This window comes from Eschscholzia californica, unplaced genomic scaffold, assembly GCF_041429995.1.
Source record: "Eschscholzia californica isolate CP2 unplaced genomic scaffold, dmEscCali1.0.p SCAF_4, whole genome shotgun sequence".
Classification (NCBI taxonomy): Eukaryota; Viridiplantae; Streptophyta; class Magnoliopsida; order Ranunculales; family Papaveraceae; genus Eschscholzia; species Eschscholzia californica.
Genome location: NW_028238461.1, coordinates 18,948,546 through 19,236,494, shown reverse-complemented (window position 1 = coordinate 19,236,494; position 287,949 = coordinate 18,948,546). Strand labels below are relative to the sequence as shown.

Below are 287,949 nucleotides of genomic sequence, written 5' to 3'. Positions count from 1 at the left end.
CAATAAATTCATCTTGATGGAAGTCAACCGTTAATTTCTCTGGCGAAGTCAACGGGAGAGTTACGGGCTTAAAAGGTCGACATTATTCTTTCTCTAATGTCTAGAGTACTCATTGTCTACTTATAGAGTAACCAAAGGTCTCCTCCACCTTCCATTGACCATCATACTAGTAATGGGATAGATAAGGATAATGGTTTATCTCTCCATCTTTATACTATATAATAGTAGTAGAAGTAACTAGAACAAACTTCACTTCTATCAATTTAAACCCTTCACCTTACTACAACAGTTAAAACAGAGAAAATGATAATGTTCACCTGTATCAGTAACCAAAGGTCTCCTCCACCTTCCATTGGTCATCACACTCTATTCCCTAACAAGTAAAGCAATCAACACCACTAGTAATGGAAAAGGTAAGGACAATGGGTGTGTGTGCATAAAAGATATAAAGGAGTTAAATATGAGACAGAGATACGTCACAGTGTTGATGCTACGTGATGAGACATGAAAATATCTCATCTGAATCTCTTAACTTGGGTTAGTTAGTCCATTTCGAGCAGACACTCTGATGAATTATTTGTTTCTCTTGTCCAGGTGTCTTCTACGGAATTAAGCGCGAAAAAAAGATACAAACGGGAGAAAGACACACGAGGGGCATTTTGGTCATTTGAAGATTATGGAAATTTTGGCTAATTTTGATGCTCGGATGAAAAGGAGAGTCCAAGACGAACCTGGAGGCGAAAACGGAAATCGAATCGGAGTCCGGATGAGAAAGTTAGCCCAAGTAAAAAATCAGAATCAATGAGGGTTGATCAAATCAGCTAGCTGACACGTTGCGTGGAATTTGACGGTTACGTGAAGTTTTCGGTATATTGGAGGGCACGAGTTGGTCGCATTTGGGACCCTTTTCAAGTAATGATTTCGTGTGGCGCAAGGCGTGGACCTATCCGATAAGGCACGCCAACGGTACACGTTATCATCCCCCTATAGCCAGCAAAGATTCAACACATTGGACCTAAGATTTGTGGGAATTCCTTTTCGTTCTTAGCTGCTTCTTTTGAAAAGTTTTAAAGAGGAAAGGAAAGAGATAATGATGGGCCTAAAAGGTTACCCTAAAAGGTCTCCACCCGCAAGTATACGGGCGTCAAGTAATAACCCGGTAAGACCGGTTCGTTCTTCAGAGACTAAGTTAAACTAAAATCTAACCTTAAAACTATTGAGATTTAAAAATGGTTTGATTGAGGTAAAATAAAAATAAAATATAAAACTCAAAAATAAATAAAGAAATAAGTCGGTATTCAGAAAAAGGGAACCTAGGGTTTTCGAATCCGTCTTCCTAATAATTCTAACGACAATTTAAATTTGATCTAATTAGAGAGTTCTTTATATAACTCAGGTTTTAGTCCATGAACGGTCTAAAAATCCGGAAGATTTTATCGTTAAAATGGTAAAAACTTTAATAAATTTATCGTTAAAATAATTATTATGACTTCATCTAAAACCCTAGATATAAAAGACTTAGCTACTCATGCTAGAAACGATAAATATTTGAATTAATATTAGAAAAAGAAGAAAGAAACTTAACTTTTCTGCGATTTTCCCACCAAACAGAGCCTAAGGAGTTGATTTCCGTCTGTTTTTCCTGGAAATCTGCCAAACGCACCCTCTGGGAAAACGATTTTCTCGTCTTCCTGGAAATGGTTTCCCTCTGGGAAATTTATTTTCTCATCTTCTTCAACCTTCTTTCTCTCTCTAACCTCCTGTTTCTCTCTTTATCTCTTACTCTAATCTCTCTATCTATGTTATCTACTTCTCTCTCACTAGAAACAGGAACAAAAAAGAAAGAAAAAAATAAATAAAACCGAGATTAATTTCAAAACCGAGTCTCTCTCTCTCTCTACAATATCTCTCTGTCTCTCTCTCTAACTTTCTCTCTTCCTCTGTAACCTCTCTCTCTCTCACTAAGAAACAAGGGTTTTCAAAGAAAAACAAAAAATCAAAGTTAAAACAAATCGAATTATAAGCTATCGGTTCCTCTCTCTCTCTCTCTCTACTTTCTTCTTTAAACCGTCATACCTCTATCTCTCTGCTTCTCCTCTGCTTTATAGAAGCCTGAACCCATCAAATCTCGCCCAAAAAAAAAAGTTTGATTTCTTCCTCCAATATCTCTCTCTCTAAACCGAACCCACAATATTCTTCAATCTTTCTCTCTCTATCTCTCTCGGGTCTGTTTTGATTTTCTAACTTTATCTCGATTCTTTCCTTCTTTTCCGTTTTCTGGTTTAGTCGATGATGGTGCTTTCCGGTTGGTTTGAACGGAAGAAAACTGTCCGTCAGATGGACTTCCGGCACTCGTGTCATAGTCGGATTCGTCGGATCGTGGGGACGCACTCGAGTGCCTTGTAGTAGAATGCTCTTGGATGCATGGGATCGTTCACTACTTAACGTCCCAGTGTAAGCCTTGCGTGACCGAGTCTAGCCCGAAGTCATACCGAAATATTTCGGTTGTCGTTAGATTACACCGCATCGTCCCACAAGATCCGCGCCACGTGTCACTATTGATTTGATTTTAATCCAAACTTTGACTAGCTATAAGTCTCTCATCCGAACTCCGATTTGACTTCCGTTTTCGCCTACGGGCTCGTCTTGGACTCTACTTTCCATCCGAACACTAATATTGACCAAGAAGTCAGAATCAACAAATGACCAAAATGCCCCTAGTCTGTATTCTTTCCGACTTTATCCGTTTTGCACGCATAACTCTGTAAAAAGGTACCTGAACATAAAAGAGAGTAATTCGTGAGAGTAACTGCTCTAGAGAGACTAACTCGTCTAATTTAAGAGACTCAGATGGGACATTTCCATGTCTCATCAGATAACAAGGGTTGCGTGGGGTGATCTTCTCCTTCCTTAAGTCTGTAAATTATCTTTCTCTCTTATCTCCTCAATTTATTCTTTTGCAAAAGAAGGAAGACAACATAGATGAAAGATCAAAGATATTGTAGAGAGAAATTAGATGAAGATTCTTTTGAAGATAGAATGAGAAGATTTGGATTTTCTCTTCGATCTTTATAAAAACAGAGGTCAGAACATGGCCATCTGATGACCTGGAGCTCAACCAAAATAGAAAGACCAAGATTTGGATAAGAGGTGGAACAGTTTCCAGTGGGTTCTTCATCCTCTACCCATCATCATCTTCAGTTTTAGAGGAATTTCACAGAGAGAGAGTCGAACATTCTCTTGGAGAGAGGCTTTGTTTTATTTTTGACTGTAATCTTCTTTCTTCTTCTTATCTTTTAAAGAGTTAATTATTCTAAAGAGAGAGAGAGAGATTATTGTAGAGAGGAAGAATTACAACAAGGTGTTAGTGAGAGAAATTTAACAGAGGAGTTCATCAATCTATCTTCTTTAATCTATTTCTTCCTCAACCCTTCAGCCATTATTTTCATCAACATTCATGATCATCACGAAGTTTCTCATTTGGTGATCCTTTCTTACTCCTCTGGTTATCTAAATTTTGTACTGAACTTTCTAAAATGAATTTGTTGATCATGCGTAGCTAGAATTCTTATCTAGGGTTTAGATGAAACCTCGATCGTGTTTAGCTTTTTCATCATAATATCGTTGTTTAAACTCTTATCATGATAGTAGTGTTTTTCTTTCATTGTTTATGCTTCTAGACTTGATCCTTCCTGATTAGATTAAATTCTTTTATGATTGATACTTGTTAGTTGATAGGCAATAGTTAGTATCCGTGATGTGGTAGATGAGTTCGATCTTGTCGATGATATAATTTTCATTGCTTATGATTCTAAATTTGATCCATCATTATTAGGTTAAATTATTTTATGGTTGATACTTATCAGTTGTAAGTCAATATCTGACTAACCGTTATTCGAGAAATCCAGTTATATAATGTCCTTGATGAATAGGTTGTTATGATTAGGCGGATTCGAGACCCTAAGCTTTTCCCCGATTGATTTTCTTTTGCTATTATTCTTTGCCTCCATTATTATATATATATATATATATATATATATATATATTTTGTTTCATCACTAAAACCAAATCATTCAAAAATCGTGCTAGTTCTAAGCCTAAGAATAGGTTTGACTTAGTCTCTACGAATCGACCCCGGTCTTAGTGAGTTTTATTACCTTTACGTCCGTATACTTGCAGGTGGAGACCTTTTAGGTGTATCCTTTTAGTACCCTGTGTACGATAAAAAACTTGATGGAATTGGAATGACAGATATGATTGGAGACCTAATGAACCACTTGATTATGGGAATAGTCCCACATGGCATATTGGAGAATTGGTTTTGATTTGGATGCCCACAAACTTAACCTTTAACAATCGCTTCCAATGGCTAATGAACTAGCCTTCGACGAAGTCCTGATCATCTTACGAAGCATTGCTTCAGATTGACAACAACCCTAGTTATTACAATTTCAAATCTATAATGCTCATGAGTAACAGTTGGGGTGCCTTTAACAACCTAACCCTCGTGGTTATTGCTTTACCGTGAATACCAAAATCCATAACACCTTAACACCAACTCATATAATTATCTTTTTCTTCCTGCCGTGTATGATTAGAGAGAGAAAGTGTGGAGGAATTTAAAGAGTGAAAGCCAAGAAACAGAGCCGTGTTTAAGAGGGGGGGGGGGGGGGGTGTGGCCAGGGTATCCGCCCTGGGCCCCAACCTCGAAGGGGCCACCATCTAGAGATAGGGTTGTAGGCTTCAATCATAAGATTTAACATGTTAAGCTTCAATCATAAGATTCATATGGGCTTAGTGGTGACGTCCAAAAATTATGGACATAAGGTTAGCAGTTCGACTCCCACCTTTGACAAATTAATTTTTTTAATTAAGCTTTCTTGACTAATGTACCCATTAAAATTTTTGGGCCTTTCATCGACATTGTCTTAAGAAAAATACCTTTAAATTAAGGGTTATTTTGCGAGAAGGTCGTACATAAGTACCGTGTTTTGAGAAAGGGGCATGACCGTTTATTATTTTGCGAAGGGGTCGTGGACTAGGATTGACTGTTAAATAAATGTTAGATTTAACTTCACGTTAGATGAAAAGTTAACGTCCTTATGTAGATGTAACGGTGTTACCTTAAGTAAATTCGATGGGCGCTATTCCTCCACATGGATGGCTAAAATCTTAATTTATGTGGAATGTATACATTATGTTATTTATTTGCATGGAGTTATCAAGGCATAAAAAAATGGAAGTGACTACAATGCATTGTAGTGCACAACATTAGTTTTTTGTTTGTGCACTAAAATGACCAATTTATCAACTATTTTAATAAGATCATTTTGGTTGATCTAATAATTTAGAAGAAAACCGAAATTACCTAAGTTCTTAACAAAAGTAGCTAAAACTCTAGAAAAAATAATAGAAAATGTCATAAATTGTATAAAGTTTATTTAAATATAATCATAAATTTTTATGTAATGGAGAATTAACGGTGTTCAAATTTAACGGCGTTAAAACTTAACTGGTCAATACTAGTCCACGACCCCTTTGCAAAATAATAAAAAGTTATGCCCCTTTCGCAAAACCTGGTATTTATGTACGACCCTTTAGCAAAATAACCCTTAAATTAACCCCTGTTTATACTTTTTGTTCTAAAGTTTTCAACTTTTTAGATAAAATATTTTATGATTTTTATGACCAAATTAGAGGGTAAACTGATGTAGATTGTTGCGGAAGCGTAAAAGTAATGGAATCCACCATTATTATTAAAGTAAACTAAGGAAATAAAGTTGATGAAATAACGATTAAACAATAAAATAACGAAGACCAACTGAAATAATTAAAGAAGAAGATGCAATCAAGGAGATTTTGTATTTTGATAATTCATTTCAATGCTTAACAAGACAGACCGGACTTCTCTTATATAGAGATTGTACTTTCCTAGATAGACTCAAATAAAGAAAGAAGATAATTATTAAAGGATACTTTCCTTGATTGCTAAGATACTAAAATATTAAAACATGGAAACCCTAAATACTCGAACCGGTAACTATACTAATGCGGGCTTAAGCGACGACTTGGCCGTTAGGCCTACTAGTACTTTGGCCGAGAGGCCCACTATAATGATGGCCGCCATCATACTCCCCCGCTGACAAAAAAACTTGCCCCCAAGTTGTGTCGTCATAAAACGAATCGTCCAGGTAATACGAATATATATTAACGATGTGGAAGGTAACTTTGGTGACGATTTTAAAGGCAATCCTTAGTTCCCACTTTGCACGAAATTTGCCAAAAAGTCGAAGAAGACAACTATGGAGAAAATTATCGACTAAAATCCAAAACCCACGAAGCGATAGAACCCGCGAAATCAATTGTATGAAACAAACATCTAACAAATTTCGAAATCTCCCGCCATCCAGTAATTTGATGAATATGATCATAAACACCAGATTATTGTCTACAGAAAAATCCACTATGAATTTGGTCATCCAATCTATCACGTTCCAAACCTCCGTTCTGTTAATACCAACGTTAATACCAACACGTGAAGAATAAACAATGTCGATCTTGTCATCTTCCCACGGTAACACTTGCCACTTAACAATCTTCAAGGTGTGAAGTAACATGAACCAATATGAAAAGAGACTTATTGCAATTCCCCAAAGTTCTTCAGCAAGAGACGAATTATCAACAAAACCAACTCTAAGAAAGGTAACGATATGGAAATATGTAGTGTCGATATGACTCTCAAAAACTAGCTTCCCACGTTCATCATCGTGAAGTTTGTAAATCATAACTTTATCAGAACTTGTCAAGTTGGGCAATACCGTAGTTAAATCTTCCCTTACTCGAAAAAGCCGGGTAGTTGAAAAACCTCTTAAGAACATTTTATTGAACAGGTGATAGGCACCATCGACTAAGTTCCAGGAATAAACCCAACAATAGTGAATCGATCCATGAGTGTTCCCAAAACCAAAATCGGTAACACGTTTATAGTTAGTTATTAGTGATTTCAAACTGTAGAGTTGTAAATTGGAACAATGCACTTCTTTGTTTAGGAAGAAGTGAGAAGAGGGACTCCATGAAAGCCGAATCAGAATTCACTTTATCGACTTCAAAAATATCCTCTTCAATGGTGAGAAGAGAGACATCAAAAGTAACGCCACCAAGATCAAAGATCAAAACATTATTTTTTCCAACACTTGATGTTTTCTTATCAAGACCATAAGGAGTAGCATGAAGACCAAGAATCACAACAACATCTTGTGTCCCTTGTCGGTTAGAAACATCGAAGTAAGCAGGGACACTTACAACATCATTCTTGGTGAGAGTTGGCAAAAAGGAGACATGAGAGTCAACCCAACTCATCTTCATTGTGTTGTTTCCTGTGAACCCCAACTCATGGACAATAAATTCTATTAGCCCAAGGAGTTTGTCAACTCCTCCAAAGCATAACCTGGAGAAGCAAGCTTGAATTATTTTTCCACTTACTTGTTGGGTAGATTTAACTGTCAAAATTGTGACGCCAAGGTAGTGGTTTTGATCGATCTTATCGGCCGTATAATGCCACTTAGTAACTAGTTTCGTTGCACCTTGTTCTAGGTATTGGTTAATTGTCACAGTAACAGTGGGTGGAACCGAAACTAACCTGACTTTCCATAGGATTGGCTGATCGAAATTGTAGTTCTTCATGCAAGTCTTCTCGGTTATATAACTCATAAAAGTTTGACCAGAACCTGCTTCACCTTTGTTGTAATCAGGATTCAAATTTATAATTTCACGTTCATCGTGAAATTCTTCTTTAGTACCAAAGGAATCATCTTCTTCTATTACTTCTCTATGGTTGAAAGATATAAGAGTCGTGGAAGAAGGTTGTGGTGTGCCGGGTAAAAAATAACAATCAAGAGAATTAACTTTGAGAGTTTGAATAGCATAACCAACACAATCATTCCAAAAATTGGGGTGTAATTGAATTTTAAGAGAAGAAATCAATGGCGACACAGATTGAGGCGGAAGAATTTTATGATTCGAAACAACTAATTCTTCTCCTGGAATCATATATGGATCAAACAACTTATTCGGGCTTGTGTTAGTCAATTGAATTTCTTCTTCTTGATCTGTCTCATCGAAATTTTCTTCCTCCATTATTGAAAAACTAGAATTTTTTTTATCAAAAACCTCTCCTTCAATAATATTGACCATGGTAGTCGAAGGAATTTCGGATAATAATTTGTTTGATTGGATTTGAGATTCAATAAAAGATACGTATTCATGTAAAGGGAGAAAAGCATATCGAAAAATACTTTTCACTTTATTCCAATCATCTACGAACGATTTTCCTTCATTAATGAGTCTCCATTGCATCTCGTTGAATTTTTCATAGACTCTTGTAGACAAGTGTTGTTCAAGAATAAAAATCTTATCTTCATCACGAACCTCTTGGTTTATAAACCATCCTCCATCTGTTGAATCCAAAAGTCTATATGATATTGATAATCAAACATAGGAATTTTGGAAACGACATTAATTTTGTTTAGATCTTTTCGATCAACATAGAGTTGTTGTGCATCTCTAAAAGGATCCCAACCTAAACGCGGAAGATTTTTCCCACATTCAAGATGAGAAGTATCTAAAAAAAAATTATCTGTTCCCAGATTCTTGAAGCTCTGGATACCAGCTGATGTAGATTGTTGCGGAAGCGTAAAAGTAATGGAATCCACCATTATTATTAAAGTAAACTAAGGAAATAAAGTTGATGAAATAACGATTAAACGATAAAATAACGAAGACCAACTGAAATAATTAAAGAAGAAGATGCAATCAAGGAGATTTTGTATTTTGATAATTCAATTCAATGCTTAACAAGACAGACCAGACTTCTCTTATATAGAGATTGTACTTTCCTAAATAGACTCAAATAAAGAAAGAAGATAATTATTAAAGGATACTTTCCTTGATTGCTAAGATACTAAAATATTAAAACATGGAAACCCTAAATACTCAAACCGGTAACTATACTAATGCGGGCTTAGGCAACGACTTGGCCGTTAGGCCTACTAGTACTTTGGCCGAGAGGCCCACTATAATGATGGCCGCCATCATAAACCCAATGGTAGTCAAAATTTGTATAATATGGTCAATATTTGGTTGCCCGAGTGGTTAAAGTGTTGACATATACTCCAAAGGTTCCTGGAGGTCCCGGGTTCGATCCCAGAGAAGGTGGAATTTTGGGTTTATTGAACTTGGGGTTATTAGGGCATAAATAAAGTAGATGGGCTTTAGGCCATAATTTAGATGGGCTTTAGGCCAGTTCTTGTTTGATTCGGCAGCTACCGTGCTTATCACATCCTTGATGTATCAACGCCTTATAATGACTATCGTACATCGAAGTCAAATTTCCAAAAAAAATAAAAATAAAAAATTTGTATAATATGAGAAATTTCTATTTTGAGTAATGACTTAAATTTATTTTCACAAAAAGTAGTTCGGAATCTTATGATAGTTTTAAATTTTTTATCATAAATACGTGTGTGTGTGTGTATATATATATATATATATATATATATATATATATATATATTACTTTTCCCTTTCCCTTATAATTTTGTTGATTTTGCAAGGTAACAAGATTTAATAAATAAAACTTAAGAATAACATTTAGTATATTTTAATAATTGTTGGTGGGGTGATTATTAGAAGGAGTATGTCTGAAATACTAATACAATAAATGGGCCCAACTAAAATTTGGCACCGGGCCCCCAATTTCTCAGACACGGGTCTGCCAAGAAGAAGAAGAATGAGGGATTGGAACTTAGTGGTTTTCTGCTTTGGTTCTTCGTGTGGGGGTTGTTTTGATTTGGATTTGAGGTATGTTTTTTTTTCTCCATGACTTTAATAACCTTTTACGTAGTATAATCGGATTAAATGATATTCATGACCCAAAACTTCAGATAATCCAAACTAGAGTTGGAGTTCATAATACAGATACCCGTTAAGTCACATTCGATTAAATACTTTATAAAGTCAGTGAGTATTGTCATTTTGGATCATAATTAGACACTTATTTAGGTAGAAAATACTCTTAATAATTAATTGAATTACCCAAATTTTGAGAATAGTTGTTATACATTATATACATCTAGACTCATTTGAATGATATATAACAATTTTTCAACAACTATACAATACTTGTTTGCAATAACAACTTAAACACTTTACTTATTATGTCTAATGTGTATGACTTTCATAACTAGACCTCTCTTACTAGCTAACATGGTTAGTGTATATACATAATTTCATTATTAAAATTCAATAATAACATGAAGATTATTCGATGAAGTTTTGGTTACCTAATGCATGATTGATTGTCAAATGTCTGTTAAATTAATGAATCCATTATATGTTATTGTTGAGCATGAAAGCTTTATTGTTTGCTATGATGAATGATTTGTATGCGTGACGTGATGAGTTGGTGGGAAGTTGATGAGTTTGGTGGTTGGTTCGACCCACTCTAGCGGATGTTTGTTGCGATGATCGACAGGTTTGCATGGTAAGACATACTAGGGCATAACCTAGGTATGGAGTGTGTTAGAAGTGACTCGAATATGGATTGGTATCTAACCCGGTTTACGACCCGCCAACGGTCTCAGCAAGGCGCCGAATTTTGGACCTGTCAGCAGAGCTGATTACTGAGACAGAGCTGGTATGCGAAGCAAGGCTGTGAGGCAGAGTTGGGATGCTGAAGCTAGGCTTATGTCGGTGATTAGTGTTATCTGTGTATAATATCGATTGTAGACAGAGTTGGTTGTAGAGAGTCGGTGAGGCGGTGGGATTAGGGTTTAGTGGCTATACAAACTAAACCCTAAGGAGATATCAGTAAGACACAATCTCACGAATCTCTTGTGTAAACTTGTTTGCTTATCATAGTGGAAATCATCGCGCCGTTGTCGCCGTGGAGTAGGTCTCACCAACCGAACCACGTAAATCTCTGTGTTCTGTTCTTGATTGTTCTTTACTATTCCTATTGCTTGTCTTGGATTACTCGTACTGTTTACATTAACCCCGATTGGGCATAACAGAGTGTATAGGGTCGGCGCTAGCACAAAGGTAGCATTGTGGACCACACTCTCATGCAACGTGGGTCGTGAGAGGGTTCGAATGAGGGATCTGATTTTCATGGATAGACATTAACTTACCATATCATTTGTGTTTGCTTGTTGAATTACTTGTTTATATCTCTCTTGCCACAATTATATATGTATTATTTCGCAAATATCCCCCAACTTTATGACCAGCTTCCTGCCTAGCCCCTACTTTATCAAAAATACTCAGATGACCTCCTTTTTCAGTTACCGTTATAACTCCGTTAACTAGTCTTCACCTGCAAGGTCGCCGGGCGGCAAATTTTCCGGTCGGCGACCTTCAAACATTTTAAAAAAAGAAAATTCACTCTCCACTCTCTCTCTAAAAAATTTTTTTTTCTCTCTTTCCTCTCCACTTCTCTCTCTAAAAAAATCTATGCTTGTGTTAGATAGATAGATGTGTCTAAAAGTGTTTTGGACATCAATTTATTTAGTTTTTAGTTAGATTTTAAATTTATTCAAATTGATTTCAAGATTGATGATTGAAAAAAGTTTCAAAAGAGTTCGATTTTGATAAATTTCGGTTTTGAAAAAAAGTTCAAAAGATGGTGATTTTCAAAACTTTAGAAGTTTTTGAAAATCAAAATTGGGTTTTTTAGTAGTTTTCAACAAGTTTGGAACAACAATAACATCAATAAATGGACATATCACTGGATCCTCTCTCCCCCTTCTCATATTCCCAATACTGGACAATCCGATCTGTTTCATGTCTCGCAACCTCATTGAAAATTTCAACTCTTGCACAATACTTTCTATTACCACACAACAGATCTCATCCAAACTGTAGACATTCATTCGTAGACAGAAAACAAATCAGAGAAACTCTTACTTCTTTGAAAGTACTCAGTAGCATCTATTTATAACAACAGATTCCATCCTGGTGCCCAAGACAATCGAGACTGGAGCTTCATCTGGTCGATTGGTACCATCCCTCGGAATAGATAATTCTTACAGAGATGATATACAAATGTTCTTAAAAGCGTTTAGATACATATATTGGTGATAACTATAAATTGTGATAACCGTTATCACGGTATCACCTCAAAACAATTGAACATGACTTGCTCCACTGTAGTATGGTCAAGAATATTTAGTTCTATTTTAATACTAACCCTACCACGATTAACTCTATATCGGATTGAGTTATTTCTTAGAAAACATTGAAAGGGATTGACTACGCCCTAAAATATGTCTTCATCTTATGGTATATCTTGAAAGCCAATTGCAAATATTATTTTCGAAAAGAAGATGATCATCCTTTATAAATTGTCATGACATTTTTCAAATAGAAGTAATTCCACTATTCCAGTGTCCCTTCCATTAAGAATAAGCCATCCACACATGTTCGCAATCCTCCTATATATTGTCCCTCATGAATAATATCACGAAATGGACTACCAAATAAAAATGGTTCTCTTGTCTAATTAATGAGGTAGTTGGTTAGTAAACATATAGGGCTTAATTGCTGTTTATATCTATCTGCCTAGAAGAGTCGGTGGTGTTAGCAATTTAGTGTCAATTTTATTGCATTTCCAACTAAACGATAATCGATGAGGAAGAAAGAATCCAAAGTCATAATCGGCTACCTAATTTGTAACTACCTTCTCCTTCACGCCATTTTATGTCTATTACCAAAAGACTTTTTTCTTGGATTCACATCTTACCAACAAAATGCAGATAACTTGAACTTCCCACCTTGACTAGTTCGCTATATATAATATAACATCTCAGCGAGATTTGGTAGGCCATTTTCATCACGTTCCACCTCTATTATTTAGATACCTTTGTTTGTGTTACAGCACCTCCGATGGAAGACTCAACAAAAATTCAATTAATCTAATGTTCCAAATATAAATTGAGATTCTCTTTTTCAGGTGACACTCTTAAGATCCCCAATTCAAAATACTTCTCCAGTACAACATTAAAAAAAAACATGCCTAAAATCTCATTAATTTTAATCCATTTAAGCTTAAAACTCTAAATGAGGTGGGTCTCTCCACTTGAAGTCTTAAAACAGTGGAGTATATGGTCACAATTTCTTTCAAGTCATTGTAAAAAGTTTTAGTGGGACTAAAAACATAGACCCAGGCTGGGATTGGGAAGGAACCCGGGTCAACCTGACCCATTATCTGTACGGGCCGGTAGGGGTCCAACTCGGTTCGGACCGGGCTTTTGAACACCACTACTTTTAGTATACCTAAATTAAAAAAATGTGATTATCCATCAAGAGTTTTTGTTCCTATGCAAATGTTGTACCGACGCTCTTCCAGTTAGGACTCGTATTGGTAGGTAAATATATTAATAATCAATTTCAATGTCCGTCTTGCAATTATTCGGGATCGGTTGATCACGCATTACTTCACTGCACCTTTGCTAAGAACATTTGGTTTTACTTTAATATTATTTATGAATATATTGATTCGCTTACTAATTGGATTCTTACTTGGAAGGATAATTTTGACTTACGTTGTACTAGTAATAATGTTTACTTCTCTACCATTTTGTGGAATATCTGGAAAGCGAGATGTGATAGATGTTTTCAAATTACAATCTCTCTTCCATCTAAAGTTATTAACAAAATTATCACTTTTGCTACATTTACCGTTATACCAATGAAATAATGTAACACAAAATCTAAGATTTAGAAGTGGATACCCCCTCCCCCCGCCCCAAATCACCCCTATATTAAAATTAACACTGAACACAAGGTTCATATGTTCGTAACAAAAACAACTTCTACTAAAGCTCCAACTAATGAGGAGAGCGAAGTCATTACCCTCTTGATGGGGATACAATGGGCTTGGCAAAATCATAAGTTATTCATATGTATTGAAAGTGACAATCAAAAACTCAATCGCCATCTTGACAACATTGCAACAAAAGTATCATATTCAATGACAAGCCAATATGCATATCCAGGAAGACTAAAACTTTGCTTCCTAAAAATCACATTTTCGCATATCAACAAAAAACAAAACAAACCCGTTGATAAGTTAGCAAAATGGATAAGAATTCAAAGGGGAGAAAAGATTTTCGTCCAATATTGTGCACAGTATTTCTCATCTCTATTGTATTCAGACTTTACGTTATTAAATTAATTTAATGTAATTCCAAAAAAAGAATCAGGAGTTTTTGTTGATACTGGACGACCTTGAGATCATCAAAGATCACAAATAACAAGGGTACATTACTCTGCCACATGTCATAAAGACTTGTAGACAAAATTTACTATTGATAAGACCCATGACCACAGCTAATTCAGTCATTACCATTTCCCAAGTCAAGCAAAAAAGAGACAAAACATCAAAAGAAAAATTGAAACTTGGCAAAGGTGGCAAAAGACTAACCCACACAAAGACAACAAGATGACCAGTGACATACACCATGATTTTGACTCTTCTTCACAACCCCATCTATAAATTTAGTGCACCACCCTTCTTCACTTCTCATCCCACAAACTCACATATCAAATACTCTAACCTCCTTCAACCCTTCGCTTATTCCTTTCCAAAAACCCATTTTTCATAACAAAGATGAAGATGAGTACTACCACTTTTTACTTGGCCTTACTAGCCGTCCTTGCGGTTATCCTGATGAGCCAAGCTCCGGTAACAACCGCTGCGAACTGCCAGCCGACAGAGCTTTCATCGTGCCTCGGTGCAATCATGTCATCGACTCCTCCCTCTGCAGATTGTTGCAATAAGTTGAGAGGACAAGTACCATGCCTTTGCGGCTACATCAAAAACCCTAACTTGTCCAAATATCTGAACAATCCAAATGCTAAAAAAATTGCCAGCACATGTGGTGTAGCAATTCCAAATTGCTAGACTCACTTAGTGCATGCTATCTCATGACCGGATGTTACTTTCTACAGTGATGATGCCACTGCCAACTTTAAGTGTTGGTTTATGAAAATAAATGGATCCGGTGTGTTTCGTATGCCTTAGTAGTATGTGTGTCTCTTATCTTTAATTATCTTTTTCCCCTGCATGGTAGTATGTACTGGTTTTACTAGTTGTTCAAGTGTACTTTTATATTTACTGAATAAAAAATATCATGTTATCTTAAGGAACATCATTTATTTCCGTATTTAATGCTTGGGTCTAAAGTTCTTTATGTTAAGTTGTCCATAATCCCTACTAAAATGATTATTATGGTTCTTTTTCTTTTCTGGGTGGGATGGTCCTCTTCAATAGGAGACTCAATATCTATGGGAGGAGTCAATCCTTGAAACTGGACGAATGTCCGAGCATTCAATTGCGGACACTTTCGCACACATTACAAGTCTGCAAATGTAGATGGGCTTTAGGCCATAATTAGTTGGGTTTAGGTCATAGTTTAGTTGGGCTTCAGGCCAGCTCATGTTTGCTTTGGTAGTTACCGTGCGTATCACATCTTTGATGTATCACATCCATTGTAGTGACTATCCTATATCGAAGTCAATTTGAGAACATGTACAAAAAAGAAGTCCGCAAATGTTGGTAGTATTCAGTCACAAATATTTCAAAGTCGTGAATGTTTGTGTCGTTCAATTTGTCACAAATGTCGTTCAATTTGTCACAAAATGTCTACCGACATTGGTGGACTTATACTTTTGGTCTTTTGGTTCAATTTGTTACAAAATGTCCGCTACGTTGGTGGAATTATACTTTTGGTCTTTTGGTTCAATTTGTCACAAAATGTCCCTGACGTTGGTGGACTTATACTTTTGGTCTGAGGAAGGGAAAGAAAATTATGTTTAAAATTACCCGAGCTTAGAAGAGGACTTCTAGTGAGAGGAAGTTTTCAAATCTACCGTGAAGTGTAAGATTTTATTTCTTTTTCTTATTATAAGGTTTTAGGAGATTTACTTTCATTATTGAGGGTCAGGACAGATTAATATTTTAGAACAACAACCATTTAGTCCCTCAAAGATTTGAGTTGTTGCTGTAGTTTCCTAGTGTTTATTTTATTCAAACGGACTCCATCACTTCAGTTTCAATTTAAAAAGCCTGTACATGTCAAGGATCCTCTTCGCCATCGATCACCTTGCCAAGAAGGTTGGCTACCCTTTGTATAATTGTATGCAAGTTTTGTTTGATATTTAGTTTGAAAAAATATTTAGTCTTCTTTAATATAGATATTTTGATTAATCATAATGGATATGATTATCAGTTTTTGTGTGCTACAAATTATGATTTTCTGGATATCTAATAGTCAGTTTCGTGTGTTTTAAATTATGATTTGGGTTATTTTCCGAATGATCTCCTATATGACAAGTTTCTTGCGTGGCTCTATAGTTTTAACGAAAATACTTATATGACCCCCTTTTCTTCTTTTCCGGAATAAGACCGTTAACATTATATTATTTTTGTTCCCAAATTATCCTTCTATGTTTTTTTTTTTTTTTTTTTTTTGAGGAAAGCAAATACCATTAAACAAGATAAGTGTTACAAAGTAATACCAGATCGAAACTTGACCCGGAATAACATAACACAAGTATTAACAAAAGGTACTAAACAGCAAAGGTGGCAAAGTCAGGGGGGAAACGCAGATGTGGCGAACTCATGCGCTAGCTGGTTGTTGGCGCGTGGACAGTATGCAAATGTGACGTTGAGCTGACGCGTGCGCTGTCGGATGTCGTCGATTTCGTCCAGCAATCTCCATGGGATATCTGGATCTGCGGCTGTGATTAAATCTAATAAAACCCTAGAATCCCCTTCGATTATAAAAACCCCTCCACTCCTCTCTTCCACCATTTCTACCGCCGACCTCAACCCTTTTAACTCGCTGTGGAGCGGAGATAATGGTGGGAAGGTCTGTGTCCGAACATCCATTATATTTCCATGATCATCTCTAGCTACCGCCGCACTTGATGCTCTTGTTTCCTTAAAAGAGCCGTCGAAATTGATTTTGATGCACCCGGTCGGAGGAGGACACCAGTTCTCTGAAAATACCTCCTCGTTAATGGAAGAAAGGGAGTGAAGATGAGAAACATACCTGAGGTCTTCTCGGGTAGACCACCAGCATCTCTGCATGTCTGGTTGAACATCAGTAAAGATGAGTTCATTCCTTTGCTTCCAATAGTTCCACATAAGATAAGTAGTTAAACTCCATTTTTCTTCTCTTTGATGTGGATCTTCCAGTATTTTCTTTAGTCGATTGACTGGATGTTGTTGAGTTTGATCTAGGGTTACCTCCTTTGTTAGTTGCAGGAGTTGGGTAAACGTTGGGCAAGTCCCAAATAGGTGCTCTACTGATTCGACTTCATGAGTATCACACATGCGACATTCTTGGGGTATGTGGTCCAATCTCTTACCTAAATTGTTAAGAGTTGCTAGTCCGTCATGGGTTAGTTTCCATATAAATGATTGAATGATTGGTTTCATCTCTTTTCTCTTCCAAAATTGTTTCCAAGGGAAAGTTTGGGCTTTCTCGGTTAGTAGAGGTAGCTCTTTAATCTCTGTATAGTAGGATTTGGTAGAAAATTTACCGTTTGTTGAGGGACACCATACTAGTCTATCTTGCTGCCTTGTCGATGAAATTTTTATACTCATGATGTCCTGAATCGATTGACTGTCAAAATAGTGAGAAATAAGAGGTATATTCCAGCTGTTAGTACTAGTGATTATCAAATCCGCGACCCAAAATATGTTAGAAGGCAATTCCTTGACGCAGTTTGGTCTGTGGTTGTGTGTATTAGGTAGCCAGGGATCGAGTTGGATCTTAACAGAGGATCCATCTCCAATGATCCATAGAACCTTATTTTCCATTACCTCTCTGGTCTTAAGGACTGCCTTCCAGAAAGGGGAAGGAGATGATGGAACACTACAGGACCAAAAATCATCATAAGGGACATATTTACCTTTTAATAGTCTAACCCAAATCGAGTTCGAGTTAGTTATAAGCCTCCAAGTCATTTTGGCTATAAGCGCCTCATTGACTTGTTGCAATGACCGAATACCTAGCCCCCCTTTATTTTTTGGACAACTAATAATTTCCCATTTGATGAAATGAAATTTTCTTTCGTGTGTTGCATGTCCCCACCAAAAATTTCGTTCCGCCCTTTCGAGTTGGTTTATGACCCCAAGTGGTAACAGTTGGTAGCTAAAAGGGTAGGTGCAATATGGTCCAAGGACGGATTTAATCAAGACAGTTCGACCTGCTTGTGAGATTAATTTATGTTTCCATCCGGCCAAAGAGTTCTGGAATTTATCCACCAACCACTCATGACTCTTAATACGATTACCTGGTTTAAGTAGCAGAGCTCCTAAATACTTAGCTTGGTCCGTCATGATTGGAGCTTTCAGCTGATTTACAAACTGTTGTTGGATATGATGCGGTACTCCTCGGCTGAATATAATCGAAGACTTCTCGAAGTTGACTTTCTGTCCTGAAAAAGCTTCATAATGTGTCATCAATTGTATTATAGCTTTTAAATTTTGTAAGTGGGCATCTCCAAAAATAATCAGGTCGTCCGCAAATAAAAGATGTGTAATACTCGGACAGGCCTGATTAATCTTGTACCCTGTAATCTTGTTCTGATTGGCATAATGAGAAATTAAGAGGGAGAGTGATTGTGAGGTTAGAATAAAGAGATAGGGTGATAATGGGCACCCTTGTCTCAGGCCTCTAGAGGCCGTAAAATCTCCAACTAATTTCCCATTGATTTTGAGGTTAAATCTAGAAGTGGTGATGCAGCTCATAATTAACTTGAGAGTTGTCCCGTGTAGTCCAGAGGCCACCAGGACCTTCCTGAGAAAGGTCCAATCCACTCTATCGTAGGCCTTAGCCATGTCCATCTTAAGGGAAAAGGCGCCTTTCTTGGCCTTAGACTGGCTCATGGAGTGTAGAAGTTCCTGAGTGATTATGATGTTGTCCATGATTTGACGGCCCGGTACAAAAGCGTTTTGAGTCCAATTAATGCAGTCCTCTAGATATGGCCTCAATCTGTTCGCTATAATTTTGGTGATGAATTTGTACACTGAGTTGCAAAGGGAAATGGGGCGGAAGTCTGAGGCCTTACTCGGGTTCTTGATTTTGGGGATTAAGGCAATAGTCGTCAAGTTTAAAGCAGGATCGAAATCACCTGATATAAAGATGTCCCTAATGAATGCAATGAGTTCGTCCCCGATCACCTCCCAGTTGTGCTGATAAAAGAAGCAAGGTAAGCCGTCCGGTCCAGGGCTTTTGATCGATCCCATTTCCATGACTACCGCCTTAATCTCTTCCCCTGATGGAACCTTAGAGATGTGGGTCAAGGCTTCCGCTGAAAATACCCGGAATGCACGAAGAATCTCAGTTGGTGGATCGGTCACATGGTCTGCCTGAAACAAATTCTGAAAAAAAGATGTTAGCTCTTTCGTTATGTCTTCTTCCTTTGTGAGTACATGGCCTGAGTTAGTTTTAAGTTGGTGAATTCTGTTTTTCTGCTTCCTCATTGACATGGCTAGGTGAAACGCTTTTGTATTCCTGTCCCCGTTGTGGGCCCATTTGGATTTAGCTCTTTGTTCCGCTTTAGTTCTCTGCACTTCCTCCAGGTGCAAAATTTCCTCTTGTAGATTGCTTTCAATTTGTAGCGTCGTATCTGTTGGTTGCAAAGATTGGATATCTGCAAGACGTTTTCGAAGGATGGTTAATCTATGTTTTAAAACCCCAAAAGCTCGCTTACTCCACCTATGAATAGATGACTTAACATTCGCAGATTTCTCTAGAAAGTTTCCTGTACTAGAAGCCCAGTTATCAGTAAATGTAGTTGAATAGTCCGAGTGTTTGGTCCAAAATGCTTCGAAGTTATTAATCGTTTTCAAAGTGTTGCCTTGCACATTAAGTTTGAGCAGAATAGGTGCGTGGTCGCTGTTATATCTAGGTAGATGGAACACTCCCGACTCCGGGAATCTAATTAACCAAGAAGTGTCACATAAGGCCCGGTCAAGCCTTTCTCTCGTGAGATGGTGGATGGCTTTACAGTTAGTCCAGGTGAAGGCTGGGCCATTAAAACCTAGGTCCAACAAGTTACTGTCTCTTATGAAGTTCTGGAAATTAGTCAAGAAAGGAATATTGGGGGAGCCCCCCCATTTATCTGTTCTAGAGCTCATCGCGTTAAGGTCACCGATACAACAGACCGGGTTGGTCACTGATCTAATTTTGAGAGAGAGGTCCGACCAAAATTGCTGTCTATCTTGGACCCTGGGGGGTCCATAGATACAAAATATATCCCAAGGGTCAGAATCAAAGTGCGAGTAAACAGAGACATGAATATAATTAACCGAGGCCGAATTTACATTTACTACTAATTCATCCGACCAGTGAAGTAACAGACCCCCACTTCTACCAGTGGAGGGTACTACTACATAATTACTTAGATTAAACTTAGAAAAACAAGGGAAAACAACATAATTAGATATTCTAGTTTCGGAGAGAAAAACTAGCTGTGGTTTAATCGCTCCTAGGAACTGAGAGAGAGTCTCTTTTGTCGGGGCGTTCCCTAGACCCCGACAATTCCACGCAAATAGATTCATAATTCCCCCGGCATTTGGGTTGCCGGTACCCGTTCCTCTGTTTCTGTTGACATCTGTCTAGCTGTTCTTTTATAATGCTTCTTTACTCGATCATCCTGTTGGCCTTGAAGAGTTATTGGTTGGATTTGTGGATCTGCCAGAACCGCATAATGGGTGATTTGCTGGGTTGGGTCATTGCCGTTGGATTGTTCACCTCCTACCTTGACTGAAGTAACACCTGCTGTAGTCTGCACCTTGCTGCGTTTCACCTGTGACAAACTGGACAAAAGCTCACCGAAGTTAGTCTGAATGGTAGGTATAGGCCCCGAATGATTGAGGCCCTCCTTGTTAGTTGCTGTGTCGGAATTCTCGATGGAATCAAGGGAGAGTCTCTCGAACCCGAGAGAACCCAACTCTCTCCCTATGGTTCTAACATTGAGTGGAACCTTAAACGTATCTTTGTATTTTGGTTCCATGGCTTTCATGACCAATTGAGTTTGTTCTACCGATAGCCGTTGTTTCAAGAGATCTCCAAAAGCAAGCATGGTGGGACAAAACTTGATTGTGTGACCTAAGTAGCCACAAGATTGACAGAAACGGGGAAGTTTTTCCACCCGAATCTCTATAGCCAATAACTTGGTATTAGAGATTTTCAGGTAGACTCTTTGTGGCATTGATTTGTTAAGAGAGAATTCAATTTTTGCCCTGCCGAAAAGACTCCACTTTACCGCATCCTCCTGTGTAGTTGGTAAGAAGTTACCTAGCGCCGCCGCACACCTGTTCACCGTGTCCTGGTTAAGAAGTCCCAAAGGTATCCCATGGAATTGAGTCCAGAACCACGCCGTATCAAACTTCAAGTCCCCTGGAGCACAATCGCTCTTGCAGGGTTGCAGGATCATAAGTTCCTCCTGGAGCACCCAAGGAGAACTTTCCAATGCTAATTCTAATTCAGTAGCTGTGATGAAACGGATAATGAATACGTTCTCCTTGATCTCAGTAATCACGAACTTATTGGGTCCGTGGATGACTCTGGCCAGTCGCATCATAGCCTGTCCTATTTCCACCTTCTTTGTACTTTGAATCCATACTACCCCTGTTTTGATGATGTCGTGATCCGGAGTTGTGTTGTCTGCCAGTTCCACCATCGCCGGGGTTTCTTCAGGCCCTGTGAGTGCCTGAATTTGTTGGAGGAACTGAGTGTTTGAATCTTCCATGGTGAATGTTCAAAAAGAGAAGCAAAGAAAAATTAATTAAAGACAAGTCAATTATCCTTCTATGTTGTCAACACATGTCTTTTCCAAGTTGTCACTTTAAATATATTTATGAATCATTTTCAAATATTTACTTTTTGACATTTTCAAAACCTAATCAAATTTAAACATCTCTGTTTACTTTAGGGGGGGTAGTGGAGCGGGACTTTCACAGACTTTCATAGACAAAATGTCCCGTAGACATTTCAAGACATTTCAAATGAGTTATTATAGACAACATGTGTTCATAGACATTTTCAAGACATTGAGAGTTTGTAGACAAAATGTCTTTATAGACATTTCAAGACATTTGATCCATAGACAAAATGTCCTGGGGACATTTTAAGATCTTGAGTCCATTGACAAAATGTGTAATGCATATTATATTTGTGCTAATCAAAAATATATTTTTCGACTTTTGTAGACATCTGTGAATATTTGTGGACATTGATGGACATTTGGTAGACATTTATTATTTTAATATTATTATTATTATTTAATCACATGAAATAATATATTAATACTAACAATTCAAAAATATATTTTTCGACTTTCGTAAACATCTGTGAATATTTGTGGACATTTGGTAGATATTTATTATTTTAATATTATTATTATTTTTTAATTACATGAAATAATATATTTATACTAACATTTCAAAAATATATTTTTCGACTTTCGTAGACATCTGTAAATATTGTGGACATTGATGGACATTTGGTAGACATTTACTATTTTAATATTATTATTATTGTTTAATCACATGAAATAATATGTTTATACTAACATTTCAAAAATATATTTTTCGACTTTCGTAGACATCTGTGAATATTTGTGGACATTGATGGACATTTGGTAGACATTTATTATTTTAATATTATTATTATTGTTTAATCACATGAAATAATATATTTATACTAACATTTCAAAAATATATTTTTCGACTTTCGTAAACATCTGTGAATATTTGTGGACATTGATGGACATTTGGTAGACATTTATTATTTTAATATTATTATTGTTGTTTGATCACATGATGGACTTCAAATGTCTCTTGTTTTTTGAAAGACATTTTGGCTTCCAAATTTGTCCCAAATCCTTCACAAATTCATCAAACTATGAAGTCCACCAAAGTCTGGGACATATTTTGTCTACAATCGAATGCCTCGGACTTTCATAGACTCTCAAATGTCTGGATTTGAATGCCTCAGACTTTCGTGGACTCTCAAATGTCTGGATTTGAATGCCTCAGACTTTCGTGGACTCTCAAATGTCTGGATTTGAATGCCTCAGACTTTCGCGGACTCTCAAGAGTCCGCGAAAGTCTTGCTCCACTACCCCCCCCCCCCCCCCCCCCTTAACTTCTTCATCTTCCTCTCCATTAACAACTTCTTCATGAGAAGAGCAAAAAACCAAGGCATGACTGGTGGTGATGAAAAACGACTAGTGACGGTAAGTAGAAAACTAAAGTTACTACATGCTTTTTCTTTTTCCCTCCTTTTAACGACTTTGATTTCTAGTTTCTCCCACGAGATTTGTCAAATTTGTGATGAAAAATCGCATTACAGGTCGGACTACCCACGGATTTACACTCCCTGCAAAGCTCCAAAATGTATAGGCATTAGATATTTGTCTGCTGTAAGAAAGAAAGAGGGTAAAGTGCAAAAATATATAGCTTGCCATTTTAGTCTAAACATGCCCAACTTCTAGTGGCTTGATGAAGTGCAACACAAAGTTAAAATTGGATCAAGTATCTCAAAATCTTCATCGACTTCAGCAGATGGATCAAGTGCTTCAAACGTGTTGCCAAAACCTTGCTCCGATCGCAGTATGCTTGTCCTTAGACTAAGGTATGCCCATGGTCGAATACCCCTTGTCTGAAGCCACATTGTACCGGGGGTCGGAGAAGAAGTAGGTAAAGTAAATGGAGAGGTTTAAGTTTGATTAGGTTTGAAATGACAAAAAGTAAATCTTGAAAAATGATTTGAAAAGATTTGAAGTGACAACTTGAAAGGAATGAGCTCACAACACAGAATGGTAATTTGAAAATAAAAAATCTGACGTTAACAGCTTTGTGGCCGAGAAAGAAGAAAAATGGATTATATGAGAATTTTTGAAACTAGAGGGCCAGGAGGGAAGCTAGTCATACACTTGGGGGCCATTTGAGAAATAACTCTTAACCTTTAACTAATTAAGATATGATCTATTTGTATGAGATTGTGAATAAGTAACAACATAGAGCTGAAGTGACAACTTGAAAGGAGTGAGCTTACAACACAGAATGGTAATTTGAAAATAAAAAATCTGACGTTAACAGCTTTGTGGCCGAGAAAGAAGAAAAATGGATTATATGAGAATTTTTGAAACTAGAGGGCCAGGAGGGAAGCTAGTTATACACTCGGGAGCCATTTGAGAAATAACCCTTCACCTTTAACTAAGATATCCATTTGTATGAGATTGTGAATAACTAACAGCATAGAGCTCAAAATCATCCAATTGTCTATTTCATTATAAGGAGGAAAATTTAAAAACCCAAAATTTGGGGTATAATAGGAAAAGAAGGCCAAATCTAAAAAATATGGTATTTGAAATAAAAAACATTTTATGAAAGAACAATTTACCCTCGAAATCAACGTGAAATACATTTTTGAAAATTTATGAACAAAACTTAATTTGCTCTCAACAATTTTGTAAATTTCTGAACAAGTTCGTTTTTTCTCAAAAATTATTTTGCAAAAATCTTTCGCATGTTGTCTTTTGCATTTGACAAACACAGATTAACACTAACATTTTGGCTAAAGTATTTTTGAATTTGTCTAGTAAAAAAAAAATGGTTTTCGCATTTTTTGTTTTTCTCTTGACAGAAACATTTAGACTAATGAATTTTTTTATTTGTCTTTTGCAAAAATTAAAATGTTATGCATATTATTCTTTGTAGACAAACCCATTAAGAGACAAACAATATTTTGGCTAATGCATTGTGTATGTTGTTTACAACATAATTATGTATGTTAGTCTGTTGTTTACAACATAATTATGTATGTTTTCAACATTTTATAACAAGTCAAGACATTATTGCATATGTTGTAAACAGTTTATAACAACACAATTATATATGTTGTGAACAACTTATAACAAAAATATGATTGTCTTGTTAACAACATAGTTATATATGTTGTCAACAATTTAAAAAGTGTTAAAAATGAGTTTTTGTTTACATTATTATTTTTTGATGGGTTTTTTTTCCTACCGGGTGGGTAGGGGCGGGTCTCGGGTTTCCGAGCCGTTTTCCCAGCCCTAACTAAGTCTATCTAAACTATAAGGGTTCGTTTGATACGTGTGAAAATCATTTTTTTTTCTGATAGGAAAGAAAACCATTTTTTCTGATGGGAAAGAAAACTATTTTTTTCTGATGGGAAAGAAAACTATATTTTCATGTTAATTGAGTTTTTTAAGTGTTTGATTGGGCAGTAAGAAAATAGTCTGTGCCTTTAGAAAATGTTACCATAAGTTGGGCTTTTATGTGGTGCCTTCATAATTTTTTTCTCTTCATGTCACCTTCTCCACTCATAGGCCCAGATCGGTTAGCAAATTGAGAAATGGCCACCTCACTTCCCCTCCCAAAATCGATTCAGAGTTCCATAGTCTGCTGCAATTAGGGTTTCAAATTCATGGATTTTGCTCAAACAAATTCATCCAAAAATAGGTTTGCAATAGCAACTCAACCACATCAAGCAAAATCATTCTCTCTTCCCTATGCAATTCGATGGGTACTGCACGATAGCTACATGGATCAAACTCATTACTACTCATTTCAATCTCATGTTTGCTTCATGAACCAAACTCATAGAAAAGGTTGTTGTTTCATGTGAGGAATCAGAGAGAGAGAGAGAAAACGAGAGAAAATCTGATCTTTGTCTTCAATCTCTGTCTATTGGTAAATGGATGTTGATGGTGGTGGTTACTAGGGTTTCTGAGATTGAGAAAGAAAATAGAGATGGTAGAGAGAGATAGAGTTTATGAGATTGAGAGAGATCAAAAGAGAGCAAGAAGTTTAAATCGGTTGAAAGAGATCAAAAGAGATATTAATTGGTTGTTAAAGTTCGTGATAATGAAGCTTCAACTTCCGTTCCTGGAATATGGGTTTTCATAGTCAACAGTTGGCTTCAAGCTAATAGATTTAGGTGAATAAATTGTGTGAATCGATCTACATCAATTGGGGAGTTCAGAGATCTCATTAGGGTTCAATTTCGACTTTTAACAAATAGTTCAAAGGAGTTCGAATTTCAAATTTTGAGAGTCATTAGTTTGAATCTCTCATCGCCATTAGTTTCAAGATCTCATAGTAGAGGGATTTGAGAGAGAGAAAAGTCTAAAACTGAGAGAGATGGAGGGAGAGATACGGGTGGAGAGAGAGCGCGTTAGTGGAGAGAGAGCGTGAGAAATGGCTTTTCACATGTGGAGGGTGAGAAAAAGTTTCAGCCTTTTTTTCCCACCTTTTTTTCTCACGAAAAGTGATTTCACACTCTTTTTTGTCCAATCAAACACCAGAAAATCTATTTTCGTACGAAAACGACTTTCTCACTTCTATTTTCACACGTATCAAACGGACCCTAAAATCTATAACAAGATTATCTTATGATTATCTAACTTGGACCAAGTATGTGGGTCGGTTGGTGTAGAGCTCAGGCCTGTTGGGTCATGGATCCCAGTGGATCCTAATAATTTCAACAACAAAATCTTTTCTCCTCAAAATAGTGAGTAAACGTGGGAGCTAAACTACAAGGGGTTGTAACATACTCTTAGTATACCTAAAGCAAAAAATGTGATTATCCCATCAAGAGTTTTTGTTGATACTAAACGACCTTGAGATCACAATATCTCAAGGGTACATTACTCTGCCACGTGTCATAAAGACCTGTGGATCAAACTATTGATTTGACCCACTGACCACAGCTAATGAAGTCATTAGCATTTCCCAAGTCAAGCAAAAAGAGACAAAACATCAAAAGAAAGACTGGAACTTGGCCAAGGCGGCAAAAGACTAACCCATACAAGAGACAACAATATGACCAGTGACATACACTATGTTTTTGACTCTTCTTCACAACCCATCTATAAATTTAGTGAACCCCCTTCTTCACTTCTCATCCCACAAATTCACATAATCATATACTCTAACCTCCTTCAACCCTTTGCTTATTCCTTTCCAAAAACCCATTTTCATAACAAAGATGAGTACTGCCACTTTTTACTTGGCCTTACTAGCCGTCCTTGCGGTTCTCCTGATGAGCCAAGCTCCTGTAACAACAGCTGCGAACTGCCAGCCGACGGAGCTTTCATCGTGCCTCGGTTCGATCATATCGTCGGCTCCCCCCTCTGCACAATGTTGCAATAAGTTGAGAGGACAAGCACCATGCCTTTGCGGCTACATCAGAAACCCTAACTTGTCCAAATATCTGAACAATCCAAATGCTAGAAAAGTTGCAAGAACATGTGGTGTGTCAATCCCAAATTGCTAGACTTACTTGGTGCTATCTCATGACTGGATGTTACTTGCTATAGTGATGATGCCACTGCCAACTTTATGTGTTGGTTTATGAAAATAAATAGATCCGGTGTGTTTGGTATGGCTTACTAGTATGTGTCTTTTATCTTTAATTATCTTTTTTTCCCTACATGGCTAGTAGTATGTACTGGTTTTACTAGTTGTTCAAGTGTACTTTCATATTTACTGAATAAAAATAAGGTTATTTGCTAAATGGTCCCCTACTTTATGGCTAGCTTCCCGCATAGCCCCCTAATTTATCGAAAATATTCAGATGACACCCTTTTTCCGTTATCATTACATGTCCGTTAAAGACAATTTCCTTCTCCCAAAACTACCCTTCAGCGTTGTCATTTCACCCTCGTCCATCTCATCACCTCTCTCTGCCCCGTCATCCCTCTGGCACGTCATCATCATCTCCAATAAAGTCGTCGGTGGACCAAAATTCCCGGCGACATTCCTACTTAAAAAAAACAATTTTTTCTCTCTTCTTCTCCTTCCTTCTTCTTCTCTTCTCTCTTCTTCTCTTCTCTCTTACCAGGCCACCACCAGATAATTAATTATCTTCTTCTTCTTCTTCTTCTTCTTCTTCTTCTTCTTCTTCGTTTCATCTTCTTCTTTGGAATCAGAATATTTCAACTTTCTCTCTCTAAATTAATATACTGTCTTGAATTATGCAACTTCTACTGGAGAAATGCAATTTAGAAATGTTTCTCTTCAAGAAATTCAAAATAATCAACAACAGATCCAAAATCATCAAACTAAACAAAAAATTCAAGGTTCTTCATTTGATCATCAAACTCATGATGATTTTCTAGATCAAATGCTTTCTTGAATTCTTGCTTCTTTGTCTGAACTTAAATCTCCTTGGGATCTTCACCTCAAAACGCTAATGGGAACACTTCATCTGCTAGCCACAACAACAGTGATAATCATCACAAGCTTTTTAATATACCAATTGGTGGGAATAAATCAATAGATTTATCTGAAGATCCATCATGTTCTCAACCGGATAGTCTTCAGTATCCTTGTGATGAATCTACTATACCTTCTTCTCGTCTCCGGCAACATCGGATAAGTGGAAATTCACCGAAATTTATGGTTCTTCAACAACAATTACTCATTTCTGATGCTTCCGGTGGTGGAATGGCTAGATCACCGTCGTCTACTTCAGTTATTGACGGCGATTCAATTAGGGGTTTAGAAGGATACTACAACGAGCAAAACAATGATTCAATTTGAAGATTACGAAAGGTGTAATACAACAAACAAATTTGGTGTTCAGAAGGATACTACAGCGAACAAATTTAGGGACAGAAAGTGAGAAAGGGGAGAAATAGAGGGTTTACTTTTCCTGCTAATACAGAAGCTTCAACAGCTCTGGTTTAATTATGTAATGGCGATGGCAAGTTTTAGCAAAACGAAAGGCTTTTCTTCTCTCTAGAAATCTCTGTAACTCATCTGATGTTCTTAGGTATTCACTTTCTCTCTCTACTTTTTCAAGACATTTTTCATCTGGATCGGAAGAAAACAATGTAGTCGTGATTAGGAGTTTTTGTTTATTTTTTATGTGTAGATCTGATTTTTCTAAGCAATTGCTTTAGAGCAACTCCAACGTGGGGCTCGGGCTCCCAATTTTGGGAGCCCCTGAATTTTGGGAGCCCCGGGGCTTAGAGCAACTCCAACGTTGGGCTCCCAAGAGGGGCTCCCAAATCCAAAATATGCACATGTGTGGGGTGTATGTGTGTGAGGGTTTTGTTTTAAATTTTGGCTCTAATATATTAAATTTCAAATTTTAAAAAAAATGGGGGGAATTTGAATTTCAAATTTTAAAATTTTGGGGGGAATTTGAATTTCGAATTTTCCAAAAAATTGGGGGGGAATTTGAATTTCGATTTTTTTTTACTTTTTGTTCACCTATAAATACAATCACTTATCCATTAAGTTTTCTACATCTTGTTTCTATATTCTCTACATTTTCCTTCTACATTCTTTCCATCTTCTCTCTCCCTTCAATGGATGATAATTTTGAGTTAACAAATATGATCATTCAACAAGAGTTAGAAGATAGGGAAGAAGATGAATTTTTATTTGGATTGTGTCTATCAGAGTTACAGGAAAGGGAAAGGGATCAACGACCACGTTCCCGTCATGTTGGTTCTGTTCCGGGTCATCGTACGATAAATCGTAACAGGAAAGATGGTCATGAACGACTGATGCGTGACTATTTTGTTGAGAATCCAATTTATGATGCTGCTACATTCCGAAATCGATATCGCATGAGTCGTGATTTATTTCTTCACATCCTCAATACGTTGGTTGCTCATAATCACTATTTTGCACAAGAGGCAGACGCCTTCGGCAAAATGGGTTTATCGCCACATCAAAAGATAACTGCGGCTATGAGAATGCTTGCTTATGCGACACCAGCAGATGCAATTGACGAATACCTTCGACTTGGAAAGACGACTACAATCGATTCACTACGACAATTTGTATCAACGATCGTCAATGTGTTTGGTCCTCGTTACTTAAGGTCTCCTAATGAATCTGATATTTGTAGGCTTTTAACACTTGGTGAAAAACAAGGATTTCCTGGAATGCTCGGTAGTATAGATTGTATGCATTGGCGATGGAAAAATTGTCCGACCTCATGGCACGGACAGTATACTGGCCATTGTCATAATCCAACAGTCATACTAGAAGCTGTTGCATCGTCGGATCTTTGGATTTGGCATGCATTTTTTGGGTTGCCTGGATCATTGAATGACATCAATGTGTTGGAGCGTTCTCCGGTGTTCGATGCAATTGCCACAGGTAAGGCTCCAACTGTTAATTTTGAGATTAATGGTAAGCATTATGATACGGGTTATTATCTCGCTGATGGGATATATCCACAATGGGGTTGTTTTGTTAAAAGCATACAAAATCCGTTTACTCCACAAGAACAATATTTTACGAGACGTCAAGAATCGGTAAGAAAAGATGTTGAACGAGCCTTTGGTGTATTGCAAGCTCGATTTGCTATCATCCGAGAACCGGCACGTCTTTGGGATGTAGAAACACTAGGTGATATCATGAAGACATGTATTATATTGCATAACATGATAATCGAAGATGAAGGACCTAATGCGACTAATGATTTTGACGGAAGTATTCCAGAAGAAGTGGTTGTTGGGGGAAATGAAGAAATGTTTAATCGTCTTGGTCGAGTGACAAGCAAAGATTTGCATACACGATTAAGGGCAGATCTTGTACAACACGTGTGGAATACTAAAGATCGCAACGACTAAACGGAACTATTTCCGTTATTATGTATTTCGATTATGTGTTTGTAGGGAGTTATTATGTATTTCGATTATGTGTTTGTAGGGAGTTATTATGTATTTCGATTATGTATTTGGTTTTCAATCAATGAAGTGCTATTTAAAAAAAATACATAATTCCGGGTTTAATAAAAAACAACTAAAATTCATACATAACCAAAACAACTAAAATTCAAACATAATCAAAACAACTAAAATTCAAACATAATCAAAACAACTAAAATTCAAACATAATCAAAACAACTAACAAAGTCATACATAATCAAATCAACTAAAATTCATAGATTTTTCTTTTGCCAATTTGAGATCAACATCCTATGAAAAGCAAGTTGTTCGGGAGTCATGTTCGAAGTATCTTTGCCCGCCAAGTCTATCCCCATTTGCCACACTTTAGCGTCTACTTTTTTTTCTTCAATGGCTAATTCTTTTTCTTTCATTTCTAATTGTTTGTTTTGAAGTAGTCGATTTTCTTTTTGCGAAATAATGGCTTCATTGATAAGTATATCTCTACTATCTTGTTTCTCCATTTTCTCTTTCCACAATTCAAGCACCGCGGAAATTTCACTACCTTTGGATTTATCTCTAGCCTCCTTGCTTGCTTTTCTTCCAAGTGGTCTTTGTTGGGTTATTGAGGGAGATCCTTCGTCTTGGTCAAAAGAATTTTTTCTTTTGTGTGACGAAGATTGAGATAAATTTAATGACCATTTGGGATGGTCTTTCAAAATTGTATAACAATGTTCGAACCTAAAATCTTTGTTGCCGTTTTGTTTAAACATTGCCTTTGCGGATTTTATCTACAAAAATAAAATTTTAAAATTTCAAATATGTGTCAAAAATAAATCATAATGTTGTCAAAATGTAAAATAAGAGTAATTACCCGATCATTATCATTTTCTCCGCTTTTTGGGTTCCTTTCCAACAATGCCAAATACCCACAAAACTTCGCGCATTGCTTGTTAATTTCGCCCCAACGACATTTAAGACCTTTTGGTACACGATTTTGATTTGTACGTTCGTTGAAGTGTTCGGTAATTTTGCTCCAAAAAGTGCCCCCTCTTTGATCATTACCAATAATCGCATCGGTGGCACTATGCAAATAAGCATGAACGAGCACAATGTCATCATCATTAGTATAACGCTTACTAGAAACCGACGACATTGGTGTTTCATTACAATCAAGACTTTCTTCGACCCTTTCTTCCATCTCATCATTGGATAAATTAACTTCATCGACATAATTGAAATCGGAGTTCAACATTTCCACATAGCCTAAATTATGTAAATTGGCATTTGGATCCATTGAAAAAAAAAATTAATGGAGGAGAAATTGATAGAGAGAGAGAGGAGATGAAAATATGAAATAGATAGAGAGAGAGAGGAGATGAAAATATGAAATAGATAGAGAGAGAGATAAAATAGAGAGAGAGAAGGGGAATATGAAGAAAAATTGGGGTGGATCCCCTTTTAAAGGGGATCCACCCCAATATTCCCGTTGGGAGCTCCCAACTAGCCGTTGGGAGTTCCCAACGGGAAGATAATTGGGGCTGGGAGCCCCCAGCCCGGGCTCCCATTTGGGAGCCTGGGAGCTTGGGGCTCCCGGGTTGGAGCTCCCAGGCTGGGGGCTGGGGCTGGGGCTCCCAAATTCAAATTGGGAGCCCCAGCCCCATGCACGTTGGAGTCGCTCTTAGAGAGAGTGAGAAAAGAGATGAACGGAGGAGGGAGAAAAGGAGAATAAGAGAGAGAAAGTTTTTTTTTGTTTAAGTATGAAAGTCGTCGGCTGGTCGCTAGAAATTTTTGACGGCCGGCGACCTTAACGGAGAAGATGATGAGGTGGCAAGAGGGATGACGTGGCAAAAAGAGGTGGTGAGATGGAGGAGAGAGAGACGACAACGCAGAAGGGTAGTTTTGGGAGAAAGAAATCTGACTTTAACGGACATGTGACGGTAACGAAAAAAGGGGACCATCTATGTATTTTCGATAAAGTAAGGGGCTACGCGGGAAGCTGGTCATAAAGTAGTGGGTCATTTGGGAAAACCCATAAAAATATCATGTTATCATAAGGAACATCATTTATTTTGGTATTTAATGCTTGGGTCTTTTAGTTCTTTATGTTAAGCTGTCCATTATCCCTACCAAAATGATTTTTATGGTTATCTTTCTTTGTCGGGGTTGGATGGTCCTCTTCAAGGGGAGACTCAGTATCTATTGGAATAGTCAATCCTTGAAAGTCTAGGCTTGTGGGAGCATTCAATTGAAAGCACTTTCGCGAACGTTGGGAGTATTCAAGCACAAACATTTCAAAGTCCCTGAATGTTTGTGTCGTGACAAGTTGTCCACCGAATTGGTGGGCTTAAGTATTTGGTCTAAGAAAGATAAAAAAAATTATGTTTCAAAGTGTGTGAATATTTAACTTACCAAAAAAAAAGTCTGTGAATATTTGTGTCGTTCAATTTGTCACAAAATGTCCGCCGACGTTAGTGGACTTGTACTTTTGGTCCAAGAAAGAGAAAACAATTGTGTTTAATCTTACCCGAGCTCAGAGGAAGACTTTTGGTGAGAGAAAGTTTTCAAATCTACCATGGAGTGTAAGATTTAATTCTTTTTCTTATTTTGAGGGTTTATGGAGATGCTTTTACTTTAATTCTTGAGGGGCCACGACAGATTTTATTTATTTTTTTTGTTGACAATTAATATTTCAAGAAGGGTGCTTCTAAAGGCACCTGACCAAACAGCTGTTAGCATCCATCTCTGTTAGCACCAGGCCCAACCGCTCTATTCTCTGTTGGCACCAATCAAGTATGTAGGCACCGGTCAACCCTAACCCCTCCATCCATCTCTCTTTCCTAAATTTATATTCTCTCTCTCTCTCTCTCCTCTGATCCTCTCCCTACGTAAGTAGCTATCTTTGTTTTATTTCTTTTCTTTCTCCCACAAGAAGAAGAAGAAGGAGAAGGAGCCGAAACAGATTTCATTACTACTTCAAAAACCACCACCTCTTTCTTCATTACCACCAACATCAGCCATCAAGTATTATAAACATTCTCCAAAAAACATTCTCTCTTGATCTTTTTTCTTCGTTGTTTTTTTATTTTCCTCTGTTAATGTTCTTCAACCAAAGGAAATTCTCTCTTTTAATTTACACTTCTTAGCATTCTTTTGTTTCTTGGTACATGAGAACCACTCACTGCCCTCTCTGTTTCATCATTCTTTCTTTTACTGCCTTAACAGTTAGTTGCACAATCTGAAAGAATGCTTTTCTCTTGAAGCTTGCGGGAAAAGACATGGCTAAAAAGGGTACTTTTCTTGAAGCTTTTCTCTTCAATCCACCATTTGTTTCGCCTCCAATCGAAAGAATCAGAGATAAGAAAGTAAAACATGGGATTCGTATCGCTAGTAGCTTGATCACAGCAGGACTGGCAGTAGCCACAAAGTGTCGTCAAGAGAGGTCACAAGTCGAAGATTCGTTTGTTGTTTTATCTTCTTGGATTCCATCTCTATTTGTTAACCCAAGTGATCATATATGTTCAGAGTATATTGGATATTTTGAACACAGGGAAAAAATGGAAAACTTCGGTGCAGGAGCTATTGAGAGATTAGCAACACAAAACTCAATGGTAGGACTTCTAATGAATGCGATTGGGAGCGAATCAGCAGAGCCGTTTCACTTGCTTGCGTCTGCACATTTAACGATTAACCAGAGCCCATCACCGACTTTTAAATGGGCTCATGGGATTCATCAATGGTGGAGACTTGATTCGTAGTTGGACAACAATAATGCCCTATAATAGACGGACTGGACCAGTCCGTTTGTATTCATTACGTCACGGATTAGCCAATCCGTTTCTCTTCACATGATCACGGATTGGCTAATCCGTGACTTAATGAATACAAACGGACTGGTCCAGTCCGTCTATTATAGGATGATGATGATCAGAAGCAAAGCTACTGAGGTGGAGCTGCCTGAGGCGATGGGTGGTGGGATCGAGTTGATCCTCCTCCTCTTTCTCCTTCCTGTAATAAGGATAATGATAATAGTTAGACTGTTCTTCTTCTTTTTCTTCCCTCATCTGCATCTTCTCTCTCTAGGTTTTGAAATGAAATTGGGGGAAAGATGGTTAGGAGTATTGGTACTCTGTTTTAATGCCAGGACAACATTCCGATGAGTTTGGGATGGTGCACTATACCTAGGTTTTTTTTTTTGATAAACCATAATGTCAATCACATCATGGAAATGAGAAAATTAATCCAATACATTACATGGCTAAGTGTGTTTTGGAAGAAGATAGAAGAAGCAGGCGAAGGTGAACATCACCCACATTAAAAACCGGTGCTTATAGAGAATTTGGGTCAATGACCCTTGACCGGAGTCAATAAAATTTCCGGATGCTAACAGCCTTTTGGCCAGGTGCCTTTAGAAGCACCCTATTTCAAGAATAGGAAACGTTAGTCACTCAGAGATTTGAGAGTTGGTGGTTTCTAGTTTTCTAGGGTTTTTTTATTCAGAATTTCATCATTTCGGTTTCAATATAAAAAGCCTTTTTGATGTCAAGGATCCGCTGGCCATCGTCACCTTGTCAAGAAGTTGGCTACGCTTTGTACAATTGTATACAAGTATTCTTTGATATTTGTTTTGAAAAGATACTTAATAATGGATATGAGTATCAGTTTTGTGTGATATAAATTCTGATTTGTGTGGATCTGTAATAGTCAATAGAATTGTTTAACCTTGTAAAAGTGAAGTTTTCGTTATTTGTGTTATAAATCTTTGATTTATGGTTGATGACCACCACACTTTGGTAACTCCCACCACCATAAGTTCTCCACCATTATTTGTATTCAAGTACCATTGATTATATGTAACTCTTGTATTAGATATGTAACTCTTCAAAGGCCTATATAAAGAGGTTACTTGCTAATGAAGAAGATGGATCAAACCAATGTATCATAGTACTCAATATACCAATGTAGAGAATTCTCTACAAACATATGAATGCAATTCTAGTTCTTCTTGTCTACAATCTCTTAGTTAATATATTTCCATTATCTTTCTTCTTCCCTCCTTTATTTTTCACAACACGTTATCAGCACGAATTGCTCTATCATCAATGATCAAAGGGAATAAGAAATTTTTAACTTATTGAGCAAGATACAAACAAATGAAACATGGGTAAGTTTGGTCAATTGTAATTGGTAAATCAAAAGGTATTTGCACATTTCTTTGTTGAATTTTTAAGCTTATTATTCTTATTTATCTCTAACCATTGATTTTGTGATTGTTGAAACATGGTGAATCATATCAAAAGAATATTAAAATTAAGTAGATGATAATGATGAAAAAGTTGGTGTTGCAAACTAATATGAATAGCAATGCAATTTATTCAGTGGTAAGGTCAAGGTAAGTTATGCCTAAAATATATAAATTGATATTACTCTCATAACTAATGTTTAATTTTGTATGAACATATCATAATTGCATATTTTGATCTGTTAATGAAGATTACTCTCATAAGAATTTAGTTAAGATTAAATTGAAACATCTTTTTGTGATTATATGAGATTACCAAACCTGAAGTTTGGTAGATGTAAAATAAGTCTTCAAATCTCAAAACTACTAGAAGAGTTTGAAGTATAAATTTCCATGAGATGATATTAAATCGAATCTCTAAAGAATGAGAATATATAATCACTATGAGTTGGTTGTAAAACAAATTAAATTTATTTACTCATTCCTGAAGAACGAGAAATATTGATGTTTTAGTATTGGAAATATCCATTGGTTCTTAAGAGATTACAACTGAATTTGTGGTAAGATAATACTACAAAAATCCAGAATATCTATTCAGGTGATGATGATATTTTTCTTACGTGTCTGTAGACAGTGATGAGTTGTAAATTCCTGACAAATAAAATTGTTTGATTATCATATTTCATATTACACCTGAAGTTGTAATAACCAAAGAGAAAGTGATGATGGATTTAATAAATAAAATAAATTCACATGAAGATGATATATCTCACATGTAATTAATCACATCCGAAGTTGTGATATTATAACAAATTGCTCACACCTGAAGCTGTGATCAGATAGTAATTTTTGTCTAACGGAAAATAAGATATGAAAATAAAAATCAAATTTGCCTAAAGCAATTGATTTTTCCTTCGTGTTTGTCACATCCTTGAAGTATGTGCTCATAAATAAGACGGAAATCTATCGACAATAAGGGGAGGAAGTCCTATATTCAATGTCGTAAAATACTTGAAAATGATCGAGTTTCTCTCATTTGGAATCAATATACGGAAAACTTGCTACCTCGAGATATTAATATTTTTCAGAGCTTAATATGCTTATATCCAGATAAAGGTAATGGAAAATGATTAGAGTTGATCAAAGTGACATATACTCTTTGACACTGAAGGAATAATTTTTCCTCCTGAAGAGGCTATCAAATTTGAAATGAATGTGATTCATATTCCTAATAAAATCTCCTGAAGAGGATATGTGTAAAAAGAGACACCGACCTTTTACAAAGGCACATATATGAGATCACTGAACTATGTATGCTGTGAAAATTTGAAAAATCAAATAAATCATTTCAGACGATGTATTTCTGAATATAGTAGCTACTGGGAGCATATTGATCCGGAATTACTCTAAGTAATATTGGTCAACTTTTGACGAGATACTTCATTACTTGTGGATTTTCTTACAAAATAATTAAGTCTTCAGACATGAAGTCGAAGCACCAATTAAGAATTACCCAAAAGGTAATAAAATAGACATGTATAAGAAATGTCCTTTAGTCTATAAAGGATTTGACGTTCACTTATAAAATTTTAATATGAATTACGAATCTCCGAATTATATTATGAAGTATTTATAATTCCTATTGTGACTCCTGAAGAGTTTATCAAAGTTTGACAGTAGAGTATTGAAAAAGATTATTCGAGGAAAGAAAATCTTGAAAATGAACATATTCTGAAATACTAAAAGGCTATAAGCTTCAAAGCAACTCATATTGTCTTAACTTCTCATATGTCATGGAAATTCAGGTCCTGAAGTACCTAATATAGTATTGATAATACATTACGTGTGTTGTAATGTTGTTTTAGAAAACAACCATCATTCATATATAAAATGTCAATCGCGTTGTACTCTTTTTCCTTGTCAAGGTTTTAATGAGGCAACTATGCGTATTGAAAATTGTTATAACTTGTTAAAAAGTTGTAGTCTTTTTTCCTTCGTTCAGATTTTGTCCCGTTGGATTTTCCTGACAAGGTTTTGGCGAGACAACTAGTCATCGAGTGACGAGTTTAACACCTATTATGTGTGTGTGAGATGGATTGTGCATGAAATTTATAATGCACATTGAAATGTGATTAGTACATTGATTTCACAAAATATTATAATTATCTTATCGATGTATATGACAAATATGAATCACTAGTAAGTGAGTTCAACTGAAATCCCAGAAGGATTTAACAAGCTTCAATCTAAAGTATCCATAAACTTTAAAGCATTATATGAATGCAACTTGAAATGTCAAATGCTACTTATTATATTTATGTGTTCATATACAATAACGAAGCTGACCATAACGGTTGAACAATGTCCTTAACCTTCATGAGGGGGAGCAAGTTTATGAAGACACTATATACTATATTTTCACAAAGTACTCTTTTTTCTTCGTTAAAAATTTTTCCCATAGGATTTTTCTTAACAAGGTTTTAATGAGGCTGATTATGTGTTCATCAAAGATGTACATAAACAAAGAATTTGTACTCTTTTTCCTTCACTATGGTTTTGTCCCATTGGGTTTTCCTAGTAAGGTTTTAATGAGGCAATATCTGATGTGGTGGACATCCAGGGGGAGTGTTATAAATCTTTGATTTATGGTTGATGACCACCACACTTTGGTAACTCCCACCACCATAAGTTCTCCACCATTATTTGTATTCAAGCACCATTGATTATATGTAACTCTTGTATTAGATATGTAACTCTTCAAAGGCCTATATAAAGAGGTTACTTGCTAATGAAGAAGATGGATCAAACCAATGTATCATAGTACTCAATATACCAATGTAGAGAATTCTCTACAAACATATGAATGCAATTCTAGTTCTTCTTGTCTACAATCTCTTGGTTAATATATTTCCATTATCTTTCTTCTTCCCTCCTTTATTTTTCACAACAATTTGAATATTGTAAATGAATTTCCAGGTAATTTTTGGGTTATTTCCCAAATGTCTCCCTTGTTTATGACAAACTTCTTGCGTGGCTCTGTAGTTTAGCGAAAATGTCTGTATGACCCCTTTTTCTTCTTTCCCGGCACTAGGCCGTTAACGTCATATTTTTTTAATTCCCAAATTATCCTTTTGTGTTGTCAGCACACTTCTTTTCAATTCGTCACTTCATATCTTTTTTAATCCAATATTTACTTTTTGTCATTTCCAAAACCTAACCAAACTTAAACCTCTCCATTTACTTTACCTTCTTCATTTTCCCCTCCAATATTTACTTTTTGTCATTTCCAAAACATAACCAATCTTAAAATTCTCCATTTACTTTACCTTCTTCATCTTCCCCTCCATTAATGACTACTTCATGAGAAGAGCAAGAAACCAAAGAATGAGTGGTGGTGATGAAAAAACCCAACGACGGTAAGTCGAAAACTAAATTACTACATGCTTCTTCATATTTCCCCCTCCTTGTATTCCACCTTTTAACTTCTTTGGTTTCTGGTTTCTCCCTCTAGATGTGTCAAATTTGTGATGAAAAATCACATTATGGGTTGCATCTTCCATGAATTTACACTCTCTGCAAAGCTCTGAAATGTATAGGCATTAGATGTTTATCTGCTTCGAGGAACAAGAAGGGTAAAGTGCGAAAATATCTAGCTTGTCAGTTTAGCACATGCCATAGCTTCCAGTGGCTTGATGAAGTGAAGGACGAAGTCAAAAGTGGATCAAGTGTCTCAAAATCTTCATCGAGCAAATGCTTCAAACGTGTTGCCTAAACCTTGCTTCAATTGTGGTATGCTTGATCCTTAGGCTAAGGATGCCCATGGTCCGACACTCGTTGTCTGAAACCATATTGAACAAGGGGAGATGAAGTCGGTAAAGCAAATGGAGAGGTTTAAGTTTGATTAAGTTTTGGAAATGACAAAAAGTAAACCTTCAAAAATGACTCAAAAGATTTTAAGTGACCGCTTCACAAGGCATGTGCTGCCAACAAGGAAAGGTAATTTAGGAATAAAAAATCTGACGTTAACAGCCATTTGACCGAAAAAGAAGAAAAGGGAGTCATGCGGATTTTCGAAACTAGAAGATCAGGCAGGAAGCTGGTCATAAATTAGGGGGCCTTTTAAGAAATAACCCTTAACCTTTAACAAAGATATCTATCTGTGTGAGATTGTGAACAACAACAACATAGAGTTCAAAGCCATTCAATTATCTTGTTCATAATATCTATTGTTCATTGGTTGTGCTGGTCAACCTAGTTTTGGAATAGTTTCATACATGTAGATTAAATAAGTAAAGAACATTGTTATGCTGTTATTTTGTCTGAATTTGTCAGAAAATAAATATTTGTTTCTCTATTTTGACAATCACGGTAGAAAAATGATAAGATCAATACTAAAATATTGTCTTCCGACTATAGTAAATTTATGCTAGCGCATTTTGGTTTGAAATCCTTGTTACGACCCTTACAATGAAAATGTCAATTACAGTCTATACAAGGCCAATAAAACGTCATTGAAAATATCAATCAGAATCATAGGAAGTCCATAAACTTTCCATTGTCAATAGAAATGTCCATGGACATGAAGTCTATGAAACTCCAAGAATGTCATGATTGACTACTCCCTTTAATAATTAGTGTGCCACATACACAGAATTTTGTGAGTTTTGCTAAAAACAATAGTTTGCCCCGTAATTTATGTCATGTAATTAAAGTATAAATAAAGTAAAGATAGGAACGTAGGATGACCTTAAGGGTTTTTAGATGGATTTTAGTGCCGAAGTTGTCTTAAATGTTCACGGTTTGAGTGATATATATTTTTATTAAATATTCTTGACGCAACATTTGCGTCTCGTTTTTGTTCTTCTCTTAGACGAGTTATTTCTTCTGTTAATTCTCCATCTCTGGACCTAGTGACAGTGAATTCGAGTGATCAAATGATCGGTGTCGTTGGATTCATGATGAGGAATGTGTTGGGAACGCTGAAATGACAACCCAGGAGGAGATATCCTCCGCTCAAGATGGCAATGCACACTATAGGACAAGTAAAATGATGAAAATCATCATGTTCCGATGTCTCAGGGATTGTAATGTTTAGCTAAAAACCAACTGTGATTGCGAGTCACTAGAGTGAATCTCGACTAACGACGACTGGATCCTACAAGGGGTTACATAAAAGAGTGTCAACCCAATCAGAAGATTTCACTGGAAGGGTATGAGATAAAAAAGGCACATATTAAATCCACCGGCTCGGGTGGCAGAGTGTACCTGATTTGTTTCCCTCATGTCCTGACAGCGTTCCTTGTGTCTAGGAGGCTCATGGCGACCTCATGATAATCTTGTAATCTCAAGTAGTAGAGCTCTTTCAGGTCTACCTCTTTGGTGGCCATATCAAAGAATCACTAGTGCATCATGTGGGGGATCTAGCTTGTGCCACCTAGGTCAATCTATAAATTTCTTGGTTAATGAAGATCAACCAATACTTGACTCACGAGAAGTAATACAATTTTTCTTGAAATTTTGCACTTTAACTGTTGAATAACATTTATCTCGCTCTTACATTTTGTTGGGGGCAGTACGCACCCGTATCCTAACATAATAGTAATTATAAAATATTGTAAGTATCTTGAAGGCGGAAAAAAAATGAATTATAGCACGGAGAAAACGGAAACGATACAAATATGTCTTCATTTCATATTAGTTGGCTCTGGCATGGTAGAAGTTGTTATCATCTTATACGATTCACTTATTCTATTAGCATATTCAATTCGTGATATATCTTTGTATTATATATTTATGTTGTATACAGGTCTTATAATGTAATGACTCTTGGGATGACATGGAAGTAGTTAGTCTTAATGACATAAAAAAGACAACCTGTCATCTTGGAATTTTAAACAAATAGTGTTAATTGTAAGTGTCTTGCATACAAGTCGGTATATCGGTTTGCGGCCCGTTAAACCGCTTTCAGAGCCTTGACACGAAATTTTGAACCCGTTTAGCAGGGTTGATATCAGAAACTGGTTGCGACAAAAGCGATTATCAATATTAGGGTATCTACGTAATTTCGAGAATCAAAAAGAGAGAGGCGGTGATGTGGTGGAATTACGGTTTTAGTTGCTATATAAACTAAAACCATAGGAATGTCTAATTCATTTCGAATCCCATATGTAACCCGGTATTCTTGTCATAGTGGAAATCATTGTGTCGTTGTTCGCCGTGAAGTAAGTTTTACAAACCGAACCACGTAAATCTCTTGTATTCTGTGTGATTGTTTATTTTATTTAGTCTTTTTTTCGTGACGTGGGTGAGGGGGTGCGAATGACGCAACTGCACCGGACCCCACTCTCCCAAAGGGCCCCTTCCCTGAAAAATGTATACAAAGAAAGGACTTATAACTGAAAAGCCACTCTAAAACATACATAGGAGTTGGCTCAACCGCTGTGCTACCTGCCTCGGACGACAAAGGTTGCCTACCAAGCAACATCCAAAAAATTTTTGGGTTCTTTTTGGTGCAATGGAGACCTGATTTGGGCAATTTGATTTAAGTTCCAATGTTATTTTTTGGGAAATTTTAAAGGCACTCACCAGTCGTTATATACACTCACATCTGAGGTAATCTTTGTTTAAATCAAAGGAGGTTGAGTGTGACAGGTAGAAATGGTAAGTGTATATAACATTTCTCTTAGTTTTTTTGTATTGGAGACTTGATTTAGGCTAAATAGTTGATGGTCCAATGTTATTTTGTTGTACGCCGCCATGAGAAACTTCTAAGTAATTAATAGCTAGGTTGGCTCCGCCATGACTCTCGATGACCTGTCATTCATATTTTGTACCTAAGTCCATTAAAGAGGTTTATTCGAAAGAGTTAGATGCCAATATGAAGGCAAATGTAAAAATAACAAACTAGAGAGGACCTTTTTTTTTTTCTTTGTTGAGAGTAACTAAAGAGACTTAGTAGTTAATAGGTTGGAACCAACTCTTTCAATATAATATGCCCAAAGAGTTGGAAATCGGTTCCTTTGTTTTGTCTTGGGTCATTTGGCATCTTTGTGCCCACAAATTTTCAATACCTTTTTGTTTACCTTCGATAGCCTGTATGTTGTAAGATTAAGCGACCAATCTTCATAGATGTCAGTGATATTCTCGGTTTTGATATTTCTGAGCTTTACCCTTCTAAGTTCTTCACTATGATAGGATGATTAAACTTTAGAGAGCACTACATTCTGTCTCTCATCGACGTGAGATTGTATTTGTGCAACACTACTTCCCAAGTTATAGAGCGAATCGTACTGATAACAAGTTACAGGATGATGTGACTAACCTTTAGAACTGCTAGTAATATTGTCTACTTCGGCACTTCTAGAGTTCGACATTGTAAAAGTTTTAATTAGTAGGGAAGGTACTCAACCTCTTAATATGAGCACCACACTCCGTCTCCAACTAAATATAAAATTATGTTTCAACAACAAAATCTTTTCTCGTTCTCCATAGTATACCTAAGCGAAAAATGTTATTATCCGTCAAGAGTTTTTGTTGATACTAGACGACCTTGAGATGATCAAAGATCACAAAATCTCAAGGGTACATTACTCTGCCACACGTGATAAAGACTTGTAGATCAAACTATTGATATGACCCACTGGCCACTGACCATCGCTAATGAAGTCATTACCATTTCCCAAGTCAAGCAAAAAGAGCCGAAACATCAAAAGAAAGATTGGAACTTGGCGAAGGCGGCAAAAGACTAACCCATACAAGAGACAACAAGATGACCAGTGACATACACTATGTTTTTGACTCTTCTTTACAACCCCATCTATAAATTTAGTGAACCCCCTTCTTCACTTCTCATCCCACAAACTCAAATAATCATATACTCTAACTTCCTTCAACCCCTTGCTTATTCCTTTCCAAAAACCCATTTTCATAACAAAGATTAAGATGAGTACTACCACTTTTTACTTGGCCTTACTAGCCGTCCTTGCGGTTCTCCTGATGAGCCAAGCTCCAGTAACAACCGCTGTGAACTGCCAGTCGTCGGAGCTTTCATCGTGCCGCGATGCGATCATGTCATCGGCTCCCCCCTCTGCAGAATGTTGCAATAAGTTGCAAGAACAAGTACCATGCCTTTGTGGCTACATCAGAGACCCTAGCTTCTCCCAATATCTGAACAACCCAAATGCTCCAAAAATTGCAAGCGCATGTGGTGTAGCAATTCCAAATTGCTAGACTCACTTAGTGCTATCTCATGACCGGATGTTACTTTCTATAGTAATGATGCCACTGCCAACTTTATGTGTTGGTTTATGAAAATAAATGGATCCGGTGTGTTTCGTATGCCTTATTAGTATATGTGTCTGCTATCTTTAATTATCTTTTTCCCCTGCATGGCTAGTATGTACCTTTATACTTACTGAATAAAATATCATGTTATCATAATATCATTTATTTCCGGGCACCCTTTATTTAATGCTTGGGTCTTTTAGTTCTATATGTGTAGTTGTCCATAACCCCTACCAAAATGATTTTTATGGTTATCATTTTCTTTTCCTGGTTGGATGGTCCTCTTCAATGGGAGACTCAATATCTATTGTAGTCAATCCTTGAAAGTCCACGCATGTGCGAGCATTCAATTGCGGACACTTTCGGGGACATTTCAAGTCGGCTAATGTTGGGAGTATTCAATCCCAAATATTTTTCCCTCCTTTTTCCCTTTTGGGAGATTTGCTGTTTGGACCCCCTTTCATATAATTGACTTGCTGTTTGGACTCCCTTTTTCCAGTGTTGCACTTTGGACTCCCTTTTATAAAAAAAGAGTTAAATATAACTGTTCAAGTGAGGAAAATACTATTTTACCCTCTACTTAACCTAACCCAACCCAACCTAAGTATCCATGAGTTAACTAAACCCACAAATTAACCCACAAGTAGTTATTACCCTCTTCTGGTAGCACTGTTGTTGTGATGGGTTGAGCCACCACTTATGGTGGTGGTGGTGGTGATCATCACAGTGCTAACAACTTGATTAATCTCATGATTTAATTAATCTCACTAATCAAATCCACATTTGCCTAAAAAAATCAAACCCACATTTATACTCAAATAAATCTGTGTAATCCTAGTTGGGGCTGAGGTTCCTCCCCCATGTGTGAGAACGAGAAGGATGGATTGCCAGGAAGTTGTTGGTGGTGGTTTGATAGTTAAATCATAAGGAAGTTGTTGGTGGTAGTTTCATAGTTAAATCATAACCAGGAGTTAAATAGGATGATGGTGAGGCAATGACCAACCTCTTTCTCTCTCTAGTTTCTCTCTAGAGATGAAAGGAGTGTGTGATGAGGACAATTACCAACTTCTTTCTCTCCCTCTCTAGTTTCTCTCTCTAGAGATCAGAGGAGCGTTTCAAAGAAACCGAGCAACCAGGATCGTGTAGAATAGACCGAATGGATTGATTAGATTTCGCAAAATCACTGCGGTATAACGGGTGAACTTATAAAATGCGTTTTTCAATACTAGATTTGTGTGGTGGAATTCAACTTTTTTTTTTTGCTTATGAATCTGTTGTTGAGTTTCTGATTTCACGCATCTAAGTTCTTGATTAGCACAAAAATAATCTAATATTTCTAATCTCACATAATCTAATATTTGTTTTGTTTTTTGTTTGGATTAGGGTTTGTGAGGGAGAAGATGAGTTAAAGATAGAAGAAGAAGATGATGAGTTAAATAACCAGGGAGTCTAAAATGCAATATTGATTATAAGGGTAAATTAGGAATTATTTAAATTATAACTTTAGAGACGGAATATTCCCTGATGATTCCGTCAAAAGGGAGTCCAAAGTGCAACACTTGAAAAAGGGAGTCCAAACAGCAAGTCAATTATATGAAAGGGGGTCCAAACAGCAAATCTCCCTTCCTTTTTTAACTTCTTTGATTTATATTTTCTCCCTTTAGATTTATCAAATTTGTGATGAAAAATCACATTGTGGGTCGGACTGTCCATAGATTTACACTCCCTACAAACCTCCAATATGCATAGCCATTAGATGTTTGTCTGTTGCGAGGAACGTAGAAGGTAAAGTGAAGGACGGAGTCAAAATTTGATCAAGTATCTCTAAATTTTCATCGACTTCAGTAGATGGATCAAGTGCTTCAAACGTGTTGCCTAAACCTTGCTTCAATTGTGGTATGCTTGAGTCTTTGGCTATGGAAACACGATCGGAGATGAAGTACGTAAAGTAAATGGAGAGGTTTAAGTTTGATTAGGTTTTGGAAATAGCGAAAAGTAAATCTTCAGAAATGATTCAAAAAGATTTGACAGCTTGAAAGGCTTATGCTGACAACAAGGAAGGGTAATTTGGAAATAAAAAAATGTGACGTTAACATCCTTGTGACCGGGAATTGATGATACATAAAATGGTCACCAGTTGACTGTCGTCAATAAGTCAAGAAAGGACCATCAGCCCAACAAGTCTGTCACATAAGCCCAGAATCGGGAGGTTGGCAAGATCATCTAAGGAGCCCCAACCCCGTCCTGCCTAAAAAACAATCAGGCCTGTCCTAAGATTCGCGAGAAGTACATGGGGGTCCATGAAAGCAAGGTTGATGTCTTAAGACGTAAACATGGGAAGGCAGAAGCGCGCCACACGCTTACCGCCTCAATCCCGAATCTTCCGAAAGATCTCAGTCGGCCAAGATCTTAAGTACTTCAATAACTTGAGCTTCAAGAGTCTTAAAAAGGAGGAAACATCTTCTAAAGATCTATCAACCCGACATAATATCTAGAAACGATCCTTGAGCATAGGAACTTCTAAATATCCAAGATACGAGATAACTCAAAGAGGAAACCCTAAATATCCTAACCACCGAAGAGTGGTCTTAATCCCGAACGGTGGATCTCAACCGCTTCATCCACACCGTCTGTTGACAATTGGTCCAAAGAAACCAATAAAAGGCCACCCAATCACCTCGAAGAAGCTACGTTCCTCAAGGTTCAATCAATACTTAATCTTTAACTACAAAGGCCAACCTGACTGTCGTGAGCGTCGAAGAGGTTTCCAAACTTTTTACAGGTTTTACACACAGATTTTCAAGAGGAAGAGTGGGAACCAAAGAAGCAGAATCACGACGAGATCCGACATGAAGTTTTTTTCTCTGACTGATTACAAGGTTGACAATTTTTGGCATCAGTAAGAATAAGAAAAGAGGGTCATATGTGTATTTTCAAAACTAAAGGGTCAGGTGGGAAGCTGGTTATAAACTTGGGGGACATTTGAAAAATAACTCATAACCTTTAACAAAAATATATATTTATGTGAGATTGTAAATAACAACAACATAGAGTTCAAAATTTAGAGTCTACGAATGTCCTGATTGACTATTGTTCTAAAACTTAGAGAGCCATGTATAGAATTTTGTGAGTTTTGCTGAAAAAAATATTAGTTTTCCCCATGATCTATCTCATGTAATTAAGGCATAAAGTAAAGGGCCCATGGGTTTTAAGTCAAAAATAAAGTTCAAAAAGAGTTTACGGTCCAATCTTACCAGAAAATGGGTTTTTAGTCCTTTTCCGTTTTGGAAGAACCATTATTGATACATAATGTGTTATGTATGACACATATAAGAAAAATGAAATAAAGTATGAAACTTTAACACTAAATAACAGGTAATTTATGAAACAAAACAAGAATCAATAAACAGAAAAACACTGTAACTTTGACATCTAGACATACTTTAACTAATTTGGACTAAATATTCATTATAATTATTATTTTGGCTTAAAATCCTATATTAATATTAGGGTGGACTAAATGTGTGTTTAGGTGTAGATTTTTGGACTAGAACCCAAAAATTATAAAGGAAAGTAGGAGAGTGGGATGACCTTAAGGGTTTTTAAATGGACTTCAGTGTCGAAGATGTCTTAAGTAATCACAGTTTTAGTGTATATTTAATTAGTGATATATACTTATATTATATATTCTTGCCGTAGCATTTGCGTCTCGTTTATGTTCTTCTCTTAGACGAGTTATTTCTTCTGCTAATTCTCCATCTCTAAACATAGTGACAGTGAATTCGAGTGACCGAATGATCGGTGTTTCTGGATTCATGATGAATGTGTTAGGATCACTAAAGTGGCAACTCTAGGTGGAGATATCCTCTGCTAGCTCAAGATGACAATACGCTCAATTTGTTGGATAAGTCAAATAAGGAAGATCGTCAAGTCTGGACGTCTTAGGGATTGTAAGGTTTAGCTAAAAACAAACTACGGTATGCGAGTCACTCGGATGACTCTCGGCTAACGACGACTGCATCCTACACATGTTACACAAAAGAGTGTCAACTCAATTAGAAGATTTGGCCAGAAGGGAATGGAATAAAAAGGTCGTCGGCTAAGGTGCCAGAGTGTGCTCGAATCCACCTCTCTGCTTCCTTTATGTCATAACAATGTTCCATGTGTCTAGGAGGCTCATGTCGACCTGATGACAATCTTGTAAGCTCAGGTGGTGGAGCTCTTTCGAGTCTACCTCTTTGGTCACCCTATCAAAGGATCACTTGTGCTTATGTGGGGATCTAGCACATGCCGCCCATGTCAATCTCTAAACTTGTTGGCTAATCAAGTCTGACCAATATTTTGCCCAATAGAAATAATGCAAATTTTCTTAAAATTTTGCAGTTTAACTGCGAATAATATTTATCTCGCTATTATATTTTTGTTGGGATAGTATGTATCCGGAGCCTAACATAATAGGAAATTATAAAATATTATCAGTATTTGAAAAGTGGGAAAAAGATCAAATGAATTAGAGCACGAAGAAAATGGAAACGTTAAAAATACTAGGGTATATCCCGTGCCCTAGGGCACGGACACTTATATCAATCAAATGTTAGTTATTATTTTTTGGGAAATTTTATAGGGCTCCCTCATTTTTGTTAAAGGCCTCTCCTCAGGGTATATCTCTGAGGGGAGGCCTTATTTTTTTGTTTCTTTTCTCTTAAATTAGTTATTATTTTATTGAGAGAGAGAGAGATTTTAATTTCTTTCTTTAACGCTTGAAATTTATTTTGTTTCTTTTTTTCTTAAATTAGTTATTTTATTTCTAAGAAGGAAATGATTATTGTTTTTTAAATAGGTAACTTTATTTCTACGGAGGACTATATTTTAAATTTTGAGAAGGGCTTCTAGACAATATGCATAATTAAATAAGGATGTTTGTCCCAGTCATCGTTTTCCCTTCTGTTTTATTATATAGATGTCTTCATTTGCTATTAGTTTGCTCTCCTATGGTTGAAGTTGTTATCATCTTATAAGATTTATTTATTTTACTGCATGTTCAATTCATGATATTTCTTCATATCAAATATTTATGACATATGAAGGTCATATCATTTAATGATTGTTGGAATGACAAGGAAGTAGTTAGTCTTAATGATATCAAGAAAACAACCTAAAAATAGAGTGGTATCTTGCAATATTTCTAACTTGTTGTAAATCAATTCCACGTCAGTGGTGAGACGAAGGTTGATGCTCCTCTTAAGAGGTTAAGCACATTTCTCTCGTGAGGCGTTTTAAATCCGTGAGGTCCAGAAGTGCCAAAGCGTACATTATCACTAGCAGCCCAAGAGGTTGGTCTGCATCATCCTGTAACACGTTATCAACACGATTCACTCTACGGGACAGCCAAACCCTTTGGTTATTCTTTTTTATTTGGTCGGCCATTTGATATTAGTTTCAACTCGTTTTCATCTTACAAGATTTATTTATATTTAACAACAAGTCCAGATAAAACTTGAGAAGTAATCTTTCTTTTCGACAGTGACTAAGCGGTTACTCTTTCCGCTACATACACGAAGAAGGATGGACACACTCCAATATATATTCTTGCAGACAATTCAAAAATAAAGTTTGGCATATGTATAAGAAAAGATATTTTCCAATTCTATTTTGTATTTATTTCATATTTATGCCTATTTTTTTTTTTACTTTTATGCTTATCACACTAACCATCTTGTCTAACTTCTAGCATTGATCCTTCACTTTCCCAGCCACACCATGGTCTGCACAATAACAATAGCTAGCTGTATAGCCTGTGGATGATGACCAATGCTGTCACTATATGCCACACCCCATGTAATCTTTTGAATTAGAAAAGAGATTTCTTCATACATGGACAAACTCAAAAGTGGAAGTAAAACCATCTTAGAGAAAAGTAATTTTAAAAAGTGGCAACAATACTAATCCACATCTGGTTTACATGATACCAAGTGACATGCAATCTATATTATCTTCTTCTTCACCATTCCATCTATAAATTTAGTAAAATTTCCTTCTCTTCTCATCCCACAAAATTCACAGAATCAAATCGTCAATACTCTATCCTAGGAACCTCTGCGTCTTGTTTGCTGAAAACCCATTTTTTCATAACAAAGATGAAGATGAGTACTACCACTTGTTTCTTGGCATTATTCGCTGTCCTCTCAATGCTCCTCGCCAGTGAAGCTCCGAGAACAACGGCTGCTACTTGCCAAGCTATGGAGCTAGCACCATGCCTCAGCGCGATCACATCTTCATCTCCTCCGTCGGCAGAATGTTGCAGTAAGCTAAAGGGACAAGTTCCATGCCTTTGTGGCTATATTAAGGACCCTAACTTGGCCAAATACCTCAACACTCCAAATGCTAAAAAAGTTGCGAAGACATGCGGTGTACCAATTCCTAATTGTTAGACTCGATACCGGATGCCCGGATCTTCCTAGTGACGTTCGTACCAGTACCGACTGTTGAGTGCTTGTGTGCTGGTTTATTAAAATAAAATGGTTTATGTGTCTTTATATGCCTTAGTTTGGGCGTTATGCGTGTAACCCAAATAATATGTTACTACAATAAAATGGCAAAAGAATTACTAACATTGAAAATAAATGGAATTACAATGGTTCCATACTTGTTTGACATACATGGGATGCATACAATCCTGAAGGTTTATCAGTTGCTCTATCAAATAACAACATATGATAATGTTCGAAAGAAATCTTGACCAAACATGTTATGTGCAGAACACTACCTGTATCTCGCACGTGCACTCATGGTTTTGAGTTGTTTCTGGGAGTGAAGACAACTTCACGATTTGATCTCAACGAAGCTCGTTTTCTTTTTTTACAAGTGTAAAAGGTTTGAAATTGGGTTCCATGCCATAGCCCATGGCCTTTTATCAGATGGAAGTGCAAAATTGAGCTCAAACATTTCCTTTGAGAGGTTACCACTTTCGCAGAATCCGACTAGCTTTGCGACTAGCTCAGCACTCTCCTGTATGTGTTTAGAATCTTGTGGATCTACCCACAACTTGTTTATAAGCTGTATTCGCCTTTGCTTCCCAAAAAGTGGGACTTCCCACTTTATGTATAAAGAATCTCGCTCTTCTACACTTAAACGTGTGGTCAGCCTCTTCGCCAAGAACTCTCTCTCACGCTTCAACGCTCTGATACTGCATTTAGAAGAAGATCAAAAATCATAAATTAGTAATATAACTTGGATTATGAGAAACTTGCAAATTTTTCTTCCTGTTCCAATAAAAATCAGTTCAAAAAGCATTTCAAGTTCACCAGACCTTACAATGTACTAATAAAAATGTCCTATATATCAATAATAAAATACTTTCATGTGATAGGAAATGAAGTTTGTTTATTTAATTTGTCCTATATATCTAAGACAATATGATATTATCTAAGTATGACAGTTTGAAGTTTGCAGTCAGCAGTTTAGTTCACAAAAAAGAAAGGTGGAATAGCGTACCTAGATGATAAAGACATAATGTGATCATCTCCAGCTGGACTTGGGCTTGCATTTCCGAGTTCGGCAAAGTGCTGTTGAAGCCAAGTTAAACGGCGCAACTCCACCTCCATATATATTTGATCAGCTTGATCTCCCTTGAATAGGAGGTAGAACTGTGTCCGATGTATAATAGAAACTTGACATAAGTCCCATAACTCAAGGATTTGCTGCCTTTGCTCCCGAAATGTGACTTGCCATGATACAAGGGGATCCTGTAACTCGGATATATTTCCATCATTCTCTATATCATATCCAGCTGCTTCATTCGCTTCCAGTTCCAGCACCTAATGAAATAATTCATTCGTTAAGTGTGATATACAGATGTAACTTTTAGGAGTCCACTAATTTCGTGTTGGGAAATTGAAAATGAGTTAATCTAACATTTGAAAGAAACTATACACTCACCTGACAAACTAGCAACTGCTTTTGGTATTGAAGCTTGGCAACACGTTCTTTAAGTTCTGTTACATATGTCCTTATGCTTCTAACATTCTCCTCTGCAGCATTCTGAAACATCTTTTGCATTTTTCGCATGTTAACAGAACTTGAGCGCTGAAAGCATGGGGTTCCTTCTCTAGAAGAAACACCACCATCTTCACTCTTGGTAGGAGTATCTTTCTCTGAACTCTGATAGTTCTCGACAGATATAATATCATCATTTGCTGGATCTTTATTCTCAACCTCTGATTCGAATACCTTTCGGAACGACGAGATAGGGGAGCATGGAGGCCTAATCAGATTTTGTATGTTGGGACTATTACTTGAGGTCAAAGGATTCTTTTTCTTTGCGTGGGGTTTAGATTTGTGGTTCTTCTCATTGTTAGGCTGTAAATTATTACTGGGTAGAGACATTACTAACTTGTCAATTGATTTCTGTACATTTTCGAGTTGCTCCTCAAGACAAGCAATTGTGCTTCCTTGTGAGTGAAGTTTAGTAATCTCCTCTTTGAGGTTGGCACTGATACTTCTGTGAGGAGCAATCACATTTCCAACTTCAACCTGTTTTACTTCTGATCTAACAGAACACATTTCCCTTATTTCTGCCTGTAATTTGGCAATAGTCTCAGCTGCATCCTGATTACCTAACCTATGACAAGCAACTTCTTTTTGTAGAACTTCTAACGCTCGGTTTGCCTCTTCTCCAAGCTGCTCCTGGAGCTGTTCAAGTTTACGGATTTCATGCATAAGAGTGAACGGAGCTGTTGATGATTGTCTTATGGTTTGCCTACCCATTGTATTTATCGTTCTATCTCCACGAGGTAGAAGATCCTTGCTATCAGGTTTTGGAGATAATGAGCCAGAAAATGAGAGACACTTTTTAACCCGGTTTGGTGAGTCAAGTGGATTGAAATCCTATATTGTTACAAGAAACAAAAAGAAGTACATTAGCAATGAATGAATTGAAATCAGCTTCTTCTTCTGTATGTTAGAGAGAGAGAGAGAGAGAGATGCATACTAGCTGGTCATCCTGAAGCTTCCTACGCAACTCTTCAGCTTGGGATTGTGCAAGGTCTCTTTCGCGCTTCAGTTCTTCAATTTCTATCTGCATCTGTATTTCATCCCATCACAAGGTCACATTAATTGATGCAGTCTACTTCTTTTTAACACGAATTCAAACAATACAATTTAGTATAATACCTGCTGAATCTTTAAATCTTTCTCCCTTGAAATATCTGAATCTGTCCGTGCAAATGGATCGGGAGTTCGAAGCTCTGCTTCAAGTCTAGCTACTTCCTTCTGCAAGTGTTTTACCAGTTGTTTCTCCGAAACAAACTGTCCAAGGGAAATTATCAGCTTATTTTCGGATAAAAACAATTTGTAGACCAATTTATAGAAGACGAATAACCATGGAAAGAAACTTCTTTAAAGAGAAAGAAGTAGATTACCATGTTTACTTGGGCATTGTTCGTCACTTCCTTTGCACGGGTAGCAAAAGATAGTGTGTTGCGAGATTGTTCAAAATGGCTCAGCGCTGGACTCAATGTACATATAATAGCAGTACGAGCATTCCCACCAAGTGAGTGCTGCAATATGCGTGTGAGTTTTGAATTCCTGTAAGGTATATGACCGCTTCTTTTCCCAACACTGAAGAAAAAGATAAATTGATGAACATAAATAAACTATATAATTTCATTCAAATCCTTGAAACACATTAAGATCACCAAGAGAGGCTGACACAAATAATTCTTCAATTAAAGTAGTTCATGGTAACTTCTCTGGCGTTCTTTCCGCATACTGTACGGATGCTAAGATGCATAAACAGAAAATGGGCGGTAATGACCAACAAGGCAAAAATGTAATAAAACAACTTGCTCTACAAACAATTCTTTAAATCGTTTTTTATGTTACCTGAGCTTTCTTATCACAGTGGTAAGAGTCATCAAACTAAGATTAATGTGGCAACCTTCCTTTAACCTAGCTCCATCTGCGTTTGTCTGCGTGACTCTTTCACTTCCAGCAAGATCTACAAAATTCTGTAGTAAAAAAGTACTTGGAATTAGAAACTGAAACAATTTCTAACCTTAACTTAAATGTTTTCTACTATAACGAAGAGCTTACCAAACTTGCAACGAAAGACCTCACGCAATCTGAATTTTCACGTAGGCTGCTCTTTATAGTCTGCATTATCAACCAAAAAGTATAATATAATGAGATGGTTCAACAAGAATTATATACCGACTGCACAAAAACAATAAAACCATTAAAACTTACAAGCCTTATTATCTGATGGGATCTTGAGCTGGTATCATTTAAAGCAGTTTCACCAACCTGCCGTTGAGCTACAAAATATATGAATATATATTATTAACAGGAGAAGAAAAAATACTTGTAGAGTGAACCTCGAACACTAGTTAACATCCAAATGGAAGATAACCACTATCAATACAGATCAGAGAAATGCTCAAATTTAAGTGCTTGAACTATAAGTACCTTCACAAATACTAATCAACTGTCTCAAATGCTGATCATTATTAGCTGTTTCTTCTACTAGTTTCTCAACCACGGTTCCTTTCTGTTTTATATGACAACATACAAATAAGTAACTAAGAAATTGAAAAAAAAAATGCCGGCAGACATCATGAAAATACAACATTCGTTACACAATTCTTTGTTTAGTGTGTAAGCAATACCTCTGGATCATCCAATAACTTGAGGTTGCGTCCGGAGTCTATATTTAATAGGTCCCTTACATTCTCATTATAGATTTCCAACCCCGAAATCTTAACCGTAAAATCTCTATCTGGGTTCTGTAAAGTAGATACAAGCAATCTATTAGTTAAAAAGTATCTAAAACTTTCTCCAATTAGTGATGACCAAATAAAGTGTAAATTGATTTTACTTTATCCAGACAGCAAGAGTGCATGAACAATTTCTCTAATTTGATCTAACCGATCCTCTGGTTTGTTAGTAGTATAGAGAATCAAAAACATAAACTTGAAGTAGAAACTTACATCCAAAATATGCTTATAGATATCATTTACAGCATTCTCTGTTATTCCCCTCATTGTGTAAGTCTTTCCACTGCTAGTTTGCCCATAAGCAAATATTGTTGCTGCAATAAACAGAAACAAGAAAAACTGTCAAGCTCAGACTCATCTAACAAATTACAAAACAAAATTACTTCCATATATGTACTATTAATCACCATTTATGCCCATCAAAGCAGACAAAGCAACATTCTTCACACCATCTTCATAAACATTCTTCGTTTGACTTGCCGGCCCAAAGACTTTATCTGCCAGAAGAAACCCCTTATAATGAAATTATAAGAATAACAATAGTAAAGATAACCATTAGAGAGGTTTTGTGCTGATACCAAAAGTAAAAGATGATTGTGCTATCGAACGCTCCCCATGTGGTGGGTTGTATACGATGGTTTGGTCGTCGATGCATTCCCATGCTACTTGATCTTTAAGTGATTGTTCCCTTTTATTTAAGGGTCTTAGTCTTACTGTTACAACAATTTTCTCCTCCTTAGCTCTATGGCCTCCCGGAGTAGACGCCGGAGTTCTTTCTATCTTTGATGCTGGTGTACAAGGAGCACTTCTACTTGACATATTTCTCACTCTCCCCTTAATATTTACAGATATCTCTCCCCCAGTAGCTGCAATCAAGAACAAGAAGATCACTGACACTAAACAAAATTACAGTCAAAACCTTACTTACCCACATTAATAACTTTCCTTAATTGAAGATTTAGCAAAACTAGGGCTTTATCTGATCTGCTAAAGAACTTTTCTAAGACAAACACATCTAACCTAAAATTGACATTCTTGAAGTTGAAATATGAGGGGGTTAAGACACACACATAGTTCTGGGTTCCTGGAAGTATGAAATCCTCTTATCATTTTCAGTTTGAATTCATTAGATCCGCTTTTGTTACCATATTTCCTACTCACTTAATAAAAATAGCTCATTTTGGACTAAAAAAATGTCCAAACAAGTAAGATTTGAGAGGAAATTTCCAATTTTAAGTTGTTCTGATGAAAGAGACAAGATTCGCCACATATCATTCAACTGAATCTTGAAAAAAAACATAACAAAATCTATAATTTCAAACGAGCTTCAAGAAAAAATTAGGTAACTTACAGAAATCTCAACAACTTCGATCCGAATTGCTTGATACTTCCAGTAGCAATCTTGAAGATTATCACAGACACAATAATAGTTCAGATCTAGACAAAGAACAAATCTTTTTAACTATACTTGATGAAAATTCATGAAGAAGATCAGTGAGAAATTTGGGGTATTTTGATTCTGCAGTTGAGAAGAAAGAAGTAGAGAGAAGATAGAGAGAGATAGAGAGAGAAAGAGAGTGTAAGATTGAAAAATGGAACGTTACGAAAGCTTTAACTTTTAGGGTTTTAAATTGGGGGGACAAAAGAAATGCCCACTCAATTTTGAATTTTGACATTCAACGGCTAGTTCTTTGTTAGATTTCAATTTCTCGGGAGATGCATAAGTTATCAGTTTATCGTGAGGTTATTAAATGTCTAAGCGGCTGTTTATTAATTTTTTAAAGAAAAGAAGACTAGTGGGATAATGCATTTCTTGATGTTAATATTTGTACTCGTTTAAGTTTTAATTTATGAAAGTTATTAACAAAAAAAAAAATGCATTTCTTGATGTGAATGCAGATCCAAGGTTAATATTTGGGTTGATGGTGAATGTTAATATTTGGGTGTTAGGGCTCGGATATCATAAAGAAGCCTTTTGACAAATGACGTTGTTAGCGTTCAGAAATTTTCTGCTACTTCAAGATTTTCATATTGAAAATTTATCTTTAAAGTCTTAGTTAATGTTCCAAGAATTTTTCAAATTTTTCGAGTATCACATGTGGTTTACTTTGTTGAAGAAATAAACTGAACGAAGGCTTAAGAAGACCTCCAATTCGGATTTTTATTAAGTCAAATCTATAACCCCTTATATTTTCAATGATTTTTCCTTTTTAATAGCTAATTTGAATGGTTTAAACCTATGAATAGTGCTCTTAATTGGTTTAATTTGGGTAATATTTTAACGATTTTAAATTCATAAGCAATAACAAAGTGGATGTAATTTGTTCAATTTCTGTAGGATTTCAGACTAATTGTAGTTCGACAAAGAACAAAATGACACATGTTATACTCTCAAAACGAAGAGAAGAATCCTCGGATCACCGAAAAAAACAATAGGAGCTACTGCAATGTTCTCATACCACACTAGATCCTAGAGAGATGAAAAACCATCGGATCATCCAGCCTCGACCCTTTTATGAGATTCGCATAGACACAACGAAAGATAAAACAGTGGGGATAATCTGTTTTGGGATTGAGGGGAGAGGAAGAAGAAGAGAAAGATTAAATCTTTTTAAGTTGACCGAATACTAGACATGACTCTATCATTCCCCATTCTTGACTTGGTTTTTGTCCTCAAGAATAACTTCTAGTAGTGCCACTATGGGATCCGCATTATCTTCGTTTTTGTCCTATCTTCAAACCAGTGTATCCATCATTAGGGGCTTCTCAAAAAACGAAACATTTAAGAGTGGGTGTATCCTCGCCCCGTTCGCTAATTGTAGTCTATTTATCTGCCACTTTACTAACCGACTCCAACACGAAGTACGGACTATAAAGTCCGAGAGATAATCTCTGATTTTCTCTGATGCAGGGGCACCCGGCGTGGAGGCTTTTTCCATGACTAAACCGGGCCATGGGCCATCCGGCTATGGAGAGTAGCTTTAGGAAATCCCAATTTTAGAATGATTATTAGAGAATTTAGGTTTAGGAAATTATGTTATTTTAGTATTTCCAATAATTGGAAAGGTCCAGATTTGAGTCTAGTTATTTAGGAAGTTGCAGTATTTTATTTATTTAGGAAAGTCTAATTCAAGTCTATCTAGGAAAGTCCAGAATCCTATAAAAGGATATCTAGTTTGTCCATTATTCCGATGTTGAAGAGAAAACCCAATCAAGTTTAATCGAGTTTACAGTTATTTAGAGTTATTTAATCGTTATTTTACCGTTCTTCGTATTAGTTTATTTTATTCTTAAATTCCGCTGCGTTCTACATCATGTGGTATTCAGAGCCACCAAAGTTTTTGGCTAATGATTCTGGAAATTTTTTTCCAGACCAGTTGCATCAGTATCAATCGTATTATATTCGTCAAGATGATTATATTCAATCAAATTATACTCATCAAGACATAACGAATCAATGCTCATGTTCATCATGTTTATATGCGAATAACGACTCGTACAATTATCATTGGAATCCGGGAGAAATCGAATGAGAAACCCCTCCACAACCGTATTCATCATCACCGTCACCACCCCCACCATTGTCTTATACAGCTTCACATCCATATTCTTCTTATACACCACCTCCGTACTCTTATTATTCACAACCGTTTTCACCACCTCTACCTTCATACACTTACTATTCACCACAATCACCACCACCACCGCAACCTTCGTACTCTTATTTTACACCGGCACCGTATTCACCACCTCTTATACAACCGTATTCACCTCCACCACCAACACAATCATCTTCTCTTTCCTATTCACCACCACAACAACCACAACCTTCTTTTTTCGAAACAGTTCCATCGCTAATACCCGATTTAGTTAAGGTTCAACATGTGGTGAACGACATCAAAACAATAACACGTCAACCATATTCATCGTCTATTTTATCTTTCAATAAAAAAGAAGAAAGATAAGAACACAAAGAAGTTGAAGAAGACGCTCACAACGATGTTCAAGTCGACGAAGAAGAAGAACAAGAAGAAAAAGAAGCGTACGAAGAAGTTGAAGCTATAGGTATTTACGCAATTACTTCCTCACAAACTACGAAAGGTGAATTATTTTTGGTTGATTACACTAAGTTGAAAAACAAAAACATCACTACCCGTATCAAAGTGGACACAAATTCTAGGGTCTTCAAAAACATTACTTATAATAATCCGAACCCTAGAACTACTCTTCAAACACTTCTTAAATCTTCTCATGCATTGAAGAGTAGTAATAAAAAGGTGTTCTTCACTAGTGACATTCGGAGATTTGGAATCGTTACTGTTCATGAAAATATCCTCAAATCCGTCGCCGAAGTTAGATTAGTCGCCGAAGTTTTCAACAAATCGAAACTCAATGAACTTGCCGGGGATTATGCAATCGGTCATGCCACCACCAGTTCTTCTATGCTAAAAAATGTTCAACCCCTTATTGCTGGTTACCCATTAAGATCTGTTGGAGTTGCCCACAATGGTAATTTAGTCAATTATCCTAAACTCAGAGATATGCTTGAAGAAAATGGTTCAAATTTTTATACTAGTTATAGTACTGAAGTTGTTTCCCTTTTAATAGCCATTTCAAAAGCTAGACCTTTTCTTCTTAGGATTGTTAGTGCATGTGAACAACTTGAAGGAACTTACTCAATGGCTTTTCTTACTGAAGATAAATTCATTACAGTTCGTGATCTTCATGGTTTTCGACCATTAGTAATGGGTGGACGACGTACTGAAGCTTGTGTTTTTGCTTGTGAAACTTGTGCACTTGATCTTATTGAAGCAACATATGAGAGAGAAGTTCACCCAGGTGAGGTTATTGTTATTGATAATGATGGTATTCAAACTCTTTCCATACCTCACTTTCAACCAAAAACTTCTATCGTATTTGATCGATCTATTTATAAATCAAGGAGAGTATTCAGTGTGATTTTAGCAACAAAAACTCCTGTTGATTGTGACGTTGTTATTGTTGTACCTGATTTTGAGGTTCTTGCTGCTCTTGGGCATGCATCAAAAGTTGCAGTTCCATTTGAACAAGGTTTAATTAGGTCACATTATGTTGGCATAACTTTTCTAGAACCATCTCAGAGAATTAGGGATTTTTAAGTAAATTTGAAATTAGCCCTAGTTCAAGCTGTTTTGGAAGGGAAGGGAGTTGTGGTTGATGATTCAATTGTGAGAGGAACGACTTCTTCTAAGATTGTTAGGTTATTGAATGAATCAGGTGCAAAAAAAGTTCATATGAGAATTGTTAATCCATCCATGGTTGCTTGTTATTATGGAGTCGATACACCTACTTCGGAAGAGTTGATTTCAATTAAGTTAAGTGTTGAGGATATTAGGCAGTTTATCGGTTCCGATTCACTTGCTTTTGATAGTTGGAAGAGTTTGCTAACAGAAGATTCGTCTAAATTCTGTTATGCTTGCTTTACCCGAAAATATTCTGTTTCACCACCTAGCACAGAGATTAAAGCAAAGAAGGTTGGGGATTTCGTCGTGATGGTTTGGAAGACGACACTCAAGGTTAATTTTCCCATAGAGGGGAATGTGGTGCTTATGATATTTTTCACAGACCTACAGGATGACGGGAGATGTAGAAAATTATTGGACCCATATTCTCTAAGATCGATTTTCCGAGGATCTTTGCAACGTTGGATTCGGTATGAAGTTGGTGTTTTGGTCCTTATTCTTCTTCGAAATTCCGACAAATGTCGAACAAAGTGGGAATTACGGATCGCCATAACAGAGTTCACCGTTTGCTGGTGCATTACGTTATTTTCTTCATCAAACGGTTAGGGACTAACCTCTTGGGAGAAGGGGATGCTGATGCAGGGGCACCCGGCGTGGAGGCTTTTTCCATGACTAAACCGGGCCATGGGCCATCCGGCCATGGAGAGTAGCTTTAGGAAGTCCCAATTTTAGTATGATTATTAGAGAATTTAGGTTTAGAAAATTATGTTATTTTAGTATTTCCAATAATTGGAAAGGTCCAGATTTGAGTCTAGTTATTTAGGAAGTTGCAGTATTTTATTTATTTAGGAAAGTCTAATTCAAGTCTATCTAGGAATGTCCAGAATCCTATAAAAGGATATCTAGTTTGTCCATTATTCCGATGTTGAAGAGAAAACCCAATCAAGTTTAATCGAGTTTACAGTTATTTAGAGTTATTTAATCGTTATTTTACCGTTCTTCGTATTAGTTTATTTTATTCTTAAATTCCGCTGCGTTCTACATCATTCTCTCTGTGTCGTTGATGTTTGACGATAAGGTTGTATCCCAAGATACACATATTCACCTATTTTAACCTCCGCATCTCTCGCTCCTTTATGGGCATATTGTTTCATTCGATTTTGTGTCGTACTTAATTGATTTTTACGTTACATGAGACTAATGATCATCGTTGTAAGGCTTCATCCGATATAATGCTTTTTTGCTTCTCCTCGTATACAAGTGTCGGCATTGGCATCTTACAGAGTGCCTCAAGGAGTGGTTTTCATTGATATGTGGTATGAAATTCGTTTTTCCTTCGCAAAACAATGACAATGATGGAAATAGGAGATAAAAAGAAAGAGAGGTTGCAAGTTGGATAGAAAGCAACCTTCTATAACTGTTTCTCTCTCTAAACCGTTCACATATCTGTATTTTTTTTCCTCCGACGAAGGGTCATCCCTTCGCCAGAACCCTTTTATCTTTCTTTTGTAGTTTGTTTTTCCTCCATTAGTAATTTCTAGAGTCCCAGATTGGTGTGGTGGTCGTTGTGTTTTTGATGAGATGGTGGTCGTGGTGTATTGTGGTGATTTGTTTATGGTTTTATGGTGGTGGCCTGAGGTAGTGTTTTTGGTGGTTTCCAGTAGTTTCAATGGGGATAGTGGGGTCTGTTTTGTGGTATGAAACGGTGGTGGTTATGTGAATTGGGTCATGGTGGTTTCCTGGTAGTGATGGTGGTTCTCCTCGTAGGCGGTTTCCTGGTAGTGATGGTGGTTCTCCTCGTAGGGGCGGCGACTCTTTCAGTGGTGGCGACGACTCTTTCAGTGGTGGCGACGATTTCTCGGTAATGGCGGCGGTGTTTTCTCGATTGGGGGCTAGTCTTAGTACAATAATTTTGTCGACCATTAGGGTATTTTCGTTCTCGATCTTCAGGATCTTTTTGTCAACCTTTAGGATCTTTTCTTTGAGTCGGTGTCTTGTTAATTCCTTTGCTTTCATGAGGCATTACGTTCGAAGGTTCCGTGTATAATTTTAATTATGTAACTCTCATGTAGTTCTCAGAGGAATAAAACCTCTCATACCATGTAATGTTGTGGATCGAATTCACTTATGAACGTAATTGTGGTTTTACTAAAAAAAATAATGAAAACAAGTCTCTCAACATCTGTTTACCACTTAAGTTTGCTCATATGTCTAAGGGTGATATCTCTAACTAATACTATTATTGTACAGTATCTCAATCGGATACTATTATTGTACGCAAGTATCCACGAGATTTAACTATTATTTCTAAAAACTGTTGGGCAACAGAAGCTGCAGTACAAATGTTTTAATGCAACAAATAAGTAGTTTCTTGTTAAGCTTTAAAGACAAGCTTTGGGGGAAAGAAGGATCAAACGATTTCCGGTAAAATTGGGAAAGGATATGGAAACAAAGAAGAAAGATTGAATAAGTCAAAAGGAATTGTCAGACACAATTTCAAACCAAATCAGAAGCATGAATACGATTGGGTCGTAAACAACTAGTTATTAACAAATTAAGAGCCAAAGCGGATTGATCGTTTTTTTTTTTTAACAATTTGACTCTTCTTGACCAAGTGGTGAGCGTGAGTGAAGCTTAACTATGTCAAAGAAAATTGACCAAGTCAAACGAAATGTGAGTGTGGCAAGGAGAAATTTTAAGTGTATGTAAAATTTCCCTTGACAAAAAGGGAGAGGGGCTTTTACAACCGGGAAATTTTATACACTCACTATTTTTACTTGACACACTCACATTCAGGTTGACTTTGTCAATTTGTCTTGGCTGAGTCAAATTTTGCTCATACTCACTACTAAGTCAATATTGCTCAAACTAACCGCCACTCCCAAAACCTAGGAATTCTTCCATTAATTCTCCATGAACCATACTCATTACCCCACTACTTAAATTTTTTTTGTGGATGAAAACATTCTGAAATAACAATTGTCTTTCTTTAAGATCATATTTAGATTATTTAAGTTTTTTATTGGTGTTTTAATGGTGAAAATCATGGAAAAGGGAGAAACTCACATTCTTATTTTGATTTAAATAAAACTATAAACATTGAAGAATTACTCACTAAAAATGTATAAAAACATCCCATTAATCTTTGTTTTAAGTTTTTCTTTCCATGAAAGTGGTGTTATTCTTGAAAAGCGAAAAACTTCACAAATACACTCTATCAAAGGTATCAGTTCAATACAGATTGCACTGTAAGTCAACACGAAGCTACCGATATGCAATGAAACATGGTGGTTCTATCTTACCAATGGTAAATTTATCAACATTCTCTTCAAATTGTGTCCTTTGTTTGTAGGTCTGTATTGGTGTCTTATGTTACACATTGGTTTCATCTTTCCCATAATTTAAGTATAAAAAAGGTTTCATCTTAACCGATGGAAAATTATCAAAATTCTTCTCGGATGTTTTTCTCTGTTACATGTCGGTATGATTGTACTGATTCTTTTAACATTTCCTTTTACAACCTCGAGTATTGGGTTCAATGAATTGGAAAGGAAAATTGTACGCGCCGCATGGGCACAACGAAAAGCGCATGCTTTTTGTTGGGAAGTTTTTAAAGGGCCTCCGCACTTGTTAAAAGTGCGCCCATCACCCTCTTTGACTTAGTAACTGTGTTTTTCTGTTGTCGTTGTCTCCGGTTAAGGGCGCCTCAAATTCGGTAGATTGGAGCAAGATTTTCTTACAAATTCGGGCTAACCTGTAGAAATTACTCACATCTTTTGAAAGTGGTGCAGTTGAGGCAATTCCGTAACAAAACCGGCTCTAATCTAACAATTTTGAGCCAAAGAAGAGCGGGGGAGTATCTCCTTTGAGTGGGGACGGTTTTAACAAATCTTTTTAGAATATGAAGAGGAATGAATTTTTGGGCTTATAGTCCAAAAAAGGGGTCCTAATAGCAGATATAATCCTCTCTAATCCTTTAAAGGGTTTTAAAATCAAAAAAATAATATAAATGGATATCTAGTCCATTTGGTCTCATCTAGAGAGAAAACACAAATCTCTAGGATAAATATTATTTCATAATCCCTAATCTAACCTTTCCATATTTTATAACTGATTTATCTTCGAAATCTATGAATATCTTTTTCCATATTTATCTCCCATATTTCTCTCCAATCATGTTTCTATTCAAAGTAAGGATATCTTCATTATTATCTTCCATATTTCTCTCCAATCATGTTTCTATTCAAAGTAAGGATATCTTCATTATTTTCAGTAACGGAAACTCTTTATTTGATCTCTCTAAAACCGATTTAGTTGACAAACCTCCATTAAACTCAGAAAATCTTCTTCTTCTACATTATATTGCTGTCCAAATTCATCATTTATCAGGTTTAATACTTTCGAAATCTTTATAAACACCATTGTTAATATCTAATATTTCTTCTTATAACTAAAACCCTAATTATTTCGCTCTATAAGATCTATTTACTAATTCATTAACTTCGAATGTATGATGTTTATTTTCTCTCTCTAAAATTTTCATAACTGTTTAAGATCTTTATGTTTATTCCTTATTCAATGATTCCTTCAAAGTTAGTATGTTATGTTTGCATCCAGTGATAATATCATATTTATTTAGATCTATGTTTAATCTTCTGTTGTTTCTGATATTTCGTGAGATCAGATTATCAATCATCAATCGAATGTTTGATGTTTATTTTCTTTCTCTCTCTTAAAATTTCATTTATGTTTTTTATCTTGATGTTTAATCCTTCAACTCGAGTTTAACATTATTGCAATCAATCATCATAGTAGATATCTTTAGATTTGTAGTTTCAGCTTAATGATATTCTCATATTTTTTTTTCAGATCTGGTTTTCAATCCATACGGATTTATGAAATATTTTTTCTTTCGTACGGTTACTCATAACAGAATTTACACTACATGTACTGTATCGTAAATTACCACAATTTATAGTAAATTATGGGTAATTTATAGAACATTACCCGTGCTTTAACACTAAAACAGTACTCATTTCATTAATAGAAATACTTCGCTTTACTATCAAATCTCGTGTGCTTTGCAATAAAGTATATATAATTTACGTATATCTTCATGTTATTACCATTATGTATATAATTTACGTATAAGTGCACATAAATTATGTATTATTTATTTACCATTACGTGTACTTTTCACCCAAAACAGTAGTCTTATAAGTTTACCAAACTACTCAAAACCTTCAAATGTTGTCAAAATTTGACAAACATTATATATAATTTACGAAACTGTACATGTAGTTTATAATACAATATATGATTTTTTTCCTTTAATGTATTTGTATTTATGTGTGTAGATTTGATATACCAGATGAAATTTCAAAGAGAATCATCAAATCAAAGTGAGTTAACGAAACTAATGGAGAGTATATGGATGGGCACCATTTTTGAACCAAAGAAGATTTTGTACTTTTTTTGTAACAGAATGTAAAGGATGTGTAATGTAAAAGAAATTATATGTAATGTAAAAGAAATTATGTGTAATTTGTTGAACAAGACTCACATACATTTGATAAATTATGTTGTATACTTGACAAATGATGGTTTCCTCGTCATAAATAATACATATTTACGTATTTGTTTTATAATTTGTATTTTATGTGTATTTATGTATGAGTAAAAAACGAAAACATATGTTGCTTTAATGTTCCCAGAAAAATATACTATTTCCAAAACAAAAAGTTAAGTGAGAGAAAGTGATATATATGTTTTGTATATTAACCCCCAAATCACGCTAAAATGATCCTAGAAAATATATTCCAAATCTGAAAGTTAAGTGAGAGAAAATTGATTTGAATCTAAAAAAATTTACATAGTAAAAGAGAGAAAATTAATTTGGTTTCCAAATCTGTAAAGAGAGAGAAAATTGATTTGGTTACGATTTTTGTTTTGAATTGATTTGGAAATAGATTTGCTTTCCAAAACTGTTAGAAGATAGAGAAAAATCAATTTCGGATTTATACGTTAGTTGCTTTAAATTCCCTAAATCACGCCCACATTAGAAACATTCCAAATTCACCCTGGAAAATTAAAAATCCCATGATTTTTGTAGGAGGGACATAGACGGTAGTTCTCTCATAAAGAATGGGTTATTATGTCCATAATGTAAAAGGACTAAATATCCATGTTTTGGGAAGATTGGATCATAAACCTTTTTTGAATATTATTTTGGTCTATATACCGACGGACCCTATGAAGAGCTCAATAACACTATCGAGGGGCATCTTTAAAAATCTCCTTTTTATTGAGTCAGCTGTAGTCCAAAAAATTAAGAGATATGATAAATATTAGTAATACTCATCCCAATTGATTTCTCAAGTCACAATCTCCAAAGTATATTAGTAATACTCATCCCAATTGATTTCTCAAGTCACAATCTCCAAAGTTCTTCGTTGATCCATTGATGTAGATTAATCTACTTCTAAAATCCCATATGACCTTGAATTTGTCCCTTCTTAATGGAACATTCCATTTTGATATGGTGATAAAATATAAAAAGAAAACTTAGGAAAAATGTTCCTTTAAAATTCAAAGTTCAAACAGAGATGAAGTCAGAGTCTTACCATTGCCTCTTAAAGTGGAGGAGCATTTCTCCTTATTTAATCTCACTCTATTATATATATATATATATATATATATATATATATATATATATATATATATATATATAGAGAGAGAGAGAGATAGAGAGAGAGAGAGAGAGAGAGAATATCCCGTGCCCTAAGGCACGGACACTTGTATCAATCAAATGTTACGAAATTTATTGTTATATTTTAATGAGAGAGAGAGATTTTTATTAGTTATTATTTTTTTGTATTACTTTTTTTGTTTCTTTTCTCTTAAATTAGTTATTATTCTATTAGGGAGATTTCAATTTCTTTTTTCAACTCTTGAAATTTATTTTGTTTCTTTATTTTCTTAAGTTAGTTATTTTATTTCTAAGAAAGAAACGATTATTGTTTTTTAAATAAGTAACTTTATTTCTACGAAGGACTATGTTTTAAATTTTGAGAAGGGCTTCTAGACAATATCCTTTATTAAAAAAAGATGTTTGTCCCAGTCAACGTTTTATTATATAGATATACTAGGGTATATCCCGTGCCCTAGGGCATGGACACTTGTATCAATCAAATGTTACGAAATTTATTGTTATATTTTATTGAGAGAGAGAGATTTTTATTAGTTATTATTTTTTTGTTTCTTTTCTCTTAAACTAGTTATTATTTTATTGAGAGATAAGGAGATTGCAATTTCTTTTTTTAACCCTTGAAAGTTATTTTGTTTCCTTCTTTTCTTAGAGGTCGTTTGGCAACAAAAAGTCAAACTACTTTAACTTGTAGTAGAAGTTATTTTACTTTAAAAAAGTCAAAAGTTAGTTTGGCAAAACACTTACTTATAAGTCAAAAAGTCAAAAAGTCAAAAAGTCAAAAAGTCAATTTGGCAACAACTTTTATATTTTTGGCGTAATTTTCTCACAATTTACTTGATTCTTCTTATCATCGTTTATTTTACGTAAAATAAACTCAGATTATAATGAGACTTAATTGTAAATAATAAGAAACATAATTGTAAATAATAAAGTAGTGACACATGGTTTTTCTATAAAAAAAAATATTTAATAAATAAATAGATGCAGAACAAACAACTCTTTTTGCAGAGAACAATATGAAATTTAGTTACTCGATATATAATTCACTTTCAAATTATAAACATTTAAAACCATGTAAATATAGTTCTATCTATAAAGGTAATCGATAATGTGCAGCCATATTGTGACGTATCATATCTCTAGTAACACACATTTCTCTCCGCGCTTCTTGAGTTGCTCCGAAAGGCCTCGAATTTTGAGCTTCGTTTTCTCCACTTTCTTCAGAAACAATAAAGTTTTCACTTTCATAAATCCTGAACATAATGTCGTTCAACGCATGTTTTCTTATAAAATTATGTAGTGCACACGCTGCTATAACGATGTTCCTCTGCTTTCGAAGACTAAACCGTGGCATCATCTTTAAAATTGGGAATCGAGCTTTCAATACTCCAAAGCATCTTTCAATCACATAGCGCAATGATGAATGCGCATAGTTGAACTGCTCTCTACCAGAACGCGGCGCTCTGCTACTTCCTCTGTAATCGTTAAGATGATATCTCTCTCCCTTTTAAGGCGCTAAAAAACCGTTTACGTTAGAATAACCCGAGTCAACCAAGTAGTATTTCCCAGTTAATAAATTAAAAGTTAAAAAATTAAAAATAAAAATTATATAATAAAAAGTAGTTTGTAATAAATAAAATTACCTTCTGGAGGATGAGGAAACTTCATTCGTTCATCAGTAATTGTCTCCGTGAACACCCTTGAATCATTTGCTATGCCTTCCCACCCAGCAACAACAAACGTAAAACACATGTCGAAATCGCATGCACACATGACATTTTGAGTAGGTAAAGTTTTTCTTCCACGGTAAGGTATTTGTGCTTTACCGGGTGGTACAGAAGCACTCACGTGTGTCCCATCGATTGCACCAACGCAATTCTGGAAATTAATCAAGTTACATAGTTAAAATAATAAAAACTCATAAAGTTACATATAAAGACTTATAATAATATTACCTGAAACCAAGGCCAATATTTGTGTCCTTTGCTCTTAATGTAAGGGTGCACAGTCTGGAAGTCAGGAGGAACGATGACATGCTTGGAAAATTTACAAATAGCTTTAAGCACAATTTGAAAGTGACGAGATATCGTTTCTTGTGAGTGTTGAAACCTATCTGCAACATTTCGATTACATTCATTATGTCCAATCGTGTATAAAAATATACACAATTGTTCTTCAACACTGACATATCGAGTATCTCTTAAGAGTCCACGGTCTTTAAGTGCATCACACAAGTCATACAATACATATGCCTTCAAACGAAACATATCTGGACACCGATCGACATGCCCATTTAGTACATTATAAACATACTGTCTTTCAGTGAGCGAATCATTCCTATATGGTTGTCTCAGTAAGTACCTAAATTATACTGTTCGAGAAAATGTATTGTTAATAAGTCATTAATATGGTCTTCTCTATCAGTACTTGTTTCACTATCTGAAATATTGATCCTGAAATATTCATGTTGAAGAGATATTCTAAAACTTGTTTTTGTTTATAAATTCAGAGTTATATACCTAAGAAGAACAGGATCCATTACTCTGGGCCTTTAATGCCCTCGGGAGGAAACATGGATGAAATGTTGAAAGAGCACGAAAGGCAAATTCAACAGGCTGTATGTAAAGCTCGTGTTGATAAAGCAAAGATGAAGATATATAGTGGTAATGGGCAGTCTGAAGCTCTACTTCTCACTGGGAGAAATGGGAGGTCAAGTATTCGTTCTGCAAGTTGAACATCATTCACATTGTCGATTTAAGTCCAACGTAGGAATTGTGGTTTCACCTTTGAAACGGTTTGTGTAGTCTCTACTTCCTCTTTCGACTACTACTACTACGACTACTACTTACCACTCCTACTACTACTACAACTCCTACTACTACAACTCCTCTTTCCTACTACTACTACAACTCCTCATTGCTAACAACTACTCCTCTTTCCTCTTTACCCCCTTGTCCTACCCTTTCTTTCCTATGATACAACTACTGCTCTTGCTACTACTACTACTACTACTAATACCCTTTACATACTACTATTCCTCTTTCCAACATCATCAACATAATAATTTATCTCTTAATCCAACATCATCAACATAAGTAGCAATTATAGATTCAAGAACAACATCAAAAACAAAAATCTCTACAACAATTATGATAAGTAAAATCTCAACAAAAAAAATAGGGAAAAGATTTCAGATTCAATATTTCTAACAAATAAATAGAATATCTTTCACAACTTCATATGAAGAGGGAAAATAAGAGATAGATCTAACCAATGGAAACAATATAAGTTTCAGAACATGATTTAGAGAGAGAAAATGAGAAATGGAGAGACTTACCTGCAATAACTTGCAATCTTTTGAAGATTTGGTGATGATTGAAGTAATGAAGAAGAAGAGGAGAGGAAATCTGCTGAAAACTAACCTAGGGTTTCAACAAAATAAATTGGGGCGAATTTTTTTGTTCCCTCCCGTGCGCGCGTGAATGAATTCGGTCGTTCCGTCTCCTGAAAATGACTTCTACTTGAAGTCAGAAGTTAAAAAAATTAACTTCAGAAAAAAGCTAATTTTTGACTTAAAAAAAGTCGATATTATTTCACAACCAAATTAACTTTTCTACTTTTTTACTTAAATAAGTCAAAAAGTAACTTATTTTAGTGTTGCCAAACGACACCTTAAATTAGCTATTTTATTTATAAGAAGGAAAGGATTATTGTTTTTTAAATAGGTAACTTTATTACAACGAAGGACTATATTTTAAATTTTGAGAAGGGCTTCTAGACAATATCCTTTATTAAAAAAGGATGTTTGTCCCAGTCATCATTTTCTCTTCTGTTTTATTATATAGACTAGGGTATATCCTGTGCCCTAGGGCACGTACACTTGTATCAATCAAATGTTACGAAATTTATTGTTACTAGGGTATATCCCGTGCCCTAGGACACGGACACTTGTATCAATCAAATGTTACGAAATTTATTGTTATATTTTATTGAGAGAGAGAGAGAGATTTTTATTAGTTATTATTTTTTTGTATTATTTTTTTTGTTTCTTTTCTATTAAATTAGTTATTATTTTATTGAGAGAGAGATATTTTAATTTCATTTTTTAACCCTTGAAATTTATTTCGTTTCTTTTTTTCATAAATTAGAATTTTTATTTCTAAGAAGGAAAGGATTATTATTTTTTTAAATAGGTAACTTTATTTCTACGAAGGACTATGTTTTAAATTTTGAGAAGAGCTTCTAGACAATATCTTTTATTAAAAAGGGATTTTTATTTCTAAGAAAGAAAGGATTATTATTTTTAAATAGGTAACTTTATTTCTACGAAGGACTATATTTTAAATTTTGAGAAGGACTTCTAGACAATATAATTTATTAAAAAAAAATGTTTGTCCCAGTCATTGTTTTCCCTTCTGTTTTATTATATAGATTTAGTTTACTATTTATAAAGAATTTTAACTTATTAAAAACAATTTTGTGAAAAATGTTTATTAAAATATTGTTTATAGTTTATTTGAAAATATTTAAAATATTTTTATAGTTTGTTTCTAAAGGTAATTAACTTAGTATAAAATGAATTTATTAAAAAGTTTATCTTACATATAAAATTGTATGTGTGGCTAATAACTTTTAGAATTAGTTAATTATGTCAATTTCTTTCTTTTTAATAATTATGTCCAGTGATTTTCTTTTTTTCTTTGTATATCTTCAATGCTTTTGAGGCTTTTGGTGGAAAAATGTAAGTCTTACCCTTTTGCTAAAGTGAAATATGTAACTGAAAATTTCAGTGGACGAAATGTTATTGAAAAGGGAGGTTTTGCGAGAGTACACAGAGGATTTATAAGAAAAACATGGGATATAGTCGATATCAAACATATAGAATCTTGATCTCCAAGAACAAAAGGTTTACTAATACGAAGTCTTTATACTTTCTCATATCCAACACTCTAATATAATCCCATTCCATGAAGTGTGCCGTCAAAATGTTATTAAAAGTATTCCTCACATAATGCTATTTAGTTTATTATTTATAAAGAATTTTAACTTGTTAGAAAATCAATTTGTTAAAAATGTTTTAACTTAAAAATATTCCGTAAGTAATACAAAATTTATTTATCATAATAATTAAATACAAAATTTATGTTATTAAAAATATTCGCGACGTAATACTATTTATTTCATTAATTAAGAATATAATTTATAATTTATTTGTAAAGCTAATTAACTTAGTAAAAAATGAATTTATTAAACAGTTTCTTACATATAAAATTGTTATATGTATCTAATAACTTTTGGAAGTAGTTAATTCATAAATGTCAACCTCCACCAGTAACTAAATTTCCTAAATTATCAAACTTTTAAAAATATTAAATATATAATTTATATTATTTTATTCAAAATATTAATTATAAAAAATTATTAAAATATTTTCCAAAATAAGATTATTTGTTTAATTCAATAATTTTACGCCGAAAAATACTAAAAATATATTTTACACTTCAAACTGTTAAATAAGTCTGATGTTGATAAATGATATTAAGTAGTTTTATAGTTTCTTATTTAATTTTATTAAGTAATAATTTCTAAAATATAATTATTTTATTTTTATGTGTGAGGAAGAAAACTAAGAATATCCTACAAGATCTAAGATTGCGAAAATAACATGACACCCGACTTGTAGAAGATAGATACGTCCTTTTAGAATGTGGTAACAATTGCAGTCATACTGTTAAACTTTCTATAAATCCTACAACCTCTCTACTATGATACAATAAAGTTATTCTTCTATTGTCTTTTGAGTTGCAAAATTATTTATGATGAAATAGTTGAATAACATGTAGTATGGTGGGCAACCAATGCCATACCTATTTGACCTCAAGTATATCACCCGACCATTTCGTCTGCTATAATAAATCTGTTGTCTGGATTTACTTTTGTCATGAGCATGATGTTCAGAACAAGCTGTGTTCATGTAATGCTGACTTAACATTCGGTTTTTCTTAAGTCAACACTCGTATTATTTCTTGATCTAAATCCTTCAAGGATTGCGAAGATAACAATATAGTGGCAGCCATTGCTAGAGATTTGGTTACCACATTCTATAAGGATAAACATATTTTCTACAAGTGGGGTGTCATGTGGTCGTCACTTTTCCAAAATTCCTACCAACAGGACACGTAGAGCTGAGTAGTATCAATCCTCGTAATAGGGAGTCGCGTCTCTACTGCGGGATGGTTCATTCTTCTGGTAAGTTTCTACCATTATTAATTACTAGGGTATATTTCGTGCCACAGGGCACGGACACAAATGTGACAAAATTCTAACTCTAATTTCACCGACTTTCCATATTTAATTTTGCTATATTTTGGATACTCTAATTTTTTGGTATTATTTTCTTTTATTTCATTTTCTTAAATCAGTTACTATTTTATTGAGACAGATTTTAATTTCTTATTTTAACTTTTGAAATATCTTTTGTTTCCTTTTTTCTTAAATTAGTTATCTTTTTTCTATATTTAATGTTGCTATATTTTGGATACTCTAATTTTTTGCTATTATTTTCTTTTGTTTCTTTTTTTTAAATTAGTTATTATTTTATTGAGAGATATTTCAGTTTCTTTTTTTAACTCTAATATCTTTTGTTTCTTTTTTTTCTTAAATTAGTTATTTTATTCCTAAGAAAGACATAGTTATTTTTTTTAAATAATAGGTAACTTTATTTCTACGAATGACTATATTTTAAATTTGGAAGGGCTTCTAGACAATATCCTTCATTGAAAAAGGATGTTTGTCCCAGTCATCTTTTTTCTTTCTGTTTTATTATATAGATATATATTTTTTTTATGAACAATCACTGTATTTTGTATAGAAATGAATGTTTATCTGTTTTATATGAAGACATTTAGTACGTGGCTCCTCATCAAAAAATATCTTTTTGGTAAATCTTTTATATGTCTATATATCAGACACTCTTTGGTAATGTGTTTTAAAGAAGTGAAGTTGTGAAGTAAAAAAAAAAAAGACATTATTACGGACAACCTAGAAGGTTGACACCTAATCCTATAATATATTTATTTTTAGAGCAGACTTAATAATTGGATAGTGAACTCTTAAATTCAAATATTTGGGAGTCCAACCCCAGCCTGGGTGTTTTAAGAGGGGAACCCTTTGGCTGGACTTCTCGAGGGGTTTGAAGTCCCACCTAAGAGGCTTTCAATCTCTCCAAACTAGGTGTTGGTCCTTTCTAACCACTAATTTGGGTGATTCCCTGGAAAAAGGATCCACCACACTTTATTTTTATATTTTTAACAAAAAAAATCTCTTTTTTTTGTTGTTCTTAATCTTATTCTGTCTTCAAATATATTTTTTAGTTCTTTCTTATAAATAGAAACGATTTTTACATTTGAAATTTGAATCAATGGTTTTGTAATAGAAAGTTAGAATTAAAGTTCCACATACGCACAACAAACATGCACTAAACAAACAAAAAACGAGTTGGAAGCCTCTTGGAATTAAAAATTCAAAAATTTAGAAGCTCCCAAAATCAGACGAGAGTCTCCCATTTGATGTTGTCCTCCGAGGGTGATACTTATAGAGGAGTAATAACTTTTTCTTTTAAAATTCTAAAATTGACAGCCTATTGCATTTTTTTAGTTTCTTTTTCTTGTCAGCAGAGGAAAAACTATGGTTGTGGACTTGTGGGTAGGGTTTGATTTTGAAAATTGCTCTATCTTTCTGTTGAAAATATATTTGTAGTTAGCTTTCTTTTGTCATAGTTTTGACCATATTGTAGTTCATCTAACTCCTTCCTTTCATATTCCCATCTCTTTCCTTGCACACTCAACCAACCTCATTACTTCTCTCTTCTTATAATTCCCTCAACCTCACATGAAAATTTACTCCTTCAATATCATCTAGCAAAAATTATGTCTCCCCACAAGTACCATCTCTTCTTCTCATCTTCCCATCCATTATTCATCTCTCTAATCTTGATCATCATCTTGGGTGATACTAATCAACTAATAAGATATTGTTCATCTGCCAAAATTGATGAAAGCTGCACCAATAATCTATATCAGTGTGGAAACATCACAGCTAGTTTCCCATTTTGGGGAAATGGTAGGCCTGAAAATTGTGGGTATTCAGCTGATTTCAAGCTTACTTGCCAAAATAACATTTCTTCTATTACCATCTCAAAACAAACATATAATGTTCTTTCCATGGTGAATTCATCACAAACCATAAACCTAGCTCTTATGGGAGTTTTTCAGGGTAGTTGTCCTGCTCAATCAACCATAACCAATATGAACTTCAATTTTCTTCCTCTTTTTAATTTCACTTCAGCCAGCCGCAATATCACCTTATATTATGACTGCTCTAATATTCCTCCAGGCCTTTCTTTTTCTAATTTCAAAGTTTCTTGTTCGGGAAATCGTGATTTTTATGTGTTTGAGCCCGTCTCAGAGGTCGGCCCTGGCCTATGTAGTAGTAGTGTTGTTGTTCCCGTTCTTGGAGAATTTGTAAATGGTTTTTCGTCAAATCCGACAGCTTTGGGGTTGGATGAAATCTTGAAGAAAGGATTTCAATTACGATGGCTGGTGGACGAGAATACCCCTGCCCCGCCGCCCGGTAAGAACCTGACTCTTTCTACTCTTTTTTTTTTTCTTCCCAAAAGTATATCATATGGTTTAATTTTAAGCTCAAAATATAGATATCCCAATAAAAAAGAAATAGAAAAAGAGAAATATCATATGGTTTAAGTTTAAGCTCAAAATATAGATATCCCAAAGTTACTTCAAATTACATTCTTCTTTGCTTCATTTAGCTTCAACCATGGTCCATGGGATCCTTATAAAACCAACTCTCTTGTTTTAATTTTTTTGGAATTAATAAAAATAAATTAGAAAGAGGAAAGAGAAGAAAAAAAGTTCGCGTCATCTTTTACTTGGTGACACAGTGAGTCATCAATTAACCAAATGTTAGCCTAAACCAGCTAAAATCAACATTTTGAAGTTGTCAAATAAGATGTTTGCAAGAAAAACAAAAAGACTTTCTAGATAAGACAACAATTCACCCTTAAGCTCGAGCCATTTTTACTTATCATTAGAATCCCACTATCTAGGGTTCAATGTGAATTATTAGATACACATCATAATAAATCTTTAGCCAATTTTCGAAGAACAATTCATTTCTCTAGAAATTATCTTTATTTTTCTAAATCCGCTCTACTTTTTTCACACCTTTTTTCATCTGTTAATCTCTCTCGCTAAATTCGATTCTTCTTTTATGTTTTCTTATTCTAACTCTCTGACACTTAATCTTAACTCTCATGGCGAGGGAAAGTTTGGAGAGAAAAATTTTTTGATTGGCACAATTAAATAAATCAGCTAACAGTATATACTACTAAAAATATACATATTAAAATTGATATTTTTAGGTTCCTCTAGATGGTAATACTAAATTTGTAGTAGGTGGAGTCTTAGTTTAGTCAATGATGGTGGATAAACGTTTACCTTGTCCTGTTTGCATATAATTTGTGTCAAAGTTCTAGAAGGAGCATGATGTGTTAGTTGAGTATTTTGACCAAATAAATGGCAATTGTCTTATTTCAAATTTGTTTGAAAACCACAAAATTTGTTGTTGAAAATGGGGCACTAGCTAGTTTCCTTTTCTTTTTCTTTTTTTTTTCGGAAGGGGTGGCCCATAAGTTTTTCTCTCTCATGTCACGAAAACATTGTCCATATTTCTCTCAAGAAGAGTGTACCCTGAGGACCCACTTATAATGTCAATAGACCAGATATAATGCCATTGATTTGTTTAGGCCATCCCTTCCAAAAACACCACAATTTTTCCGGGAAAACAATTTTTTTTTCTTTATACAACCACTAATCCCCACCATCATTTCAGGTCACTGCGATTTCTTCTAATACCGTCATTTATTTTTCCTATTTTCCTTCTCTCCTCTCTCCCTTTCCCTCCTTTGTCTTCTCTAACTTCGAACTTAAGTCTAATCTAGACAAGGGTCGGTCTGCCGAAAATTCTCTATCCGTGACATGCTTTGCTGAAAACATCTTGATGTCCACTAAGGAGTGAAGGGCCTACTAGGCTCCTCCTTGAAGAGAGAAGTACTGATTGAGATAGGGTGTAGGTCTTCGTAGAATTGGTTGGGTTTCACGGCAACAGCTTTAAGGAATAATACTTAGTAACAACATGTGGGTTTCTTCCTTCTTTCATATAGCCTATCTGGACTAGATAAACCTTTGCCTCTCTGTCCTACAATTGGGTGTTTGTCCTTGAGTCCTTCGGGGAGGCCACCAAATGTTTGTGTTCTCTCATCTTCTCGCTCGCTCTATATTTGTTTGGGCAAAGAGGGTTTTCTTCGCTGGAACACCTATCTGGTTTACAAGACTTACCCCAGTTCAGTAACTGATATGGTTTAGGAGAAATTTTCGACAACAGTAATCGGTCTGATTTGGGAACTTCTCCCAAACCACATCGGCATTGGGAGGAAGAGAGGGTAGATTAATGTCGGTGGTGGGAGGAATGAGAAAGGGAAGACAAATGGGGAATGACAGGAGGGAAATGGTGGCGGTGATGGTGTTTGGACGAGGAAAGAGAAATATCTGGAAAAAATATAAAAGGGTTGTCGACAATAGTAGTTTGTTGACAATCCTGACAGCGTGGAGAAGTAATGGTGATGCAGCTGGGGGAAAAATTTATTCTTTCCCCAAAACGATTACCTTTGCTTAAGTTATCCTTAATTTTTCTCTTGTAATTATCTTGTGGTAGTTTTTCTTAGAACACTAGTTTTACATATCAGAAATGATAGAAGAGACTATAAAATTAGACTTTCGAAAAAAAAAGACTATAAAATTAGACCTACTTCAGACTTAAGTTGGAGTCTATCAAGAAAGTGAAAAGGTGTATAAGAAGAGTGAAAGAGTTGTATATTCTGCTTTCTAAAAGCTCGGACAAGGTGTTGTATTCTTGGAGTATATCCTTTAGGTATTATTTCCATATATCATAGACTAGTGAAAATCTCAAAAAAGAAATTTAAGAGCGTCTATAGGCGCCTCTTCTTTTTTGTTGTGGCCCGTTTTCTCACTTCGAGCCCCACGGTTCTAGGCAAGTTTGGGAGCATTCGAACTGAGCCTAATCCTTGCTGGGCTTGGAAAGAACGGGCAGCTGAGCTTGAAAAGTACGGGCTGAGGCAAGTTTGAGACCCACGAGAAGTGCCAAGAGTGAAAGAAGACTTTAATATAAAAAGGAGAGACGCCTTTAGAGGCACCCTTTATTTTTAAAGATGAGTATTGAGATATGATGTCGTTATAGGCCCAACCCAATAAACGCTTGTGTTATAAGAACACTTTTATATCAAAATTCAATATTTGTTAATGGTCTAAAAATACACTTTGGTGGAGAATTGACATTCTAAAGTGATCACAACAATAGATCCTAGTCTCTTAAATAAAACAAAAATGGTAACACTAACAAGCTATTTCTTGTAAGAAAGAAAGATCTTTACTTAGGTTGCGTTATAATTTGCTACAATGATACAAGTACAGCCTCGTGTACACGGTTGTACACCGCCTTGAAACAAGGGACAATTTTGTTGTTTCACACCTCGCGAGAGAATGTAAAAAAGATGAAATTTGCACTTGCCGTATCAGCCTAGTAGGAAAGGCGGTGTACAAGGGCATACACGAGATTGTACTTCAAACATTTTTGTATTTGCAGAAGTACCGTTGTCTTGGACCCTTACTTTGATGATTGTTTCTTTTCTTTACGCCCAAAATCATGTACCAGAGTTACAGTTTGGCTAGCCAACTATGAGTCTCCCCAAGCATGTACGGTGACCGATTTTTTACTAGCTTAGTTATGTTTACATTATTGAATATTGATTCATACAATGATAATTTAGCAGGTAAAAAGAAGAAGAAAGTGGGAGCTCCCATTGGAATAGGTATACACAATTATAATTTTGATAGAAAATTTTGTATATTTTTTTAACAAAAGCAAACTAATCTTTTTATTTCTATAACCAATATGCATTCTTTTTTTGTTCAGCTATAGGTGCAACATTTGGTGCAGTTCTTGTGATATTCTTATTTTTCTTTATCTACCGAAAGCGCCGAAATAACAAGTTAAAAACACCTTCTTCATCATCTACTCCAATACTGCCTTCTTCATCTACTCCAATCCTCAGTAGAAGCACCAAATCTTCAGAAAGTGCCAGCTCCAAAATCATGAATATGGACTCTGAAAAGGGCAGTAATAATAAGTTATTTGGTGTCCAAATCTTCTCTTATGGTGAGTTGGAAGAAGCTACTAACAGTTTTGATGGTTCTAAGGAACTTGGAGATGGGGGTTTTGGTACTGTCTATCATGGTAAGTAATAGAATCTTAAATCTATCCTCGCTATATAGTCTAACAAATGGTGGTTTGTTTGATCGATTTAACTTATAGTTTTTATACATATTTAGGCATATTGAAGGACGGGCGTCATGTTGCGGTGAAACGCCTATTCGAGAACAATATGAAGCGTCTTGAGCAATTCATGAATGAAGTTGATCTCCTCACTCGGTTGCGCCACCAAAATCTTGTTGCCCTCTATGGTTCCACTTCACATCAAAGTCGCGAGCTTCTCCTTGTTTACGAATTCATTGCCAATGGTACAATAGCGGATCATCTTCATGGTAAGCGTGCAAAACCAGGCCTACTCAAATGGCCTATCAGAATGGACATCGCAATCGAAACTGCTAGTGCACTGTCATACCTCCACGCTTCTGATGTCATTCACCGTGACGTTAAAACCACTAATATTCTTCTAGACCAAAATTTCCGTGTAAAAGTTGCAGATTTTGGGTTATCCCGTCTTTTCCCCTTGAATGTTACACATGTTTCTACTGCTCCTCAAGGTACACCAGGATACGTCGACCCAGAATACTACCAGTGCTACCAATTAACAGATAAAAGCGATGTTTATAGTTTTGGAGTAGTACTAGTTGAACTTATTTCATCTAAACCAGCTGTTGATACTAACCGCGACCGTTATGAGATTAACTTGGCTACTATGGCTATAAACAAGATTCGAAACGGAGACTTGCAAGATATGGTGGATCCACATCTAGGGTTTGAATCGGATTATGCTGCACGAAGGATGATTATATCGGTAGCGGAATTGGCGTTTCGATGTTTACAACAACAAAGGGAAATGAGGCCTTCCATGGTTGAGATTTTGGAAGTTTTAAGAGGGATTAAAAGTGAGGTTTACAATGTGAAAAAGGCTGATGAAGTTGATATCCTAGAAGATGATGTTGTATTCTGAACCAAAATTTGACAACTACCAACACTTCTAGTACTACTTACTCATGAATTTGAAGTTTTCTAAACACTACTTAGTTAGTACATTATGAGTTTAATTCATTAATAGTTAGATAAGAATGCTAATGATGAGTTTTAGGTTTTGTTGTTTAATTACTTGAGAATTAATGTATTGAGCTATATTTTGTATTGTAAATAATAATAATATATGTTTTAGAATATTTTTTGAGACATTTTGGGTTTTGAATAATTTTTTAATATGACCAAATTTGTACTCTCTGATTTCAGTGCCTTGGACAGTTTATGTTGATTCAGTAAAACATGTTGGATATGTCATAAGTGATGGAGATGGAAGCTTTTCTTGTATGTTTCAAGTGGATCACAAAACTAGACAGAGCCATTCTCTGTCCCTATTACAATTTAGAATGCAGTTAAATAAAAGTGGGTCACACTTCTCAGATACTATAGCCTTATCTATGTACAGTCTCGATCGTCGAATCCTTCATTTTTTTTGTTTCGGGTTAGTATTAGCTCGCTAGAAAATTATCATCTGATTGACAAATTGGTGAAGTTCAACATAGAATTTCTAAGATTATGAAAATTATCAACTTCCTAGGTGATTGAAGATTTTCTACAGAACATTACACGGAGAGGGCGCACGAACCTTAAACAAGAAACCAAACTTAGAACTTCAATCATTTTACTATCAAGCCCAATTTTCTTCCTTGCTCCTTCGAAAGAACTCTATTAAACTTGTCCGTTACACACTTACACCATGAGTATTTACTTCAAAGTTGGAATTGGTTACTCGGCAGACTAATCAAGAGACCAACACACCATATGTCTCCATATAAACATGGCATATCTAAAAGCTCCCCAAGCTCGCATTTAGTCTCAAAGATCTTCATAATGACCATAGTTACCAATCGAGGAGGTCTAGCTTGGCTAAAGTTGAAGAAATATTTTACCGTTTCGGAATCAACAATGACTTGGATGTTTTGCGAGCTGCAATCGATATGCCTAGACTAAATCCTGCATTATCTAGTTTGAGAAATTGGTCTTTATTAATCATCACAAAACCCACAATTCATTAAACCTAAGACTTTTAAACTTGGATGATCAATCTATTATGTTTGGTTGGTCTTTGAAATGGAATAATAAAGAAAAAAGTGGATGAAAATATTAGGTCTCTATGGCGTTTGGGTATCTAAAATTTGTTTGAACATGAAGCTAATAGACAGAAAGTATAGTCTAGTAATAAATTTTGGAGGGTCCTCCGGTATACTGTCCCTACCTACGAAAGCAAAACTAATCTCATTCTCTCTCTCTCTCCTATTTCATTCTCATCTCTCTCTCTCTCTCCCACTTTCTCTCTCTAGAAAGAAGAGTAAAGGAGAAAACAAAGAATCAATGGAAGAGAAAAAACTAACCCTAACTCATCTCTTTTTTTACTTCACAAGCAATCCCACTTCTAAACCCTCATTATCAAGAAACTTTTAAGAAGATTCATTCAACAAATTGAGAAGAAGAAGAAAAAAATTCTTAATTAATTAATTGAGATCTTATAAGAAAAACTGAAAAAATCTAGAGAGAGAAAGTGATTAGAAGAGATGGCGACACTACAGAAATTTAAGTTCTTAGCTACCCAATGTGCCGTCGCCGGAAGCCCATCTAGAAGTCCAACAACAAGTCCAGTCTTTCAACTCCGTCGCCGGAAAACACTGAGAATGCTTTTCAGTCGAAAATTCAGTAATTGCAGAGATGAATCAACAACAGATCTTCAAAGAATCCTCGATGATCAAGAATTGAAGAATAAGAAGAAGAAGAACAAAAAGAGTGATTTGGGTAGTCATAAATTGAAGGATTTATTCATATCGTCACCATCTCCTCCTCCTCCGTTAGATGGTGGTAACGGTAAGCTTATAGCAAACGTTAGAGATAACGGAAAAGAATTGATTGATCGAGTCATGAATCGGCGAAGTGGATCTATTGAGTCAAGACCGATTTTATCAACGTTTCGATATAGATTGATTAGGAGAAGTTGGAGACCTGTACTTCTTACAATTTCAGAATGAGTTTTTTTTTTTGAGAAATATAATTTGGGTTTGTGGATTAGAAAATTCTCTTTTTCTTTCCATTTGAGCTTGTAATCTTGGTTCTTATTTACCCTTTTTGGGGTTTAATGGAAATTAAATTTGGTGATTGTATTGGTTTTCGAAAGAAAAGACAAACTTATTATTGAGTTCATCTGTATTCCTAGCTATTACATTTATAAAGAGCGCGGTTATAAAGAGCGCGGTAAAAGAGAAGTTTTAACAATTGTACTATTTGAGACTATATGACTTATTTTAATATTCTACCTCAAACGAATGAATTTGTTAAAAAATAATGAGTTTTATTAAAAAATATCATGAGTTTGTCAAAAATAATGTTATTAATCTGACTTGTAGTTGCTTGGTATGGAGACATCATTGTGAAGTTGCTATGTTCGTACGTTGTATCCTTTTAATATGTTATTTATAACATGCTATCTTTCCTTTTTTGATAAATACATGCTATCTGTTATCTCTATTGTAAGAGTTGTTTGACAGTGCCCAACCATTGCTTGGTTTTAACAATTACCAACCATTGTCCAGTTTTGTTTTGTTTTGAGGAGTTATTTGACAACTATACACAATTGTCCGATTTTGTGTGGAGTTTTACCTCCCTGTTTTGACAATTACTAACTACTCTTCGGTTTTGTGTGGAGTTTCACCTCCCTGTTTTGACAATTACTAACTACTCTTCGGTTTTGTTTGAAGTTTCACCTCCCTTGGATCAAATAGCCCTCATACATGATTTTTACTCCAACATCATCAACTGATAAAATTCAAGTCCTTGACCTACTTGATTTTGGCCTTTTTTTAAACACTAACAATCATCATTCTTGATTTTTCCAATTTTTCTTCATTTTATTCTTTATAATTCTTCTTTGATCTATCTCCTCTTCATTTGATCTTATGGAGAAAAAACTAACGGAACAAAATAACTACTTAATGGAACGAAAGTTTGAGAGTTCAACTTGGATATAATAAGTATGAGGAAAAGTATGAGGAAATCACATGGACCATCATGCTTTCAACAATATTCTTTATTTCATAACTCTGATGGCAAATCAAGTAAGCTAATGGACTTGCTTGCCATTAGCGAACCCACAAACATGTTTGCAAAACATAAAAAACGAACCCTCTTTGAAAATAAACATCATTTATTTCACGCATTCTATCGCTCAATTAGTGTGAGTCATTTAGTAAATCAAATTTTGTATTGTTATAAGTCTAGCTGCAAGATAAAACATGAGGTATGTAACTAGTTTTAATAATAAGCGCATGAGCTATTTCCCCCCTCTCTAATAGCTTTCAAATTTCTCTTTGTTTTGACATCTCAAATATAGGTTCATTTAATTGACCGTCAATGCACATAAGTTTCATGTTTGGATTTGGTTCGACATTAAAAGTTGTTTCAAGAGAATATTGAATTGTTCGACATTAATAGTTTATCTCTTGATTTCTTCAACAAATTACTCTTATTTTGATCTTTCTTCTTCTTGTTAATCTCCATCATTATCAAATATTTTGAGAATAGTGACTAGATTTGAATAATAGAAGAAAACTACTCTTGCTAGAAAAAAAAAACTAAACTAGAAACACAAACTAAATTTCGACTAAAGTCCGACGAACGGTAGTCATTAATCGGACTACCGCCGCTGGCTAAGAGGGAGACTTTGATACCATGAAAAAAAAGAAATGTATTGAATTCACTTGATCTTCCTAACAATTACATAAAATCTTGATAAATAGTTTTACAAGAACGAAGTTGTAATAATTACTCTTGTTTTTGGTAGAATTAGAGAGAAGAGAAAATTCTTATTCCAGTCTTAGATTTTTTTTTTTGTTGATATGCCACTAGGACTTGCTATGCATTGAATTTCACATTTCAAATTCCTTGAGAAGATGGGAAACTGCCACTAAGAGTCTAAGACTCATAAAAGAAATCAAGATAAAAGGATTTTTTTTCATAAATAACATGATGAAGAATGAAAGCAAATCATTCACATCAAATTTGTTCTTTTGAAGCATGTTAATTATAAACTTGAAAAACATAGTTGAGTTTTCTATTACCAAACATATATGATGTCCTAGATAAATATTTTAAAGTTGAATTCCCACTACTGATGTATAGGATTCAACAAAAAAAATACTGATTTATAAGAATTAGTCGCAAAATTAATGGAAGGAATAGACGTCGCAAAAGATAAGGTAAACGACAAAAATTGCTGAAACCGAAGATACGGATATCGAAATCGAACAAAATTTTGTTAGTTGATGCAAAATGACTATTCGTACCTTTGTTGCTACTTGTGCCACTATCGTCCACTTCGGTAATCAAATTCTATCGTTTTGGCTCTCAAAACAAACTTTTGATACTCCTTACCACTTTCAGTATGTTTTCATTTAGATAGTTTTTTCTTACTGTTATTTAGTAAGTCTATATTCTTTAGTTTCTATAGTTTAGTCATTTAGAGTTATTAATTCAAGTTCGATTATAGTAATTATTCTACTATTTGTGAGTTTTCAGCTTTTCCAAAATTTGGACAAAGATCTAAAAAATTTCAGAATTTTCCGCTACGCCATCTACTAATAGAATGGGTCGCAAGTGTAGATCCTTATTTAAATCTTTATATGAAAATGCAACTATTCACCATAAACGCCATCTACTAATAGAATGGGTCGCAAGTATGGATCCTTATTTAAATGTTTATATCAAAATGCAACTATTCACCATAAAACCTAGTCGGTTTTATAGTGCTGATGTCGCTTGTTTAGTATCTGTAAGGTTATACTTTTGGTATCATTTTTTGTAAAATGTGTACACATAATCTAATTGGCAATGATGAGAGAGGAAATAGACATTAGATTATATTCTTAATTATGGAAGTATCCCTGGCTTATCTGAGACCACTTTCAAATTTCTCTTCACTAATGAAGTTTTTTTTCAGTCTAACACATGTCATTTTGCCGGACGACGTGGAACACATATGAGTCTTACCCTGTTCAGTTTTGTTTAGGGAAGCTCTGAAAGAACCACGGGAACTGCTTAACCAATTATTGGACAGCTTTAACTAGTCAAGAAGTCCAGAGATTAACTTAAGAAGCGCATTTTTAAAACCCTCCATGCGCACGAGCAACCTTTGATATATCTAACAAAGAAGTGGACCCAAAGAGTTTTGTCACATACACCAGCAACTCTAACCATAAAGATAGTTGAGAGGTTGACACGAGTCTCCTAACACCACAAACTCTGTCATGACACGAAGGAAAGCAGAGAGCTGGACCTGAGTGAGCTTTGCCACTTGAGCCTTCGACTAGGAAGGTTTGCACAAGTTAGTGTGACACCTTGTACTCTATTATTGATGAAGTATGTGGGGGGTACCCCGCCATAACTAGTACATAAGAGCTGCATCCTTCTCAGTCGTATACTAGGGAAAGGTCCTCCAATGCCCACTTTTGATATCGTCCGAACGGTTGACAAGCAACCCGACCAAAACTCGGAACATACTGCAACTAGGATGAAAAGAGCATACATGTCTTGAAGAAGATCAACCAGTTCTCCCTAAGGTAACCTTTCTCTGTACACCAAAGGCCTTCATCTTGCCAATCTCAGTTCACTAAGACCGACTTTGGTCCCCACGTCACAGCCAATCCGGGCCAATATCTATCCAGCCTTAAGAAACCTTTGCACGTGCCTCTTAATTTTGGGAGTCATACGCCTTCTACTTTGTGGGAGAAGTCTTTTCAAATAACTCCAAATAATCCGATCATTGCCCGGCTTTCCTGGTCCTGGCTCAGGTTTTCTCCGAGTCACTTCACAATTATCATCGACACATGCAGCATCCTAAACCCTGTTTTCAACTCCAACAAAAACGTAATACATTTCCGATTGAATTATATATTGCAGAATTTAGTGGAACAACGTCGACCCATTGCACTCAATTTTATTCACCTCACACATTCAAAGCAAATATCCCTTTCGCTTTCTCTCAATGAATAAAAAAACACCAATGTTAGCTGTGATGCCGACCTTCCTTCAGATGAACTCAGAGAAGCCACTCTAATCCGTTATTGTTTATTATACGTCACCAAACTCCTCGGTCTCCTGCCTAATTTAACACAAATCCTTTTTCTCTTCAGGGAGGCAAGTGCTACGGCTTCTACCCTAGTGTGGAGAGCCTAGTTTAACAAAAACACAAACCCTTCTTTTCCTCTTTGGAAAGGTAATTGCTACTGCTTCTACTCTGGTGGTAAAGCACGGCGCAATAACCTTTGGATCATCTCAAAACTAGTAAATGTGATGACAGCAGCAGGAGTTGTTCTTAACAGATTGGTTGCACACCCACGGTAAAAACCAGCTATTCCTTCTTCGCGAAATACCTTCTTAATGCAATCCACGACACCTGTGTAGCGTACAACAGGATTACGATCTTGGCCTTGTTCTTGCAACCTTGCTCGTACCACCTACGACATGTAAAGAGTGTCAGTCAAACAGATGACAAAATTTTCGGGCGACAATGATAAAAATGAATAAACAAATAGGACTCATTTATTCTTGAAAAAGTAGAAGTCATGTGAGTGCCAAAAGAATCAAAAGGACATACCTCATGAGGGTAAGTTATAGTGGAGGCAAAAAGTTTAGATACTGAAGAGGCAGCGGCAACACGACCTGCACTGAGCTTATCGACAGTTGTATTATCTGTTCAATACTTATCATCAGACATGCAGGTAGTTATAAGAGAATTTGTAGATTATGTATTGATTAACAATAGAGATTTACCCTTTCTTGCTAAGTAAGACTTGCTCTTCTCATACATAGGAAATTGAATTGCGACATGGCTCACGCCGGCTAATGAAGGCAAAAGTCCACTGTCATATAACCAGAGAATAACATTACATAGAGTAGAAAGGCTTGGGCATAGGACAAACTAAGGGGGAAGATTCCTCAAAGCTGTGGGTGAGCGAAATGAAATCTTCGCTGGGTAATTAGATCCTGAGGAGGAAATATATGCGACCCCATTCTCATCCTCAGTTTTGCTCTTCCCCCATTTTTGGGAGAATCACTCCTTCGAGTATGTGATTCGCTCTACAACCAAACCAAGCACCAAAAGAAATCAGAGAATACGTGATTTCATCCCGGATTTCCAATCATACAAACCTAGGCTATGAGTCATTGCGAGCCTGATGACTTAGAATTCATATAAAGGCTAGACGAATTTTCAACCAACTATGGAGTGCGCTCGGTAATGAAAAATGAAAAGAACTCTTGATTCATTTAGTAATTGACGTCAGTATGAATATAAAAGATAAACAATGGAAACAGATGGAATGGTTGGCAGAGGATGAAGCTTCTTTAGGTGATTTATTAGTCTAAACCCAGAATCTATATAAATTTAGAGTCCGAGAAAGAAACAAAGTACCTATACAACCCTCGTATTCCCTCTTCATGAGTAATCCTTCTTAATGCTGAAAGGATGCTTTTGTAAGGAACGACTCCAGACCTCATTCCTTGTGTCTAAAGGGTTAAAAGAAAATCAGAATTGGTGATGAAATAATGATTCGACAAATGCCTCAAAGATACTAAGAAGGCAGGGTTGGTACGTTACCCAGTTAAAGTCATATACAATATATCAAAGTCAACATATGAAAGAAAGGAAACGAGTTAAAACGTGCAATCAAACACAAGAAACATACTTGTAATCTGGTCTTAACAACCCACAACGGGTTTGTGATGACTGATGTTGCTATTCCAGCGCCTGAAGCAGCTATAACATTTGCTCCAATTGTGAGTTGATTATACTCATCGACTACAGTACAAAAATTGTATACTATTAGTAAGGTTGATGAAAAAAAGTTACAAAACCAGCTCTACGAAATACAGATAATATTGCTTCAACAGATTAATTGAGAATATGAAAAAACACAAAAGCAAACAAATAGTCTAGTCAAGCTTGTAAGACTAACCATGTGAGCCAAGTAACCCCTTGAGTTGCTCATAAACTGTAAAGTATACCTAAAAAAATCAAAAGAATGAAACTTTTACCAAGCCTAAAACACATAAAAGCCAGTTATTAAATTATCTTAACCAGAGAGCCCAGCAACTTCACTAACTACAACAAATGAGCTTAATATGCAATATTGACAATCCTCCAAGATACAACAACCAAGAACTTCGGTAAGAAAATGAGAGATAGTTGAATCAATGTTTATGTACTAGAGAAAAAGGTATGGAAGAAAACCAAGTCTAAAGCAACTGCATACATCACATAAGCAGCATTTTGTGATAGCTTCTCACCACAGCACACTATGGCTCAGTCCTGTATGCAAGTACGCAACTACGCAATGAATAAATACTTTCAAAATTTAACTTTCACTTTCCAGAATATACTTGAACTTGAAGATTCCCACTAACTAATATAACTCAAGTGTCCAAATTCTAACTAGGTTAACATTTCCTATTACACTCTGTCCCCAATAGTTTAGAAGATTGTCTAATAATGGTCATCTGAAGTAATATTCTGTAATCCTACACTACTACTTAAAGTTCCATAGATTAAACGGTAAAATGTAGAACACGTGAGACTAAACTTCCAGAAAATTAACATTCATCCTCAAGTGATACTATACAACAGAAAAATAGATATATGTTTGAGAACAACAAGATACCAAGTCCAGTTTTTCTTGATACAACTAAAGTAAGAAAGAACTCACAGCCCAGTTTGGTAGTAGGGCCAATATTGTAGGAGACAGGCCACTGTACATTCCCCTTATACCCTCATTTTTAATTATTTCTCGCAGGCTTGAAGCAATAATACTACCTGATTCCAGCCAAACAATAAAAGTTAAGAAAAAATCCACGCAATAACAGATGAAAAGCAGAACGAAAGAGACTAAGTATCAAGCTTTCAGTTCCTATTTTATCAATTTTCTATGAGTTTTCACTCATCCTCCTAAATTGTTATCCACAGGCTAGGCCAGACGGCCAAGGGCCGAGCCCGAGTCGAGTTACTCGGCCAAGCCAGGCTGAGTCATGGTCATATGCAAATGAAGTTCAAATTTTGACTATACAATGCCATATTAGTTCTTATGCAATTTTCATGCATTTGCTCTAAACTGAGCTAGGCTGAGTTTGATATAATTATATACATGTTATCCTTCTCTATATATGTCACATAATTCTCAAATACACTCCAATTTCATAGAAAATAATGAAAAATGGGGAACAAAGGGAAGACGAAGATGATAAAAGGAAAGAAGGAAATAAAAAAATTAGAAATGAACCAAGGGAAGAAGGAAAGATTGAAGAGAAGAAATAAAAAGAAAGAATGGAAAGAACATCAAACGTGCAAGAAGAGAAAAGAAGGGAATATTAGTCTAGAAGGACAAACAAACAAAGAATAAGAAAAGGAAGAAGAAAAAGTCGAGAGGGAGGATGGGAGACATGAACAAGAACGAGAAGTTTCACCCCGACTCGGTGGCTCATCGAGTCATGATGATTCGGGATGCGACCAAGTCAGCCTAGTTACTAGGGCAAAGCCAAGACTTGAAGACTCGGCCAAGATCGACCCGAGCTACTCCTGAGTCCAAGCCGAGTCACTCAACCGAGTCAAACTGCTTATATCTTCTCAACCCATGAATTTCTTTCGTCTCCTTGTGAGATTATTAATGGGGGCTTCCCATGGTCCAGCCTCCAACTGCCTTCTTTGGCGCTGTCCTAAAATTTTGTGGCTTTCTTACATTGGCCTATAACTTTCATTATTATTTGCTAATAATTTCAAGGTTCAGAACGTCCGATAGGTATCTAATTAGGAGATCACAATGTTATATACTTTCTTGTGATACCTTCAGGTGAGTCCTATTTTTTATCTTGTATCCAAAAAAAATGATTGTTGTTTTTCATTTACCCTATAGTACTACTCAGTAGGGCAACACAAGTTACATACGTAGTTTTATTTAGTCTAGTTGGTATGTTAATATACTTAACCACGTAATCTTGGGTTACCACCCCACGGTTGACACTTATTTCACTTTTACTAAACAATACAAAATTTATATTGTCTACTTTGGAGTACTTCACAATTGTAAAAATAAAATTTTAAATTAAGACTCAACTCACTGAAGTATGTAAATGTTATGTCATTTGTTAGATGTTGAAATTTGGACATACTTTCTTTCACTTCCCCCTCACCCCAAATGTTAAATTTTCAACATAATCATATAATATCTCAGTGACAAGAGTACAAGAATTCTTTCTGTACAAAAAAAAAGGTACCTTTTTTAACAGGATGAGAGAGCTGGCCATGGACCTGAAGTCTTGTTTTAATCACATCTAATGGACACACAAAGGTTGCAGCAATTGCACCTGAATCAATAATCTACAGTTAGAACTCTCAATTCTAAATATACAGGAAAGAATTCAACAGAAAAGAGAAAACCCTAATTAGAGAAAAACAAAATAAAAGAGAAACCCTAGATAGAGGTTGTTAAGGAAAATGACTGACCAGCAGCAGCACCGGCAGTAGCGTTGCGGAGATGATCCAAGGCGGTTGGCCGTTGTTGCGATTCTCTACTCATTTGTATATAATTTTTGGGGGCGAATTATAACAGTAGAAAGGTAAACTTCAAATCTCGAAGAGAATAATGAATCTGGTTCAAGTAATTAGTGAAGAAAAATAATCGAATAAGAATGAATTGTCATGATTAAATGATCTAGGGAAATAAAATGGAACCACTTTTTCTCTTCTTTCTACATTTGGAATTGAAGAAATCGCCGGGGAAGAAAGCTTTTGCGTCAGAGAGAGAGAGAGAGACTGTTCACAGTCGGTCCAAGTCTCGTACGCACACGTTCGTGCGCTAGGCATCTTTACTGGTAGTCAGGTGTGGGTGCCCCGTTCCAAGGATGTAAGAAATTTAGGTCATGTTTGGCGCGCGAGAATCACGTGGGAATAGGATGTGATTCTTAGGAATCACAATCCTGACAAACTGTGTGTCTCATTCTCGGGAATGATTTGATTTAATATTTATGTACAAAATAATCTTTATTAAAATATTAGAATGACTAATATTAAAATCTTCCTTCAAATAATATTTTAATTCAAAAAATTAAAAACTTAGGATTTCAGCCACCACCATAGCAACTCTCTCTCACTCGAAGGTAAATCTCACTTTCTCTCCCTATCTCTAGTTTTTTACTCCTCTCTCGTTCTTTGTTCGTTCAAAATCGATTTCAGAAAGTTTAATAAAAAAATTAATAGAGACTTTGTTCATTTTAAATAAATCTTTCACTACAATTTAAATGTTGGGGTCCCTCCTTGTATAAAAAGGATTCCTAGTTAGAATAGGATTTCCCTTATTCCTTATTTAGGGAGAAATAGAAGTTTCTATTTCTAGCCTAAAAAGGAATCCTATTTCTAGTAGAATACTTCCTTATTTATCATTATAAATAGGGAATGAAAGGGAAGAAATATTCATACTTTCAGGTTAGAGAGTATCATACTTTCAGGTTAGAGAGTATCCTCCCAGTTGGGAGAGTTACAAGAGAATCCTTTCAGATATATCTTCTCAGGTTAGAGAGAGATAAGAGAGATGAAACAACAACTTCCAGAACAAAGAGAAGTCAGAGAAAGAGAGATTTCTGAAGTGGTTTTTTGAAGAAAGATTGAAAGAGCAGAATATTGGTTTGAAGAAAAGAAGATTATTAATCTTGTGAAGCAATTTAGTTTGTGGTTATCTTCTTCAACCTTTAGGAATCTAGGATTTGTTCAAATCCTAAGGAGTAAGAGATTTTATTTCTTTGTTCAGTTTATTGATAGGCCTAAAAAAGGTCTATTCTCGCAAGTATACGGGATCAAGTTATAGTATTTCTAATAAGTCGAGTTTCGTTCCAAAGGACAAGCTATTTTATCTAAATCTCAAATTAAATCCCCTTTCAAACTTTTGATTTGATTTGGAAACTACTATGAAAAAAAGAAAGCAATACTAATAGACTGATAAGAATGAAATCAAGATGAGAAGAAGAATCTAGGGTTTTCGATTTCACCACATAAATGGACTACTTAAAACATGCATTAATTAACAAATCCCTTTTCTCATGTCTAACTTTCAGAGATTTTTCTCTTCATTTTCAATTTCAATTTTTTTTTTTTTTTTTTTTTTTTAAACAACTACAAATACCAACACTAGTATTCTCAACAATCAACTTTTCCTTCTTTCACACTTTGCTTTCACATTCTTCTTTCTTTACTTTTCATGCCTTCATTCTCGAGAGTCATATGATGAATGGATGGTGGAGTATCCGTCTTCCTAAAGTTGACACTATTATCGGGTTTCATGGACTACAAGAGTAAGGTTTATTCGCTATCTTGACGTCACTCCTAGTGGCTATGGAAGTTGAGCACACGAGATCAAATGAGCTCTTTTTACAAATTTGCGAGGTTGAGTAGCTCTTCACTCTACTCGGAATCAGCGCAGAAGAGTACACTCAAAGGTAATAGAAAGGCTCAGAAATCTCACAAGGGTTAAGTCTCCACTAATGATTAATCTAGTTCTCTCAGAACCGTCTACCCTTCACTTCCATAATACTCACATGGCTAGCACACAAACGACCTCAAGACTCGACATTCATGAAAAAGCCTTTAACAACCGGATAGTACGATCAACTCGACTCTATAACTATTAACAAGCCAAAAACAACCATTAGACTCACATTTTCGGTCCAAAATTTTAAATTTTTTTTGAACCCTCTTGAATTTTCGAAATGAAGGACATAGCAAAATTTCTTCCCTATCCCCAAACTTAAACCGAACATTGTCCTCAATGTTCTGAAGACCATGCCAAAATAAAAAGATGAGAGGAAAGATATTACCAGACTCCACTGTCCTATATCAAAAGCATGGGTTGCCTCCCAAGAAGCGCTAAGTTTATCGTCTTCAGCCAGACGATGATGAAAGAAAAGTTACTGTAAACCTACTGGATTAAGGGTTGATGACTCCCCATACAATAGTAATCGGAAGATTTGAGGGTCAACCCAAAAGATGAAGTATCCAGGAAGGTTCAGTCTCACGTCCATGGAATGATATGGCAGTTTAAGTGAGACTTCCAATGTGAATGCTTTATCCCCAAACTTAGATGAAGCAACAATCATTAAGTTTGGTGATAAACTAAAGTTGAAAGACATTGGATAAAATGGATCCTCATAAACATGACAAATTGATTGAGAGACTATGGAAGAATACACAAGTGATTGACACGAGGTTACTTGGACTTCCGAGGGACATGGTGCATGACTATTGAAGAGGTTTGATTTACCTAGATCAACACTCAAATTCGGAGGTTCTAAAATAGCCTCATTGGCTTGTTGTATTGAAATTACCTCCAAGTTGGGTCTAATCTCCTTCGGTAAAGACTCAGACAAACTATCTTTCATTATGATCTCATTAGTGTTTAGAACTTCATCTAAGTCGAGTGAGTCATCACTCTCTTTGGACATTTCAACTAGCCAAAGTTCATCAGCTTCATCTTTAGTAAGACATCTAGTTTGATCCAAAAGATTATCATTAAGATGAGTAGAAGATTTAGACTCGGGAGACAAAACAGACTCAGCTTTTGGTTTCTCTGAAGGTGGTTCAAGAGTTTCCTCAGCAATGGACTCATATGATGATAGCGGCGACTCTATGGTTGGCAAAATACTATGGTCAGAAACTAAACATGGAGTAGGATCAAACAAAGTATTCGCCTCATTTATACTACCATCCTCATCATCATAAGACTCATGATATTGTGTATTGCACTCCATATTATCAAAGGACTCATCATCTATGATGTTGGGTTTTTTATTGAGGGACAATTCTAGATTTTCACTAATTCTTTCACTTAGAGCTAATCTTTCAGCTCGTAGCTCCCGACCTTTCTGCTCAAGCTCTATATTAGTCCTGACAAGAAGACTATAAAGTTTGTCTAATGAAGATGATGAAGAGTCATTAATTTGAATGTTATCCCATTGAGATGGTTGGGACATGTTTGGATCATAAAACTCTTCATTATATTGACTGTAGGATGAACTATTGACATGTGCATAGTGTGACTCATAACCTCCTTGAGGTTGACAATACTCCCCATAATTATCACCATAGACATTATCCCTCGGATTTTCAAAATAATTTTGATAGTTAAAACGTTGATAATTATTGGTATTTTGTAACTGAGGGACACAACCTTGTTGAGGTTGATGATGATTCCAATAGTTATCGACGTCATGACCATCATTACGGGACTGGTCAAAATTATCTAGAGTAGCGTTAGTCGCCTCAAGTCTAGACATGCTCCGTAAAAGTATCTCTTGTGTTCTTAACAATGATTGTTCCTTCCGTCTCTATTCCAATTCGTCCTCATAGAAGAATCCTTCCATTTTTTTGGTTTTTTTTTTTTTTTTTTTTTAAGAGTAACGAAACTACGAAGATCCTAAGGAAAACACACACACAAGCAAGCTGACTCAACCAAGCAACCTAGACACAATCTAGACGACTGGGTAGTCTTTTTCACCTAAAAATTGATCTAGACAGCTTCTATTTCTTTCCAAAGCTTGAACTATGATTCTTATGAGGAGTTACTCCGTCACAGTACAACGATCAAGAATTGTGTTCTTGGATCGTTCCCTCTTCCTGGGAAAACTCCAAATACTAATCAAGTTCGAGATTTGTCAAGAGTGTCCTATAAGCTCGTTACCCTTTGGCCAATGTCTAAATCAGATTTTAGTTTTTAGGTGAGGTTTAGGATCGTGAATGTTGTTACCTATTTGGGCAAGAGAACGGTGATGAAATCCGTCTCCTATCTTTCAATTGGGTTATTGCCCTTACTAGAATGCTTATACTAAACAATTCGATCAAAGCAATTAGGCACACAAAACACGCAATTACCCACTGACAGGGGCTTCGTGGGTGATTAGAGAAGTTACCTCCCGTTCAAGACGGGCAATGACCCTTGCAGACGACTCGGGCCACTCTCCCGTGAGTGTTCGAACCCGAGGCTTCGTTTTGGTTTTCGGTTACAATTAACAAGCCCTCTAATTTAGGGTCAAAACGTTTAAACCAAAAATAAAAACTAGAAAGTCTAAAAGTCTCTCTCTCACCAAAAATAATAAAAAAAATACTAAAAATAAAATGTAAATTTTCCTTCTTGAGCTCCTCTCCTTGTTGCGCCTCTTCCTTTGCTCCTTAGCATTCTACACACCAAAAATGGAAAAGCAAGTCAAAGTGTCCAAAAATAAAAACTTACCAAAAATAAAACTTTCCAAATATAGAAATAAGATAAGACAAATTCAAGCTTAGTCCCCGGCAGCGGCGCCAAAAACTTGATAGGCCTAAAAAAGGTCTATTCCCGCAAGTATACGGGGTCAAGTTATAGTATTTCTAATAAGTCGAGTTTCGTTCCAAAGGACAAGCTATTTTATCTAAATCTCAAATTAAACCCCCTTTCAAACTTTTGATTTGATTTGGAAACTACTATGAAAAAAAGAAAGCAATACTAATAGACTGATAAGAATGAAATCAAGGTGAGAAGAAGAATCTAGGGTTTTCGATTTCACCACATAAATGGACTACTTAAAACATGCATTAATTAACAAATCCCTTTTCTCATGTCTAACTCAAAATCTAACATAATAAACTATTTAGATTTCAGAATATATTCTTTAATAACACAATTCAAAATCAAGAAGGTATGATTGACTACCATATAAAACTAATTTCCTACACTATCATTCAAGATCTAAAAGGCATATCTCATCTAATAAATCAATAAAAGCATGAAATATCTAATTATAATACATGAATGATAATAAGGTTATAGAATCAACATGAAATGACAATCAATAGGCATTGAAACTCAAAATAAGGATTCATTGATTTATAACATATCTCAAAATAAGCCCAAATATGAGTTTCCTCTACACCCTAGATACAAAATTTAGCTACTCATGGAATCTAAAATAATATTCATTGAATTCATAAAATAAATGGAATTACAAAAGATTAATGGAAAGAAATCACCAATCAAATTCCATATCCCCATGTATCTCCATTTTGATGTCCAATTTAAGCTCCAAGTGTCTCAAGAATATTACCCAAATCTCCAAATAATAGCTTATTAGAAGATAAAAGAAGAGAAATTTAGAAGAGAGATAGAAGAAGAAGAAGAGATTTAGAGAAGAAGGTATGGAGAAATTAGAAGGTTAGAAGAAGAAATTAGAGTAGAAAGAAAATGTAGAGAAAAGATGAAGGTGGTAGAGAAAAGAATGGTGGCTAGGGTTTTTAGTTGAGAAGAAGTAGAGAGAAAAGGAGGCTAAGAGGGGAAAAAAAGGGTTAGGGTTTTACAACTACAAGAAGGAGGAAAGGGGGGGCTAAGAAGGGAGGATTGAGAGGGTTTGCAAGTCTAGGTTCTAATGGAGGAGAAAGGGATTTATTTATAGGGTTAGGGTTTTGGTTGGGTTAAAGTGGTAAAAAAAAGATAAAAGGAAGGGTTAAAATTGGAAAAATGGGGATTTAAAGGACAAAAGCTGGCGGCTAGGGTTTAAAGGTTGAAATCCGGATGTTATCGTGTACCCGGTTATAAGATAATTAGGGTGAGATGATTCAGCAGCCGTCGGATGGAAAAGAGCGCGGGATCTGGAGGGACGGGAGAGTGACACGCGTCCGGGAGCATAGAAGTTAAGCAACTTCGGGTGCACGGAATAAGTGTAAAACACGGGACTTACGGAAGCCGTCGGATCTGGGACACGCGGAAGGGAACGGCTAAGATTAAAACGTGAGATCGGGGCTACGGATTCTAAGTTGCTTCGGGTAACACGGGAATGGAATAAAGGACGGATGCACAGCAGCCGTAGATCTTGAAAACGCGGAACCCAACGGTCAAGATTAAAACGTTTGAACGGGACCACCAAGTTAAGTTGCGACGCGCTCCACCGGATCAGGCCTATAGGGTGCGCTTGGATGCTCAGCGGGAACACGGGATATAGATGCACCAGCCTCCGTCCTCCGACACGTGTCTGTTGGTGTATCGCGCGCCAAATCTGTGCCCGACACTGTCCCGAGTGTTGACCAAATGTGCACCAAATGTTGACTGACTTTGACTTTGCATATTTCACTCATCCGAACTCCGATTTGACTTCCGTTTTCTCCTACGGACTCGTCTCGACCTCTACTTTTCAACCACGCACTGACCTTGGCCAAATTACCAGAATTTCCTTGACTCAAAATGACCAAAATACCCTTCATGCATCTTTTCCTCGTTTTTAACCGTTTTTCACGTCTAACTCCGCAAAAGACACCTAATCAAGAAAACCAACCATTTTCTTATAATAAAGACTCGAAACCGACTAAATTGGCTAAATTAAACGACTCAGATGGGGCATTTTCATGACCCATCATTTATCCACCATAGGTTTGGTGAAGAGTTGTGTAACCCATTATTTAATTATAGTGGAAGATTTCTGGACTAGGTCCCGTGGTTTTTTACCTTCTAATTTGGAGGGGTTTTTTGCCACGTTAAATAATCTTGGTGTCTCTACTTTTACTTTCACATCGTTTATCTTCATATTCCTGAACAAGTTAATTAGGTTATTTTTCCTAACAAGTGGTATCAAAGCTAAGGCTAGATTTATCGTTCAGAAATATGGAAGGGAAACAGTAGTGTACTTTACACAGAATTCAAGTGAATTCATGAATGGGAGTCGAATGCAATTGGAATGTGAGATATCAGCGGATTCAAGACGCATTGAAGAAAAAAGTGTTGAATATCAAGAAAATCCATATAGAAGACGATACTTCAAATATGATGGCAAAAAGATTGTTCAACGGGAAGCATGAGCTACATAGTAGTATTGTTGGCCTTAGGATGGTGGGTCCTTTTCATAAGTCGGGAGGGGGAGTTTGTTGGGGTCCCTCCTTATATAAAAAGGATTCCTAGTTAGAATAGGATTTCCCTTATTCCTTATTTAGGGAGAAATAGAAGTTTCTATTTCTAGCCTAAAAAGGAATCCTATTTCTAGTAGAATACCTCCTTATTTATCATTATAAATAGGGAATGAAAGGGAAGAAATATTCATACTTTCAGGTTAGAGAGTATCATACTTTCAGGTTAGAGAGTATCATACTTTCAGGTTAGAGAGTATCCTCCCAGTTGGGAGCTCCCAGTTGGGAGGGTTACAAGAGAATCCTCTCAGATATATCTTCTCAGGTTAGAGAGAGATAAGAGAGATGAAACAACAACTTCCAGAACAAAGAGAAGTCAGAGAAAGAGAGATTTCTGAAGTGGTTCTTTCAAGGGAGATTGAAAAAACAAAATATTGGTTTGAAGAAAAGAAGATTATTAATCTTGTGAAGCAATTTAGTTTGTGGTTATCTTCTTCAACCTTTAGTAATCTAGGATTTGTCCAAATCCGAAGGAGTAAGAGATTTTATTTTTTTGTTTCTTTGTTCAGTTTATCCACCATAGGTTTGGTGAAGAGTTGTGTAACCCATTATTTAATTATAGTGGAAGATTTCTGGACTAGGTCCCGTGGTTTTTTACCTTCTAGTTTGGAGGGGTTTTTGCCACGTTAAATAATCTTGGTGTCTTTACTTTTACTTTCACATCGTTTATCTTCATATTCCTGAACAAGTTAATTAGGTTATTTTTCCTAACATTAAAATGGTGTATCGCGTTTTGATTTTCATGTTTAAAAATTTGGATAGATAACATTAATTAAAATATATATAGCAAAGTTGACCTAGATTATGTATTTTTGAGTAAAAAGATATAACATGACTTTTATAAAAGTTTACATTCTTATTCCTATACGAACCAAACACCAAGTTAGGAATAGAGTTCTTACTCTTGGTCGAACCAAACATTAAACTAAAATAATTTGATTCCCAGAGATCGTGTATACACATTGGCCCTCTAATACATTTCTCCCTCTAAGTCAAAATAAATATGTTTTTGAACCCTCTCCTTAAAACTCAAAGTGGATGCTCCCACGCAAATCTCAGCAATTACTTGTTCGGATTCTACATATTGATCATTTTGAACTAAAAAAAAACTTTTTGGTGGAATACTCACAATATAATAATATTCTGACCAATAGTTACATACAACTATATAACATAGAAAAGTAGGATGTCCATGACGTGTACGTGTGGGATGAACCAAATCCTTATTGAGTTTTATTTTTCCATTAGGAAGAGTTCGTACATGTTCTGCAGTACCACCTATGAATACCCCAGCGGTGTGAAAAATTCTTAATGTTAGTTAGGTCCCCGGTTCCCCAATAGATTGACCCGCAGTAATACCTACTGCTTTTCCTAATTCGACCAGGTCACCATGAGTGGGACTCCGAGCACAACATAATCGACAGATCCAAGATGTACTCCTGCAAGTGAAAGGGGTTTGGATACATATTGGTTGCGCTCGAACGCTTATGAATCGATTGACAAGGCCAATCCCAATATCTTGATTTCGAACGGCAAAGCATCGCGAACCCATATATGTTGGTTGCGAATACACGACCAATTAATGTTTGGATAAAAATTGTTTCTGTCATCATCCCATTTCGAAGAAGTTTTCTGTTGGGCCATAAATGACCTAAATAAATCCATGAGCTCGATTTGGTTATTCTCGCCTATTTTAATAACCACCTAAACTCCGAATTGTCTTATGACTGAACAATCAGATGCATTTTTTGAAAGAACTATTCAAGGAGCAAGTGATCCTCTCTCTCGTCACCAGTTTCTCCTTAGATCTACCCTCCGTTCGGGCAATTAATCTTATTTTTTCTTGGATCTTGTTCGTGAGATTGGGAAAAGATCAATAAATTTCTATATTCTCTTAATTTATATGTACATTAAACTATTTCAGTACTATATATAATTTGCATTTATTACTTTTTTTTAGTCTTTCGGTTTTTTGTATTTTGATTGTTTTTTGTTATTTTATTCTATTCTTTGTTTTTGGTATATTTCCTTTCTCTTCAAATGAATCTCATGTTGAATTATAGAAGATTCATTTTGACAAGAAATTATTTACATGATAAACTATCTATGACAAGCATAAGAATTATAGCTCAGTTAGGTAAAGCACCTCGTTTACACGCCCGCCAATATTTTTTTTTCAAGGGAGTCCAAGATGTAATTAACAAAATTGATCTTATTGAGAAATTGATGTCTTACTCCACGTATTCGAGGGAACAAGAGAACAATAGCCTGACAAATATTTGGTTCGGTCCCCTTTTGGATGTCAATTTAGGCTCCAAATAGAACCCATCATTGATTTGATAATATATAAGGTGAATGAATACCCAGTGCATTCAACGCTAGGCATAATGAGTATAAGGACCTCAAACAAATTTCATTTCATACTACGAACCTTAAGGTGTATGAAGTTTCATATTTGACAATGGGAATGCGATTCTCAAGAATCACATTCCATTCCCGCGCGCCAAACATGACCTTAGGGTACCGGCTGACACGAAAAAAATGAAAAATGATAGGAAAGACTGCATAATTAGATGGATTATATAAAAAAGGGATTGGACAAAACATCTATTATTGTTTGTCCAACAGGAAAGAGGTCTTCTAGAAAAGATAAAAAGAAATGCAGGTCCAATGGTCAGAGGAGTGTGTGAAATTACAAGAACAAGGAAACCTTTACTCTTATTTACATAAATTGCCACACAAAAGTTACAGAAAATGCCATTAACAAAATCTCGTATTTCTCTCTACATTCTTTTCTTAGTACTTTGTTTCTCTCTCTACACGCAATCTCTTTCTCCACTGTAGACTAGAAATTGAGTTTCTCTCTCCGCCTTATTTCTCTCTCATAAATTCTCTACCTCTAACTACTTTATCTCTCTAAATCTCTTGTTATTTTACTTTCTCAAATTTAACACTCAATATTGTTTTTATCTTTAACTCTCTTGTTATTTTATTTTCTCAAATTTAACACTCCATATCTTTTTATCTTAGATTTCTATTTTACTAGTTTCTCTTTCAATTATTCTGAAATGTACGCAACATTTGAGAATGTACTATAAATAAAATAACTTTTAGTTCGCATAATCATCTAAATGCGAAAATAGATACTATTTACTGGACATTTACGAATGCACAATGCATAATATAACTTTTTCCTATATTTTGCCTTCTTAACATGCGCGCATAGGAAACTTTGAAATGTACGGGACATTTGCAAATGTACTATAAATACATACTCCCTCCGTCCCAAAATGAATGACCTAATTTCTATTTTGGGTTGTCCCATTTTAGTGTCATATTTCTAAAAATAAAAAAAAGAACTTTTGGTTCTTTCCAATAATACCCATTACTATAAATTTAATGACAACTTTATTTAATAGTAAGTTCAACTTTTTCATTGTAAATTGAAAAAGTAAATTAGGACACAATTGGAGAAATCATGTTATTTTTTAAAGTCAAACTCCAATTAATTATGTTCCCTTAAAAAGTTGGGTTTTCAAAAGACCGCGGCTTTGGAGATTAAAGAAAAGTCTCCAGGGAATATAGATTTAATCAATCAAGATTGACTTACGAGAAATATTTATTTTTTGGTACACAAATTTATCGAGTTGATTATTGCCTCCTAATCTTCATCTTCCCCTCATCCCATCTTCATCTTAATCTTCTTCTTCACACCAAATCTTTGTCAATTAGTTTTAGCCAATTATGATATCACACCACTACGTGGGTTTCAAACTAATTGGATTTCTGAATGTGCATGAATGTTGCTTCTAAATATCAATTTGAAACCCTAATTCCTGAATCTTCTTTACAATATGTAAAAAAAAAACTTGTAAAAGTCTCTTCTTGGTAAGAATGCCCCCATATGCATTAGTTTATCAAGACTTCAAGCATCTTATCTCAATAGCCCTGGAATTGAGAATATAACAGTGTGTCCAATCTACCCATTCATAATAGTCAAAAATAACTCCACCCATTTATCTACGTTGCTGCTATGGTAAATCCCTTTAGACCCTTTGTTAATTGTAATGCAAAGTATTTGTTTTCTTTTGATTTATCTTCTTTACCTGGTTCAATAAAAAAAAAAACATTCAACTGTTTTTAAGGGTTTGATTTTGGTATTATTATTGGGTATTTGGGTTTTCTTGAATTAGGGTTTTGATCTACTGCCCTGTTGCAGCCGACGGCCTGGCGAAGAAAAGAAGTGAAAGAGAGGAAGAGATAAGGAGAAAGATGAAGATGAGAATGGTGGCAGAAATTTGTGGAGTTCAAAGAAATGGAGAAGAAGATGAAGATTAAGGAGCAAAAGGTAACTTCGTAAATTTTTGGACCAATCAATAAATATGCATCTTCAGTCAATCTTGATTGACAAAGTCTATCTTCCCCGGAGACTTTTCTTTATGCCCCAAAGCCGCGGCCTTTCAAAATAGGTCATTCATTTTGGGACGGAGGGAGCATAATTTTTCTTTCGCACAATCATCTATATATAAAAGATATTTACTAGACATTTACGAATTTATGGTGCATAGTATGTTTTCTATACTTTGTCTTCTTAACATGCACAAAAAATTTTGAAATGTACTGGACATTTGCGAAAGTACTATAAATAAAATAATTTTTCTTTCACATAATCATCTAAATGCGGGAATATATATGATATTTACTAGACATTTACTCATGTACGGTGCACAATAAACTTTTTTTCTACACTACGCCTTCTTAACATGCACGGAAACTTTTGAACTGTACTGGACATTTGCGAATGGACTATAAATAAAATAATTTTTCTTTAACATAATCATCTAAATGGGAGAATATATATGATATTTAGTGGACATTTACCAATGTACGGTGCATAATATAACTTTTTTTTCCATACTTTGCCTTCTTAACATGCATAGGAAATTTTGAAATGTACTGGACATTTGCGAATGTACTATAAGTAAAATTGTTTTTCTTTCACATTATCATCTAAAGGCGGGAATATATATGGTGCATAATATCACTTTTTTGTATTCAAATTACTTTCTAAACTTTACTGTTTTTTTCTCACTAGTGCATAGTATACTCGAATTTCAGTTGGAAAACTGTTTTGTCTTAGAAAATCAGATCTTGAAAAATCTGTCTTCATCTTCTTCCTGTTTCCATTGACCGAAAACTTGAACAATTATAAACTCACCGTGATGTCGAAGAACAAAAAGCAAACCCTCCAACTTCAGGCATAAACCTCATTTTATATGTTAATGTCGAATTTGTTTTATTCCCTAGATGAAATTGAGTCTGTTGAAGAGAAGAAGAATTAAAGATGGGGTTCAACTCTGAAATTAAGAGATTTTAGAGAGACAAAATAAATCTAAGGCCTTGAATTTAAATGAAGAGAAGAAAACAGATTTACAACTTCCTTGATTTGCATGGTATAGCATTTTGTTCCTCTGTTATAGAAAAAAAATCTTTACAGACATTAAATCTCTATTTCCGATGCAAAAAAGATTTGTTCATCCATTAAATAACAAATTCTGATTTGTTTGTTCCATATTCCACCAGTTTTCCCCCATAAACCAAAAATCATCGATCTTACTATTCAGCAAAACTCAACGATCTAATTCTTCACCATAAAATCATCAATCTAACTCTTCACCAAAAATCATCAATGATCTGATTTTTCTAATCAACAATAAAGTCTAGGGAGAAAAAGAAGAGAAAGTTATGAGTTTTTTTAGAGAGATATAGATGGGACAGTTAAAAGCGGAATTAAGATAAGGGTAGTAGGGGAATTAACTAAGTTGGGCACATGGACCTGCTGTACATTTTGGTTTCGGACCCCCCAACTAATGAGAATTGGATCTACAACTCATTCCTAAATTAGGGTGGATCTTACCCACAATAGGATGGCCCTTTTTGGACTTTTTCCTCATTTTAAATCAGTTATTTCCCGATTGGCCCCCAAAGTGTGGTCGGTTTCCTGAGTGGCCTCTTACAGTATGATAAATACCAAGATGGGTCTCTTTTGCGCTTTTGAATTGATTAAAAAGTCAGATTTTAACTTTCCAAAATTACTCTCTTGTCTTTTTCTTTATTTCTCGTTTAGTCCCTTGTATTTCTCCCTACCTAACCTTTCATCTTCTTCTTCTCTTTCTCTCTCTACATGAGAAGGTCCATTAATATAGGTCCTTAAAATTTTTGGTATCCAAATTAAAATTATATCTCGAAAGGAAATGATTCATCACTCACTTAAACCCATCACCAAATTTTCCTCGTATGTTACAGAAACATCAAAGCAAAGTCCTAGAAAACAAAACTTTTTTCATCTCTATTCTCTCTCTAATTTCTTATCTTTCTCTCACTGGAAAACTACAATGTCACGAGTATGGGTTCCAATGACAAGGGAGTAGCTCGTTTAATTGAGAATCCAACAAAAGAATCATTTGAGTTAAGAGATCCAACTATGTCTGGCTCAACAACAACAACACCAAGTGCTCGGTGTCGAACCCTAGTTTATGTTCCTACAAATCAAGAAATTACTTCCTATTAGGAACTTGAAGAAAAACACTACAAACTCGGCTGGACTCGTTACGAAAACCCTAAAAAAACAAATTTAATTTAGTGACATTGTTCTCTTACTTGTGTTCATCTTATTTCTCTCCTTAAGAGTTCCCCAACTTCAAGTCTACTCACAATTACGACATCGTCATTACGAGTCGATCTTACTTTCAAGTTCGTGATTATAAACCCTAAATTATGAATCTTCTTAATGATGATAATGATCTGTTGGCATCAGATGAAGGAATTCCGGGTTAGGGTGTCTCTATTACTTTATTTTTCTTGAATTTGTTATGAATATTGTAGTGTTCTTTTATTGATTTGGATAGTAAAAATTTTAAGGACCTCTACTGATGGAGGTTCTCATCTAGAGAGAGAAAAGGATAAAGACGAAGATGAAAGGTTAGAATAGAAAAAAGTCAAGGGACTAAAGAAGAAATAAAGAAGGAGAAAAGACAAAAAGACAATCTTGGAAAATTAAAATCTAACTCTATAGTCAATGCATAAAAAAAAAAAAAGAAGGTCATCTCGGTATTTCTCATACTTTAGGGGGTCACGCGGAAAACTGATCACACTTTAGGGGCCAATCGAGAAATAACCCAAACTAGATATACTTCGGTGAAAATAATTTGATGTCATGTAGGTCCATATTAGCCTTTGACTTTGTAGCTTCTTTTAGCATTGCATCGAGAAAAATTATTTGATGTCTTTGGGTGTGTTTAAAAAAATGATCATTGACCAATCCCTTAGTCCCATTGAATCTCGACTAATTTGGGTATACCAAAATGATTTAAAGAGATGGGATATGTCCTTCTTTTTATCATGTTTTTCCACCTAAATCGGTTAGGATTCTACCAGCCTAGGCATAAGAGTAGGTATTGCGTTTTCATGTTTCGTTACGGTTAGGTACCATATTTTTATTCCGACAATTGGAAATGTTTATTCGTGTATCCATATCCCTTAACCAATGATATATAATAAAAGGCCTCTTCATATTGCTTAGGTGGCGGCAATTTGACTTGCTTAACAAATACCCATGATAGCTCATAGTTACTAGTAACTAAACGGTGTGACACTTTCTGTGAGGATCGAGAAACTTTAGCTCATGTCCTTTTGCACTGCAATTTCGCGAGAGCTGTGTGGTTCCATTTCCATGTACGAACTGACGGCTTAGCCTCAGTCCTAGATTGGATCAACAGTTGGCCTTCCCTTGATGATTACACAGTGGAGCTTTTTGGCAAAATTATGTGGTTCCTCTGGAAAGCTAGATGCGACAACTGCTTCGGCAAAAATGTCAGCACGCCCAAGCAAGTGATAAGGAAGATTCAATGCTATTCAACTCGCGTTCAGGAACCACTCAAAACCAAACGGGATGCATCTCATCCAACCTGGCAACCCCCACCACCACCCTATCATAAAATCAATGTGGACGCATCCTTTGGGAAATACACAGACCCGGCAGGCATAGGCTGCATTATTCACGATCCAAAGGGAGCCTTTGTCATTGCTAAAGCAGAACCCATCAGGGGACAGACGGCAGAGGAGTGCGAAAGCGTGGCGATTCTGAAGGCAGTCCAATGGGCTCAGGAACTTCACCTTGACTACATTATCATCGAAAGTGATAATATCAATCTAATCCACCACATTCAAGATAGTACCAACGACATCAACTGGCAATCTGTCCAACATATGGCGCAACTCAAAGCTCTCTGCACCACATTTCAGCACATCCAATTCCATTACAGCCCGAGAAAGACAAACATTCTGGCCGACGCACTAGCTAAGTGGGGGAGGAATGAAAAGATCCAGCGAACGTGGTCTTCGATAGCTACCATGAGACTCGATTTGAAGTTGTAATTTGTTTTCTTTTCTTTTGCTCGTTCTTTTCAACAAAAAAAAAAAAAAAAACGGTGTGACACTTTCAACAAAAAAAAAAAAAAACTAAACGGTGTGACAATTATAAAATGGGGCATAAAGGAACGGTTTCGTCGAGCTCTCAGTAAAGAGCTAGGCTAAGACGATGTGAGAGGTACACCAATTTTCTCAGGCCGACCTACTACTTCTAGCGAGCAGAATGGGTTCTCTCAGTTGTTTGTTACGGATGTTGAAAAACTTGTTCAACTTTGGGCACTTATGGTTGGTATTAGCTGGTTCAACGAGTCAGTTCCAGTTCTTGTTCAACATTTTTTGTTAGCAATTCGGATTCCAATTCTATACTATAAAGTCTCAAATTCAGAATTCATAAAGAATGCGACTACCGGTCGGGTATCATGTACTCATCAGTTCTGTTTAAGACTACTTTTTTTTTTTTTTTTTGAGAAGTTCTGTTTAAGACTTGTTATTTAGTCCTTTTTACCACTATTTAAGAAGGTCACAACAAGTTGAAAATCACATTATTTTATTAAAACCTCATTAATATGAAATAAATTATTCAAAAATTATGAAAAGTTTATTATTGTACATTAGTAATTGGCATAAAATTTCTTGCTAAATATATTTTGATCACCTATTAAGAATGCTATAATAAATGAGATATTCAAATTCACCTAATTAGACACATACAATTGTCAAACATCGCAAGATTGAGCCTCTAAATGTAGATGTTTGGAAGACTGTAATGCAATTGTTGTCGAAGAACATAACACTTTTCTTCATTATTTTGGAGAAAAAGTCTTACTCTATGTGAAGGGCAACAAATTCCCCTTCTATTGGGGAAAATCGCGAAAAATGGGTCACGTGATACCCAATATCTTTTTCCCTAAATTGGCAACTAAACACAATAAAAATATAAAATTTTGAAAAAAACATTTTTGTTTTCTGAAAGAAATCTTCTATCAAACACAACTCAAGAGTACTCGGATTTTTTTGTTGACAAACAGACTAAAGAATCTTGATTCCTATCAAATATCATTTTTAGTAGAGATCCTACTTTAGAATCATATCTCCTTGTGTATTATAGAAAAAATTTAAGTGATGGATAATAGAACACAAGCAATTCAATTTATGTCAGTTATGCTTCCTCATTTTAAATCTGATATGGATTTAATACCCGGCTCCACACCCCAAATTTCAACTGTTAAATATCCATTTATTTCTACAAAATTTTAAGACTTTTTTATTTCTACAAAATGGTCCATTGAATATTATAGGCGAAGTGTTGACCAAAACTAACATGTTTGGTTGTTGGTATAACACATAATATTAGCTTCTAGTTGTCTAAGTCATTTAAATGAAATCTAATAAGCAAACTAGTTAAAATTGGGATGAACCACAAAGCATTCACACAATAAAAAATAAAAATTCATTTATTTAAAGAATGAAGAAGGTGTGGAACGTAAGTGTGCAATGAATTGGGATGAAAAATAATATCAGTTTCTTTCTCTAAGACACAATTTTGTATTTCAAGAACGATAGAAACCCATTAACTCGCGAATTCATGATTCATTTGGACACATGATTCCACAAACTCATGATTTCAAATTATTTTTTTGGAAACCTACGAAAATCCTACGATTCATGACCATTTGCAGTTTTTGTTGGAAAAACGCCTTAAAATAAGATTTTTGAAGAAATGCTCTCAAAGATTGTTTCTCTCGCACCCTATTCTCAAACATGCACTTTTGTTATCATGACACTTTTTTGTTGTGTTTTTTTTGTTTTTCTCAAAACCCGTATTTTCTGAAACCCATTTCCCCCCAAAACTAGTGACTAGGGCGAGAATTATACTCTATGGCACACATTATAATAACAATAAAATACAGCGAAATAAAATCTCATTCATTGATTGTATTAATATCAAATATTCAAATACTTATATTTATAGTTGTCCATGACGAATTTTTATCTTTTGAAATCGTTGCACAATAGTCTCTTTATCAATTATATCAAATATATTTCTCAATACATGCTAGCAAATTAACATTCATCATTCTTATATAATATAAGAAAATTAATAGCAATCTCGTATTGTCATTAGATACTTCAACGTAAATATCAAATATGGATCACTTAAACTAGACAATTTTGTGTATAACAAATAAAATAATACATAAGAAAAGAATTTAGAATATAGTCGGTAGATGTTACTATATATCTTGTAAAAGATGAAGATACAAGTAGAGAAAATACCTTAATTTAGAGAGAAAAAGAAAAACAATTACTATTATGAGCTATTAAAATTCCAAACTAGTGATTTTTTATTTGCTTTAATTTATTTTGTAATATCGTCTTATCCAAATAGCAAAAGAAAAAGCACGAACTAAGAAGGGAGTACAAAGTCGGTCAAGAGCAAGTGAGCAACTAAAGAAGTTACGTCTTCTAATTCTAATTCCTAGCTAGTATTGTTTAAAGTGACATGTGGGCCTGGAGAGTTGGAGATTGGTTCATGTATAGGCGTTTTTCAGTTAGCGGTGTGGTTGAGATATTGGGGTCCGGTGCGAAATTTTGATCGTAACCATTAACAAAATAATATGAAAGAAATAGAAACACTTGATATTTAAATTATGAGTTTGACCATAATATCTTTAGCGATATCATACAAAAAGGTATTTGTTGGCGTGAATCATGGAAACGTGAATCACCCAATATTATCATATAGGAAAGAATATTATTATATAGGAAATAATATTATTATATAGGAAATAATATTATCTGTAAATATATAGTTACCAGTATTCGGAAATTGTTAACATATATACCTAATCTCTATTTCTATTCCTGTCTATCATGTAACACTATATGTGCTCCTCATATGAGATGAATAAAGTATCATTCAAAATCAATCTTGCTCTATTAAACATGGCATCAGTGCAGATTATTTAAAAATTTTACGCTTCCGCTACGTCGACTATCGGAGAATACATCACCGACGGTCGCTTTTACTATCATAACATCAAGGTTTGGTTGTGTCCAGATCTAGAGTATTTCTGGATCTAGGTTGTATTAATCTTGATTAGGTACGAAGTTTTTTTTGGCATCTTCAATTTCTTTTGGTGTCGTTAACAGTGTTTGTCATCAATTATCTCTACTATTAAGGTTAGTTGTGTTATATATTGATTATAAATCATCTTTTATTATTATCAATATATATACTGTTTGTCATCCATTATCTCTACTATTAAGGTTAGTTGTGTTATATATTGATTATAAATCATCTTTTATTATTATCAATATATATTATATACTTCCTACATTATAAGATGTCTGGTTCATCGGATATGTTAATGACAGTTCCGTCTGGTTCTCAGACTATGACCACCGGACAATCGTCTATCTATACTAGTGAGCCTATGTCTATTCTTTATGGTGTAAAATTGAATGGTATAAATTATTCACTTTGGTCACAAGTGGTTGAGACGTTTATCGCTGGACGAGGTAAACTAGGTTATATTAATGGAAGAAATGTTGAACCTCAAATACAAGATCCTATTTATGATAAATGGTGTATGGAAAATGCAATTGTTAAAGGATGGCTTATTGGTGCTATGGAACCAGATGTGATGAATTTATTTATTCGTTTACCAACAGCTAAGGCCATTTGGGAAGCTGTTTCTCGGACTTATTTTGAAGGAGCAGACCGGTCAGTAATTTACAATTTAACACGTAAATCTAGGCAGACGAGACAGACTGGTAAACTTGTATCAACATATTTTGCTGATTTACGTGTTATCTGGGATGAATTGGATTACCGTAAACCAATTCAATTTACACAACCTGATGTTGTTCTTGCTCGACAGAAGGAAATTGGGGAAGATAGAGTTTATGTATTTCTTGCAGGCCTCGATGATGTTTATGATCGTGTTCGAAGTGATATTCTTCGTACAGATCCATTTTCGAATTTAGATTCGGCTTTTGCAATTGTGAGGGGTGAAGAGCAACGCCGAAACACGATGCTAAATGTTGATACTAATATGGCTATGGTTGCTAAACTTTCAGGACCATCTTTACCTAATGGTCCGTCAGGAGGATGCAAACATTGTGGTAGTTCTAAGCATGTAACTGAAAATTGCTTTAAGAAGAACGGATATCCAGACTGGTGGGACAGTTACAATGAACGGAAACGAGAAGGGAAAAATAAGAAGGGTGAAGGGAAAGCAGCTCTTGCAACAACACCACATCAATTATATCTAGAAGTGAATTCTGTTTCTGATACACAACCATCGGTTTCTGGTGTCTCTCTTCTTGATCTAAAATTGATACAACAATCAGGTAGTTTCGCTCTTATCTCCTCTGATGCTTCAAAGGATCCTTGTTGGGCCATTGATTCTGGAGCTACGGATCACATGACCTATGATGCTAATATATTATTTAATCCTGGTCCACCTCACTGTTCTCATATTGATAATGCTAATGGTGTATCTGTACCCGTTACTAAATCCGGAACTGTTAATTTAACACCCTCGTTGTCACTTGAGCACACATTACTGGTTCCTTCATTATCTAATAATCTTTTGTCTGTGGCACAAGTGACCGAGCAATTAAATTGTTTAGTATTAATGTATCCTCGTTTTTGTCTACTTCAGGATCTCAACAGCAAGGAGATATTTGGGCGTGGTACTAAGAGAAAGGGGTTGTATTATGTGGATGATGTCTGCATCAGAAAAGGGTTAGCAGTAACAGGGTCATCTCATGTTAAGGAAGATCAGATTTGGTTATGGCACAAGCGGTTAGGTCATGCTTCATTTGGTTACTTACAATATTTATTTCCTCGTCTATTTTCGGGTTGTGATATTTCAAATTTTAATTGTGAGACTTGCATTTTAGCAAAAAGCCATCGTGCTTCTTATTACTCTAGTAAAAATAAAACTTTGTTACCCTTTGAGTTAGTTCATTCTGATGTTTTGGGGCCTGCTCTGGTATCTACAGTATCTGGTTATCGTTGGATTCTAATATTCGTTGATGATTGTACCCGTATGACATGGTTATATCTTATGAAACACAAAAATAACGTACAAGAATGCTTTCAAATTTTTCATAAGATGATACAAACACAATTTTCTACTACGGTTAAGATTCTTCGTTCGGATAACTGCGGTGAATATGTTAATCATGAGTTAAGAAAATATTTTCAAGAACATGGTATTATTCATGAAACCACGTGTCCACATACCCCTCAACATAATGGTGTAGCAGAACGGAAAAATCGTCAATTACTTGAAGTGACACGTGCAAGTCTCATTGGTGCTAGTATGCAACCAACTTACTGGGAGAACGCTATAACATCCGCAGTTTATTTAATTAATCGTGTCCCAAGTAAAGTGTTGGATTTCAAAACACCACTAGAGAAACTTTCTCAATATGTGTCTATACCTTCTCAGCTGACTTTGGTACCTAGAGTGTTTGGATGTGTAGTATTTGTTCACATTCCTAAACAACAACGTACAAAGCTAGATTCGTGTGCTTTGAAGTGTGTGTTTGTCGGTTATTTTCCTCATCAGAAAGGGTACCAGTGTTATATCACCCACCTACTCGTAAATCGTTTGTCACTACGGATGTAACATTCTCTGAACATGAGATGTATTTTTCCTCATCGATATCCAATTCTTATTTTCCGGGGGAGACTACTGTTGTCCAAGAGATGAATTGGAGGAAGCTACTTCCAGATTTCATTGAAGAACCAGAACAGTCAAATAAAGATGCTAATATTGCGGTACCAGATTTATTAGCATCGAATCTTGTAGAAGAAGTTATGATTGTTCATTCAGAACCAAGTACTCATATATCCATTACTAATACTACTCCCTTCTCTGCGGTACCATCCAATGAGTCTCCTTCTGTTCCTGAAACTGAGGTATGTACTGAACTGAGTCTTAATACTAACAGTTTAACTAACAATGACATATCAGTTGCTCTAAGTAATGACAGGTATAGTTTGCCACCTAGAAGCACTAGAGGTAAGCCTCCAGATAGATATTCACCTGACAACTCAAAGAGTATGAGGTATCCCATAGCTAATTATGTGTCAACAGATCATCTACCTACTTTAGTCAAGGCCTTCGTAAATCAAATGAGTGATATTATTATTCCAACTAAAGTTCAGGATGCTTTGGCAAATCCAACTTGGAGAAAGGCAATGAGTGAAGAAATGTGTGCCCTTGACAGGAATGAAGCTTGGGATTTAGTACCACTTCCAGAAGGAAAGAAGCCAGTTGACTGCAAATGGATTTTTACTATCAAGCATAAACCTGATGGAACCATAGATAGATATAAAGCTAGACTAGTTGCTCGGGGTTTCACTCAAACATATGGTGTTGATTATCAGGAAACTTTTGCTCCAGTAGCAAAGATTAATACAGTTCGAGTATTGTTGTCACTTGCTGCGAATTTTAATTGGCCTTTACAACAATATGATGTGAAGAATGCTTTCTTACATGGAGACTTACATAAAGAAGTGTATATGAGTCTCCTACCCGGTTACAGTTCTACTGAAGATGCTAATTTAGTGTGTAAGCTCACGAAAGCATTGTATGGTTTGAAACAGTCACCCAGAGCGTGGTTTGGCCGATTTCGGCTAGCTATGAAAAAGTATGGATATATTCAGAGCAATGCTGATCACACTTTGTTCCTAAAAAGACAAGATGGTAGACTAACTGCGTTGATTATTTATGTTTATGATATGATTGTGACAGGTGACGACTATGAAGAAATAGGGAAGCTAAAAGACTACTTGTCTTCTGAGTTTGATATGAAAGACCTTGGAGGTTTAAAATATTTTCTCGGTATTGAAGTTACTCGGTCAAAACGGAGAATATTTTTGTCTCAACGGAAATATGTCCTTGATTTGTTGAAAGAAACTGGCATGCTTGATTGTCAGCCGATAAGTACACCCATGGAACAAAATCATGGGATGGAAGAGCTTCCTGATCAAGTACCAGCTGACAAAGGGAAATATCAAAGGCTAGTTGGTCGTTTGATCTATTTATCTCACACTAGGCCTGATATTGCATATGCAGTTAGTGTTGTTAGCCGGTTCATGCACAATCCTAGTGAAGTTCATATGGAGGCAGTTGTAAGAATCTTAAGATATTTAAAATCAGCTCCAGGAAAGGGTCTTATGTTTTCTAACCATGGACACGCAAATATTATAGGATATACAGACTCGGATTGGGGTGGCAAAGGTGAAAAAAGACGTTCTACTTCTGGTTATTTCACATTTGTTGGTGGTAACTTAGTCACTTGAAAAAGTAAGAAACAAAAGGTCGTATCTATGTCAAGTGCAGAAGCTGAGTACAGGGCAATGACTAAAGGTATATGTGAGATGTTATGGTTGAAAATACTTATGGGGGAGCTTTGGTTTCCTCCTGACAAAGCTATGCAATTATATTGTGATAACCAGGCTGCTGCTAATATTGCAGAAAATCCAGTGCAACATGATCGAACTAAACATGTTGAAATTGATCGGAATTTCATATATGAGAAAATAGAGGAAAAAATTATTGAAATTCCTTATGTTTAATCAACAGAACAGCTAGCTGATATTCTAACAAAGGCGTTATCCAGTAAAAGCTTCACTGATTCACTTGTCAAGTTGGGCATTGGTGATATCTATGCACCACCTTGAGGGGCAGTGTTGGCGTGAATCATGGAAACGTGAATCACCCAATATTATCATATAGGAAAGAATATTATTATATAGGAAATAATATTATTATATAGGAAATAATATTATCTGTAAATATATAGTTACCAGTATCCGAAAATTGTTAACATATATACCTAATCTCTATTTCTATTCCTGTCTATCATGTAACATTATATATACTCCTCATATGAGATGAATAAAGTATCATTCAAAATCAATCTTGCTCTATTAAACAGTATTATGCAAGAATTTATGCATAAATATATTATTTGTATATGAATTTATTTTTTAGAAACTTAGATATTTTATATCTCTATTATGTATCAAAAGTACAATTCCTTGCTAGAATGCTACCATAGATAATCACAATAATTAAATTGAAAAAAATATGAATTTCGAGAAGCATTCGCATAACAAAATAAATATGCTATTCAAAGAGATATCAAAATAAAAAAGATGTTTTTTACATTACTACATAGAAAGAAATAAAGAAAGACGTGTGTGTATATATATATATATATATTTCAAATCGAAAAATAATAAATCTATAAGTTATCAAGAAAATTTTGTGTTTACAGTTATTGGTTGTTTAAACTCTTCATTGGATTGAAAGTGTTTCTAAACACCAACTAAAAGTGTTTAAATTTAAGATTTATTAAGTTGGTTAAGACCCCTTCAACAAAAAAAAAAAAAAAAAGTTGGTTAAGACCCAAATTTCATGGTGGCCAATACGCGGACAACCATTTTTCTTATATGGACAACTATTTTATGTGGATAACCAGAAAAATTATAACTTTTATATGGACAACAGTTTTTAAGAGGACAACTCTCTATTATTTTCACTCAAGTCCTCTTAATTAGAATTTGATGTTATATTTTAACTTCTCCCTGTTTTTTCCATAACCGTAAGTTTAGTCTTCCTTCTTCTTCATCACCAACACCTAAATTTCTAGGGAGCGAAACAACTTTGTCCCAAGATTTGCATACTGATAGGAACCACAGTTAAACAAAACTGAAGATTAACCCTAAAGTATTGGTATTAGTACGTTCTTCCCAACATCCAAACTCTCCCTCTTACCATTTTCCTCAATCAACCCGTCAATTGAGAAATACCCATTAGTAGATATCAAGAGTTTATCACAAGATCAAAGAATAGGTCTAAGAATACAAGAAACCAGTTCATGAATAATGGCCTTACCCATACGAAAAAAGTAGATCAGCAAAAACAAATTGCATGTTAGAGAGAGAAAAAAATCATCTTCATCAGGATCAATTAATTGATAGAATTAAATTAAAAATAAATAAAGGAAGTCCAACGAGCTGAAGAAACATCCATGGCAAGAACTAGTAGCATCCATGGCAAGGAAGTCAAATTGCATGTTAGAGAGAGAAAGAAATAGTAGCATCCTTGGCAAGACATGAAGTCAAACGAGCTGAAGAAACATCACTATTCAATGGTAACAGAGATTGAACACAACCCATCTTTATGATACCCTGAAATCATCAAAGAGATCAAATCTTTATCAAAATTTATACAATTTAATACTAAATTCATAGAGAATGTGAGCAATTGGGGAGATTAGAAGAGAAGGGGAGGACTGAGGAGGAAGGAAGGTTGTTTTTGCCTTGAAAAGGTGGGATTTGAGCGAGGAAGATGAACTGAAGGAATAGGTTTTGCAGTTGAAGGTTTATTAATGGCAGATTTCAGAAAGTTGAGTGCTGGTTTTGAAATTGATCAACATCGAGACGCCATTTTTGAAGAGAACGAAGTAAAATTTGTGTATAAGGGTTTTAGGGCGTTTTATTGGTACTATTTTTTTGTTTTTTTGTTAATGGTCCAAAAGTTAGTAACAGTTAATATTTAAGGCATTATGAAGTTGTCCCCTTATTAAATCAAAGTCAACTAAGTCAACCATACTTGACTCACACCGGGCTCGAAATTTGTTGTCCATATAAGAAAAACGGTTGTCCGTGTATTGGCCACCAATTTCATAAGAGAGTTAGATCTTGATATGTGCAATATTGTGGGCAGGGGTATTTGAACCTGAAATGTTAGGTGCATTCAACACACTTACCTACCAAGTTGACAACATTTGCAACTTCTTTTAGTTTTACATTCTCTGTTATATGACGTCCTCTACTCTTACTATTACCGAAAAGAGGGCTCTAGGATTGAGGAGGCCTGGTGCAGTCGCACCTATAGTGCCCCCTCACCCACGCTCCTGTGTGTCCAGTCATGTACTCCGGAGTTTTTTGACTTTATCAATTTTTTTTATAAGAGATGAGTCACATTGGTAATTAGCTTAAATCCAAATTACTACTATTATTTTTGGTTCAACTTAAACTTCTAATAAGTAGGCCGCAGACAATTATAAGAGTTTTAAAATCAACCATTTTTTGGGTTGTTGAGGCACGTGCCCGGCATGTTCCTTGTTGTTCTCGCAATAGAAAATGGTTGTTTAGGTCTAAAAAATTATTATAATAACTAAAAAAGCCTAGACTTTTTTCTATTAGGTAGAAGTTACCACAATATTACGTGTAATAATAGGTGAAGTTTAAAATAATATTGATAATTATTATTAAGGTCATTTTTTTCTTTATCATTCCCACAATACCCTTACTTAATAAAACTCTCCCTCTCTAAAAACACATTTAGGTTTTTTTTCTTTCTTCTACTCGTTCTTCTTCTTCTACCTGTTCTTCTTCTTCTTCAAATCATCTTATTCTTCTTCGAATCATCTTCTTCTTGACTCGACCTAAGTTTGAGGTTCCTGTTCTTCATCTTCTTCATCCAAAGATGATGAGTTTCATGTTCCATATGGTGGTCCTCTTGGATCAGACTATGGTGGTAAGAAGAAGAGAAATTTGATAATTATAATTGTAGCTGGTGTTTTGGATGTTGTTGTTTCATTGTTGTTAGGGTTTGCTATTTGGTGGTGGTTCTTCTTAAGATCAAGTCGTGGAGGTAAGGGTAGGCAGGAACTGGTCAATTTGATAATCAATTAGAACAAGGGCATCAATCAATTCTCACTTTGCTTTCTTTATATAAGTCAATCTTTATACCTCCAAATCTCTTACTTGCTTTCACACAGACTCTTCCTACTTTCATAATGTGATCAATATATGAACCAAGCGAACAGATATACGAGAGATATTTTACCCAATTCAAAGGTATGAACTATGAAGCCTCAAAAGTGAAAACAACTCAGTTTGCATTGTCGCACATGCAAACACATGTTTGCATTGTCGCAAATGCAAACACTTGTTTGCAATATCGCAAATGCAAACACTTGTTTGCAATATCGCAAATGCAAATACTTGTTTGCAAACGTTTGTTTGCAGAACAGATTGCTACAAATAGTTGTTTGCATATCAGATTGTGCAAACACGTGTTTGCAGAAAACGTAAGCGAAAAAACACCGTATTTTTCTGGTTTTCTTTTTTTGAAAAAGAAGTATTGAAAGTGGATCTTGTTAGAAAGCTAATGAAAAATCATTTCTAAATACATAAATTTTATTGAAATCCGACATCTCAAACAAAAGTTATATCGATTTAAAGTTTAAAGAAAAATAAAAGAATTTAGTTACACAAAAAGACAAAAAAGGATAAGAGGTAATTTCTAAAAAGGTCAAAATAATATTGAAAATAAGTAGAAAAGCACAAAACATTTGAAAATTATTATTCAGGTCAAAAAGTGTGCAAATACTAAAATACCCCTTTTTGTCATTTTGTGTAACTAATTTTTTTTATTTTTCTTTAAATTTTAAGTCGATATAACTTTTGTTTGAGATGTCGGATTTCTATAAAAATTATATATTTAGAAATGATTTTTCATTAGCTTTCTAACAAGATCCACTTTCAATACTTGTTTTTCAAAAAAAAAACCAGAAAAAACGCTGCTTTTTTCCTTTACGTTTTTCTGCAAACGTGTTTGCAACAATCTATTATGCAAACGTGTTTGCAAAAATCTGTTATGCAAACGTGTTTGCAAAAATCTGTTATGCAGACGTGTTTGCAAAAATCTTTTCTGCAAAAGTGTTTGCAACAATCTGATTTGCAAACATGTGTTTGCATAATGTAAATTGCAAACTGTGTTTGCAAAATATAGATTGCAAACACGATTTGCATATCCTGCAAACTCGATTTGCAAATCGAGAATATAAACTATTGGGATGTTCGAACCACTCGGTCCAGCTCAATTGGTTGATGCATCAAATTATTCAAAATTTTCACTGCAAAAGAACAAGCTATCGAAGTTGTTTTGATGATTCGACAAAATAACAAGAAATATACTGATAAACTAAATTCTTATAGACAAAAGTACCATTCTTCGAATAAGAACAATACAATAAAAACTAGAGATGCTATTGCGAAATATTTTCAGAACCTTAAAAAGAAGCAAGCGAGATAGGAAACAAATGAAAAATGCAGTCACTAAGATACTGAAGTTGCTTATTTGTGACTTTTTTTCTTCCACAAGTCGCCGAACATTCGAATTCCAGAGCCTTTCTTTTTTCCACTGTCAAATCCATCTTCAAAATCATCGTGTGTTAATGGTAAAGGGTGGAAACCAAAATATCCAACATCAAAGAGTTGTTTGTCCGTTGACCCACATATCTCAGCAACTCTCCCTTTCATATCTACTCCGGACAGTACAGTTGCTGCTGCATCAGCAACTTTCCTCCATTGTTCAATTTGCACTGTGAGTTTCTGCATCAACATACTCAAGGACTTTACACACTGCTGAATTAGAATAGACGGACTAAGCCACTCAAGGACTTTACACACTGCTGAATTAGAATAGACGGACTAAGACAGACGCATAAACAATTACCTTGGTAGTCATATTGGACATCACTCATCAATAATAAAAGAATATTTTTTTAGAAGTAGGTAGAATATTTAGTTGATCATTTCAATTTACAATTACTAGCGCATTCATGAACAATAACAAAAATCAACAATGGGACTGAATAATGATTCAATACTCACCTTTTTGGACATTTTTTCCTATCTCTTCAAATAGTGGCTTCAAATTGAGTGAATTAGTAAGCATGGCAGAGAGGAATCAGTATCAACAGTAAACAACCCATATGATTTTTCATGGAGGTCTATTCCAAGCAACTAAACAGCCCTTTCCATTTCTCTTTTTTTGGGCATAAGCACAATGAAAGAAGTTCAATGAATCACATCTCTTTCGGACATTTCATCGAATAACTTGCATCTACATTCAACAAATCCACATTCAACATCAAAGAAACAAATTAAAAATCGGAAATTGAAATTCTTCCTTAAGAAGTAGACTAAATTAGGGTTAGTTACTCTTCTTGCCTTCTTCAATGAACTCATTAAGGTTAAACACAGTAATGCGAATCCATGTTTCTTGCAAAAGTAATCACACACTTTATTTTTCTCAAGCTAATTAAGCATTCTTACATCCCCAGTGAGAACCGGTTGGTTACCAAAGACATTAGAAAACCTAATTGTTTCACAAATAAGTAGCAGGTAGTAACCAAATTGGCACTACTTCCAAGAAGAAGCATTCGAAAACCAGTTCTGCAATTACAAAGAGTGAAACCTACTTATTTGAAGAGGCAATCAAAAACCCTAATTGCTTAAGAAGCAAATAAAAAACTACCAAGCAACTTTTTTGCATTTTATCCATATACATTTGAAAATGAGTTACCAGTCATAAGTAGAGAAAAGTGATTAAATCAGTAGAGATACGAATTCAACCATGAGAACGTCGTCTTTCAGGATCAAATCGAACACTGTACACTACTTGATGGAGAAGAAGATGAAGAAGACGAAGGTCATGGTATTCTAGAGAGAGAAAGTAAAAGTAAACACATAAGTACGGTATATTTTTGTAACAAGGGAAATACGAGTGTTTTAAAGTTAAAGGGTAGTTTTGGAACTAAAAGAATAGAAAATGACCTGATTGATAATTACCTATATTATTCCAAACCTTATGTATCATTATCAATAATATTATGACAACTTTTGGTTAATATGAAAAGACGATGGCTTTTTCAGTTATTATAATAAGTTTTTGAACCCAACGAGTCATATTCCCAAAGGATAATTTAGTCTTTGTATACTTTTTGACCTGAATAATAATTTTCAAATGTTTTGTGCTTTTCTACTCATTTTCAATATTATTTTGACCTTTCTAGTTATTACCCCTTCTCGCAAATGCCAAAAGTTGTTTTTTTTTCACAAAATTGGTTTACAAACAAAATGTCTTTTACAAAAAATTGCTTATTGAGTAAAAACTAGTTGAATTTTGAAAAATAAAATTGTGAGAAAAAATAATTTTGTTCAAAACAATTATTGTGAAAAATAATGATTTTTTTGGAAAATGATTCTGGTTTAATTTAAGCATGAAATTATGAATAATTTGAGTTCTAATATATCCAACTAAAGGATTGGAGCCTGCCAAAAAAATCGCTCTGAGGCGGAGCGATTTTTTTCCTCTCCGGCACCACCAGTACTAACGGTGGCGCCAGTTTTTTTGGCAGTTTTGATCGGTTACCACCGACCAATGTATCGTTTCTTCTTCTTTTTCCTTTTAGGGGAACTTTTAATATGGAGATTAGTCTCCTTTCATCATCATTTATATTCTATCCATACTCTGATTTCTAATCCCTCTTTCTTTCATCAACTATGGACTCCTCAAGAAATCTTTCTCTAAGAACAGAGAGAACACAGGTATCCATCTCCTAAACCTTCTTGAACTCCTATTCACAGAGTTTTGCAGATCTATGGATCCCTCCTCAACATGGATACAATCAATAGTATGTTGAAGGAGAACACCTAGAACTAAAGTAAGAAGAATTCAACCTTAATTGGCTTCACATAGTCGTTTCAGATCTAATGGGGTCAAACATAGTCGTTTCAGATCTAATGGGGTCCAACCTTAATTGACTCTAGATCTATCTCTGTCATTAGAGATGGAAATTGAAATATATCTCTTAGATCTTGACCATAAATGAAAAGTGGTTGGCGGATAGAGAAAATTCAGGGCGGTTCTATGAATGAAGAAGGTAGGTTTATCATATTTAAGTCAGATTTGAGTTCTTGAAGTTGTGTAAAGATGATAATGACATGTAGAAGATAGATCGGTGCATAAGGTGATGGGTGGTGGTGGTGGGGCGATTGATTTCTACGGCAAGATCGGGTGGTGCTTCGTGAAGGTGGTGTGGTGGTAATGTGATTTCTATGGTGGTGTGATGGCGACGATTCTCCGGTGACGGAGGCCTTTTTTCTGGCGGCAGCGGCGGTTTTTCGATGTCGGCGGCGGTTTTCCGGTGACGACGACGGTTTTCCGGCAACAAGGCGGTGGTTTTTTAATTAGTTTTACTGTAATATTTAGTCGACCTTTAGGGTCTTTTCATTCACGATCTTTAGGATCTTTTGTCGGCCTTTAGGGTCTTTTGTTTGAGTCAGTGTCTAGTCCCATTTCTTTCTCTTCATGAGGCACTTTGCATTTAAAGGTATGTAACTCTCATGAAGTTTTCAGAGGAGAGAAATAAGAATGATGTATCATCCATGTAAACTATGTGATTTATCACTTATTAATGGTAATGGTTCCCTTGGCTTCAAAAAAAAAAAAAAAAAAAAAAAGCATGAAATTGTAGTAGTAATTCAAAATAGAAAATTTGGTCAAATTTCGCTCTAACTTTGGCATTTTTTGTGAAAAATTCATCATTGTAAATCCGAGATGGATTTAATACCCAATTCCACAGCCCTAATTTCAACAGTTCAATCTCTATTTATCTTGTAAAAATTGGATCAGAGTGTTTTTTATTTGAGAACTCGAATTATACATTGAATATTTCAACTGATGGGTTGACCAAAACTTACAACATTTTTCTATATGTCTGGTTGTTGGTATAACACATAATATTAACTTCTAATTCTCTAAGTCATTTAAATGAAATGCAATAAGCAACCTAGTTATAATTGGATGAACCGCAAAGCATTCACATGATCAAAAATAAAAACTCACAATTTTAAAGGATGAAATGAGATGTGAAACGTAAGTGTACAATAAATTGAGGTGAGAAATTGTATCAGTTTCTTTCTCTAATACTACACTATTTTGCATTTCAAGAAAGATTGAAGTCCATTCATTCACGGATTTATGATTCGTTTTTTTCAAAATTTATACTCTTCTGTTTTTCCCAAAGTACTGACAAAGTCAAGAATGTAAGCATTTTGAGGGTGTGAGTTTTATTCACCTTTACCAAAATAAAAGTGATTTACAAATCTTTAACCAAATAATGCCTACATTCTTGAGTTTATCTGTACTTTGGGAGTCTGAGTAGCATTATCCTTCTAAATATCATTTTTTTTCTTAAAAATAGTTTCACGAAAAAGTAGCTTACGAAATAAACGATTATTGAAAAAAAAAGGTTAAGAGAAACGGATTTGTGAAACAATTAGTTTTTGGGAAAAAAAATTTTTTGGAAATAACTGTTTTCTCAAAAGACCGTTTAATTTTGAAGAAAACATTTACTTGAAAAACATTTTTTGGAAAAAATATCTTTTGAAATAAATTTTTCTTTTTTCAAAACAATTATTTCGTAGAAAAAATGTATTACATTTTTTGAGAAGTCTTTTTTGGGTTGATTTAAGTCTGAAATTTGCGTGTAGTAACTCAAAATTCTACCAGATGTAAGAGATTAGAGTGGAATTTTGAATACCAATTTAATCATCAGGATTCAAGAGTCCTATGATTTTTAGTTGTTGAACAAACTGTAGAATCTTGATTCCTACCAAATTCCAAATAGAAATTCTACTTTAAAATCATAGATACGTACCATAAAATTTCTCAAATGATGTAAACAAATGAACACAAGCATTTTCAATTTATGTAATTACTTATGGGTCCTCATTTTATATTATGAAATTTATATGTCTATTTCTACAAAAATGGATCCGGAGTCTTTTTTATTCCAAAACCTCAATGACCCATTGAATTTACAAAGGAATTGTTGACCAAAACTAGCAGCGTTATTTGACTTGTTTTGTTGTTGATATACCCTAAACCCTAAACTTAACTTCTAGCTATTGGAGTCATTTCAATGAAATTGAATAAGCAACCTAATTGAAATTGGGAAGTCCCACAAAGCATTCACATGATAAAAAAAATTAAATTAATTTATTTAAAGAATGAAGAAGGTATGAGATGTAAGTGTACAATGGATTGGGGTGAGAAATAATATCATTCTCTCTCTAAGAAACTATTTTGTGGTTCAACAACAACAAAAAAAAAAAACTATTTTGTGAAACCCATTAACTTTGGAGCAAACCTTAATAACCTTGTCAATGAGTTAGGGTGGAATTTTCTAGCAAACAAGAAGCAAATTTCATGGATTGTTTCATTTTTGAAGTGACACCCCCTTCCACTACTACTTCTAAGTCTTTCTAATAGCTCAATGGTTACAACTGTTCTCACGAAACTAGTTGGATGTGGTGACCCTCTCTTTGACCAGTCAACCCAAGTCAAAGTTCTATTTGAATTCATATTCCCAAATTTGATATGCACAACTGTTGGCAAGTAATGTTCATCACCATAACATGAGTGTTTGCAGTATAACCCGAATTTAGGGAAGTATTTGCGATCTGAGATTATTTCGATAGCAAGATTTCTATCCATCTCAAACCATTGCGACCCTTTCCGCCACTGGTGAACTTCAATATCTGGCATCATCTTATGGTTATATCGACCACGACCAACTGTACTAGGGTCGTCGTAGACTTCTACATAAGATTGAGTAGAATTTATTAAGTATGAATATATTGTAGAGAAGTTGTATAGAGGAATGCACGATTCTGAGAGTAGAACAAAACGTTGGTTCGATATGTCAAGTAGAGCATTTGCTAAAAGACGACGTTCAGCTTCAATCATGTTAAAATTTCCCCATTGCACCATCTGCGTCAATTACAATCTTTGATTAAATTAATGTTTGTAGTTATAACTAATTTAAATGCTAATGAAAATTTAACATCAATAAGTTAGGGCATTTATTTGAAATTGATGTCCTATTTTGTAGTTTTCAAAATTATCTTTAAGATAGAATCTATTGCAAAAGATAAAGGAAGAAGAGGGATAACGTTATATAAGATATTAGAGAAAATGGCAATTAAAGTCTTTCTACTAAAACCCAACTAGACCTGTTAGAGCATCTCCAATCCAAGACTCAAATTGAAAAAAACTAAGGTCACATTTTGCGAGCAGAAACAAAATGTAATTCTTCGGACATACATTCTAAAATATTGCTTTGCTCGCGAGATTACAAGGAGAATCATATTCTCTCTTCTTCTCCTTCGTCTTCTTCTTCTCCTTCCTTCTTCTTGTTTTTCCCTTTCATCTCTCTTTTCTCTCTATTCCTAGGGAAGGGAAAAGACCCCTTGGCCGACAATAAAGAGAGAAAAGAGAGATGAAATGGAAGAAGAAGGAAAAGAAGGAAGAACATTCTTTATAAAATCTCCCTCAATTTTATAAAAGGACTTAAATTATGCATATCGAGAATAAAGTCCACCCACTTTAATGGAATTTATGTATTGGGAGGACAGAGAACCAATAACATGTCCTAACATAAAGTTAAGAATTCAATCTGGGCCCAGGGGTAAATAAAACAAACTATAAAATCCAAAGAAAAGTATTTGTTCCTATAAGTAGCACAAGAAGCAACCTACCTTCACCAGGTTGTTGCTTTGATTATTCTACTACCATTGTCACATTCTAAAATTATATAGTTACACGTACCCACTGAAATTGTGCACACTATATGATTTTAAAACTAACTCAAACATCGACTTCAATCAAGTCAGCCATTGACTTTGTTGTCTTCCAGATTAGACATTTTGTGAATTTAGAGTCGGCCATTATTATTATATAATATTAATATACCATCCCATCCAACCATTGAAATTCAAAATGACCAAGCCATCTTGCAAGAAACAAAAAGAAAGAAAACATGACCAAGCCATCCTGAACTTGTTATACAATTTTACTTTTACAAGTAGCCTCAGACCGGGTTATTTAATGCACCGAAGAAGTTCTGATATTCACTTTGTAATAGTTGAACATCCACTCTACAAATTAATCCCAAGTCCCAAATTGAATACATTAAAATAGAAATTCATGATTTATTTTACTTATAAATAAATACAGTGAAGATATGGATTACATGGACTTTAGGCTGTTGGAGATGACCTTTGGGTGATCTATGGCTTTAAATAAGGTTGTGGTACCATGCTTATTCAATCATGAATTTTAATTTATATTTGTATTATCTTTGTAGTCCATGTTAAGAAAAACACCGAAAAAGAATAGGTTAATATACATGTGTTAACCCGTGTTCTTCTAGCGTGATTCCTTGCTCAATAATTTAATCAATGTCACCCTTTTTGGTAGGTCGGTCTAATTAAGTCAATAAAGACTAAAAGACTGCGACATTTTTAATCTAAAATTATTTTTTGGAGAACCAAAAATACCAGAAGATATGCATCATCCAAACACTATTACAGTATTAGAAATTGTAAGTGTATGTCGTTTATAGACTCAAAAAAAACTAGTTGGCTACCTGCATACGTAGAATTTTTGTTTGTGCTTTGATTGGCTTATATTTTGATTCAACCAAAAATAGAATCGAATTTCGAAAATTAGACTTACCTTGCTAGGAATGCTCCTATTGTGGAAAATTGATGTTTCCGGCACCAATGAACCGAAATCTAGAGGCGGATTCGAATGAACATAAATTGAGTAAAGATCTTTATCTTGTCCATTGAAGAATTTCTCCCACAAAGGAGCTAAAGTAACTTCTCCTCTTGTTAAGAACATGAAAGCCACTTTGGGTACACGTTTACAAGGAAACTCTTGAATTTTAGGTACCATTGATGCTCTCCATAATAACTCTTCATCTTCCATATCATGCATAATATTACTTGGTGCCTTTATAAATTCCTTCCATCCAATTCTATTACTTTTATTTTCTATCATCTCATGATTATGATTATTATCATCACTTTGATGAGGAAGAGATATAAGTGGTGGTGGTGGTGGTGGTGGTGTAAGTGGTGGTGGTGGTGGGGGTGTAAGTGGTGGGGGTGGGGGTGGTGTAAGTAGTGGTGGTGGTGGTGGTGTTAGTTGTGGTGATGGTGGTGGTGGTGGTGGTGGTGAAGGGGACAAGAGAGTGAATTGGGTAAGTTGTAAATTGAATGAGAAGTCTTTTAGGTAGAAACTAAAAATAATTCCAACAGCCAAACCAGAAGCAAAGAGGAAGAAATAAGAGAAAAGTTTCAAGAGATGAAGTTGAGCAATATGGGTATACATAAGAATTGAATTAGATGGGTGTTGTTTTTGATTAATTTGATCTTCATTTGACTTCATATTGTTCTCTAGAGAGAGAGAGAGAGAGAGAGAGAGAGAGAGAGAGAGAGAGAGAGAGAGAGAGAGAATTGGATTTTGATTGAAGAAGGATAAACAAATATATAAATGAGTTCAAATTGAAAAAGTGGAAAAATTGGAGAGGATTTTGTAGAAGAAGATTCTTAAGACCTACAAGAAACTTGATGCTCCTACCAAATTAGATCCATAGTTATAAGAAGAGGAAAATAAAAAGACATCAAGTGAGAAAATAAAATCTTAATTTATGGTATTTTTATTGCCTTCACTTTTTCTATTTTTGATGGTCAAATCTTTACCAACCAAGGAAAATAATTTTAATTTTAATTCAGACCTTTTTATATAGGAAAAGAAAATAAAGAAAAGTCATTAAAGGCTAATTGGTTTCATCCTCACAGTGGTTACTAAATAAATAAATTAAAGAATCCTCATAAAAATAAAATAAAAGTATTAAAAGCATTGCCCATTTAATTGTTATTCACTTTACAAAACTGTGCATCAATATGATCTTGTTTAAGTTTTTTTCCCTATTAAATTAACAATTAAGTTAGTTGTTCCCAATCGCAAGAGTTGAACTAATAACATATCGAATTGAACATGCTCAAGAAAATCTTGAAAATTACAGGTGTTAGTGTGAAAAATGGATCTTTAAATTTCTATTACAAATATTTCTCCAGTGGGACTTGGTAAAATATTAAAACTTAGTAGTATATTTCAACCATGAAATTAATTGAATTCCTTAAGTGAATTTAGAAATCTTCAAGAGAACAATATAATCTGTTTTTATATTTGACGTTAGTAATTAGTTCTTCAAATAGATATTTTAAAGGTAGCGTTTAGTGTAATAAGTGTCTTTAGATCTCAGTTTTCAGTTTAAATAATAAGATTTAGAAATTATTTTTTAAATAAAATTATAATTTAGAGATTCAAGTTAGGTTTTGCATTTGATATAGTTTTTAAACAAAAAATTTGTCGCAACTTTAAGTGTTGCATTGGAGGTGCTGTAAGATTTTGTATTTGACAACGGACATAAAGTTGAGATCGTGTATATTGATACTTGCGTTATTTCTTGGTTGGCCCCCTAAAGTATGATCTGTCCTGCTTGGTTCCTTAAGTTTGCATAAATGTCGAGATGACTCCTTTTGTCATGCATTGACTCATTAGTCAAACTTATACTTTTCAAAATTGCCCTTCTTTATTTATTTTCTTCTTTATTTACTATGTTTTTATCCTTTATGTTTCTCTCTTCACCTTTGTCCATTGTCTTCATGTTCTTCATCTTCATTATTTGTCTTCTCCATTGAAGACTATTAAAACCCTTACAGAAGTAACTAATTCATCAGTAAAATCTTGGTCACCATGTCTAACAATAGAAAATTGTGCTCTTATATGTAAACCAACTTCCTACAGGTTGTAGGTCCTTGTCGTAAATAACTCAGAAGTTTACACCGAAAAGCATTTTTAGTTGAAATTGTCAATTACTCGATCGTGTTCTTGTTGAGGACCTATATGGTCCTCCACAGAGAACAACAATTTGTCTTCTTTGTAGAGGAGCAAATCTGGTTTATGTATTTTGAAAAAAAAGAGTTTGTGAAGGAATTTCAATGGAGATAGTAAGAGAAGGTGAGAGAAAGGTGAAAAGGAGAACATAGAAGAGATACAATTTTTTTTTACTAATATCTCCATTAATTGAGGTTCTGAGGACATAGAGAGAGAGGTAGAGTTTAACACTAAAAATAAAGTTTGTGAAGGAACATCAATGGGATTAATATACTATGAAAATTTTAAAAATTGTATTATTTTTTATTTTGAAACAATGGAGGAAATGGGGACGATGAAGATGAAGATAAAGATAAATGGCGAAAAATAAAAACGCAAAAAAAAATAAGAAACTGAAGTAGAAATACAGAAAGAAAAAGACAAAAGGACAGTATCGGAAATATTTTATTTAACTGATTAGTCAATGCATTAAAAACACAAAAGGGGACCATCTCGGAATTTATGCAAACTTAAGAGGCCACGCGGAAAGTTGATCTTACTTTCAGGGGCCAATCGAAAAATAACCCTGGATATAATTTTATAATAACGTTAGTAATTAGTTCTTAAAGTCCATATTAAAGGTATAGTATTTTAGTGTAATAAGTGTTTTTAGATCCCGTTTTCGAATTAAGTAATTAGATTTCGAGATTACTCTTTATATATATCTGAAGGTCTTGAGTGTGAAAATTTTAAGTAAATATATTTTCTGCTATGTCTATGGTCTTAAGATGTGTATAATAAAGTTCGCCAATCGTGTAGCTAGACTGAAGTATGGTGCTCTTTTAGGAAATTAAACATCATATTCCAATGACTGCATTTTAAAATTTGAAATTTAGACATACCAATGGAGATCTTGGCATCCATTTTGTGGTTTAAAATGGTTCTTTTGATATAGCTGCCCACATTTGTACTACCACATAGTCGGCCAAGAACTTTTTTTTTGATGAAATTAGTCGGCCAAGAACTAGTAAAGAATATTCAACTCAAATTGGTCCTCACAAATTAAATAGAGACTACTACAATTTGAATAATTAAGAACATGTCAACCGTGGAGATTGAACCTCAATAATTGTAGTTTCTATCACCAAAAAGAAGTATTCAATTCGAAGGTGCCATTCTAAAGGGTATTTGGTCAGCATAGAGCAACTGAGAATGTTATTTAATTAACAGTATAATATAAACTATCAATATATATAGTTTTGAGAAATAATAATTATGTCACTTGGCATACTTACTATGTTTCAACCATGGTAAAAGAAAAACCTAGCTCTGTCCAGATTCAACCAGAGATATTGGCTCATGGGGTTTTTTTTATAGTAAAACATGAGGCGCCAATCTAGTTAAACTTTTCATCTTGTAATTCACTCTATGTGCAAGTTAGATTTTTTCTAGTGGAGAAGCCATAACAGAAATAAAGTATTGGTGAAAAGTCCCCCCACCAGCCCACTGGGGCACCACGGTGTTGTACAAAATGCGATGATCAAGCATGATTTTTGGACTAGTCACATTGTTGTGGAGTATCAGAATCAGTGCAATCAGTGAAGAAAAATTATTTTTCACTTGTTATAATTAGAACGCGTCTATGAATTAACATGTGGACTTGGAAGTTGGAAGGGGTAGTAACTTTGCAGTACATTAGAGATCGTTAATAGAAGAGATGAAAAATGAAACTTTGAAATTACATCGAAGCCTTGCAGACACTAGAAATAAGATATTGTTAGAAATCTAGGTAACAATATCTTATTTCTCAACCGGCGAGAGAGGCGATGTTCATCATCTTGTTCCTTGGGTTGTGTTTAACGGAGAGCTAGAACAAGTCAAAAAAAGGTTGTTATCTAAGTTTGTGAAACTGTGGCCCCTTATAATGTTTACTTTTCCCAATTCTTTTAAGTTTAAAACACAAGGAAAGTTCAAACTCTCCCCCTTGTCTGTATGCAACCATTACAAAATTGGATGTTGTCGTCTGTTAGAACATATAAATAGGTAAGACGCTTTTAGCACTTCCTGGAAGCTTAACACTTTCCAAATTCAAATGGTGCCGAGGCGGCCCCGATATAAGATGCACGCACTATTCGGATCATATGATCTAATTAAAAAAAACATGTTAGAAAGAGCACCCCCAAAAGAGGGCATACACAAAGTTTGACAAAGGACTATAAAGGAACTAAGATAATAAAGACTAACTTCCACTCTACTCATTGTTAAGTTGTCTTTTTAGTTTTTTAGCTAGTTTTTAGTAGTCCATGTACTTTTTTTTTTGTTGAAATATATTGCATTAAATTAAATCACAACGTTATTACAATATTTATTCGCTGAAATACTCGGTACATTCGACCACACTTTGTTACGCTGATTCTTTCTTGCTCATTTAGCTAATTTATCCGCATTCTGATTCAGCTCTCTCCTGGTGTACTGGAATTTGATCATCTGAAAATCTGGGATATATGTTTTGATTTTCTTTATATGAATGATAGATTGCCATTGAACTGCATGCTTAGCATTGTGTAGATGATGTATAAGATTGATGTTATCACTTTCTATGATGATAGAAAGGTGGTTCATCTCTTTAGCCCATTCAATACCAAGTAGGATTGCCTTAGCTTCGCTTTCTTCGCTGTTTCTCGCTCTGCTAGATTTGACTTGTGCACCGATGAATATAGATTTATCATTATGTGCAATAATGCTAATACCCATATTAGAAGTAATATTAGTAAATGAGGCGTCAACATTAATTTTTATAGCCGTATTTGGCAGGGGTTGCCATTTTTCATCAGTTGAAGTGTTATTATTTCTATCATTATTGCTAGGTTTTTTGCTTAATTTCGGGTAGTTTTCTATCAGTCTAATAACGTGATGCAAATCATTGATCTCGTGTTGGAAGCAGTTATCACACCTAACTTTCCATAACACCCATAGAACTGTAGTGAGATGAATATTTCCTTTTGTGTAGCAAAGATTCCCATTATCTGCCCAAGAGAAATTCCAGTCCGAGATGGATAGGATATTCTCCGAGATGATGTCAAAATAGAACCAAATGTTTTTAGCTAAGGCACAGTGTAAGAGCGCATGTTCTATAGATTCCGTGATATTGCAATTGGGGCAGTTATAGTTGTTACCAATATATTTGCCAATTCTTCCTCTCACTGGGAGAGCTTCGATGCAGACCTTCCAAATAAAATTCTTGATTCTCGGGATAGTCGGTAGGTTCCAAATGAACTTCCAGTTGCGTGTAGTCGGGTTGATCGCTATATTATTGCTGATGAGGTACTGGTACATCGAGGCTACAGTGAATCTACCCGTCTTGGTTAGCTTCCATTTCAGATGGTCTTTTCCTTCATTATTGATTGGTATAGTTTTGATGAGTTCTTGCGTGTATGTATCAAAGTTCGCCCTTAGAATCTCTTCGTTCCAGCTGTTATTAGTGATCAGCTGAGCAACTTTGGTAAGCGGGGAGTTGTTGGCGTTATTGATAGGTACATTAAGATCTGGAATCCAACTGTCCGTCCAAATATTCACCTCTTGCCCTGAATTCACTTCACACGTGGAAAGATCACTAATCATATTATAATGCTTTCTTATTGTTTTCCAGTTCCACGAGTGATGGTTTTTGGCCGGACCCGGAATACTCGTATTGGGGAAGTATTTAGCTTTGAGAAGCCTGACCCATATAGCTTCCGGTTCAGTTTTAAGACGCCACGCCATCTTAGCGATAAGAGCACTATTGTCTATTTCCGGGAGATGAATATCTAATCCTCCCTGACTTTTAGGGAGGCATATATATGACCATGCTTTGGTGCATATACCTTTAGACTTACCCCACCAGAAGTTTCGTTGAACGGCCTTGATGCTTTTCGTAATTCCTTTAGGAATTGCAAAGCACTGCATCTGATATCGGGGTACGGCTGCAGCTATGGCCGATATGACCACCGTGCGACCCGCTTGGGAAAGGAAAGAATGACTCCACTCGTTCAACTTGTTATTAATTTGATCAAGAATATCCTTGAACACTTTAGTCTTCTGTGCTCCTATAAATAACTGCGCTCCCAGATACTTCTCCGAAGTAGCCGCCTGTCTAACTTTTAGAGTCCTCATAATGATACGTTTAAACTTGGGATGGGAGTTCTTCGAGTAAAAGATATTAGATTTGGCGTAATTAATCATTTGACCTGAAGTTTCACTGAAATCCTGTAAAATATCTTTAAGATTATGAATGTTATCTATAGAGTTCTGACCAAAAATGATACAGTCGTCAACGAAGAGAAGGTGAGTAATCTCCTGATCCAAGTGAGGCGTAGGAAACCCTTTAAAGCTATTATGGCCCGTCTGAGACATTAATCTCCTACTGAGCCCTTCCATGGCAATCGTAAACAGGAACGGAGATAACGGGTCCCCTTGTCTGATGCCCCTAGTGGGGTAGAATGTTTTCCCTGGCCTACCGTTAATAAGGACAGACATAGAAGGGGTGGAGATACACGCGTGTATGAGCTTGATCCACTGATCATCATATCCTAGACTACTCATAACATCCGTCAGAAATTTCCATTCCACCCTATCAAACTCTTTCGACATGTCTAGCTTAAGTCCAAAGTAGCCATGTGCACCTTTCAACTTTTTAAACGAGTGGATAATCTCTTGGCCCATAATGATGTTATCAGCTATCTGCCTACCCGGAACATAGGCCGCTTGAAAAGGAGAAATGATAGGGTTCAACGTGGCTTTAAGTCTCTCAGCTAATAACTTAGTAATGACTTTGTAGGTGGTATTGAGAAGACTAATAGGACGATAATCTGCTGGAGCCTGAGGGGTGGGAGTTTTCGGGATGAGACAGATGTTGGTGTGGTTAATACCAGGAGGAAGAAAGCCCGTGGAAAAGAAATTTTTGACCAACTCATAAATATCCTCTCTAATTGTGGGGTACCCATCCGGACCCGGGGCAGCCTCCTTCTTCAGACTCTTGATAGCCCAATCAATCTCCTCCGAATCCGGGATGGTAATGAGGTTATGATTCTGTTCCGAGGTAATGGTGTGATGAAACATATTATGAATATTACTATCTTCTCTGGGATTGATAGAGGTATTGATGTTGAGAAGATGAGAAGTGAAAATATCTTGAATATCCGAGATCTCCTCGATCCATTCACCATTATTATTCTTAATCGCCCTTATTTTGTTGTTTCTGTTCCGTTGAGTAGCCTGGGAGTGAAAAAATTTCGTGTTTTTATCTCCTAAGTTAAGGAAATTATCCCTAGATTTTTCCTTCCAGAGGCTTTCTTGATGATTATATAACTCTTATAGCTCAGAATTAAGATTGTTGTAAGCTTCTTTATTCCTGGTGTTATAGAGCTCTTTGATGATCCGGTTAATATTATTATCTATATTACCAAATACTTTTTTATTCCAGATGGTCAGCTTAGAACTCAACTTCTTAAGATCCATCTGGATATTATTCTGAGTATTGCTGTTCTTGATCTTCTTCCAATTGTCCTCTATATACTGAAAGCAATCTGGATGAGACATCCACGTTCTAATGAATTTGAAAGGTTTGGGTTTACTAAACTTATTATCTTTACTTTCTAGGAGAATAGGTAAATGATCCGACCCCACCGTGTCGAGATGAGAAATATTGTAAGTGTTAAAGTTGTTGAGCCAAGAATGATTAGCTAGGGCCCTATCTAATCGTTCCTGGATCATATTTTCACCATATTGCTTATTACTCCAGGTGAAGGGATTGCCCTGAAAGCCGATATCAAGCAGATCAAGCTCACTAATGATCTCCTTAACTCTGTCAATGTTAGAGTTAGAACCCTTGTTGCCCCCATTCTTCTCTGCACTGTTAAGAATGCAATTTAAATCGCCAATCATACTCCAAGGGGAGTCTCTATCTGAGTTAATGTCTCGAAGGGTCTTCCAAGGTTTGAGCTTGTTCTTACTATAAGGGGACCCGTAAAACCCCGTGATATTAATATGATTGTGATTATTATGGTCTCGGCCAAGTGATGCTTCCAATATAATGCAAGGCCACCAGCTTTGTGCATAGGTTCCACCATATAATTAGCATACTCCTTGGCAATAGGAATATTCTTGTTAATGGTGGAAGTCTTGTTCTTCGTCTCAGCCAAGAAGATAAGGTCAGGTTGGTCCATGTACTTACATGTTACATCAAAGGTATACACACTCTAGATTAAATGTGTCAACTAGATTAGTAGAGAATTAAATTGGAAATGTTGCAGTTTGTCAGTTAAAAGTAAAATAGGGAAATATGTGGGTAATGATTACAACTGTAACCAAACATAAACTTTGGATCATGCTCTTTTGCACTGCTCCAATGTTAGATTTATCTGGTTTTATTTCGATTTTAAAACGGACTACATCACCTCAGTATTAGGATGGATCCTAACTTGGAAAGAACTAGAACGGAATCAAACAATCCTTTCAAAAACTCTATGGTTTATATGGAAGGCGAGATGTGACAATTACTTCCGACAACAGAATCTTTCCCCTTTACAGATAATTCAAAGAGTTCAGGAAATCCCAGTTACAAAAGGCAATTACAGTTCCAAACATGAGCGCCTCTGCAGGAGAAAATGGTCCCGCCCCAAGACCTATACCTCAAGATCAATACAAACGCTTCCTACACTAATATTACAGAAATAACAGACATTAGTTGCATCATCTACAACTCCAAAACACATTTCTTAGTAGCAATAGTAGAACCAACCTGAGGAAGAAACTCAGAAGAATGCGAAGCCAAAACGATTCTACGGGGGATCACATGGGCTATTGATCTCCGCATCGAACATGTACATATCGAAAGTGACAACAAAAGACGCATCGAACATCTACACCACCCAACCAGGTCGATCCATTGGCAATCCATAAATCACATTGAAAAGATTCGAAAACAGGCCAAGCAGTTCAGAAGTATTATCTTTTCTTACTTCCCTCGGAACGTTAGTAGCAAACTAGCCAAATGGGAGAGGCACAAGAATAGATCCAAAGCGTGGAGCTCTCTGCTGGATTTCCTCAAATGATCTCTTAGAGTAGCTTTTTTTGTTTGTTTTTTGTTTTTTCTTCTGGTATTATTCAACAAAAAATACTAGAGTAGTAGAGATAGACAATAACACAAGCCAATGCTATAGATTAAATGTAATTCTCAGTAATAATGCAAAGAATATCAAATATGAGTAGACATTATTTTCATATAATAATATTCATTACAAATATCTATAGGAACTTCTAGAACCCCCTCTAAGTTGGAGAGGTGTCACATACGCCAACTTGGTGGAAAAGCATCTAAACAAATAAGATCATTAACAACTTGGCAAAAATATCTAATATTTGAGTTGCAAAAGTAATGTACACGGTGATTGGATGAGTTGTGAATCAATTATATATTGTCGCGGCTTTGGGTCATAAAGAAAATTTTCCGATACATAAAGACTTTTATAATCAATAAGATCTGATCTCAGGAACATTTTCATTCTGGGTCTAAATATTGACTTGGTTACTTTTTGTCTCCTAATCTTCATCTCCTCGTCTCTCCTTCTATCTTCCTCTTTCTCTCTCCTGCTGCTCTCTCTCCTGCTGCTCTCTCTCTCTCTCTCTCGCTCACTCACTTCCTCTGTCTCTCTCTCACTGCCCTCTGCCCTCTTTCTCTTACGGTGTGGGGCTTTCTCTTCAGTTGTTGTTTTATTAGGGCTTAACGGGTTCATACTACTTGGGGTTAAGTGAGAGAAAATATTTTCTAGAGAGAAGAAGAAAGATGACTCGGAAAAATCAGTGATGCAAGTCAAGAGAGACTCCAAAAAGAGATTCATTTTGATGTAGACAAATAAAGAGGTCGAAGAAAAGTTAATCCAGATGAATGATACATCAAAAATTATGAATGAAGTCACTATCTTCCTTTAATTTCAAAGAATCAACTTATTAAACCCTAATAAACAACAACTTAAGGTTCAACAACTACTTTCTCTCTCTCTTTTAATGTGAATGGTTTATCCGCATCTTAGTTCTTCAAGTCCAATTCGCACTTCAGCGTGAGTCAGTGAGACAACTAGTGGAGCAGGAGAGAGAGAGGTAGAAAAAAGAAAATGAGGAGCGAAGATTAGGGGGCAAAAATAACAAAATTAATTTTTAGACTTAAAATGAAAATGTCTACGAGGTCAAATATTATTGATAGAAGTCTTTATGCCATGTAGATTTTTCTTTATGCTCCCAAGCCACGGCCTTACATATTTATGTCACAAGTAAAATGAGAATCAATTTCATGTGTTTGGTTGGCTCGTGGAAAATTTAGTTTTGTGCAATTTGTATTTCAGATTGGCTATCAGAGAGTAGATAGTGAAAGGAGTGGAGGTCCTTGTTTTTAAATCGTTGTATAAAGAGTGGAGCTATCGGTGTTATGTTGTTTGATTAGCGAGATCTGGATTCCGACTTCCTGAAATAGTAGGTTGTTTCTCACATTAAGAAATAGTAAGGCTATCGACTCACATGGTAAAGTAGCAAGGTAAAGTATCTTGTGGGTTATAGAACAACAAACCCACTCAGAGTCGGTATATCAACATAAACACATCGAAATAGTTTTAACAAGTAAAATCTACCTTTAAATAACGTAAGATTCGTAAAGCTGCATCATAATAAGAAGTACAAGGTTTAGACATAAACTGGTTGAGATTATTAACTGCATAACTAATATCAGGAGGTGCGTCAGTTGAGTAAAGTAACTGACCCATTAGACGTCGATGTATGCTAGGATTAGATAAGGGTGAGGAAGTTTCATTTAACTTGTTGCTCTATAGGAAAAGAAACCAGTTTACAATCAGTTAAACAAACATTTCGCCGAATATTGAGAGGAAGGCGGAAGAGAATATGACAAACTATTGTCTATAGTCTTATTTTAAGTCATAAAATAATTTGTTTAATCTATATACACGAGAAATCACCCTGTAAGAATGCATTGTTTTTTTACATCAAGAATTGATGTAAATACCAGCCTTTTATAGGGCACAGATAGAAGAGTGTCAACTATATATACAAGTATTGCTACATTTGTAAAAGTAACATGATATACTTCATTTGGTTGTATCCTTCCGCTACCAATCAGGATTTGGAGCGTTCAATTGAACCATCGGCGCCTTTAAACTTGAGTTTATATATCCACTGAAAACGTAATGTTGCTTTTCCTTGAGGAGCAACTTATTATGACTTCTCTCCATACAGGAGACTTCATGGCTTGAAAAGGAACTACTTATTTATTTAATTGCAATAATGTTGTCTACAAAAACACTATGTGTTGGTGAGAGTTGTTAATAAGTCAAATTGTGATGTAAAGGGTATTTAGGATCCTTGAATAAGATGTTTTCATCACTTAATAAGTACTATAATTTTTCGGTTATGAAGATGGGCCAATCACGATGCGACTATTTGTTAATTAACTTGAACATTAACTTCCTCACTTGGTAGTTAAGGAGTCTCAGCAGTTGAGAAGTCTCATTTTGTGATTGATGTATATGCTTCATTTGTATTATCTTCATTAAGAGTAGACAAGTCTTTGAGATGTTTCAGTTGATGATGCAGAAACAAATTTTTGGTTAAGTGGTGGGTCTACTAAAGAATTAATTTGTGAGTCATTTTGGGGTTCAAATGGGAAGCTTGGTTAGTATATTAGTCGTGTCCTAATCGAATTTGCCAAATATCAATTGTCTTATTTGTATTTTACATTGTCTTTGAGGGCTCTCGATTGTGACGTCGCTCACCTTAATTGAAATTAAAGACAGCTGACTCCACTTAGATTTCATGTGAAATGACATATCCTCGTTGGGTTCTTCTTTACTAAGAGCAAGTCCAACCCCAGCCGGACTGAGGCCAATAATTCAAATTATTGGCCTCAGCCCCCCGCTCCAAGCCCAGCCGCTTGGAGCGGAGGCTGGGGTCGGCCATTCAGTCGCCCCTAACATTAGGGGCGACTGAATGGAGGCCCCAAGTGACCGTTGGGGCCTCCAACGGTCACTTGGGGCCTCAAATCTGGCCGTTGGTTTATCCAACGGCCAGATCTACCCCTTTTTTTTTTTTTTTTTAAAATTAAACTAAAAACATTAAATAATTAAAATAAAATTTAAAAAAAGCTAAAAAATAACAAAAATCAAAACAACTTTTAATAATGAAATTATATTAATACAAACCGACTTTTGCATTAATAATCCGACGATCCAAAACACAAAATTAATAATCCGACGATAGAAAACACATTACTAATAATCCAACGATCAAAAGTTATTCATTGTCATCGTTTGATCTCGTATTCCATAAGTGTTCGATAAGATCTGCCTTCAACCGAGAATGAGTATCTTGGCTTCTAATTCGACCTACACGTTCAAGCACTTCGTCCGATAAGTCTTCTCCACGCTCTATCGGACCCATTTCACATCCCTCAATATTGGTTGTAGCATTTGGACCTTCGTCTTCAACAATCATGTTATGCATTATGATACATGCCTTCATAATGTCACTCATGGTCTTTACGTCCCACCAACGTGACGGTCCCCGAATAATTCCCCAACGAGCTTGCAGTACACCAAAAGCTCGTTCAACGTCTTTTCGAACCGACTCTTGTCTTTTGGCATAATATGCTTCTTTTGGACCATGTGGATTAGCAATAGTTTTAACTAAAATACCCCATGGAGGGTATATCCCATCAGCAAGATAATAACCCATATTATATTGTGTGCCATTAACTACATAATTAACTGGGGGACTCTCACCGGTGAACGTTCAAGAACATTAATGTCATTGCAGGATCCGGGCATCCCAAAAAATGCATGCCATATATGGAGGTCTGACGATGCAACTGCTTCTAGGATGATAGTTGGGGCTTTGACATGGCCAGTGTAGGATCCGTGCCATGAGGCGGGACATTTACTCCATTCCCAATGCATACAATCAATACTCCCTAGCATTCCAGGAAATCCTTGCGATTCACCAAGTGCTAGGAGTCTAGATATATCTAACTCATTCGGATCTCTCAAGTATCTAGGGCCGAACACATGGATGACTCCGATTAGAAATTCTCTTAAAGATTCAATGACAGTAGACTTACCAATCCGACAATATTCGTCTTGTGCGTCGGCCGCACATCCATATGCAAGCATCCTCATTACAACTGTTATTTTTTGATGAGGTGAGCATCCCTTTTGCCCAAATGCATCAACTCTTTCAGTAAATCTGGGGTTGTACCCCCCAACAGCATTGAGAATACGCAAAAATAAAGGACGATTCATCCTGTAGCGTTTGCGAAACAATGTGTCATCATAAGTTCGAGTTTCATTGAAATAGTCTCTCATGATGTTTTCATGACCGAGTTGTCTATTACGATCTATAGTTTGGTGACCAATAACAGAACCAACATGACGAGAACGTTTTCGTGTAGTGTTATTTTCCATTTCTTCTAACATTCTACGATCATCGTCATCTCTTTGTCGAGCCCATTCATCTTCTTCAAACATCAACATTAATAAAGTAAAATTGGAATTCATGGGATTCAAAGGATTTATGGGATTCATAATATTCATAGGATCCATGGTAGAGAAAGAAGAAGATGAAGTTTGATGAGAAAGAAAAAAATGAAGTTTGTAGAGAAAGAAGAAGATGAAGTTTGATGAGTTTGTAGAGAAAGGGAGATGTATTTATAGAGAAATATGAGATATTTAATATGGTGGTTGGATAGTTAATAATATTTAATATGGTAGAAAAGAGGGAAATTCAAATTTCAAATTCAAATTTTCGGCCTCAAGAGAGGCTGGGGTTGGAGCTGAATTTTAGAGGCTGAGCTGAGGCCAATAATTTTAGGTGAAAAAGTGATTTTTTCGGCCTAAGACAGGCTGGGATTGGACTTGCTCTAAGGAGATTATAACGTTGTTCAATCGAGAAAAAAGGTTTAATCAACAAAAATTTACTTTGAATGTTGGCAAAATGTTTATGGAGTTTGTGCATAAAATCCATTCACTATTGACTACCTATACTTTGAAGTGTTAGTTTTAATGGAGATTAAAATGTTGAATTCGGTTCCTATAATTATCTCTCATATTTATTCTAATTGTACTTTGAAGTGTTAGTTTTTAATGGAGTTTAAATTTCAAAGAAAAGAAAACATGTAAAGTACGTAAAAAAAAGACGACAACATATCATTGAATAGGAGTACTATGTCCCTTATTTTCATAAACGTAAAAGCAAACAAGTTCTTCTATGTTCAATTTTTTAGGGAAATCGATTGAAGGACATTTTCAGTAAGTTTATTGTAAATTGTTCTGGTTAACAAAATATCACCATGTAAATTCACCAATATTTAAGGATCTAAACCATACAATTTGGGAGCCAACATTAATAAAGGCTCTAGAGTGCTAGAATGAAATTTTCTTGCAAAAAGGAAGCAAAAGGACCCACTAATGTTGTCATTATAAGTACAATTAGTGAATCCATGTCTTATCCCATTCAAAAACTTTTCTGAGATATGCTTCTTTAAGAAACTCTTAGGATGTGAACCCCCATTGGACCAATCAACCCAAGTGATACTTCTATTTGAGTTCAACTCTGGATTTTGCTTCTTCACTAGTGTTGCCATATAATGCTCATCCATATAACATGGAGGCTTGCAATAATCTCTAAAGACTTGGTAGTATGTACTATCCGACATGAAATCAAGAGCGATTTTTCTTTGAACTTCGAACCATTGAGATCCTTTTCTCCAATCTTTGAGTGTAATTGTTGGCCACATTCGCTTGTTATACCGACCTCGACCGATCAGTCTTGGATCGTCGAATGAACTAAGGAAGCTATACTTTGAGTTGATGAGATAGTTGTAGATGGTAGTAAAATTGAATAGAGGGATGCATGTTTCTGATAGCAATATGAATCTTTCGTTAGAGAAGTCGAGTAATGCATTAGCTAAAAGTCGTCTTTCTGCATCAATCATAGACGCCTTTCCCCATTCAACTACCTGAATTATGAAAGATTATGTAGTTAACAGTCTACACATAAATTTGTGTCAGCAATGAATTAGCATTATGGCTCCTAAGGCCATTTTTTTGTCGAGGTGCACTTTGGAGGAGACGGAGATTAATTGAACCCTCCACCTCTCAGTATCAAAGATTTTACCTAGTTGACTCTGACCAACAAGGTCGTCTACACTCTGTTCGTTCATGAATTAAGCTTCTAAGTTTCTAACCATATCCTAAAACCCAATTAAAATCTACAAGTAAATAGCTCATAAGTAAATATAGAGCGAAAAAAGTAAATTTTAGTTACCTTACTAGGAATACGACGATTATAAAAAACAGATAACTCGGAGAGGTTCTCTTTGAAATCCGGTGAGGAATGTAGGTAAATAGAATACATTCTCTTATGATTTCCCTTAAAGAACCTCTCCCAAAGTGGTCTTAGAGGTAATCTCCCTCTAGCCAAAAACATGAATGCAACTTTGGGTATCCTTTTGTACGGGTTCTCGACAAAAAGAGGAGTCATTGATGCTCTCCATATAAGCTCTTTGTCACTCATGGAATGCCACAAGTCCTTCCGAGCAGCAAACCGATCTCCCGAACAAAAGGGAATGAATTTTCGGTCATAGGAAGGAGACATTGTTATCATTTGAGGTGTACTATAAAAGTACTCTTCGGAGAGGATGAAAAATTCCTTAATACGATGAGAAAGGAAAAAACCCAAAATCACAATAAACATCGAAATTGAGAAACCGAAACACAAAGTGGTTATAATTTGAAATGTAGTAAAAGTAGTAATACTTCCTTCTTTTACCAACTCTAATCTCTTACTGCCATTACTACCACTGCTTGTGCTAGATAGGGCTTTGATCACCAACATTCCCATCAAAATTCCTTCTGGATTAGTGAGATGATCTCTCTTGTCCTTGCTAGTTTTACAAATCTTTGTATATAAGTGTATAACACTAAGTAAGTTAAAAAAACATTTGATTAGCCCTTGATATTTTAAACTTAGAACACACATGTAAAGTACTAGGGATACTTTACATGAATTACATGATGAGAGAGATCATCATTAGGTAGAAATTAACAATACACGTTTTTGTGAAAATGGATGACTGTTGAACAATTAACTTTGTTGAATGTAATAATTGTCATGGTATGCATGTAAGTATTTAAAAGAAGACAAGAAGTGACTACTAATGAGGGGGAAGTGTTACATGTACTAAATATTGTTACCTACAACCTTCGGCTGGAGTGGTCGTGACTCAAGAAATTGTGTAATTGTTGTCGCCTCCTTAAAAAACCCTATTGCCTTCTACAATTTTTTTGTAATATTACTGAAATTCATAAAGATGGACAAACTTCGGGAAATATTCTAATTTGTGCCTATTGTTGGCTAAGAAGGGAAAATCAATACTTGCATATTCATCGACAAGAAATATGAGCATGTACAACGCTTACTTTTCTCTAGCTCTCTTCCTCTTTTGTCTTACTTTCACTTTCATTCTTTTATTTTCTTTCTCCTCCCGTTTCACATTCTAATTTGTAAGAAAAGAAAATTAGGTATAACCTCTGCATTCAGTATGACAAATTTCATCTTACATATATAACATCTTACAAATACATTTTCGTCATGACAAACTTCAAATGCATTTTTTGTGAAACTAGTATGAGAATTACTTACAGAGAAATATGAAGATGAGTTAAGTGTGAATGAATATGGACCGACCTCCGAAAAAAGAAAAAGAGGAGGAGGGGGCGGGGGTCGAAGAAGGCGTTGTGGAAAGTGGAGCCCACCTCAAATGGACGATAACATATATGTTAATACACTAGAGAAACCACAGTTCAAATCAATTATCGTTCTAAAAAAAAGAACAAGTTATTTTATTATATCGGTAGTTTTCTAATTTCATATCGAGTGGAGTTTTGAAAACAAATATGAGTGGTGTAGTTAGGGTAGGGAATAGTCCCAACGAGCCTGTGGATGCTTGTAGCGGTAATGCTGGCGCCTGGCTGGGCACCCGATTTTAGTGGAGGGGTCTGGTATTTAGTCCTCACCTGAGGGTACGCCGTCGCCTTTAGAGGTCAAATTCGTAGGATTGGCATTGGGGTGCCTATAGACGGAAGTTCATCTTTTGGGAGTGCCAGTCGAAATTTCCTGCCTGCAATTTTCTCATTAATATCGTGGCCCTTTTAGAGAGAGAGAGAGAGAGAGAGAGGGAGAGAAGAGGAGGGGATGGAGGAGGAGGAAGAAGAAGAAAGGAGAGAAGCAGCAATAGCGGCAACACCTTCCCTCCAACCAAATTTCAAGTCTTCCAAACTCACTCCACAACAAATTAACAAGTTCAAGGTACTTCCTTCCTTCTTTTTCCCCCTTTCTAATTTTAATAACTTTCTTGCAAGCAAATTTTCATTATGTGATATGATAATTCCCCTCTCAAAGCCTCTGATTCTAGGATTTATATAAATTAGATATGTTCAATTTGTAGACAACCAACAACCCAATTAGAACAAATAGCAAACAAAAAAAAATTTACTAGTAGTGATATCTAATTCTTAAATTGGGTGTTTATTTGAAAAGGAACACCTTGTTTGCTTAGCACTTATTAGATCAAAATATTGAACCTGTTGCATAGGGTGTTAGATATTCGCCCGCCGAGTTAAACGAACTGCGGTAGTAATTGGTTAAAGAAAAGAACACTATAGTGAACTGTCTTTTCGCTCTCTTGAAGGAATATGATGTTATATCGAATTGCTTTAGACCCTACTTTCATGTATTGGAAAAATGAATGTTGTTACTCTTACGATTTACGAACACCCAGCCATTTTCAAGATCCTTAAGATACAATATATGCATGTAGAGAGTTACTGTCTATAACTTTATGATGAGAGAGACATTATAGTAAACTGTGGAAAGTAAGACGCATTGAAATCGGTTGGTTCGAGTTGGTTTTGGTTTGAAAAATTGATCGAACCCTCAACCTTACTACCACTACTAACGGCGCTTTGAAGTTGTTTGGGTTGAACCGATTTTGTGAATGCTAATAAAATGGTGTGTTCCAATCCAAGCGTATTGACCATTACTATTAAAGGGGTGTGGGGTGCGCTAATAAGACAAATGAGGCCACCCATAAAATTACCCTTACATCGTTTCCTTCGTTGATGTCACTGTCGTAGCCCATTCTAGAGAAAGAGAAGAGGGGAAGTAAAAAGCTTAATACCAAGTTGAAAAATCTTTTTGTAGCTCTTCGCATTTGGTTATTAAGATGAACCTTGTTCATTGAAACTTCTTTTTCTCCTCCCCTGCTTCTTTTTCTTTTGCTTTAGAGAGGTATGATTCTTTGTTCTGATTTCTGTTTGTTATTATACTTATAGGAGCTACACCGAAGGCGTTTGCAGATAAAAGAAAGACTAGAGAACAAGTTCAAAGGTTTACCTTTATAGATGAAGATGTTATCAAGATTATCTGTTTTAGTTTTAATAGATAATTTTATTTATACAAGTGGTATTAACTGATCAAAGATCTAAGCAGGAAATTCGAGTGGTGCAAAAGTGTCAAAAAGAGAAACTAAAGCTAATAAGGAAGAAGATTCAAGTGTTTCAAATATGGAAACAGCTAATTGCACCTTGAATAGTGATAAAAAGGACAAACGATCACTACAACAAGGCAAAGAAACAACATCATTAGCACCAAAGAAGCGACAGAAACTGCACTGGGGGTATTTCTTCTTTTACATTATCTTCGCTGACTGTTAATAATTATGCACACTTAAAGGGTCAATACCAAAGAAGCCGTAACATTGTTTCTTGGCCCATCAAGTAATACTCTCTTTTCATGGCTCGTCGTGGCAATATCTATATAATAAGGGAGGAGGGTATCTTTGTTACAATATACCCTCCTCTTAAGTGGCTAATATTACACCTCCCAAACTTATCTCCAAGGGTTGACATTACATTTCCAAACTTATCTCCAAAGGTTGAGATTATATATCCCAAACTTATCTTCAATGGCTAAGATTACGCCCTCCAAACTTATCTCCAAGAGTTGAGATTATAGAAGTATAGAATTGTTCGTGCCCACCGGGCATGGGTTATACCCTCGTTTATATACATTCGTGAACTTTACAAGAAAAATACTTGGTCGATGATATATAGAAGTATTGTGTCCAGATTTATTTGTTATAAGTTATGAGTGATAAGAACATTTATCATATACCAACACATTCAATTCTTGACTCTTTTCTTTGGTTTATAGGCTCGACACGAAAGAAAGATGGGAAAGGAAAGCTAACATGTAGATCATAGTAGAAGAACTCACTTCGACTCGATAAATAAACAGAAAACTTCAACACCCTTTATGGTGTAGCCATGACTGAATCTACCTTAGGGAGGTTTGTTGATTCTAACTGATATCATGACTTGTTCTTGAAGTTCATTTTTAACCTGCATAATTTTATACAAAATAGTGAAATAATCTTTCCTTGTTGCAGCATATACGAGGGTTTCACAAGCTTCTTCAAGTTCGTTATTTCTGACGAAGATTGTGGATCATCAGTTCATCACCATTCACCAGAGTGTTAAAACTTGTGAGTTGCCATTTTAGCTTGTTCTGCTTAATGCATCATTGTTTTTCGTTTCGAATGATCTATTGGATTTTAGCACATTGAAATTTTGTTGTTAACGTGTTCTTCATTATTATGTATATAAATCACCAGTTTAGACCTAAAGTGCTTGGAACAATAATTAATTCTTTGATGATTTATGAGGCTTCCCTTTTTAGAAAGCCTTCCGTTTCTTGCCTGGCTAACAGTTGTATGAAGTTCAAAAACTGTAGATGAAATTTATGAGTAGTTCGGAAGTTAGTCGGAAACTCGGAACAACCGAACAATTATGATTTGTTTACCAACTATAAGTCTAAAGCCGTTGTATGATGTTCCTCTCCTCATCTGTCTGCGAAAATTCACTGCATAATGCAGTAGTAAGATGGGTATAGTCTCTTATAAATCGTGAAAAAGTTTTTTAATGCTACATAATACTTTATTTTATACGATACTACATAGTACATAATACTTAAAAACTTAGAAGTTTGTTGATGGTGGTGGTGTGGTGGCCGTTTGGAATGATGGTGCAACGGCGGGGAGCCCTATTAGTGTTAAAAGCGCCTATCTGAAGGCAAATTTGAGGGGGAGTTAGTGAGGAAGGAGGCGCCAAGTCGTTGTTTGGTTCCTTACTTTTTGAAAGCACCAATTATGGTATTTTTTTCTCAACACTTAGCAGTAGACTTTTCTTTCAGTTTCAACTTTAGTCATTTTGTTTTTTGAATATTGACTATAATGGTCATTACAAAGGCATTGATATTTCGATACGATGTGATAAGCACGATAACTGCCGAATTACTATTAACCTAAAGCCTACAAAATGAAATTTAATCATACCGAAATTCAATATTCCTGAATTTGCACGTCCATGGATCGAACTTGGGACATCCACATTTCGGAGTAGATGCACTGACCAACTGGGCTACCAGTTGTTGGCCCTTTTGTTTATATGCTTTCTTTATATAATTTCTCTTTTCATGATGTATTTTTAGTGAGACGATTATCTAAAAATCGATGTAATACGAATTTGATTTCAGTATGACATACATGGTTTTCCCTTTCCGTTTCCATTCAACACACAAACCCAATATATATATATAGATTTATTAATAAGAATTAACTTTCGACAAACATTTAATTTCTCCAATTTGTAATTGCTAAATACGACTCCTTAAAATACTTCAAATATGTCAACTATTAAGTTGATGAATCTATTAGATAATGTAAGAGTTATTTTCCAAATGGCCCCGTATTTTATGACCTGCTTCCCGCATAATCCCCTACTTTATTGAAAACACCCAGATGGCCCCCTTTGAAACATGGGGTAGAATTGTGCATATTTCTCGATTTAATTCCGAATCAAATCAAAGATCTTAATAGGTGAAGATCTTAAGTATTTATGAAACTTGGTCTTCAAGAGTCCCTCAAGGAGCGAACTTATCTTAAAAAATATACATATACATAAACATAATCTATAAGGTATCCTTGAACAAGGTAACCCCTAAGTAGGAACCATGTAGGATAATCCCAAAGAAGAATCTTAATATTTCCAGACTGTGAAATAGTAGTTCCAATCTAACACATTAACCGCCTCATCATCACCGCATCTCGACAGACGGTCAAAGCACCTGTATTCAAATCGCCTAGAAGATGACACAATAACGAGTGAACAAACTCCCTCAATTAAACGAGTAAGTCTCCAAGACTCATTCAATATTCAATACTTTAACTGCAAGAGCAATCTGAATGTCTTGAGCATCAGTGGTTTCCGAAATCTTTACAAGTTTCATTCCCAAGAACGGGTGGAGCGAAGCGGGATTCAACATTGCAGTCTCACTAGTCTGACTGATTTCAAGAAGACAAATTTTGACATCAGCAAAGGATAATATAGAAAAAAAAAATTTGAGTTAATGGATGTTAGTTTGACTACTGAAAAAGAAGGTCTGCATTTTTTTTATGATAAATAAGAGAAAAAAAAAAAGAAGCATGCCACGATGTAGGGTGCCAAAAAAAATAACCAACAATAAATAAGGGTTTCCTGGTGTTTTAAACAATCATATCTGACCACCTTCTATTTGGTACTTTAGATTGTCTAACAGATAATTTTTGCTCCACAGCTAACAATTGTGTTTAGAAGAAAATTGATTTCGTTGCCAACTAGAGCCAGCCCAAATTTGAAATATTTGTTACTTAATGTGTTTTCGACTAGCTAAGTCATTACAATGAATTATTTTAGATCTTTGAAGAATCGCAAAGCTCATTTCAAATAACAAAAAAAAGAACTCTTGTGCTTATCATTTGCAAATTTTTACTTTCATTTCAAATTTGAACTATAAAAATTTATAGTGTTAGATTAATCTCTAATTAAAAATACTAGTTACGCTTCAGTTCGTAATCTACTTATAGAAAAGTATGAGCTCTTTTGTTAATAGTTTTGTGCAAGTGGTCAAAGTAATTCCTCTTTAAAAGACAATTTTATCTTTCTTTCTCATTACAAATAAACGGGCCCCAATTTTAACACCGCTTTATGCCCCTTAAACACGTGGGGTGGCCATGTTGCTGACTTTGCACTTTAGAAAGAATAAAAATTAATTTTTGTGTTTTTTTTCTCTTATCTCTTCCAATAAGGACTTTTGTTAATGTGGATTATTTTTACAATACGGAAAGTTCCAAGGATGAAAATCCCTTTACTTGGTCTATTTTGTTACAAAAGAGATGACATATTCGTCGGAGTAAAACTCTTCTCACACTTATAAAAATGATAAGCCCCTAAATCAAGGGAAGGGATCCCCGTTAAAATAGATGGAGGATTCTCTTTCCAATATGGAAGGGAAATCATCTCCTACCTTGTCGAAAAGGATACAATCATTTTTGCCCAATGCGAAGGGAAACCCCTTTCTAAGAAGAAATGGACTTTGACAAAGAGATCGCCTTCCCCATATATTATAAAGCTTTGGTGTGCAAATTGGTATGGAGATTCATAACGGAACCAGATGGTTTGTGGGTTTAATTATTGAGTGGTGAAATTATTCGAATATGGGACGACCCATGGATACCGACTATACTAGGATTCAAACCGGGAAAAAGGGAAGATATAGATGAACCACATAACCTATTTCTAGTTCGAGACTTATTTGATATCATTGGATCGTGGAATAAAAACCTCACTTAGAGAAACTTTGATACTTTATCGACCCATTCAATTACGCAACTACCTTTGGGAAACAGGGACATCAATGACAAGCTAATATGGGTGTTTACAGAGAAGAGCGAATTTACTTCAAAATCCATGTTCAATTCCGTATTAAGAGGTGTACCATCTTCATCACAACATATGCAATTACCAAATGATATGTGTTGGAGATAAATCTGGACTAAAGTGAATGTGATCCCTCGAGTGAAGTTTTTTATATGGAGGTTATTAAATGATGCCCTTCCAACGAAGAAAATAACACTTTTATTTAATTAATATCAAGTTTCGACAATTTGCTTAATTTATAATAAGGAGGAGGAGAAGAACGACTATATGTTTCCTCGATGTAGACTAGCAAGGGAAATATGGATGAATTGCCTGGTGAATCAAAGATTAGAAGGTGATTCTCAAATTATGAATACATTGTGCATGCGGTTTGAGGAATCAGGCGAAGAAACTGTGGCGGTAAGATTATATGTGTTATGACAGTTGTGGAAAGCAAGGAACAAGTGTGTCTTCGACGGGGTAAGGCCAGATAGTTACGCAATTATACAAAGTGCTCTCTACACTTCTCAGGAATACTTAAAAGCAAAGAAAGAATCAGATCCAGAGAAGCAAGAAGATCGAAGGGAGTCTATTCGGTATTGGCTACCGCCACCAAAAGAAAAATTGAAAATAAACTTTGATGCGGCTTATAAAAATGGAAAAGCAGCTTGGCTGCGGTTTGTAGAAATGCAAAGGGTGAGTTCGTGGTGGCTTCAACAAAGTTAGTTTCATCGTTGATGGAAGCCGAAACAAAAGGTGTTAGACTAGCAATGAAAATAGTATCAGATTACATCAATATCATTTCTTAGTAGAGGGTGGTGCTCAGACTGTTACTGAAGCTTGCAAATCGAAAGAAGATAAAATGCCATGGAGGATTGAGCCATATATAATGGAGATCAAGAAGGAAGCACCACATCTACAAAACTGCATCTTCTCAAATTGTCTAAGAGAAGCAAATAAAGTCGCACACCTTTTTAATTTGGATCATGTATCCAGCGAGGAATTAACTCAATCCCCTTGGTATTTTGGGTCAAGTGGCTATTGATAAAGCTCACTTAGAGCAACTCCAGCCCCAGCCGGGCGGAGGCCATAAATTCGAATTTATGACCTCCGCCTGGCGCTCCAAGCCCAGCCGGGCGGAGCGGAGGCTGCAGCTCCTCCCTCAGTCGCCCCTAATGTTAGGGGCGACTGAAGGGAGGCCCCAAGTGACCGTTGGGGTCCCCAACGGTCACTTGGGGACTGTCCCTAGCCGTTGGATTTCCAACGGCTGGAAATGGGTCCAACCCCTATAAATAGGGGTTGGACCCATTATTCATCTCCCACACTCTTCATCTCTATTTCTTTCTCTCATTCTTGCAAATTTCATTCTCTCAATTTCATTTCTATCTCTCTTTCTTTCAATTTTTTTATCTTTTCATTTGTTCACCCATGGATCCATTAGACATCAACGAATTCGACAACCAAAAGTATATGGAAATGTTGTCCCCTAATTCTACTTACCCGTCGGCTCAATTAGGAGTTTATGATTATGAAGTATGTGAGGATTCTTGCGTGCAAGGAGGGACGAGTTCGAGAAAGATAATTAAACGGGAACCGTATAAGCCGGATGAAGATATTTTACTTGCTAATTGTTATTTGAAAATCACATTTGATGCGGTTGTCGAAAATAGTACAAAATATAAAGTATTTTGGCAAAAAATATCGGATGAATATAATGCGAGTGCAAAGTTTCAACGCACACTTAGAAGTTGTAAATCTCGTTTCAGTGAGATAAGCTCGGAATGTCAAAGTTTTATATCGACTTTGAGGATAATAAATAAAGTTCCAAAAAGCGGAGAAAACGATTATGACCGGGTAATTGTTTCAAACTTTTTAATTTCTTTTTTCTATCTTTTCACTTCATTCATAATATATACTTATATATATTTTGTTTATTTCAGTTACAAAGATCTATCGAATTGTATAAAAAAAATCACCAAGGTAAAGGGTTTAAGTTCCTACATGTTTACAAATTTTTGATGACACACAACAAGTGGATGGCAGACATGCCAGGATAGTCAACAACCGGCAAAAGAGATTCTAATACCAATCCATCGGAGGAAAGACCAATTGGCCGTAAACAAGCCGAAGCAAATGCAAGAGTTGGCGAATCATCCACACATTCTACTGCTTCAAAAACTCCCAATGAGGGATATTGGCAAAAAAGAGATGAAGAATCCCAACAAAGATCAACAAGTTTGTGTGAAGCTGTACGGGTTCAACAAGAGACCCTAAAGGTGCAACAAGATTTTCTACGGGTGCAAACAGAGTTGGCGAACCGACAATATGGGATGGACTTAATGAAGATTGATGTTAGGTCTCTCGACGAACATGCTCAACGAATGCTTTTAGCAGCGCGAGACGCTTGATTCAACGGTCTACCACGAGACCCAAGAAACCCCTTCTAGTTATTTTTAATTAATTTTTCTAGTGTTGTTTAGTCGTATTTAAGTAGTTTTAAATTTTTAATCAATTATTAGTTGTAATCGATGTTTTGTAATTGAACTTTATTAGTAAATTGGGAAATTTCTAATTCAAATTTTCGGCCTCAAGAGAGGCTGGGGCTGGAGCTGAATTTTAGAGGCTGAGGCTGAGCTGAGGCCAATAATTTTAAGTGAAAAAGTGTTTTTTTCGGCCTAAGACAGGCTGGAGTTGGAGATGCTGTTAGACTCTTCCGTTCAAATTAATAATTTCATCAAGCAAAAAAAAAGAGAGAAAGAAAATGGAAGAAGGAAGAGAGAGAAAGGATCAGGATCATGTGTTTTTCCCAAACTAGCCGAAGGGTAATATTAGAAATTGTAGAAAATTAACTTTGTCCTTTCATAGCCAAACAAATCTGGCTGTTAGACAATTTTGATAATACACAGGGGCTAAATTGAAATTAACTCATAAATTAATGATTCATCATTGTGTGCTAGGAGAAAATAATGTCATCTGTCGATTTCTTTCTTCCAATATTTTCAAACGTTTCAAAATACGACCGTCTTCAAAACCTATAATCTAGAAAGAAAAAACAAAGATTTTGAGAATTTCCTCTCACTACAAAACTCTCCCTCTCTCTCTCTCTTCATATGAGGTATTCCTTTAGATTTCTTGGACCAAAAAACCCTAACTTTCTTTATTTGATCTGCTAGATATAGATCTAGTAGGACGAGTTTATGATTTCAGTCTTTTTCTTTCTGGTATGCTTGCAAGATTATTAGGGTTCTATTTACTTTTATTTTCTGTTTTTGTTTCTTTCTGGTATTGATTTTGTTCTACTTTTGTTTGTAATTGGTTAAAATATGGATGATAGATTTGGGGATTCGAGCTTTTGAAACTTGAAAAGATTGAATTATTGGATTGATGGAAAGGTATTAAAAGGAGGTAGAAGTGAATATTGAAGTATATATTTGTAGAGATAGAGAGAGAAAGAGATCAAGAAGTTTTGGAAGGAAGGAGGAGGAAGAGGAAAAGAATGGGTTCTAAGATCGAAGGTCCTTCCGTACCTATTCGTCGAGATCTTTATGAGGTTTTGGGTGTTTCAAGGGATTCATCCGATCAAGAGATTAAAACAGCTTATAGAAAGCTTGCTCTTAAGTAAGTTTCTTCAACTTCTCTTCTTTTCAATTTTCATTTAACCTACTTATTAACCATTTTCAATGACTTAAATGAAGTTCTAGTTTTGGATTTGTTTTACTAAATTCATGATCTATATAGTTGCAATATAAGGTGCAAGTAATTTGAATTTGAGGAATGAGCTCAATCCCAGCTCAATGGTTTCAATTATATGGATAACTTATTCTGTTTAAATCGCTTATTTTGTGCCGGCAATAAAATATGTTCATTATGCTAGTTTTATTAACAAACCAGAAAGAGTTGCTAGTTGATTAGGAGCTCAATCTAAGCAAATTGTTGTTCTTCACTTCAAGAAACACTGGTTAGAATCCAAAATTTTCACATCAATCAATATGGCTGTTCTATTTACTTTTAGTGTTAATTGATACTATAGGTTGGTGGCTAGTTGGTAGTTAAGATTTAGGTGGTTTCAAACTTAGGTTTTAGGCAGGTGTATCTTCACTGATGTGTACCTTCTCGCCATAAATTTTAATAGTAAGTTGAATCTATGGAATCAATATACTTTTTATCATAGTCTAGTACCATGCTTTAGAACATGTTAGACGTAGTATAGAGCACACGGGCTATTGTTTATGGAAGAGGGTTGCTGAAACGAAGTGCGATCCATACCAAGAGTTTAGAGGGCAACCTGGGTCAAGAGTGATATTGGCCGCATAGTGTGGTGCTAATTTAGAGTTTAGAGAACAGGTTAGACGTATATGTCTTGGAACTCAGTAAAGAATGAAAATGAAAGGGAAGTCAACTAAAACAAACGAGGAGAATAGATAAAATTTATAACTTTTCAAACAGAAGCAAAAAAGACTCTTTAACTCCACAAAAAAAAACACAAGAGACATATTAAAACTCCCGAACTTGTGATCAAAGAATAACTAGAAACCGTGTAGAGGGGTACCTATAACCAATTTGCGATTGCTAGAAGGTTTTCTAACTCTTTTAGGAAGGGTTTTGGTGCCCAGCTAGATCACTTAGTGTTCAATTTTCATCTCCTTTTAGCTTGATGGATTCTAAAGAGGATACATTTCATGATTGCTTTGTGTTGGAAGAGAATGGAACTTTTTGGAACTTGGGTTTACGCTTTGGTTTAGTGACTGAGAGTAACCTATCATTGATTCCCCTCGTGGAAATTCTTAAGGGTGAGGCCAGGGTCCATGGAGAGTGCATTGGGGCGTCGTGGTGGTGCTATGCCCTTTCTTGTTTTCTTCACTTCTTAAGTTATATCTATTCTCATGCCTCTGCTTCACAGTTATTTTTCCGTACTAAGTTATGGTGATTGAAGATATTCCATGTGCAGGTTCTGCTTCATAACCTAACTCCTTTAATTTCGAACTATGATCAGGTATCATCCTGATAAAAATGCCAACAACCCTGAAGCTTCAGATCTTTTCAAAGAGGTTTCATATTCTTATACTATATTATCTGATCCAGAGAGAAGAAGGCAATACGATACCTCGGGATTTGAGGTCTCTCTCTCTCTCTCTCTCTCTCTCTCTCTCTCTCTCTCGGCATAAATTTGGTTACTTTTAAGGATGCAAAGTGACTGAGACTATTAAGGTCTACCCAGTTAGCATCAATGCCAAATTTTTGAATCTAGTAAGATTGGGTGTAATGTGCAGGAAATGTTATTCTTATGTCTTTCAATAAAATTGGCAACTTTGAACAATCAATACTCGCACAAACATGTGATCTACAGACATTACTATCTAGAGCTTGGCAGCTTGCTATGTTAAAAATGAAATTCCATTAGAATTTAAGATGAGAATCAGAACAGCTTTATGTAAGCTAGTCTCTCCCAAGTCTTGATAAGGTGTTCTATTAGGTGAAGGATCTTGATATTGGATCACTCTGTCTTTTAACTTAATAGAAGATAGTGATGGGGTAGTAAGATATGTATGACGAAAATCATTACATTATACAGTTGTTTTAACAATTTAATTGATGCCATCATAAAGTGATAGTTATGAGTTCTCTCAACAATTAAATTTGTTACATTATACAGTTGTTGGAAACTGCTTACTCCATTCACTAATTAATTTGGTTATGTTATCTTGTTTATGCATTTAAATTCTATCTCAATTTTAGGATTGATTTCCAAATAAATTATGCAGGAATTGTGGTATTAAAGTTTTTGGTCAATCTACGAAATGTAAAATATCGGTGGAAATTAATGCTCATTTCAGCTAACATATTTGATGTTAAGAAATGGAAAAAATTGCTTTACGTTATTGAGTTGATTCCGAGTCTCTTTTCGGGGGTTAAAAAGTGCTAATAGTTTTGTTAATAAATGGAGTTAATGACATATAGAATCTGTAGTAACTTTTGAGCAAGAATTCTAGTATAATTTTTCCATCATCTAACCAACAATTTATTGTTCCTGTGAATTTATAATTATTCATTTCCACGAAATATCGGTTTCCATGTGGAACAAAATTTAATACCTTGACTGGAATAATTTTTTATTGATTTAAGCTTCATTGGCTGGATATTGGATTTAACTGTGCAAATCTTCCCATGACCCAGGCTCTTGAACTTGAAGGCACAGAGATGGAAATCGACTTGTCCAGCTTGGGGACAGTCAATACAATGTTTGCCGCATTATTCAGGTAAATGGCTTGGTTAATGGTAGCAAATTTCTTGCTTTTATCTGGATTAGTGTTTTCACTCTTCTATACTGTTTTCTCTTTAGTAAGCTCGGTGTTCCTATCAAGACGACAGTTTCCGTTAATGTTCTTGAAGAAGCGCTTAGTGGAACTGTTACAGTTAGACCTCTCCCAATTGGAACATCAGTTAGCGGAAAGGTGAATATCACTACATTAGGGTAGTTTCTCTTTCTGTTGAGTTCTTCGTTTTCTCTGTTAATTTTCTATTGGTGCAGGTAGACAAGCAATGTGCCCATTTTTTTGGTGTGACAATCAATGAGCAGCAGGCTCAGGCAGGAATTGTAGTTAGAGCTACATCAACAGCACAGAGCAAGTTTAAGGTAGTTGTTTAGTATATCCTGAAGCATCTGGAATTTCTTTTCATATCTTGTCTGGTGCAAAACAGTATATCCTGAAGCATCTGGAATTTCTTTTCATATCTTGTCTGGTGCAAAACTTTTTACGTCGTACCTTTCTAGAAGAGGACAATTCGCATTTACGTTCTTCTTTTTTATTTGCAGCTACTTTACTTTGAGCAAGATATCAATGGAGGTTACGGTTTGGGTTTACAGGTACTTTTCTTAAGTCTATTTAATATCCTCTTATGATATTGTGATTCTGGGTTGTGCTGTAATTTATCACATTGGTTTGTTGACACTCCAAATCTTGAAACCCCTAACCAAATCTGGGGATAGAATATGAAACATGGATAGGCGAAAGGATTCCAAACCAAATTTCAGATGAGTAAGGTGAGTCCAGTGAACTATGCCAACTGCAAATTGACCATCTAGAAAGAAAGAAGACTTCCATCTCCATGCTTAGCTCAGATGTAGCTCACTTCCCTTTTGGTGTGAAGCAGTGTCAAACCAAAAAACCTAACAAGCATTAGCTCTCCCCGAAGAGGTGAACCACCCCCACCATCCAGTGCGGCTACCTTGTTCCGCCTTCATGGCAGTCACTAGCCCTGCCTTTAACTCCCATCCTTGAGGTTAAGATAACAACATCGGGCATGGCCAGCTCCAACTATGGTCTGTACATGAGGCTGGCGTTGCAATGAGGTGGTGTTGGTCACAAGGCGCGGAAGATGGATGAAATTAACTTTTTTAAATCTGCTTCTAAAGTAATTCCTTTTGGTTAAAGGACAAGATAACTAGGAGACGTTAACAGATTTTCTCTTTTCTCCTTCTGTCAAGTTCCTAAAGGTTTGCCATACAGGTGAACACCCACTCAACCTCTAGGTAATAAACTATAATACCTTCCTCCGTGTTCAATGAGCTTTCCAGACAAGCTATCTGCCTTCAATGGAAATGATAAGTTTCCACTGAGGTGGTGCTGATTGTAAAGAAGTTCATAAGTGGGCTACAAACTTTTTTTTCTTTGGCAGTCTCAAATGATCCCTACCCAAGGAATGTTACTATTGTAATCAATAAGTGACCTAAGTTGTCGCTGTTGCAATTTTGGCGATATAGCAGCAATGAGGCGCCATTAGAGATTCCAACCAATGTACATATCACAATTTGAACTATATTAACCGACATACACATACATAGTACCTATATAATTAGACCGACATACGTACTACCTATATATATATATATATATATATATATATATATATATATCTGTGTGTGTGTGTGTGTAATCAACCCTAAAGAAGTTATCTATGTTCTCCTTCACTGATACGGTAATGGTGTCAATATGATTTGTATAGACTTAAAATACATGTAGCTTAGTTAACTCGGTAATTTTAATAGTTTACTTCCTGTGCAGGAAGACAGCGAGAAGACTGGAAAAGTAACATCTGCAGGGATGTATTTCTTACATTTTCAAGTATATCGTATGGATTCAGCTATGAATTCGGTATGTATGCTAAATCATTTTCCCTTAGTCTTTTGTGTTGGTTGACCTAAGTAATTGGGTTTAACCATGAAACCTTAATGAGTTAATTCTTCTTCTTGTGCAGTTAGCAATGGCGAAGGACCCCGAAGCTGCATTCTTTAAAAGGTTGGAAGGCCTCCAACCTTGTGAAGTATCAGAACTAAAACCTGGCACTCACATATTTGCTGTGTATGGTCTGTATTTGCACTGCTTCCTTTATTTTATATTTGGTTTATGAAGTCCATGCAAATATGTGCATCCTGCTAATGATCGTCAAATTGTCTGCAGGAGATAACTTTTTTAAAACTGCAACTTACACCATTGAGGCTCTTTGCGCAAAGACATTTGAAGATACCACTGAGAAACTAAAGGCAGTCGAGGCTCAAATATTACGGAAGAGAAATGAACTGCGACAATTTGAGGAAGAGTATAGAAAAGTATAGCTTCTCCCTGTTCCTCAAAGCAGTATTCATTGGGCACATTAATAATTGTTGACTTAATCTTTTCGTTGAGTTTTTGTAGGCACTGGCTCGATTTCAAGAAGTTACAAACAGATACACCCAGGAAAAGCAATCTGTATGTATTGCAACCACCCTCTGTCTTCTTTGATATCAAATGTGCACTATAAGATCTTGTTTGAACTTCTGCACCCATAACTTTAAGTAGAAAGAAAAACTTCCCATGTCAATCAAAATGAGCTCCTAGGGACTAAGCATGTTATTCTTTCTTGATAACCAAAAAGTATCAATTTGCTGTGGTAATTGAAACCTTAAATGTTCTTTCAAGATGTGACTTGAATGCAATAGATAACGACCTCAACTAGCTTTTTCATTGCTCATATTTTGCCTGCTCAAATTTCTTTTTGACTTGGGGTTTATTCTCTTCAATTATGTATAAAAGGGATGTCTTCTGCATTGTTCGCATTTTATGGAATTTCTTGAATATTCCTTTTATAGGGTATAGGCAAACAATGACACATGATATAGCTATCTAACTTGTTTGTTCACATTTCCATTTTCACGAGAGAAGATAAACTCCATTTATCTTTCCCTTGTCTAAGTTATCTTCTGTGTTAACATTCTTTGTTATGCGACAGAAAACTGATCATTCTGTCATTTTATAAAAAGCAAAACTTCGCTTCCGATATTCAAGTTATTTTTTTTACATTGAGCATCACTTTGGTGGCTTAGTTTGTGATCGTTTTCACTGTTTGGAATCTTATGTCTTTGTTACTGGTACAAAACAGGTCGATGAATTGCTGAAAGAAAGAGACAACATTCATTCTTCATTCACTGTAACGAGGCCTTTAAATGGTGCTAGTAGCAGTAAAGGTCCAGCAGAGGAGGTGAAAACTGAAAGCCCTGGAGAGGATGCGAATTCAGATGGAAAAGACAAAGCAACCAAGAAGAAATGGTTTAATCTCAATCTGAAAGGATCTGATAAAAAGCTTGGTTGAAGTAACATATATCTTTCCAAAGAAAGGGTCGAGAGGGCTCGACAAGCCTTCTTGCATTTCTTGTGCTTTAAAATTATTGCTGAATGCTTACACAACCATAGTTCAATGTAATGCGACCAACAACGGTTAGCAACTATATTTCTTCACATTCATAAATTTTTTTGTTTCATTTTTTGTTTGCTCATATAGTACAAGCTATTCTGGTATGACATCTAGATTTTTAAAGCATGTATCCATCTTCATTGGACTGCGTTTGTTTGGGTTCCAGTTTTGGATTGTTAATGTAACAATTTCGATCGGTTCTGCTCTTTGGTGGCTGCCCATTTATCTTGTAAGTAGCCATCTGATTAGACAATTAGAATTTTAATTAACAGATTGGGTTATAGTGGTTTGTCAGAGACCAACTTACCAATCCTTTCTGATGGCACATATAGAAGTATCATGGCCTAATTACTAAGTAAGAAATAAAATTTGAGCGGGAACTATTTTTTCCTTTTTTTTTTTTTTTGGTCGTGCCACATCTTATCGGCATTTCTAGACTGTAGTACTAGTCAATAGAAGATATTGGGGTGAGATGTCGTTAGGATGCCAGTCGGTGATCAAAGTTGAGTCGAGGGCGAAGAAGTTATGAACACAAAACGATTTTGTTCGTCTAATTTGTTTTCGACCGATTAGGATGGTTTGTTCAACTGATTTAAATATTTTACTTCTTAAATTATAAAATTTTCTTTTAAGTCCATGTACACTATGTACATGTTCCACACTCTATCTGCAAAGAAATAAATCATATACTTGTATCCTTTTCAGTGGAAATTTTAAGATGAGGATGTACAATGTAGGAAGCTTTAGCATGACTTCAGGTGTTTGGGATAAGAGGAGCAATACAATATTTAGTATAGACTGTGCGTTAGATAGGGAGAGCAGTGTTTTTAGTATAGGAAGAGATACAACTTATTTGTTTCCAAAATATCTCAAAATCGTCCCTCCACTAAAACTATAGGGGTCTCGATAAAAAAAGAGATTAAAACTTTAAACCTCATTCATTAACACAAAAGAGATCAAAACTTTAAACCTCATTGATTAACACAACACTCATCTCCATTACCTATAGAAGTTTTCATATCCTTTGTTAGTTTGATTGATTTTCTCACATTTTCCTTGATTAAACTTTATAGATTCAAGGGGTTCAAAACACTGCTAATAGCAAATTGCACGCACAAAATGCATCTTCAGATGAAATGTGGCAGCACCCCCACTTTAAACTTGGGTGTAAATAAAATTTCTTTTAAAAATCAAAGTAAACCCACCCTAAACCCTAAAATCCTTTTCTCAGTACAAGGGGAAGCATCTGTGAGTTGCTTAGAGGGAGAGACTAGGAGAACTCTAGAGAGAGAAAGCTACGGCAAAGCCGGAAAGAAGAAGAAGGGATCGAGAGTTGGTGCTTTTCTTAGTTGTTCTTTCCATGAGATTCGCGTTGCTTTGGATTTAAGGTAGGTTTCTATCTCCTTGTGGTTTGAATCGCCATTTTCATAGATAAATCTAGACGATTAGAGAACACCATAAACCTTAGGTTTGATATTATTCAAATACAAATTAGGGTTCATGAAACGAATACACGTTAGAAGTTGTAAATTAATCACTTCTATAAAACTAGAATTTTAGGTCACTTTGAATCACATCTATATGCTAGATTTCGAAAGAAACTTGACTTAATGATCTTGATAATGAATCATGCAATCTTTATTATCATTCTCATGCTATATTCGCGTATACGGGTTAATTTAGTATGATGATAGGAAAATTCAACAAGTATTACAATCAAAGTAATGACTTAAAACCCCTTTGTTTGACATGAAATAAGTATATAATTATTGTAATTAGGCGTCGCTTGCCAAGAACCAAAATTCTTGTATGTGTATGTCTGAATAGGCGATAGAAAACATCATGCTGCGAGAATATATGTTGTGTAGGTTATTGTTATACATAGATCACTACTTGTAAAACGTTATTGTGAAACTAGTAGGTCATAATCATATATTGGCGGTTATGATTTTGATTCATGTATCTTGTGGTGTGATGCTATTATGTGTGTGTGTGATGTGATGGAGTTGGTGGAGGGTTGTATGATTTTGTGGTTGGTCCGACCCTCTCTACCGACTATTTGTTGCGATGACCAACGGATTGGTTGGGGTCCCTCCTTATATAATAAAAAAGATTCCTCGTCAAAATAGGATTTTCCCTATGCCTTTTTTGGGGAGAAGTTTGTTTCCTATTTCAAGCTTAAAAAGGAATCCTATTTCTAGTAGAATACCTCTCATATTATCATTATAAAAGGGAATGAATTGGAAAATGTTATTCATACTTTCAGAATAGAGAGAAGTCAGTGAAAAAGAGATCTCTGAAGTGGTTCTTTCAAGAGAGATTAAAAGAGAAGAATACTGATTCGAAGAAAAGAGGATTAGTAAGGCCGCGACTTTGGAAAATAAAAAATTTCTAAAAAATTGGTCAACTAAGATTGACTTTTTTATTTCTATTAGAGCTTCCAATTTTGGAAATTAAATTTTTAGAAGATCCCATAAGAGAATTTAGAAAGAACTTTTATAAACTTAAACACAATATTTTTAGGGATCTAAACCCTAAACTCGTTCCGAGTGTTCCTTCTTTACTTCATCTTCGTCTCCAAAGCTTTGTTTTTTCTAATAACTAAACCCTAAAACCATGGAGAACAAACCTAATATGTTTAGAAGTGTTGAAGAATATATTTTAAGGATCAAAATTAACTGATTTCTAGGGTTTAGAATGTGTTTACCTCTCTTGGGGAGGATTAATGAATGAAGAAATTACTCTTTGAACGTCCATGGAGGATGTTTAAGAGCTTCAAGAGATTTTGTTTGACGATATATAGATTTAGAATGTTTTTTCTCTCTTTATCTCTCTAACTTTATTTCTGACTTTAGAGAGGTAAGGGTAGTAGGGGTTGGAGATTTGGGAAAGATATGTAAGAGAAATGATTGAGAAGGAAGAACAAAAAGTTTGGCTAGAAGTTATGGAGAAGATAAGATAGATGAGTTTTTCTTCGTAGAAGAAGAATGAGGAGGGGAAAGGACTTCAAATAGAAAAATTTTAAATTTCTTACTTAAAGTTAATTTTGTAAATTATAAATTTTTTATGTATTCTCCATCGAAAAATATACCCTAATTACAAAGAAACATGGATTCCCTAGAGAATTCGTTCCCCAGAGATTTTTCTTTATTCCCCAAAGTCGTGACCATTATTAATCTTGTGAAACAATTTAGTTTTGACTTAAACTTCTTCAGGCTTTGTGGTAGTCTTGAATTTGTTCAATTCCTAAGGAGTAAGATATTTTTATTTTCTCTTTTCTTTGTTCAGTTTATCCACCATAATTCTGGTGAAGATTTTTTTTTTATCCAAGAGCGTTCTCTCACATCTTTAAGAGTTGAGTAATCCTCTATTTCTGTAGGGAAGAATTGTGTAACCCATTATTTCATCATAATGGAAGATTTCTGGAATAGGTCCTGTGGTTTTTTACCTTCTATCTTGGTGGGGGTTTTTTGCCACGTTTAATTAGGCCGCGACTTTGGGAATAAAAAGAATTCTATGGGGAATAAAGATTTTAGTAAACAAATATTGCTTTAGGGGCATATTGTTTGTTTAGTCCAAAAATAAACTTGATTAAACATTTCCCCTTCATCTTCTCTCAATCTCTCTCTTTCTTTCTCCCCCCCCCCCCCCACACCTCTTTCTCTCTCTCTCTCTCTATCTCTCTCTCATATTGCTCTCTCGCCCATTGTCTCGCACCATCTCTCTTTTGTTTTCTTATTATTTCGTTCTTCTTCTCTTAGTCTCTTTCTCGATTCATCATTGTCTATCTCTTACTATCTATCTATATTGCTCATACTATTTAAGTCTCTTGATCTCTCACTGTTTCTCTCTCAAACTCTCACTGTTTCTCAATTGATCTCTCATTGTTTCTCTCACTCTCTCACACAGACACCGCTTCGGCCAAGAGAAGTGTTCCCTTCATCAGAACCTGACATCGGAGAGGGTTTATAGTGAAAACCTCCTCGAGGATTTCGTGGCCACAATACGTTGCGTGGCCATGACCATTTTGTGGCCACGGACTCTGTGATTTTCACAGAGAAATCTATACAAATCGAGAGAGGGAAAGAGAGACTGCGAGAAAGATAAATAAAGACTGCGAGAGAGATATGTCTACAACGAGAGAAATAATGAGAGTGATCTACAACGAGAGAGAAAGAGATATCTAAAGTGAGACGACAAAGAGATAGTCAGTGAGAGCGAGCGAGCGAGAGAAAGAGGGGGTAATAGTGAGTTAGAGATGAAAATAGAGGAAAGAGACGATGTGGCAATGGTGACGGAATGGTGGTGACCGGAATGGTGGTGGTGGGAAGTTGTGGTGAAGGTGATAAAGAAGATTAGGGGGCAATGTTTGATCAAGTGAGTTTTTGGACTAAAATAAAATATTCCTCCGAAAATATACAAAAAAACATTGATTCCCTAGAGAATTTGTTCCCTAGAGATTATTCTTTATTCCTCAAAGCCGCGACCTTAAATTATCTTGGTGTCCCTGCTTTTAATTCCTCAACAACATCTAGAGAATTTATTTTCATATTTGTGAACAAGTTATTTTGGTTATTTTTCATAACAAGTGGTATCAGAGCTCAGGTTAAATTTTTGTTTAGATATATGGAATGGAGTTAGTAGTGCACTTTAGACATGTTTCAGGCGAATTTGTGTGAATGAGAGCTAAATGCTGTTGGAATGTGAGATATCAGTCAAAGAAAAAATGTTGAAGATAAAGAAAATCCATATATGGTGTGTTTGGTTGCAGGATTTCTAAGTAGGATTCCTATCAAAAGTGGAATTTGGTAGGAATCATGAATCCTTGGTCTGTTTGGCTATCAAGAATCCTAAGACTCTTGAATCCTAAGGATTCCTGATTCCAAAATTTGTATTGCACCAAAATCCCACCATACCCCCTAGGATTTGCTAGGATTTTGGATTAATGAACCTTAATTTCAAACTTAAAATCAACAAAAAAAATATTTCCTTCTACAAAATCATTATTTTTTTTTCAAAATCATAGTTTTTTTTAAAAATCATATTTTTCTAAAAACGTTTAAAAGTACTCAAATAATAATAAATCATAGGATTCTTAGTTGCCAAAAAATATTACTTGTATTCATGAATCCGTGAAATCATGAATTCCAAGGACTCATGAATCCGCAGATTCATGATTCCGCCATCCAAACACATAATAGAAGACAATACTTCAGATATGATGGCAAAACCATTGCCCAAAGACAAACATGAGCTATCTAGTAGTATTGTTGGCATGGAGATGGTTTGGCATTTTCGTAAGTCGGGAAGGAGAGTTTGTTGGGGTCCCTCCTTAATTATATAAAATAGACTCCTTGTCGAAATAGGATTTTCCCTATCCTTTGTTTGGGGTGAAATAGGTTTCCTATTTCAAGCCTAAAAAGGAATCCTATTTCTACTAAAATACCTCCCTAATAATTATCATTATAGGAATGAATGAAAAAATATTATTCATACTTTCAGAACAGAGAGAGGTAAGTGAAAGAGGGATTTCAGAAGTCGTTCTTTCAAGAGAGATTGAAAGAGAAGAATACTAGTTTGAAAAAAAGAAGATTATTAATCTTGTGAAGCAATTTAGTTTTGTGTTAAACTTTTTCAGGCTTTGTGGTAATCTAGGATATGTTAAAACCCTAAAGAGTAAGAGATTTTTATTTTCCCTATTTCTTGTTTAGTTTATCCACCATAGTTCTGGTGAAGAATTGTTTATCCAAGAATGTTTTCACAGATCTTGAAGAGTTGAGTAATCCCCTATTGCCTTAGGGAAGAATTGTTAACCCATTATTTCATCATAGTGGAAGATTTCTGGACTAGTTCCCGTGATTTTTTACCTTCTATCTTGAATGTGTTTTTTGCTACGTTAAATTATCTTGGTGTCCCGGCTTTTATTTTCACGTCGTTTATCTTCATATTTGTGAACAAGTTATTTAGGTTATTTGTCCTAAAATGGTTCGCATGGTAAAGGCATAGGAAGTACGACTTAGGTATAGAGTGCATGGGGTCGGCGCTAATACGAGGTTAGCCTTGTGGACCACACCTTCATCCAACGAGGTTATGCGGAAGGTTCAGATGAAGGATCTGATTTTTCTGGTGGACACCAACTTATCATATCGCTTTTGGTTGTTTGTTACAAATGTGGTTTCCTTTAATTTGATAATTCTTGAAACTGTATATTTAGGCTTTAGGGATTTGAAAATCTACTTGTTGGCTTCTTATCCAACCTATTATTTTTCAGGTCAAGGAACTCGAGAGGTGGCACCTGCTTGATCGTAGTTAGGAGGAGTTTTCATTTTCTTTCTATCTTAGGTAGTTATTTGGAGTTGCGTCTCCTAAGAAGTTACTTTTAATTTACTCATTCTTGTACGACCTACGTGTCGATGATTTAGAGACACCATTTGAGTTTCGAAATCTTAATAAAGTTTCTTTTAGTTAATTTATTGTTACTTACGAGCTTCATGTTTCAATGTTATTTGTCTCTTTTGATGAGTATATTGATTGTGTTTGTTGTTCTACGGAAGAATGTTTTAAGTTTAGGTTTTCGTGTTGGCCAACGTAAAAATCTGAACTTGAGGTGTTACACGAAATTTAAACTAGATACGGGTCACATCGCTTCAAACTTGATCCTGAGATAGGTTGTACTTCTTCCACATTCGAATTCGGGCTTCCACTATTTGTGCCTTTGCTAGGAAATGATCAAAAAGCCTTGGCCTAGAAAGACAAAATAAATCAATTAATTAGATACAATGAAACTAAAACTAATTAACCGCCCGTCACGTAAAAAAAATTTCAGCTTAGCTCAAAATTTTCATGAATGAAATAGTGAATTGCAACCAAAACCATTCCATGTGAAAAAATTTCATTAACAGTAGGCAAAATATGACATATTTTGCTAGTAAAGAGTCGTTGAAAAAGTAAATCAATTTCATCAACTTTAGTCGAAATTGTTATCTTTTTTCTTTCTACTCAATCGAAAATCCTTGACAGCTGGAACAAAAAACGACCTAAAATCCTAAACTGCTTGTTCAACCATAGAGAAAGACAGAATAATAATTTTTCTTTACTTGAGACATTATCTTCATTATATATGTCCTCATTTAAATCGATAGGCACCACAGTTTTTCTGCAAACAGGATTTACGAAATGTAAAATGCAAAACTAGATTTGCAAAATGTAGACTGCAAGCTAGGTTTGCACGCTTTGCAGAATGTAATCTCAGTTCTAATTTTGCAAACTCGATTTGCAAAGTGATAACAAAAAAAATCAGAAGTTTTTTTTTTTAAATCTGAAAAATTTTAGCTCCATCATCATCATTCGATAATTTAGGTTACAAATCTGAGTGCACATAACGATCAACATCAAATTCATCGTCAACATCTGATTCATTATCATCGTCATCAAAATTAGGGTTTCGATTTTAAGAGAGGAGAAAACAGAGATTTGTTCATATTCATCTCATCACGGGAACAATAGTAGGTGTTATTACATGAAATAGGAACTGATTTAAGAAGAATAAGCAACCAAAGAAGAAGAAAAAATCCATTGCAAAGGAGACTGAGATTTAAGATGATAAAAATGAAGTTTTTTCAAATCAAAAATGATAAAAACGAATCCTAATTGAACAAATTTGATCTTCTACCTTCAATTCCTTCTATTTTTACTAGTTGATGATTCGGTTACAAAGCTTGCTTGGAAGTGTCAACGTCAATCCATTGATTTTGTAACAAGACGATATGGGTCTTGCTGCCGAATGGCACAATTGTATTTTTGTAACAATTTGTACCTCCGCCAAATTAGTTTGCCTATTTTCTTTTAGTTTTTTCTTAAATTCATTTAAATCCTCTCAAGCATGGGCATGGACCTTTAAGTTTACCAAGTGACAATAGTAAATTAACACCCATTAAAACACATGCTTACGCATGTTTTAGCACCAGAGGTGGAGCCACTCCAACTCAAGGCAGCTGAATTACAAGGCCTGCACTAGTTGGACGAACAAACTCAAAATACCTGAATTACGAGGCGACTGTAGTGACAACCAACAAATCCCACCTCTAAGATGAGGGATAAGATTTGAACCCTAACCTTACAAATAGAAAGATGTAAATGTCAGCTTACCAAATCCCTCCCCCTCGTATCCACAGAAGAACCGAAACGTTAGAGCCATACACGATGAGAAATGCCCACCACAGAAACATACCTGATTTTTACCTTGTTTGAGACATCTCAGAGTTCACCTCCTACTTATATAAGCAACTATATAATAAATTCAGTTCAAAACTGGGAGAATCTTTATCCTAAAATTCTTTTCAATTTGCAAACAAAAGAAATAAACAGAAAATCTTGAGTATGAAACACATCAACAACCACCTCTAGTATGAAACAGAGTTAAAAAAAAAGCAGAACCTATAACTCTCATGTTTAAATTTGCTTATGCCAAACCTGGGAACTTTTTTGATTCCCGAGCTAAGTAGTTTTTGAATTAATACGGCATCTAGACTAGATATTGGTAAATATGGCTGTCGATGATGCTAATTTTAGTTAATGAGCTGCGCTATTCCAAAACAGAACAGAACTGTAAATATAAAACTTACAAGTGTCTTGTTGAATCCACATCCTGTATTCTCCTTATACCACGGGTATCAAGTATTTTTTATATTTTACTCAAGTTGAAGTAGGTGGCGCCAGTGGAGGATCTTGTTCGGTTAGAGCAGGTTGGGCAAGATGTTGTTCATCTACTACAGGTTGGGCCGGAGAAACAGTTGAATCTTTAACAGGCAGGGCAAGAGGGGGACTTTGGTCATTTAAAACGGGTGGGGCCGGAGCAACAAGTGGCTGGGCAGCAGGAGCAACAAGTGGCTGGGCAGCAGGAGCAACTGGTTGGGCAGCAGGAGCAACTGGTTGGGCTGCAGGAGCAACTGGTTGGGCTGCAGGAGCAACTGGTTGGGCTGCAGGAGCAACTGGTAGGGATTGAGGGTTTTGTTCTTTTCCGGGTGGTGGGGGTGGTGGGGGTGGTGGGCGTTCTTTTCCGGGTGGTGGGGGTGGTGGGGGTGGTACGCAAGGTCTCCATATCGTCTGGTTACCCAAATCCATAAGAGCGACACCTTTAGCTGTCAAGTCCTCCCTGATCATGTCACTCTTAGAGAAATCCTTGTTCTTTCTGGCTTGAGTTCTTTCCTCTATTAGCCTCGTCACATCATCCTCAGTCAATCCTGCTCTCTTCAGTGCTTTCACCTTCAACTGCTCCAAAACCTGTTGATTTGACGAAAGTGTTGGTTGTGATCAGTATATTTTACGTAACTAAAGAATGTCTGCTTCCAGAGAAATTACCTCAGAGTAAGTCGATGATGACATCAGCCCTAGAATATTCAAAACCACCTTGACTTCTTTCTCCAATTCAGAAAGGGATTGGAGCATCGATTGTTGCTGTTGCTTTTTCTAGAAATGGACAGTGATTATAAGATAACTAGCAAAACATAGGCATTCATGTACAAAAGCACTCATAGAGATATTATCTTGGTGAGGTGTATGTCAGTTGGAGGGTTCACAACCAACAAGAAAGATCTAGTGTAACACGAAAACGCAAGAGCTAAAATGAAGCAGCTGAAGTTTAGCTCTAGAATATTTTGACGTGTGCTGCCAAAGAGTTGTAGAGTGATAACCAGGTCAAGGGCAAGGCGGAAATAGGACTAAGTGAAGAAGATTTACCTTCTTGAGTCCGTTCAGTAAGCTGTTGATGAGCCTCAAGGTTTCTTGGAGAGCAGCATTTAAGAAGTCTGGTGTATGAAGATCATCTGACATTTTAATCTCGAAATCACTTCTTAACTTATTGATAGACTCCTGAGAATCGGGAGTGATGTTAATGATTTTGCCATTTGGTGCTCTTCCTTCAGGATTCTTTTCTCGGAATGGAGTCAACACCTCTTCACAATCACGCAAAGTCTAACAATCACAAGAAACAGTTAGTTACCTTCTTTTAACAAGCATATCAGCAGTTCGATAAATCTAAACCAAAGATATCTTAGTGGATTAATATAATTATATTTGCGTAGCCATTAATTCCATTCATCTATACTACTTAAGCTGTCTCCAGCCAAACCATTGTTTTCCTAAACAATATGTACTATATTAAACTGATGTAATGCAAGCGATGCAGCTTTTCTTCTCTCTCTTTCGGTACACAGGAAGTTTTACTTGCAGAAAGCTTTCTCAAAAGCAGAACATGGCGAGTCAGCACATCAGACACATCTTAACCGTGCTGACACGTATAATTCATTTGCAGCTTGTATTAGATGTTGGTATTTGATATTAATACATACAGATTGTAGACATGTTCTAGTTCATTTGCAGCTTGTATTAGATGTTGGTATTTGATATTAATACATAGAGATTGTCGACATGTTCTAGTTCAGTACGGACTACTTTTTTTTGGTATCTGAATTTTGCAACATCTAGAATAAATCATACGATATTGATGTGCATGTCTTTGTTACACGAGGGATTTGGATGTTAAATCAACGGCAAGCAGCTTTATGGGTGAAATGCGTAAATAAATAGCTCCAAGGGCAAGAATCCCATATTCACCAGATATTATATGAAGTTCAGAACTAAGGATATATCTTATTGGTGGAACTCGGATGACCCAAATTTCCATCCATAAGCATAGGAGTTCTATTAGTAAGATAAAGAGGTATCACCATGAAGGGAAGCAGGCTAATGGATTAAATTGTTTCAACATTAGAAATTCAAAATGCTCAAATATAAATCTAATTACAGGAAACCCACAGGCTTGATATTTAGCATTTTACCTGATATAAATAAAACACAGATTCAGAAGCAATTTCTAGCTGTTCGATTGAGTAGTTGACAGCTGATCTGTAATGCGTGCTCATCAAGAAGTATCTCAATGCCAATGGATGATATTGTTTGGTAATCTACAATTGGGATATAGGTTAGCATGAAAAAGATTATGAATTAGTGAAGATATGCTTCAAAAAGCACATGAAATGTGAATCATTTGATGCTCATTCTTTACCTCACGGATGGTGAAGAAGTTCCCAAGTGACTTTGACATTTTCTCATTGTTCGCATTAACAAAACCGTTATGCATCCAATACTTAACATTGGTTTCAGAGCAGGCAGCACAGCTTTGGGCAAGCTCATTCTCGTGATGTGGAAATATCAAATCCATCCCTCCACCATGAATATCGAATGAGAAACTCAGATAATGAGCACTCATGGCACTGCACTCTATGTGCCATCCAGGTCTTCCAGGGCCCCAGGGACTTTCCCAACTAGGCTCCCCTGGCTTTGCAGCCTGCAAAAATCAGTTTTCGATTGTGGAAGGAGGGAAAAGGGAGAAAAGGAGAAGGCTAATCAAAATAACGCCGGGTACAACCTTAAATGAGATAGATGTTTCCTTACCTTCCACAATGCAAAGTCAGCATGGTTTCTTTTTCTCTCATCTACTGCAACTCTTTCACCAGCTCGATTATCTTCTTGTTTTCGTCCAGAAAGCCGCCCATATTCAGGAAATTTATCAACAGAGAAGTAAACATTTCCATCAACAACATACGCGCAATCCTTATCAATAATCTGCAGAAAAAGATAAAAATGCATCTGGTAGTTACATATGAAGCATAACCGACATGAATGTAACCTGAATGAAAGGTTACCGTGAAACACCACCTTATCTTTTATCGTCCTATTAAATTTCTCAAGAAGATACACATTATTTTCCCCTTCTAGTAAAGGTTGGCATCAGGCGGAGTTAATTTTAATCGTTACAAAATATACAGTTCTCACAAAGGAAATGGTAAAAAGGATAACAAATTACTACAAAATGAGCGACTAAAGCAACACAACACGAACACTCATAGTTGGCCACATTTATGTTAACACTCTAACCGTTCTACAGAAAAATGACTATCATGGTCCTCAACTCAACAAAAGATTTTCATTTTTCATCTTTTCAAGATACAAAGAAGGTACCTGAGTTATCATATCCCTGATCTGGTCCATGTGAGTAGAAACACGTGGTTCGTATGTCACGGGAAGGCATTGCAGGTCATTCATGTCATCAAGAAACTCTTGGCAGAAACGGTTACTCAACGCCAATGGATCCTCTTCCAGTTTATTCGCTCTAAGAATTATCTGCACAAGCACAAAGCTATTATTAGGTGCATTAATTATATAAAACAAGTGTTTTTGCGCACTATAAGCAAGTCCACAAATAGCATCATCATGAATATCATGGAGCCCAGAGGTCCCGTTAACAGGGAAATAAGATATAAATTTATGCTTCGAACAATATAAATCAATAAGACATTCCTTTGCCAAGATGTTAATGAATATTTTCACTAAACTTTTCCTAGTTAGTTTCCACTTAATACTTAGTTTGCTTTGACATGGAAAATCTATCAAACATTAACAACGCTTTCATAGATAAGTATATATAAATAGACAAATAGCTGAGAAAGAAATGTTGGGCGATTACCAAATTCATAGGGAAAAAAACTGATCTTGCATTAAATTCTAAATAAACATGATAGGCAACTGTAAACCTCATGAACTAACAGACATGGTAGACACATGGCAGATTAATGATATTATACACTTCGACACGAATAAGGAGTATTTTTTTTCCAAGTTTGGTTGTTTTCAAAAAATAATACAACCCCCTATAAAGGTGCAGGCCGGGGACAGTGTTTGTAAATCATAATGCCCTTTCACATATTTATTTGAATTGAGAACTCTTAAGAGAGTTTTATACCACTTTAGACTTAACAAGTATTACAAAATGCAACTATATATTCTATCAAAATTCTCACCTTGTCATCAATGTCAGTAAAGTTACGAACATAAGTAACTTCATATCCCAAGTGTTGAAGGTATCTGCTCAATTGCATACAAACCTAAACCTGGTCAGCTATTATTTCAATAACCTTCTTTACAACACAGAATTTAATGAACTGCATTACTTTATCATGTTAAAAGTAAAATGTGCAAGTAGATAGTAATAAGTTCTCCATTAACTCTGCATCTAAAATAACAGTTTGCATATCAATACTACCGAGGTACGAATCAAAAATTGTTCGGAGACCAAGGATTACAAGCATATTAGGCATGGTTTGTTATAGCCAGACATTATTATGTATATTCTGTCAAAGTATAGCATGTTCAAAATAAGAAGTTACTATAATAAAACCGACGACATGCTATATGGTTGTAAGTTGTAACCCGAAAAAAGAGAACAAATGATCACATAAATGCCTTCTGAACAAACAACGATGCTTCTTTAGTGAATAATATCTTCTCATTTTCATGTTTAATACTCCAATCTAGCAATAAACCTTGGGCAGTTCCCAACATTGTTAGATTGGTAAAGTTTGTAAATTGATACTAGTAAGACATATCATTGTGTTCACTAGTCGTACATAATTGACTACCTAGGAAGGAAATACATAGACATGCAAATTTTAGGAAACCAGATAAATTCAGGGTATGGCTTTTCCTCATGATGACATTAGCAGCATAGATTTGCTAGTTGAGTCCTCTTTTCTTCTTCAATTAATCAAACAAATACTCACAAGACATAGATTCCGAAGCAAAATCCTTTACAAAAATCCAAGTTCAAATCTTTATCTTTTAGTAGAGCATTCGATGCCATTACAAGAATATAGAAACCCTTTTTTTACAATCTCTAAAGATTAAAATTAAGGATACAAAATTAGAGAGAGAGAGATGAAAATAACCTGTAGAGGACATCAAAAGCAACATAAGCACGAGCATGACCGATATGGCTGAGATCGTAGGTAGTAACACCACAGACATACATGCCCACCTTCCCTTCCTCCTTTGGGCTAAAGATTTCCTTCTGCTTACTCATCGTATTGTAAATCTGAAACTCTGGTTTCGCCATTGCAACAACTTCGGTTTTCAGCAACAACTCTGGTTTTCTGCAACAACAAAAACAAAATCTCAATACCCTAATGTTGAACCCTCCTATAGGAAAACCTAGAGAGAGAAGTGAAGTTAAGAGAGAGAGAGAGAGAGAGAGAGAGAGCTGTTTCTAAACCGATGTTAAGGGCGAAATTTCATCATAATTGTTGCTTTTTTCATATATAAAACCTCCAGGGGGAACGTTAGCATAAATTCATTGTGTTAGTAAATCCTTTTTCAAACTGAATCTATACGATTTATTACTGAATCTATCGATTCTGGTTAAGATACGTATCTAAATCGGATAAAGATACAAAATTTTAATTGAAAATCGGATCGATCTTCACGAAACTCGAAAACTAATCAAAATCAGACAGAAAAGAGAAGAGCTTTAATCTGAGATCTGAAAAACGATACCAATCTAGAGAGGGAAAGGGAGGAGGGCTTCAATCTGAGTTGAACCTCCGCCGTTCCTACAACAGCAAATAAAGAAAAAGAAAGCGTTTAGAGAGACTTTTTCTGTCATAGGCAGTAATAGAAACGATAAATAGAAATAAACGAATGCGTTTAAGAGAGAAACCCTAAACCTAACAATCTGATTACAGGGAAGAACAACGCTAACAGAGAGACGGAGAGAAGAAAGGGGAAAAACCTTGCTTAGAGAGATAAGGAGAAACTTCGACGAAGATGATGGACGATGGAGTCGCTAACCCCTCCTCTCCTCTTTTTCTGTCCCCGGCTCTAGGGGTTGAGCGAAGCTGGATTGGTGAACTGCTAACATTCCCTCCGCTTGACTATTTATTCCCCACTAAGAGTGGGAAAGCCCGAAACTCGGTCCGGAACGCGGGGTTCGATGCTTAATAAGCCCGCTTGAAGTCCGACACGGGTAGTGCACGCCTCGCCCGCCTAAAGATAATGGGCGGGCTTGGACTTCATCCAAAAAAGCCTCACCCACTTGTATGGGCCGCGACTGGGGCCGTCAAACTACCTCGAGTATCACACTTATATATAGGCACGCCCGTATTAAATTTCAATATGAAAAGGCTAAGTTGTCTATTTCTCTTCCCAAGTGCACTTCCCAAAGATACAAGAGAGAGAGAGAAGGGGAGAGAGAAAAATGGAGAGGGAGGAGAAGAAGAACAATAGAGGTTTCTTGCTTAATTTTTTGCAAGCGAGATGATGATGATATGATCTATATATTTCTTTTATTTCATGTAGTTAATTCCGTTTCGGCCCCCAAGAGTATTTCCAGAAAAATTAAAATTATTTTGATTCATAGTAGTTAAATCGAACTGTCAGACACTTATAGGGTTAAAACGACGAGTTGGTCACAAATTGGGGGCCAAATGGAATTAACCTTCTTATTTTTTTTTTGGTCTAGATTTTGTTGAGGTTTAAAGTATGGGAGCTTTTATATACAATGCCTAAGGCAATCTCGCTAAAGACAATCTTTAGTTTCGTTAAAGGAAATGTGTGTTTAAGAGGGATATTGTTTAAAAGCCCTTCTCAAAATTTAAAATATAGTCCTTCGTAGAAATAAAGTTACCTATTTAAAAAATAATAATCCTTTCCTTCTTAAAATTTTTTCTTTTTTAATTTATGAAAAAAGAAACAAAATAAATTTTAAGGGTTAAAAAAAAAAATTAAAATCTCTCTCTCCCTCAATAAAATCTATTATATAAAACAGAAGGGAAAACGATGACTGGGACAAACATCCTTATTTAATTATGTATATTGTTTAAGAGTCCCTCCAAAATTTAAAATATAGTCCTTCGTAGAAATAAAGTTACCTATTTAAAAAACAATAATCCTTTCCTTCTTAGAAATAAAATAGTCCTTCGTAGAAATAAAGTTACCTATTTAAAAAACAATAATCCTTTCCTTCTTAGAAATAAAATAACTAATTTAAGAAATCTATTATATAAAACAGAAGGGAAAACGATAACTGGGACAAACATCCTTATTATATTTAGGTACGACTTACGGGGTATTTTCTTTTGGTCATGATTCACTCAAGTTTCGGTTTTCTTACAGTCTGAGATATTTAAAGCACTCAAGAAGACGAGGCTCTTGATTGTCGATAAGGAGCAGTCGCGATACTCAAGGTGTGGTAGAACTGACAAGGGTGTTTCTGCAGTTGGGCAGGTAAATCAATTCCACGACAACTCCTCACAAGTACTTTTGTGTTTCTGTTAAGGATGATTGATCATGACCTACATTTTCTATTTCAAGTTCTTACTAGCAGTATGGATTCAATTACAAATTCATGGATCATGAAAGTGATAGAAGTTGCAAAACTCATGGAAATATTATAGAAATTTGTATTCGAAGTTAGCAGACAATAGAAGAAGCATGTTACAATTGGCTATCAATAATCGTGATTCGCGGTGTGTAGAAATGAAAATTAATACAATAACATTTTCTTCGATGCTCAAATACTTTCCATAAAAGAAAATGTAAGAAAAGTGATGCAGGCGTGTGGGCCCACGTCCACGCGTGCCCACACCCTATTAAGTCTTAATAGTAGTCTATTTAGTAGAATAGAAGTTACTTTAATTTGATGTTTCTTTATTTTAAAGTTTCTATGTTTGAATAGTTTATTATTTTAGGAATCAGTCAAAGTTAAAAAACAATAATCGTTTCTTTCTTAGAAATAAAATAACTAATTTAAGAAAAAAAGAAACAAAATAAACTTCAAGGGTTGAAAAGAGAAATTAAAATCTCTCTCTCTCTTTCAATAAAATAATAACAAATTTAAGAGAAAAGAAACAAAAAAATAATACAAAAAATAATAACTAATAAAAATCTCTCTCTCACACAATAAAATATAACAATAAATTTCGTAACAATAAAATATAACAATAATAACTAATAAAAGCCTCACCCACTTGTATGGGCCGCGACTGGGGCCGTCAAACTACCTCGAGTATCACACTTATATATAGGCACACCCGTATTAAATTTCAATATGAAAAGGCTAAGTTGTCTATTTCTCTTCCCAAGTGCACTTCCCAAAGATACAAGAGAGAGAGAGAAGGGGAGAGAGAAAAATGGAGAGGGAGGAGGAGAAGAACAATAGAGGTTTCTTGCTTAATTTTTTGCAAGCGAGATGATGATGATATGATCTATATATTTCTTTTATTTCATGTAGTTAATTCCGTTTCGGCCCCCAAGAGTATTTCCAGAAAAATTAAAATTATTTTGATTCATAGTAGTTAAATCGAACTGTCAGACACTTATAGGGTTAAAACGACGAGTTGGTCACAAATTGGGGGCCAAATGGAATTAACCTTCTTATTTTTTTTTTGGTCTAGATTTTGTTGAGGTTTAAAGTATGGGAGCTTTTATATACAATGCCTAAGGCAATCTCGCTAAAGACAATCTTTAGTTTCGTTAAAGGAAATGTGTGTTTAAGAGGGATATTGTTTAAAAGCCCTTCTCAAAATTTAAAATATAGTCCTTCGTAGAAATAAAGTTACCTATTTAAAAAATAATAATCCTTTCCTTCTTAAAATTTTTTCTTTTTTAATTTATGAAAAAAGAAACAAAATAAATTTTAAGGGTTAAAAAAAGAAATTAAAATCTCTCTCCCTCAATAAAATCTATATAATAAAACAGAAGGAGAAAAGTTGACTGGGACAAACCTTCTTTTTTAATAAGAAACTAGGGTATATCCCGTGCCCTTATATCAATCAAATGTTACAAAATTTATTTTATATTTTACTGAGAAAGAGATTTTTGTTAGTTATTATTTTTTGGTATTATTTTTTTGTTTCTTTTCTCTTAAATTAGTTATTATTTTATTGAGAGAGAGAGATTTTAATTTCTTTCTTTAACCCTTGAAATTTATTTTGTTTCTTTTTTTCTTAGATTAGTTATTTTATTTCTAAGAAGGAAATGATTATTGTTTTTTAAATAGGTAACTTTATTTCTACGAAGGACTATATTTTAAATTTTGAGAAGGGCTTCTAGACAATATGCATAATTAAATAAGGATGTTTGTCCCAGTCATCGTTTTCCCTTCTGTTTTATATAATAGATATTATCCAGAAATCCCTAGGGTATATCCCGTGCCCTAGGGCACGGACACTTGTATCAATCAAATGTTACAAAATTTATTGTTATATTTTATTGAGACAAAGAGATTTTTATTAGTTATTATTTTTTTGTTTCTTTTCTTTTAAATTAGTTATTGAGGGATTGAGGGAGTGATTTTAATTTCTTTTCTTAATCCTTGAAATTTATTTTGTTTCTTTTTTTTCTTAAATTAGTTATTTTATTTCTAAGAAGGAAAGGATTATTGTTTTTTAAATAGGTAACTTTATTTCTACGAATGACTATTTTTAAATTTTGAGAAGGGCTTCTAGGCAATATGCTTTATTAAAAAAGAATGTTTGTATCAATCATTGTTTTATTGAGAGAGAGAGAGATTTTTATGAGTTATTATTTTTTGTATTATTTTTTTGTTTCTTTTATGTTAAATTAGTTAATATTTTATTGAGAGAGAGAGATTTTAATTTCTTTTTTTAACCCTTAAAATTTATTTTGTTTCTTTTTTTCTTAAATTAGTTATTTTATTTCTAAGAAGGAAACGATTATTGTTTTTTAAATAGGTAACTTTATTTCTACGAAGGACTATATTTTAAATTTTGGGAGGGACTCCTAAACAATATACATAATTAAATAAGGATGTTTGTCCCAGTCATCGTTTTCCCTTCTGTTTTATATAATAGATATTATCCAGAAATCCCTACTAATTTACAATGTAATCTTTTTTTTGTAAAGGATTTGTAGCTTCAAATGGAAGACACAAAATATTTACCTAAAATTAAAATTTATTAAAAAGAAAAAATAACCATAATTTGAAGATTTTACCCAATTTAATCACCCAACATAATGACACGTATGTCCCAACCATTTATTGGTCGACCACCATAATACATTTCTATATACGCCCCATTCTTTAATTTCTACATACACCTTTGAGTTTCAAACTTTAATCAATAATTTAATTCACATAAAATGGATAAGAGGTCTAACATGTACACTATCCATCCATTTATGGTGGTTTTAACAAATGGAGTCTAATTGTTTTTAATTTTTAGTAAGTCTAATTGTTTTCATTGTAGGTTCGATTTTAAGAAATCTTGAGGGTTGGTAGTTCTTTTTTAGGTTGTGAAATACTAGAAAAGTGAGGGGGGTTCAAAAAATAATTATTTCTTCTTCTTGAACGCGTATAGGGATACAAATTCAGTTTGTTAAGAGGACCGTCAGTATAGAGTCAACTCTCATTCATGAATGCTGACATACTTTAAGACCCAATTAATGAGTTAAAATAAATAATGTATGTATTTATTATCACTATTTCTTTATCATTTCAGAAGTGAAAGAGACAAAATATCCAATTTCAGAATGCAAAATGTTCTTAAATCTATATAACAAAACAGGGTTTCTTAGTGATGACTGGGACAAAATAAATGCTCCCTTTCGCTGACTAGGATTGCACATGTGATCCATTTGCTAACTAGATAGATGTCTCCTTAGCAACATAAATTTGGCTCATATTCAAGTATTTTAATCAAAACTTTAATTTCATCCTTCTAAATAAATGATGTGTGGGAGGAGGTCTTTTCGGTTTCCCCATGTTAATTTCTTTTCTCTATTACCCTTTCAACTCCTTGAATTAATTTGGACCCTTAATGAGATCAACTTCCCCTTATCTCCAACTGAAACCCTTCGTCTCTGTCCTGCGATTTATCTTCCATTCTTCATCCTTGTTGTTACACCCTTCTAATTCCTCACTTTGTTGTTCATTGAATCTCTTCTGCCACAACACTCAACATTGTTCATAAGATTACTTGAGGCCTTCTGGTTACCTGCTTCGGCAGAAAACCTGTTCATTTCATTCTCATCGACCATTTGGTTATGCAATTTGCTCGAAACTAAGCTCATGTTAGTTGCCCAATCTACTTTTTGCTAATTTTATTTATTTATGTTCTGGTTCTTTGTGTATGAAAAGCAATATTCTCTATAATCACATCTTTTTAACAATATAGGTTTTTATTGTTGTTTTCTGTTTGGAATCTTTTAGATCCGCAATCTATTGTGTAGTTCGGATCTATGGTTTAAACCAATTTCATCTTTTAGAGTTTTGTCTACATGGTTTGGTTTTATATACTGAAACAATGAAAGTGTGAATCCAGATTGGTAGATTATAGTAATTTATTTACTGCCTCTTCCCTCACTTAAATATGAAATGCTTATCCCTATTAATAGGAGTTTTGCTTTGTTTCGTATTTGAAGGATAGTGGTTTGCACGATAGAACATGTGAAGGGGTGAAGAAGATTGTTTCTCCATTGAATAGGTGAGCGTGTACATTCTACTGTATTTGTTATCATATTACTTCCCTTGCTGTTATTCATAAGTTCCCGGAAGACTCATGAATTACTTCCCTTGCTGTTATTCATAAGTTCCCGGAAGACTCATGAATTACATATCTAGGAAAGCACTTCACATACTTTTTGTTTGATCAGATTATAAGTACCATTTTGTTTGATCAGACTAATGAGTTATTTTGCTTACTCTTTATTGTTATCACATCGTCCTAAAGTGCTTTATGAAGTGTTTTATTTAAGTCCTAAACCGATGAAAAATTGTGCTATAGAGATCACTTAATATATTATTTGATTTGTATCAATGATGTTGTGCACTCATTAGTATCCGCCTAGCAATTTTTTGCTTTTCGACACCATGCACTAACTCCGGAATTCGATCTTATTGTTCATTAGTAATAATTCCTTTAATTTTTTCTGCAATCACGTATTTCTGTGTAATTATTTTTGCGTATCTCTCCTTCCTTTTACTAATAACAACCTAAATGATGAAGACTTAATGGTAATCCCTCTTACTTTAGCATCGTTATATGAGTTGATATTATGTTACTTCTTGTGTTCACTAATGCACTCAATTTCATTCTTTATCATTTGATGATCAAATGATACACATCCTGATGAGTCTGCTTTCTTGCATTGTACATATTTTGTTTAGGAACAATCTTTTTTTCTTATTCGCAAATACAACCGTTTCTGCGGTGCACGAGATTTTGATCCTTTTAACTAAGAGCTCGCTTTGGTTAATAGGTTGGTCCCCTTGATCTTTTTACATTAGATTTTCCAGTTTTAGTTCCTCGCTACCCTTACGAATGATTTCTTAAAGAGAATATATATGAAACTTTTTCAGTGCGTATTACGTTATTTTTTTAAATAGACTATGAACAAAAAGTGATACTATTCAATCCAATTATCAAGCCTGATGGGAAAGAGAAGTCGAAGATATGTATTCATGCCCCAGCTCATCGATTTTTGAACTCTCAGCTATGTTTCTAATAAATTCATTTCCTTTCTTGCTTCAAATTTTTCATTCTTTTACCATTCGTACTCTTGTTCAAGGAAAAACATCTTTAATGGTGGAAGATGAAGAAACCCTACTATGTTTTCCTCATTTATTTTTGTATCCTAAGTTTCTAACTTGATTTATGTTTGTTTTCAGAATTTTGGAATTAACCGATCACTTCGAAAGTGGTCCAGGCTGCGAGCAGACAGATATGTGAAATCTGGTTTTGGTAGATTATCATTACATTTTCCTTTCAATTACCCATCAGTTTAACATTCGTAAATTAATTTGATGTGTTGTTTCAGACTTTCAGCAACCTACCACAATTGATCTTACACTAGACTGAAATCAATCAACTTCAAAAACAAAGACACAAAGAACAATTGTCTTAGTCTTGTGATTGAATAAAAGATTCATTTCTAATTATTTATACATATTAAAATTTGAATATGTGTGGTGTTCTTAAGTAAGATGGAGATGAGTTCGGAAACTTTGGAAATTTTCGATTGTAATTCCTTTTTGAGTTCCTAGGAAATCTATTACAAAAACTGGACCTAAGATATATATGGTTCTTTTCTATGATGACATTTCACACTACACTTAGAAACTCTTCAAGGTACATACTTTTCACTTTCACATGAAAAATGAAGGTTTCGTTTCAAATTTTGTTCTTCTAGACTCCAATTGGATTCAATTAGTGGAATTAGTTTTCTTTGGTAACTTTATATGAAACTAAAGATATTTAACATGACAAAGTATAACAAAGGTAATTGCTTCCTCTACAGTTGTACCTTATATTTTTAACTTTATTTGTGATTTTACAGTTCTGGGCACTTGGTGATTATTACTATTCTAATAGTGTATTGTTGTATGCAGTTCTGTTTCGCAACAAATCTAGGGTTTCGTGAATAGGTTTATCTCGGTCAAAAAGGCTCAGCTAAAGATGCAAAATTTCTATTATTCAGAGGACAATAGTCATGTGTCAGTACATTTCAGTACTCAACTCTCTTAAACAAGTAACTGGTTTCTCCATTTCCCGTTTTGAATTTTCATGAAAGCACTAACTTAGTTTAGTCATTCTTCCCTCATGTGTGAGCCTTCTTGGTTCAAATAAGAGTATAATCTTTCTCTCATTTTAGGTGTAAAACTATTGAGATTATTGGAGACGAGTTTTCTCGATTTCCGAAGAGGTTATAAAATAACAATAGTTGTGTGATGGTTGAAATCCTTTTGCCAGAAATTCTTCTCTCGGAAGCCAATATACCTGACATTATATTTGTGGAGTCTGCAGAACAATTTACGTGATCTCTGCTAGCTTCGAGAGATATTTAGTTGTGCCTAAACATTTGATGAATGGTTTCCAATGTCTTATGAATGTGACCGGTAAAAGGTTGTTCAGCAAGGTACATCACATTGTAAAGTTATCATTTTTTGCTTCTCTTGAATTCTTGGCTTGAGTTTCACTCACGAACCTTTTCATGTCTAGACACTATAGGTCCTCCGCCCGTTTGTACTCCTAAGGTAAAAATCTGATGTACAGAAACGGTTGCCTTGAAAGAAGGGTACAATACTTAAAGTAGGCATGTGTATATTGGTCTTGATGCAGTTCATCATGCTTTGCTGTAGGAGGATCTAGAAGTTGTTAATGCTGCTAGAGAGCGTAAGCATCTACTGGACATAACAATGCAAGTCTAAAAGTGATGCAATCATCCTTTTTCATTTTGAGGACCTGAACCTGATTCTCTTACACTATTGAGGATCATCTTATTACGAGTAGAAACATTTCATCTGCAAGTTATTGTTCTTTGAAGCATATGTTTTATTTTTGTTTTTTTACACCTCTTGGTTGATACATGATGAATTGGTGTTTTCGTAATGTTGTATATTGATAAATGATTCTTTTAGGTAAGCTGGTTCAAAAGCTGAAGGACCAAACTACAAGCTTACGGTATTTTCTCAAAACAATTTAGGTCCACTTTTTGTCTTAAATATCCTAAGAATTCCATTTTTGTTAAAAAAAATTTGTTAAAGCGTGTTAATTTTTCCTTTTCATAATTTTTGTGAAGCTTGACAAATCAATAAAAGAGTTAAGGTCGAAACTGAGTCTTTTTACGTTCAAACACTGAGTCCTCATGTAAGCTTCAACTAAAAAAAATATTTTAGAAATAAAAATAAGATCGAAGTATCAGGTGTACAAAAATCAATCATAAAGGTAAAGAAAATGAAAGACAACCTCAATCGAAAATTAAGGTGTAAAATTAATCCGAGGAGCAACTTGGACAACTTTTTAAAGAGAATGGAAGAAACTTGCATTTCTCTTTAAATACAAAGGTGGCTTTATTTTGGCTAAAAACTATAATTTTTTCTTTTCTCGTAAGACCATAGTTCCACTATCTTGTTTTAGGTCAAGAAGCTTGAAAAAAATTGAAATAACACTTACATTTGGAGTCTTCGACACTATATTAAGAGGTTTTTGCGGTTTTTTCCATTGAAACTACTTCCAAAAAATGCATGCCGCTTGGGTTTAGACTAAATACTACCATAATAGAAGAATTGGTGGTGAATGGGGAGGTTCAATTTTTGTTCTAAGCATAATCTTCAATTTGACATTTTCTCGTCATTCAAGCATTGAGTTTCTCAGTCTTATATTTATCTGAAAATTTGTTTATTGATAATTGTGGTAAACCTGCATGATATTCTAATAAGATTGATGCTAATGTTTTTAGTTAATGGACTGATTATAAATAAATAAAAAGTCAAATTATTTCTATTTATAGTGGGTGCATTTGTTGTTTCGTGTTTTATCATTTCCATTTACTTAAAAATTGAATTTTTTTTACAACAGCTAAGGTGGTTCAACATTTAACCATGCAAAGCACTACAATTCCATGTTCAAGTTGTCTTACGGTGTGACAGAACCACGCATATAAGAAATCGTCCGTGCCGAAGGCACGGGTCATGCCTAGTTTCTACATATAAGAGGGTTATAAACCCCCCATTAAGTGACTTGAGAGAAAGAACAAGTTATGTAATTCGTGATTTCATCATTTTTAGTTTTTTCTTTTGTTGAATTTTCCAATCTTATATGAGACATTGATGGAATACTTCTTTGTCCCCGATGCCGACACTTGGACGTGAGCTTGAAGTCGCAGTACAGTGAATTCCCAAAAATAACGACAAATTTTTGTAATTTTAACTTTTTTGTTTTATATTTTTTTGTGAATTGTATAAGATTGTTTTGTATGGGAAATTTGTTTTATTAATTGGTGACCCATTACTTCATGTACGGAAAAAGACTTATTTCAAATGAGCGTACACCCAACTTACATAACTAACACTTACTGTATTATTTAAAGTTTACATTTTTAGCGTTGTACGAGCATAATTGTATAAGGTTGTCCTTGTGATTGAATTAGGGGTAGGAATCAGACGGGTATGTACGCCCACAAACACTTAAAGCATCGAGTCGGGAGGGTCTGGTTCGAAACTTCAGTGTCTATTTAAGCGGATTAATTGGGCGAACAATTTTATAATTTGCCTTACACATTGACCGCCCAAGCCCATTAAAAAGCTCGAGTAATTCGGGTATGGGCGGTCGGGGAGTGGGTAAACCCATGAGCTAAAAAAGTTAATTTCGTAATCTCTATTTATAAAGGCCAGTGCGCTTTGGGGAAAGCTAAATAGTTTCCGGGGTTGAAGACTTCGTCAAAAATTGGTCAATTTTGTTTGACAATTTTATTTAGGGGGGAAGCAAAATACTTCTCCACCTCAGCTCTCTCTCTCTCTCTCTCCACCTCACCTCACTCTCTCTCCACCTCACCTCTTTATCTTCTCCGATTAGGTCGCTGGCCGAAAAATTTTCCGGCAGGCGACCATGAAAAAAAAATAAATTTTTTTTTCACTCACTCTCTCTCTCTCTAGAAACTCCGGCGAAGGGGTTCGGTCTGTTCTCCAACAGACCAGTTCCGGTCTGTTCTCCAACAGACCAGTTCCGGTCTGTTCTCCAACAGACCGGAACTCCGGCAAAGGGAAACCCCTTCGCCGGAGTTTTTAGAGAGAGAGAGAGAGTGGAATTTTTTTTTTTTTCATGGTCACCGGCCGGAAAATTTTCCTCCCGGCGACCTAATCGGAGAAGACAAAGAGGTGAGGTGGAGAGAGAGTGAGGTGGAGTGTTTTTTTTATTTCCCCCTAAAATTTATTTTCCCAGAAAATTTCTAAAATTCTACATATTCCCTTTAAAATTTCACACCCCGGAAACTATTTAGCTTTCCCCAAAGCGCTGGCCTTAATTTTTTCCAGCCGGCGACCTTTAAAAATAATAATAATAATTTTCTCTCATCTCTCTCTACAAGTCACCTATCTCTTCTCCGGCAAGGTCGCCGCCCGAAATTTTTTCCAGCCGGCGACCTTTAAAAACTTAAAAAAAATAATAAAAAAAAAACTCTCATCTCTCTCTGTCTCTAAACACTCCGGCAAAGTGTTTCCCTTCGCCGCAGATCTGTTCTGTTGAACAGACCAGATCAGTCTGTTCCTCAACAGACCAAAATAGATTGATCTGGTCTGTTCTTCAATAGACCAGATCTCTGGCGAAGAGAAACCCTTCGCCGGAGTGTGTTAGAGAGGGAGATGAGAGTATTTTTTAAGTTTTTGAAGGTCGCCGACCGACGACTTTGCCGGAGAAGAGATAGGTGACTTGGAGAGAGAGATGAGAGAAATTATATTTTTGTGAAGGTCGCCGTCCGGAAATTTTCCGACCGGCAACCTTCGTCGGAGAAGAAAGTGGTAAGTTGGAGAGAGATAGGTGACGTGGAGAGAGATGTGTGGTGGAAAGAGAAGTGAGGCGGGAATTCATGTTTTTTATTTAATTTTATTTTGAAAAAATATTTATAAGAAGGGTATTTCTGACATTTACATTAAAAAATGGGGTCATATTTGAATTTACGGAAAATAAGAGGCCATAAAGAAAGCTGGTCACAAAGTAGGGGGCCAAATAGGAATTAACTCTAACTTTTAACCAACATTTTTCTCAGACTAAAACATTTGGCTCAAAGCAATTAAATATTTGGGTTATATGTTCTGGCCCCCAATTTATGACCAACTGACCTGTTTAACCTCTATAAGTGTATTGGCTTCGTGTTTAGCCCATTAGTGTCCGGACTTCCTGTTTGACTCCCAAAATTTGTCTACTCTTCTATTTTTATCCTTATAGCATTTCTATAATTAAAATTTTCTTTTAATTATCTAATTCTTACTTTTTTTTTTTGTTGAACTATTTAACCCATACTTATTTCAAACTAACTTAATTTTTAATATTCTATCTTTTTCCTTTTCTACTCTTTCGTTTCTCTTTTTGCAGTCGTAAAATCTTAAAATTTGAATCGTCACTAGAGATGGGTCGGTTTACCCTCCTCCTACGAGTATCTCTAGCTCGTTCCCTCTTATGTCTATTTCACTTTCCTTCTAAGTAATTTTCTTTTTTTTTAATTGTGTTTTGATGATATAGAGAAATTCGCCGTATTTTTTCGTTCAAAAAAGTTCAACAGCATCGGAGGAACAGATCTCGGTCTGTTCTTCAAGAACAGACCACTCCGGCGAAGGTCTCCCTTCGCCGGAGTAATTTTAGAGAGAGAGAGAGAGGAAGAGAGAGAGAAGAAAAAAAATAAAATAAAATTTTTTGTTTTAGTTTGAAGGTCGCCGGCCGGAAAATTGGCCGGCCGGCGACCTTTGCCGGAGAAGGTGATGAGGTGGCGTAATAGGTGATGTGGCGTGAGTTGGCAGAGAGAGAAAATATGATGGAGGAGAGAGAGTGACGGTGTTATAACGGAAGGGGGCCATATGGGTATTTCTCGTAAAGTAGGGGGTCAGGCGGGAAGCTGGTCACAAAGTAGGGGGCCATTAGGGAAATAACCCTTTTTATTTTTATTTTGAAACATATTCCCATGTTTCCCCTGAAAATTTTCAAAATTTTACATATTCCTTTTAAAATTTCACACCCCGGAAACTATTTAGCTTTCCCCAAAGCGCTAGCCATAATTAAGACTGATTCATAAGTTTGATAAGTTTAGTGAACCCACTTTAACAACTACCCAATTATCTCATTTTCTTCTTTCATCTTTTCTTTTCTTGTTTCAATTTTAAAGGTCCACCAGCTGTCCTTTAATCTATATAATGAGTTCATTCATATCCATACTTTTACCTTTTCTCCTTCCCCCATGTGAGAAGATGTCACATCTGTTCATTAGAACGTGCTTCCAAACAAATGAGTAATTAAAAACCCTAACTTGTATATTTTCTCACCAAAAGTTTGAGAAAGAAGAAAGAACAAGATCAAGAAACAACAATAAAGAAGAAAAGGCAATTAAGTTATGGTTACCCACAACCACAAGAAGTAGACTATTATTTCTGGACCTCCTTGTCCTTCTGCCTAAGCACCACTTGTGGATGAATTGGTCCACCTCATCCCAGACATATATGTCATAGGCAGTTTGGTCCATCACTCAAATGTACAGAATGGTTATTGATAATGAGAATTTTAGAAGAAAATAAAATTAGGATATCTTTTATGAGATTCAAAACCGTTTTAAATGGAACCAACACTTGGCTAGTTGGTTGTGCATCTACTCTGAAAATTTAGAGGTCACAGACTCACAGATTTGATTTACGGTTGACGTGAAATCCATCATGTATTGACTCGTAGTAAAAGGTTAAAGGTATAAATAAAGTAAAAGTACATATGTGTCTTTCAAAGAGTTAACTGGAACTATATCAAAGAGTTAATTGGTTCTCTTTGTGAAGCTTGATCAAATAGAGTGGGAAACTTAGTGTTTTCTTTTAGATTGTCAGGGTTTAGAATTTTGTATATTGCATTTCAATTATGTTACAGTATATTCACTTTGTAAATAAAACGAGACTGGTTAGTGTCCTTCCTCTCATAAAATATGGAGTTTGTATATAAGATCTGCTCTTCTCATTCGTTACCTATTGTTATTGAATGAGATATATACAATTACAAACCAAACATAGACCATACAACACAAATGAAGGGCCAACACTAACACATGCTCTTTGTAATATAACAAACAAACGTGGCTTCCAAAGAGCCCCATAGGTAAAGTGACATGTGAGAAGTCTAATACATTTCATGAGCAAATATATCTTGGTTCTTCTTTCAACAAAAAAAATATATATCTTGGTTCTTTATATTGCTTTTTAACATAGATAGGTTTGTCTCTCATCAAAAAAAAAACATAGATAGGTTCGAGCTACACACTACTGTCTCTCTTTTTTTCCCTTTTATCTAGTAAGTGCAACTTTTGACCAGTGTAGAATTCGGTCGCCCCATTTCTTACAAATTTTGACATGATAATTATGATTTGTAAGAATCAAACAATTGCATTTATGTATGTCAATAAGAGAGATGTTATATTTGAGTTACAGAACTGTCCGTGCAAAAATATTAAACATTTAGTTTCTTTAATACAAATATCCAATCAATGTGGCCAAATTATTAACAAATCATACAATGGGTATGATCCACTTAAAAAATTCAATAATTTGTCCAAACCACTTCTCAAAAACAACCGTTTTGTCTTAATCTCAAAAGACAAAGTACACAAAACCAAATAAAGTACCTCATAATACATACTCTCATGCAGAATTAAGGGAAGGAGATTATCTTCAAACAAAACTCTTCAATTTTATATACATTAATTTTTAAAATAAAACAAAAAACACCCCAAAAAGAGGGCATCAAATTCACAGAAATGCTGTAAAACAATTTAAAACAAGTGGAATAGTTAGGCAACCTTTGTCTTTTCCCCAAATGAGATGTTATAAATCAAATTTCAAAATATTTGTATTTCGTCTATCTTATAATGTCTGAGTTCGTCTGAAATTGTGGTAGACTCAAGTTAATCATCGGACGACTTACATTTAACATAAATAAGTTTGGATTAAGAAAACATTCTTTCAAATAATCTAAAATGACTATTACAGGTTTGAATATTATAAATAAGATTGATTCGCAAATCCAAACAATGAGAAAATAAAACCCAACTAGAAGTGAAAAATAGAAATGAAAAAGTGAAAAATAGAAATGAAAAAGTTAAACAATCCAAGCATGGAGACAACCATGAAAGAATGAGAACCTGTTTTCTTGTCTCCTCAATCTATGACATATTCCATTATCTTCTTCTTCTTCTTCTTCTTCTTCATTCTTGATTACCCAAATTCCTTGGATTCAGTTAAGAGAAACTAAATTTCCTTTCATTTCTTCTTGTTGTTCTTATCCTTCCCATTGGAGAACAAAGAACCCAAACCTAATAAATTTGGAACATTAAGCACTGGATTATAATTAATACCATTATTAGTACTACTATTATAAGACCCATAATTCTTCTTCAATGGAGGTTTTTGATAAGATTTTGAAATTGATGGTTTGTGTTGTTGCTTTTGATTTTCCTTGGATTTCGAAATCGGAGCTGAACCAGTTGAATTACTTCTTAATAGAAGTGGTAATGAACAAATTAAACTCCTTTTATAACCATTCCCACAACTGCTACTTCTATTGAATCTCCAAAATGATTTTGATGAAGATTTTTCGGGTTTCGAATTCTCAATGACTGAATTATTAGTAACAAGGGAAGAAGAAGAAGAAGAAAGGGGAAGATCAGATTGATGAATTTGATTTGAAGGAAGTAATTTCTCTTTCATTTGAAGAGGAAGAATTTTACCATCAAAGAATAGTTCATCAGCTGTTGATGATTCTTGTTTAGATCTCTCACTACCAAAACAGAAATTGAAATCACAATTCGATTCTATGAGAGAAGAATCAGATCGATGAGATTCAATTTGAACAATATCGTTTTGACAGAGATTGTGTGAGAATGAAATTCTTGGACTCATTATAAATCCTGGTGAACTTTCTGAACACAAATTAATCGCCATAATTTTCTAGAGAGAGAAAGAGTAGTAGAGAGAGAAAAAGGAGCAGCTTTTTGTTCTCTTCTGTCTGATTTTTGAATTCTCTTTCTTCTTCTCTGTAATTCTTCTGAAATTTCAGAATGTGTCAGATGAAAATCTCTTTCTCTTACAGGACTTGAACGAGAAATTGGGTATGAAATGAAAACAGTGAAACCCTAGAAATCAGACTCTATGGTGAGAGAGAAGATTTGAAGAATAGCTAATTCGAAGACATCTTTCTCCGGGAGTTGAGAAAGGAGAGAAACTAAATACTCGACCTTTTTCTTGATATTCTAACAATTAGTCCTTCAAATCCTCCGCAATTTATATTCAAGGCACATTTACAACATAGCCCCCTAGTTTATACCCGCCAGTTTGTCCAACAGACTGTAATGCCCCTTGACGGTGTTAACAATGGCTTTACATGGTTGTTAATGTTGAGCCAAATATTGGTCAGTTTTGACTAAGTCAAAAAGTCAACATATTGATCGAAGCTTGACGTAAGTAAACCCTCGTTGAATCCATCTTGGAGGTGGATTCTACGAAACTTTGTCCTCTTAGCCTTGGCATGTGAGGTCGGCATGAGTTCCACAGGCACCTCATTGAACCACGTGCTTCCCCAGAACACGACGAAGATGTGAATCTGAGGCAGTTGTGGTAAGAGTTCTGCTTTGGTTTTGGAATAGTAGGGGAAGGTTTGCAGACGTCAACTCCATACCTTGAGCCTTGCTCCGCCTTGACGAAAGAATGAAAGTAACTCTGAGTCAACTTCGCAAAAATGAGCTCTGCTCTGGCCAAAGATACAAATTAGAGAGCTACAGTAAGCTCGTTTTCTTTGAGCTCAGACCTGCCCGCAAAGAACATATATGACTTGGAAGACCAAACAAAGTCAAGTATCCACTTTTCATACACAAACCATTTTGTGTCAGACGATATGTTAATGTCAGAAGATACACACCCATCAGATATTGCCCTCAAACGGTCATACACACGTTCCTATCATCAAAATCGATGTCTTGTTACCGCCTCATCTTAGCCATGATCTGTCGTGGTCATTAAAACCTATATAAGCAAATCATGTTTACCCGAAAGGGATCTGTTTAGCCAAATATTGGTCAGCAAGACTATATAAGAGTAAGTCCTCGTTGAAGCCATCAGGGAGGCGGATCCAACAAAACCTTGCTACCTGAGCCCTGACATGGAAGGTCGGCATGAGTTACCCAGGCACCTTAAAACCTCTGCTTACCCAGAGGCAAGCAAATAAGTGAATTCGAGACATCTTTGGTAAAAGCTCTACTTTGGACTCAAAACACTAAAGCGAGGTTTGCAGAAGTCAGCTCGACATCTTGAGTCTCATAAGGCCTCGAGGCAAGAGGGAAGGTGGATTTGAGCAAAGCTCACAACCTGAGCCTTGTACTGAGCAGAGACTCAAAGTAGAGAGATCATCTAGAGTAAACTCGATTATTTGAGCTCAAATATAGACCAGTTTTGACCAAGTCAAAAAGTAAGCGGATTGATCGAAGTTAGACGCGAGCAGACCCTCGTTGAATCCATCAGGGTGGTGAATCCTACGAAATTTTCCATCTTAGCCTTGACATGGGAGGTCGGCATGAGTTCTGTAGGCACCTTGAACCACGTACTGCCCCAGAGGATGACGAAGATGTGAATCTGAGCCAACTTTGGTAAGACTTCTGCTTCGGTCTTGGAATAGTGGAGGAAGGTCTGCAGAAGTTAATTCGACACGTTGAGCCCTACCCTGCCTCGACGCAAGAGGAAAATGGATCTTACTCAGATGCAACCTGAGCTCTGGCTAGATATACAAATTACAGAGGTCAGGTATAATAAGATCGATCCCCTCGAGCTCGGATCTGCTTGAAGAGAACATAAATGACGTGGAAGCCCAAACAGAGTCAAAGATCCACTTTTCATACACAAACCATTACGTGTCAAAGAATCTGTTAATATCAGAAGATACACACTCACCAGATGTTCCCAGCGACCATAAACATGTGGCTATCATTAGAATTGATGCCTTACTACCACATCATCTTAATCGTGTTCTGTCGCGATCATCCAAAACAATATATAAGCATACCAGGTTTTCGAATTCTTTTTCTTCTTCTATGTAATTCTTCTGAAATTCCAGAATTTTTCATATGAAAATCTCTTTCTCTTACATGACTTGCATGATAAATTGGGTATGAAATGAAAATAGTGAAACCCTAGAAATCAGACTCTATGCTGAGAGAGAAGATTTAAAGAATGGCTAATTCAAAGATATCTTTCTCGGGGAGTTGAGAAAGAAGGGAAACTAAGTACTCGACCTTTTTTAGATATTTTAACAATTAGTCCTTCAAATCTTTGGCATTTTATGTTCAAGGCAATATTACAACATAGCCCCCTAGTTTATGTCCGCTAGTTTGTCCAGGAGACCGTGATGTTCAAGGCCAACGATCATACACACGTTGCTACCATCAAAATCGATGTCTTTTTATCGCATCATCTCACCCATGCTTTGTCGCGGTCATCCAAACCTATATAAGGGAATCAGGTTTACTCGAAAAGGATTTGTTGAGACAAATATTGGTCAGCATTGACCAAGTCAATGAATCAACCAAGACTACGTAAAAGTAAGCCCTCGTTGAAGCCATCTGACAGAACCTTGCTGCTTGAGCCCTGACATGGAAGGTCGACATGAGTTACTCAAGCACCTTGAACCCTCCACTAACCCAGAGGCAAGCAAATAGGTGAATTCAAGACATCTCTGGTAATAGCTCTGCTTTAAACTCAAAACGCTAAAGGGAGGAATGCACAAGTCAGCTCTGACATATCTTAAACGAAAACAAAATAATTTTTCAAATTTTTGGACTGAGAGTCAATGTTTGAATGGGTCAATTACTCTATCACATAGAGACATAGTACCCCCATTGGACCTTGGCCGGCAGTTTTCCAGTTGTTCCATATTGTGTCCAGTCCTCCTTTGCTAGGAAATTTCTTCAGATTTTATCGGAAGCAATTTAGGCGCCTCAACTTAACTGGACTTCTCCACCGGATTTCACGACTCTCTTTCTCTCTCTAACTTCTCAACAACTTTCTCCTAGAGAGAGATAGAGAGGAAAGAACTAAACTACTCTTTCTTTCTCCAAGATCCAAATTTACTAAAAGTTCTTATACTTTAAGTTGAATCCACTGTTGTTTTATTTCTTGATTGATTGTTAAAGTTCGATTACAACATTTTCTAGAAATTAACGATTTCAAAGATATATATATAGAGAGATGGTGAATTGGGAACTTAAGGGTTGTTGCAAGCAGGAACAGAAAATCTTTCTCGCTACAATCGGAATTTGTACAGTTATAATCCTCGCGGTATGATTCAATCTCTTACTCCCTCTTTTGTTTTCGCTTTAATTTGTTCTGTTTGAATGTTTGGATTGTACCTGATGATAGATCGGAAGAAATGTTTTCAACTTGAAGTTGTTAATGATTTTGAATTTGGGCACTTGTTATTGGTAGATTTTGTTCAAAATTAGGAATTCTGATTTATAGTAAAAGACGTAGATTTTCATAGAAATGTTGGTCACTTCTCGAACCTAAGTACGAAAAGAAGTGGTTTATTCACAACTTTGAGCTTCACCATTGAAGTTCTTATGTACTCATTCTGAGGAAATTTGGGTTTTGGGAAATTCAGTTTTCTCCAAATAAAAATCCATATGATAAGTAAAAGAGTAAAGCTGTTTGTAGCGCGAACCCTCGGTTGGTGGAGGTGGGAAATGGGGAAGCCCACGATTAACACAAAAGCCGATCAGTTAAAGTATCAACCATTGACTTCAATGACTTGAATTTTGTAAGCTGTTTTTGGTGTCAATAGACTTAATATTTTCTTAGATAATTAATTCAGATTTCTCTTTGGGGAGCAAACTATTGTCAAATACTATGAGCATTTTTAGCGGAAGAATATAATGTAGGTGTGTCCCCTCTTAGTTAGTTCTTAGGATACACTTGAGAGAATGTAGTTATATTTTAAATTTAAGGATGATAAGATAACTCAATCTGCAGGATTCGTGAACTAATACGTCCAATATGGACACCTAAATAATGAAAAACAAGTAGTTGTATTCCAAATATAGTAGCTCATATAGGTTAAGACTTAAGATGTTTTTGTACTTCAATTTTCAAACATAACGGGTTGAGGACATATTTTCTAAAATGTTGTGGAAGAAATTTATCGCTCATCGTAGTTATATATTTGGTTCTGTAAATTTAATTATGTTTTGGGGTTCATTTATTTAAGATGCTATTCACTTCAATGTGCCGTTGAGAACTTTTGGTAAATTATGTTTTGCTAAATCTTGTTTCAAATTTGATATTCTCTTCCACAATTGGGTTTATGTAGCTATGGAGGACTATATTGCTAACGCCTTTCAAGCTTATAACTGTATTTCTTCACGAAACAAGTCATGCTATTGCTTGCATTCTAACTTGTGGCCATGTAAGTATTAACTACTATGTAATTGAATTACATTCCATTTTGCTTGTACTGAGGAATATTTGCACGTTAGATTGTTACATTCTTAAGTTAGAATTCCTTTTACATTATGTTATTTTGAAAACAAGGCCATCCCTTTTATGTTACAGGACAGTTTGAACAATCCTTCAAATGAGATTATTCTATGTGATGCATATTTAGTTAAATTACGGGTCGAGATCTCTATATATAAATTTGTCGTACTGGGCAGAAGTACCCAAAAGGGGGTGGATAATTCGGTATTTCCAGGATTGAATATTCAATAAAACGGAGCTATAGGTCCACAACCTGAATCCTGTTTTAGTATTTGTCATTCAAGCATTCAACTTATGTAGAGTTATTCTTTTCCCACCTTTTCTTTCTCCCGAATTTTCTCATAAATCTTTCTAATTTCCTCCTTTGGCATTTCATTTCCACTTCTCATTCATATCTCTGATATGTCAAGTCCCTTACCTCCACACTTTCTAGAGATCATTAAGAGGGAGTAGGACACATGGTAGTGGATTCAGGTGCCAGAGTCTGGGCGATATGTTAGAAAACCTATTTTGGTAAAAAAGTGAAGTTCACTGTTTCAACACATCAAAAGAATCAGATCCTTGTCTTAGTTGTCAGTTAATCTAATAATGTCTGTAGTTTTATTATTTGTTTGAAGTTCAGTTCTTTCTTGATAATTGAAATGTCAATTTGATGTGCAGGTTGAGGGAATCCAAGTTCATGCAAATGAGGGAGGAGTGACACAAACACGTGGTGGTGTATATTGGCTGATTTTGCCTGCTGGATGTAAACCACTCTTACTATGTTATTTGCTTAAGCACTCATGACAATGTGAATCCTGATTTTTCAGATTTAAGTTAAAATCAATAGTTTTAAAATCCATCAGTTGTTTTGCATCATAAGCTTTATCTTTTCAATATAACATTGCAGTCCATGTGATTCTTATTTGGTTTAACATATTCCACTCCAGTAAAACTGACAATTTATTGCTTCACTTGAAACCAGATCTTGGTTCATCCTTTTGGGGAATGGTTTTCATTCTTTCATCCACAAATCTTCTAACCGCAAGAATTGCTGCTGGATGTTTTGGTGTTGCTCTGCTTGTTGTACTCTTTGTGGCGAAAAATGTATGGTATTTTTTTCCCATATCCAGATTATTATTTCAAATGTCATATTCATATCGTTCTCTGTAGACCCTGAATGATTGATGTCAATCTATCTTCCCTTTGAATCTTAATGAACCAGTGGACGCTTAGAGGACTTTGTATTGGTAGGTTTTCTGATCTTACAATGTTTACTTGTACGTTTTTCTGTCTTGTACGGTTGTACCCATAAGGTGTGTGTTACCTTATAATTTTTATTGATATACAAATACAGGTTTCATTATATTCCTCGCCATAATTTGGGTTCTGCAGGAGAAAACAGGTGTCCGCATTCTCCGGTACATCATTCTCTTCATAGGTACATTCCATCTACTTTTTCTTTTGTTTTTACATGAAATTCTGAAAGAAGTAAGATATCAAGAAGAGAACCATCATGATGTTTGTCTGGAAATTGCAGGTGTAATGAATAGCTTGTTTTCGGTTTATGGTATGATCCTGCGACAACTTAGTGTCACTTCTTGGAATTTAACCAATGAACTTTTTATTAGGCTGAAAACTTTTCCGATGATTATCTTTATGATGCCAAATGGTTGTATTGATGCAGATATTTATGATGATTTAATCTCCCGAAGGGTAAATTCCAGCGATGCCGAGAAGTTTGCTGAAGTTTGTCCTTGTCCTTGCAACGGTGTTGCATGGGGAGTCATTTGGTATGGTCATGATTTTTTGTTTCTTCATTAAGTTTCAAGCATATCACTGAAATCCGAAGGAATCATGGAAGCTTTGGTAAACCACATTGAAATTTTAAGTATTGCCATAAAAGTAGAAAAAGAAAATCATATTTAACTTTTCTTCAACTGGTAAAAATAATTTACTGAAAAGAGCATCATTTGACTACAATAACGAACAATGGACACTTGAAACATTATAAATACCTGCTTAAAATCTATAAATTTGGATCCAGTGAATGGTCCATGGAAGTCATAATCACAAAATCAGTAACATATATTGCCTTAAACTTATATTCGAAAATATTGCTTTCTTACTCTGTAGTCTGCACGCAAAAACATCACATTATGTGAAATGGGCGAGTTTTTTTTTTTTTTTTTTTTTTTTTTTTTTTTTATTGGTGTGGATATTCCAAATGAAACCATAAACTATTTACCGGGTGCTAAATGTATGCAACCATTGGATAATAATCTATAAATTGTAGGTCTCATTATAATTTGTTACTTAGGTTCTTATACACTTGCATAAAGTGAAGATCCCAAGATTCTCAAGACCCAAGGTCATTTCCTAATAAGAAATCAGATTCCTTCGAAGGCTACTCAATGGGTATTTAGAATTAGATGACAGCATCCATTAAAGTTTCACCTTTTGCTCCTGTAATGTCTACAACTTTAGTGTGTGTAACTCTGATATTCTTCCGAGTTTCAACTAATATGCATAGCGTATGCTCTCTTTATTTCTCTGTTTATAGGATCCAATAGATTTTGATCGATCTCAAGTGTTAGCCGACTTTGTAATATCTCAGTTTAGGGAAACCAACTTAGTCAAGTCGTGGTCTTTGGAAAGCATCGTGCCTGAGTGACTACTTTGACGAAACACCTAAAAAAAGTGATTCTAAAGACTCAAACAACATGGAAATAGGGAAATTCGTAAACCCTTATACATTGTGGAGAGTGGAGACTATGATCAATTGGCACATCAAGCACATATGTAGTCACTGGATCCCATTAAAACACCATATAATAAGTAAATCACAACGTCACACTTTTTCCCCTTAACATTAGGGTTCATGGTGTTATGCTTCATTGAGACTGTGGGGTGTTGTTGATCTCAAGATGAATCAATGGTTAAGTCAGATCTTATCTACATACTGAAGAATTTCAATTTTGGATATATGAGGAGTAACGACATTTTGCATGAACTTTCTTTCATGAGCTATTCAAAGTAAAGTTTAATATATCAATGTATCATATAGTAGTAGACATGGTGAGCTTTTAGTAATGAAAACAGAAAATAACATGCTGATACCTTGGAGAGTTTGCTTCTGTCAAACTTACGAGTAGGTTACGTTAACGGTCTTATGTTTACTGTTCTCTCAACTCGTTATGATTTAATGTTGCTTGCAGGGGTTTCATCTCCTTTTTGTTTCTCTGCGGAGCCATGTACCTCGGGCTTGTCATATTGTCTTGAGGTAAGGTTATAAAATCATTTATTATTCAACCTGTCTGGTGTCTTCAAAGTTTATCATAATCTTTTTACTTTTGAACTAGCATCTATTGACAATAATATGAGAAGGTCTCTACTTGTAACTTCAATAATTATCCTATAAAGAAATAAAATATCTCAAAACACATAAGACACCATAGATTCGAAGTCCCCAGTTGAAGATCGGGTATTCTAATACTTTTTAAAGCATTTTCCCCGTAACATTCAAATTGTCTTGGTGTTTGAATAAAATTGACACGTGTGAATAAATTACAAAATCAGCTATTTAAACGAGTCAAACAAAAACTATAAATCTAAAATATGACTCAAGACAGTTCAGACCTCAAGTCAGATTTGAGACGTAACATAGAGAATAATCAACCACTATCAAAGAGAATAAAACGGGAAAGAAATGTGTATTTTGAGTCAGATTTCAGACCTGACATAGAGAAAAAAACGAATAGTATCTTATTATCTTAGACTGTAAAACGGGAAAGAAATGCATTTGGAACAATGTCACCAGTACGCGGATCGCTCCTGTACGTGGTACGGGTACCGGTACGCTACCATGCGAATATCGGGTGAGCTAGGGGTATACTTCTTCGCTACGCCATTTTCAATTGCAATACATTTTGGACTATTCTCCTAAACAATATATATATTCTCTATGATGCATTTATTATGGATATACCTACTCCCAGACATCCTTTCTCGACAAAACTTACAATCTAACTAGTTAATTAAGAAGTTCTTGTAGTTAACCACCCAACTAGTTGAGTTTATAGATTTTCACAAAGACTTTGGGTTAAGTAAGACTAAAAAATCCTCTCACAGCAAGCTGTCTAAGAAATAAATTGACTCCTAATTTATGCATGTGACGAGGGGAAAAAAATACCCAAAAATGAAGCGCAAAAGCTTTAATTTGTAAACCTTCTGCAATTAAAATTTGCGATTTTGAAGTGTAGATGTTTCCCTGTTTTTGATCGGCTTATTACAAGACAATACTGCAAATTTTTACGTTCATTTAGTTCTATTTCAGGTATAAATATTATGGCAACATTCTTACTACAGCAGTTTCGATTTTCGAAGTGATTTTTGGATAAAAATTCGTTGTCATTGCAGGAGAGCTACTATACCAGGTCATTCTTAAAAAAATTCTAACTTGGATGTTGATAATATTCTTTAGATCTGTATTATACATTTGAAACAGAGAAATCAAATTGTATTATAGTTTATGAATCTTCTTCCCAATTCATTTTTTTCGTTTTCGTGGTAAAATCTTAAGAAACTGGCTTGAATATCCATTCCCTTCATCAACATTAACGAATTCCCAATTTTGTAAGTGTTTAGGTTTGATATCAACACAAACAGAACATGGATTTTTGCTGTAGTTTCAATACATTCCAACTAAGTTAGACACCCACCCAACTGTCTTGCCATCTCTTTTCTTGCATGTCTGGATCAACAAGAATGGAAGGGAGACACTGTATAACAAATCAAGGAGATTCATCAAGTGTAATAACTTGAGGTCTAATCGTGCTGATAACAAACCTAACAGGGAACAGTTTCAGCTCCCAAAATTTTGGGCTCTCAAACCAATAGAGAACCCCACGGGATGGGGTCCCCTCCGGTGGAAGCCCCTTTCTCCGGGCTCCCAGCCCCTTTGCCGGAACTATGAGAGGCCGATAGAGAGGGAGATTGACGGTGAGAGAGAGACTAAGAGAGAGAAAGGGTATCAGTGAGAGAGAAAGTAACAGTGAGTGAGAGAGATCTAATTCTTGGGGTCCCTCCTTGTAATAAAAAGACTCCTAGTTGAAATAAGATTTCCCTTATTCCTTTTTGGGGTGAAATAAGTTTCCTATTTTAAGCTTAAAAAGGAATCCTATTTCTATTGGAATACCTCCATATTTATCATTGTAAAAAGGGAATGAAAGGGAAGAAATTATTTATACTATCCTCTCAGATAATCTTGTCTGGCCATATCCTCTCGGATTAGAGAAAGAGGTCAGAGAGATGAGACAGAGAAAGAGAGAATCCTTTCAGATCATATCCTCTCAGGTTAGAGAGAGACTGGAGAGATGAGACAAGAAGATAGATAATCCTCCTAGATCATATGCTCTCAGATTAGAGAGAGAGAGATCAGAGAGATGAGATAGAGAGGGAGAGAGATTTCTGAAGTGATCATTTCAAGAGAGATTGAAAGAGAAGAACATTGGTTTGAAGAAAGAAAGATTATTAATCTTGTGAAGCAATTTAGTTTGTGTTAGACGTCTTCAAGCTTTGTGGTGATCTAGGGTTTGTTCAAATCCTAAGGAGTAAGAGATTTCTATTTCCCTTTCTTGTTCAGTTTATCCACCATAGTTTTGGTGAAGAATTGTTATCCAAGAGTGTATCCACACATCTTGAAGAGTTGGTTAATCCTCTGTTTGTTTAGGGAAGAGTTGTTATCCAAGAGTATTTACACGCATCCTGAAGAGTTGGTTAATCCTCTATTTGTTTAGGGAAGAGTTGTTATCCGAGAGTGTTTCCACACATCTTGAAGATTTGGTTAATCCTCTATTTGTTTAGGGAAGAATTGTCTAACCCATTATGTAATCATAGTGGAAGATTTCTGGACTGGGTCCCGTGGTTTTTTACCTTCTATTTTGGAGCGGTTTTTTGCCACCTTGAATTATCTTGGTGTCTCTACTTTTACTTTCGCATCTTTTATCTTCATATTCATGAACAAGTTAATTAAGTTATTTTCCGAACACTAACAGTAAGAGAGATGTAGAGAAAGAGATAATGGGTAGGATAGATATAAAGAGAAGGAGAAAGAAGAAGCGACTGCGCGGGTGGCTAGTGGTCGGAATGTTGGTGCTCGAAATTGGTGGCGGTGGTTGGAAAATATGGTGTTGGGTGAGAAGATGAAGATTATGAGGCAAAATTCAATTAAGTAAAGACCCTAAAATAAAATGTCCCCTAAGTCGTTTGACTAAGTTTTTATGCCCCATAAATTTTTCTTTATGCTCCAAAGCTCCCACCTTTGGAAATGATGTACTGATAGCCTTTTTGTTCGTCATAAAATAAGCAGATATATTGGTTATTTTTTGAATTGCCCCTACAATCATGAGATCGAAATTCAAGATCACACCCTATTCCGCTTTAATTTTGTTAGAAACATATGGTTTTATTTTAATACATTCTTCTTATATTTTATCTTTAAAGCAATAGATAATTTCATGGAATGATTATCATAATGATGATAACCTTAAAATGGTTATTGTTCTTTAGAATGTTTGAAAAGTTAGATGTAATATATGTTTTCAACCAAATATAGTTACTCCTTCTCAAGTGATTGATATAATTTTGGCATTCCCAAATTTACAGATACTTTTTATGTGTATAATGAAACATTTTTACGTAACACTTCTTAATGTGTTGAAAAACATTGCACGTACCTCATATGGAGGTTTACACTTTTTCTAATCACGTTTTAACTTAGACAACTAAATCTTGAATAATATGCTTAGATACGATATTTGTTTTAAAGTCAATAACAAACATTAAGAAAACTTCCCGTGTAGTGAATGAGCACCCACTTCAGAACATAGAAAACATTTCATTCCCCTCTCACTGAGAATGAGAGTCTAATTTATTGAACTGCATTCCCCTTACATTCATGCTAGGCAATGAATATAATGATTGTGGAAGTTATCGAATCAGACTCTTCGAATGTTATTGATGCAGTTTCATTTGGGAAGAGCACGTGTAGTTGGATCTCCAGAACCACTATCGAAGAGATCACGGAGCTAAAAAATAAGTTTCAAGAAGTTACTTTTGTCAAGGTGGTTAGAAAAGTTAATATTGGCTGATGTTATAGCAGGGGCTTGGGTGAGGTGGTGCCACAGGTGCGACCACACCGACCCCCTCATCCTTAGGGGCCCCTTTTTAATTATGGTAAGGATAAGAAACCATTAAATAGCTAATAAGTTAAGGTCAATACAGGTTGCAAGTGTTGCCAATGTGGTATGGAGTGGTGTTCAGCACACCTCCGTCGCCCGTTCAAATCTCTCTACCCACTTAAAATTTTAATTTTGTCTCACATTTTATCTTTAATTAGTATTTAATTTTCTCAAATTTTATCTTTAGGCACACCATGGTGTTTGGGCCAGGTTCCTTTGTATTAGATTAAGTTGGTAACTAGTATATTCTGAGGATAGCTTTTCCATATCGAAACTAGTCCCACAACTTATATACATCTCTTTTAAAACAATCATGGGGTGTCTACTGCACGTATCAAGATCAACTCTCTCATGAAATTTGGGTTTAAATCCACATAATAAATCTTAAATTTAAACAATTTAATCGGTGTTGAGAAACAATTTCAATCCATGAAAGAATTTAAACAGACAATTATTGTAAACACAAATTTTTCTCGATAACTTATTGATTTATTATTATTTTTGTTTTGATATATATATATATTTCTTTCTTTATTTCTTCGTGTGTATTCGTGCAAAAACTATCTTTTTTATTTTTATATCTCTATGAATCACATATTTATTTTGTTTGTTTCTCGAAATTCAAAGTTTATTCAATTAAATTATTGTTACTGACCGTTGTAGCATTTGAGCAAGGAATTGTACTTTTGATACATAATTGCCTTATAATATTTCAATTTTTTTTAAAAAATATATTAGTTATACAAATAGTATATTTAGGAATAAATTCTTGCCTAATACCTTTTTGTATGATGTCGTAAAAATATCATGGTCAAACCGTTTCGTAATTTAAATATCATGTGTTTCGATTTTTCTTTCATGTCATTTTGTTGAGGGCTCCAATCAAAATTTCGTACCGGACCCTCAAAATCTTAGCCACGCCATTGTGTTGTAGCTCGAACAACCGAGCCTCTTCATTGTCTTGTATATGCGAGACTATTCTATCTTTTTTGTTAAAATACTACAAGAACAATGTCTATGTAAGTACTACTAGATGATATATATATATATATATGAAATTCTAGTAATTTTATCAAAAGAAAAAAATGTCAATCCTTAGTGATTTGAAATTTGGAACAAATAGGGAGTATCTACGTCATCATGTGGCAAGTTGCACCCCATTTAGAAAGTGACAATTACTTTGTGGTGGTATATGATACACAATTGCAGCAGGTAGGATAAATGCTCTCTACTTTCTCTCTCTTGATCAGAGCTTCTCCAACTCCCAATCTTAAAAAGTATTAGTTGCTTGTTTGTTGTGAACATGTGATCTGTAGGAGAGTTGCACCAATATTGGCATTTTCTGATAAAGCTTTCAACATCAAACCTTTATCAGTAGTTGATAAAAGAATATGATATATATATGATGGAGGACCACACACCTTCTCTCCCTATCTGTGTGTAAGATGGGGCATTTTTTATGCATATCCTAAAGAATTTATTCTCTTTTAACTTCCTCACTACATATTGGAGGATTGATGGATGGTACAACAATTTATAATTAAATAGTTTAAGTATTGACTCAAAAGTCTTATATAATCGTAAGTCCACGAGGCTTTATCCTAATTAGTGGAATGGATTAATTCTTCCGAATAAAATATGTATTAGGTATAATCACGTGTGATATAAGTTGAACAAAAAATACTTGTAAGAAGCCCATGAGTACCAAGAGATAGGCCTCTCGTGTTTGGGGTAGAACATTTTTAAGTTCAATGAAGTTAATGGGCGGATTCGGGTCAGACAAATTTAATAAAATCATGCACAAAGCTTGCCATGGCCCATGGGTAGTGGGGTAGTGGCCCATGACCGGCGTAACAGGCTTTGGGTAGACTCGCCCTCGAAATTCCTCTTTACAATAGGAGGAAAAGACATTAAAAAACAATCTTTTTTAATAGCGTATACTGAACATTAGCCTAAGTCTTAGTCTAGCCTAAATCTTTCGATGGTTTCTGTTGGTTTCTGCATAATAAAATTTCTGCCAAATTTTCCTATTAATCATGTAAAGTTCTTTCTCTTTTTGTCTTTTTTCTCTACGTCTTCTATTTTTTTTTTTGGTATATTCGGAGAAATGAATTAACGAGTTCACACAAGTCTTAAAAATGAGAGAAAAGAGAAGAAGAAGAATTATGTCTTTGTTATGGACAGAGTATGTTTAACCAATTAGGTCCCTCAATAAAGAATAAGCAGGTGATGTTATAGTATTTGTTTCTAATCTCACCATAAAAACATGTGGGCTGCATTCCAATTTCTAAATACAAAAAGTTAATTAATTTTATAAATCATAATTATTAGTTTGTTTATACTAACTGTTAACTTCATAAACTTGTAGAAGAAGAGTCCCCATCTATTTTCTCCATCAACCACCATTGTCAAGACAAAAATCCACCATTGAATCCTCAAAATATTCTTATTATAATCGTCTCCCTGTGACTGCAACCTCTAAATTTTCCTTAAAAATTCCTTTACATCAACAAGAGAATCTTCTAATTTTTAATTTTTTGATATTTCTTTTCTTTTTATAAGTAAATGTGATTTTCGTACTTATCTGAATAAGTAGAAGAGTGAAAGAAATAAAAGAATAAGATAAATAAATCAAAGACGAAAACTATAAGGTAAAACTGAAAAGTGAAAAACAAATTGCAGACATACATCCGCTAGTTGATCTTTTGATTGAACTAGTGACATCTTAATGATCTTACCGTCAAGTTTCTCTTTTGATAAATGTCGATCAACAAACTTGGTTCTATCACGGTGCACTTGATTATTTGCAATAGAAATTGTAGCCTTGTTAACACAAATGTTAATGGCATGGCTTGTTGAGATTCTAACCTTACCTTTTGGCTTTTTCAACAAGTTTATCCAGAACCTTCACATATTTTCTAGTCATACCCACAAATTTAGTTTCAAGTGACTTGTTGAGATGCTATGTCCGTCTAAAATCTAGGCCGAGTCCCAACCGGGGTACTTCATTGGTCCAAAGTCTGATTTTTGTACTTTCAAAATTGTTCTGTGGAGGCTAAGATCTTATTTTTTGACTTCAATATTCATCTTTGATATTGTTTAATCGACTAAAGGTTCATTCTCCTTGTTAAATTTTTGTACTTTTAGTTGGTAATTTTTTTTTTTGAGAAAACTAAAAGTATGCCCTGATTTGGTTTAATGTTTTCTATGTCTAAAAAATATGTTCGTCTGCAATTTGATAAATGTTAATGGATAAACTAAATGTTTCTTTATGCATTTCCCGTTTTATCTTGTCAAAGAAGAAACATGTTTTGCATTTTACAACTTGAATCTGACTATACTGTAAAGGAAAAATAACACGTTTGCTAAGCATTTGTCATTTCGTCCTTGAGGAAAACATCTTTAAGTCATCAGATTCACACTCATCATAAATAGATTTCGATTAATAAGAAGATAACGGAGAGAACCACTTTTCGTCACTATCACCACGACCATGTGATATTATATGTTTAGTTCCATTAGAGAAAACAAAAGAAACAAAACTGAAGCTGGCGGATTTGTCTTCACTACTTTTACTCGCATGAAAATCCAACATTTAACACGCTTTTTTGGATAACCCTTAGGGAGGGACTAAGAGCGCCCTGCATAACTAATATAGGCGCCAAGACTATCCACAATACCTACTCAAAATTTAGTTGTAAACGGGCGCCTAAACTTGAAAATACCGCCCACTATTTTCATTTTCTCATGAGAAAATATAATACCACCTGATTTTAAACTGTTTCCAAGTCCTTCCCTACTTTCAATTTCTGGTTCAGTCATAAAAACAGAGCTTTTCTTGCCGTTCCCCTGTCACACTAAACAATTCCAACACCCCCTTCTCTCTCTCTCTCTCTATCTCTCTCTTATTCTCCTTCTTCTTCTTCTTCTTCTTCTTCTTTACCCCTTCATATAAAAAGGGTTCTTGGTCTTATTAAAGTGAATTAGTAGAGAGAGAGAGAGATGGGAGAAGAGATTATTAGTACTATAGTAGGGATGGAAGAAAAGAAAGAATTATTATTACCAAAGAAGTTAAGATGTTATGTTCAAACTTATGATTGGGGTAGAATTGGAGAGAAATCACATGTTGCAAAATTATTTTCACTCAATTCTGGTTCAGATATTGATTTGAATAAACCTTATGCAGAATTTTGGATGGGTACTCATGATTCTGGTCCATCTTTTATTTCATCATCTAGTTCAAATGAAAATTCAATCACTTTGAAATCTTGGGTATCTCAAAATCCTAAAGTTTTAGGAGATAAAGTTATTCAGAAATGGGGATTTGATCTTCCTTTCTTATTCAAGGTATTTTAATTGTTTATAAAGAAATTTGAGGATTATTTCTTTCTCTATCTCTCTAAGTTTTTAATTTTTTTACTTTCTCTCTCTCTAAAAAAAATAGGTGTTATCAGTATCAAAAGCTTTATCAATTCAAGCACACCCAGATAAAGAATTGGCAAAGATATTGCATGAGAAGAATCCTAATTGTTATAAAGATGATAATCATAAACCAGAGATGGCTTTGGCTCTTACTGAATTTGAAGCTTTGTGTGGTTTTGTTTCTCTTCAAGTAAGTCTTCTTCTTCTTCTTTCTCTCTCTGTTTATCAGAATTAAGGGCATTTTCTGGGGAAGATGGATAGCGGTTGATCTATGGTGTCCCCAGTTGACCGTTTAAAACAGGAATTGGGATCAGTTTATTCTGGATTTAAATGGATTTGTTTAGGAGTTAGGAACCAGACTTGTACCAATATGGTTCCTAATGGATGTGGTTATTAACCTAACCGGACCCACAACTTGTTGTACGGATCGCCAACACTTTCCAGGTTATTGTGCTTATCACATCTTTCATGTATCAAGTGTCATTTTAATATGTTTTCTAGTCACTTTACAGAAAAAATATATTTAATGTCTTTCGAAGTTACTTTACAGAAGTAGAAGACTTACTGTACAGAACAAACTATACATGAACGTCTTTGACTCTTCCGATACATGAGGAAGGGGAATTAGCCCTCCAATCCATTTTGGCGCAAAAATGAAAGGAATGAGAATACCATTGATAGCAATTACTTGATTTGGTTTCTAGTAATTGTGATACTTTGTCGTAGATCATTTATAGTTTTGCTGGTTAGGAGTAAGGTTAGTGGAGTTTGATTGTGACATAGATTATTTGATTCTGAAGAAAGGGTACCGTAAACCTTCTAACCTCAGGGCTTAGAAAGGCATGTGTACTACGCTAGTCAGTAGTACATATTTGATCCGTCTTCTTACCTAAATATTTGAGCTTACGAAATTCAGATGTTATTATCTAAATAAACATCCTATTATACCCATAGTTTAAGATTATGGAATTCAATTCAACTATGAATGTCATTCTTGATTTATTATGGTGGACTAGCAAGTAGTAAACATCATTTCTAAAAATAGTTCATGATGATCATATTCCATTCTCGCACTAAACATGACCTAAGTGACACAAGTTCGAATCTCATGCTCCACCTAGATTGGAACACTATAATCAGTAGACCTTTTGGTGAGTAGACTTCTAATGATTCCATGGATGAAACAGTCACTTCTTTCATCTTGACTTAATAATGCTTAATTGTTTTGTCTCTCCACCTTAAATAATAGGAATCAATTCCACTTAAATTAAACTTATGCAGATTTCTCGATCAGTACTATTTTTATATTGGAAGAGTGAGTCAACCACCGCTTTAACAATCCAAAGTCATTCTATGCTCGAAAAGAAGGGGGCTCATGTCCGAATTAGATGAGCTCATTTCACTCTTTATATCTTTCTAAAATCTGACCGTCCACCTCAAATTTCAATTTGATTTCTCCCTCATTTATTTGTTGAAAAATTTGGCTTTATTTATTCAGGAACTTCACGGAGTTTTTCATAGTGTTCCAGAGATCGTAGAACTCGTCAGTGAGGTCGATGTAAAACAACTTTTAAGTGCCAACGAGGAGGACGGGGACGAGAATGTTAAACCAATTCTTCGGTCTATATTCACCCAACTTATGTCAGCTGGTAAAGATACAGTGTCAGAGACAGTGTCAAAACTCAAAGAACGTCTGACTACGGAAAATAAGGTAATCTCAATTCTTAATTCAACCTCAATCAATAATATCCATTTCTATATAGGAACTTAGTTGGTCACTAAGTGCTAACTAGTGGGACATTGTGTCATTTGATGTTGACTCGTCTAAAAGTCTCATTCATTCATATTTAATTTGTTGATGAAAAAATAATAATTTAAGTTACGTCACATAAAATAAGATGAATTGTAATAGGCCGGAAATTGTTTGTAGTGAGATTTTAGGAGCCAGCCATGGAAAAGTAAGAAAGGAAAATATTCCAAAATGTGGTTCGAATTGAGTCATAAACCAAATTAGGTTTAGGAGTTAGAACGAAAGAACAAAACAAAAAGGAAAAAGAGTGCCAAGATTGTAGGCTACTATATTAGTTTAGTTATGAGGGTACATGGAGGAGTCTTCTTCTTCAAAATAGGCTTTTCTTTATTTGAAGAAGGTCCAAATTGTTTCCCATTAAATTTTAAATATATGGAAGCTGGAGATTCAAGGAAAGTAGATGAATTAGTCAATTGCTTAAAACTTGGGTTTGGGTACATACTTTAAGATTGTTATCTGAAAATATTACTCTCATAGTACAAGTTGTAACATCCATGTATTCATCAACTAATTTTAGATCTCATCACAATTGTGTTTTTTCTTCAAACTCGGAGATATAATTTGAGCTCAAAACATATGCACTTGAGGTGAAAGGTGGTGTTTTTCTTTGTTCATTGTCAGAATGTGACGTGTTTGACTCCAATAGACTCATTTAGAAGTCTGATAAAAATAAACATTTTGAAACTAGACTTTAGTTAATTAAGATTTTGAGTTATATTTCAGATTTGATTTAAAAAAGAAAACAAAAACTAGTTTACTTGAATATATCGGCGAATAACCCAAAAATTGGGCGAATAACCCAAAAATTGCCTAGGCACACCCCCTATTAGAGCCCTTCAGATACAGATAGGGCAGTCTGGGGGCAATTGGACAGAGCCTTATCCGAGTCTGGGACAATTGGACTGGGGCTAGTCCGAGCTTGTCCGTGGGCCCTCAGACATGGCAGTTTGGGGGCAATAAGACAAGACTTAATCCAATGTGGGTTTGAACATCCCAGACCAGGGCCTCTAGGAGCTTGTCTGTGGGCCTCGGGCTGCTCAGTCCGAGGATTTCGGAGAGTACTAACAGAGGAGCGGGCCTGTGGCAAAATTTTGGGGCGCCTATAGACCCTCCATTGTATTAGCTCTTTTTTTTTCAAAAACCTTTTGTAGTGCCCATGATTATTTGCTTAAATTAACTTGTATAATAATTCATATATATCTTGTTATCAGGTGAGAGAATTAACAGAGAAAGAGGAGCTAATTTTAAGGCTAGAAAAACAATATCCATCAGACATTGGTGTTATTTCTGCCTTCTTTTTCAACTATGTAAAGCTTAATCCTGGTGAAGCATTATATCTAGATGCAAATGAACCTCATGCTTATATTTATGGTGAATGCATTGAGTGTATGGCAACCTCTGATAATGTTGTCCGAGCCGGCCTCACCCCAAAATATCGCGACGTCTCGACTCTATGTTCCATGCTGACTTACAAACAGGTACCATCTTTGAAAAATTCATCAATCGATTCTTACGTTTTTTGATAGACCCAAAAACATTTACGATATAACAATATGTTATGTTTTTCAACTCGGTTGAATTACTCAACACGGATAGGTTGGGATTGGGAGTCAGCCATTGGCAAATCCCCGCCTGCCAACTACTTAGCTTATATGTTTAATATATATGGTTTTGTTGATAATTTGTGCTACACTATATAGGGAATTCCTGAAATTCTCCGAGGTGTTCCATTGAATCCATATACGAAAAGATACACACCGCCTTTCGACGAATTCGAAGTGGATAGTTGTATTCTTCCTCAAGGGGAAGCAGTGGTGTTTCCTTCAGTTCCAGGACCATCAATTTTTGTTATCACAGAGGGAGAAGGGAGAATGGAAACAAGTTTCGGATCGGACATTGATGAGATTAAAGAAGGATTGGTTGTTTTTGTGCCTGCTGAAATAGAAATTAATATAACTGCATCAGCAGAAACTGGTTTGCAATTATATAGAGCTGGAGTGAACAAGAGGTTTTTTCTCTAATATGCTTCTTGCATGAAGTGAATAAGTTTCTTTTGTACTCAGTTTATAGAAGAACTCATGATCAAAAGAACTATATATGCTAAATGATATGGGAGTTGTTGTATAATAAGTTTTTTTTTTGTTGAAATGGTTAGTGTTATAATGAGAATAAGCTATAAGGTGGATTTAAGCTTTTTCATAATGCTTATAGAAAACTTAAAAACTCATTTTTTTTTAAGGAGGGCAACAATTTTGTGGGTTTTGCATAATTGCTTTTTTTAAAAGTTTGATTATGAAAAACAAAAAGTATTCGTCTCTTTTGTCATCACAATCACTTAATTGTCCGTCGCAATTCGACCATCACCACCACAACTATGCACCATCTTCGCCACAACTCTACCACCACAACTTGGTCTCTCTATCGTACCACCATCACCACACAACCACCACCAACAAGATTCCACCACAACCGCCACAACTCTACCAACAACACAACCAACATAACCACTGTATAAGATGTTATGCCTCATCCAAAAGTTATGCTTGCACCGGTAAACCATCAACTCTAGATAGAAAAGTTTAAAACGATATCAATAATAAAAATATCATCATAGAGTTTGGGAGAAGTACTATATAGCACTACAAACATAATACCAATTCACTAAAGGTATTCTGACATAATCTTTATGATAAAACTTTTTCCAAATTTACCTAATAAATCAAAATGAGGTCAATCCACAGACTTCCTCAGATCAAAATTTCAAGCAACAACTATAACACGAAAACTAAAATTTAGTACCCATGGAGTTTGCGTCTAAGCATCAGTAATTGGGTACTCAAACACAACATCTTTCCCAGAAAGCTTCCTGTAGACACCACTAAATGTCTCGAGTTTGTATTCTGTGTTGTTTCGTTCCTTAGGGTCAAGGAAAATCTGAAACCAAAATTAAACATATTATGAGGAAGATCACGTTGCAGAGAATAAAGTATGGGTATTAATGAAAATTTCAGCCTGTAGGTTGTACCTTGATAATTTTGGAGCCATCGAGGCGGTACTTGATGCGCTTACCAACAATCTCTGCTGGGTAAACCACATCTTCAAGTATAGCATCATGGACAGCAGTGAGGGTACGGCTTCGAGGCCTTTGAACTGCAGCACCCTTCTTTGGTGGCCTCACAATTCTTCGGGTGGCAATCACAATGACATCCTACCAAAAACAGAACTTTTAGTAACTCTAGATTTATGTTACTTTATTGACTTTCATAATATCAATGTAGGATCAATTTGCTAACACTATCGATAAGAAGAATAAGATTCTGAGCCTATCTAACCAAGCAATTAAAAGTAGTTTTTTGTAATTGAGTTGCTCAAGATCAACAAGGATAAGTCGAGCTTGCAGATATTATAATACTAAGAAATGCAATTATCCATTAGCAAACCGGCCGTCTAAACCATTTAATCGCTTAACCAACAGTGTTGCAATAGAAGATGACACAAGCAAACAAACAGAGGGAGAGAGAGAGAGAGAGAGAGAGAGAGAGAGAGAGAGAGAGAGAGAGAGAGAGTATAAACTAAAATTGCGCCAGAAGTGCGTCTAGAAGCATGAAATGAGTGAAAGACAGAGACAAGCTCACCTTGCCACTAAACTTCTTCTCCAGCTCCCTCACAAGCCTCACATGGATTTTACGGAAGGCCTTCCTCAGTCTGTAAGGAACATGGATAACTACAGCCTTTTTGTTCCCTGAAACATCAATTTGACTGCAATAGAGGCAAAAAGGTTGTGTCATTTCCACGAGCGGAAAGAGCAAATAAAAGTTATGTAGCAAAAAACTTCTCTTACACAGCTGAGTTAATGTAAAGATCCTTCAATTCACTTTTGAGATCACCGTTGGTATTCTCCAAATCGAACAATGACTACATAAATAACCCGATATCAGCTCACAAAGCTAAAAGCCAAACAATATATTCAAAAGAAAGAACAAGCAATAACCTGAGCAACCGTCTCGTCGAACTCAGTTGGTTCGACACCCTTATCCTTCTGGATTTTTCTCATGGCAGTAAACATCTTGACAACTCTGTATATAATCGATATAGTCAGCAGTCAATTTCTTCACTCAAAGTCAATCCTTTAGACCATTTTATTAAACAAAACCACAGTAAACTATTATCCGTTAACTCTATCCTTACCCTTATATTGAATTACGACTTTCTATCCATCAATAGAGATCAATATTACATGGAAAAGGAAATTGGGTTCAATCATATTAAGCAACAGAAAAGAGGAGCAATGCCAGTGTCATTTTCCTTTACTTCCGGATCAAGTTCTTCAATTATTTTACGGGCAAGAACGAAAACCCACATTTAGGGGTATCTATGAAACTTTTATATAAGACTAACTTGTGATGCCCCAAGCCTTAGCAGTTAACAATATTGTCCCAGGTGCCCACAGGTATGGGGTTTTGTTCTTGGGAACGGCTTCACGAACTAAGCTTGAGCGTACACCTATAGCCTATACTCCGACACTCTAGCGAGCGATGTGGGACTATAACAATCCCCCACCCTCAGCGAAGAGACGTCCTCGGCTCTGATACCACTTGTGACGCCCGAAGCCATAGCAGTTAACAATGGTAACCCACTTTAATGTCGGACAGAAAATAAAAAATGATATACCATTATTTACTCAATAGATGATGTATTCGTAAAATTCTTTTTTATATCATTATGAAGTACAAATAATAGAGAGACGAAAATAAATAACAAAGTAAACTGAACGAACCATTGGAAAACCTAAAAAGTTATGCATTATCAGAAGAAAATCGAAGAGAACATATCATTTTCTGCTTTCATATCTAACGTAAAAGATCTGAAAAAACATAAATGTTCAAACTTTAATAACCAGAGGAAGATAACCTATATCATTCAACTAATAAGCAACTAAATTCTTCATTATTTTTGTATCTGATCAAAAACTAAATCTAGTAAGTATGTGAGGATAGAGAACTATAATACTTGAATCATGCAAATGCATAATCTGAGAATCGGAGTGTGTTGTCGCATAGGATCATACCTGAGTTTAGGGTTAGAGGAGCGAAGAAGAGATTCTGCGATGAGAGGCGCCCTAGCTTCGGTTTCAGAAGAACCCTAGTTTAAAGATAGGAAAAGTACCTTCTAAAACGACCAAAATTACTTGAAGAAACTTAATAGGGTAGTTCTACAGGCGCCCCTTTATATTCCTTTTCCCGCCCCTTGAGAGGCAAACATCCGAGCCCTTTGCATGTAATGAGGTGTCAAAAATAAGGGCAGTTTTATAGGGCCCTCCAACTCTTGTTAAAATGGCCCTCTTTGTGAATTCGGTACGAGCCCACCGAATTCACAAGAGACCATTCTGTACGAACTCACCGAATTCACTCGTGTAATCCATTTCTGTGATTTCGGTGGACACATACCGAATAGGGAATTCGGTAGACTCGCAACGAATTCACAAGATGAGACATTTTAACAAGAACGGGAGGCCCCTATAAAACTTCTCCAAAAATAATTACACAGCGCCTATTAGCTTATAGAACTTTGACTTTAACCAGCTCAAAGTGTTGCTCACACAACTACCACCATCTTCGTCGGATGAAGATCGCGGGTCAGTTGCAGAAAAAGTAAGTAGTAAGAATGAGAGTTCTCATTTGCTATTCTCTTCTAATACCTCCACCACCTACACCTACACCTACACCTTCACCACCAATTTCTCTCTACTATTTTCCCTTTCTACTAGTGAGAGTCGTCGAAATCGTCAGTCCAAAGTTCTGATGCAATCCTTGATTGAGGATTCCGAGGGTTCTCTCTTTCTCTTGTAGAGAGAGAAACAATAGAGAGAGAGAGAGAAAAAGAAGCAGAAGGCGAGGGTGGATGGAAAGGATGACACAATGGTGATGGTGAAGATGATGGTGGAGGTGTTGGAAGTGGTGTCGGAAGTGATGGTGGGATTGGTGGTGGAGGGTGAAAAAAATGTTTTTTTTTACTCTCGACAATTTTCATTCGACAAAAATGGTGACCGAAGTGTGAGTATGAGTAACACTTTCACTTAGGTCCAAATATATTGACCTAGTCAATGTGAGCGTATTATGTAAAACTGGCGAATGTATATAAAAATTTTCAGTTATTTAATACCTTCTAGACTCGAAGATGTCCCTTTTGACTATTTTTCTCATTCTCTTATGTCCACTCCCATACCTGCCACAAGAACAAGAAGTAAGAAGTTATGAATCTAAAAGTTGGCCGAGAAAACAGAATGAAAGAGAGAAAGCGTAAATTGGGTTTGAAGCAAATTTGAAAGAAATAAAAGAAGAATGTAGAAAAATTACAAAAACCACAAGTTTCAATCCCGATCTCAGATTTAAATTTCTCTTGTTTATTATTATCTTCGAAAGAATGAAAATAACTTTTGTTGTATTATTTTTCCTCATTGCCGTTTATTTAACCGTTTCAGCCTTATATATTTAATTTCTATATTGTTTCGGAGTAAGTTCATTAGTTTTTCAAGTCTTCCACTCTCTACTTCATTTGCGAAAATGACTTGCACGGATAGGAAGCTGCCAAAGATGGATGAAAATAATTCACTGGTGTTACATCTCTACGTAAACCTAATTTGCTTTCTAGCACTTAATAAATAGTTCATCTTAATTAAGAACTTTTATTTCTATGTCACAATCATAAATTGAATAGGACTTTTGAGAATGCCATAATTGGATGATGACTTTCATGGATGAAATATCTAAATTAATTTCACTGTATTGATATTACTCTCACAACAAATGCAAATTTGGCTTTTATTGGTTATCTTGAATGTGAGAGAAGAAAGCATGAAAAAGAGGAATTAGAATGTCAAACAAAATCTATGAAGCTTAAATGAGGATTGTACTTCCAACTGAGAAATCAAGTAAACCCTAGAATTCAGCAAGTGTTTTTATTAGGCCTCCGTCCTATTAAGCTTAGGGTTTCGCACCCAAACCCAATTGACAATGACCGGAGAAGTACTTCATACGATATAATGTATGGAGACTTGGATTTGGATATACTTCTCTAACCCCGAGTCCTGACTAACACACCTCTTTCTCTCTCTCAACTTCTCTCGGGCTTTCAATTTTATAATCAGAAATATAAATTATTAGTGTAGGACAAGATTGAAAATGTTTCTCTTATTGAAGGAGTAGGATAACATTTGTCCATATTCCTACGTATTTGTATGATTTTCATGTAATTTCTACAGATTAGTACAGACTTCTTGATTTTTGTGATAGTTATTATCCTATAGACAAAGAAATATGCCCACTCTCTTGAACGTCCTTCACATTAAGGGTACATATTGTTTTCAAACACTGCTCATGCAATGCAGTAAAAACATTAAATTTCGATAATAAATTACAATCTCAATCAATAAATATAAATAATTTTTTTCTCCCAAAGTGACAAACCTTACTAAAAGTCCAAAATCTTTTATGACCCCACATTTACTGGACATATCTCCATTATGTGGTCCCCACCAAGGGAACACCACAATAGAAGCTAGAATTTCCACGTGGCCCTTCAAGTGCTTCTCTTTTTTATTCTATTTTTTTTAATAATAATTTTCGCTATGAAAAATATTGCAACACTTTATATTACATAGCATATAATAAAAGTATTTTTTCTCGAAAAACCTAATCTGGTCTTAAAAGAAAATTATTTAGTTATGGATTTTCTATCGTGACGTTTTTTTAATTTCTTGCTTAAAATTTATCTTGTACGTGAGATAATATAATGCAAGTCACTAATAATTATGTTCTAAAATTGTTTTTCGGGTGAAAAATGATCTAGCAAGAGAAACTCTATACAAAGTGGGAAGGGAATTCCAATTCAGTGGCGGTGTCGATTTGTCAATTTCTTCTTGATTTGTGTTCTAAGTCAAGAGGAAATTTCAGACCGTTGATTTGAAGTTTTCTTTCCATTTTTTCTAAAATATCTTTTGTTCTATCACTAATGTTTTTTTTTGTACATCGAGAGTGGGTATATTTCAAGTAATTACAATTCTTTTTCTGATACCAAACTCAAGTTAAAAATAATAATAGTGAATAATTTTTGTTCGACATCAAATCACGTTTAAGATGTTTTTTTTATGAAACATATCAAGAGTCATTACGTTTACTACATGACACTGATTATATCGTGAGTGACAACTCAGATGAGAATTGGATGAACACATAATTATAATTAACTGACTTGAGATAAAATTTAACTAAGAAAAATTAACATCCTCACCGATCTTGAGAAAATATAGTTAGTAAATCGTTTTCATTTGGGCTATACAAAAAGCAAGTGGCCTCCCTATGTTGTTATGATCCATCACTCTCCAATACATTAAAGGGAGGGGCAAAAAGGCCCCCGACGAAAATACTGTAGGCCCCCGGATTACACATGGTTTGTGCTTCATCCGGGGGCCTTTAGCCACAACCATAATAAATGAAGTCCTATAAATATTTTCCGAACTCAAATTCAAACTCACAAAATAACCATTATTTTTCGTGAACACCTAGAACCTATTGATCTTCAAGAACTTCAAAAACTCCAAATTTTAATGGCTGAATTTACAGGAGAAATGCAGAGCTTCAAACCCACTTTTCCATACTTAGAGATGGACTCAAACATAGAACTAATGAACCATTTTGTAGATCTTAACCCAAATGTTTTGGACAATCCTACTTTGGGTAATCTTCAAACCTTCATGGGTTTTTCTAGTGACATGAACTCCTTATTTTCTCAACAAGAACAACCCAAATTCCCTATTGAATTCAACCCCAATAATCTTGATAACCAAAATCATAACCAAGTTATATTCCAACCATCAATAGATTGTCGAATTGGAGATATTCCAACAACTGATCAGTCCATAGTATCAAACAAGAAGCGAAAATCGACCGAAGTGTCAGATACTAGCTCAGGGACTTCTTTTACTCCAATTTCTGTAACTGGATTAGGAGGAGAAAATGATAAGAATAAGAGAAAGAATGTAAGTTTTTCGAAGTTTCGTGTTTATTTTCTTTAGGTCTTTTTGTGTTTATGAGTTTTAATTTTGCAATATTTACTTGAAAAACAGAGTACAGGGAGAGGGAAGAAAGGGAATAGAAACAATGAGAAACAAGCAGTAGAGAAACCAAAGGAAGTTATTCATGTTAGAGCAAGAAGAGGTCAAGCCACTGATAGTCATAGTTTAGCTGAAAGGGTATGTTCTAATTCATCTTTCCTCATTACAAATTTGTTTTTTCTCCAGGTCAGATATGAAATCTGACTCAAGGTCTGAAATGACTCAAGTACAGATTCAAAATGTTTGTTTTTGTCGAACTCGTCTAATTAGTGATAAGGTTGATAATAAGTCAATTTGAGTTAGACGAGTTAACTTCAGACAATGAGAAAAAAAAACACCTATAAAAAACTTTTATATATGTAACTTGATAGGTAGGAGTTGAATTCATATTTTCAATTGCTTCATTTTTTTTTTGCAGGTAAGAAGAGAAAAGATCAATGAAAGACTAAGATGTTTACAACACCTTGTTCCAGGATGCTATAAGGTGAAAATTAGTCATAATTCTTTTATTAAATTAACTATATATGTTTTCTCAACTCTTATTTTAACATGAGTTTTGATTTATGTAGACGATGGGAATGGCGGTAATGTTGGATGAGATCATAAATTACGTCCAATCGCTACAAAACCAAGTTGAGGTGAGACAAAAAAATGCATATATAGATGATTTTTGGGTATATGAAACTTAGAATCCTAGTTTGAGAGTTAACATGTTAATTATTGATTCAAAATCTTGTTGTGTTTTTAGTTTCTCTCAATGAAGCTTACTACTGCAAGTTCTTTTTTCGACTTCAACGTGGACCTTGAAGCTATTCCTCAAACAACGCAGGTCCTTATTTGTGAATCCTAACTCTCTTTCTAGTTTTTTTTTACTCAAATTGTTCAAAATCTTGTTAAAATTTGGCAATTTAGTGCGATAGTGATATAATTATGTGGCTTGTTGAGAACCTAAATTTCGTTTATACCATCGTTATCGTGTCTTATTGAGCGATCGTATAGAGAACCATAAAAAGATACGCCCTTTCTACAATAACTGAGATCCTTATTTTATCGTTCTTTGAATTGTTTCCTTGTTGGCTCATTGAGTAGGTGTAAATATGGTGTAGAAAAAAAGAGGTGTAAGTTAATTCATCATAGACTATACTCAATATATTAATAGTTTATGTGGATAAGTTTCCACCAAAAAAGGAAGTTCATGTATATACTTTTTATAGAAATTTTTTATTAAGTTTGTAGTTATGTTTTGGATGAAAGTGAAAGATGAATTGAGTGTTTTATGTTGCAGGGGACAAATGCATATGAGGCCCATGAGATGGAAAGGTTGGTGAGAGGAGAAGGGTATGGAGGACTCACTTGCTCACACTCTACTTGGCCCTTTTGACTTCAATTTTGGACCTTACTTTCCCATATATTTGTCCCCCCTCCTTATATAGAATATATACTCTTTTTATTTATAAATGTTGAAATAGATAAAAACTAGCCAAGATTGATAATATCTTAGTACTAATTATCAAAGAAAAGTATGTATTATCCATTAAGCTTTTACTCTTTTCTTCAAATATGTGAAGATTCAACTTATAATGAATGACTTCATCTATTATCATGGTCTACTCTCTAACATAATGATATAACAATGCAATTCGCCCTAATTGTGCTAGTTTTTGGACAACGCCAATATGAATGGTTTGAAAGCTACAATGCTATTACGTAAGTATGATTATAATTTTTGGTTCGTAGTTGTCTTTTTTGTTGAAAAAGGGTCTTAGTGGTCTTGACTACAAATAAAGAATTCACAAATCTTCACTAAAAAATCCATTGTTCATTTTGAAACCAAAGTAATTCTAGGATTATCAACTAATTAAGTTTAGGTGGTGTATTTTGATTAAGGTTTTTGGTGAACCTAAACGGAACAAATGTAAAGAGAATGAAGTTATAAATATAGAACTCTTTTAGAAAAATACTACCCAAACAAGATTTCATGGAACTATAGTAGCCAAACAAAACAAAAGAATTGCTTTTACAAGCAATAGAAAACCCTTCTTTTTTCCTTGATGACTTGTTCCATACAATTTCTTGAGCACAAGTTTATTTCAGTGGCTAAAAGTACAAACACATGAGCTTCAATCACTTATTAAGTGCAGAATTTTAGCCGAATTTAGTTGCCTAATTTGTTTAGTTTATTTTATCTTTTGATCTTTTATCAATCTCTAATCTCCGTTAATATCAACAACTTTTTGAATGGGTTCTCCAACTCGATGCATTGGACAGCAAGACATGTTCTGAAGAAGATCAAAGTTTACTCCTCTTTTGAAATGATAAAGTTTTTGTATGTAAATAGAAGCTCTAATAGCAAAGCTAACTCCCTAGCTATTAGCTCTAGAAAACGAGGATGTAATGTAACTACTTGTCTTCCTGCCTGTTCCTTTTCCCATCATAGCAACAGTGTACCGAACTTTATTATGAATGAATAGATGTTGTGGTTGTTTTAAAAAAAAAAATCTCCGTTGGATGTTAATGGAGGTGTCAGATTGTGTTAGAGTAGGACTTTGAAAACTTGAACTTCTAATAATAGAGGGCCATTGAGCAAGGGCGAAAGAGGATGAAAACAATATAGTTTTGTGGATAAATAGTTAACATTGTTACTTGTTTTCTATATGTCACTTTACTTTTGTAATTAAGTTTATCGGCTTGTCAAACTCTTTGTAGCATTTACTTACATAGTTCATTCTAGATTGTTTTGCGTCAATGACAAAATCATACACTTGTACTGACAAGTGGCAACACAACTCAAAATTTGCTATTCATATGACGATCTCTATTAGATACATTCATTAGGGTTTGTTGGACATTATTGACAAACCACACATTAAATTTGCATTCTTCAAACTCAAAGCGTAATTTGATAAACAACACATTAAAATTTGTATTCCTTCAACTCAAAGCTAATTAGAAAAGTACAAAAAAAAAAAAGTAAAGTACAGTATAAGTTTTACATACTTAGCTGCGATACTTCTCTCATTTAAGTGGAGACTATTCTCACCGGAAAAGTATAACATCCTAAATTAAAAGATTTGTTGGTGTACATCAAATATTGAGAAGGGGTATGGCAAAGATATTGTGACAAACTTGAAAGGATCAATGCGGGCCACTAATGGATCCTGCTTTTTTTGGATATATCCGTTCAGGAGAGTCTATTATTCATAGAATAAATGATTCGACAGAGGAATTTAACATAAAGAATTACATACCTCTCCCATCCTTCAACCTTTCTAAGCATAAAAGTAAAACAAAAGAAATAGTTTATTATTTAATATTTTATGTTATTTCTTGTCTAATTTCTTATTTTTTTACTTTCTTACAATTTTTTCATTTGAGAGAAGATAATATACTACGGGAAGTTCTAAAGGCGCTCTACATTATTATTATTACAGGCACCTTTACATATGAATTCTTCAAATTTGTTAGTTGTGGCACCTATAGAGGTACCCATATAATAAAAAAGGGGTAAAGTAACTCATTGGGTAAGTAGTACTTCTTCAATGAATTTCGGAACCAGTATTACATAACTATAAAGTAAAATTATATTTATAATGTGTACAAATTTGCATGACAAAATTTTAAAAGTTAATACGATATTTTTTTGTATCATGGTTATCATAATTATCTTAATATTCTAACTAAAGAAAGTAGTAGAGGGGGTTTTTGGGTTAGATTTACAAACAAATGGAACTCGTTCATCAAAAAAAAAAAAAAAACAAATGGAACTCAAAAAACTAAATCAAGTACCAAAACCATGGACAGATTCTTAACAACTATCATACACCTTAAAGAAAGAAAAGGAAAGAAAGACTTAATTTCATTAATAATTATTCAGAAATCTTCATATTTGAATTACTCAATAACACTTGAAGTAGCTAATAACTGGCTTTAAGCCTGTAATTTCAAGAAAAATAACACTTGAAGTAGAAAAAAATACATAAGCTAAAAGTTAAGAATGTAATCCAACAAAAGCACATATTTCTTCACTAATGGTTCACTTAGTTAAGGAGTTTGAAACTGAATAAAAGGTAAAATAACAAAGAATTTCAAGAAAGAGACTTCATCCCTAGAGTATTGGTCTCCACATAGTTTTGCCCTTGTAATCAAGTGCCATGATAACATTAAAAGTACATAAATATAATTTAAAACTATAAAGAAAACGCCAAAAATATGTTACCATTGCATTACAAATATTATAGTTCAATTACAAACTAAGTCCCTGAAATGAAGAGAAGGGAAATAGTTCACATATAAGTAAAAGGTGCAATTTATTGCCGTGATTTTTGTAACTCTTGACCTCCTTGTCAAATTTTCCACCAAACAACAAAAAGAAGTGTAATAGAGATCTGAAACCTCTCATTGTAACCAATTTCCCCTCTCCCCTTCCCCTGTGATATTCTTTTAGTATTTAATATTTTTCAATGAAAAAGTGAGGTACATGATTTGATAGATTTGGGGATATTGAAGAGGAAGGAGAGCTTGATAGGGGCCATCTACTCCACATAATGGGATGGATTTGATAAGTAACATATGAACCCTATAATAAAGTAGCTTTTTTGTTTTGTATCATCAACCTATTATTATATTTCCTTGACTCCCTTTTGACCAAATGTTTATGTCTCTTTGAGGGTTCATGCACAAGTGAAAAGATCATCAATAACTAAAAGAAATGGGTATCTCATCAAACAAAAAACTAAAAGAAATGGGTAGGCCATGTTTTATCTCAATTCAGATTTTGTAGTCTGATTTAGCTACTCTCACTAGCTATCTTATTTTAATTAGTTCTCCATGAAAAGTTGGAAATATCAAGAAGAATAACATGTTCAAAAAAAAAAAAAAAGAAGAATAACAAGTATCCTTAACAAAAAGAAAGAAAGAAAGAAAGAAAGAAAGAAGAAGAATAACAAGTATGGACTAAGTTCAAGTGACACAATGATCTCAACTATATGGGGATCTCATTTAGGGGTGGGAATCGGTCCGGACCGGTCGGTATCGGACTCTAACTTCATCGAACCGGTCGACTCGGACATAAACTGTTGGTGACCACCTATTTACTCGGGCGGACTCGGACGGTCACTCTCAAGAATTCTTTGTCCATTGACCGTCCAAGACCGTTTATTTTACCGGTCCAGTTGGACACCGGACGGTCTCGGTCCGGACTTTCCAATAAATTTACTTAATTCAGAACTTTATTTTTATTACCACAAACAAGTTTACTTACAAATGAAGATGTTTAGCCAAGAAATCAAAAGTAAATATAAAAAAGAAAAAGCACAGTTGATCATCATTTGACAAGATATAATTAAGCCATTCACTAATGTTTGGTCTTCCAGAGGACTATATGACTATAGCCAACGAACATCATATATTTATATGTCTATAAAATTCAACGGTCAACTTCTAAAAATGAGGACAGTTTAGTCGGTCAACCTATTCGGTCACTCGTACCGGTCGGTCCTTCGACATAAAATTTTGACCGTGACCGTCCGCCAATTCTTTCGGGCCGGTCGGACACTGACCGTTATGACCATCGGGTGTCCATGGACACTTTTTATCTCGGTCGAACGGGTCGGATAGCGGTCTTCCGAATCTTTTTCCCACCCCTAATCTCATTATAAAACCTTTGAAAATTAGAGAATTAGAGAGGGGGTGAAGTTTAGTTAGTCTCTAACCACTTATGCATAAGCTTGTGTCTTACATGAATGAAAAAAAATCATGTGATTGCTAAATATTTATGTTTGCATTAGACTAATTACACAAGTAACTTTTTTTTTAGATTTTCATAATACTTCGCAGAAGAATTTCTAAAGAAATGATAACATAGAAAATAAAAAGCAACAAAATATATTTTGAATCACACCTCTACATCAGGCCGTGGGCAGAGGTTTTACTTTGGGAAAAAAATGGGCCTTCCGTCCACATGTGACAATTAATTGGCTGAAGGTCCAAAAGGACCAAAACGGCAAAAAGACCACTCTGCCTCTTTGACAAAAAGACCGCTCTGCCTCTCCGACAAAAGACCGCTCCGCATAGCCTCTACACTTAAGTTGAGCATTGACTATCATGACACTTTACCATCGTTGTTCGTGTCTTGTTAACCTTTGCAACCATTGGGGGACGGTCGCTTCATCAATCTGGTGTGAACAATGTCAGTCTTCAAGACGACTTAGATGAGGAGGTATACATGACCATCACGTCGGGGTTCTACAAACAAGGTAAAAATCAAGTATGCCACTTGAATAAGTCCCTCCGGACGTAGAACACAAGCCTCTAACAATGGTTTGACAATTTTTCAGTTGGTTTAAAGGCAGGAGGCTTTAACCAATCTTGCTCAGACCTTTGCCTTTGTTGTTTTTTCAGTGGGTGGATGATTACATCCTTGTCAATATCGATGATAACATCCTCACAAACAATTACGACAAGGCTATTAGTCCCTTCGACAACGTCTTGAACACAAATTTCTCTAAAAAATCTAGGATGACTACTACGTTCTTGGAACCGAGGTTTCTCGTTCTTCTAAGGATACATTTTCTTGTCAATAAAAGTACACCTTAGACATTCTTCGAGATTTTAGCCTCCTCGGAGCTAAACATGTTCCCTTAATGACATAACAACATATAAACTTGTTATCGATGACGGTACACCATTATATGGCCCGACACAATTTTCTCATCGTTCGATTGGTTGATTCATTGCTACGTGATCTGACATCGCATTGTCAGTCAACTACCTCAGTCATTTTATCCAACACAATTTTCTCATCTGTTGATTGATTTATCTCATTTTTCGGTCAATTCTCTCATTTTCTCTCTCGTGGACTTTCTCAATTTAAATCAGTTCTGTTTTTCAACAGTGATACGGGTGACGACTACCTTGGTGATTGCATCTTAATAAGACAAGGGCTATTTTAGTCCCTTCACTCGCGGAAAAGATCAAAATGCCCCTTATCTTATCGACTACGTAACCAAGAAAGTCACCAGGGAGGTATTTGAGTATTTCTATTATTTTTGCCGTTTTTTAAAGCCTTTTTCTATCATCACTAAAGGAGGCGCCTTTAGATGTGGTTTCCTATAATTCTGGGCTTAATAATTTCGGAGGTGCCTTGCCCATCAGATTTTCCCTGCCTCCAACTAATCTTCAAGCCCGAGGGAAGAACTTCCCTTCCGGAAGAAGAAAGCCTTAACGTCTACATGAAATGAAAATCGCCTAATTAATCTTCAGTTCTGAAATCACATTTTGAAGTCTGAATTTATCAAAATGATGTCGCCTAATCAGATCTCTGATAGTCGACGAACTCCACATTCTACTCCTTTTAGGTAAATTTCTTCTTGCGTTTTCCCTCCTTATTTCGATTCAACACCCTAATTCACCTGAAATCTTCAACACATTTCGAATTTAGGTTTTTTTTCTTTGGCGAGGTTTAAGTTAAAAACCACTAAGTTCAATCACTTGTCTGTTTGTTTATTTAGGTAATATAAGTTAAATTTTTAGAATTCCAGTTAGATTTAAAGAGAATCAATTGTTTTTTATTTGTTTAATACACATATAATGACCTAATTAGATTGTTGTTGATTTAAAGTTGGAGTTGACAGGAAATTTCAGTTTTTTTCCCCACTGAGTTATGTTTATTCTAATGTCAACAAGTAGTCTACTCCCCCTTGTGTACCGCCCTACCTACTCGATTCCCTATAACCCAACCCTAATTGACTATATTTCTTTGTAAAACTCTACAAGCTCGAGTAGTTGGGTAGTTAACTACAAGATTTTCTAGTTAACTAGTTAAGATTCGAAATTTTGTGGAGATAAACTTAATGAGAGTAGGTGTGTCTATTATATATGCATTACAAAGAGTACATATTGTTGAGACATTAGTAAAACGTATCTGATACTCACATGGTAGCGTATTGCGTACAAGTACCCATACCACGTAGTGGAGTGATCCGTGTACTAAGTAAGACTGGTTAATTCTTGTAATATTGAACTTGGATATCTGAAGTATTTAAGCATTACTCGGAAACTGTGCTTAAGCTAGGTGTAGTATCTTACCTGGTTGATCACCAAGGAGTCCCTTTCCGGGGTTTTCAGCACTTCATTTATGGTGTTCGTTTTACATTTATTCGAAAAGATATTGATGCTTATTGGTCTCCGCCACTAGTGAGGGTGCTGGACACGTTAAGGCATTTTATGCTCATAACGTAACTTTAAATTGTGTGAAAGTATGTGAAAGAAAATCTCAAATTATTATGCAGAGGTACCCACTGAAACGCCTACGAGTGTCCGGCAAGGGCACGAGTTATGCAGTGCATGACACAAGTTATATATTGTCTGATGCCAGTGATTGAGAAGGCTTGATTTGAAATAACTTCAATAACCAAAACACTTAAATAAGTGTTGTTCATAACTTCTCTTTAAAGTTGAAAATGCTAGAATCCTTAGTTGTAACAGCTACACTTACTTGACATTGGTGTAGCCTAGTCAAATATGCACAACATGAATAGTTATCTTAGCTCTTCTTTATCGTCAAGATAATGTAATAGATATGCTTTTATATGGTTACTTAATTGTACTAATGAAGGAATTGAAAAAAAGGACATGGGAGATAGGCATAATATTTTGCAATCTAGGCTATCTGTGCAAGAAATGTGTTTATTTCGTTTATATTTGAAAGAAATGTAGCTTTCTGGGCTCCTTTCTTCTTGATCTTCAAACTTTTTTCTTGTGCGTATTACATCTTGTTTCTTTTCTTCTTGTAGGCGCACCCCCTTGCAAATAATTCATATAATTGGGAACTTCATGAGAATCTTGTCAGTTTATGCCATGTATAACTATTTATCTCAGGAAGGAGCTTCAGTTGTAGTTTTTATTTTTAGTTGTTTGGTTCCATCATCATTGATCTTTTTGGTTTTGCAAAAGCCTTGGAAAGGAAGACCCCTCTCCAATCAACAGGTTCAATTCCTAACTTCTTATTAAATGGAAAATACAATAAAAGATAAGAAAATGGTTTCTCTACTTGCTTTCTGAGGATCTTCTCTTTGCGGCTTGCTTCATTGACTTCATTATATAAGGTTGTTTTATCATGTATGAAAGAAATTGTGTGTCAGGTGGTACCTTCGATAATTAATGGAGGGATAACTGCGTTATACTTTATCTTGTGGGGAAAGGGCCTGAAGTCATGTGGTCCCCTCAGGTTAGCTGATCTTACACATTCAAGTTGTTTACATGCTTCTTAGACAGATTTAACATGATCTAAATTCTAGAGTCTGGACTGGGATCATTGTAGAGTTTATAACCTAGGTCATCGACTCATCGTGATCTAACACCGTGAAGTGTTTGTTGTGCTGAATTTTTTGAGAAAGCAATGAAGTTAATAGATGTTGAGTTGTTTGACGCTAGTAACAGTGTATATCTTTCGACTTTCGGTTCCTAAAGTGGGTACGAATAATATTTAGCATTATTTGTTATTAGCTGAATGCTCCAGTTGAATAAACATCTTGGACTTGAATAGACAGTCCAAAAATCTTGAGTGAGTTGTATGTTATCTTCGTTTCACTTAAATAAAATTTGAGGCCATATTCTGCTTCAAAGAGAACCCTACATGTTTGAAAGAATGTCCATGATAAGTTCATGGGTTTTGATGTTTTGCTGTTGCCAATACAACTGATTTTTGCTCCACATGTTATTTTGGACGGAGAAGGATATGATACTTATGCCGTTTTCTTCCTAACTTCTGACAAATAGAAAAATTGTAATTTACTTTTGTTTGTTATTAATTTCCAGAGCTATTCTTGGGGAGTATGCGGGTGCTGTTCTTGGGGTTCTGTCTGCAGTACTGTATGGGAGAGGGACCCAAATATGGAAAAAGGTTAGTAGATATGCTTCGTAATCTCCTATTGAGTAGTTGTATTAATGGATTTTTCGGGAAACTTACTCTAGTTTGTTAGACGATTGCTCCTTTCTTTCTTATTATCACAAAAGTTTCTTGGGATGTAAAGGTTGGATTTTGCATATACAACTTCCATCAATGATCAAATGTTGTCTCTATCCATGGTTTGTCTTCATATCAAGCCTACGTTCAGTTTTTCTCCAGTTTGGTCTTTATGGATTAATCGTTCACAGGCTGTAATCCATACTATATTTAGCTTTATGGTTATATAGATGTACACACGTTACCACACACACACACACACATATATATAAATAAACGTCTCCATTGCTGATTGATACCTTAAACCATACCAGGTGGGCGGACTCATAGCAATGTTGGCAGCATTCTACTTCTTATCTCAAGGATGGGCCACGACCACATCCTCTCCGTTCAATATCCTTTCAAAGAGGAACTTTTTGTTACTTACCTGTCTCTAATTTAGATGGTTTAGAATAAAATACATGTGCGATGTCCACAATAGTGAATACTCGTTTTGCGACTACAAGTGGGTGAGGATAGTATTTATGTGTATATTGTTGAATTTGACATGAAATACCCTTTAAAGATAACCTTGATACAGAGGGGCAAGTTAATGAAGTATTGGGCATGAAGCAAATGGCAGTTCCTATATTTGCTGGAATTTTATCAGCTCTGAGAAGAGTTGTTGCGCGCCGCATATCACTTAAGGTACTGACATCCATTTATGTGCTATAGCGCATTAGTAGTGGGTTCCACCACTATGCTTCCATTTCTTTCCATATTTTGCGAGATACTAATTGACATCGTGTCTTTTATTTATATCTTTCCGTTGCTTGCAGAATCAGCTGAAAAAGCGACTTCATGCAATTACTATTACTTCTGCAGCATGTTTTCTCTTTCCTTTGGCGATTTGGGACACGCTAATGGTTAGAAAATGCACTTCTGTTCATATATGTCCTGGTCAATTTCTTTAAGCAGTCCTTTTGAGTTCCATAGAGGGTTAAATTGATTAAGAATTGGTTTTTTTCTTTTTTGTTTTTTTGCTCTTTGTGGTGGTTCAGGGCTCGACTTCTGATAGCAGTACGATATTGCCATTTTCACTATGGCCACATTTGAGTACAATTCTCTTTGGAGTTGTCTTAATCTTCTATGTTGATAATATTGCTGAAGAGAAGTAAGTTTGCTTGCTATTTACAGCTTCTTCGACCCTTATATTATTTCTTACATTTTCATTGTTGGTGCAAGAGTTTCTACTTTTGCAAGCTTGTGAATTGTTATTGTTCTGTACGTTTCTATACGAACTCCATTAGGTTTTTGAACGATAAGAGTTCTCAAACTGCACAAGCTTTGGAAACAAATTTAGAATCTTATTTAGCTTATTTGCTCGCTTGCTTCTGTAGATCATCTTCCGGTAGTCAATAAACATTATCACTTCAAAATAGAGAGAACCAATAGATAGCACAAACCTTTATCATGAATAGGAAAGGAGATCATCACGGCTACACAAATGCATTTTTGACCATGTCTTATTTAAAAATATTGTGATAAGATGAGGTGCTAACTGAAAGTAAGGATAATGTTGAAGGGATAGAGCTAATGAAATTGTGGAACTAGTAATGACTAAGGACTGTTAATCAAAATGAACAAGAATGAACTGAAGAGATGGAACTCATATTTGTATTATACAATGGATACAATACTTTAACAAAAAGAACCATGCGTAATATGTAAGAGCCAGTCTGATTGTCAAAATAAGCAGAAGCCCAGCCGTACTAGATCATGACCAAGGGGATGCCGAGATGTAGGTTGATAAATAAGTCTAAGATTAAGTTTCATCGTAGATGTTCTTACAATAGTAAATTACACTAGATTAGAGATGTATTGCCTAATATTATGTGCATAGCTCAGTTTATTTGTATGATTTAGAATATCTAATTAATTTTTTAGCGTACGCTACGTAGCCATAGGGACTTGCAATGTCTTGGAAAACTATTTTATACCTTTAGCTGCACCACTGCATAAGCCTTCTCTATGGCTCAACTAAATAAAAAAATTGTGCATATCTAACTTCTTATTTGTTTAATGTATTGCTTAAATAGCTTTAATGTAAGACACGATGACCACATAAACCGAGCAAATTAAACAAATAAATAAAGAAAAGAGGCAATGAAACCAAAATCCGTCAAGGTGATATACGGGAGTTAGTGTCAATGTGTAAGTGGCATATGTTGCGAAGGTGAGCCTTGGAGCTTAATCCGTGGCTGCTTTTTAAACAATGGGAACTTTACCATTTTGTCTTCTTTCGTAAAGAAGGCAGTGAGAATTCAATGGGTACCGCCAAAAGTTCTCTACTCAAGAAACCATGCTATAGTGGTGTCATTTGGATGCCATAGTGCGTAGGTAGTGCTTATTATAAGTTCTCAAATAGTTCTGCAGCTTGTTTATCTCATGCTACGTCAAGTTATTGACAATTTACATTACACTTGACTTAAGGAAATTTGTCCGGAAAAAGACTCTTGCTTATGAAATTTTCTATTTTGCACATATCTGCAGATTGCATATGGTTTTTTCTTCCCCGAGACATCTGATGGTTGCAGGAGGATGTATCATTGTACTGGAAATTGTACATAAAATGGATTTTTCTCTACCAGGTTTTCTAGTATGCTCCACAATTTTGGGCTTCGGTACGTGCTAGAACCTCTAGATTCACCTGATTCTTTGTACAATCATATTCAATTAGATACATGTCAGATAGAAGATCATTTTTACTATTACCTGCAATTTCAAGCTTAAGGTGACCGCCATGTTCTATCAGCTTGTCATATGTTGAGTGATGCTGAGCCAGGAGATCTTCCCTTTGATCGCCGTTGGAGTTCATTCTTCCATTATTAGAATACCGGACTAAATATGCTAAATAAAATACTACAGTATTCCCGAGTCACTTCCTATGTGGTGTCCTTTATCTGTTTCTGATATTGGTCGTGTTGGACAATTTACCTTCTGCCAATAATCGTTTAGTAGTGATACTCTCTGGTCTCTGCTCTTAAAATGTTGGGTTCCATTGTACTTCTTAGTCACAAGCGCCACTTATGGATTACGACTCCATAACTTTGGTCGTTACCCTGTGAGGATTGTGCAATTATTCAGATCCGGATTTATGCCTTGGTGGTGTTCACTGATGTGTTATCATGTGAACCAGTTCATAGTTAGCCTACATGAATTTGAAAAAGTAGGGTAAACTTGGCCACAAGTTAACTCAAATTTCTGCCTACCAAGGTTGACTGGCTATATCTTATTATGTGTTTGCATTTAAAAAAGGAACACAGAAGCATAAATTAGACTGTCCATATTCTAAAACATTGAATACCACGTTGGACACATATAGCAAATATTAATCGCTGTTCTTTGTAAAGGCAATCAAAACTCAACCTTATTCAGTGACATGTTTAGCCTTTGTTTTCGTCTGAGAAATGGAGATTTTTTTTTGTGTGTTCTTATATTTATTATTGTTATTATTACTGTTCCTTTTTTTCGATTGATCTTGTTGTCAGCGGGTCATAAATATATATTAATGAAGAAATTGTTTGCATTTTTTTTATTGTGAATGTTATTACTTTAAGAGAGTGTGTAAATGTGCCCGCAGTTCCAATCTACATGAGATTATCATCTTGATAGAGTAAATATGTTTTCCTTTTGCAGCTCTATTATGTCGCTTTTTAAAGGTAAAATGGATTTGTATAAATTTTGTAGGTATTTTCGAAGCAACTTCTTTGGAACGCATTAGGAAAGACTCGCTTCAGCCTTTGGAGATGTCAGAAGGAGCTTTTGACGCCCAAAGCCAAGCCTCACCCCTTCCAAGTTAAAGTATGTAATTATGAAATTTCGTTAAGTCCTTCAGCTTTTATTCTTATTCTTGTACGCCTTTGGTGCTACACACTGCGGACTCTTAAATCTTGGCATATTGTAGGGAGTATCGAATATTAGTTCCATTTTCTAATTGTTCTGGAAAGTAAAAGTAAGGAAAAAACATCCCATCCATAGATGGGAAAGTTATAGGGTTTTGTAGTGGAATGTTAATAAATTCATTGACTTGATAATACAAATAACTACTCACACAAAATAACTTCTCCAATGATGCAACTCTAGTTGGCTTTTTTCATAATACAAAAATTAATTAACAAGGATAGGAAGGTCTGACTGCTAGACCCATTAAAGATGTCAGTGCATCATGGGGTGGATGCTGCATGACCATGTCGGACATGCATCATTTACACCTCCCCCTAACGACAAAGAGGTGGAACTCTATAACAATACATCACAAGGAAGAGGACCGTCTTCGTGAATTGAGAACGTGATCAAGACATCTATCTTCTGGTGGTACATATTTGTTTTCTTTCTTAATCATGGAGTTCTACCAACCGATTTGCTCCTGAATAATAATTCTTCTTGCAGGAGAAACTCTCCTGAAACCAGTATAATCTTTCATGAATTTAATATAGTTCACGAACTGCAAAATCAGTGGAGAGAGTGACAAGATAGTCAGGTGGTCTGCTACACGATTTTCTATTTCAGGAATCTTACCCCACAAATTTCTGATTTCTAAGAAGTTTAGATATAACCTAAACTAAATCTTGTATCTTCACTTACATATTGTGCTGCAAGCCCAATTGCTGTAGTGTGGAAGAAAATAGACATAGTTGAAGAAATTGGCTAGTAGTGTTGCATATGTGTGTAGAGATCTTTTGTTTGTGTTTTAGAAAATGCTCTATCTCGTTTCATTTATTTGTCTTGCAAATTGTTCCTTCTACCGATAGTTAATCCACAGAGATTTCTCTGATTAGCTTCTTAAAAGAATTAGGATCTAGCAGATTATCGTTTATTTTTGTTTGACTTGTTCCTTTTGAACTTCCGGATCATTACTTCTTTCCTGTTTTTATTTTTCCAGCGATCTTATGTCAGTAGACAATGCAAGTCAGAGTTCTTCCTTCTTTCTCCCCTTGCGAGAAGGTGAAATGGACGTTGAGCGAACTAGGTATTTTGCATATCTAATGTGGTTCATCCTTTCATACTTTCCTTTTACGTATCAAACGAGAAAAAGGGCATTCATTGTGTACAGTTAAAACACAAAAATAACTGTTCACTTCGTGAAGTTGATATATACTTTGGCAATTTTCATGTCCCTTAATCCTTCTTGTAATTGTTATTAAATGTTCTGCCGTACACGAGAAATTGTTTTTGTTATTATATGGACTCGAGAGTCATTAATACAGCATGAATTGAACAGCTCCGTAGCAACTATAACAGAGACATCTTGGGCCTAGGGTCATGTAAAGACTCTCAAGGCCCTCATATGGGTTCCTTCAACCTTATTTATGCTCCAGTTCAATAAATCATGAATTTCTATTTCTATAGGGAATCGAAAATGGGACTTCTGTTACGTGGAGCGGGTGTTAAAACTAATACAACCAAGTGGTGATGGACCACAAGAAATGGTGTTGACGTTGGGGCAGTAACTATCTGATTTCTTTCACCAAATTCATGTAACTAATTGTCAAAATTTCCTTAACTTATAAATCATCAAATTAGTTAGGAATTTATATGAGATTTTTTTATAAGCATGTTTACGCGAGGTTATGACCATATATTTTGATTATTTGGAGATCTTCAAATAGTAAAACTATATTTAAAATGATAATTGTAGTTTTTAAAAGATAACAATAGAGATTTTATTTGGTTGTTTGAAGAAAGAAAAAAAAAAAATAGAAGAAAAAGGCATCATGTGAAAACTTTAAATGGGAATTATTAAGCAGTTTGGTGAGAGATGGAGGGATGAGAAAGAGCAATAGTGTGAGCACTTATAAGAAGTGTGTAATTATTTTAATTTTAAACATTTATCTTGTAAAGACTCTTCAAAAAGAAAGGTTAAGATTTACTTAAAATAACTCAATGACATAGATTTATAATTGTCTTTATAAATTAGCAAAAAAATTAGCAAAAAGAAAACTCTCTCTTGTTACTTTTAATGTAAAAGCATGATTTATCCAGTATAGTGTAACTTGAAAACTGTTCATTCTCAAATTGAAATAATTGTGGTTGTAGAACCCTTCCGAGCTATGAAAAAATTTAACTTGGGTGTAAATTGAGGATGTCGACAAGGATAAACAAGAGACTTTACACTTTAATTGTTTTTTTTTTTGAGTAAAATTGGAATTACATTCATAAGTAGAAATCATCCATAACATTACATAGTTTGAGAATTTTAATTCCTCTGAAAATTACATGAGAGTTACGTACGTAAAGTACTACACAGAACTTTCAAAAGTAAAGTGCCTCATGAAGGAAAAGGAATAACAAGACAACAACAATGAAAAGACCCTAAAGGTCGATAAATGAAAAGATCATCAAGATCGAGAATGAAAAGAACCTAAGAGCCTGTTATTTGTTAAGGTCTTTTTACTAGATCTTCAAAGTCCGGATCTTCAAAGATCTCAAAAGTTTTTTATGTTTCAGGAAAATTGTTTATTAAAATTGTGAAGGTCCAGGATCTTTTAGGTGGTGAAATTTTTTATGTTCCGGGACATTAAAAATCTTAGATCATTAAGTTCTGAATCATTCTTATTAAAAATTTGAAGTTCTAGATCTTTTTTTGTTAGAAATGTAAGGATCTATTTTAAATCTAAGTCGTTCAAACAAATGGTGAAGATTAAAAGAAAAGTTATATAAATACTTGTTGTTTCTTTTATTCTCTGCCCTCTCTCTCATTATTCTTACGCAAACACGAGACGCTATAGAAAAAAAAATGAAATATTCTTTGTTTTTTGTCTGTAAAACGTGATAATAATTACTAAAATTCGACGATAGAAAAAAAAGTCAAATGTTAGAATGTGTATCTGGGGAGCAAGAGGCATGCCCTGAAAGATTTATCTCTATAAAGAAAAGGTCTAAATCAATAACGCTAAACTTTAAAGATCTTAAAAACATTGAAAATCTCACAAAAGTTCAGAACGAATACCCCCCCCCTAAAGGTCATAGTTTTATTGTACTAGAACGTAAATAGCCTCCAAACAAGAGACCCGCTGCCGCCATCGCAGAAAACCGCCGTCACAATTGAAAGATCGCCGCCACTACGAGGAAACCACCATGACCAAACCACAAAACCACTATCATCTCAGACCACCACCATTATCATATAAAAACCACGAGAAAACCACCAAACCACTAAACAAACCACCACCATCACTTTCGTTCAACATACCACCACCAACATACACAAGAATAACAAACCACCACCACCATACACAGCAATAACAAACCACCACCATCACTTCCATTCAAACCACTGCCACCACCATACACCAAAAATCAGACCACAATCATCATCGTTCAAACCGCCGCAACCACCATATACCAGAAACAAACCACTACCATACACCGCGACCGCCACCACATCAAGAACAGAGCGACTACAACGATAATAAGAACCGCAACTACCACCACAACCTAAACTGGATCTGTGAACCCTCGCCAGATGTAGCGAGGGTTCCACTCCAATCTGTGAAACCATAGAAAACTATTTTGCGGAGGGAGAACAAACTTTTATTAGAAAGAAAAAAGGTTCCGGTGAAGGGAGGACCCTTCGCCGGAGAAAAACGAAGATCTCTGGGAGGTTTTCTCTAAAAAACGGTTAGAGAGAGAAGATGGGAGAGAGAGAACGGGTTATTTTTTTTTTTACACTCCAATTGTTAAAACAAGAAAAAAGCCAAACACCTAGTTAGCAGAGTTGCTGAGAAAGTTTCAGTATGACTATCGATCTATTTGCATAAAAAAAGACTACCGATCTAAGTTAGATCATATACCAAATATATTGTAAAGCAAGGGAGAGGTGAAAGTGTTTGAAAGATTGAATAAGGGAGGTTTTGTGTTTGAGAGATTAAAACTCCTGTGGAGGCAAAAAAAAGATTGTTATCACGACAATCAATCACTACAAGAAAAAACGGTTCTAGCGACAAAAAATTTTGTCGCTAAACATTAGATTTTTGTTGCAAAATTTTTTTATCGACGAAACTTTTTTTGTCGTCACTTGGTCGTATTAGCACCGCCAGGGAATGTATTTAATGGCGAAATAAAAGTTCGCCGCAAAAAGTACTTTTCAATGACAAAAACTATTTAGTCATAGAAAATATTTTCAAGGACAAAATGATGAGTACGTAAAGTACTCCAGTTTTGGGCTTTATTTTATAGTCTTTATATGTTAATTTTGATGAAGTCAATTAAGTTACATGGTTTTGCAGGAAACTCCCAAAAAGATAAAGAAGTTACTAATACAAGAAGTTCCTAAAGATATTGAGATAGATATATGATTTGGTAACTATTAGAGATGAAGCTGGTTAAGAGAGGGGTGTGTCTGCAAGAAGACATTTGTTAGGGGTTAAATGCTAAATAGTGAAAGTCTGTAGGGTTGGAATCAAACTACTAAAGAGATACTGTTGCTGCCTAACTAAATTTAAAGTGGTGATGACGACATCATGACGTCAGCATCCACTAATGGGTGAAATACTTAGGCGGTGCTGTTTCGGGAATTTGATGGGTTTTAGATTTTGAGATTTCTAAATAAGATGTGTTTCCTAAACCCACTTCTGTCCTAATTTTTAATTGTTTCCAAAATCTTTGGCTATTGAGATATTATAAAAAGAGGTCTAACCCCATACAATTAAGGACACGAATCTCCCACACACTAGTGAAAAGAGCAAGTTAGAGGAGCAACATTAGAGATAAATTAGCTTCTTTGGGTGCAAGAATTTGGGAGATTCAAGGGCTATATCGAAGACAAGTTTTGGAGAAAGACGGGAGTAACGGGCTTCATCAATTATCAATTCGGTTTTATCTTCTTCACTCTTTTCCTTTACTTGTTTATTATTATTGAACCATGTATTTAATATCCATGGGTTTCTAACTCTTCCACTAGGATAGAGGATGAAACCCTAACATGAGTATTTGAATTTTAGTATCATATTTATTTTATTATCTCTTGTTAATGTGCCTTAATGTTTCATAATTAATCGTACTTCGGTTAGTCTAATAAACTAACAACTTGGATTTGAATTGCAAAATATTTTAAGTGAAGTGGGTTATGGGTTTTGATCATTGTTAAAGTGTTTAATTGTCTTATTTTCCGAAAATTGAAGATTGATTTCTAACAATTTTTGAGTTATCAAAAGAGGGATAATAATTTCAATTAGATATTAGATTCGAATATGATTGTTAGTGGTGAATTCCAATATCCTAGATTTACCAACTTATAGTTTTTCATCACAACTTTATTTTATTTTCTAAGTTTCAATTTTTAGCTTTCCAAACATCTTCTCAAAATCAACTATTTTCTTTCCTAGTTTATTAGTTAATTTTAGGTTTAGGTTTAATTTCAAACAAATCTCTGTGGGATCGACCTCGTAATACTTGCCATATTCACATGCGGTTCGTGCACTTGCGAGTTTTAATTTAGTTTAGTTAGCCTAGTATTTAGGTTCACTAGATTTCACATCACAAAACTCAACTGTTGTTGAAAGTATTTTCCAACGACCAAAATATTTGCCACCAAATATATTTTTCAGTGACAAAAGTTGTAGTCCCTAAAGAATTTTCTGTGGCAAAACATTTGGTTTCAAATTTTTTTTGTTAACAAAAATTTATCGTCTCGAAAAGTATTTTTTTTGACAAAGTTAGTTTGTCGCTGTGAAAGTTTCCAGTGACTAAATAAGATCGTCGCCATAAAAGCTTTCAGTGACTAAATAAATTCGTCTCAATATTTATTCAGAGACGAAATAATTCGTCTCATAAATTTTTTACGACGTTACAGTATTGTTATTGAAAATATTTTTATGGATCAATTATTTTATCGACAAAGTAAGTTTGTCGCTATAAAATATTTTAGTGACTAAACGATATTGCTTCATTTTACCACATCATAATTTCATCATAATAAATAGTATTCAAAGACAAAGTTATATGAAATTGAGTCAATATAACAAAACATAACCATTAACTAATGTAGTAAAACAATTGACAACAAAAGCATCCTTAATTCTTCAAAGCAAAACACCTAAAAGACTAAAAAAAGAAAGTATTCAAACAACTAAGTAGTCTTTTCTAAGAAAAATCTCGAAACAAAATACTGAACTCAAATATTACTGGTGTTTGAAGAGGTCCTACCATCAGGTATGCTTAAACCAATTTGACTAAGAATCATCCTTCTGAAGTTTTTATTATAGTCCTCTATTTGTTTAAGTTTGTTTTTGTACACATTGATTTTTTTGTTGAACAGTCGTAGACCCTAAAAAACAATAGAAACTTACCTATAGAGTTTTTATTACCTTTTTCTCTTACATTATTGATAATTTCATATTGGGAATATGTGAGGACCAACATCGTTTGACATGAAACCTTCCAATATTCGCGATTCTTCTTCATCCAGTTTTTCCTTCAATTTTTGAAAAGGTGAACTTAAGTCCTAATTGAAGATAACACAAAACTATAACTAATGAAATCAAGAAAAAGGAAACCAAGCTGCATTTAAATTACTATGAACAAATTGTTGCTATACTATAGATTTAGCAGTGAAATCAACAGAAATGCAAACCTAAACAATAACATCAACAACATCTTAACTAAAGGAATTCAAATGAAACTGAAATAGATAAAAGTAAAGGGTATATATACATAAAGAGAGAGAAAGATAATAGTTTTAGAAATTTGTAGCAAAACTTAGATGCTAATTTAAACTGTGTTACGAAAATCACCTTAGTGGAAAGCCAAATCGGTTGAAGGACCATAATATCGGCAAGATCAAAGTCAAATAGATTTTCCATGTCCAACAAGTTCGATTATCTTAACATCAACAAAAGTTCGAATATGTAGAAGTATATACCCAATTCATCTGACAAAATAATAGGCTAAAAAGAAGTTGTATTCTCCATTCATCAAACATAACAACTATTCAAACTTCACAAAAGAGAAATGCATAAACGGGGAAGGGTGGATTAAAAGAAAATTTAGGTATAGAAAAATACTCATTAACAGAAATGCTCAATACATGTCTTATTCATTTCGACATTTTAATATTCTTATACATACAGTAGGAAAAAGTGGTGTCGATGTTGATTGTGCATTTCATCATGCCTACTGTAATAACCTCAATTATGATAATTATTGGAAGGTATAAGATATTGATCACTTCTATTTGGAAGTATAATATTAAAAATTTAGTTTTCTCAACCATTTGAATCTGGTGGAAGTTATGGATCTATAAGAGAACTTATAAAAAAATTTCATTTGTTAACAAAATAAAAAATTTTGAAATATAATAATTGATTGTCAAATTATTTGAATCATCTTTTGTTTCGTGGAGCATTTTCTTAGTCATTTTTTATCTTATTAAATGAATCAACTTTTTCCTAGAAATTTAGATACTCAGCTAAAGTTTTTGTATCTCTAGTAATTTACCTTGAATCAACAATCTGAATTGAGATGAAGCTTTGGAAGACTTCCATGAGTCTTTCACCACAGTTGAATGGACAAAAATTCTGATAAAAGTTGACTCAAACAGATATATTCTAATGTCAGTTTGAAAACTAAATGAAGATCAAGGAAAAATCATGGAGATAGGAGAAGCTTAATTTTGAACTTTTCTACAACAAACTTGAACCTCAAACGAGAAGTACTAAAACATATAGATATACTATACATTCTTATTATTATTGATTACTTCTATTTGGAAGTAAAATATTATAAGTTTAGTTTTCTCAACCATTTGAATCTGGTGGAAGTTATGGATCTGTAAGAAAACTTATAGGAATAATTCGTTTCTCAACAAAATAAAAAGTTTTGAAATATAATAATGGATTACCAATTTATTTGAATCATCTTTTGTTTCGTGGAGCATTTTCTTACTCATTTTTTTTATCTTATTAAATGAATCAACTTTTTCCTAGAAATTCAGATACTCAGCCAAAGTTTTTGTATTTGTAGTAATTTACGTTGAATCAACTATCTGAATTGAGATGAAGCTTTGGAAGACTTCCATGATTCTTTCACCAAAGTTGAATGGACAAAAGTTCTGATAAAACTTGGCTCAAACAGATATATTCTAACGTCAATTTGAAAACTAAATGAAGATGAAGAAAAAGTCATGGAGATAGGAGAAGCTTAATTTTGAATTTTTCTGCAACAAACTTGAACCTTAAACGAGTCAGGGGCGAGCCCACATAGGGGTCCGTGGGGGCACGTGCCCCACGGCCCTAATGCGACTCGTATGTGTTAAATTGCACGTGTTCACTTATTATGCATTTATAGTTCCACTTTTTTAACATTATTCTTCTGTAGTTCAAGTGGTGAAACGCTTGGATTACATTTTGGAGGTCTTGGAATTGACCCACACACAACTCCTTTTTCTCTTGAATCTCCACTACTTGCACTTTTTTCCTACAGTGTCTACTATTTACGTTAGTTGAAAGTATTGTTTGGTTTAAGATGACTGCTTATTGAAAATATTTTATAAAGTACTTATTAATTGAACTAATTTAATTTTGGCTTCCTCAAAGTGACCAACTTAATAAAACGACTTCGTAAAGATGATGAATTTTTTAGATAACTCCCGTAATTTTGATTCTGTCTGATTTTTAGGTGACTTGTATTTTGGACTTCATGATTGTTTTTTACAAGTTTGTTATAGTGAACACGTTATTAGAAAGAAAAGTTTATCTTTATTTTTTTTCCATTACGATCACTTGCTATTCATCATCTCCACCATCATTTTATCTTCACCACTATCTCTTCATACTTCCTTTGTTTTTTATTTTAATATTTTTTAGTAATGCAGTTGGGAGAAAGATTCCCAAACCATATTGATGAGAAAATTAGAGATTACTTGTTGTACATCAAAGTTACCATGGAATATCTAAACTATAAATAAAACTTTGTTGAAAAATTATTTTTTGATTCTAGCCTGATCGTATACTATGAAATTCTTTCACTAACTATAACAAAAAAGTGCCCCCACTCATAAAATTTTCTGGCCTCGCCACTGAAACGAGTATTACTAAAACATATAGATAGACTATATGTTTTAATTGTTATTTTCTTTGAGAACTATCCGTGATTAGAATTTGAAAATTAAGTAGAAAAATACATCAAGAGCAAAACATAGAGACCTATATGATATGAGTTGTTACAAGAAAAAAAATGATATGAGCTAATGTAGTGGCTAAATTCCATTCAACCCAAATTAAAAACATCAAAAAATATGATATGAGCTAATGTATGGTATACTTTATTGGGTCCGTGGGGATATAGACCAAAATAATAATCAAAAAAGGTTTAGGGTCCAATCTTGTTAAAACATGGATATTTAGTCATTTTACTCTATGGACAAAAAAACCTTATAAATCCTATAGGATTTACGTTTGTGTCCCCTAAGCAATAAAGCCGGAAATATTAATGTTGGCTGCGCGAGAAGATTTGGTAACGAAAAAAATCCGTAATTTATGGGTTATTAATAGGATATTTCGATTTTTTACCAACCCAACTTTCTCTCTCTTCTTTTAACGTTTTAGGTAAAAAAGGGTTTTTACCTAAAACGAAACGGTGAAAAACCCTAAATCAAACACTGAATCGCCATCATCGAAAGCCAAGAATCTTGCTGTTTCATCAACCTTCTTAATCTTTAAACATTTCGGTTGAGATTTCCGGTTCAGGTGAAAAGGTATTGATGAAATCCCTCATCGTTTAGTTCCGTCGTTTGTTTTTTGAACCATCGTTATTGTCAGGTGAAAACCCTTATAAATCCGATTTTGCATGTTAGATTTTCATCATAAAGAAGATAGTTGCATCGTTATGGTAAGATTTTGCTGCGATTGTTAGGGTTTTTTCTGTTCTGATCTTATTATTGAAGTTGTAAAGCTTAGTAATACATCTTAAAATTTGGGATCAGTATGATAAATTATACATAATGTTATGTGATAATGAAGAATCGTTTTGATATCATTCAATAAATTTATGATTCTTTGTTTTTTGGGGGCTAGGGTTAGTATTGTGTTTTGGCCGATTTTGTGAGTTTGTAAGGGTTTTTGATATGATTTTAAGTTGTTCGGTTTCATGATGTTACTATTCTTCATTTTATAATGTATAAATTACATGAAATTTCCTATAAATTGTGTTTCTAGGGTTCTAGAAGAATGAGAACATTTTAATTTCGCTTGCAGGAGAATTCAATGGCACCGAAGTCAAAAATGACACCTAAAGCTACCAAGGATTCTACACCACTCAGAAGAAGTCCATTAAAAAGGAAAGCACCAGAGGAAGAAGTAGTTCCTGCAAAGAAATCAAAAAACAAAGAAATCTCATCCAATGTAGAAGGTGAAGCTGTTAAAAAGTCGAAAAACAAAACACTTTCTGTCAAAGAGGTATGATTTATGAGAAAGTTTTAATAATTTATATCAATTATCTTAATTTATGGTAAAGTATAGATAATTTACATGAAAGAGTGTTATTTTTACATATAAATGTTTCAAATTTATGTAAAAGGTGGGAGCAAGCTCAACAACAAAGAAAGGGAAGGAAAAAGAGAACAATTGCCGTACTGTTGACATAGTGGGGGAGAAGAAGATAATACCAGAGGGGAAGACTTTCAATCCATTCAGATACAGCTTGAGTAAACCAATCGAGTTGATAACAAGCCACCGTCAGTACATGACGGAAGAGATGAAGGAAGAGATTGGCAATACACCTTTCTCAAAGCTTTTTGATTCCATGACAGAGGGTTTTATCCTTAGGGAAAACTATAACACTCGTCCAATAAGTGCAATACTAGATATTCTATGTCGATACAAAAAATCGACAAAAAAATTCGTTATTGGTGGGGTTGAGTTAGAGTTTAAACCAGAAGATGTATCCCTATTGCTTGGTATGCCAATGGAGGGTGCAGAATACGATGCTTTTCTAAAGTTTCATGAACAAGATCCCTTCAAGTGTTCCTTTCTAATGAAATATTTTGAGGAACCAATAAAAAAGTCAAGTAACAAAAACAAGGGGATTTCAAGTGCTTATGTTGCAATGGCACTACAGAGATGTATTAGAAACCATGAACCAGCAATCGAATTTGTGAGTCTTTTAATCATGTTGTTAGCATCCAATTTCCTGTTTGCAACTTTGGCTGGTTTCACTGTTCTGCCAAGCATTTATAAGAACATAATGTCAAGATGGGCTATCAATAGGGTGTCATGGCCAAGAGCCATACACTCTTACATGATGGAAATCATTGACAAACATGCTGAAGAACCAACCAAAGCATCTGGTTGTTTGTTACTTTTACCTGTAAGTATGCATACTTTACATGATCTCTGTTAGACTTTATTTAGAGATAATATACTTTACATAAAATTATGTTTATAATAGTTGTGTGATGTGGAAATTTTACATTTTGTTTTATAGTTCTGGATATGCATGTACACATCACTTTATCCTAAGAATCCTTTGAATGCAACAAAATATCCAAGGTTCTTGAGGTGGTCAGTTGATGCTTTTAGTAATGGAATGGAGATCGATATTGCCGGACTTGAAGAAGATCAGGTATAATTTTTATAACACTAATTTATAATTTAGCATAAAGTATATATAATTTATATTAAACACTGTTAAATTAACATTATCTGATTCAAATTGAATCATGAAATATATGTTCTTCATAATATATTTTGTATAATTTACATTCAATAATAAGTTTGGCCATGAAATTTTGGGATGATGATTAATGTTCAAATGCAGGTAATTGTTAGTGTTGAAGAAGAAGAAAATGAAGAAGAGCATGGTTTGCTCAAATTTACTGAAAAGGTTGATATTGAATTAACCTATGATCAGAAAATTGATATGCTAGAGATGATAGAATCTCTAAAAAGTGGAGTGAAGTTTAAAGATGTTGAAATAGAGATGTTGAGAAAAGAAATAGCTGAGTTGAAGGAACAACTTAAGTTGAAGGAAAAAGTTAATGTGGAGGAATGTGAAGATCAAGGTAATGATGGAAATGATGAAAGTAATTTTGGTCTTGAAAGTAATGTGGGAGATAAAGATGTAGGTCAAGAAGATAGAATGGAAGGTGGTTATGAAAATAGTGAAAAAGAAGAAGATAAAGATGTTGAGGAAAATGTTGGTGATGATGGTGATAATCAACAGGATAGTGAGAATAACAATGATGGTGGCAACAACTTTGGTGAGTCATTTTCTATTAGAATTTATTAGAAATGACGGTATTACATTACATACAGTATGCATAATTGCAACATCTGTTATTTATCGATATCATAAATTATAGATACTTTAAACGACATTATGATTTGTTTATATGATTTATTTCACTACAAATGTATAAATATGCATGATTTATCTGAAATTCTTTTTATTATTTGTTCAGAAGCTGATGAAAATGTACCATGCACAACCATAGTCAAGTATCAAATGGTTGAAGACAGAGTTTATAGTAGCACACCAACATTTGACCTGGGTATTGATGATAATGAGCCAAGTGACTTTGCTGGTATAGCAGAAATTGCAAAATCTTACAAAGGAAAAGATGTACAAATAGATGAAGATGATGATTTTGTACAGCCTTCACCAAAGACAGTAAAGAAGTCAAGGACAAAGTCAAAAGCATCAAAAGGAGTAGGATTAAAACAAGATGATGTTGTTAAAACACCTAAGCAAAATTCTCTTATCAAGAGAGTGAAGGAAGCCCCTAGGACAAGAAAACATACTGAAAAGGCAGATCCAAAATTAATGGAAGGTAAGGTTACTAAGAAGCATGCTATAATGTCGAAAAAGGAGGTCGTGAATGTCGAAACTGTGGAAGATACTAAGGGGAAGAAACCAGCATCAGATGAGGACGAGAAACTGTGCAACTGGAAGAAGAGCAAAGTATGGAAACAAGTTAAAGATGATGAAAAGGGGCTGTTGGAAGAGTTTAGCAAAGAAGGAAAAAACACGTAATTGGTTTTATAGATATTAAATATGTTATATTTTGTGAACAATGTTATGTTGTTGAAGTATTAGTATTGTGTTTGTAACTGACATTTTGTGAGCTTTATGAAATATTATATTTATGAGTTTTAGCAATATTTCTATATTGACTAACAATATCCGACATGCAGAACACTTGTTTGGACAAATCAAATCATGAGTGAGATCAGAGGGAGACAGTTGGACCTACTAATGATGAATTGCGAGACAGATACTCAGATTATAAATTGGTGGGGAAAACATTTATTTTCTGAAGTAATGGTTGGAGCTGGACAAGTATTCATTCTTGGAGCAGAGTTATGGGTAAGTGTTCAGATAATTTATATTATGTTATGAATATAAATTTATAAAGTATACATAATTTACATGAAATTGTCAGTTAGGTTATATTATGAAATGCATAATGTATGATAAAGTATTCATGATTTACCCAACAACATGACTGCTGCACTAAAACAGTAAACATCTTGGTGCAGATTTATGTGTAAAGTTATGTTCAGACCATAACTTTTAGATTATAGACTGTAAATTATTTAAGATTTACATGAAATATATCATATTGTTTAATGTTTAATTTAATTTTAATATGATACAATGCAAACTTGGTGACCAAATCTTGAATGGTTATTGTACAGACAATGATAAAATGCAAGGCAACCAAAGCAAACATAAACGCATTATTCAAAGATCGGATTTTAAATGAGGTTGATAGAGGGCTGCTGTCGTATTTAGTTGCACCAATGTGTCATGCGATGGTTACAGATGTAAGTAGGGATATCCATTGGACGTTGCTTGTTTTTGATTATTATGATCAAACTTGGACACACTACAACTCGTTGTTCTTCGACACCAAACTACGTAAAGTTTGCGAAGAAAATGCTAAGAAGTATGCGCAGGAGATACTTGATGTGCTTCATGAAATACAATATGTTAGTCCTGAATTTAAAAAGAAATGTAAGGAGTTAAAAACGCCGTATGATCATCAACAAGGAGAGAAGTAAGTAACAACCTTGTTATATTATTTTACATATTACTATTATACAGCTTGATTAAATGATACTTATTTCATGGTGGGCAATTTTTCATTAATTTATAAATGATGTACAGTGCGGATTGTAGTCCATTTATTATGCTACAAATGGAGTTGTTGTTCATGAAACATTTCAAATGGGGAGTACAAAAAGAATCTTAGTGATGATTGGACGGATTTAGCACAACGAAAGAGGGCGCAAGTTACGTACGAGCTTCTGAATGAAACAAAAGATCAGTGGAGAAAGAATTTATAATAGTGTAGTTTTTAGTTTTTTTGGAAGGTCTACAATTTTTGATCAAATGTAATATCTAGCAGTATTTGAACCCAAAATCAATTTAATGACAGATTCTCTATATGGTTATATTATATAAATGTTTGGATTGTGATTTAAATTATTGTAATTTATGTTAGTGATAATAAAGATAAATCAATTTATATAGTGTACTGATACAAACTCAGTATGATTTCTTCGGAGGAATTCATCATGTTCCATAAATTATTATAATTTATGGAATAAATTATAGTGTGTATGTAAAATCTTGACAACTTTCTACTAAATTTTGTATACTTTAAAGTAAATTGTGCAGACATTTGGAAACAAAATGACACATTTATCATAAACAATGAAATTTTCCAATTTGTTTGTCATTAATAAGAACCGGAGATACAATGTTTATACTGTAACTGAAGAAATAACATCAAATATTAACCCTACATGTGGAGCGATTGTGGTAGGAAGGTTGCTTACACCTACCACATATCCCCAATTTCTTGGGAATGTTCCCTGAGCTCTCGATCTGTACTGTTCTTGGCATACCCGGTCTACGACGAATCAATGGTGGAAGTGTTTTTGATTCTTCATCAAATGAACGAGGCTCATCATAATTTGGGATTGGCATTATATGTTCCTGGTAAGTCTTAACATAAGACTCAGTTGTCCATATAGGATCATAGAAACAATCTTGTTGATCGTCAGCCAAAGTTTTTATGCACAACATGGCATGCTCACAAGGAACCCCATCTACCTGCCACCTTCTACATGTACAAGTTAGATTTAGAAGATCAACACAATGTGATGGATCAGAATAAACCTCAAATATGAGTGGTGCAGCCTGTGCATAATTCCAAGTAGCTGCACTATCATGTTTAGATTTCAAAAAATCAGTGATGGTTGGTGATGTGACACTAAAATGTCACATTTGGAGAGCCTAACTTAGACTAATTATTCCTTTTTGAGTGTTATCAATAATATTTTATGTGTTTTTCATGTTAGGTACCTATTTTGGAGTTAGACATGAAAATCGGAATAAAGGGGACGAATTGTCACTATCATTTCATGTGCCGAAAACGAGAAAAAATGACTTCAAGCAAATCAAATTACAAATGGAGGCAATGACGAGTCCGACGGTGAAAACGGAAGTAAATTCCGAGTTCGGACGGAAAATGTACGGAAGAAAGAAGCCAAGGTCTTTATTTGAAGGCACTCTCCTTTGTTTCTAATTTGAAGTGAAGTCAAGCCCAAAGACAAGCCAAAAGCCCACAAAGAAAAAGAAGAAGAAAGAAAGATGTAGAAATTTTATGGGCACCCTTTTTTATGGTCCAAGTCAAAATAGCCTTATGGGTTTGACTAAGTCAAGAGACCCTAGGGTTTGAGTAGGAAACACAAGTTGGGGGTCAAGGTTACTATTCATCTTCTTCTTGAATGATCATCTTCAAGTTTGGAAAGGAGGCAAGAAGGAAAAGAGGCTAGAACTTGAAGGTTCTTGGTGTTCTTGAAGGAGCTTGAGAGAGAGAAAAAGAGAGAAGGAAGAAGGAGGTCACGGCCAAGCTCGGCCGGCCGGCACTCAAGGCCGGCCAAGCTTGGCCGGTGCATCATAGAGTTCGGGTAAGACAGCAGCTGCCGGTACGGGCTGAAGCTTCAAGGGACAGCTGCTCGGGTGCAAGAAGCAGCCTTCATCACCAGCTCGGGACACAACAGCAACAGCAAGCTCGGGTAAGCTTCTTGAAGCTCGGGTTGCTGCTGTTCTTGCCCGGCACAGTGGTTGCGAACTCGGGACAGCAGCTCGGCTGCATTTCAAGAGCACGAGACGGCAAGGAAGCTACTCGAAACAGCCGCATCTAGCTCGGATATGCACGGGACATCATCCTTTGGCCCGGATCTAAGTATTTTGGCCGGATTTTGCCTCTTTTGGCCGGATTTCTGCTCAACTTTGGCCGGATTTTCAAGGGTTTTCCGGCCACCTTCTTGGCCGGAAACCTTAGGGCTTTTACTCCCCATGTTGTTGGCTAGCTACCCATGTGATTTGATTTGATTTTAGGCTACAAATTTCTAGAGAGAGAAAGCTAGGGTTAGCTTTAATGGAGGTTGTGTTCTAAATGGAGAAGATGATGGTGGTCGCTATGGGGAACCCAGAAAATTGCTAAGGGGAGATCGGCTGCAACTAAAAACTCATATTTTCCGACGATCTTAGCCTCGAACCACATCGAAAAAGGGGGATTCTCTCACCATTTCCTTTCCATTTCTTATTCAATCACCATGTTTAGCTAACTTTAGTTTGTCGATTATATGAGATGAAATGTGATGAATTCGTGACTATGTTTAATATGATTTGATGTTTTGATTATAAATTGATGTTCATTTATTTCGATTATCGTTTTGATCGTATTTTCATGTGTCTTGTCAAGCACTTCGCATAGTTAATAGACGAAACGAAGTATTCGATATCGATCGTAGTCTAAGTCATAATTTCATGTGTCTTGTCATGCACTTCACATAGTTAGGCGACTAGACGACGCTTTCGATGACTCGGGATTAACCGATTTAGACGTTTGTTTGACTATGTATGATCTCCGGATATACATAGTACTTAGAGACATCTACTTTAGGAGTCGAATGTCGATTGTACCTCGACACATCAAATCGGACTACACATAGTCGTAGGTTTATCATTATGGATTCCCGGACTTCGACACCTCTCTCACTTATTTGTTGCCCGAATCGAGTCTTACCGTCTCCCGACTCTTGTTCCTTCGACTCTTCTCTCGCCCGTTTACTTTTATTGTTTAGTTTAGTTTATTTTACTTGTTTGCTTTATTCTCTTATCACCTTATTCGACCAAACCCCCATTTATCTTTGTTTCCTTTCCTTTTTAGTCTAAGTTAGCTTGAAATATCTAGACCGAGGGACAAGACCCTTCGATATCCAAACTACCTTCCTATCCTTGGATCGATCCCGGCTTTGCCGGATTACTACTTGATATCTCCGCTTGGGTGTGTAACCTTTTCGGGTGCATCAGTTGGACACAAGAACGTAGTCCACTTCTTGGACAATTCACGTGCTACATTCATCTTGTTCATTATATGGGTACGTATTGCATCCAACATTGCTGTAATTGGGAGTACACGAGCATATCTGATTTGATTATTAAAGGACTCCGATAGTTGAGAAGTTATTGCTGTGTACCTGTTATAAAAACCAAAATAATATAGTTATATCATGATCTAAAGAATTATAAAAGGTGTTTACGTTATAATTTAATTGTTCAAAATTACGATGATGTATCTGACATTATACATAATGTCGGTATAGTATGATTTCAAAATCCTAAATCATGAAAAATTTATTAAGAAACATATGTGATTTGCACCAATGTATTTTGTATAGTTATATTGATCAAACCTTGGACCGGAGAAGAATGAATCTGCCCATGATGCAGGGTCTAAGGATTGAAAAAATGCAGCAACTTTGGAACCACCCATCTGTATCATCTGGTTAATAGTATTATTATACTCAGACTCGGGAATAGCTCTGGCTGCCTTGAAAATCAAAGATTGAAAGAACTTAGATTTTCGAGCTCCATTAGCGAGTCTTAAATTGAGATTGTTCCTTAGATGCCAAACACAAAAAGAATGGTTTGCTGTAGGGAAAATTTTCTTAACACCATTGATAATACCGTTGTGACGGTCTGAAATAAAAGTATATGTCTTCTCCATATCCACAACATTGCGTAAATGACCTAAAAACCATTCCCAATTAATGTCATTCTCGGCGTCAACAACAACATAAGCAAAGGAAAACAGACCTGGAATTACGAATTATGTTAGATAATTACATAATACTGTAATCATATATGTCTAAATTACACGTAAAGCATAAGTAATGTAGATTGGTTTTTCAAACTTCTTTCTAAATTATGGTGGGAATATTAAAATTATGAATAATGACAAGAAAGTATACAAACTGAAGAATAATATATTATATTTAGAAAAAAGTTTGGGAACTAACCATTGTTTCCATCCTCAGCAACAACAACTAGAATGCAACCGTTAAAACGAGTTTTGCAAAAGGTTCCATCAACGTATATAACAGGTCTACAATATTTGAATCCAACCATACAAGCATGTGGTGCTATAAAAATTCTTTGAAATCGACGACTAACATCGTCGATTTCTAATTGGACTATGCTGTTTGGATTTGTACGTGAAAAGGCATCAGCATACCATTTAAGTTTTGCATATGAATCTCCTTCCTGGCCAAATGCTTCGTTCATTGCAACTTTCTTCCCATCATAAGTGTAGTAATATGGAAGTTGAACGCCGTAGTTTTTCAAGAAATCTTTCTTCAAACTTTTAGTGGAACGATCTGGACTTCTTGTTACATCATCAAGAATAAGTTTACCAACAAAAGAACTGTTGATTTTGGGTTTTTTGATCTTCTTAATGAAATCAGCACAGTCATGTTTCATTTCCAAATCTTTCAAAATGAACATCGATTCGCATTTTAATGGTGCCGATCCATGCACTCTCCATTTGCAATCTTCCACAGGACACACAACAGTAACACGCTTTGTATCATTTTTTAAGAATTTGAAATCATGTCCTGTGTTAATACTATATTGCCTAAGAGCATATCGAAATGCTTTGGCACCACCGGGAAAGAGCTGTCCTACTTCTGTAAATATCTTATCCCAACCCTTTGATTTCAATTTGATTTGCATAATTTGATTTGTTGATTCTGCCTGGGAATCCATCTGTGATAACATGTTGAAATATAATAAATACAAATAAATTTTGCATAAAGTATATTGATGTAAGATAAATCAAGCATACATTAGAATAAATTATATATACTTTATTGAAAATCAATCATTAGGTGTAACAATATTGCGAATATTTTATGTTAAAAAAACGAACACTGATTTATATTAAAGCATACGTAATGTTGTATTGCAAACAGGTAATTTATGAGCCATAATATAGCATTCATTAAAAACCTGATAAAGTATATATAATTTGTTAGAGAATCATAAAATGGTTTTAACAAGCTCAAAATCATTGAAGTTCTGATGTTTGCATGATTTACGACAATAAATGATACTTTATGATAAAGTACAGGAACTGATAATTCTGTTACGGTGAACCGTACGGTAAAAACACGATTCAATTATCCAAAAGGATTGAAAACCGGATCTGAAGAAAAAGTACAAATCTCATTAAGCTTAATCACATATCTTTAGATGATTGAATCTTTCTGTATTAAACTGAATTTGTAAGATTCAGTAATGAAGAATTAATTAATCAAACCAGCTATCATTCAATAGATCCTTAGAGAGAGGAAGAAAATGCTAATTTCATATCCATATGAAACAGAAACATTAAATAGAAGTTTGTTTACCTAATTAAAACTTACGGAACTGATTTTGATTAGCTCTAATGAAGTTTTAACAATTTCTTTGCATTAATGGAAGATGCAGATAGATAATCAACATCTTCATAAACTAAACCAAAATCAAAGAAAGTTATAATCAGATGAATGTTTTACCTGATTAAGAATGGTGATTATGATTGCTGCAACTCAAATGATTTTGTTTTAATGGAGGATTTACGTTCGAATCAGATGAAGGGAGAGAGAGAGAAAGATGATTAGAAAGAAAACGATATCAGTTACAAAACTTGCTTATTATGATAAGATCACGATTGCTAAATATAAAACGTGATTGGAGAGAGAAACAGTGAGATAAAAATGGAAAATATATTAACCGATTTTGATCTTATAACTGTTTAGATATTTAAGAAAGGTTAGTCTGGGTATTAATAAAGTATAATTATTCTAGGGATTTGTGATTGCTCTCTAGATTGAACCAAAATGATTAGATATCTATTTCTAATATTATTTTGGTTTTTATACCCTTTATGGGATTAGAGGGGACTAAATCTCTTATTAGGGTCAGTTTTTTGGGTCATATAGCAAAAAATTCTACTTTATTTGCTGATTGATATGTATCATTATAGATTTTTATTGTTTTATTCGTCATTTTTCTGATTTATTAGATTTGTAAAGGGTTGGGCCCTTCAACCCGTTGACAATTTAAAAAAAAACATCAAAGTAGAAAAATTAGACAACCACCAAACCATCTTTCTACTACAAAATATTTACAGAGATGGAGAGAAATAAATCAAGAGTTGAGTTACGGTTTCGGACAACCTCTTCCATTAGACAATCACCAACCATAATTTTTACTACACAAATTTAGAAAAAAGGAAAAAGAAGAGTAAAGGATTTTGTAGCCTTTGATTTTACTCTACATTGAATTTAGGTGAAAAAGTGGGTTTTGGGATTCTAAAGGTCATGAGATTTAATTATATTGTTTGTCCTAGTCATCTTTAGATGTCTATGTGGTTGTCCTAGTCATATTATATAAACATTAATTTTATCCTAGTCATACACCTCTTTAATTAGAAGTTAATGAAACTCTTTTTTTTGGTATTTAAAAGTACGAAAATAGCATCATCCTTATTATATTTTTTTTGTTCTTCTCATATCTCTGTGTCCAACTTAACACTCTAACTTCGATATTTCCGTTAGTTTTTAGTAAATTTGTAAGTTTAATTAATAATTTCTTTTCAAATTTTTAAATTTTTCGTGTATCATTTCGACTTGCATGTCATTATTTAAATATAAACGAGTTATATAATTAATAGAAAGAACAACGTATATCAAATTTAAATGAAAAAAGAAAGTAGTAGCACATAGTTATATATCTAATGTGCAATTGTATAAATTTAAGACTATAGTGATACAAAAAAATACGTAATTAATTAACAAAACTAGTGTGACATTGATAGTTGGTATCTAACTTAGTTGTTGCATAAAAAAAGATAACGTTGAGAGACATAAAATTTAGAATTATGAAGAAAAAATTAGGTTGTAGAGGCCTAAGAGCATCACCAATGCAAGACTTAAGAAAAACTCTAAAAATTCTATGTGTCAAGTGTGAAAAATGGATCTCTAAATGGTCTCTTTCCTATTTGGCCATTTAGAGACACTCTATTGCAAAACCTTCTCCAAGTCAACACTCAAGAGAAACTCTAAAAACCTATATTTTGGTTTAAAACTAATTGATTTGCCTATGTGGCACTTAGAGATCCTTAAGAGGACACTCTAAATTTAGAGTGTCCTTTTGAGGATCTCTAAAATAAATCTTAACACATCACTTTTGAGATTCATGTTGAGTTTTGCATTGGAGATAGATTCTAAAGAAAAATTCTAAAAAAACCCTATGTGACACTCTAAGATTTAGAGTTTGAGTGTTGCATTGGAGATGCTCTAATTATATAATTAAATGTAGTTAAGATTCAAAGTCAAGAGAAAGAAAAAGGAAGACGGAAAACAAAGAAGGGAGAGAGCCAAAGAAGGAATATAGCAAGGGAACTGGGAACCCAAGAGTGAGACTAACGCGTGAGAGAGAATAAAAGGGGTGTCCATAAGCACTTCTCTTTTTGGACCCCATTATAATTATATCTCTTTATTAAAGAGGTGCCTATAAGCACGGTCTATTTTGAGGCCCTTATTAAATTTGGGCCCGAAGCAAGCGGTTTATTTGGGCCTGGGCCACCCCGACTACCATATTCTTGATCTATCAGTGGTCAAGATTTGATCGAGCTAAATAAGGATGACAACCCCCGACCGTGTTAAGCAAGATAGACAGGAGAGCAAAAGACACAGAGATCAGAAATGTACAAAAATAAATAACTTGGGTGGTTTTTTTTTTTTTAAAATACATGTGTTTCACTCATTCGTGTTATAAACAAAGGTGTATCGAGTTTCGGCTTGACCTTGGGTGTCTGGAGTCAGGATAAAATCAATAACTGTCTGAAGTGTGGTGTATTGGTACATTTCAAAACTACTAACTCTTTTAGTTAAATTTCTTTACTAATTGGTTTCAAATCCCTTTGATGGGCCTAGAAAGTTTCCTTAAATAGGTCTACACCCGCAAGTGCACGGGTGTCAAGTTGTAATAATTTCCGGTAAGACCGGTTCGTTCCTCAGGGACTAAGTGAAACCTATTCTAAGACTTGGAAGTAAGTCAGTTTTGAAAATGGTTTTGGTTTTGGTTTTGAAATAAATAAAATATTAAAAATAAATTTACGAAAAGAAAATAATTACAAATGATACAAGGAATGGGGGAGAAACCTAAGGTTGTCGAATCCGTCCTTATAATAATTCTAACAATGATTCATTATGATTTAATTAATTAACAAATTCTTTATATAACTCAGACTTTTGGTCCATGAATGGTCCAAAAATCCGGAAGATTTTATCGTGAAAAAACAATAAAAATTATTAATAAATCGTATCGATAAAATTATTTATGAAGAACTTCATCTAAGACCCTAGATAAAAAGGTTAGTTACTCATGGACATTATATAAGATAAATTGGAAAATAAAATAAAGAGAGGAAGAAGAAAACTTAACTTTTGTAGCTATTTCCAAACCAAACAGACCCTAAGGGAATAGTTTTCCTTTTGTTTTTACGATTTTCCAGGAAAACAGACCAAACAGACCCTTAGGGAAAACGATTTTCTCGTCTTCTCGGAATTGAATTCTCTGTGGGAAAATTATTTTCCCACATATTTTCTCATCTTCTCCAACTCTTTTTTTTTTCTTTCTAATCTTTCTGTTTTCTCTCTCTTTTCTTAATCTCTCTGTTAATTCTCTCTTTCTATCTCTCTCACAAAGGTAGACGAATTATAATCAAAAAAAGAAAATCAAAAATCAAGAAGAAAACTCCATTAAAGCTCTCTGTTTCTTTCTCTCTCAATCACTCTCTGTTTCTTTCTCTCTCAATCACTGAATCTCTCTGTCTCTCACAAAAAGAAAAATACAGAAGATGAAGAAGAAGAAAAATAGATGATGATGATGATGATCAATGGATGGTGCTCTCGGTTGTCTCTCTCTCTAACTCCATTTCTTCATCCCCAGCCGAGAGCTTTTTATATCACTCTCTCTCTCTAATATAGTCGGTTTTGGTTGAGCTACCAGAGGAAAACTCTCCAGTCGAGATGGTGATTTGTTTCGACCTCAAAACCGAGATGTCCTCTTCTCCCCCTGTCCTTCCTGTTATATAGCCGAATGAAGCATGAAATAATAAGTATCTCTCTAAGAAAATATCTTCAGCTAGCCAATCTCTTCTACAAGTCTCAATCGGATCCTCAATCCTCTTCTCTTAATTTCTATATCAAGAAGATGTCCAGCTATAATTTCCCTTTCAATCGATCCCTCTCTCTGTGTTCTTACCTTTCTCAAACTTTCTGTTAATGCTACTTGATAGATGATGAAAGAAAATATATATTCTCTCTTTAAATCAATCTTCATCTTAGGCAAATCTCTAGAATTATCTTCATCAATCTTCAAAGAATCTTCATGAGTTTCTCTCTCTAGAATACAAAACCGAATTCCATCATCAAATCTCTAATATTTCTTTATCTTCAGCTGTAATCTTTCTTTCCTTCCTGTTCTCTTTCCCTGATTATGGCAAGAAGGGGCAACCATGATAGAATTCCATAATCTCTTGTTTCCTTTCTTACTCTCTCAGTTTAGAATATAAACTCTTTCTCTCTCTATGCAGATTTCTTCTTAAAATAAAGGGAAAGAATAATAAGCAATTCCCATAAATCTTGGGAATTGACTAACCGAGTGAAGCCATGCCGTATGAGTTGTCAAAAGGGATTATACGGTGTATGAAGGAGCAGCTTAATAGATTGTGACGTATTCCAGAGATAGCGCCACGTGACAATAAATGAAGCCAGACGTTGGATTTGCCAAGCGCAACCGAGAGGAGCACAACATATCTTGTGCTCGGGCATACTGAATCATTCTCATTAAAATTCCCACGTTCACTTTCCCTCTTATTTTGGGGTCAATCAACTTTCACGTGATTTTTGATAAAAGGTAAGGATCCGCTGCCATGTGTCCTCTTGAGACTTAGTCAACCGAACTTTGACAGGCTGTAGCTTCGTCATCCGGGCTCCGTTTTGACTTCTGTTTTTTGAACCCTACGTTTCATCCGAGCACCAAAGTTAACCAAATAGCCAGACTACCAAAATATCAAAATGACCAAAATGCCCTTTTTGTGCGTCTTTTTCCCGTTTTTGCACTAAAACTCCGTAAAGGCACCTGAGAAAGAGAAACAAACAATTCATGAGAGTAACGGCTCGAAATGGACTAACTAGCTCAAGTTAAGAGATTCAGATGAGGCATTTTCATGACTCATCAAACATCCCCAAACTTAGATTTTGCTAGTCCTCGAGCAAAACAGAAAAATAAAACTAAACCCATTTCACCACTTTCGTAGGGAATCACGATTGCACTTAGCCCGTGCAACAGGCCGTTAAACCTCTAGGTTACCCTAGAGGACGAGTTGTGTCTCGTGAGGGTTTGCAGTGAATATACCCACAAAATTCAGAAATTCCAATAAATCTAGAAGGGTTCAAATCTAATAGGGACTGAAAAATGTTTATCCGGTCAAATTTTTGAAAGGTAATAGAAACGAAATCTAAGTCGACCAAACCATACAAATGCTAAAAATTCCTTCACTAGTAATCAAGACCCGAAGTGCACGTGACAAGCCAATATGAGCATCATTTCAGTTCCGAACAGACAAGACCTCGATTACTTTCTCAATACATTTCGCCTCGACTGCTGCCTCACGGTCATACACTCAAAAATTAAGGTCACTCAGAAATGGATCACTCAATGTGCGAGTATGAGTATGAAAGAAAACTCAACACATTACAAAAGATGGACTAAATTTTTCATAAACGGCTGATCTCATAGGAAACAACCACTAATATGGAATGGGGAAGCTAACCAACTCTTCTCACCTGATCTACTTTCTAACAATGCTTCCTAGAGGTCAATAGATATTAAGGATGTGACTAGAACTCCTGAGAACTCGACGTCTTCAAATCTTCAAGAACTATTTCAGGGAATAAACACTTAAACACAAATAAACACTTTTTTTTTTTCTCTTCTTTCTTTTTCTATTTCTATTTTTTTTCTTCTTTTTTTTTTTTTTTTTTTTTCATAGTACTTTTCCGGTAACCAAACTCAAATACACAAAGAACTTTCTTGACATTATTCTTTCCTTGGGTATAATTCTCTTCATTTTGTTTCATGCCTTATTCTCAGGGTTCTAACAAATGGATTTCTATCTTCCTCTAGTTGACACTGTTTTCAAGTTTCTCAGACTACAAGAGAAAGGTTTACTTCCTGATGACATCCCTAGTGGTTGTAAAATTCGAACTCAAGAGATCAACTGAGCTCTAATGAATGTTGCGAGGTTGAGTAGCTCTTCACTATACTCGGAGTTAGCTCAGAAGAGATCACTCAAAACAATAAGAAAGGCTCAGAATCTCACATGGGTTAAGTCTCCACTAATGATCAATTAAGTACTCTCAGAAAAGTCTACTCTTCACCTATCTAACACTCACATAGCTAGTGCACAGACAACTTCAAGACTCGAAATTCATGGAAAAACCTTTAGCAAACGGATAGTCTGACAAACTAGACTCTATAACTATTAACAAGCAAAAACAACTAAACTCACATTTTCAATCCAAAATTTTTAAAATTTTGAAAATTTTTTTGAACCCTTTTGAATTTTTGAAATAAGGACTTAGCAAAAAATTCATTCCCCTATCCCCAAACTTAAACCGAACATTGTCCTCAATGTTCTGAAGACTATGTAAAAATGATAGGATGAGGGAAAGATATTACCTGATTCGGAAGTCCTAAGCGTGGGTTGCCTCCCAGAAAGCGCTAAGTTTAACGTCTTCAGCCAGACGAAACAGATGATTCGAAAAAATAAAAAGAATTAACCTACTGGATTACAGATATGTGATTAACTGTAAACCAATATTCGATACATCTGTGGGTCCACCCAAAACACAAAGTTTTCAGTGAACGAAAGTCTCACATTTTTGTGAATTGCAGAGAGTGCATGTGAGACTATCAAATAAGAAGGGCAATCCCCAAACTTAGTGGATGCACAGTCCACTAAGTAACTATAAATACTCGGACCAATGACTAGAAAGTCATCAAAAGGATCGACATAACAATGAAGGGCCAATATATCCGTCGAAGGCAGAAAGTCACCTGCAAGTTTAGTGGATAGAATATCCACTATTTCCATAGACGTTCTCGAGGAGACATCTGAAGTGTCCCAAAAGGGATCAACAACCGAGTCTGAGACCATGTGAAAGGTCAAACTAGACTCTAAGGGTAAGGCAATATGCTCGGGGACCACGTCAAGGTCCATGGTTTCCTTAGGTAAACAGTCTGACAAACTATCTAACATGTCTCTACTGTCATCAATGTCCTCAAATACATCTGGAGTCTCGCAGTCATTCATAATATCATGCCTTCCTAGAATTTCATCTAAGGCTGACTCCTTACAAATCTCAAATGTCGGAAAGTTCAGAATAGTGTCATTCCCAAACTTGCTCATAGCGCTGTCATTCTGGATATCAACGTCTAATACAGTCCTATCATGGTGAGATGACATAGGTGGAGGAAGCAAGACAACAAGGTCATCAGACCTTTCAGGCTCTAGGATATTATCAGTAAATTCATCGACATTTAACTTAGTACTAGGGTTAGACGTATTAACCTCGTCATCGTACCTAGTACCTTCCTGAGTTTGGGGTGGTGAAACCCCTTCCTCGTCAGCGAACAACTGTGACTTAAACATTTTTACCTGTTGAGCCAAGGACTCAGTATCCTGCTGCATTTGAGTCGCAAATTGTGACATAATCTCAATAAGACGACTCTCGGACTCTGATCGAGATCTATCTTCAAGAGTCTCCTCGTAATAAGGTTCGCTAGTGTAATTAAACGTAGACTCTTGATAATAACTTCCTCCGTACATATTAGGATCATACCTGTCTCTAAAGTCATTGGTCTCAGAATAGTGTGGACAATAAGGTCTCTCATATATATTTGGCGTCGGACCATATCCATCGCTAATCGGACCATCTCTACACATTTGTTGATAATCTCCTAATGTCATATGAGATTGATCAGGCTCATATGGTCTACTCCACTCACTAATCGGACTGTTTCTAGACATTCGTTTATAATCCTGAAATGTCATACCCGGTCGGTTAGGCTCGTCTCTACACATCTGTTGGTACTCTCCTAGGGTCATACCAGTTCGGTTAGGCTCAACTAGCCTATTCCCCTCGTTAAGTCGTTGACAATCTCTTAGAGTCGTACCACGTTGGTTAAGCCAGTCTTTGCGCAACTGTTGGTATTCTCTTAAGGTTATATCAGTTCGGTTGATTACGGGTCCCTTTAGATCAAGGTCATCATCATCAACAGGGTACGTCCAACCATTGGAAAAATGTGCCATGATGGTCAGGCACGATCACAAGATGAGAATTGACACTTATGTAACTAAACTTGACTCCTTTCTTTTGGTCTTTTTTTTTTTTTTTTTTTTTTTTTTTTTAACACGAAAACCGAGGAAGCACTACGAAGATCTTATAAAAAGTACCCACTAACAGGGGATTCGTGGGTGATTAGAGAAAGTTACCTCCCGTTCGAGACGGGCGACGACCTTTGCAGACGACCCGGGCCACTCTCCCCGCGAGTGTTCGAACCCGAGGCTTCGTTTTGGTTTTTCGGTTACAATTTATAAGCCCTCTAATTTAGGGTCAAAACTTTAATCCAAAAATAAAAACTAGAAAGTCTAAAGTCTCTCTCTCACCAAAAATAAAATAAAATAAAATAAATAAATGTAAATTTCTTCTTTTCGACCCCTCCTCCTTGTTTGCGCCTTCTCTTTCGCTCCTTAATGCCCTACACACAAAAAATAGAGAAGCAAGTCAAAGTGGCCAAAAATAAAAACTTACCAAAAATAAAAACTTTCCAAGATTAGAACAAATTTAAAACATAGTCCCCGGCAGCGGCGCCAAAAACTTGATGGGCCTAGAAAGTTTCCTTAAATAGGTCTACACCCGCAAGTGCACGGGTGTCAAGTTGTAATAATTTCCGGTAAGACCGGTTCGTTCCTCAGGGACTAAGTGAAACCTATTCTAAGACTTGGAAGTAAGTCAGTTTTGAAAATGGTTTTGGTTTTGGTTTTGAAATAAATAAAATATTAAAAATAAATTTACGAAAAGAAAATAATTACAAATGATACAAGGAATGGGGGAGAAACCTAAGGTTGTCGAATCCGTCCTTATAATAATTCTAACAATGATTCATTATGATTTAATTAATTAACAAATTCTTTATATAACTCAGACTTTTGGTCCATGAATGGTCCAAAAATCCGGAAGATTTTATCGTGAAAAAACAATAAAAATTATTAATAAATCGTATCGATAAAATTATTTATGAAGAACTTCATCTAAGACCCTAGATAAAAAGGTTAGTTACTCATGGACATTATATAAGATAAATTGGAAAATAAAATAAAGAGAGGAAGAAGAAAACTTAACTTTTGTAGCTATTTCCAAACCAAACAGACCCTAAGGGAATAGTTTTCCTTTTGTTTTTACGATTTTCCAGGAAAACAGACCAAACAGACCCTTAGGGAAAACGATTTTCTCGTCTTCTCGGAATTGAATTCTCTGTGGGAAAATTATTTTCCCACATATTTTCTCATCTTCTCCAACTCTTTTTTTTTTCTTTCTAATCTTTCTGTTTTCTCTCTCTTTTCTTAATCTCTCTGTTAATTCTCTCTTTCTATCTCTCTCACAAAGGTAGACGAATTATAATCAAAAAAAGAAAATCAAAAATCAAGAAGAAAACTCCATTAAAGCTCTCTGTTTCTTTCTCTCTCAATCACTCTCTGTTTCTTTCTCTCTCAATCACTGAATCTCTCTGTCTCTCACAAAAAGAAAAATACAGAAGATGAAGAAGAAGAAAAATAGATGATGATGATGATGATCAATGGATGGTGCTCTCGGTTGTCTCTCTCTCTAACTCCATTTCTTCATCCCCAGCCGAGAGCTTTTTATATCACTCTCTCTCTCTAATATAGTCGGTTTTGGTTGAGCTACCAGAGGAAAACTCTCCAGTCGAGATGGTGATTTGTTTCGACCTCAAAACCGAGATGTCCTCTTCTCCCCCTGTCCTTCCTGTTATATAGCCGAATGAAGCATGAAATAATAAGTATCTCTCTAAGAAAATATCTTCAGCTAGCCAATCTCTTCTACAAGTCTCAATCGGATCCTCAATCCTCTTCTCTTAATTTCTATATCAAGAAGATGTCCAGCTATAATTTCCCTTTCAATCGATCCCTCTCTCTGTGTTCTTACCTTTCTCAAACTTTCTGTTAATGCTACTTGATAGATGATGAAAGAAAATATATATTCTCTCTTTAAATCAATCTTCATCTTAGGCAAATCTCTAGAATTATCTTCATCAATCTTCAAAGAATCTTCATGAGTTTCTCTCTCTAGAATACAAAACCGAATTCCATCATCAAATCTCTAATATTTCTTTATCTTCAGCTGTAATCTTTCTTTCCTTCCTGTTCTCTTTCCCTGATTATGGCAAGAAGGGGCAACCATGATAGAATTCCATAATCTCTTGTTTCCTTTCTTACTCTCTCAGTTTAGAATATAAACTCTTTCTCTCTCTATGCAGATTTCTTCTTAAAATAAAGGGAAAGAATAATAAGCAATTCCCATAAATCTTGGGAATTGACTAACCGAGTGAAGCCATGCCGTATGAGTTGTCAAAAGGGATTATACGGTGTATGAAGGAGCAGCTTAATAGATTGTGACGTATTCCAGAGATAGCGCCACGTGACAATAAATGAAGCCAGACGTTGGATTTGCCAAGCGCAACCGAGAGGAGCACAACATATCTTGTGCTCGGGCATACTGAATCATTCTCATTAAAATTCCCACGTTCACTTTCCCTCTTATTTTGGGGTCAATCAACTTTCACGTGATTTTTGATAAAAGGTAAGGATCCGCTGCCATGTGTCCTCTTGAGACTTAGTCAACCGAACTTTGACAGGCTGTAGCTTCGTCATCCGGGCTCCGTTTTGACTTCTGTTTTTTGAACCCTACGTTTCATCCGAGCACCAAAGTTAACCAAATAGCCAGACTACCAAAATATCAAAATGACCAAAATGCCCTTTTTGTGCGTCTTTTTCCCGTTTTTGCACTAAAACTCCGTAAAGGCACCTGAGAAAGAGAAACAAACAATTCATGAGAGTAACGGCTCGAAATGGACTAACTAGCTCAAGTTAAGAGATTCAGATGAGGCATTTTCATGACTCATCACCCTTCGGCGAAGAGACCATTCCCTTCGCCGAAACTCGTCTGAATCTTGATTTCAAATCCAGGCTAAACAGTTTGATTCAGACCAAGGGGCCTTCTCTTCCTCGGAACTACAAAAGAAAGAAGATAGGGAGAGAGAAGAGAAAAAGAGACACAGATTAATTTTGACAAACTTTACCATCTAAAAAGTAACGACGTCCTTTTTTTTTTTTTTTTTTTTTTTTTTTTCTTTGAGACACAGACTAACTTTACCATCCAAAAAGCAACGACATCGTTTCTTTTGAGCCCAAACCGAACTGCCAACTGTATGGTTTGGTGGCTTCGCGTTGGACTTAAGAGCATTATTTGAGATTTTACTACATAAATTTTTTTGCTGAAGAGATTATCTTACTTAACAATAAAATAAAACAAAACTAATACCAATCTTGGGGAAAATTTTCAATTTATTAATTAAGTAATCCAATTTTGTGTGAATAAATAAAATAACTAATTGGGATTATCCAAATGTTTCTTGATGATTACATAAAAAGTACCTCCAAAGAATAGGATAAGAAATATAATAATAAAACATAATCCACCACATGTACAGGGTTCTCTACTGGAGGAGGAGGGTAATCATCAAGGGTATCTATGAAATTTGACAAACTCAACACGTTCTCTTCCTCTTCAAAATCCCACCCATTCTTTATAAACCCTAGATAAAGCTTTAAATATGTAGTATGAATGATTGGCTAACCTGCGGATCCATTTGCAACTCCTCTGAAAATATTACCCGAATGGTATTTCTTTCCCGTATTTCAAATACTCCTTACAGTATCAAATAAGTTATTGGGGGTTCTTTTAATGGTTTCAGTACCAGCGGGATTATTGACAGTACCCTTTTTGGAGAATGTTAATAAATTCCAAAACCCATTTCGTCGTCCAGTAGCTACAACCGTCTTTTTGATTGGTACCGCAGTAGCCCTTTGGTTGGATATTGGAGCAACATTACCTATTGATAAATCTCTAACTTTAGGTCTTTTTCTAATTAACTCAACCGTGAAATAGAAATCAAAAACCACGACGTATGTATTTAGGGAGGATTCACTTTGATGCGACTATTCCCTAGATACATCTATTCAATGGAATTCTAGATCTATCCCGAATATATGGATCGTGCTGAAGATTCAAAACCAATTTCATTTTCTTCTTTTTTTAGAAACCAAAGAAGGATAGGTAGTGGTTGAAGTGGTGCTTGAACACCATTTATCCCTATAGTTTCGACAAGTGGTTAAAATAGATTTAGCACGATCCCGAAAATGATGAGAAACAAATTTTTGGAAATGATTTGGTGGCTCATCAAGAACATTCAACATTGTTCGGCAACTTAAAATGAATGTTTTTGTATTAGCATGCTGAGAGTAGTTGACAAATTTATAAGGATTTTCATAAACGAAGTTCGCAATGTTAAAAATGTTGAGAAAAGTAACTACTCCTTATAGGTGATCAGTCTATTTAAAGTTTTACTCTAATGCGAAAAACCGTGGTCTGAATCCTGACAATATATATGATATCAACTCCAATAAGTAACTTAAGAATATAAAAATTGTATATTTATACTTGATTGTCGTTGACTAAAGCTTGATCAGATCAAAATACACCGATTGTTGTCATAATTTTTTTTAGTAGTAGCCCTTCACCCATGAGAGGGAGGGGACCAGAGATGTTGATCGAGAGAGAGAGAGGGGACAAAGACAAGAAAAAAAAGAAATGGAAGAGGCAGAAAGTACCAGTACCACTGTACCAGAAGTAGAGAGTAGAAGAAAGGTAGGGTTTTAGGGGTTTAAGGCTAAAACTTGATCATCTTTGTCTCCAGTGGTGGTTCATGAAATGGGTTCCGACAAGGACGTATGGACAGAGAGAGAAAGTGGGTGAGAAAAAGGGTCTTATGTTTGCATGATACTTGTAGGCCGGTTAGGTATCAACTTCGTGTACATTCCCTATTTCATGGCTAATTAAGTCCAATTATATGCTTATACTAACGGAAACAAAACTAATATTCTTTCTCATCTCCGACCATCAATTCCAACAACCACCTCTTTTCCTCATTTTTCCTCCATCTAGGACCTCTCTATCACGCTCGTATTTCTCTCTCATTTTCTTTCAAATTTGTTTGTCTCTCCCGGATCTGGCTTTCTCTCAAATCTTCTCCCTCTCTCTCGGGTTGAAGCTCAGATGGTTTCAGTGAATCACGACTGAAACTCTAGGTTTGGGACCTTGGGTCCACTTAAGCTTTATGGTTTTAGTCGGCTGAATGCTAGTGTTTCAGTCCGAGAGAGAGGGAGAATGATCCGAGAGATATATAACGAGATCCAAGATGACGAATAAATACAATAATATAGACTACAACTACAATTGTAAAATTAATCGACTGTTATCTGAGAAAGAAGCAAAAGTGGTTTCTTTCCAAAGTCGACACCGAGAAAATGTCATATGTGAATAAGGAGTACTTAATGTACACTACTCGGATTATGAGCTTTATAAATATAAAGAACAAATTTATATAACTTTATTAAGTTAAGATATTTTCTTCAAAGAAGACTTTATAAACGTATAACTTTATTAAGTTAAGATATCTTTTAAAAAAAAGAAGTTAATATATTTCTTTCTTTAATAAAAATATTATATATTTATAAAATATTTTTTTCTAACTATGTACGATAATTAAAAATTCAGATTAATTTATATGATGTAACTAGATATAATATTATAATTTATAAAAAAATATTCATATAAAAAAAACTTTACATTATGTTTTAAATTATTAGTTTTATATTATGTTCTGATTTAAGTTTGGCGTTTTCATTAAATCTATATCATCTCATTATCTTACATTTTAATTATAATAAAAAATATTTAACTGAAACCATGAAGCCCACCTATTTGCACAAACAAAATATATGATCTCAACACTTATAAGAAATTAACTTCTTCTTTTTTTTAAGAAGAAGTTTACTTAATTCCAATATGAAGAGGGAATAATACCCTCTTGATATTAAGAAGGAACAGAGAGAGTGAGATAGAGAGATAGAAGAGAAACCGAGAGTCAGAGACATAGATGTGAATACAGATTAACTTTCTCTTAATATTAATTGTAAGGTAAATACAAGTATATATAAGATTACAAGTAAATCTATTTCAAATGTAAAATCTTAACTAATCCTAACTATGACCAATTCAGCCAGGTCTTCTTGTGACCGAGTGGGGTCAGGTATGGGTCCTTTATGGATCTATATAGTTAATATTCCTGCCTTTAATTTTTTTATATTTATAGCCTATATGCCTACCATAAATATATGTATATTGAATAAAAATAGAATAATTAATCTAAGAAACTTTATAAACGTAAGACATATGTTAATGTTTTAGTTATAAAAGTATTTAATTTTAAATAATTGTAACTTTATTAAGCTAAAGATATTTTCTTAAAAAGAAAAAAAGACAATTGATAACATCTACAAAATATATCTTAACTAATTCGTTGATAATAATAAGCAACATTACCCTGAATATTGTTGCATGTTTGTGACATTAACTCTATTTTAGCAGTAGTTATGCCTTCAAATATCCTTACATTGACGCCCCACACGCCTACCATACATAGTGCGTCATTCCCACTAATGCTTTATAGGCGTACAACTAATGCTTTATGTTTTAGTTATAAAAGTATTTATTTTCATATAATTGTAACTTTATAAAGTTAAGATATTAAAAAAAATTAAGATATTCTTTTATTTAATAAAAATATTATATATTTATTAAATAATTTTTTTATTCAATATACTTTATAAAGCTTTTACATTATGTTTTAAATTATTAGTTTTGCATTATGTTTTTAAGTTTGATTTTTTCATTAAATCTATTCCATCTCATTATCTTACATTTTAATTATATCATCTCATTAAATCTATTAAGCACACGGGAGCCTACTAGTTGCACAAACAACATGTATGATCTCAACCATTCCTACTTCAGAAAATTAGAGCATATATTACTTGTTGAAATTTTGACTCGATGATAGAACATGTATTCTGATTTATTATAAATAACTCCATGATGAATAAAGGATAATTTCGAAGTCTACAAGTCAAACCAACGGGTCGGACTGTGTCATGTCATAAAAATTAGATGAACTAAAGATAGGTAACCATGAATCCCTTATGCTAAAGCCTCATGGAATTCGATCAAAGAGATCTAAATGGAATGATCGCGATTATGTGGCTTACGTGGACCATTGTTAATGTATATGCTAAGGAAGAAGTTCGTTTGTTTTTCAAAGTGATGAAAATGAAGCGTCTAATCTTTACATTGTTTTTCGTAGATCGAATCTTTCAATTATCACACCGTTTTCCATAAACCGAGATCACCCTCATTAGTTTTTGTCAACTTCATGTAAAGTAATTGTTTAAATAACTATCCAAACCCAATTTGAACAAAATATAAGGCATGTGAAGGGCAACCTAAAACCAAAATACTCATTTGATAAAAAAAAAGAACAACATAAGTAACAAATAAGAAACTTATAAATTTCTAAATATTTAGAAGTAGAGATAAATCTTTTGAGATAGAGTGGTCTGCCAATCCTCAAATATGTATTTCCTCACTCTCATTACCTTCGTGCACAAGAATACTCAATTTGACTAAACAAAATAAAAGTTTACTAACTATGAGTAACCTATAAATAAAAATTATCATGGTTTTTTTCCTGGGCTCCTGAAACTACCTGCAAATTTCATGAATATCCTCACTAACAATACAACAAAAATGAGGAAGGTGTGAATCAAATGAGATCCGGAAAAAAAATTTAACTTAGGCTCTTCTTCCTCATTGTTGTTGTTGTTGTTGTTGTTGTTGTTGTTGAGAGCGACATTTATCAAACCTTTGATAAATCTTTCCATATTGTTTTAGTGTCTCTCCATTTACAACTCAAAGATAAAGAAGATCGTTGAACCAGTTACTAAGATCAAGAATGACTTTTGTAATTACTATAGAGCACTATGCCACACTTCTATAATTGGGCACCCCACACTATTGTGTTCTTTTCAACTCTCTTAACTTTCTTCTCATCTTCTCAATCCATGTACCATCTATTCTCATTTTATGTTTTTTAAACAACTGAAAAGAAAAAGCAATTAATCAGTTCCAACTTCATGTTCTCGTTTTTTTCTCTTTTAGTAATATATGTTACTATCTAGTTAAAGTGGGTTTAGGAACTATCTACTAAAAGTTACATTGATAGGCACATGAAAATGGAGAAACGCGAAAAGAATGATATTTTGTAGAGTATGTTCAAGTTCATATAGCTCAATCTTATGAAAAAAGTTGTGGGAGATGCCTTCGTGTTGGCTAACACAAACAGAATGGCGCACAATTTCATGAAAGAAAAATGACCAAAATGAGATGATTTTCTCGAAACATCATTGGATAGAAAGTTGTTATCTTAAGATCAAATGATCTTCGGCCAAAAATATAGGAACATGTCTGTACAACTCCATCAAGCACGTAATGATATTGGGGAGGTTAAATTAGTACAAAGCTATATGAAAAAGGCTCTTAGAACCAACCTAATGATATTTATGTTGGAATCGGAGCCGATTTTGGATCGGTTAAAGTCGTCAAACTCAGAAACGGAGCATGCCATTGCGTTCGTCTCGTCAACTCTTAAGTTTAGACTCAAGAATCACTCAAATCCGATTCCGGATGAATGAGATATTCAAGTCCGAAGTTTGATCGATGTTTGGTTGATTTAGGGACTAAGTCGCAATAAGGAAAAGTTGGTTTAGGGACCATTTACGCAAAGCGGACACGGCCAGATCTGATGGCAGGCGTTCCTCCCGAGATCTTGAGCGAGATCTGACGGTCCTCATTGTTGCCGACAGAAACCGTTGCTAAGAAGTGATCCGTCACGTTTCTTTCCAACAGATGTGTCCCTAAAAGCCAACAGACCTGTCCCTTATGAATGCATCTATTCGAAACCTATTTATAGGACCCAAATCAACTCCAAATTTCAATCCGTTTTTTCCAGAGTGTCAAGCATTGTTAGAAGATCATATTAGAGTGTCTAAGAGAAAGATTTAGCAGAGTTTTCAAGGAGTTTCATAAGCAAGAAGTTTGGTCCATTTGCATAAGTCAGAGGTTAGTATACTTTCAAGTTCGACTGCTTTCTGATTCGAAGTACCATTGAATCGAAAGGTTAATCGTTGTATCCTGGGAGACAAACGCCGGTAACTGTTTGGTACTATATAGGGCGTCAATTGTCTTAAGGAAAGAGGAATACCTCGCCTCGATTAAAAAAATTATTCTTCTTCTAATCCTCCGATTTTCTTTTTCTTTTTAGTCTATCTGATTTCTTAATTAAAGACATTCTGATTTTCCAAATCAGAAGTGTGTTGATTTTTAAAGTAATAAATCAGTAAACACAGAAGGATACAATTCCTCTTTCCGATCTTAAATCGATAGTGAGATTCGACTACGAATCATCTGTTCTGGATAACAGACATTATCGGTTAGAAATACGAAAGATATTGAGTTGTTTTATTCCTTAGTTTTTCTCCATTAATTTGGAAAGAAAGTGTTTTTGATTAATTTACAAATAAAATCAAAGTAGTAACCAGTTTCACCAGTGATTCGGTTATAGACTCGCTGAGTCAACTCGTTGAATCGGTACACCGAAACCAACAATTTATTCATATTGCGCACACATTATAGGTGATTGGATGCGGACAAAAACACAAATTTGATATCAAAGAGCATTACTACTTTCACAAAACAAAGAAACAAATATTGATGTCTTGTGCAGCCCATCTACCTCTAAACAGAGAGCAACAATTTTGAGATATTTTGTGTTTGTAACTTGTAAAATTTTGCAGGGATTTACGCATAAAACGACAACGACCAGTAAGTTTGTGTGTCCAATATATAATGTAAAATGAAAAAAAAAAGAATTTAGTGCAAAATCTTCTATTTAACGCAAAGTGGGAGACAATGGAGAACGGAAACTGATAAATAGAAACCAGACATTTACAACTAAAGCGATACAAAATTATCGAAGTTTTGACATTTACAAGTTAAGAGAAAATCAAATTGTCGAAGATGCATTTAAACCGACTTATATGTACATCAACGGGCCCAACCAAGACATGACATTTACCAAGTTAAGAGATGGAATATTATCAAAGATTTTGTTAAGGTTCATACTACTAATAGAAACTTGAAGAAACATGATTGCATTTACAAAAATAACTTATGATTTTTTGCTATAGGTAACTAATACAAAAACGTGCTTGAAAACCACCCAACAACAGAGATACTTCATAAAATAGATGAGAAAGATCACAAACTCAATCTATATAGAAAAGATATTCAAAAGACAAAATTATGTAAAAGATTCCGCCTTCTTCACTTTCAGTTGCTTTTAATTTCAGTCATCGGTCTTTCTCTCATCATTGAAATAAGAACATCAATATTGTTTAGCAAAGACATTGGTGAAAAGAAAATCTATATAACAAAACAGAACTTGTTTTGTGCTAACTGGGACAAAATAAATGCTTGGTGTTAGAGTATAAAGATCGAGATGAATCGAGATCCGTGGATATCCGTATCAACCGTCCAAGATATATGAAGATATTATTTATACTTATCCTAGATAGAGTCCTAGGAAAATAAGATACCCAAATCACTCTATAAATAGAAGTGACCTCTATGTATTTTACATTGAATTGAGTTACATTGAGTCATCGAGTCTGTAACCAATCAATCCCACGATTGTGGAGATAATATAATATAGCCATTCATGGCTTTCTCCGTGGATGTAGGTCAGTGATCCTCCGACCGAACCACGTAAACTATTGTGTTCTTTATTTTAGTTTGTATATTCTATTCTACCAACTAACATGAACTTTCACATGGTATCAGAGCAGGTTTCGTTTCAGTCCTGTCTCGCTTCCGCATTCCACGATTTTTTAATCGTTGTAATTAATAATCGATCAATCTCTTAGCCGATTATTTTTAAATATCCAAGATTATCTTGTGTTTTTCGGTAGTCTTCTTATGGATTTTCAAGAAGAAATTATATCCAAGAATATCTTGTGTTTTACATTGATATTCGTTATTCACTTGGGTATTAAATCTACAAGATATCACACCCACATGCCTATGAATAGTCTTAGGATTTGTTCACAGTAACATGGTCTCCAATCGTGCAAAGGATTTCATCAAACATCCTTATCATGTCCACCCCCGTTATCACAGTTAGAAATTCTGGGGGCGTCAACAACAAAACTAGTCTATTCATGACTAAGTTTTAGTCCAATATCAATGAGTTCTTTGTGCAATAAGTCAACAACAATGAATCCAGGTTAATTTAAAAATCTAGTCAACATCACTTTCCTCACCTTCCTCTGATCATTGTGCAGTTGCAAAAACCATCTAATTTCATTCAGGAAGCATCTTTATTCCATTCCAAATAGGAAACCAATCGATCGTTTTCATGGATTTTGCCAAACCATCAACAATTTCCTTTCAATTTGGTGACCAATCCATTGTGATAACTTCCGATCACTCTCGGTCTACAAATCGGTCACCGCCGGTTGATCTTGGCCGAGTCCGACTCATATGGTCCATACAAATCATCGATTAGGAGTCTAATACACATTACATGTGATTTTTATTATTTGACATTAATCCTAAATCGATTTTGAGAAATTCTGAAGATATTATTTGACATATATCAACCGTCCAAGATATATGAAGATATTATGAAGATATTATTTATACTTATCCTAGATAGAGTCCTAGGAAAATAAGATATCCAAATCACTCTATAAATAGAAGTGACCTCTATGTATTTTACATTGAATTGAGTTACATTGAGTCATCGAGTCTGTAACCAATCAATCCCACGATTGTGGAGATAATATAATATAGCCATTCATGGCTTTCTCCGTGGATGTAGGTCAGTGATCCTCCGACCGAACCACGTAAACTATTGTGTTCTTTATTTTAGTTTGTATATTCTATTCTACCAACTAACATGAACTTTCACACTTGGTGGTGAGTTGGAAGCTGATTTGGACATCCACATATGTATTTGACAATCATAACCATCTCTCTTTTCATCTCTACCGTTCAAATGAATCTCACATATTATAGGAACTTGGATTCAAACGGCCGAATCTAAACGGTTGGTTGAAGGCCGATGGTTATCCCTCATTCAAGGCTTCGAGTCCTCTCCCACTACTTCATCTTCATTGCCCTCCGTCTCTCTCTCCCATGAAATTTCTTTATTCACGGTTTGCTTCATCTTCGTATAAGTTTTATTTTTGAATGCGAATTTCAGAAAACTCTCTTAATCCAAAGAATACCAAAACGTGTAGTGTTCTAGCACCATGATTAGGACTATTCATCTTTGAAAACCATTGCCATTTCAATTTTCTAAAAGAACTTCTCTGTGTTTAGTGTAGCAGGTTGAGTAAGGGGTTGCATCCGAAAGTTTCTAGGCTACTCATTTCTTTCATCATCTCCTCACCTTCGATTTCTCTAAGGTACTCCGTCATCATTGTGTTATATCCATTTCATTTATGTGATTTTTGATCGATTTTTCTGTACTTCATTTGATCTTTTGTTGTATTTCATTTGATCTTATTGTGTTATATTCATTTCATTTATCGATACCTCACAGCTCTCCACTTATGTATACAATGTTGAGTTCATTTCATTAAATTTCATATTCTTATTCTTTTGTATTAGGAGTTTGATTTATATTTGGTATATGATAAGATTTAACTCATTTTGTTCTTTATTTGTTATCATCACGAGTTGTAGGTGTTCGATGAAACCCCTTAACCAAATCAGGTATTCAATTTCTTTCTTCCTTCAGTTCATTGTTGAGGTTTTGGGTATAGTATCACTAAAACAAATGCAGGCTGAGATATCAAGTTCTCTCTTCCTTCAATTCGGTTGCGTAGTTTGAATTAATCTTTCCAGATCATATATTATGCAGTTCGTATAGTAAAAAGAGTATATCATTATGTCCCTTGGGGAATAGATGATACTGTTATAGGCAATACAACTCTTATGTCATTTCATATTCTTTGGATCAGATAATAATATTAAAGAAACTGGTAAAATTATACTATTAGGGAATTGTCAATCTTGGAGGGTTGGTTGTTATTGTTCTGGTAATTTATAGTTGGGGTGTCGCATTAGTAGTCAAAAGAGATTTAACAGAAAGAGATTGGAGTATTGAAAGATGGAATCATGAATTCTCTTGTAGAAGATAAAAACTTGGTGTAACATAGGTCCTATATGAAAAAGAGAGTGGATCGATTTTTTGATGTAACGAGAATGTGTTGTATATTTAGTCTTATTTTTTTGGTCTAGATAGTTGAAGTGTAAACATAGTATATGATCAAGTAGAGATTGGTTAGAAGCATATTATGAACATGTCTCTTTCCTGTAGTAGGTGATAACGCAATAATATCTGAAGTCTACAATATAAATTTACACACTTCCTGTTTGCAACCCCTTCTGGTTTATAAGTAATTATTCCATTTTAATTTAGTGCAGCAACACGATGAATGTTCAATCACCTCCAAGTTCATGGAGAAAGTTATAGTGGTTACAACTTGGAGTATAAGATAGCTTGCAATTCATCCTTTAAGTATACTCGTTTTTGTGCGGTTTGTCAATAGGTCGGTCTTGTATCCCCATAGCTTCAATGAGAACTGAGATAATCAGTTTTGTTTTGGGTCAATTAGGTATTGAATAACGAGTATAGAGAGGTCATTTTTTATCTCTATTAGTTTAGTTCTTCTGCTTCCATTAGGTATTAAAAGATAAATTAAAGTGCAGCATCTCGGTGTATTTCCTCGAGGTAGACCCATTAAGACATGACTTTTCCCATATTATATCAAGTGTTTAGGATGTTTTCAAACACATATTGCTTTTCTAGAGTAAATGGTTTCTAATATATGCAAATGTTAGGTTAGATACATTGTTCTTTCAACAACAAAAAAAGATCACATACGTTTTGGACACTGAAGATTTTTTCTTCTGGAAGTTAATGAGAAGGAGATGTTTCTTAAAGGATACCTCATCGTCTAATGACCAAACGAAGTAATTGAATTGTAATTCGGCATGAATGCAGTGATTCCACCAACATATTTCTGGATCATAAATATACCAACAAAAGTAAATATCTATTTTTATGACATAATAGTGTTTGTATTACTAGCCTTTTTTTCCTGCACGAGTAAAGGGGAATGAATGTAGGGCGTGACAAACATTACAAGTAGGCAGATCTCTTGCTTTCTTGAATTTCTCTCCGTAAGTAGTCTATGTGGGAAGAGCTATTGTAGAATCTGCAGTAGTTTTTTTATTAATCTAATATATGAAAATACCCCATTTTTTCGTGTTTATGATATAAATCTTCAGTTTGCAATATATGAACCATAACTGATGTATAACCTTAATAATGGTAAAGCAGGTTTTTGTGAGAAAAAAATGGGGATGTTTGACCAAGAAAAAAAATGGGGTGCTTATGATATAAATCTTCAGTTTGCAATATTGAGCAAGTTGAGACGTGAACAGAAGAATGTTCATTTTACCCTTTTGCACTACAAAATGGAGATTTTCTTTACCTTTTTGCACTATTTCATTTTAGATGTTTAACTCTACAGGCTGTCTATCTCATAAAAAAAAACTCGGGTTGTCTTGGTTATAAATTCACTTCATTCTTTGTTTTACGAGGCTTGGCTATGGACTCTCAGTCATACTTGAGGTATTAGTAATCAATGGTTTACTATCCCTAATAGGAAGCATGGACGAAACTCCACTTTTGATGTTCATTTTAGTTGTATAGTATGCCTGTAAACTGTAGGTTTGGATTCATTCAAGCGGTTGAACTTCAATAAGTACTGATCATATTTAAGAATTTAATGATTGTTTGCTTGTAGAAATACAGTTTCCTGTCGGAAATGAATTTGTGTCAGCTTAGGTTATTTGAGCGTTCTGATAATTCAGGACCTAGAATATTTGGTGAGGGTGAGCATTTGTCGTGGTCCAATACATACCAATAACATGTCGAAGCGATCGAGCTTACGCTTGGGTGTGTGTCTGTCCGGGGAATATGCACAACCATACTGACATATACTTTAATTTTGATTCATTAATTGTTATGTAATTGATCATTTACATAAATAAGATGGTTTTGCACAGTTGTTAGTTTCCCAACTGTTCTAATTTCTTGGAGCTTTCCATTTCCCTAAGTTTTATTGTACAATTTTATTTTTTCATTTCAATCTATTTGTATTTACTCTGAACCAAAATCAAATTTTAATTAATTGTTGACTCATATTTATTAGAACTTAGATTTATTTGTAGGGGTTTCTTTACATGATGAAGTAATTGTTTTATTGTTCCTTTTGGCGTATTAGTGTGCAGTTATGATGAGAATTTGAACTTCTGAAAGTATATGCTACATTTTTTTTTACCATAAACTTCATTTCAAATATATTTATTTTTCATTTGTGTATTATTTTTTGCCGTTTTGACTACTAATAGAAACAAAGTTAGCCTAAGTGGTTGAAAGTGTTGACATAAATTCTGAAAAACTAGAAGTCTAGGGTTCGATTCCAAAAAAAAATGATACAAAAACAAAATCACATGTGTTGATTAATTTTTGCATTCACATGCACTCATCATACTAGATAAATGTCCGTGCCGGAGGCACGGGCTATACCTAGTATAGAAATAAGAGATACACTGCAAATATGTGAGAAGGCTTACTTGAACAAGAAGATCAAGTTAGCATATAATGAGGCGAAGAAGCCAAGATATATGGCTTTACTTTTTCATTCTTTTCATTAATTGTAGTCCCGCGATATCAATCGGACAAATGAAACTTTTGTTTATTGATGAGGTAATAAAGCATGGTGCTTATAGTACAATTGAACAAAATTTAAATTTATACCCACGCGACCTGCTAAATAATTTTCACCATTACCATCTAAAGAATCCCTACCCGACACAAGTTACATCCATAACTTGTGCCTAATTATTTATCAACAAGAGAATGAGTGTTTGTAATAAAATGAGAGAATGGAAAAATATGAAAAAGCAAAAGACCTAGACATAAAAAATACTTTACTACAGTGTTGGAATTTGGAAACGTGGCCGATTAAGTGTGAAGTCCCTAAAAGAGAGATAATTCTGAACAAGTACATATAATCAAGTACATATAATCCAAATACATGAAAAACAAGTAAATTAAGGATAAAAGAACCGTCATTCATTGCGAGTTTTGGTTTTCAACAAGTGACTAACAATACCATGCAACTATTTTTTCCTGATCGAATAGTTTCTTTTACATCTGAATGAGATTCTATCATATTAGAAAAACTCACAAACTCAGTTCATTCATTCAAACCTAAAAAACACCCATTTTTACAACCCCCTATAAATGAAACAATGGATATCCTACTTACAACCCCTCTAATTCTCACATTATGTCGTTCTGTGTTCATGTCATTATCTTCTATAGGCAAGTTATGGTCCTGAACAACAAAATCCTTGTTAAAGGAAAATCAATTATGATCTATTTCCTTAAAATAGAACACCAAGAAAATGCTTACCAAGTGCAAATTATTGATTATAACATCCACTGCTCCAACATCCTAAATAGTTACATATAATACATTTCCAGCTACATCCCTAGAGGTTTCATTGTGTACAATCTCTTGCATCTTGTAATTAGTCAGTTCTCCTTTTTACCTGTGTTGGTTCTGATGACGAAACATAATAAGAGATCATGAATAGTCTGGTTCAAATTCACCATAAAGAACATGATACAAAAAAGTGAGCATGATTGTTTTGTAAACCAAACAAACAGAATAAAAAACCACGAGTAAAGTTGTTGTGACTTACAAATTCAATAAGGGCCAGATTATAATTAGCTCCAATATTGCACTTTGTGTTGACAACTTTTTAAAATCGCTTCCTAGTTCAATAACTCCTCTTTGTCTAAATGGTTTTCCAAATGCCTTGTCTGCTCAAAAACTTAAACTTCACTTTGTGATTTGTGAAATTTACAAATGATTCACTTGCTTGCATCCTATATTTCTAGGTGTAAAATAACATCTCGAAATGTTTTTCGAAGTCCTGAATCCTAACTCTGTTATAAGAACAGACATTACATTGATGCATTCCTTTCACGCCATAAGAACAAATTATTAAATAATCCTAGACAATAACGTCTCGAAATCTAACAACCTTGTCATAATTCTAGAAACAAAACCTTCGTAATGAACAATTTTAACTTCTTCTAACCACCAAAATCAATTAGATTATTGTTCAAAAACTAAAACACAGTATTGGAGTATTTTTTTCCCAACGAAATTAACTCTCTTATTTGAATTTCTGAACCGTGATATACCTGACCTTGGTTAATTTTTTGGTATTCAGTTTCTGCCAATCACGATATATGGAGTAGAGCTCGGGTAACACCTTTCAATCTAAAGTACCTACTTGAGCAGTTGAACAATAAAAAACACAAGCCAATAAGGTATCTCTTTAAGCTTACTATAGTGAAGTGATATCAGTACTTTAACAAAGTTGGATTGAAGAGAATCAAATGGAACTTATAGAATCAGAGGCAATAACTAATTCATGAATCAAATTATAAATCTGTTATTGATAATTGCGACAAAATTGAAGTTTAACCCGACCATAAAATCCATGATTCATAATTTTTTTACTAAAATACTTGCTAAATCGCATTAGCATAGAACCTAATAATCAAATTGAAGTTAACCTGGAAGCCCAAATCATATTGTGCATTATTATTAGACATATACAATAAATCGTTGACATACCAAACAATAGCGTACACTATATGAAAAAACCCTGCAAAAATAAGGTTGGTACAAAAAAGAGATAAATAAAACACTTGAGCAATGAAGTGAAGGAAATGGGTGAGCAAAGAACAAAAAACCTAATTTTATTAGGTTTCCACAATCCTAATCGAGCAGTAACTATGCCGAACTTCAACTCTCCTATGTGGTCCTATAACAAAGGTAAAGATATAATGGAGAGTAAAGAGAATTGTCAAAAATTAACATAGAGATGGCATAGTTAGATAAATAATTTTAGATTTCATTTTTTTTAGAAAAACAAAGATATACTCCCTAGCGTGACAGAACAATAGATGCATAAAAAATAACTCATTCCACCTTACAAAAAGGAAACATACCTTCGAGACAGGCAGGACATACTCCTTTCCTTCTATTCCTGGAGCAACATTTTCACTCAATTTGAAGGTTCACTGGTCTTCTTTTGGAAGGAGGTATATAATCTGCTCCATTTGTGAAATGTAAATCATTTGGAAAAGCTGATCCCACTATTTGTAGTTTTTTCGACAGAACAAAAGTCTCAAATTATAGTCGCTTCATCGATCTTATCGTCTCCGCTCCCAAAGTGTTTGGTGATGTTTGTGGACGCCCAAAATCTGCATCGTAAGAAATTTGTGCAGGAGGAGATCATTATGGTTCAGGCATTGACGTGTCGATATTAGTATCAACCTGAAATCCAGTTGATGGTGCAGAGATTACATTAATGGGTGATGACGAAGGCCGACACTCTTCTACAACATAAATGAAACTTAGAATTAAACAGAAACTAATCTAATCAAATTAACAAACCCAACAAATAAACAGCAACATTAAGAAAGAAATATGGAGGAACACTCGCAACCAAGATAACCAATTGGCAAACTGAATAAAGCAAAATAAGATCAAATTTGGAGATCATTTCATAGAGTCAAATCCGAACAATACATCAAGAGTTCAACTATTCTGCAAATCCTATGATACATAGAAACATAAATGTAAACAACACATTTAAAAAAGGACCAAATCAAGGAGTTCTGGTTTTAGGATAAAAACTGTGATGGAAATACATGGAGTATCGAGGGTAATTGAGCCATTGTTAGAATATATGAGTGTTAGAATATTTAGTACCACATTGCCCAATAGATAAAACTTCTCTGCTATGTAACTCCTTATAAAGACTTATGTAATAGCTTAGGAAATCAATACAAATCAATACATTTCTCTATTTCTTACATGGTATCAGAGCTAGGCTCACACGTGATAGGCTTAAAAGCCACACGTGCTCCACGTCACCCGTAAAGAAAAAAAAAACACACGTGTTAGGCTCAAAGAACGCCACACGTGAGGGGGCGTGTGAGAATAGTCCCACATGGGAGAATGGGTAACTAGCAACCAAGAATATAAAGTATAGGTCCTCTCCACTCATTGCCAATTGGTTTTGAGTTGGATGGCCACAAACTTAACATGGTATCAGAGCTTCTAGGTTTCTTTCTTGGGTTAGTCAATAGAGTCTTCCGCTTGCCGGCGGCGGTAGTCTCATTAATGGCTACCGTCCGCCGGACTTTCATCGGTTATTAGCTTTATGCTTAAGAGTGTTTTTTTTTTCCAAAAAGAGTAGTTCTCTTCTATGTTTGAAATCTAATCATGCTTCAATACTTTTCTCAATAGTATTTGAACATGATGAAGATTATCAAGAAGAAGAAAGATCCAAACAAGAGTGATTTGTTGAAGAAATCACATGATATACTCTTGAAAGATCTAAGCATTTCAAATGCCTCAAGTTCTCCACAACATGTAATCTATGTAGATCAATATTCTTTCAAATGAAGCCTTATTTGAGATGTCAAAACAAAGAGAGATTGGAAATATGTTAGAGAGGGGGAGAGATTTCATAGACTTTTTGTTATATACCCCACGTTTATCTTGCAATTAGACTTCTAGTTTTCCAATTTTTCATTTACCAAAGTATGCACATCAAGTGTTTGGTAAAATGTGTGAACGAAATGAAGCTTATTCTCAAAGAGGGTTTTGTGAACATGTTTGTTGGGTTTTCTATATGGCAAAAGAGTTAGTTCTCTTAGTTGATTTGCTCATACTTCTTAGTTGAGAACTCTCACAATATTATTCTTTAGTTTTCATAAGATCAAATCAAGAGGTGATAAAAGAAGATTATAGAGAAGAATTGAAGTGGGCAAGCTCAAGAATGGTGATTGCTAGTGTTTGAAAGAGGATAAAATCACAAGATTAAAGGATTGTTTTTATATGGTGTAATATCCATGTGTGGAGCTATTACAACCACCATGGACCACTTTCTCTTTAAATAAGAGATAATACCTGGCAATGGTGCCTTTAGCTACCTCACATGACTCCTCCATGTTCAAATCAAGTCCAACATCTACAACTTATTTAGCAAACTCATGAATTTTTCACTAGCAAAAGTCATTAGTTTGAGGGGGAATGTTAGAATATATGAGTGTTAGAATATTTAGTACCACATTGCCCAATAGATAAAACTTCTCTCCTATGTAACTCCTTATATAAAGACTTATGTAATAGCTTAGGAAATCAATACAAATCAATACATTTCTCTATTTCTTACAGCCATAATTGAATCAACAACTTGTTTTTGAATTGGAGAAACTCACCACTCCAATTTTGAGTTCACTTGTAATGAAAATGTTGACTCTATTGGTGGCATAGCCTCCTCACCCGTCCATTTACGACAATGAAAATTTCATAATTGATAATACAATCATAAGTTAAATATGAAAAAACATTTTCAAATTGAATGTCTGATAACTCAAATTGCAGGAATTATCTCATGATTATTGAAATAGGAAAACCTCAAGATTCAAGAGAGTTTGGTACTTCAAGATCATGCACTTGTGGTGATCGATTCTCGATAATCAACTCTCTTATTATCATAGTTAAATTACCGTCCAGACCAGTTTCATTGCATTGGGGGCTCAGATATGTTCTAACAAATACTCACCAAATGTTCCATTTCAGATTTTGGGGTGATCAGAATTTTTTTTATTTCTTGAAACTTTTAAGTTGAAAATTCGTATTTTCGAGTTATTGAAATTTTGCCAAGCAAGAGTTTAGCTTCGTATGCAGATCAAGAAATCGACAGAAAGAACATCTAAGTCAAACACTCAAACATAATATATCATCTAAAAAGATTCAACTAAAAGAATCCTCAATGTTAAACTTTCACCAAAAAATTCTAAATCCAGCCAAAGGGGAGGCTAACCGAGTGATTGAACATAATAGCTAAAATCTTCAATTCTAAACTTCACTGAAAACCGAGATGAAATTGAAAATTATATGCTTATGATATCACATATAAACTCAAAACGAAATGCAAAAGAAAAAAAAACAAAAGCGAAAAAGAAAACATAGAAGAAAGGCAGTACCTTTGTACATGTTAGTGAGAGCAGTAGCCTTCAAAGTTGTCAAGAAGATTTGATTTCTCTGCCTTCAAAGTTGTCAAGAAGATATTCTTAGAAGCTAGAAGTTCAAGAGATTCAATTGGTCAACTTAATAAAATTCTGAGAAGCTAGCAGTTTAAGAGATGGAATGAGAACAACCATTGATGATTTAAAAAATGGGTTAATTTAATGAATAAACTTAAGAGAACCGTTGCTGAAGATTAGGGAGAACCATGAAGATTTCTTTTTTGAAGATTTGGGTGAGTGATTCTTGCCACTACGATTTGGGGAAGAACGTACCTTGACAAAATATATAGAGGAGTGCAACTAACAACCCAGTACCACTTAGAGGGAATTCAGTAATGCAAATATACGATTTTATCAGTAACGCGATAATACGATTATATCGAAAGTGTCTAGAGAGATGAAGGAAGAACACATTTGATCTAGAGGATCTGCCAACATTTGATTGTTAAAGCAATAAAAGATATTAAGTTTGGTGCTATCCATGATAATCAAAATTCTTCACAGACCAGAAATATTTGTGTAGATCATCATTGTTGCACCAGGATTTTCATGGATTCTTGACTCATTGACACACCAGTTCACAATCCAAAACTAAACACTCTATGTGATTCCTCATATTGTCTCTCTGTAATCACCGATATAAATAAGAACCATTTGTGGTTCAAATAGACAAGTGCCCAACCGTGGTCTTTAATCTTGTAAACACATACATTTAAAGGCCAATTTCTTAATTGAACAACAAGAACCATGCGTTAAAAATGTCTTTTATGATTTTTCGTTCTATTAGGCTTACCCATGACTTTGTTTCATATCCAACCCCTTGCTCTCTTTATCCACGTACCTGAAATAGTTCTCATAGAATTGTCGATAAAATCTTCATTATCCTGTTATATACAATTTTTTATCACGATGGAAGTATTTATTGCATTGTTAAAACTTAAAGTAACTACAAAAGGAAAATTTGTCAATTACATCACCAAGCATAAACATTTTTATTAAAAAAATGTCGTACTAGATAGCTTAGATCAGGGGAGGACCCACGTAGGGGCTCGTGGGGTCACGGGCCCCCACGGTCCGAAGTTAAATCTTTAATATCGAGTAAAGATACGGTATATAAATTCTGAAAAACAATTAAGGGACAACCAAAAAGGATTGGGCAGGATGGACTGAGGTAGAGATTTCCGTGCGTGAGACTCGTGTTCAATTCCCACCATTTCCACTTTTTAGTGTTTTTTCTTTCATTTTCACGAAGGTTCTTTTGTTAAGTTTGATTAGGCTCCTTCTTTTGTTATCAGGTAATGTTTAGTCCTTTCACTTTTTCCTTTCAACGTTATTCTTTAAGTTTTTATTATCTGTATTAATTTGATGTTAACTCCCATTAAATTTATTACCGTCATTTTTCTATATATTATTACCACCTCTTTTTTATTTCATTTATGTATATATTTTGACTATTTTTTTCTAGATTGCATCTATTGTCTTTTTTGCTTTTCTTTTAATACATTTTTACAAAGATAAGATGCGATGATCATTATTCAAGACATAAATGGTTCTTTTTCTTTTGATTTTTTTAATAATAAAATTCAGACATATGTAAGATTAATCGCACATATATTGTTTTATTTTACTATTTTTCCTAAATTTCGTGTATTGTATCTTGTTTTAATTTTTTACAAACATAAGTTGCGGTAATCATTTTTCAAACCATAAAATATTCTCTTTCTTTGAAATAAAATTGACACATTATATTTTTTATAACATTCAAATGGGTATAAAATTAATTATTTATATTGAAATCGTAGTGAATGCAACTCTCAAGTTAGTAGTAGTCGAGTTGGTCGACGGTGTAATTATAAGATAGAAAAAACACTCACTTGAAAATTATATTTGAATAATTTAATTCTTTTTGTTATAACTAAAAGTGCCCCCACAATATAAGAATCCTGGGTCCGCCACTAGCCTAGATTAACGATAGTGATATAAGCTGAGTTCGATATACAGGATCAAATGAAAAAGAAATAGAGAGACATGATGAATACACACAAAATCGGCAACAGAGAATACCATTTCAGTATTTTCCACAATATCCATCCTCTGAAGCCAAAACCTCAGTATAGAGGTATCGACCACTTCGACACTTATATTCAGCATAACATGTAATTGTTGTTTTATACACATGTCAGTTATGTATTCATCAACGAGCATAAAGAAAAAATGCACATGCGCATAACAATCTTCCATTTATTACTTACGAGCAATTGCAGATCTGACAAGGTACTACCTTATCTTATAGCTATAAAAAATGAAAAGAAGTCTACACAAACAAGTCAAAATTTTTAACAACAAGCCCTTGTAATTTAAAAGGACTATTACTAACGAGGCCTTTTTCCCTGAAGCTGGTTATAATTTCGCTCCATACTAAGCAAATTTTATGCACTATATACGGAAAAGAATTTAGAGGACTGAAAAAGCAGAGAATAATGAAAGGCACGAAGCATATATTTTGCAGTGCTAAAACTGAAATAGCCAAGACATGACCTGTACAGATAAACTACGACATTATTTGAAGAAGAATAAAGACTTATGAAGAGATCCAAGTCCGCCAGTACCAAATAAACTACGACGGAAGGGAGAGACAAAAAAATCACCATGGTGTTTCAGAAGTCACAATAATTCTTAGTGACATATAGTATTATCAATCAATTTTAGGTTTTGAGCACTATGCCTTAATTACTGAAGTGTAACACCACAAGAACGCTTTGCATTTCTAATTAGGTACAAATTTAAGTTGAAACTAAAAAAGATTACTTGGAATGCAAATTTGACCATCCATTTTGGTGCGCTTTTTCTTCTTCTCTTTTGAGCCCTACAGACCTTCATTATCCTGATTTATACAGATAAATAGAGTTGAGTAAAAAAAAACAATCTTTACTTCATGGGGAAAAAAAGAAATAACTTCCAAGTAATATAACAAAACAACCCCTTCTCGCTCTCCTCAATGGTTGTTTGATTAAGCTCCTGTCATCCAGAGAATTCTGAAATTAGCGTACAACATGAGAGACATTTGAATAAAGTAAGAAATTAATCCAATCGATCGACCTTCTCATCATAGGATTAACCTAAATAAGTCAAAAAGGTTAACAACTCCAGAATACGAGATGAAATGTGAAGTTTAAAAAATTCAATCGCATCAATTCTTGATGAACTTGATTTTTTAACGCCTAAAAGCATTTATTTTTGGTCGTTGTCGTCATTTCTTCTTTTATCAAAGGATTGAAGATCTCAGTATCGAAAACTATACCACTTGGAAATGGAGTCTCCTCCAATTAGGGAATCTAGAACACGCCCAGTATATTCAAGTGTAGGGGATCTTATCGAGTTACCTAAATGGGCGAGGCCAATTGGTTGCAAATGGATTTTTAAAACCAAAAGGGACTCAAAAGGTAACTATAAAGCACGTCTTGTCGCTAAAGGCTTTAAACAGAAGGAAGGGGTAGACTTCAAAGAGACATTCTCGCCAGTCTCTACGAAGGATTCTCCAAAGATTATCATGGCTCTGGTAGCTCATTATGATTTGGAGCTCCACCAAATGGACATAAAAACAACGTTTCTTAATAGAAACATTGAAGAAACCATATATATGGTACAACCTGATAATTTTGAGTCGAATAGCTCAAAACAACTTGTACGTAAGTTAAAGAAGTCCATTTATGACTTAAAGCAGGCGTCCCGTCAATGGTACCGGAAATTTGATGAGGTTATTATCTCCTTTGGCTTTAAGGAAAATATCATTGATCAGTGCATATATCTCAAGATGAGTGGGAGCAAATTCATTATCCTGGTATTGTATGTAGATGATATTCTACTAACAAGCAGTGATATAGGCCAGTTGCATGAAACTAAGGTTTTTCTATCAAATAATTTTGAAATGAAAGACCTTGGAAATGTTTCATTTGTTTTGGGTATTCAGATAGACCGTGATCGCTCAAAAGGCATCCTCAGTCTTTCTCAAAAGGCTTATATCGATAAAGTTCTCCAACGCTTTCGCATTGAAAAGTGTTCACCAGGAGACACACTAGTGGCAAAAGGTGATAAATTTAGTTTGCTCCAATGTCCAAAATTGAATCTTGAGAAGAAGGAAATGGAGATGATCCCATACTCATCTGCAGTTGGGAGTCTTATGTATGCACAGATCTGTACACATCCAGATTTGGCCTTTATTGTAGGAATGTTGGGCAGATATCTGAACAACTCAGGTGTAGATCATTGGAAGGCTGTAAAGTGGGTTATGAGATATTTACAGAGAACAAAGGATTACAAGCTCACCTTCAGGAGAAACGATCACCTAGAGATCGTAGGATACTCCGATTCAGATTTTGCTAGATGTATTGATAGTAGAAAATCAACATCCGGATACATTTACATGATGGCTGGAGGAGCTCTTTCTTGGAAAAGCGTTAAGCAAACTCTTATAGCCTCTTCAATCATGGAAGCAGAGTTCATAGCTTGCTTTGAAGCATCTAACCATGCTATATGGCTTCGAAATTTTGTCTCTAACTTGAAATTGATCGATAATATTTAACGACCAATGAAGATTTATTGTGACAATAAGGCAGTTGAGTTGTACTCAAAGAACAACAGAAGTTCTTCGAAGTCTAAGTACATCGACATGAAATATCCTGCGGTAAAGGATAGAGTTCAGAATGGTTTAGTGTGCATTGAGCACATTGACAGAAACTCCAATATAGCTGACCCGTTCACCAAAGGCTTACCGCCTAAAATGTTTTGTGAACATGTGGTCCTTATGGGGATTCTAGGACCCCTTGATATTATTGATTAGTGGGAGTTTATTTGGTCATTTTATTAGATCCTCCAGTTCATGTTCTTTGAACATAACTGTATTTTGTATTAATCTTATACAAGTTTTAAGTTTTAATAAAAGTATGTATTTTATCAGTATTCTGAACTTTAGTACTACAACTTTCTATTGAGGAATCATTTAGAGAAAGTTGGACTCTATGGAGTCACTAGATTAGTTGGAAATAGGCATATTTAGATCACATAACATGTAATTTCTAAGCTACACATCCACACTTGACCTATGTTGTTAATTACGTTAGTAATGTGACCATTAAAGGTCTAGTCATGAACAAATGCGACGAACGCCGTTTTGATCCTTTACTAATGTGATTAATGAACCAAATTGGATGTGATATTTCTAAGCTCAGAAATAGCCTTTTATGCGCGCACTAAAGTTTTTCGTATTATATAATTCAGAATCATATAAAGTCCAAGTAGGAGATTGTTAGTATTTCTCGATACTAATGATTATGTGGACTTAATATGAGGCTTATAATATATAATATGTTGGTTATTTCGATTAAGGGTCCTTAGTGGTCTAATTAATTATTATGTGGACCTATTTAATATCAGTTACATTGTGTGGTGTGGGGGGGGGGGGGGGGGGGATACTATAGATACGCATTGTGTAGAGCCCTTAAGTATTATTACTAAAGAATGATGGGCTCTTTAGTAATAACTTTAGTAACTTCCAATAACTGGTTGGCAGTTCAGATCAATAAATGGGCAGATCCCTAAACCAGAGAAACACGACTTTGATTTTGTTCTCTTCCCATTAAGACAAAATTACTACAGAGATCTCTCTAGGTTTAGAAGATTTGACTTCATAGTCATCATCATGGCTTCTAATGATTCAGGTAAGTAACTCATTTAAATTTTATCTCTCTATTCATCAAATATGACTTCTGTAATGTTTTCATTGTTTAGACTGGATAATATGCTTGATTCATGTTTTGAATAATGAAATATCGAACATAAATGAGCTTGCTATTTTGTATATTGAGAAGGATATGACTGACACTCTTGATTCTTCACCATAGTGACTTTTCATCCCAAAATATAAAGAGATTAATATTTGGTAACCAATGGTAATATCTTACACACAAAAAATGAAAATATTATAGTATTTTAATACATAGATACGCTTATGATCTGCGGAAAATGTATAGGGTCATATTTTCTTCACTCACTTCGGGCAACTAAAAAGTTAGCCAACTCGTGGTCGTCGACGATGGTCAGTTGTCGCTAGGCCACCCTTGTAGCAACCAATTTTGGCGAATATTGAGAGAGAAATGACGTGACAGTAACAGTTTTATAACAAAGCGTAAAAAATAAAAAAAGATTTATTGAACGTCAAGTTCGACTAATGGAATAATGATCTTGGGCCAAATTAGAACGTATGGAAGCCAAATGTTAACGTTGGTCACAAATTGGGGACCAAATTGGAATTAACCCCCAACTTAAAACTGAAGCTTTCCAGTTCAGCTTCGTCAGACTCATCCCCTTCTACCCTTCTTCCCCTCTATCGTCATCCGTCAAAAATGTTGCAGGCTCTCGTTTCCTGCAAGCAATTGACATTTTCACCTTCAAATTCCAAAATTTCGCCCTACCCTTTCACCTTCCCTGGCTCCCCAATGACTTCTTCTCTCTTTCCCATTTCTCCATCATTTTCTTCTTCGAAACTCTTCTCTTCACGTCTACCTTTCCTTCTTCCTCTTCTAAGAAATAGTAGTACTAGTATCCATGTATTTGATCTTCAAGGAGGAAAAGGGTATTACTTTATTTACTCCTTACTTTTAATTCATGATGCATTTAATTTTATTTTTTTCCTTTCAAGATATAATTTGGGAACTAGGGATCTTGGATGATCATTACTTGTTTTAATCAGTAAAACCCATTATGCAATTTCGACGTGTTTTAATTTTAGTTGATCAGCTCAGTACCTGGTGAATTTTGTGCTATTTTTTTGTTAGTTTTAGATGATCTAGGCTTTATAATCTATAATTTCAATTAAAACCTTTTACTCATAATTAGGGCATCCAATTAGGGTACTGTAGTATAGTAGTTGGTGGTGTTTCTTTCTGTTTTTCCTTTGTTGTTAATGCATCTTAGTTTCTGTTAAATTTTGTGCATTTAGTAGATATATAGTACTGCCAAATAAATCTAATAGTTTTTGTTCAAGGATTTATGAAATCATGATTTAGGTTTTACCCACTTGGATAAGTTGGATGTTTCTTCTAAAGTTAGGTTTTTCGTGTGAAACGGGATCGATTTCATCCCAGATTGTAATTTAGATTTGTGAATTTCTTTTAGTAGATTAGGGAACGAAGACATTCAACGTATCCGTTGTCTGACATACGTACAAATTTAATGGGGTTTGGGTTCATACTTCTGTAGCCACTAACCTCTCACAGAAGTTAAGTTCATGGTATCTGAGTTGGATTGTCAAAGGCGAATGGAGTTTTAGTTTTTTGTTTTTCGTCTCAAATAGCGTATCCATTTTGATGGGATTTTGGATTTTGAATTGGAATCATCTAGTTTTCGCCAGATTGAAACCTTGTGAGACTAGCTTAAAAATTACAACTTAACTCTGATTTTGCCAGTTATTTTGTTATAATTTGTTTATGGCATTTGCCGTCCAATTAAGGATCCTTCTTAACAACAAAACTGACTCTACATTTTCAGAATGAGCGACTATTTTGATATTGAGCTCAAAGTTCGTGATTATGAACTAGATCAGTATGGTGTTGTAAACAATGCTGTTTATGCAAGTTACTGCCAACATGGTAAGGTGTATTTCCAAGTGTTTTTTCTTATAAATCGTTGCCACCATATCTTGAAAGAATATTTCTTGCTTTTCTTTATGTTCACAAAATTAACTTATGGTGTTTGAACACGCTGGACAATATCACACATATGTATTATTATAAATTGGTTGAAAGTGTTATTCTTGTGCATATGTCGAACACAAATTTGAGAATATCCAACAGGTTAAAGTGAGTATCCATGTTTCGTAGGAGAAGGTTATAAATTAGGATTGTTCTTTCCCGGTCAAATGCTCTCTCGTGAAGTATTGATCTAACTTGTGATTGTTTGTCCTCTTGATTCTTGAAAAACACCAATATTGAATAGAGACAAATATAACTGTGATTGTTGCGAACTGTTTAAATAATCGATACCTACTTCTCATATGATCATTCCCTTCGAAATTCAAGTCGATGTATTAGTTTTATACACGCATTCGGGATTGAACATGGATATAGGCATATAGCCATATAGGTACTTGCACCTGTTTGAACAATTAGTAATGCTTGTTTTAGGTTTATCGCAGCCATTAAGGTATTTAGTATTTTCCATGACTCACTGTCAGAGTCCACGTTTATTAGGCACCATTTGATTGAGAAAGACACAAAGCTTGAGAGTCTTTTTTGCGTATTTTTTGCTTCTGTTTTTCTGTTTCCTTGTTCTTGTTTTGCTTCTGAAAATTTAGTCTTCATAACATTGATCAGCTCGTCACGAACTGCTAGAAAAGATAGGTGTCAATGCAGATGCAATTGCTCGTACTGGCAATGCTTTAGCACTATCCGAGCTGTCTCTCAAATTCCTCGCTCCCCTAAGG

At 35.0% G+C, this 287,949-nt stretch overlaps 19 protein-coding genes, 6 long non-coding RNA genes and 3 pseudogenes across 35 annotated transcripts in view; 16 read left to right on the top strand and 12 right to left on the bottom strand.

The window, feature by feature from the left end:
• Window positions 1-27,977: 27,977 nt before the first annotated feature.
• Window positions 27,978-29,009, bottom strand: LOC147543446 (uncharacterized). Its single transcript, XR_015223998.1, has 2 exons — window positions 28,759-29,009; window positions 27,978-28,620 (listed from the first exon to the last, which is right to left on the bottom strand). It is a non-coding gene; the product is annotated as an uncharacterized LOC147543446 (long non-coding RNA).
• Window positions 29,010-33,905: 4,896 nt separating this feature from the next.
• Window positions 33,906-34,496, top strand: LOC147543445 (GDSL esterase/lipase At4g10955 pseudogene; annotated as a pseudogene).
• A 16,360-nt stretch (window positions 34,497-50,856) lies between these two features.
• HIK (ATP binding microtubule motor family protein) lies at window positions 50,857-56,855 on the bottom strand. Its single transcript, XM_086672888.1, has 15 exons — window positions 56,387-56,855; window positions 55,614-55,901; window positions 55,443-55,532; window positions 55,249-55,349; window positions 54,928-55,044; window positions 54,728-54,809; window positions 54,509-54,576; window positions 54,356-54,415; window positions 54,146-54,270; window positions 53,683-53,881; window positions 53,435-53,569; window positions 53,253-53,345; window positions 52,202-53,149; window positions 51,758-52,080; window positions 50,857-51,449 (listed from the first exon to the last, which is right to left on the bottom strand). The coding sequence occupies exons 2-15, from the start codon at window positions 55,852-55,854 to the stop codon at window positions 51,122-51,124; spliced, it is 2,910 nt and encodes a 969-aa protein (XP_086529014.1). The 5' UTR covers window positions 55,855-55,901; window positions 56,387-56,855; the 3' UTR covers window positions 50,857-51,121.
• A 419-nt stretch (window positions 56,856-57,274) lies between these two features.
• On the top strand, window positions 57,275-60,173 carry LOC147543443 (amidophosphoribosyltransferase 1, chloroplastic pseudogene; annotated as a pseudogene).
• A 110-nt stretch (window positions 60,174-60,283) lies between these two features.
• LOC147543442 (uncharacterized) lies at window positions 60,284-60,863 on the top strand. The gene has a single exon (XM_086635433.1). It carries the CDS (start codon window positions 60,309-60,311, stop codon window positions 60,861-60,863), a length of 555 nt encoding a protein of 184 aa, XP_086491559.1. The 5' UTR covers window positions 60,284-60,308.
• Window positions 60,864-74,727: 13,864 nt separating this feature from the next.
• On the top strand, window positions 74,728-80,525 carry LOC147543441 (LEAF RUST 10 DISEASE-RESISTANCE LOCUS RECEPTOR-LIKE PROTEIN KINASE-like 1.4). Of its 2 annotated transcripts, none has more exons than XM_086638345.1 (4): window positions 74,728-75,597; window positions 78,890-78,931; window positions 79,036-79,356; window positions 79,452-80,525. In XM_086638345.1, the coding sequence occupies exons 1-4, from the start codon at window positions 74,895-74,897 to the stop codon at window positions 80,294-80,296; spliced, it is 1,911 nt and encodes a 636-aa protein (XP_086494471.1). In that variant the 5' UTR covers window positions 74,728-74,894; the 3' UTR covers window positions 80,297-80,525. The 2 variants fall into 2 exon arrangements, with proteins under 2 accessions (XP_086494471.1, XP_086494472.1); XM_086638346.1 differs by having other exon boundaries at window positions 74,755-75,597; window positions 78,893-78,931.
• Window positions 80,526-81,134: 609 nt separating this feature from the next.
• LOC147543440 (50S ribosomal protein-like protein) lies at window positions 81,135-82,539 on the top strand. Its single transcript, XM_086634751.1, has one exon. It carries the CDS (start codon window positions 81,903-81,905, stop codon window positions 82,365-82,367), a length of 465 nt encoding a protein of 154 aa, XP_086490877.1. The 5' UTR covers window positions 81,135-81,902; the 3' UTR covers window positions 82,368-82,539.
• A 3,697-nt stretch (window positions 82,540-86,236) lies between these two features.
• On the bottom strand, window positions 86,237-91,375 carry LOC147543439 (nicotinamide adenine dinucleotide transporter 1, chloroplastic-like). The gene is made up of 9 exons (XM_086633798.1): window positions 90,884-91,375; window positions 90,655-90,744; window positions 89,094-89,200; window positions 88,347-88,395; window positions 88,077-88,189; window positions 87,803-87,897; window positions 87,163-87,251; window positions 86,987-87,081; window positions 86,237-86,846 (listed from the first exon to the last, which is right to left on the bottom strand). The coding sequence occupies exons 1-9, from the start codon at window positions 90,954-90,956 to the stop codon at window positions 86,622-86,624; spliced, it is 936 nt and encodes a 311-aa protein (XP_086489924.1). The 5' UTR covers window positions 90,957-91,375; the 3' UTR covers window positions 86,237-86,621.
• Window positions 91,376-106,171: 14,796 nt separating this feature from the next.
• On the top strand, window positions 106,172-106,783 carry LOC147543438 (uncharacterized). The gene has a single exon (XM_086635432.1). It carries the CDS (start codon window positions 106,172-106,174, stop codon window positions 106,781-106,783), a length of 612 nt encoding a protein of 203 aa, XP_086491558.1.
• A 16,867-nt stretch (window positions 106,784-123,650) lies between these two features.
• On the bottom strand, window positions 123,651-127,145 carry LOC147543437 (glycosyltransferase BC10-like). Its single transcript, XM_086638224.1, has 2 exons — window positions 126,193-127,145; window positions 123,651-124,446 (listed from the first exon to the last, which is right to left on the bottom strand). Exons 1-2 carry the CDS (start codon window positions 126,907-126,909, stop codon window positions 123,790-123,792), a joined length of 1,374 nt encoding a protein of 457 aa, XP_086494350.1. The 5' UTR covers window positions 126,910-127,145; the 3' UTR covers window positions 123,651-123,789.
• Window positions 127,146-130,827: 3,682 nt separating this feature from the next.
• On the bottom strand, window positions 130,828-134,606 carry LOC147543436 (uncharacterized). Its single transcript, XM_086635431.1, has 4 exons — window positions 134,524-134,606; window positions 133,852-134,293; window positions 132,364-133,656; window positions 130,828-132,219 (listed from the first exon to the last, which is right to left on the bottom strand). The coding sequence occupies exons 1-4, from the start codon at window positions 134,604-134,606 to the stop codon at window positions 130,828-130,830; spliced, it is 3,210 nt and encodes a 1,069-aa protein (XP_086491557.1).
• Window positions 134,607-138,636: 4,030 nt separating this feature from the next.
• LOC147543435 (uncharacterized) lies at window positions 138,637-140,312 on the bottom strand (annotated as a pseudogene).
• A 426-nt stretch (window positions 140,313-140,738) lies between these two features.
• Window positions 140,739-142,397, bottom strand: LOC147543434 (glycosyltransferase BC10-like). The gene is made up of 2 exons (XM_086636924.1): window positions 141,763-142,397; window positions 140,739-141,454 (listed from the first exon to the last, which is right to left on the bottom strand). Exons 1-2 carry the CDS (start codon window positions 142,336-142,338, stop codon window positions 140,804-140,806), a joined length of 1,227 nt encoding a protein of 408 aa, XP_086493050.1. The 5' UTR covers window positions 142,339-142,397; the 3' UTR covers window positions 140,739-140,803.
• Window positions 142,398-143,618: 1,221 nt separating this feature from the next.
• Window positions 143,619-146,182, top strand: LOC147543433 (uncharacterized). Of its 2 annotated transcripts, none has more exons than XM_086637875.1 (5): window positions 143,619-143,805; window positions 144,831-144,885; window positions 144,988-145,174; window positions 145,711-145,846; window positions 145,946-146,182. In XM_086637875.1, the coding sequence occupies exons 1-4, from the start codon at window positions 143,692-143,694 to the stop codon at window positions 145,751-145,753; spliced, it is 399 nt and encodes a 132-aa protein (XP_086494001.1). In that variant the 5' UTR covers window positions 143,619-143,691; the 3' UTR covers window positions 145,754-145,846; window positions 145,946-146,182. The 2 variants fall into 2 exon arrangements, with proteins under 2 accessions (XP_086494001.1, XP_086494002.1); XM_086637876.1 differs by having other exon boundaries at window positions 143,623-143,805; window positions 144,988-145,300; window positions 145,363-145,846.
• Window positions 146,183-152,185: 6,003 nt separating this feature from the next.
• On the top strand, window positions 152,186-159,226 carry ARG1 (Chaperone DnaJ-domain superfamily protein). 2 transcript variants are annotated; one of them, XM_086632657.1, is made up of 12 exons: window positions 152,186-152,406; window positions 152,626-152,909; window positions 154,285-154,408; window positions 155,466-155,548; window positions 155,632-155,743; window positions 155,821-155,925; window positions 156,106-156,156; window positions 157,355-157,444; window positions 157,548-157,656; window positions 157,751-157,899; window positions 157,985-158,038; window positions 158,709-159,226. In XM_086632657.1, the coding sequence occupies exons 2-12, from the start codon at window positions 152,788-152,790 to the stop codon at window positions 158,916-158,918; spliced, it is 1,209 nt and encodes a 402-aa protein (XP_086488783.1). In that variant the 5' UTR covers window positions 152,186-152,406; window positions 152,626-152,787; the 3' UTR covers window positions 158,919-159,226. The 2 variants fall into 2 exon arrangements, with proteins under 2 accessions (XP_086488783.1, XP_086488785.1); XM_086632659.1 differs by having other exon boundaries at window positions 152,317-152,512.
• Window positions 159,227-165,576: 6,350 nt separating this feature from the next.
• Window positions 165,577-167,250, bottom strand: LOC147543431 (uncharacterized). Its single transcript, XR_015239654.1, has 2 exons — window positions 167,169-167,250; window positions 165,577-165,764 (listed from the first exon to the last, which is right to left on the bottom strand). It is a non-coding gene; the product is annotated as an uncharacterized LOC147543431 (long non-coding RNA).
• Window positions 167,251-167,341: 91 nt separating this feature from the next.
• Window positions 167,342-173,919, bottom strand: LOC147543430 (cysteine--tRNA ligase 2, cytoplasmic-like). The gene is made up of 11 exons (XM_086672895.1): window positions 173,644-173,919; window positions 173,409-173,464; window positions 172,805-173,008; window positions 171,881-171,944; window positions 171,042-171,203; window positions 170,475-170,645; window positions 170,086-170,367; window positions 169,859-169,984; window positions 168,759-168,992; window positions 168,381-168,488; window positions 167,342-168,302 (listed from the first exon to the last, which is right to left on the bottom strand). The coding sequence occupies exons 3-11, from the start codon at window positions 172,969-172,971 to the stop codon at window positions 167,715-167,717; spliced, it is 1,902 nt and encodes a 633-aa protein (XP_086529021.1). The 5' UTR covers window positions 172,972-173,008; window positions 173,409-173,464; window positions 173,644-173,919; the 3' UTR covers window positions 167,342-167,714.
• A 4,836-nt stretch (window positions 173,920-178,755) lies between these two features.
• Window positions 178,756-181,955, top strand: LOC147543429 (uncharacterized). Of its 3 annotated transcripts, none has more exons than XR_015224069.1 (6): window positions 178,756-178,943; window positions 179,300-179,356; window positions 180,040-180,131; window positions 180,541-180,613; window positions 181,261-181,400; window positions 181,622-181,955. It is a non-coding gene; the product is annotated as an uncharacterized LOC147543429 (long non-coding RNA). The 3 variants fall into 3 exon arrangements; XR_015224070.1 differs by having other exon boundaries at window positions 179,295-179,356; window positions 181,676-181,955; XR_015224068.1 differs by having other exon boundaries at window positions 179,295-179,356.
• Window positions 181,956-188,315: 6,360 nt separating this feature from the next.
• LOC147543428 (membrane-associated kinase regulator) lies at window positions 188,316-189,640 on the bottom strand. Its single transcript, XM_086637879.1, has one exon. The coding sequence runs from the start codon at window positions 189,328-189,330 to the stop codon at window positions 188,650-188,652; it is 681 nt and encodes a 226-aa protein (XP_086494005.1). The 5' UTR covers window positions 189,331-189,640; the 3' UTR covers window positions 188,316-188,649.
• Window positions 189,641-192,202: 2,562 nt separating this feature from the next.
• Window positions 192,203-198,459, top strand: LOC147543427 (peptidase M50B-like protein). Of its 2 annotated transcripts, none has more exons than XM_086636408.1 (10): window positions 192,203-192,711; window positions 193,739-193,834; window positions 194,566-194,650; window positions 194,870-194,991; window positions 195,110-195,134; window positions 195,242-195,325; window positions 195,425-195,454; window positions 195,572-195,677; window positions 197,103-197,167; window positions 198,304-198,459. In XM_086636408.1, exons 1-9 carry the CDS (start codon window positions 192,622-192,624, stop codon window positions 197,164-197,166), a joined length of 702 nt encoding a protein of 233 aa, XP_086492534.1. In that variant the 5' UTR covers window positions 192,203-192,621; the 3' UTR covers window position 197,167; window positions 198,304-198,459. The 2 variants fall into 2 exon arrangements, with proteins under 2 accessions (XP_086492534.1, XP_086492533.1); XM_086636407.1 differs by having other exon boundaries at window positions 198,221-198,459.
• Window positions 198,460-204,735: 6,276 nt separating this feature from the next.
• On the top strand, window positions 204,736-209,505 carry LOC147543426 (mannose-6-phosphate isomerase 2-like). Its single transcript, XM_086632980.1, has 5 exons — window positions 204,736-205,472; window positions 205,570-205,737; window positions 207,046-207,258; window positions 208,569-208,835; window positions 209,058-209,505. The coding sequence occupies exons 1-5, from the start codon at window positions 205,128-205,130 to the stop codon at window positions 209,376-209,378; spliced, it is 1,314 nt and encodes a 437-aa protein (XP_086489106.1). The 5' UTR covers window positions 204,736-205,127; the 3' UTR covers window positions 209,379-209,505.
• A 431-nt stretch (window positions 209,506-209,936) lies between these two features.
• On the bottom strand, window positions 209,937-212,677 carry LOC147543425 (small ribosomal subunit protein eS7-like). Its single transcript, XM_086632982.1, has 6 exons — window positions 212,426-212,677; window positions 211,349-211,433; window positions 211,199-211,272; window positions 210,993-211,116; window positions 210,383-210,565; window positions 209,937-210,291 (listed from the first exon to the last, which is right to left on the bottom strand). Exons 2-6 carry the CDS (start codon window positions 211,421-211,423, stop codon window positions 210,172-210,174), a joined length of 576 nt encoding a protein of 191 aa, XP_086489108.1. The 5' UTR covers window positions 211,424-211,433; window positions 212,426-212,677; the 3' UTR covers window positions 209,937-210,171.
• A 3,215-nt stretch (window positions 212,678-215,892) lies between these two features.
• LOC147543424 (transcription factor BEE 3-like) lies at window positions 215,893-218,079 on the top strand. Its single transcript, XM_086635141.1, has 6 exons — window positions 215,893-216,394; window positions 216,482-216,607; window positions 216,888-216,953; window positions 217,039-217,107; window positions 217,218-217,298; window positions 217,755-218,079. The coding sequence occupies exons 1-6, from the start codon at window positions 215,963-215,965 to the stop codon at window positions 217,848-217,850; spliced, it is 870 nt and encodes a 289-aa protein (XP_086491267.1). The 5' UTR covers window positions 215,893-215,962; the 3' UTR covers window positions 217,851-218,079.
• A 5,479-nt stretch (window positions 218,080-223,558) lies between these two features.
• On the top strand, window positions 223,559-232,122 carry LOC147543423 (zinc transporter). 2 transcript variants are annotated; one of them, XR_015223406.1, is made up of 12 exons: window positions 223,559-223,824; window positions 225,262-225,454; window positions 225,610-225,695; window positions 226,286-226,370; window positions 226,748-226,826; window positions 226,990-227,120; window positions 227,252-227,338; window positions 227,474-227,586; window positions 228,966-229,096; window positions 230,163-230,276; window positions 231,358-231,444; window positions 231,825-232,122. XR_015223406.1 is itself a non-coding variant. In XM_086634738.1 (11 exons), exons 1-10 carry the CDS (start codon window positions 223,766-223,768, stop codon window positions 230,273-230,275), a joined length of 1,077 nt encoding a protein of 358 aa, XP_086490864.1. In that variant the 5' UTR covers window positions 223,559-223,765; the 3' UTR covers window position 230,276; window positions 230,865-230,955. The 2 variants fall into 2 exon arrangements, 1 of the variants encoding a protein (XP_086490864.1); XM_086634738.1 differs by lacking the exons at window positions 231,358-231,444; window positions 231,825-232,122 and adding an exon at window positions 230,865-230,955.
• Window positions 232,123-259,149: 27,027 nt separating this feature from the next.
• LOC147543422 (uncharacterized) lies at window positions 259,150-259,911 on the bottom strand. The gene is made up of 2 exons (XR_015224129.1): window positions 259,381-259,911; window positions 259,150-259,321 (listed from the first exon to the last, which is right to left on the bottom strand). It is a non-coding gene; the product is annotated as an uncharacterized LOC147543422 (long non-coding RNA).
• Window positions 259,912-270,204: 10,293 nt separating this feature from the next.
• On the top strand, window positions 270,205-273,245 carry LOC147543421 (uncharacterized). 3 transcript variants are annotated; one of them, XR_015223596.1, is made up of 4 exons: window positions 270,205-270,417; window positions 270,592-270,669; window positions 270,950-272,317; window positions 272,613-273,245. It is a non-coding gene; the product is annotated as an uncharacterized LOC147543421 (long non-coding RNA). The 3 variants fall into 3 exon arrangements; XR_015223594.1 differs by having other exon boundaries at window positions 270,584-270,669; XR_015223595.1 differs by lacking the exon at window positions 272,613-273,245 and having other exon boundaries at window positions 270,584-270,669; window positions 270,950-272,544.
• Window positions 273,246-277,185: 3,940 nt separating this feature from the next.
• On the top strand, window positions 277,186-278,610 carry LOC147543420 (uncharacterized). The gene is made up of 2 exons (XR_015224235.1): window positions 277,186-277,256; window positions 277,487-278,610. It is a non-coding gene; the product is annotated as an uncharacterized LOC147543420 (long non-coding RNA).
• Window positions 278,611-285,804: 7,194 nt separating this feature from the next.
• LOC147543419 (acyl-acyl carrier protein thioesterase TE3, chloroplastic-like) overlaps window positions 285,805-287,949 on the top strand; it is a 2,905-nt gene continuing 760 nt past the window's right edge. The window contains exons 1-3 of one of the 2 annotated variants that reach the window (XR_015223956.1): window positions 285,805-286,101; window positions 287,016-287,116; window positions 287,840-287,949. Coding sequence is in view for 1 of the 2 variants with exons in the window: in XM_086637496.1 (XP_086493622.1) it covers window positions 285,872-286,101; window positions 287,016-287,116; window positions 287,840-287,949 (441 nt within the window). In the remaining variant the exon portion in view is untranslated. The remainder of the gene's footprint in view (window positions 286,102-287,015; window positions 287,117-287,839) is intronic. The other variant, XM_086637496.1, reaches the window with a different exon arrangement.

What these genes read in the sequence shown, in the direction of transcription:
- LOC147543423 (XM_086634738.1), top strand. Translation starts at nt 223,766, where the DNA reads ATGATGTCGCCTAATCAGATCTCTGATAGTCGACGAACTCCACATTCT. An exon ending in GACCCCTCTCCAATCAACAG is followed by an intron (nt 225,455 to 225,609) that starts GTTCAATTCCTA and finishes ATTGTGTGTCAG; the next exon opens with GTGGTACCTTCGATAATTAA. An exon ending in CTCCACAATTTTGGGCTTCG is followed by an intron (nt 229,097 to 230,162) that starts GTACGTGCTAGA and finishes TAAATTTTGTAG; the next exon opens with GTATTTTCGAAGCAACTTCT.
- HIK (XM_086672888.1), bottom strand. Translation starts at nt 55,854, where the DNA reads ATGTCAAGTAGAAGTGCTCCTTGTACACCAGCATCAAAGATAGAAAGA. An exon ending in TGCTTTGATGGGCATAAATG is followed by an intron (nt 55,350 to 55,442) that starts GTGATTAATAGT and finishes TGTTTATTGCAG; the next exon opens with CAACAATATTTGCTTATGGG. An exon ending in AGCAGTTGCTAGTTTGTCAG is followed by an intron (nt 52,081 to 52,201) that starts GTGAGTGTATAG and finishes TTATTTCATTAG; the next exon opens with GTGCTGGAACTGGAAGCGAA.
- LOC147543427 (XM_086636408.1), top strand. Translation starts at nt 192,622, where the DNA reads ATGGTGAATTGGGAACTTAAGGGTTGTTGCAAGCAGGAACAGAAAATC. An exon ending in GCTGATTTTGCCTGCTGGAT is followed by an intron (nt 194,651 to 194,869) that starts GTAAACCACTCT and finishes ACTTGAAACCAG; the next exon opens with ATCTTGGTTCATCCTTTTGG. An exon ending in GCTTAGAGGACTTTGTATTG is followed by an intron (nt 195,135 to 195,241) that starts GTAGGTTTTCTG and finishes ATACAAATACAG; the next exon opens with GTTTCATTATATTCCTCGCC.
- LOC147543441 (XM_086638345.1), top strand. Translation starts at nt 74,895, where the DNA reads ATGTCTCCCCACAAGTACCATCTCTTCTTCTCATCTTCCCATCCATTA. An exon ending in TACCCCTGCCCCGCCGCCCG is followed by an intron (nt 75,598 to 78,889) that starts GTAAGAACCTGA and finishes ATGATAATTTAG; the next exon opens with CAGGTAAAAAGAAGAAGAAA. An exon ending in TTTTGGTACTGTCTATCATG is followed by an intron (nt 79,357 to 79,451) that starts GTAAGTAATAGA and finishes ATACATATTTAG; the next exon opens with GCATATTGAAGGACGGGCGT.
- LOC147543430 (XM_086672895.1), bottom strand. Translation starts at nt 172,971, where the DNA reads ATGGCGAAACCAGAGTTTCAGATTTACAATACGATGAGTAAGCAGAAG. An exon ending in GCTTTTGATGTCCTCTACAG is followed by an intron (nt 171,945 to 172,804) that starts GTTATTTTCATC and finishes GCAATTGAGCAG; the next exon opens with ATACCTTCAACACTTGGGAT. An exon ending in CTGACTTTGCATTGTGGAAG is followed by an intron (nt 170,368 to 170,474) that starts GTAAGGAAACAT and finishes TGATTTTTGCAG; the next exon opens with GCTGCAAAGCCAGGGGAGCC.
- LOC147543426 (XM_086632980.1), top strand. Translation starts at nt 205,128, where the DNA reads ATGGGAGAAGAGATTATTAGTACTATAGTAGGGATGGAAGAAAAGAAA. An exon ending in GTCTGACTACGGAAAATAAG is followed by an intron (nt 207,259 to 208,568) that starts GTAATCTCAATT and finishes TCTTGTTATCAG; the next exon opens with GTGAGAGAATTAACAGAGAA. An exon ending in CCATGCTGACTTACAAACAG is followed by an intron (nt 208,836 to 209,057) that starts GTACCATCTTTG and finishes TACACTATATAG; the next exon opens with GGAATTCCTGAAATTCTCCG.
- LOC147543425 (XM_086632982.1), bottom strand. Translation starts at nt 211,423, where the DNA reads ATGTTTACTGCCATGAGAAAAATCCAGAAGGATAAGGGTGTCGAACCA. An exon ending in CTTTACATTAACTCAGCTGT is followed by an intron (nt 211,117 to 211,198) that starts GTAAGAGAAGTT and finishes CCTCTATTGCAG; the next exon opens with TCAAATTGATGTTTCAGGGA. An exon ending in AGAAGAAGTTTAGTGGCAAG is followed by an intron (nt 210,566 to 210,992) that starts GTGAGCTTGTCT and finishes TGTTTTTGGTAG; the next exon opens with GATGTCATTGTGATTGCCAC.
- LOC147543424 (XM_086635141.1), top strand. Translation starts at nt 215,963, where the DNA reads ATGGCTGAATTTACAGGAGAAATGCAGAGCTTCAAACCCACTTTTCCA. An exon ending in GTCATAGTTTAGCTGAAAGG is followed by an intron (nt 216,608 to 216,887) that starts GTATGTTCTAAT and finishes TTTTTTTTGCAG; the next exon opens with GTAAGAAGAGAAAAGATCAA. An exon ending in TTGTTCCAGGATGCTATAAG is followed by an intron (nt 216,954 to 217,038) that starts GTGAAAATTAGT and finishes TGATTTATGTAG; the next exon opens with ACGATGGGAATGGCGGTAAT.
- LOC147543428 (XM_086637879.1), bottom strand. Translation starts at nt 189,330, where the DNA reads ATGGCGATTAATTTGTGTTCAGAAAGTTCACCAGGATTTATAATGAGT.
- LOC147543438 (XM_086635432.1), top strand. Translation starts at nt 106,172, where the DNA reads ATGTGGTTCCTCTGGAAAGCTAGATGCGACAACTGCTTCGGCAAAAAT.
- LOC147543433 (XM_086637875.1), top strand. Translation starts at nt 143,692, where the DNA reads ATGGAGGAGGAGGAAGAAGAAGAAAGGAGAGAAGCAGCAATAGCGGCA. An exon ending in ACTAGAGAACAAGTTCAAAG is followed by an intron (nt 144,886 to 144,987) that starts GTTTACCTTTAT and finishes AGATCTAAGCAG; the next exon opens with GAAATTCGAGTGGTGCAAAA. An exon ending in CGACAGAAACTGCACTGGGG is followed by an intron (nt 145,175 to 145,710) that starts GTATTTCTTCTT and finishes TTTGGTTTATAG; the next exon opens with GCTCGACACGAAAGAAAGAT.
- ARG1 (XM_086632657.1), top strand. Translation starts at nt 152,788, where the DNA reads ATGGGTTCTAAGATCGAAGGTCCTTCCGTACCTATTCGTCGAGATCTT. An exon ending in ACGATACCTCGGGATTTGAG is followed by an intron (nt 154,409 to 155,465) that starts GTCTCTCTCTCT and finishes CCCATGACCCAG; the next exon opens with GCTCTTGAACTTGAAGGCAC. An exon ending in ATGTTTGCCGCATTATTCAG is followed by an intron (nt 155,549 to 155,631) that starts GTAAATGGCTTG and finishes TTTTCTCTTTAG; the next exon opens with TAAGCTCGGTGTTCCTATCA.
- LOC147543440 (XM_086634751.1), top strand. Translation starts at nt 81,903, where the DNA reads ATGGCGACACTACAGAAATTTAAGTTCTTAGCTACCCAATGTGCCGTC.
- LOC147543442 (XM_086635433.1), top strand. Translation starts at nt 60,309, where the DNA reads ATGAGAATTGTTAATCCATCCATGGTTGCTTGTTATTATGGAGTCGAT.
- LOC147543436 (XM_086635431.1), bottom strand. Translation starts at nt 134,606, where the DNA reads ATGGACCAACCTGACCTTATCTTCTTGGCTGAGACGAAGAACAAGACT. An exon ending in TGACCATCTGGAATAAAAAA is followed by an intron (nt 133,657 to 133,851) that starts GTATTTGGTAAT and finishes TTTCACTCCCAG; the next exon opens with GCTACTCAACGGAACAGAAA. An exon ending in TATCGGCCATAGCTGCAGCC is followed by an intron (nt 132,220 to 132,363) that starts GTACCCCGATAT and finishes CCTAAAAGTCAG; the next exon opens with GGAGGATTAGATATTCATCT.
- LOC147543439 (XM_086633798.1), bottom strand. Translation starts at nt 90,956, where the DNA reads ATGAGTAGAGAATCGCAACAACGGCCAACCGCCTTGGATCATCTCCGC. An exon ending in GGGGTTACTTGGCTCACATG is followed by an intron (nt 88,190 to 88,346) that starts GTTAGTCTTACA and finishes TTTGTACTGTAG; the next exon opens with TCGATGAGTATAATCAACTC. An exon ending in CTATAACTTACCCTCATGAG is followed by an intron (nt 86,847 to 86,986) that starts GTATGTCCTTTT and finishes TACATGTCGTAG; the next exon opens with GTGGTACGAGCAAGGTTGCA.
- LOC147543434 (XM_086636924.1), bottom strand. Translation starts at nt 142,338, where the DNA reads ATGGGAATGTTGGTGATCAAAGCCCTATCTAGCACAAGCAGTGGTAGT. An exon ending in ATCGTCGTATTCCTAGTAAG is followed by an intron (nt 141,455 to 141,762) that starts GTAACTAAAATT and finishes TTCATAATTCAG; the next exon opens with GTAGTTGAATGGGGAAAGGC.
- LOC147543437 (XM_086638224.1), bottom strand. Translation starts at nt 126,909, where the DNA reads ATGAAGTCAAATGAAGATCAAATTAATCAAAAACAACACCCATCTAAT. An exon ending in ATAGGAGCATTCCTAGCAAG is followed by an intron (nt 124,447 to 126,192) that starts GTAAGTCTAATT and finishes TAATTGACGCAG; the next exon opens with ATGGTGCAATGGGGAAATTT.